Source organism: Bos taurus, chromosome 7 (genome assembly GCF_002263795.3).
Source record: "Bos taurus isolate L1 Dominette 01449 registration number 42190680 breed Hereford chromosome 7, ARS-UCD2.0, whole genome shotgun sequence".
Lineage (NCBI taxonomy): Eukaryota > Metazoa > Chordata > Mammalia > Artiodactyla > Bovidae > Bos > Bos taurus.
The window spans coordinates 80,335,040-80,550,756 of record NC_037334.1 but is presented as its reverse complement, the minus strand read 5'-3'; the positions used below and the strand labels follow the sequence as shown (position 1 = coordinate 80,550,756).

The 215,717-nt window shown below is 46.8% G+C and overlaps 3 protein-coding genes, 1 non-coding gene and 1 pseudogene across 4 annotated transcripts; 1 reads left to right on the top strand and 4 right to left on the bottom strand.

Moving 5' to 3' along the window:
- Positions 1 to 3,369: 3,369 nt before the first annotated feature.
- Positions 3,370 to 5,613, bottom strand: FBLL1 (fibrillarin like 1). Its single transcript, XM_024995301.2, has one exon. It carries the CDS (start codon positions 4,852 to 4,854, stop codon positions 3,862 to 3,864), a length of 993 nt encoding a protein of 330 aa, XP_024851069.1. The 5' UTR covers positions 4,855 to 5,613; the 3' UTR covers positions 3,370 to 3,861.
- A 12,153-nt stretch (positions 5,614 to 17,766) lies between these two features.
- RARS1 (arginyl-tRNA synthetase 1) lies at positions 17,767 to 47,009 on the bottom strand. The gene is made up of 15 exons (NM_001105338.2): positions 46,936 to 47,009; positions 45,445 to 45,579; positions 42,343 to 42,531; positions 41,136 to 41,244; positions 40,488 to 40,588; positions 39,142 to 39,263; positions 36,944 to 37,064; positions 35,074 to 35,203; positions 34,365 to 34,469; positions 29,459 to 29,637; positions 28,970 to 29,079; positions 24,003 to 24,108; positions 19,194 to 19,366; positions 18,809 to 19,056; positions 17,767 to 17,989 (listed from the first exon to the last, which is right to left on the bottom strand). Exons 1-15 carry the CDS (start codon positions 46,978 to 46,980, stop codon positions 17,880 to 17,882), a joined length of 1,983 nt encoding a protein of 660 aa, NP_001098808.1. The 5' UTR covers positions 46,981 to 47,009; the 3' UTR covers positions 17,767 to 17,879.
- LOC101906156 (large ribosomal subunit protein eL20-like) lies at positions 39,284 to 40,396 on the top strand (annotated as a pseudogene).
- Positions 46,935 to 214,579, bottom strand: WWC1 (WW and C2 domain containing 1). The gene is given in 24 exon segments (XM_002689365.7): positions 46,935 to 57,243; positions 58,337 to 58,458; positions 60,754 to 60,987; positions 63,647 to 63,739; positions 70,663 to 70,827; positions 72,034 to 72,154; positions 79,689 to 79,780; positions 80,520 to 80,672; positions 86,628 to 86,820; positions 87,641 to 87,727; positions 88,380 to 88,460; positions 88,809 to 88,917; positions 92,511 to 92,613; positions 92,615 to 93,041; positions 93,752 to 93,841; positions 101,193 to 101,435; positions 106,020 to 106,093; positions 107,254 to 107,400; positions 108,867 to 108,996; positions 115,785 to 115,864; positions 117,463 to 117,539; positions 127,790 to 127,993; positions 136,043 to 136,152; positions 213,942 to 214,579. Coding segments are annotated over 24 exon segments (3,321 nt in total). The 5' UTR covers positions 214,061 to 214,579; the 3' UTR covers positions 46,935 to 57,176.
- On the bottom strand, positions 194,121 to 194,189 carry MIR2462 (microRNA mir-2462). The gene has a single exon (NR_031212.1). It is a non-coding gene; the product is annotated as a microRNA mir-2462 (primary transcript).
- Positions 214,580 to 215,717: the final 1,138 nt, after the last annotated feature.

The window sequence follows — 215,717 nt, the reverse complement described above, 5'->3', positions numbered from 1 at the left end:
CTCATCCCCAGAGGCATCAGGGTGGAGGAAGCTGACGGACATCATAGTGAGGGTATGTGGAAGGCTGAGGTCTGTGGGTTCTTCCCACTGGTTTCTGCTGACACTTTGACTCAGGGTCCATCTCACCTGGTCTTTGAGCATCAGCCTCCAGCCTCACTGCATCTGCTGGGCTGGGCTCAACCATGGCTCTTGTCACTCCTGATTCTCTGAAACTCAGCAGCAGATTCTACCCAGCTTCCAGCTTGAACCAATCCCTCTTGGAAGCTCAACTAATTTCCCTCCCCACCACTCCCACCCACCCCCGCCACCAGCACCGTTCCAGCCCACAGCCTTTATGTTAACTGTTAATTCTCGGTTACCCTACACTCACAACAGGAGGAAAGATGGGAAGAAGGGGTGATGTGCCGTGTTCTGTGCAGGTACTTCAGTTGTACATTGCTTTTCACAGTCATTTCCCAGAAGCCAATAAGACGGGCATTTTAGCAGAAAGTTCCCATCCAGTCCCTAGTGTTTTGGGCCAAATTGTGTTTCTCCAAATTAAAACACTGAAGCCCTAACCCTCAAATGTGACTGTATTTGCAGATGGGGACTTTCTGGAGGTAATTAGCGTTGTAGGAGGTCATAAGGGTGGAGATGTAATTTGACAGGGCTGGAATGCTTCTACGAAGAGGAAGAGCCCAGAGATCCCCCCCTCCTCCCCTATCTCTCTCATCTCTCTTGTGCACACACAGAAAAGACCACGTGAGGACCCAGGGAGAAGGCAGCCCTTGACAAGCCAAGGAGAGATGCTTCACCAGAAACCAACCCTGCTGGCACCTTGACCCTGGACTTCCAGCCTCCAGAACTGGGAGAAGGTACATGTCTATTGAAGCCATGCAGACCGTGGTATTTTGTTATACAGCCTCAACAGTCTAAGACACCTAAGCACCCCAAATTTAATGCCTTCTGGGGACCCAAGCAGGTCAGGTGCTACCTGTGTCCTGGAACCTCGCTGCCCATGGGAGTTACAGTCCCATACTTCCTTCCTGCCATTATCCTCCAAAATCAGGTTTCAGCTTCCCCCCCTACATTCCCTTAGTCCTTATACCCATATTTCTCCTGGGATATACCATCTCATCCCATTGGCGCAAAGACCCATCCAGAGCTCAGAGACATTCTTTATGAGTTTTTTTTTTTTTTTAATGCCATTTCTCCACTGATGGTCCCACGTCAAGCAGCTTCACACATTAACTATAAATTGTCTGTGTATATGTGGGAATCCTCACACCAAGGAAAGAGGCCAAGGTCCCCCTGCCCTTTCCTCAGTCTGGAAGGACAGAAACCCTGTATGGAGGCTCCAAAAGCTCCTTGTTGAGGCTGAGCTTACTCTGAGGAAGGACCGGATCCCTTAAGATTCTGGAAGTAATCATCCTGTTTCCTGGGAGTCCATTATCAGGCTCAGGGTTTTTTCTCCCTTTTTAAAAATTTTTTGGCCACTCTACCCAGCATGTGAGGTTCCCTGACTAAGGATTGAACTTGTGCCCCCTGTAATGGAAGCATAGAGTCTTAACCCACTGGACCAGCAAGGAAGTCCTCTTTTTTTTTTCCCCGCTGTTTTTTTTCAGCCTCCAGGTTTCATCTCAGCCATGAATCCATTAGGTTAGGATTGGAGAAAGGGCTTTTGGAGTTAGACTCCTGTGGGTTTGGTTTCTGGCTGTGAGTCTTACTGGAGGATCTGAAGCGAGTCATGTCATCTCTCCGAACTTCAGTTTCCTCATCTGTTAAATAGAAATGATCCTGGCTTTTCATGGTTTTAATGAAGAGTTCACACTGTTTATGGAAATGCCTGGATTGGGGTCTTGCAGACATTTACTCTATTCCCCCTCTTCTTCCTGAGTCAGTCTGGCCAACAAATCTGAACGGTAGCTCTCCCCCTGCATTGTAGCTCGTGTGTGTGTGTGTGAGTGAGTGAATGATAGGGAAGTGGAGGGGAGGAGCAGAAGGGTGGCCATTTAAAAATCTGATTTATCTTCTTCCTGTGTGAAGGAAGTGTATCCTCAGAAAACGCAGACCACCCATAGTCTCTGTATGAGCACACCTTTAGGAAGGTGGACCCGCTTTCCAAATGATGCGTTAGGGACCAGTCATTCCCGGATGAAATATCCAGGACTTTGGCAATTGGCAGTGGGGAGTTCTTGAATGGATGAGTGAACGAATAAATAAAAGCCCTTTTAAAAGCCTGATTTAGAACATTCACAGCTCTCCTGGGGTTGTTCACTCTCCTGCTCCCTTTGCGCTGGTGTGGAGAGCCAGAGTTGATGTACTGAACTTCAGGATCTGCAGGAACTGCCTCTCAGAGACAGATACTTTCTGAGAGTCATTTTCCTGGTATTTCTCAGGCCCTTGGTGATGCCACTTTGGAAGTGTTATGCCTTGCACTGGGAATACTGTGTTAGGTGAACTCACAGTCTACCTTCATACCCTGTATTACTATTTTGAAATCTAAGAAAAGGGGGAATTCTCTGGTGGTTCAGTGGTTAGGACTCCACACTCTCACTGCTGAGGGCCCAGGTTTAATCCCTAGCCACAGAACTAAGATTCCCACCAGCCATGTGGCATGGCCAAAAAAAGGTAAAGGGTGGCATCAGGAGGGAGAGAAAGAACACAGAGGAGTCAAGAGAGTCCTAATCCATGTCTTTGTGTTAGGACTTGTACGGTCTCTTTAGCATGGGCCCTGTCGGGGAGAGGTAAGATCCTACTGGTGTACAAGAAATAGCAATGGATTATGAGCTCCAAAGACCGGCAATTGAGTTCCATCTGGCTGTGCAAATTTGAGCAACCAGTTTACCTTCAGAAGCTCTGTTGCCTCTTGTGTAAAAGGGTAATGGTAACAAAGCCATCCTGGGCTGGCGTTCTCACTGTACACACTGTGTGCTCAGTCACTCAGTTGTGTCCAACTCCTTGCCACCTCATGGACTGTAGTCTGCTAGGCTCCTCTGTCCATGAAATTTTCCAGGTAAGAATACTCATGTGGGTTGCTGTTCCCTTCTCCAGGGGATGGTCCTGACCCAGGGATTGAACCCAGGTCTCCTACACTGGCAGGCAGATTCTTTACCACTGAGCCACCTAAGAAGCCCCATTACACATACCAGCAAATGCAAAAGATCTTATTTGAAGAGGAAAGTTGTTTAGTTGCTTAGTCATATCCGACTCTTTTGTAACCCCATGGACTGTAGCCTACCAGGCTCCTCTGTTCTTGGGATTTCCCAGGCAAGAATACCAAACTGGACGGCCATTTTCTTCTCCAGGGGATATTCCAGACTGAGGGACTGAACCCACGTCTCCTGCATTGGTAGGCGGATTCTTTAACAGTGAGCCACCAGGGAAGCCTGAAGAGAAAAGTATTGACTATTTATTATGATTAGAACTCTGGCTTGGAGTCAGACAGATGGGCTGTGTTAGTCCCAGTGCCACTCCCTGGAGTCAGGCTTGGTCACCTGATGTGTCAACGTGTAGGAAGTGCTCCAGCTGCCCCCCCACCCCCGCCTTCCAAAGATGATTTTATAAGCCCATTTCCCCAGCCCCTGTGATGAGGAAGTACATGTGAAGAGGGGCCCTGAACAGTCAGGATTTTGAGTGGCTGGAGTAAGCACAGTCCCCAAGTTGTTACTCCTTTATGGACCCCTTTCACCAGGTATCTTAGCTATTTTAGGGTTTGGTGGATTTGGAGATGTGGGGATAACTCAGTGTGGCCTCACTGATACACCTGGGTACTGTTTCTTTATATCATTTAATAGAAAAACAGTGCACGAAGAAAACGAATGGTAACACGGAGCACAGTACAGTCTTGGGCACATCTCAGGGACAGCCCGAGCTGGGTGGCTACTTGCTGCTGCTCTTAGGAAGAGGCCGATAGACCCCGACCACCACAGCGTGGTCCCTTTCGTAGGGCTCCAGAGTCAGCTGCTCTTGAGGCTTTAAATTCTCCTGCTGCAGCTTCCTCACCTCAGAGGCGAACACCGCCTCCGCGGACGCAGTGGAGTCTATGCAGTTGGCCTTGATGGAGATGAGGAAGTGGCCCCCGTTGCGCAGGAAGGTGTGGGCGTTCAGAGCCACTATGCGGGACTGGTCCGGCTGTGCCACGTCGGCGAAGATCACGTCCACCATGCCGATGAGCATGCGGTACTTGAGCGGGTGCCGTGCATCTTCGAGGACCGGGATGATGTTGGTTCGCTTCTTGGCCACGTTGACGAGATCCCGGCCAGCGCGGTGGGAGAACTCAACGGCGTAGACCAGGCCGTCCGGGCCGATGATGTCGGAGACGTGGGACACGGTGGTCCCCGAGGCGGCACCCAGATACAGCACTTTGGACTTGGGCTTGATGTGAATCTGGTCGACCCCGCCCAGGATGGCCGCGGCCAGCTTGGAGCGGAAGGGGTTCCACGTGCGGTATTCCAGCTTCTCGCCGCCCTCGGTCACCGTGACCCGCCGCTCGCCATACACCGACTGGCCCGGCACCATGTTCAGCGTGACCAGCGCGTCCTCCGCCCCGCGGTAGATGAAGACGCCCTCGTGCCGGTGCGGTTCCACTGACACCGTCAAAACGCTCTTCCTGCGGCGGTTCTTGTTCTTGGCCACGCCGCGCAGCTGCCCGCCGCCTCCGCGGTCCCCCCGGCCGTCTCCTCCGGCGCCACCGCGCCCCCGGCCCCGGCCGCCACCGAAGCCGCGCGTCCGCGCCCCGAAGCCGCCCTTGCCTCCCGGGCCGCCGCCGTCGCCTCCTGCTCCCTTGCCCGCTCCGCCTCCGCGCCCTCCGCCCCAGCCGCCACCCCCACGGCCGCCAGACCCGCCACGACGCAAGCCCACCGCAGACTTCATGGTGCGCCCTGGGCGCTCCGGGACCGGGTCGGGGTGGGGGTGGCTGGCGGCGGTTGTCAGGGGTTACCGATGGCTTGCAGCTGTTCTCAGGGACGGCCAGTACCTGGGCGTGGTTGTCAGGGGTCACCTGTGGCAGAGATGTTTTCAGGGGTCACGGGAGGTTCCAGGAGGTGGTCCTGATGCCGGAGGAAGGTTAGCAGCAGCGGTTGCCTGCTGGCTTAGCCGCCGCAGGCTGCAGGGGCGAGGTGGGCGCGGGCGGTGGGGACCAGCTCTGCCGCAGTGCCCGCATCCCTGGAGCCGCCCTTTGACGCAGCGATGGGCGTCATTGCATCACACTCGCTATGGCGACCCGGTAGCCCCGAAAGCCCCTCTTCCCAGCCCTCTCCAGCTGCTTGCTCCCTTGTAGGCGTCCCTTTCTCTCTTCCCTAGCTCTGCTTTCTCAGGGACCCCTGGCAGTTCTCCAGGGGTGTAAGAAAGGGGAAATCTCCTTGGCAGTAGAGAGGGAGACAAACATCGGTTTCTGTCCCTACTCTGCCACTCGCTTCCTGTGTAGTCTCCGAAAGCTTTATCTGACCTTCTCTGAGCGTCTTATCTGAACTTGAGCAAGTGTCTTGACATCCCTGGGTCTCATTATTCCTTCTGTAAAGCAGAACCTACCTCAAAGCTTTGTTTTGAAGCACCGCATACCCTTGCCTCAGCTATGGTATGTGTTAAGTGCTCTATATAAGCACTAGCATTTTCTTAAAATCTTTTAAAAATTTACGATTTATTTTTGGCCGTGCTGGGTCTTCATTGCTTTGCTGCTTTGCGAGGGCTTTCTCTAGTTGCAGTGAGCAGTGGCTTCTCTTGTTGCTGAGCACAGGCTGTAGACACTATGGGGGCATCAGTAGTTACTGCAGACTCAGTGTGCGGCCTCAGTTGTGGCACGTGGGTATAGCTGCTCCCAGGTATGTGGAATCTTCCCCAATCAGGGATTGAACCTGAATCCCCTGCACTAGCAGACGAATTCCCATCCACTGTGTCACCAGGGAAGTCCAGCATTAGCATTTTTTTTTAAATAAAAACTTTTGGCCGCACCACACAGCTTGCAGGATCTCAGTTTCCTGACCGGGGAGGGCATCCAGGCCACTGCAGTGAAAGTGTGGCATCCTAAGCACTAGATCACCAGAGAACTCCCTGTTTAGTTTCTCAGTGTACTGGGTTGGCAAAAAAGTTCATTTGGGTTTTTCAGTAAAGTAGAAAATCTGAATCCATTTTGTGGCCAACTCAATATTTCTTTTGGTCAATTTTTAATTGAACTGTACTGCTGGTAGTGCTTTAGCGACCTAGACATGGCTCTGACCCTCTTTTACGAGGTTGATGGAAATGCTCTTTGGTACAGCTGTCAAATCCTTAAACAACATACCTATACTTCCACTTAGTTATTCCACTTGGAAGTTTTTATCCTAGAGGGATGATTCCAACAAGAAGTGATGGTAAGTAGAAGCAGAGGGGTGAGGCTGGTGATGGTGGTGTGATGATCATCATTGTCATGGAAGTGTTGGTGGAGGTGATGAAGCAGCCTAATCTGAGAGCTGCTTAGAAGATAGAATCCACAGGACTTTCTGCTAGAAAGGACATAGGAAGTCAAAAAGAGGACAATTCCAAGCCAGGGATTGCCAAAGAAATAGTGGCTCCCCTGGTGTGATTAATAGCCTGCAAGCCACAGCCCTGGTTTCTCTCTATTTAGCTCCGCTCTTTTCCATCAGCTGTGCTAAATCCTAAAACCTGTTCTGAGAATATAAGATAACAAGAAAGTATAGACTCTTCAGCATGAATGGGGACACGTAGGCCAGAGTCCTAAATCCTTTAACACATTGTCCGGAATTACTTCAGTTGTGTCCACCTCTTTGCAACCCTATGAACTGTAGCCCTCCAGGCTCCTCTGCCCATGGGATTCCCAAGGCAACAGTACTGGAGTGGGTTGCCATGCCCTCCTCTAGGGATCTTCCCAACCCAGGGATCGAACCTGCGTCTTTAATGTCTCCTTCATTCGACAGCACCACCTGGGAAGCCCCTATAATACATCAACAAAAGCCAAAATCTCATGTTTATAGTTGAATTTTAGTCTGTACTAAAAAATCTGCTCTTTAAATGTGCAGCATCTTCCTGAGCATAAAAAAGAACCATTAGGCAGCACCACAGACAGCAAAACAGGTGTCAATGCAGAGGCCTACTCTTTCTATCAGAACCATGGACAGCAACACCAATGGGACCAGTTAAGCTACTGGAGCTTGCATCAACTAGGAGCCATGGGAGATGGCGTAGGTAGGTGGTGTAAGCAACCAGTGGACCTTTCTATGAGTGAGACTAAATGCTTGGTCCAGCTAGAGACAAATAGTTCCTGAAAATTAAGGCAAATGTCAGGCAGGGTGCATACAGCAAAGCTTTCGTTTCATCCTGGACCAGGAGTCTTCATGACTCAAATTCATGGATAGCAACATCAGGTCTGGTTTTCTCTTCTGGTCAAAATGCCTCCTGAATGTGGGCTAGAAGTCTGTGTGTTGAAACGTGGACAAGGTGTTAGAGAGTGCAATGTATGGTTCCTGAGGTGGATGGTTCACATAAAACACTCTCCTTAGAGGTTCCTACTCTTCTCACAAGGGGTGTTTGTCTGAATTGAATCTTCCTGCATCAGGGATCAAACCTAAGTCCACTGCATGGGTAGCTGAGGTAGAGTCTCAACCACTGGGCCACCATGGGAAGTCCAGAAAGGAGTCATGATTGAGCAGATTAGCACAGTGCATGATCAGAGCTCAACTGTTCTGATTACCCTCTGAAGAACTGTACAGGTCATCCCAGAATTGTTCCAGCACAGGCTGGGAGGCTGGGGCAGTCACCCACCGTTCTTCCTTCCCCCATTGTCAGGAGTTGTTTCTGAGGTATTAACTGTCTTATCCTTTGAGTTGCTCCTGTGCATGGCTCAGCAGATTCCCCTGATGCTTCACACAGCCCTCAGGTGGAGAAGCTGGCATTCAGAGGAGCTGCAACCATACTGGAAGCTGCTTACCACCCACAGCTGCAGGTGAGCTCCAAGGTGAGTCTAGGCAATATTAGGCATCAACAGTACCTGCTTCAGTTGGCCACTGCATCTCAAATACAGCCAGAAGTTTGTTGTGCAAACAGAACTTGGAAGAAACACAGGACTCATAAAGCTTATATCAGGAGATACTATACATGTCATACTATAAGTGTACTATCTGTAAAATAGGCATTCAAGTTAGCAACACGAAGCTCTCATCAATAAGCATTAATATTGTTCCCCTCTGGTGCACAATATGATGAAGGTCTGCAGTTACATCTAAACAGCTTATTCCTACTTGCCTGCATTTCATGTCCATTGAAGATCTATGGAAGGTTTGTTCTATAGTCACTTGCGAGGCTCAGCACCAACATCTTGTGTCTGTAACATGAGAAACAAGAGGGTTCCCATTGTTACCACACTACCATGAGGGAAGAAATGACATGGAGAGCTCACTTCCCTTCTTCTGTGTTGGGTCCCAGGGCTTCACACAGTCATTTCTTCCCACAGCCCATTGGCCAGGACTAATCACATGCCCTGTCTAACTGGTGGGTGGGGTCATTGGTGAATGGGAAACCTTTTGGCCACAGGTGTCTACTGCAGAATGTCAGTCTGGCACACCTGGACCAATGTACCTACGAAACATCACAGACAAAATTTACCGCTCCGTGTGCAAATCTATAAATGTATTCTTCAAGGCAGAATGTAATACCTTTTTACTAACACATGACTAAAACCCAAAGTAGTACTCAATTCCCAATCACATATCTAATATAGCATGTTAAGTGAAAAAGAGAACTGTCTCTTTTTTTAGTATCCGGGCCTTGGAGAATGGTCCAATTCCCTTAGTTGGGATTCCATTGACCTTTGCTCACTACCTCCCTGGGTGAGGTGCTCACCTCTCACTCCGTTCCCCCTACAGAATTAGTGACTGACACTCGAGAAATTCTCAAAAAGCTTATTCAGTCTTATTCTAGAGAAGCACGTTTTCTCACAGTTCTGGAGGCTGGAACTTCAAGATGAGGGTGCCAGTGTGTTCGATGGTCGGTTTCTGGTCAACCACCAGAAAGAGAGCTGTCTCTTTCTGGCTTGTAAATGACCACCTTCTCACCGTGTCCCTAGCTGGTAGGGAGGCAAAATAAGCTCTCTGGCATCTCTTTTTTCTTTCAGTTTATTTTACTGAAGTGTAGTTGGTTTACAATGTTGTGTTGGTTTCTGCTATAACAGCAAAGTGATTCAGTTATACATATATACATTCTTTTTCATAGTCTTTCCTATTATGGTATATCATAGGATATTAAATGTTGTTCCCTGTGCCATACAGTAGGAGCTTGTTGTTTATCCATCCTATATATAATAGTTTGCATCTTCTAATCCCAAACTCCCAATCCTTCCCTACCCCACCCCCACCCACCTTGGCAACCACAAGCCTGTTTGCTATGTCTGTGTGAGTGTTTCTGTTTTGTAGGCTCGTTTGTGTCATACATTAGATTCCACAGATAAGTGATGTCATATGGTGTTTGTCTTTCTCTTTCTGACTTATTTCACTTAGTACGATAACCTCTTAAATCCATCCGTGTTGCTGTAAGTGGCACTATTTCATTCTTTTCCATGGCTGAGTGGTATTCCATCACACATCTTTATCCATTCCTCTGTCAGTGGGCGTTTTGTTGCTTCCATGTCTTGGCTCTTATGAAAGGTGCTGCTGTGAACATAGGGATGCACGTATCTTTTCCAATTATAGTGTTGTCTAGCTATAGGCCCAGGAGTGAGATTGCTGGATTATATGTCAACCAAGGGTTCCTTTGTTCTTTTAAAAACTTAACTTATTTGACTGAATCAGGTTTTAGTTGCAGCACAGGGGGTCGTTGCAGCACATGGACCCTCTATTTGTGGCTTGGAAGCTTAGTTGCTCTGCTGCATGTGGGCTCTTAGTTCCCCGAAACTGAAAAGTGAAAGTCGCTCAGTCGTGTCCAACTCTTTGTGACCCCTTGGACTATACAGTCCATGGAATTCTCTAGGCCAGAATATTGGAGTGGGTAGCCTTTCCCTTCTCCAGGGCATTTTCCCAACCCAGGGATTGAACCCAGGTCTCCCACATTGCAGGCAGATTCTTTACCAGCTGAGCTACTGGGGAAGCCCAGGGATCAAATCCATGTCCCCTGCATTGCAAGGCAGACTCTCAACCACTGGACTACCAGGAAAGTCCCTCCAGAGAGTTCCTTTTTAGTGGCTGAATAATATTCTTCTGTGTAAGAACTTCCTTTTTTAATACATAATTTTATTTATTTATTTTTGGCTGTGCTGGGTCTTTGTTGCTGCATGGACTTTTCTCTAGAGAAAAGTGTCTGACTCTTTGCAACCCCATGGACTGCAGCACTCCAGGCCTCCCTGTCCCCCACCATCTCCCAGAGTTTGCCCAAGTTCATGTCCACTGCATCAGTAATGCCATCCGACCATCTTATCCTCTGTCAGCTTCTTCTCCTTCTGCCTTCAATCTTTCCCAGCATCAGGGTCTTTTTCAATGAAAGTGAAAAGTGAAGTGAAAGCAAAGTCGCTCAGTCGTGTCTGACTCTTTGCGACCCCATGGACTGTAGCCTACCAGGCTCCTCTGTCCATGGGATTTTCCAGGCAAGAGTACTGGAGTGGATTGCCGTTTCCTTCTCCAGAAGATCTTCCCGACCCAGGGATCGAACCCAGGTCTCCCACATTGTAGACAGACTCTTTACCATCTGAACCACCAGCGAAGTCCCTATGAGTCAGCTATTTGCGTCAGGTGACCAAAGCATTGGACCTTCAGCCTCAGCATCAGTCCTTCCAATGAGTATTCAGGACTGATTTCCTTTAAGATTGACTGGTTTGATCTTGCTGTTCAAGCAACTCTAAGGAGTCTTCTCCAGCACCACAGTTTGTAAGCCTCAATTCTTCAGCTCTCTGCCTTCTTTATGATCCGGTTCTCACAACCGTGTGTGACTGCTGGAGAGACCATAGCCTTGACTGTGTGGACCTTTGTCGGCAGAGTGGCTTTTTAACACACTGTCTAGGTTTGTCATAGTTTTTCTGCCAAGAAGTAATCGTCTTTTAATTTCAAGGCTGCAGTCACCATCTGCAGTGATTTTAGAGCCCACGAAGAGGAAATCTGTCACTGCTTCTACCTTTTCCCCTTCTATTTGCCATGAAGTAATGGGGCCGGATGCCATGATCATAGTTTTTTTAATATTTAGCTTTAAGCTGGCTTTTTCATCCTCCTCCTTCACCCTCATCAGGAGGTTCTTTAGTTCCTCTTCACTTTCTGCCATTAGAGTGATATCATCCACATGTCTGAGGTTGTTGATGTTTCTCCCAGCAATCTTGATTGCAGCTTATAACTCATCCAGCCTGGCATTTCGTGTGATGTGCTCTGTGTATAAGTTAAATAAACAGCCTTGTCATACTCCTTTCTCAGTTCTGAACCAGTCAGTTGTTCCATACAGGGTTCTAATTGTTGCTTTTTGACCCACATATAGGAGACAGGTAAGATGGTCTGGTATTCCCGTCTCTTTATGAGTTTTCCACAGTTTGTTATGATCCACACAGTCAAAGGCTTTAGCATAGTTAATGAAACAGAGATAGATGTTTTTCTGGAATTCCCTTGCTTTCTCTGTTATCCAGTGAATGTTGGCAATTTGATCCCTGGTGCCTTTGCTTTTTCTAAACCCAGCTTGGACATCTGGAAGCTCTCAGTTCACGTAATACTGAAGCCCAGCTTGAAGGATTTTGAGCAGAACCTTATTAGCTTGGGAGATGAGTGCAGTTATCTGGTGGTTTGAACATTCTTTAGTACTACCCTTCTTGGGAATTGGGATGAGGACTGACCTTTCCCAGTCCTGTGGCCACTGCTGGGTTTTCCAGATTTGCTGACTTACTGAGTGCAGCACGTTGATAGTCATCTTTTAGGATTTTAAATAGCGCTGCTGGAATCCCATGACTTCCACTAGCTTTATTGACAGCAGTGTTTCCTAAGGCTCACTTGACTTCACACTCCAGAATGTCTGGCTCTGGGTGAGTGGCCACACCATCGTGGTTACCCGGGTCACTGAGATCTTTTTTGTATAGTTCTTCTGTATATTCTTTCCATCTCTTCTTGATCTCTTCTGCTTCTAATAGGTGTTTACTGTTTCTGTCCTTTTTGTGCCCATCTTTGGATGAAATTTTCCTTGGATGTTTCCAATGTTCTTGAAGAGAAAGATACACCCAACTAAATGCAGAGTTCCAGAGAATAGCAAAGAGAGACAAGACGGCCTTCCTCAATGAACAATGCAGTGCAATAGAGGCAAGCTACAGAAAGGCAAAGACTAGAGAGCTCTTAAAGTGACCGTTACCACCACCTAAATTCAATACATTTTCATCACCCTATAAAGAAAGTATATATCCACTAAGCAGCCACTTCCCATTTTCCCTGTTTTTAGACCCTGGCAACCACTAACCTCCTTTCTGTCTCTGAATTTGCCTATTCTGGACATTTAATATAAATGTAGTCATACAATTTGTGTCTAGCTTCTTTCATTTAGATAATGTTTTCAGGGCTTCTCCATCTTGTGGCATGATCAGTATTCCCTTTTATGGCTAAATAATATTTCATTGTATAGATTACCACATTTTATTTATGTATTCATCAGTTGATAGACACTTGGGTGTTTCTACTTTTATCTATTGTGAGTATTAAATAGTGCTGCAGTGCTATGAACATGTATACAAGTTCTTGAGTGAGCATGTTTTCAGGTCTCTTGAATATATACCTAGGAGCATTATTATATGGTATTTCTGCGTTTAATTGTTTGAGTATAAGATGGTTAGGTAGCATCACTGACTCGATGGACATGAATCTGAGCAAACTCTGGGAGACAGTGGAGGACAGAGGAGCCTGGCATGCTACGGTCCATGAGGTCACAAAGAGTTGGACATGACCTAGTGATTGAACAACAAGAACAATCTAGTTATTCCAGCACCATTTATTGAAAAGCTGTCTCTTCTCCATTGTATGGGCTTAGTACGCTTGTTGAAAATCAATTAACCGTAGAATATGGGTTTATTTCTGGACTCAGTTGGGTACCACTGATCTGTGTCTATCCTGAATGCCAGTCCCACGTTGTTTTGTTTACTGTTAATTTGTAGCAAGTTTTGAAATTGAAATTGGGCAGAGAAGGCAACAGCACCCCACTCCAGTACTCTTGCCTGGAAAATCCCATGGACGGAGGAGCCTGGTAGGCTGCAGTCCATAGGGTCGCGAAGAGTCGGACATGACTGAGCGACTTCACTTTCACTTTTCACCTTCATGCATTAGAGAAGGATATGGCACCCCACTCCAGTGTTCTTGCCTGGAGAATCCCAGGAACAGGGAAGCCTGGTGGGCTGCCGTCTATGGGGTCACACAGAGTCAGACACGACTGAAGTGACTTAGCAGCTTGAAATTGGGAATTGTGAGTTCTCCAACTGTTCTTTTTCAAGCTTTTGTCTAATCAGGGTGTCTTTCAATTTCATATGAACTTTAGAATCAGCTTGTCAGATTCTCCAAGGAGTTAGCTAGGATTCTACTGATCATGAATAGGCTGAATCTGTAGATTAATTGGGGAAGTAATGCCATCTTAACAATAAGTCTTCCAAACCATGAATATGAAATATCATTCCATTTTTTAAACGTTTTAAAATTTTCTTTCCATGTTTTGTAGTTTAACAGCGTACAGGTCTTACACTCCCTTGGCTAAATGTATTCCTAATTATTTTTTTTTGATGCTATTGTAAATGGATTTCTTAATTTTTGTATTGTTTGTTGTAAGCAATACAACAAAAAAAATAGGAATACAACTAAGTTTTGTACTTTGACTTTGTGTCCTGCAACCTTGTTGCTTTTACAAGCTCTATTGGTTGTCTTTGTGTATATGTGTGTGTATTCTTCAGGGATTTTTAAAATATATAAAATTGTGTAATCTGTGAAAAGAGAATTTTACCTCTTCCTTTCGAATCTGAATGTCCTTTAGTTCTTTTTCTAGCCTAACTGCCCTGGCTAGAGCTTCAGACCAAAGCTGATTTCCCTGTCTTGTTCCCAATCTATTGATATACTCATGTGGGGTTCCCCCATACCCTCAATTGATTACTATGATGTATACTTTATTTTCAAATGTTGAACCATCCTTACATTCCTGGATAGTCTCATTTGCTCATGATAAATTTTCTAATTTTTCCTAGTTCCTCCTTATAGTTTCTAGTTCCTTTTTACAGTAATCTTCCAGAGAATAGCAAGGAGAGATCAGAAAGCCTTCTTAAGTGATCCATGCAAAGAACTACAGGGAAATAATAGAATGGGAAAGACTAGAGATCTCTTCAAAAAAATTGGAGGTACCAAGGGAACATTTCACGTGAATTTCTTCCAATAGCCTTTCTTAATTCCTTCTGTATTTTCATTATCCTCCTTTTGAACTCAGTGTCTATTAAGCTTAAGAGGTCTGTTTCATTGTTCTTTCAGGGAAGTTCTCCTAATCTTTTATACTTGGGAAAGGTTCCTCTGCGTTTTCATTTTACTTATATTTCTCTTGCACTATGAGTTTAGGAAAAACAGTTATCTACTGTGGTCTTGGAGGTCTGTGTTTATGTGGGGACATCCCTGTGTAGCCTGCGTAGGTTTAATCTTTTGGGTGTGAGGGCTGTTTTGGTATGGATGGCTGCCACCTCTTAGTGTGGGCCAGCTGTTAATCCCCTTGACGGGAGGTGTGACTGTGTTGTGGTGAGCAGACCCTGCCCTGGTTGTGGAGCGGGGCCTTCTCTTTGCCCTGTAGTTGTCACTACCTCGCTAGGGGCAGGGTCTGCTCTTTAGTTGTTGGGGCAGACGTTCCCGATAGGCTTCTGAGCTGTGGTGTGGGGTAGACCGGACATTCCCACTGGGAGGGAGCCGCTGAGTATCCCTCTGCTGGAGCTGTTCCCTGGGGAGTGTGCTCTGTTGTGCCACCTTTCCCCCACAAAGTTCACTGTCGAGGGCACTGACCTCAGCTGTGGGTGTGTCAGCAATCAGCCCTGGTGTCTCTCAGTCTGCCAGGACTGCAGAAGTCCCACACTTGGAGCTGACGTGGGAGCGCACAGCTTAGATCCTGGCCTGGCCCAGCCCCCTCGTGCAGGCACCCGCAAAGCCCACAGCTTTGGGACGCCCACTCTGTTCGGATGTCCCTCAGGCTCTCTGTGTTCAGCTGTGCTTTCCACCCCACCTCTGCATGTGGGCAACCCGCTGGCATCTGCTCCCGAGGTGGGACCTGCAAGCCTGCCAGGGCGGGGCACACGCTCCCGGAGCCCAAGGCGCAGGGGGCCGACGTGTGGATGAAAAGGCTGTAATGGGCCCCTTAACACCGGAGCTTCACTTCTGTGGCAGCCAGGCTTGCACCCCTGGTTGCTTAGCCGTACCATACTCCAGTCCCTTCAGGGTGTCTCCAAGCAGCCAGCACCAGCCCTCTCCGCAGGCCTGTCCTCTCAACCCTGTTTCCCAGCCCGTGCCTTTACCCGCAGATGCACGTCAGGCTGGGCTCACAGGGCGGTGGCACAGACCACCTGTCTGTCCTGCCTGCCTTGAACTACCAGGCCCTCCTCCACTGAAGCTCCTTCTCTGTCCAAGCTCTCTCCCCACACGTGAGCGGTCTTCCTAGGGTGTGGGAACTTTTCCTTTCTTCAGCTCCCTCCCACCCCTTCTTCCTGCCCAGTTATGTGGAGATCTTTCTCATCCTTTCAGGTGTTTGAGGACTTCCATTGGTGTTCAGTAGGTGTTAAGAATCCATTTGTAAATGTATTTTTGATGTATTTGTGGGAGGAGAGTTCCATGTCCTACTACTCTGCCATCTTGATCGGAGCCCCTCATTTGCTCATACCATATACTTCTTTTAAAATTGTTCAATTTGATTTCTAGTACTTTTGAGGTTTTCATTTGTATTCACAAGGGGTATCGATCTGTGCTTCTCTTCTCTTGCCATGTTTCTGGCTTTGGTATCAGGGTGCATGCATGTGTGCTAAGTTGCTTCAGTCAGGTCCGGCTCTGCAACCTTATGGACTGTAGCCCACCAGGCTCCTCTGTCCTTGGGGTCTTCAGTCAAGTATACTGGAGTGGGTTGCTGTGCCCTCCTCCAGGGGATCTTCCTGACCCAGAGATTGAACCCAAGTCTCTGAATCTCCTGCACTGGCAGGCAGGTTCTTTACTAGTGCCACTGGGGAAGCCCTTGATACTGAGTGGTAGAATCTGCCTGCCAATGCAGGAGACCCAGGTTTGAATCCTAGGTCAAGAGGATTCCCTAAAGGAAATGGCAACCCAGTCCAGAATTTTTGCCTGGGAAATCCCATGGGGTCACAATCAGACACAACTGAACAACTAAACATCACAGTAATACTGGGCTTCTGACCTTACAGAACGTGTTAGGTAATGATTCTTCTTTATTTTTTGGAAGAGTTTGAGAGCTGATGTTAATTCTTTTTATCAGAGAAGTCACCCGACCCTGGAAATTTATTGGAATTTTTTTTGGTAATAATTGATTCAATCTCTTCACTTGTTTTAGGTCTATTAAGATTTTCTATTTCTTCTTCAATCAGCTTTGGTATTTTGTGTTTCCAGATTTTTAAAATTTCACCTATGCTGTCTATAATTTTTTTTGGCATGCAGCTGGACTATGTACAGTTATAACACATCTTATAATGTAAGGCTGGTAGTGACAGCCCCACTTTCATTTCTGATTTTAGTGATTTGAGCTTTTTCTTACCAGTCTAGCTATAAACATTTGTCAATTTTGCTGATCTTTAGAACCAGATTTTCTTTCGATTCTCTCATTTTCCTATTCTCTACTTCATTCCTCTCCAGTCTGGTCTTTATTATTTCCTTCCTTCGGTCTTCAAAATGTTAACTAATTAGGAAAATGCAAACCACAACTGTGATACCACCTCACACCTAACAGGATGGCTACTGTCAGAAAGTGTTGACAAAAATAGAAAAACTGGAACCCTCGTGTGCTGTTGGTGGGAATGTAAAAACGGTAGAGCTTCTGTGGGAAATGTGGCAGTTCCCAGAAAAAATAATTACTGTGATTTGTTTCTTGTTGCTTTCAAAGTTTTCAATTTGTCTCTCCAGATCGTGTTTTAAAAAGGCTTTGTTTTTATCCTACTTGGAGTTTACTACGCTTCTTCTATATGTACATTAAAAATTTTCATTAAATTAGAGAAATTTTTAATCATTATTTCTTCAAATATTTTATGCTTCTTTCCCTCCTCTCACCTGGGACTCCTGTTATACATATGTTGGTACTGCTGGTGTCGTCCTAAAGGTCATCTTAGTCTCTTTTCATTCTTTAAAAATTCCATTCTAAGCACTGATGTAATTCTGACTATCATTTAAATTTGGCCTCTCTCCAAGTTCCTTTTTCTATCTGCTCAAATCTGCTGTTGGACCCCTCTAGCAAATCTTTAATTTCAGTTATACTTTTCACCTCTAGAACTTCTACTTGGTTTCTTCGTAATTTGTCTTATTGCTATTTTCTATTTGGTTATATATTTATTCCCAAGGTATCCTTTATGCTGTGGATACGGGCTCTGTACAGACCAGTTTGTAAATGGTAGCTATGGTCATCATTCATTCATATCTAAGGCTCCTCTGACCATGGAGACCCTTGGAAGCAGCACAGTGTAGTAACATTCATGTATATTAAGCATGTGTTTCTCCAGAATAAATGGCAGTGAAGGTTGTGTTCTTGGGGACTACATTAGGGGTCAATAAATGGGATTCCTTATCTAATTAAAGTTAGTGAAAGTACTTTTCAGAAGTTTAGTTGTGAGAGACAAAGAACCACAAGTTCTAGAGAGAGTTGATAAATTCCTTTTACTTGTTTTTGTATCCACATGATTGTAAAAAAGCAAACAATGCTAATGGCCACTTTGGTGAAAACACAGTGTTCAAACCTTAGGAGGATTACATTCTTTGGACAGGTTTTATTCCCAGAATATCAAACCCCTTAGCCATGACAGCAGCAACTGCTTCACACAGCAGCATACGCCACATGTTCACCTTCAGGACTTCTCCTGAGAATACAAAGAGAGTAATTACTTTTTCTACAAATCACTGTTAAAGAATCTATGCTAGTTCTGGACTTTATTGAGAAGTAAATAGCCTAACATATGTTTTGGGGGCTTTAACTAGAATCATCTTTACTTAAACTGTAGAGAGAGAATCTAAGAAAGAAATAAATCTAAGAAATAAATTTCTGTTTAAGAAATCTGTTTTTAACTGATAAAATTACAGTCTAATAGTGCAGGCTTTGTATCTTTTATCTTATTCTTTTTTTAAATTCTGTTCTAGGCTTCATGGTCTGAATTAACTTTAAACACCATAATGATTTTTTTTTCCTAATGAAATTTTAAGTTCTCAACCATGACTCTCAGAAACGTCTACTTGCTGTATTATTATTAATCATTAGTTCAGTCTATTTCATTAACTATATAACACAATAGAGCAAAAAGCCTAAAAGAGGTATTATTTTTTTCGTCCAAGGGTAGTTTTCATTATTAAGAACCCAGAGACCGACTCTGTGACTATCAGTCACACTGCTTTTGTTGGAAATGTCCTATTCCTAGTGACCTTCAATTGCTTCTTTGGAGTTTTATGGCTCTAGCCCATGTGCCTGATGGTGGGGAAACGAGTCTGTTTAAGAATTCCATTTATGCTTGTATTAGAGCCAGTGCAATTCTGTCTGTTGTATATGATACGGGTTACTGTGTAACTAGGGGGAAACTGGGTGTGGGGGGTTTCCATAAATAAATTGAAAATTACCCACATCCAACTCAAATGAATGCCTCTGTTGGTGCCCAATCCCCAATATGACTACTGGATGAGCCACTTACCACTCTGCCGATCTTTCTCCACACAATAGCAGCTGTCATAGAATTCTGTGAAAGTAGTTGCCAGCTCATAGATATAATCACACAGAGTGTGGAGAAGTAAGTCATCTAGAATCTTCTGCAGAACCTCAGGGAACCGCAAAATGCACCTGCCTAGTTTCCATTCCTTCTCATGATCCAAAATGATTTCGGTCTCGTGAGCAGCTTTCCGGAGCATCTCTTCATCAATATTGGCCAGACGTGCAATTGACCTGAAAAATCAGGTAACGGCCATCATTCCCCTTTGTTAAGTATATTCTTCTCCGTTGAAAACAGGTAATAAAGAATGCCTGATCCAAAGTAGAAATCATCATTTGACTCAAAATTAAAAATGCTGCACCCCAATTACCTGATTCTAGTGAAGGCGTACAACAAGTAAGCCGCTGTGTTTCCTCTGTCATCCAGCATTTTGTCGAAGGAGAAGATGTAGTCATTCAGCCGGTTATGGGAAAGATCAGCATATTTGATACAGCCATAAGCAACAGAGGTCTGAGCAGCCTTCAATTCCTCTGTGGTTAAGACCTTTTGGAAAAACAAAAAATACTTCCTAAGTTACCAATCCTTGTTTTGTTGCACCATCTCACAGACAAAAGATGGTGGTAAGGAGCATCTAGGGCTTCCCAGTTGGCACTATTAGTAAAGAACCCGCCTACCAACACAGGAGATCTAAGAGACGCAGGTTCGCCCCCTGGGCCAGGAAGATCCCCTGGAGAAGGGACTGACTACCCACTCCAGTACTCTTGCCTGGAGAATCCCGTGGACAGAGGAGCCTGGCAGGCTACAGTCCATGGGGTCACACAGAGTTGGACATGACTGAAGCGACAGAACAGCACACAAAGCACGAGGAGCATCTGATGGTCTTTAACAGTAAACTGCAATGAATATCAACACTGAGGTAGGAAAACAGACCAATCTACAAGGAGGGAATAAGGAAAATAAAACTCATCAGCTCTGCATAACAAAGAATGCTTCCATGAGAAACCCGAGTTATAAATTATGAAATGTCAGCTTGAATACTCTTTCTCCAGTGTATTCAGTAGATATGAAACGAAAGCACCAATTATTAGTTTTTATCTGCTTCATTCCATAGAATATTCTGATATAGGTTATAGGAAACAAAATTAGGGTCAGGTAATTAACTGGAATAAAAACAGGGTGTCAAGAACTGGAAAAGAAAACACTGTCTTGGTAAATTTGGTCATATTCTGAAACATTATTAGGTCAAGTAAGTATATGAGGATTTCTGGTCTGGACATGATGCAGTAGCTTGAAGCAGACTAACCCCTTCCACCAGAATCAACTACTTAAAAGCTGAATAAATTGTATGAAGCAACTGTTTCAAGTCTCCAGAGAGCATCAACACAAGGACATCATTAAGACAACTAGCTGGTGTGCTGTCGGCCAGAAAACTTAACTAGGAAGATGACATTATCTAGAACTATTACAACTTTTCACCCACCAGTCAGATGAAATGACTAAAAACCAAGGAGGTGAGGTAGGGTGAGGGGGAACAAGACAATACAAACAACCGAAACACAGCAACAGCAACTTTAAAGACTGCAACTGGAGCTTCCCTGGTGGTTCAGCGGTTAAGAATCTGCCTGCTAATGCAGGGGACACGAGTTCGACCCCTGGTCCGGGAAGATCCCACATGCTGCGCAGCAACTACTGAAGCCCATGCTCCCTAGAGCCTATGCTCCATTACAAGAGAAACCACAGCAACGAGAAGCCCACGCACCACAATGAAGACCCAGCACAGCCAAAAATAAAATAAACAGATCAGATCAGTCGCTCAGTCGTGTCCGACTCTTTGCGACCCCATGGATCGCAGCATGCCAGGCCTCCCTGTCCATCACCAACTCCCAGAGTTCACTCAGACTCATGTCCATCGAGTCAGTGATGCCATCCAGCCATCTCATCCTCTGTCATCCCCTTCTCCTCTTGCCCCCAATCCCTCCCAGCATCAGAGTCTTTTCCAATGAGTCAACTCTTCGCATGAGGTGGCCAAAGAATTGGAGTTTCAGCCTCAGCATAAGTCCTTCCAATGAACACCCAGGACTGGTCTCCTTTAGAATGGACTGGCTGGATCTCCTTGCAGTCCAAGGGACTCTCAAGAGTCTTCTCCAATACCACAGTTCAAAAGCATCAATTCTTCAGCGCTCAGCCTTCTTCACAGTCCAACTCTCACATCCATACATGACCACAGGAAAGACCATAGCCTTGACTAGACAAACGTTTGTTGGCAGAGTAATGCCTCTGCTTTTGAATATGCTATCTAGGTTGGTCATAACTTTCCTTCCAAGGAGTAAACGCCTTTTAATTTCATGGCTGCAGTCACAATCTGCAGTGATTTTGGAGCCCAGAAAAATAAAGTCTGACACTGATACACCTTTTAAAAGTCTGGAATCATTTAAAGAATACTTATTAATTACAAAGAGGATAAACAGTAACTTCACAACGGAGAAAACTGATAGTATCACCGTAACAAAAGTGAGCAAAATTAATGTTAACAATCATGAGACACAGCAACATCGTGTGCCTCCTGAAATACTGAAGTGAGAAGGAAACTTATCTTCCTAAGACGGTATAACTTGAATTTAATCATGAAGAAATACCAGATAAACCCAGCTGCAGGACATTCCACAGAAAACCTGACAATAAGTGTCAAGATGATGAAAGAGAAAGAGCAAGGAACTGCCCAGATTAAAAAAGATTAAGACAACATGAAGACTAAATGCAACATGTGATCCTGGACTAGAAAAAGACAAATGGCAAAATCTGACTAAGGTCTGCAGATTAGTGAACTGTACTGTAGCAATGTTAATTTCTTGGTTTTGAAATCATACTACATCTATAGGATGTTAATATTTGGGGAGGCTGATATGGGAATACTTTGTACTATTTTATAATTTTTTTTGTCTGAAATTATTTCAAAATGGAAAACTATGATTAAGGTATTTAGAATATCCAAAATAAAGCATATAGAGGAGAAAAATAGGAAAAAAAAAAAAAAAGTGAAAAAACACTCTGGGACACAGTCAAAAGTTCTAACATAATATATGTACTTAGATTCCACAACAGAATGGGGCAAAGATGCAATGTTTGAAGAGATATGGCTGAGAATTTTCCTAAACTGATGAGGAACCCAACGCTCAGAAAAGTCAGCAACTTCAAGCAAGATAAATACAAAGGAAAGAAGGAAATACTCTACTTCCCTCTCCAAACCACACCTAGGCAATTAGAAACTGCAAGGAGGAATAAAGTTCACAGGAAAGTGTAAATATGTGGATAAATATAAATGGATGGTCTAAAACAAACACTACGCAAAAGACTTGAACATATTATTCACAAAAGATACCCTGATGATCAATAAGCAACAGTTAACGTAGTTACTCATCAGAGAAATGCAAATTTTAACTTGTGAGATGCTAATACATATTCACCAGAAAAGCTATTAAAGTAAGACTCACAAAACCAGTTATGTGGAAAGATACAGGGCAACTGGAACAATCGTACTAGTGATGGGAGTATATAACGCTTGTAACTCTCTCCTTGGCAATTTTTAAAACAGTTAAATGTAAGCCCACCCTACAACCCAGAAATGCCATTCCTAGATATACATCTAAGAGAAAAGTGCATGTACCCAAAAGGTGGCTTGAACAGAAATGCTGAAATTATTAACAGCTTCTTATTCGTTAACAGTCAACAAACAGAAACAACCCTAATGTCCTTCAACAGAAGAAACACATTAATACTATTATCTAGCAGTAAAAAGAACTACTGATATACCTGGAAAACAGCACATACTTTATGCTTTCATTTAAACTCCTCAAATAAACAAAAATGATCTATGGTGATAGGAAACTTTCTGGGGTGAGAGAGATATAACTTGATTGGTTGATGTTAGCATGGTCACAACTGAGCAACTTCACTTTCACGCACTGGAGAAGGAAATGGCAACCCACCCCAGTGTTCTTGTCTGGAGAATCCCAGGGACAGAGGAGCCTGGTGGGCTGCCGTCTATGGGGCTGCACAGAGTCGGACACAACTGACGCGACTTAGCAGCAGCAGCAGTGTGTATATATGTGTGTATAAAAATTCATCAAGCTTTACATTTACTCTATGTAGATTAAAAATAGTAGCTGAAATGGCCAAATAGTTAAAGCAGTTTTTGTTACTATGCAGACTAAACAAACTGATTAGTGACTGAATTTTCCACTTTTCATCTGACTGCCACTTATACCTAGGCCAGGACTAAAAGGCAAAACCATTCTGGAGATACCAACTGGGTACACTTGACAACCACCAACCGGAAACAGTAAAAAACAATTTCATGTTTCACTTTGCAAACAATGGAAATGGAACAGGTGGGGAGAATGTTCCCTTAGAGCCTGCCTTCATGCTCTCTGGATTATTAGTGATCTACCCAAACCAACCAGAGTATGTCCTCGAAGACCCCTTTTTTGTTTGGCTCATTCATGTCTACATTTAATCCTATTCTGTGTCTCTTTCTATAATTTTACTCTTCTGTTTACAGTAGTTATGTTCATTCCATTTGACTGCTGGAATGTAAAAGACCTAAGATCCTTTGACTCAATCTCTGACCTCTATTTTATAGTAAAAAAAAAAAAAAATTTTCCCCTACTTTGATGCAGTTCATCCAAATTTCACACAAATCCAACCACAGTCCTTTCTAAGGGTGCTATGAAAGGCCATCACGTCGCCTACTCTGTGGGCTCAAGGGAAGACTCGTGTGGTCGGTGTTACTGCTAATGACGACTCTTCACACGCTCCCAGGGAAAGGAGCTCAGCAGATGTACACTCTAATGTAGGATATTCACTCAAACCGCCTCAGTCTTCAGTCTTCTCCTGTCATTGCTTCAAAGCAGTGACAGGTGAACTGCCAAGCAGCAGCAGAGAGTCTATGCCACGTTAACAAAGGAAGAAAAGGCCATGGTCTTTTGTAATAGCTACGAACTACATTTTCACAATAAACACTCAGCAATTCATGAAACTAACTGTGCAATAACCTGAGATATAAGCCTGTCAGAAGTTGACTGACTGCTTATAAACCTTCCCAGTTCTCTCAATAAAAACAAAAATGAAAAACCACAACAAAATGCACACTACACAATATACAAGTCAGTCTTTGGATTACCTTGTCTCTTTCTTTTTCCTTCAATTTGTCCATGGAGCGTTTTAGTCCTTCTTCCAGGAGGTCAATGAGGCGCACTGTTTCACCCGATCGTGTTTTAAACTTCTTCCTAATAAAATTTAAATGTCCCGATTAAACACATTTTGAAGCAGACCTTCCAACTTAGAAATCTTTGAAAGTTAAGGTTTGACATCACCTTATTCAGTTGACAACTAGGGTGGTTGACAAAAGAAAAGTAGACACTCCCAAGTGTCTCTCATCTATAACCCTCTACTCCAAGCATTCTATGCTTTAGGCTCCTAGTAGCATTCTCTACATATCCATTTTTAATACAGTCCCTAAAAGGGAAAGAAAGAAGGCATCTGTTCATTTGTTCATTTTCCTGAACATGAGGTTTGGGTTAGTTGTTTTGCCTTCTTAGAGAATTATTTAATACTTTTGCTTCTAGAATTGCTTGGGAGGAAATTCTTAACTGGAATCTCACTTGCATTTTCCTGACTAGTAATTCCACCTTTATAGTGGTAGCCAACCAGAGAAGGCAATGGCACCCCACTCCAGTACTCTTGCCTGGAAAACCCCATGGATGGAGGAACTTGGTAGGCTGCAGTCCATGGGGTTGCTAAGAGTCGGACACGACTGAGCGACTTCCCTTTCATTTTTCACTTTCATGCATTGGAGAAGGAAATGGCAACCCACTCCAGTGTTCTTGCTTGGAGAATCCCAGGGACAGGGGAGCCTGGTGGGCTGCTGTCAATGGGGTCGCACAGAGTCGGACACGACTGAAGTGACTTAGCAGCTTAGCAGCAACCCTAAGAACATATCAAAATCAGCCTGAGAACTTTTAAAACTGGATGTCAGGGCCCCACTCATACCCACTGAAATCAGAATCTTTGTGGATGGGGCAAAAGTACAGATAAGCACTGCCCTGGGCAACTGCACTGTTAAAAAGCATCTCATGAAAATTGAATTTTACCTATTAAATAAGTTTGCAAGATACTGTCTTTTTTTTCCTTTTAAATTAAAAACATTGTTCAATCCCAACAATGATACAAAGGAAGCATGCTTTTCTATTGAACATAAAGTCTGCCAAAGTGCCCGTGATACTTCCTGTTAAAGTTGTATGTTCAAAGTTGCCTTTAAAAGGGATCATCTTGCCCTTTATTACGGAATTAAACTCCTTTATTATTCCAAAACTACATGATTTCCCAGGCTTTCCTTATGTCATCCCCGCCCATCCTTGAGAATCCAACAACTTCCAAACCTTCTGTGTGATGAAATGATACCCATCATAAAGCCTAGGCAAAATGCTAAGAAAGCCTTCCTTAAGGACGTCTCCTCTTGGCAAAATCTGGTCTTTCCTGTTACTCCCTACTGTGCCTGCCTTGAATCTTTATCTTTCGTGTGTGTGGGTCCTCTCTTCTCCTCTCACCAGTGGTTCTAGAGAGGGACGCACAGCTGAATATCAAAAAGAGCTTTCAAAAACAGATGCCTACTACCCACTGCAGACCTAGAAAGTCATTAGCTCTCCTGGGAGGGCCTGGCATGTGTATTTTAACAGGCTCCAAAGGGAACTGCTCTGCTTTAGAGGACAGGCTTCTTCAGGAAAGAGGACGTGTTTTATGTTATCTTCATGTACACACTGTGGAGCACCCAGCCAATGCCATGAACAGTGGGTGCTCAATACACAGGAAGTTGATCAAAAAAATGATAAATTTTTTATTGTAAAAAGCCTTAAAAAAAGAAAAATTCACTAAAAAAAATAGACGGCAGAATCTGAGCATTTTATTTATTTTTTTTGGCCACACTGCACGGCATGCATAACTTCCCTGACCAGAGACTGAACCCCACGCCCGTGTAGTGGAAGCTCAGAGTCTTAACCACTGGACCACCAAGGGAGGTCTGAATTTGAGCATTTTAATATCAATGTTTAAAATATGGTAGGATGCCACTGGCTAGCTATCCCTGATAATTTTTTTTTATGGTGTAGGACACCATAATTACATGAATGCAGATATCTAAAACAATACAACCAGGGTAGGAAGAATCAATACTGTGAAAATGACTATACTACCAAAAGCAATCTACAGATTCAATGCAACCCCTATCAAATTACCAATAACATTTTTCACAGAACTAGAACAAAAAATTTAACAATTCATATGGAAACACAAAAGACCCCGAATAGTCAAAGCAGTCTTGAGAAAGAAGAATGGAGCTGGAGCAATCAACCTTCCTGACTTCAGATTATACTACAAAGCTACAGTCATCAAGACAGTATGGTACTGGCACAAAAACAGAAATAAAGATCAATGGAACAAGACAGAAAGCCCAGAAATAAACCCATGCACCTATGGGTACCTTATTTTTGACAAAGGAGGCAATATACAATAGAACAAAGACAGCCTCTTCAATAAATGGTGCTGGGAAAACTGGACAGCTACATGTAAAAGAATGAAATTAGAACACTTCCTAACACCATACACAAAGATAAACTCAAAACGGATTAAAGACCTAAATATAAGACCAGAAACTATAAAACTCTTAGAGGAAAACATAGGCAGAACACTCGATAACATCAATCAAAGCAAGATCCTCTATGACCTACCTCCTAAAGTAATGGAAACAAAAGTAAATAAGTGGGACCTGATTAAACTTAAAAGCTTTTGCACAGCAAAGGAAACTATAAGCAAGGTGAAAGACAACCCTCAGAATGGAAGAAAACAATAGCAAATGAAACAACTGACACAAGTTTAATTTCCAAAATATACAAGCAGCTCATACAACTCAATACCAGAAAAACAAACAACCCAATCAAAAAGTGGGAAAATGACCTAAACAGACATTTCTCCACAGAAGACATACAGATGGCTAATAAACACATGAAAAGATGCTCAACATCGCTCACCATTAGAGAAATGCAAATCAAAACCACAATGAGATATCACCTCACACCAGTCAGAATGGCCACCATCAAAAAGTCTACAAACAGTAAGTGCTGGAGAGGGTGTGGAGGAAAGGGAACACTCTTGCACTGTTGGTGGAAATGTAAATTGATACAGCCAGTATGGAAGACGGTATGGCGATTCCTTTAAAAACTAGGAATAAAACCATCATCTGACCCAGCAATCCCAGTCCTAGGTATATACCCTGAGGAAACCAAAAGTGAAAAAGACATATGTATCCCATTGTTCACTGCAGCACTATTTACAACAGCTGGAACATGGAAGCAACCTAGATGTCCATCGACAGATGAATAAATGAAGTTGTGGTACATATGCACAATGGAATATTGCTCAGCCATACAAAGGAATGCCTTTGAGTCAGTTCTAATGAGGTGGATAAACCTAGAACCTATACACAGCGTGAAGTAAGTCAGAAAGAGAAAGATAAATATCGTATTCTAACACATATATATGGAAGCTAGGAAAATGGTGCTGAAGAATTTCCTTACAGGGCAGCAATGGAGAAACAGACATAGAGACTAGACTTGTGGACATGGGGAGAGGGTGAGATGTATGGGAAGAGTAACATAGCCAACAGGCATTTGCTGTATGGCTAAGAAAACTCAAACAGGGGCTTTGTATCAACCTAGAGGGGAGGGAGACGGGAGGAAGTTCAAAAGGGAGGGGATATTTGTATACCTATGGCTGGTTCATGTTGAGGTTTGACAGAAAACAACAAAATTCTGTACAGCAATTATCCTTCAATAAAAAAAATAAATTATATAAAAACAAAAAAAACACAAAAAATCCTCTAGCCATTACATGATAAACAAATGCTGACATATAATTATTGGTGATAAATATCAGACATAAAAAGTAAATGTGCTTTTTAGGAAGCACATTTACAGGAAGCTTGGTGCTGGTGCACTGGGATGACCCAGAGGGATGGTACGGGGAGGGAGGTGGGAGGGGGGTTCAGGATTGGGAACACGTGTACACCCGTGGAGGATTCATGCTGATGTATGGCAAAACCAATACAATATTGTAAAGTAATTAGCCTCTAATTAAAATAAATAAATTTAAATTTAAAATGAAAAAAAATAAAAATAAAAAAATAGAGACTTCCAAGGCAAAAAAAAAAAAAGTAAATGTGGTAATTTTCTCCCAATTGTAGGAATAATCATCTAAATGTTAGTCAAAAGAAAACAAAACAGGAAAATAAGATACTCTAAAGCAATACTCACGTGTTTGATTTTTAGCACTTTCTTAGGACCGTGAATACCTTAAGGACCAGGTGTCTTCCAATTACAAAAAAAGTGCAGCTATACAGAATTATATGTTTGATCTAAGGTATTTTGTCTGCATATAACCTTACATCTAAAATAAATACCCTGACATTTATTTGGGTAGGGCTAGGAGTACTCTTGCCTGGAAAATCCCATGGACGGAGAAGCCTGGTAGCTGCAGTCCATGGGGTCACGAAGAGTAGGACACGACCGAGCGACTTCACTTTCACTTTTCACTTTCATGCATTGGAGAATGAAATGGCAACCCACTCCAGTGTTCTTGCCTGGAGAATCCCAGCAGGGACGGGGGAGCCTGGTGGGCTTCTGTCTATGGGGTCACACACAGTCGGACACGACTGAAGCGACTTAGCAGCAGCAGCAGGCTATAAACTTAATTAGGATTTTTGCACATTGGCGTGTTAAGCACCTTGAGCTACTTCATGAAGCTTTTAGAAACATCACCCACTTTTATGTGATGGCAGAATTTAGGCCATGTCTCCAAATCAAAAATGATGTGGTAATTAAATAACTAAGGGATCCTAAGACAATATTAAATGGAAGATGTAAAAATCTCTCAATTCTTCCTAAAAGGCTGCACTCTGGCAGTGATGAGACACAGGTACGGAACAGCTTGGCTGCGTACATACTACAGCTTATACAGACTCTGGTATCAAATGAAATGGTCTCTACTGAAGAATCTGGGGGTCGGGCGCTGTTACCACCTTCACATTTGCAGACTTACTTGTCTTCCCCCAGCACCACACCAAATCCAGCATGAGACACTCGAGTTACGGCAGGGTCATACCAACCAATCATTTGAGCAGCACCAAATACTGTCTGGAAGTGTAAGGACTATAAAGAAATAGAAAGAGAAAGTTACTTGCTAAACTTTCTAATTTAAAAAATGACTTAAAGCTCTTCTACTTAGGAATAAAGATTTGTAAAATTCAAATCACTCACTAACCTTTTAAGGCAAGTAAAGTTATAGAAGCTCTTCTTTATTCCTTATATATGAGAATAAGGGAACATCCTTCCTAGTTTACAGAGACAAGTGGGAAAACTGAGAAGTGAACAAGTTTGGCCAAATTCAAACCCTGCTCTCTCTCTCATATCACTTTTCTGAATTTCCGTCTTTGAGGAAAATTTACAGGGTTTTTGAGTGCCAAATGCTTCACCATACTGCCTTACCTCCAATCAGACAATGCAAGTTGATACAAATGTACAAACTTACTTGTCCATTGTCCACCACATAGATGATCATATCTGCTTTTTCCTCAAACAGTCTTTGTTTAATGGCAGCCAGGTCAGATGTATCATAGGTATAACCTCCATCCGATTTTACTATGGTTAATGGTACAGAACATCCTGGAACAAACACAATCTTTCTGCCATCGTCCACTTGCACAAATCCTAGAAGAAAAGAGAAAAAGAGAAAACTGTGTCTGGGCACCCAGGGAGTGTTTCTGGTAGTTCCCCAAAGTAACACGACACCTGGCTGCCAAACTCTTCGTAGAGCATTTCAGTCTATGAGGAGTCGTCCACCTGCCCAGCAGACACAAAACATGGCAATCTGTGCTTTGCTTTCAAGCAGGAGCCATAGCTTCCTTTGGGAGAAAGATGCAATTTCTATCATTACCTCTTAAAATGTATTCATTTATTTAGTTTTCGAGTTACAACTACAACAGAGTTCAGGGCACAAACATGGCAGGATTCAGCATTGAAATGACTAGTAAAATGGAAAAAATAAAATCATGTTCATACACATGATGAAAAAGGCAAAATTCTTGGATGCAAGAAGGGACAATAAGGAACATGATGGTAAAATCAGCCATATTTCAGAGTATGCTGCTGCTAAGTTGCTTCAGTCATGTCTGACTCTGCGACCCCATAGACGGCAGCCCACCAGGCTCCCCCGTCCCTGGGATTCTCCAGGCAAGAACACTGGAGTGGGTTGCCATTTCCTTCTCCAATGCATGAAAGTGAAAAGTGAAAGTTAAGTTGCTCAGTCATGTCAGACTCTTAGCAACCCCACAGACTGCAGCCCACAAGGCTCCTCATCCATGAGATTTTCCAGGCAAGAACACTGGAGTGGGTTGCCATTTCCTTCTCCTCAGTGTGTTTACTATATGCTAAACACTATATTGAGTCTTAAATTCAACCTTCACAATAACTCTATGCAGTAAATACTATTACTATTGCCTTTTTCCTTTTTTAACATTTTAGAAAACTGATGCTTGGTAGGGTGAAAGCAGTATAAAATCCTGGTTAAAAACAAACTCTGAAGCCACACTGCCCAGGTTTGAATCTTGACTTAGCAGTTATTAGCTATGTGACCTTGGGAAGTTACTAATTTCTTTGTGCTTCTTTTCTTTCTTTAATGGACATTACTTTTCTTGTTATGAGTACAAAATAATGTCACAATTAAAGTGTTTCTCACATTATGACAATCTGGATTCTCATCTTCCCCTTACAGCAAGGAATACAGTTTCCCTCCAATATCCTAAACTATTTCTAAGGACCCCACACTTGCTTTGCCTTGCTTTGGTGAATTCCTCCTTTCTGCTAGCATGACTAACATGGCCAGCTTCTTTTCTCATTATTAAAATCTTTTTACCTACGTCTACAAATAACAAATTCTGGAGAGGGTGTAGAGAAAAGGGAACCTTCTTACATTATTGGCAGGAATATAAACAGGTGCAGCCATTATGGCAAACAGTATGGAGGTTCCCCAATAAACAAAAACTAGAGTTGCTGTATGATCCAGCAATCTCATTCCTGGGCATATATCTGGATACAACTATAATTCAAAAGGATGCATGCGCCCCTGTCTTCACAGCAGCACTATTCATAACAGCCATGGAAACAACCTAAATATCCATTGACAGATGAGTGGATAAAGAAGACATGACGTACACATACAACGGGACACTACTCAGGCATAAAAAAGAATGAGATGTGCCGGGAGCCGGTGAGGCATTCCACTCGTGACAAAGGTCATGAGGAAGGAGGCTCGGCATACGCAAAGGCGGGATCGAGCCTCAGGAGTCCCCCTGGATATTCTCGAGCATCTACCCCCCCCAAAAAAGCCAGAGTCTGCCTACTTTATTGCTTTGTGCTCTCACCTCGGACTTTACTGGGGGCTGTCCCCCACCACCATCTCCCTCTCTCTGTCAAAGAGTTAACTTACAGCTCCAATTAATAAAGTTCCTGGGCAATTAGGAGTGTTTAAATCCAAACCCCTCAGATGGCTCTCTAACTCGCCTGACAAATTTACCCGGGCTCCTACAGCTATGCATACGATTGTTTACAGTCTCCCAGCCTGGAGAGGCATGGGAAGCTTAAGATATTCAAATAGCTTAGAGCTTCTCAGAGAGTTAGAAACTGTCAGAATAAAACTAGTAAAAGATTTCATTGATGAGCCAATGCTTGCTGCCAAGTTTCCACATCCTCTGTACTGTATCCTTGAATGTGTATTAATTAATAGTTGGTATGTAGAAAACATAAGTAGTGGCCTTGGTGTTAGCAACTTTAGACCCTTAAGGTAATAAATTCTTTCCTTTGTTGTAAACCCATTACACATCCGCCCTATAGGAATGCAATTTTATCTAACACCTTTGGAAGATGGCGCCAAACCTTAAAATAATTACTCTTAGAGAAAATCAGTCTTTGTCAAGAGTCATAAAATGTTAATAGGCCTTCTGGCCAGAAGATGATGTAAATCACCTAAACCATTTGTATACGATAAATCTGCAGGAAAGAAACCCTGGTTTTTGATAAGGATCAAAGACTGCTGACTTTGCATCCCCTATTATCCTCTATGTGTAACTTAGGGTATAAAAGCCCCTGTTGAAAATAAAGCTACGGGCCTTGCTCACCAAAGCTTGGTCTCCCCATGTCATTCTTCCCCTCAATTTCCAGCTGAGTCTCCATCTGGAGCGTGGAAATCCTCTGCGACCATTTATTTGCCTGGGCTTCTAAGACCCACTCAAGAAGGTGTCTAAGGTGGGCACCTTCCGCTATTCGAGAGGGCGCCTGCGGCTTCCGTGGTCAGAGCTAACCTGGTGTCACGGGTTATATTGATTTTCCACGTAAACCAAGCTACTCAGCTTCTTTTCTCCACTGAATTTTCCTACTGAGCTATCCTCATTCTATTACTCTTTCTATCTCTAATTAACATTTGAATAGGTCGCTGAAGCCGTCTCTCCTTCGAATACCCTGGATCAGCCGGGGCTGGACCTCGGCAGAGATGCCATTAACAGTAACACAGATAGACCTAAAGACTGTCATACTGAGTGCAGTCAGACAGAGACAAAATCGTGATATAACGTACACGTGGGCTCTAAAACATGACACAAATGAACCTACCTGCGAAAGAGAAACAGACTCACAGAGAACAGACTTGTAGTTAGAGGGAGGGAAGGGGGTCTGGAGTTGGTAGTTCCAAACTGCTATACACAGAACGGGTAAACAGGGTTCTATCATATAGCACAGGTAACTAAGATGAATATTCTGTGATAAATCACAGTGGAAAATATGAAAAAAAATTTATATATATAACTGAGTCACTTTGCTGTAAAGCAGAAATTAATTGTAAATCAACTATATCTCAAGTTAAAACAATTTTTAAAAATTCCTTATCTTAAAAGTATGGTCCTTAAGTTTCCAGAATGTGATTAGTAAGTATCATTTCTCATTCAAGGAACTAAGCTTCCCTGGAGATAACAGAAGAGCTGAATCCACAATTAAGGCAGGAAATGTACAAACTTATCCTGAAATATTGTGTCCAGAAAACAAGTAAACTATCAAAAACTCTAAGGGTCAAGGGGGAAAAAATGGAAAGCCACTTGAGACTACCATTAGCGAAATACAAGACAATTTGAATATTAAAAAAATAAAGGCAAACAGTTGGAAAATATAAAATATATTAAACCTAATTTACAATAATGCTAAAAATAATCCAGTTGTTACATCTGGAAGATATTAAGAAAGTAGTTTACTATTCTGAAAACTGGTAAATAAAAATAAAGAAAGAACCAAGCATTTATACTGTTTGCCTATGAACCGTACCTCTGGTTAACCAAAATGATTATGCGACAAAGTTCTGCACAGGAGAATTCCAGGTAACAAACCAAGAAACGACAGAATGCTGTATTCCCAACCTCCAATAAAACAACAGAACCAAGTCATGACCATCAATAGCGGCTAAAACCACTAGAGGAAAGTCTAATGGGGAAATTAAAGGACAGATCAGGTTGACAATACCTGAACCCACTAATTCATCTTAACATCGTAACAAGAGAGTCAACTAAAAAGTGGCATTCTCACAAATAAACAAGACAAAACAAGAAAAGAAAACACAAATCAGAGTTTAATCTAGCCTCTTTAGAAAATACAGATAGAGGAATTATGCCACACAACACCATACGGAAATCTCTGTAAGACAAATGGCCTAGTTTCTTCAATAATAAATGAGAAAGAAGTGTGGGGCTATGGAGAGAAACCCATGACTTAACAAATTTTATATTAAACAAATGTAATGTGCAGACTCTGAATCAGCTTAGGAAATGTGAACTCATGACTTGCTATTAAGAAATCATTGGGACTTCTCTGTGGTGGTCCAGTGATTAAGAATCTGCCTTGCAATGCAGGGGCATGGGTTCAATCCCTGGTCAGGGAACTAGGATCCAATCCCTGGTCAAAGAACTAAGATCCCACACGTCACAGAGCAACTAAGCCAGTGGACCAGGGCACAGAGCAACTACTGAAGGCCACGTGCCACAAGAGAGTCCGTTCACTGCAATGAAAGATTCCACATGATGTGACTAAGACCTGACGTAGCCAAATAACAAATTAAAAAAAAAAAAGAAAGAAGTATTAATTGTCATGGAGTGATAACGCTATCATGGTTTTGAGGTGGGATGAAGGGTCTGTTGTTTCAGAGACAAACCAAAGCAGTTATAGAAGAAATTATATAAGCAGTGTACAGGAAGGTAACAGACACAATAAGGTCTGCCTGTGTTCATAATTAAGTTGGTGACAAGTGCATGAAGCTGGGATGTCACTATAATATTCTCTCTGCTTTTGCCTATGTTTGAAAATTTGTACAATCAAGTTAAAAATAAAAAAAGAGTGCTTACCTCTATCTTCAAACTCCTTTACAATATCATGCATCCTATCTTGATAGAAGGATTCTCCCCTCTCTATTAAAGAGATGTCCAATGCCTCATAGATTTTATTAAACTCTAGGGAAAAAGTCATAAAATAAAGAGAATGTATAATTTAAAAAGATAACCTACAGTAACACAATACATTTTACTGCCTCGTGTGGCAAAACAGCCACCAGCCTCTTCCAAAGATCTACTGGCTATTCGTGTTCATCTGTTCTTCAAAGTGACCTTTCAGATAACACTGTCAAGTCTGAACACTCAGAACTGTCTTGAAACCATAAATGAATATGGAGAACTAGGGGACGTGGCATGACACTCTACCCAAACATTCTGTTCCACCCTGGTGTGTATTTCCCTTCATTTTAGCCCTACATATTTCTGGATAGATTTATTTGTAAGGATTTTATAGCTTCGGATGCTTAATGTGAATAGCATCTTTTTCCTTTCTACTTTTTTTCTAACTAATTTTTCCTGACTTCTAAAGAAATTAAATTTTGCACCTGCCTGTCTTTATAAATAAACTTTCTTTGTAGTTTCAATTTCAGAAAATATGTAAGAAAAAAAAATCTATTTGTTAGCCCTTGAATATTTAATACGTCATTCAAAGTCAATTCTGAATACTCAAGAAACTACATGCAGTAGTATTCGCTGGAAAAATAAACAAAGCCCAGAAGCTTACCTTGGCGGGAGACATCACAGATGAGTTTCCAAGCTTTTATGATGTCTGGATTTTTACTCTGGAGCAAAACAACACACTGATATGCTCGCTTCTTAAATTCCTCCTCAGTATCAAATCTCTTCTTGGATTCCTATATTAAAAAAGGCAAGGTTTGTAAACAATCAGCCCCATATTTCTAGATAAAACACATTTCTAAAAAAAAAGAAAAAATCCCACAAAAAAACAGAGGAAGTAAAAATTTAGATCTGTTGAACAAGTGTTCTATCTCAACAGTCAAAGAATGTTGTTACAAATGAATGTGCTAATAAAACCCAATTATTACTTCTGAAATAATTTTCCTTAAAAATGTAACATTTGATCACAATGCTACCTCCACCTTTCCAGTTCACACTAGTGCTTGTGTTCCGGGAGAATGACAATGTACAGCTAACACATGAGGCTGAATTTTCCAGGTTCTAATTTCCATTCTAAATAATTTTTTTTTGGGGGGGTGGTAATTAAAAATAAAATCATGGACTTCCCTGGTGACACAGCAGATAAAAATCTGCGTGCCAGTGCAGGGGACACAGGTTTGATCCCTGGTCTGCGAAGACGCCACACGCTGTGGGGCAACTAAGCCTGTGCGCCACAACTACTGACGCCCGAGAGCCTCAAGCGTGGGCTCTGCAACGAGAGAAGCCAGCGTGCAACTAGAGAGGAGACCCCGCGGCTGAAGCCAGAGAAAGCCCGTGTGGAGCAACGAAGACCCTGAGCAACCAAAAATAAAAAAAATTGCTTTCACTGGTTCCTATCTACTTTGAAAGCAAAACGTGCTTATTAAAAAAATATTGTTAACCCTATCCCAAACTAACCAGCAATAACATTCTGATGAAAATTCTAGGTATCTCTTTGCAATCACAGATCTGTATGTTTTAAAAACTATAAACATATGGTTTTTCTTTTATCCTTGGTATTAAAATTCAGCAATGTGTTTTAAATATTATATGGCATTAATAGATTTGCCCATTGTATTCAGTGCACAGAATTCCAGCAGATTATAGCTATCTCACTTAACTGATACCAGTAAACAATTTTCAATCTTTTCATTAGAAAATACATACCAAAAGATTAAAAAAAAAACCTGTAAAAAAGCCAGTTACCAACCAACCAAAAAAAGTTTTAAGTACTATATTACTTCTTAATACAGTAATCCTATTCTTGGGACTCTATCATAAGAAAACAATTTTAAAAATGAGAAAACTTACATGTAGAAACATGTAGGTACAACCTACAAGTAAACCTACAAGTAAAAACATGAAGTTACTTACTGAGCATCCCCAAAATGGGGGGGGAAACCAAATAATAAGGAGCATACACTTTGGTCTACAAATCCAAAATAAGATGTGGTCACAAATTAACATGAAAGAGTATGATAAAACTTTAAATAGGTACAATACAAAAATGTTACTATAACCACAATTGATATAATAAAAGTTTATATACGGATAAGTGAAAGAGTCAAAGACTGTTTACTACAGTGATTTATTTAAAATTATGGTTTATGGTAAATTTGTCTTTAAAAAACTGTTTATACTTAATAATGCTTTCAAAACATACGGAATCAGGAAGATAACAGCAGCATCAAAATTTTGAAATACTAAAATGTACTTTGACTAACAAACTCCTAAATTCACGTAAGAATGGGTAATGCTGTAGATTTAAATTTTTAACATACACCAATAAAAGCAAACATGCTACAATGAGGAACAGAGAATGGAGCAACTTTTATTTAACCCCATAATAGCTTCAAATACCATTTAAAACTCCCTAAGGAAAACAATTATGATAATTGATAGACACACAAATAATACAAAAATAAATGGCACCAAACCTTATAAAAAGCCTGAAGATCCCCAATGGGAGGTGAAACTGTTAGGTAATCTGGAAATTTATCTTGCAGGTGAGCAATGAGCATGCCAAACTGGGTTCCCCAGTCTCCTACATGGTTTAATCTAGTATCAGACACAGAACATAAAACCACTTAAAAATGATAAACATGAACTGGACTATAAAGAAGACTGAGTGCCAAAGAATTGATGCTTTTGAACTGTAGAGTTGGAGAAGACTCCTGAGAGTCCCTTGGACTGAAAGGAGATCAAACCAGCCAATCCTAAAGGAAATCAGTCCTGAATATTCATTGGAAGGACTGATGCTGAAGCTGAAACTCCAATACTTTGGCCACCTGATGTGAAGAGCTGACTCATTTGAAAAGACTTTGGTGCTGGGAAAGGATTGAAGATGGGAGGAGAAGGGGACGACAGAGGATGAGATGGTTGGATGGCATCACCGACTCAATGAACTTGAGTTTGAGCAAGCTCCAGGAGTTGGTCACGGACAGGGAAGCCTGGCATGCTGCAGTCCGTGGGGTTGGTTGCAAAGAGTTGGATACAACTGAGCGACTGAACTGAACTGATATTCCATTAGGAACCACAAACATTAAGTGCCAGTACATCATGTTTAGTAGTGTTCTTTTTATGAAGGTGTTTCCTCATCTGGTCTGAGAGGCAAAGACAAGGTCTGTTATGTTTGTCATTAGATACCCAATAATGAGCCTGCAAACACCTGGCCTACAGGATTTGCTGAATGAAGTTCCTATGAATGGACTGTGATCTGTTTATTGCTTAGTTAACTGGGAGAGTGGCAGTCAGGTCAATGTTGGTCATTACCATAATTTTATGAAAACGTAACTTTTCAACCAATTATTTCAGTATAATTTAGTAGTTCCCAAATATCAGAGAAGGCGATCGCACCCCACTCCAGTACTCTTGCCTGGAAAATCCCATGGATGGAGGAGTCTGGTGGGCTGCAGTCCATGGGGTCGCTAAGAGTCGGACACGACCGAGGGACTTCACTTTCACTTTTCACTTTCATGTATTGGAGAAGGAAATGCCAACCCACTCCAGTGTTCTTGCCTGGAGAATCCCAGGGACGGGGGAGCTTGGTGGGCTGCTGTCTATGGGGTCACACAGAGTCGGACACGACTGAAGTGACTTAGCAAATATCAGTGGACAAAATTCATCAAAATATATCAATCCAATCACTTCTCATTCCTCACTGCTTTCATCTAACCTCAAACCATCAGATCACCTCTTCAGTTCAGTTGCTCAGTCGTGTCCGACTCTTTGTGACCCCATGAATCGCAGCACGCCAGGCCTCCCTGTTCAAACTCAAATCCATTGAGTCGGTGATGCCACCCAGCCATCTCATCCTCTGTCGTCCCCTTTTCCTCCTGCCCCCAATCCCTGCCAACATCAGTCTTTTCCAATGAGTCAACTCTTAGCTGGATTATTAAAACAGACTTCTAATTAATTACTATAGTTCCTTTTCCCTTCTTTGCCTAGTTTATTTGAAGAAACCAGGGCAATCTCTAATCAGATTATATGCCCTACTAAGACTCTCCAAAAGCTTTCCACTGCATTTAATAAAACTGCAATTTCCTACCATGGGCTACAAGGTCCAGTACAATCTGTTTCTTGCTTACGTCTCCCACTAAAATATATACTTCTAGTATACAGGACGGAAAAGGCAATGGCACCCCACTCCAGTACTCTTGCCTGGAAAATCCCATGGACAAAGGAGCCTGGTAGGCTGCAGTCCATGGGGTCGAGAAGAGTCAGACACGACTGAGTGACTTCACTTTCACTTTTCACTTTCCTGCATTGGAGAAGGAAATGGCAACCCACTCCAGTGTTCTTGCCTGGAGAATCCCAGGGACGGGGGAGCCTCGTGGGCTGCAATCTATGGGGTCGCACAGAGTCAGACACAACTGAAGCGACTTAGCAGCAGCAGTATACAGGAGGCACTCAAGGAATATCTGTGCAATAAATGAGGGAGTTTTCCCCTTGGTTCTACATCCACCCCAAGTCTTAATAGCTATTAGTCCAAAGGAGGGGCCAAAGATATAATTTAAAAGCCTAATGGGTGATTATGAAGCAGACACTTAAGAATCACTGATTTAATCAAAGGTTCTTTCTCTAGTGATAACTTTCTTTTCTATAGAAATCTCCAAAGAAAGGCAAGAGTACGTACCTCAGCACGTTATATCCTGCAAACTCAAAGAGGCGGCACATGCTCTCGCCTATGATTGTTGACCGAAGGTGGCCTACATGCATCTCTTTAGCTATGTTGGGAGAGGAAAAGTCAACTATAACCTGGGATAAATAGTAAAGATTTTTTTAGAGAGGGATATAAACATTTTCTTTTGCTAACACATTCATTAATAACATTTAATAATAAACAAGGCTTAAACATTAGCTTGGATTGTAATGCAACTATTAGGATTTCTGATGGAACTTGTCCATCATTAATTGAAAAATAATCAAATCTGTTTAAATAAGTTATCTATTCTTTATTTCAGAGACAACTCATAAATATCAGTTGGCTACCTCAAATGCCTTGGGGAATGAAAACAAAAATCATATAGCAATCAAGACCCAGGGGAGCTTTTTCGAGGGTGGTGGCAATTGTGGGTAGAGCACCATGAAGGCCTCAGGGACACTCTGTGAGTATAAGGTGGTGGGGTGCTGCCTGCCGACCCCCAAATGCTGCATGCTGCCCCTCTATCGTATGAGAATTTTTGCGCCTAATCACGCTGTTGCCAAGTCCCGCTTCTGGTACTTTTGTGTCTCCACTGAAGACGATGAAGAAATCCTCAGGGGAAATGGTCTACTGTGGACAGGTGTTAGAAATCTCCCCTTTGGGTGAAGAACTTCAGCATCTGGCTGCACTGTGACTCCCACAGCATGCACTGGGAGTAGCAGGACCTGACCACAGCTGGTGCCATCACCCAGGGCTACCGAGACATGGGCACTGGCACCAAGCCTGGGCCCACTCAATCCAGATTGTGAAGGTGGAGGAGATCGCAGCCAGCAAGTGCCGCCGACCAGCGGTCAAGCAGTCCCAAGACTCCAAGATCAGGTTCCCACTGCCGCACCAGGCCCTCCGTTGCCAGCACAAGCCACACTTCGCCAACAAGAGGCCCAACACCTTCTCTTAGGTGTAGGCCCTCTCTGTCCCCGGGTCTGCCCAAATAAAACTCAAGTGGGAAAACCGGAAACAAAAAAAAAAAACCCAGGGGAAGGGGGAACTTTCAAGATAGTGGTGGACTAAGATATGGAGATCGTCTTCCTCCCCACAAATACATCAAAAATACATCTGCATGTGGAGCAACTCCTACAGATCACCTACTGAAGGCTGGCAGAAGATCCCAGACTTCAAAAAAACAAAAAGACCCAGTGGATAGGTTACTTCACAGCTATGTTCATAATCTCAAAATATGAATAGTTAAATCTCAATATAAAAAGTGAAAGCCATTTTTAGCTACAGCTAATAGAGTTCTAATGTATTATGCTATCAATCAAAAAATATACATATACCTTTTTGTTCTCTCCAATGGAAGGTATTTTAACACCATTCACCAAGAGATTGGTCAACTGTTGTGATACAAAGCCCTTTCTTAAGTGGATATTAATAAAACCTAAAGAAAAACAGAGAAGAGAAAAAAATTAGATAGCTTCCAACTTTGAAGATTGCTACTCCCAAAGCACTTCTCAATTTCACTTATGCTGGCTCCAGAACCCTAGTGTGGCTCTGGTGAAACTTTTCAGGCTTCCAACAGCACCTGGGGCCTTGGCTTGAGCCCTCTTATGAGCTCCCTGTTTCCACATCTAGTTTCATCACTTTCCTGAAAGCTTCCTACTTAATGCAGGACCCCTTCACTCCCAGCGAATGATTTAACTCTTAACAGAAAATAAACGATCCTTCTGCCACAGAGTATCTGCCATCACTATCTCCTTTTTGCTGATGAGAAACTGAGTGACAAGGCAATAAAGTAACTCATCCACAACCAGGTGAGTAAGTCTCGTTTAAAACCTCAGTTTCCTAACTCCCAATCCAAGGTGTTTTCATCATCTTGTTCAGTACATGAGTTTTAACCTTATGTTTATATTTAAAATGGTTTTCTTTTCTTATTTCAAAAGGACTCAGCAATCAATAGAACTACTTTAGAGTACATTATGACATACCAGGACCAGCAATTTCAACTTTCTCAATATATTCATTGTCTGGGAGGTGTTTGACAATGTTTTCAGCAATTTCTCTTGGATTAACTTTCTGTTCCTTGGTTTTAAGCATCTATAAAACATAAATGATTGATTACACAACAGGTCTCAGCAAATTACTAGAAAACGCACAGCTGACAAAGCATCAGATTCAACTGACACAAGACTCATTAGAAGGCAGCAGCAGAGACCAGTGACCTTGTAAAGAGAGCGAGATTAAAGCATCAGACAGCAACAGTGCCGGGGGAATGGAAAAGTGCCAAAACCACAGGATCTCTTTTCAGAATGAGCTGCCACAGCTGTCTAGAACTTCTTAAGGAAGACTTTTGAAGTCTTTAGTTATGATGCCTGTTCCAGAATATTTACATTTCTAATTTTCAAATCATGAAAGTGTGCAATATTCAGATTTGAGTAGTAAATAGCACCCTTATAAACTTAACTCCAGCACAGACACACAAAAATTATCCAGGAAAAAATCTGATCTCTTTAGATGAAGCCTTTCTATTCAGCAATGAAAAGAAATCAAAAAGTCCCAAACCAAGCGCAATAAACTACTAACACATTAGCTATTAGAAACAGGGAACTCCTCTGACTGAACATGAAATACACAAGCCTATCTCACAGACACATCTCCATCAAATATTTGATGGGAATGCTGGTGCTAATTAGCTAACTTCTAATTCCTCAACAATAAGTCAGTTATCCTGGACACAAAAGGAGGAATGTGCCAAAACAGTATCAGCTATTTCCTTAAATACTGAGTATATATAATTTAAATATTAAAATTTGTGCTTTTTAAACATTAAAAACACACAGTCCCTTTCCTCAAGCTTTTCAGAACTGTGGAAAATGTTTTTACTGAGGATACAATGCTCTATTATTTATGTAAATGATAATTATGGGCTTCCCGGGTGGCTCAGTGGTAAAGCATTTGCCTGCTGATGCAGGAGACGTGGGTTTGATCCCCAAGTCAGGAAGCTCCCTGGAGAAGGAAATGATAATGCACTTCAGTATTCTTGCCTGAGAAATCCCACAGGCAGAGGAGCCTGGCGGGTTACAGTCCATGGGGTTGCAAAAGAGACAGACATGACTGAGCACGCACGCACGCAATGATAACTGTCATGCTTAAGAAAATCAAAGCACAAAGAATGCTTTATAATAATATAATTACCTGACAGATGCCCATAGCACTATTACACTGATAGTCCCCAAACTTGGGCTGCTGACTTGGAGTCACAATCAGTGGAGGATTTTCCAAAACTGGATAGGCAGCCTTAATGGCACAACCAAAGACCTCTTCCAGGCAGCTATTAATGTTAATCATAGTTTTGGTTGGTTTGTTCCTTTCTGCTTGAAGACTCTGTAAGAAAAGAATGTAAATGTTAATAAACTTTATACAAAAATTTCCCAAATATTTTGAGAAGCCTTCAAGTATCTTGAAACTGAAAGGTAACACACACTCCTAGTGTAACACTCTCATATTTAGGATGTGCTGAGAAGCATTAATAGGACAAGTCTATCCCACAGCATCTAAGACATACATGTAAAAATTCCCCATGTACTTTCTTTCTACAGTTATTTAATATAACAGAAGCCAGCAATAGGGAGTAAGGGGCTGATGATTTTCTCAGCTTCCTAAAGCACCGAGAAAATAATATAAAATCAATCCTAAATAACTTCCTATCAAATGCTGGAACTGAAAGCTCTATGGACAAAAACAATAAAAACATTTAATCTCTTCATTAAAACGCTGACCCTTTCAAGCATGAAATGAAACAGGTCAAAAATACTGATGGGTAATATTAATGTATCAGAGTAACAGATTGTTTTGTCTTCCTGCAAAATAACCCCGTGGTACTTCCTATCTCTCACCTTCTCAGAAGTGGAATACACTCATTTAAGATGGTATATAATTAATTAATTACCTCCATTATTGCACTTTTCATACCTTCTCCAAATTATCTGTGTTTGGACAGATCTGAAATTTCTCTAAATATTCTTTTGCAAAGAAAGTGTCTTATTTATGGTTCTATCCCGATAGATGACGGTCCGTGTGGTTGCAGAAGTGTTGGACAAGCAACTAAACAACAAAAGTTCTGGCACCTAGCCCTGTACCCGCCATGTAGCAGGTCAAGATGGCTGGTGACTGAGTAGATATGGCCTAAAGAGACAGACGAACGTGCTGTCTACACACTAATCATGAGTTTACATTAGTCAAAGTGTCGATGTGTAATATGAATGGCAACAATAATGAAAACTATTATTCGAGCAGTACTGAACTGAGCGCTCCTGAGTGATTCAAGTGTCAAGAGCGGAGTCAAGTGCTTTATTTATGTGCATTGCCTTACGTCACCTACATAACAAAAATGGAGTTTGTGACTACTATCACCATTTCCTTGTGGGTTAGAGATTAAGTAACTTGCTAAAAATGATAAAGGGAAGAGGCAAAGCCAGGATTCAAGGTGAACACTCTCTTCTCCTTTAAAATGTTAAGTTCCATGAGGTGAAGAAATACTACATATGGTATAAGCATCTTTGCTACAATTCAATATAAGCATTCTGAAACATCACATTATGCAAAAAAAACCCAAACTAACTAAAACACCCTCCTAAAACAACAGAACTTATAAGAAAATTAGCATCAGGAGATAACTCAAAATCTGTGATTTTGTAATAAGAGCACCATCACATAGCAACCTTAACATTGTCACTGATGAAAAAAGGTACCTGTTTTTCTAATAAATACTAACGTAAGACTTAATCTTGAAAAGAACATGACAGCTCAAGGGGAGATTTGTAGAGATATGGATGGACCTAAGTCTGTCAAACAGAGTGTAGTAAGTCAGAGAAAGAAAAACAAATATTGTATATAACGCATGTATGTGAAATCTAGAAAAATCTAGATTTCAGGGCAGGAATAGATAAGCAAAGGTAGAGAACGGATGTGCAAGCGTGGGAGAGGGAGGGTGGGCTGGGCTGGGCAATTAGGTTCAACATAAATACATGTCCATGGATAAAACAGCTAGTGGGAACAGGGAGTAGCACAGGGAGTTCAAGTTCTCCATTATGTGCACCAACAACTTACTCCTACCTTGTGTAATGCAGGGGGAAAGGATGGGGTTTGAGTCCTTTTATCAAATTTCAGAATCTTCGCTAACAAGGATTTTTTTAAAAGACACCATAATTTAAATTGCAGGATGAAACCAAAGCCCAGAGTACTCACTTTTTGAAGGATATAACACATGTGTTGCGTAGCAGAGGATTGGAGGGTGGGAAGGAGGTCCAAGAGAGAGGGTGTATGTGTACACACACAGCTGATTCATAGTTGTTGTACAGGAGAAACTAATAGAAGGTCGTAAAGCAATTATACTTCAACAACAACAACAAAAGAATACACTTCCTTTTGTACCTTCTCCCTCCCAGCTTCCAGCACATACCAGGTATTTAACAATAATGTTGACGTGAAATAAACAGAGAAATGAATATAAATAAGTGCAGAATGAACGAGGTAATCAGAAAGGTTGAGATATTTGGGGGACAATTCCCTGGAAATGTAATTTTTTTATTTTAGAAGACTCAAAGGAGGTAATAAAAAAAGACTTCATGGCAGTGGGGCAGGCAGAGTCTAAGATGAATAAGTAAGAGGAAGCTTTGGAAAGAAGGTATAATGCCAGTGCAGCCTGCCTGAAAGTAGCAGAGAACACACAGAGCCGAACACTCATGGGAGTGAGGTCACCATCGCCCAGGACGTGTCATCAGTAGACCTGAAGAGCAGGCCAAGAAATTAAAGCCCCAACGGAAGCAAGCTCCATTTTCTGACAAAATCAATAAACACTGTTAAGATTATGAAGTCATGAAATAACCAATACAACACAAGCTTCATGGGAAAAAATGTTCCAAAATACTAACAGGAAAAGAACCTTCCCACAAATATGACTCTGTAAAACACAAAAATAAAACTGTAAAATAACCAACTTAAAGCAGAGAAGGACTGTGGGTGTAGTTAAAAATATTTTGACTTGATATAAGCAATTACTGAAAATTAAGCTGGCTACACACTTAGTATGATGAAACATTTAAAGGGCCCAGAAGGAAAACAGCAATTTCTCCATTATCTGCACCAACAACTTACTCCTAACTTGTCTAATGCAGGGGAAAAGGACAGGGTTTAAGTCCTTTTGCCAAATTCCTTTCAGTATTTTCACTAACAAGGATTTTTAAAAAGACACAATAATTTAAATTGCAGAATGAAACCAAAGCCCAGAGTACTCACTTTTCGAAGGATATTCAGTCGATACTTTAATTTTAAATTTTCTTCCCGCAACTTCTCCAAATCTGCAGAAGCTTCTGAACAGCTGTAGTTTTTCAACCGATCAACTTCAGCAGTCAGAAACTTAATCTCTTTTTCCTAGGAAAGAACAGCCACCTTGGTCCATCATGATTGATAACTCCCAGATGTGATAAACTGAACCATAAACTTACTTCCTTATCTCCCCTCCTCTCCATCTGGGCATGGTAGAGGTGATAGCAATTAAGGACTTTGCCTTTGATAAGTTGTGGTTTTTGATGACATTACCAATGTCATTTTTTGATGACATTACTGATACTATCCTTGCTAAGCAAAAAGTATTTGTCTGTGTTGGAGAGGAGGAACAGGAGTCTTAAGCCTGCAATCGGATCCCCTTCAGATGGCTTGCTTCTGTGGTTCAAGTCCCTCTGCTTTTGCCTTTTCTGAGACAAAAGGACTTTCCCCTTTTATCCTCTGTTTCCAGTGTCCTAAGTCCTAGACTAGATGTTTTACTCTAATACCCCAAACCAAAGACATGTCAATTCAAAAGAAATAAAGCTACCAAACTGTGTTATTCAAGGAGAGATTCCTCACTTTAAATGTGATTGTTTATCTGGGCATAATTACAGCAAAGACAAAAACACAGTGTGCCATAAATGAGCATACTGTGTTCCAGGCACAGAGCTCAACACTTTTCAGAAATCATCTCCATTCTTCTTATCACAACCCACTGAGAGTATACCTATGTCCCCACACCGAAAAAGACCATATGACTCGAAATAATAAAGAACGTGACAATTTACTTGACCAGCTTGTGACGGATTTAGCAATGAAGCGGTCCCCATCCTCCCACCCCTCCCCACCTGCACCTGGAATGTAAGGAAACTGTCACTTCTTGACAAGCTCTTGCAGTTCTTTCTCCACGAACACTTAAGGCAAGAAGCAAACCCCAGCTTGATAATCAGCCCCTACACGGGCTGAGAAAAAAGAATCTCAGGATTCCTCTTGCACAGTATCATGGACAGAACGGAGTGCTGAGCTGCAAACAGGGCCCAGGGCTCCTGCTCTCACCCTACTTTCCTCTTTGTGTGTTCCCGCGCTTCCCCCAACAGAGCGCGCGTGTTCGGGGAAGAACGAGCACTGGTCGAGGCGGGACTCGACACGCCAAGCTCCAGCCCCGCTGTAGATGCTGGCTTGGGGGGTGTCAAAGAGAGGGGGACCCTCCCCCTCGCTGGACGTCATTGTCACCCGGGCCTGGGAACCCAGGGTTCTTCCTCTCCCATCTCTTGGAAAGCGTTCCTGGGAGGGCATTAACCTCCGAGGCAGCACAGGCCCGTGTATGGGGACTCCGCTGCCCCTGTCGGAAGGGAGCAGGTCGGTCCCCGCCTCGCTGCCGTTGTCTTGGTGCTGCCAGGGCGGGAGCCGGGCCCTGGGGCCTCCATTTCAAACCTCCCCACCGGCCCCATGCGGTACTACCTGCTGCAGCAGCCGCGCGGAGCAATGAGCAACTAAGGCGTCCATCCTCGCGTCAGCGCCCTAACCTCCAAGTCGCCGGAAGCGGAAGCAGTAAGCCCCCTCGGAAGCGGAACCCCTCCCCTTCTTCCCCGGCCCTGCCCAGCCACGCTTGGCTGGCTGGGTGTTGTCGTCTCCTCTTCTGCTGCCCCCTGGTGGAATTTGGGAGAAACTGCGAGGAAAATTCGCGGGGAATTTTCTGCCTGGATGAGGGCTGCAGCCTTCAGAGCCTCACGTGGGGAGGACAGCAAAGAATTTGAGGGGAATCCGACCAGAGCTGCTCTGTGCTCAATGGATTTAGACAGAGGGACTTACTAAAGCCTGCGTTTAAGAAGGGCTTCATTTAACCCTCCGTGAAATGGGTACAGAACCAACAAAATTATTTACCCAATAGCATTTATTATGCACATTAATATGCCATCACTATTCCAGGCTCTGAAACACCAGCTGGACAAGTCCGACATGGTTCCTGCTTTCATGGAGGTTACATTTTAGAGTAAATAGATAAACCAGACAAAAAAATAAATAATCTCAGTTTTAATTGCCACGAAGATAATGTGATAGGGTGACTTAGGGAAGGTCTCTCTGAGCGGGTAACATTTGAATTAAAATTTTGAACGGCTAATCTGGGATTAAGTTCTGAGAAGACAGAGGCCTTAACTGTCTTGTTCACTTTTCCCAGGAGCCGCAGAGCTTCAAACAGTGGTCTCCAAACATTTTTGCCTCTGTGGCCCATATAAGAATTTTTAAAATTCATGCTCTAGCCTACAGACTTTTAAAAGTTGACATCTGAAAGCTCTTTCCACAAATTTGAATAGTTGTGATGAACTATTTTCTGGCATGTTGTTTCTTTTATAAGTGCTCTTAATGTATTTTCATCAAAACTGTGGAGCTGTGAATTTAGCTCATGCAATTTATGAAAAATTTCCACTATATTAATTAATTGGCAAAGCTAGTTCTCTTTGTCAAGTCAAATAATTCATATCATTTTTTCTTCATTTTTTTATTTTTAAACTTTGCTTTTATTTTTATTTTTAACCCAAACACAAGTGTTAATATATGTTCCTGTGATACCTTTTTACTTCTCTAAGAGAGAAAAATGGATGGAGGGAAGGATGGATGAGTTGGTGGATGGTCAAATCAATGGACAGATAGATGTCCACCTTCGAAATAAAGCAGGAAAAAGGGCCATCTTCTAAATAAATTTCTTTTGTTTGGTGCTAAAGGGGTTAACCTCAGGGGAAACTCTTGAAGTTGTAGAGAAGCAAAATTTGCCACCTCAAAATGTATCTTTTTGGTGATTATTTAGGCTGATTATTCTTTATGAAACAGAAGACTCAGGAAGTTTTTCTTTTTACCTCCTTATTAGCTGCCTAAGAAACTGAGAACCAAAGAATTGATGCTTTTGAACTGTGGTATAGGAGAAGACTCTGAGAGTCTCTTGGACTGCAAGGAGACCAAACCAGTCTATCCTAAAGGAAATCAGTCCTAAATATTCATTGGAAGGACTGATGCTGAAGCTGAAACTCCAATACTTTGGCCACCTGATATAAAGAACTGACTCTTTGGAAAAGACCCTGATTCTGGGAAAGATTGAAGGCAGGAGGAGAAGGGAACAACAGGAGATGAGATAGTTGGATGGCGTCACCGACTTGATGGAGATGAGTTTGAGCAAGCTCTGGGAGTTGGTGATGGACAGGGAAGCCTGTTGTGCTGCAGTCCATGGAGTTGCAAAGAGTTGGACACGATTGAGTGACTGAACTGAACTGGCTGCCTAAAGAATTCTATTTATTTTTTAAAAAATATTTACTTATTTGGCTGTGCCAGGTCTTGGTTGCAGGATGTGGGATCATTAGATGTGGCCTGTGGGATCTAGTTCTCTGACCAGGGATTGAACCCGGGCCCCCTGCATTGAGAATGTGGAGTCTTGGCCACTAGACCACCAGAGAAGTCCCCAGCTCCCTAAGGAATTTAGATAAAGGGCCTGTTCCTGGCATAGAGCTACCTCCAGCGAACTCTGCAAAGAATATTGGCTAGGTGTGCTGGGGGAAACTTGGCAGGGCCTAGAGATCACGGTCCACACTTATCTCAAATGTTTACTTACCCAACACTTGCTTTTCCATCTCCATGTGAACTGCTTTTCTCTGAACTCCCAAACCATTATTACTCTCAATAGCTTCTTTTGTCTTTAGCTGAAGGTGGTATTTAAGGTAAGGGTTTGAGCCATTTGGGGAGTTCCTCATTTCTCCTGAGTTTTTCCCATGTATACATATTATTAAATGTTTCTGTGATTTCTCCTGCTAAACTGTCTCGTGTCCATTGAATTCTTAGACCAGCCAGCTCAAAGAACCTAGAAGTGAAGTGAAGTGAAAGTCGCTCAGTCGTGTCCAACTCTTTGCGACCCATGACCCGTGGACTTCTCCAGGCCAGAATACTGGAGTAGGGGACCGTTCCCTTCTCCAGAGGATCTTCCCAACCCAGGGATCGAACCCAGGTCTCTGCATTGTAGGCGGATACTTTACCAGCTGAGCCACCAGGGAAGCCCAAAGACCTAGAGGGTAAAGGAAAATCTCTTCCTGACAGAGTATACCTAGTTCAGTTCCTGTTAGTTTACACCCAGGGTAGTGGGAGGAGTGTTACGCCTTTCTCTGTGGAAAGAGAGCTATAGAAAGAGAATCGGATAACTGAATTTGCAAGCAAAAATTTTTTAGGAAAGAGTATACAAAAATTAACAATCTGTAAGTAGATTCTTCTCGTGTGTCCAGGCCGTAACCCCTCTTAGAATGTCTTCCTACACCCTGAATTGCATATGAACCAGTTTGTCACAGGACATAGCTAAAAAACTATTTCTTTATGTAATGAATAGGAGGGTTGTGAGTGAAAAATGTCTCCGGCCATATCCGTAAACAAAGGATGTTGCAGCCGCCAGGCCATCCCAGGACAGCCACCCTGGACAGTGAACCCTGAAGGAACTCAGGATGCAGGCGACACAGGTTCTATTCCTGGTCAGGGAACTAAGGTCTGAGATGCTGTGGGGGCAACTAAGCCCACAGGCCACAGTGAAGATGCAGTGTGACCAAAAAAAAAAAAAAAAAGTTGAAATAAAAACTAAAAACTGGACTTCCCTGATGGTATAATTGGATAAGAATCTGTCTGCCAATTCAGGGGGCATGGGTTCAATCCCTGGTCCAGGAAGATTTCACAGTCCGCAGGGGAACTAAGCCCGAGGACCACGGCTACTGAGCCCTGGTGCGGCAACTACTGGAGCGCATGCGCCGAGAGCCTACGCTCCGCAACAAGAGAAGCCGCCGCAGTGGGAAGCCCGCCCACCACAACCAACATCTGCCCTCGCTCTCTCGGCAACTAGAGAAAGCCCGCAGGCCGGTTGTTTTTTTTCCTTCAGTCAACAGGGTTCTAGACAGGGAATAGCAAATGCAAATGGTCTCGGACAGGAACTAGGTTTACTGGAAAGCAGAAAGAGGGATTGGGTGTGAGCGGTTATGGAAAGACTGGCAAAACCAAAGCATATAGGAATTTTAAGTGAAGGCGATGGGGGTGGGGGCCGGTTTCATTTTGTTCTAAGCAGAGTGTTAACCATTGGATGGCGTAGCAGAAAAATCAGATTTCTGTCTTTCAAAAGGAAGTTGCGCTGTTACAGGGTGAATTGTATTCTCTCCCCAATCCATATGTCAAAGGCCTGACCCCTTAGTATCTCAGAATGTGGTATATCTGGAGGTAAGGCCTTTACTTCCCTTGTAGCTCAATTGGTAAAGAGTCTGCCTGCAATGCAGGAGACCCGGGTTCCATTCCTGGGTCGAGAACATTCCCTGGAGAAGTTAATGACAACCCACTGCTGTATTCTTGCCTGGAGAATCCCAGGGACAGAGGAGCCTGGCAGGCTACAGTCCGTGTAGTCCCAAGAGTCAGATACGACTTAGCGGCTAAACCACCACCAGGGCCTTTACAGAGTGAATTAATTTAAATGAGGTCATGAGCGTGGGGCCTAATCCAATATGTTTGGTGTCCTTATAAGACAGGACACACACACGCGTGCACGTAGACACACACACGTGCACACACAGGCGCGCGCGTGCACACATGCACGCACGCACACACGCACACACACACACACACACACACACACACAGAAGGAAGACTGTGTACAGACACACTGAGAAGGCTGCCATCTGCAAGTCAAGGGGCGTGGCCTCAGAAATACTCACCCTTGCCTGCAGACCCTTTGGTTACAGACTTGTAGCCTTAAGGACGGAGAAGGCAATGGCACCCCACTCCAGTACTCTTGCCTGGGAAAATCCCATGGGCAGAGGAGCCTGGAAGGCTGCAGTCCCTGGGGTCGGGAAGAGTCGGACAGGACCGACCGACTTCACTTTCACTTTCATGCATTGGAGAAGGAAATGGCAACCTACTCCAGTGTTCTTGCCTGGAGAATCCCAGGGACGGGGGAACCTGGTCGGCTGCCGTTTATGGGGTTGCACAGAGTCAGACACAACTGAAGCGACTTAGCAGCAGCAGCCTTCAGGACTGTGAGAAAATAAACCGTTGGTGAAGCTCCCTCACTGCCCGCCTCTCCCCAGTCTTTGACAGACTGTTATGGCATCATTAGCAAACTAATACAGAAGGTTTGCAAGTGATCCAGGTGAGGGATAATGAACCAAAGTGGTAACAGGGAAAAATAAAATGGCCAGATTCACAATAAATTTTGAAGGTAGAACTGATGGAACTTGCTCTTGGACTAGGAATCCAAAAATAAAGCCATGGGGAATGAGAAATAATGAACCAAGTATGAGCAGAAAGAAATGAAGAAGGTTATCTAGGGAAGGAAAAGATGATTGGATCTTTGAATTCTCCTTCCCAGAACAAAAGTCTAATGACCCAACATACTTTGTTTCCATAGTGAATAATATTTACTTCAACCATGGCACTGTAAATGCTGTTAACAGTTCTTAATTTTCAAATCAACTCATAATAGGAAGCTGGATGATCATTGCAGAGGAGCATGTAAATGTGACTGTCTGTTTTAAACGACATAAAAAATAACCATGTAACTAACAAAAATTAGGTGTTGCTAAGGAGAAAGGGAAATATGTGGCAGAATCTCCTCATCTTTATGGCAGGGAGGGGACAGCTCTTGCCTGCAGATGATGAACAGGGAATAAAGGTCAATTATTTAAGTGGAAACCACCTGATTAACAATTATTAATTGTAGATTCCAGAGGGTAGGGTGTCTTATTTTATATCTTTCTGTAGCATTTGAGATTTTTTTTTAATACCTATAATTACATAGTAACTGAAAACAAATTCTAAAGTGAAAAAAATCAGGCACCAAGCATACTGAATCTCTAGGTGGGGCAGGCCCTCTTTCTTAGCCTCCAGCTCCCAGTGAGGACTGCCCCAAGCACAGAGGGAGTGACTTCTGAAAAGGAGAGGAGGGGACCAAGACAAAGTTCTTACCCAACAGGAGGTGAAAGGATCTCCATGTCTTCTCCCTGTTGTCAGAGAGATGGTGGGGAAGTCATCAAGGGTCCCAGGGTCCCCAGCCCTCATCATTCCCACTTGTACAGCACCTGGGCCCAGTGTCACACCAGCCTTAAGCCAATACGAAGGCATTTTACTGTGTGTAAAAGCAAGGGGGTGGCAATAACATAAATATCCATCAATTAATTCAAGTTATTTATTTCATTTAGTGGGATACTTATATGGTTGTTGAAAAGTCACTTACAGATACCTAGCACCATTCTAGATATATTGACTCAATCACTGTCAGATAAATTTCTTTGTAGATTATGTGATTTTTAAATTTTATTTTTTTTGGCAATGCCACAAGGCTTGCAGGAATTTAGCTCCCCGTCCAGGGTTCGACCACTGCCCTTGGCAGTGAAAACGCAGAATCCTAACCACTGGACTGCCAGGGAATTTCCTAAGATAGGAAATTAAGTTAAATCAATCTTTAAATCGAATTCTTTCTGAACTTAAATGCTTGCTTAGCCTCATCCTCAGGAGTAGTAGCTGTGAATTCATGAGTTCAACAGCCAAGTTAAAATAAACGTATGATTATAATTATACAAAATCCACCGAGGTACCCTCTAACAGTGCTTCCTATACTTCTTTAGAAAACTCTGCATGAAATCACTGGTTATCAAGACAGCCTGTCAAAAGGTCAAAAACCCCTGAAAAAACAAAACACAAAAAATCCCCATGAACAAACAAAAAATAAAACTGCTGGAAATTTCCCAGATTCATGTTATTACTTAGCAGAACTGCAATCAGAATTTTGGTCTTAGACTAATTCATTCACAGAACAATTGTTTGAGGCTCTGTCATCTGTCAGGACTGCTCTGGCCCTGGGGCTAAAATGGTGCCCAAGACAGCCCTGATGCCTGCTCCTAGGTGTCCAATACCGTCATGATCACAGATTCAAAACCAAAATATGAACTACGTAAATGCAAGTGGTAAAAACTATTATAATGTTAAGCGGAGGTCATTTTGTTACTTCTGATTAGCTTTGTGTATATTTATGGTTGGGAAGTCTTATAAATATATGACTCACCATGTTCTCCTAGATAAATGTAAAACCAGTCCCCAGTGCCCTGGGAGAAGCCTTACTGGTGGTACAGGACAAACTTCTACCGTTAGTTATTCCCAGGAGCATCTAGAATATAGTTAAGAATATAATTTCTACTAGAATATAACAAGTTCCCTACCATTCATCAATGACCGAATTCTGTTCAGTGCCTATAACGTATTACTTCCTTGATCCTCATGCCACCTAATAAAGCCAGCAAACACTGAGAAGAAATGACTGATAGGCACTTTTACAGTTTTACGTGGAACATTTGAAAAAGGCAGGCAATGAGACATGGAGCCTCAGGGTCCATCAACACAGGAATGGATAAAGAAAATGTGGTACATACTTACAACAAAATACTATTTAGCCATAACAAGAATGAAATAATGCCATTTGTGGCAACATGGATGGATTTGGAGATTATAATACTAAGTCAGACAGAGAAAGACAAATATATTATCACTTATATGTAGAATCTAACAAATGATACAAATAAACTTATTTACAAAACAAAAACAGACTCACAGATGTGGAGAATGAACTTACGGTTTCCAGGTGGGGAAAGATGTGGGGAAGGCATAGTTAGGGAGTTTGGGATCGACATGTACACACTGCTATATTTAAAATGGATAACCAACAAGGACCTACTGTATAGCAAAGGGAACTCTGCTCAATGTTATGTGCTGCCTGGATGGGAGGGGAGTTTAGGGGAGAGTGGGTACATGTATATGTATGGCAGAGCCCCTTTGCTGTCCACCTGGAACTATCAAAACATTGTTAATCAAGTACACTCCAATATAAACTAAAAAGTTAAAAAAATAAAAATATAGGCGGTAATTTATCTACAGATACTCTCATACTCTTGTGAAAGGCTGAATGGAAAAGAGAGTAATTAGATGCTGTAAAAGCAACAACATAAATGTCCCTCAATTCATTTGAACAAGCAGTGGAATACTATGTGGTTGTTAAAAAGAAGGAAATAGCTTACAGATATTGTCCTAAGTGAGAAGAGGCAAGGCTTAAAATAGTCTGGTTAGTATGCCCTTCAGGTGGGAAAAAAAGAATACATGTGTGAGATTGTATATGCATTGCCTATCTCTGGAAAGATAGGAAAAACTGGCAATACAGGATGCCTTCAGGGAGGGAACTAGCTGGTGGGGACAGAAATGTGAAGACTTGTCATTGTAGTGAGGAGTCTTAAGAGTACACTCTAGGTTTAATCCCAGCTATACCACTTACCAGCTGTGTGATGCTGGGCAAGTAACTTAAGCTGGAATTATCTAAAATAGTAATGATCATGATACTATCTACCTGATAGGGCTACTATTAAGATAAATGAGTTACAATTAAGTAAAGCTTCAGGACCATGCTATAGAAGTGGAAGGGTTTGCTACCATAGTACTTGAGTGCCCTTTGGACTTTGCTGGACTCAGTCAGTCCTGACCAACTCTTTGCAACTCCACGGACTGTAGCCTGCCAGGTTCCTCTTTCCATGGGATTCTCGGGGCAAGAATACTGGAGCGGGTTGCCATGCTCTCCTCTGTGGGATCTTCCCAATCCAGGGATTGAACCCGGGTCTCCTGCATTGCAGGCAGATTCTCAACCATCTGAGCCACCAGAAAGGTTCTCCCTACATAATACACCAGGAACAGCCAGGTAAGGAATGTAGTGAGGACGTGGGGGAGAGTCTCTGCAGCCAAGAAGTGGGGTGGTGTCTACTCTATCACCCCTCATGGCCTGGAGAGGGTCATTCCTATTAATGTCCCCTGTGTGACTTCCTGCGAGTGTGGGGCTGTACCACTTTGCCTCTGTCTCATTCACATTAGGCCAGTGGGTCCCTCGAACTGTACTGTGCATAAGACTGACGTGGGAATGTGGATAAAAGTAGGTCTCTGGGCCATCCAGATATGGTGAGAGAGGGGTCCAGGAGTCTGTATTTTAATTTTTATTTGTTATCTTTGGCTGCTCTGGGCCTTTATTGTTGCACAGGTCTTCTCTAATTGCAGTGAGCTAAGGCTACTCTTTCGGAGAAGGCAATGGCAACCCACTCCAGCATTCTTGCCTGGAAAATCCCAGGGACGGAGGAGCCTGGTGGGCTGCCATCTATGGGGTCGCACAGAGTCAGACACAACTGAAGCGACTTAGCAGCAGCAGCAGCAGCAGGGCTACTCTTCACTGTGGTACGCAGGCTTCTCAGTGTGGTGCTTTCTCTTGTGGAGCACAGGCTCTAGGCAAATAGGCTTCAATAGCTGTGGAGCTCAGGCTTAGTTGCCCCAAGGAACGTGGGATCTTCCTGGACCAGGGATTGAACCCGTGGCCCCTGCCTTGGCAGATGGATTCTTAACCGCTGGACCACCAGGGAAGACCCCTGTATTTTTAAAATATATTTATTTACTTATTTGGCTGTGTCAGGTCTTAGTTGCAGCATGAGGGATCTTTTGTTGAGGTGCATGGATTCTCCAGTTGCAGCACGTGGGTTCGGTAGTTACGGCACATGGGTTTAGTTGCTTTGAGGCATGTGGGATCATAGTTCCCCAAACAGGGATGGAACTGGCGTCCCCTGCATTGCAAGGTGGATTCACAAGCACTGGGCCCCCAGGGAAGTCTGCTGGCCCAAGATTCTGGTGTGGCTGGTAGTGAGACCTACTCTGAAGACAGCTGCAGTGCTCACTTCAGAGGAAGGAAGGAGGAAGAGATTCTGTGACTTGGGTGTTGAAGTCACACAAGTTGATGTCTACAGCAGTCCCCGCTCAGCAGACATTCGCTCCTTTAATGAGCACATGAGCGAACAAAAAGAAAAAAAAAAAAAAAAAAACTCTCCTGGCCTAGGGATAGGTTGGGAGGGAATGAGTGGGAAGTGGAGATTCAAAAACCAGGGGAACACTGATGAAGGGAAGGGTAGGGGAGAAAAAGCGAATGAGGACATTTGTTCAGAAAGGCCACTTTATTGATGGAGATAAAACTGAAAGGTGTTCTCCACAGCCCTCCCTCACTCGTGTCAGTGGCTTCACTGGGCATGAGACCAGCGTGGGCAGGCCTGTCACCAGCCAGCCCCACGCTGCCCGCTCCACGTCGGGCGGCCACATAAAAACACATCACAGCTCGTGAAGATTCACGGACGCACCTCAGAATCCCTGCACAGTTCCCGTGCATCTTTTTAAAAACATGGTACAAAATACGTTAAGTAGGAAAGGTCAGCTGTGCTGTGACACCTTCAGGACATCCTTTGAGGATTACTGTCCCTCAAACATTACTTCTTATTGCAGTGAAACCTCTAGTAGGTAGATCTGTACAAAAAAAAAAAAAAAAATCTAAACAACTTTAAGAAGAGCAGCAACTTAATACTGCTTTAGTTCATTTAAATTTTCTTTCTCAAAAATACATTCCTAAATATACAAACTATACAATCTTGTCATTGTAATGCTGGTTTTTTTTGTTTTGTTTTGTTTTTTTTAATAATAATAGAACTCAAACTAAAAAATTCTGTTTATCTTCAAATGGACAAGAGTGCTAGGGGACTCATGACTTGGTACCTTCATATAACACCACATAAATAAGTTTAGCCACAGTCTAGGCTCACAGCGTGATCACTGGGACAAAAGAAATACTTTTCTGGCGATTAGACGTCATCTGCAGAGAGGGTCGGGATATTCATCCGAGGCCGCGTGAAAAATGCCATCTTCTCCCTGTAAAAAAGGCCATTCCTTTATGTATTTCTTTCTTTCTTTTTTCCCATCCACACCATGAGGCATACGGAATCTTAGTTCCCTGACCAGGTATTGAATCCGAGCCCCCTGCAGTGGGAGTGCAGACTCAACCACTGGGCCACCAGGGAAGTCCCAGGCCATCCCTTTAGAGCAGGCTTTTCAACCTCACTTTATAGATATTATGGGCAGGATAATTTCTTCATTGTGGGGCTAATCCTGTGCAGGTAGGGTCTTTAGCAGCATCCCTGGCCTCTACCCACAAAACATCAGAAGCATCTCTGCCAGCCCTCCTCTGGTTCTGACAATCAAAAATGTCCCTAGACATTGCCAAACGCCTTCCCCTGGAGGCTCACGTCACCCCTGGCTGAGAATCTCTGCCTTGGGGGAACATCAGCAGGAACAACCACCCCCAGTTCCGATCAGGGGCCTCTGAAATCTCAAAGGGCCCTTGGCCATTTCCACTGTGGTCTGTTTTAGATTCCCTGCTGGTTAAGAATGAAAAGATGTCCAAGTGTGGTTAGAAAAATGACAGTATATTTTACATCTTTAAATTCCTCCAAGGGATGCATTTTAGCACATACACAAACATGAATACCTTTTCCGAGAGGACAACACAAACCTAAATGCAAAACCCTCTGTGAATGGGGAGGCCCAGGACATGCCTGGGTCCGGGGGTGGCAAGACGGCATCTCCCCGAGATCCTGGCAGGTGGCAGGCAGTACTAGGGAGGCCCAGCAAACATTTTCCACTGCCAGGCTGATTTATCCCTTGGCCAATCCTCCGCAGTTACTGGTGATGGGAGCGCTAAGAGGAAAGGCCGGAGCAGGTGGCTCACCCATTAAACAAAAGGATCTAACAAATTAGGTCGAGTTGTGCGGAGACCGATAAAGACAGCTGGGGGGAAGCACCGCGGGGCTCACAGATCACAGGGGAAGACTCGGCAGAGGACAAACATCTGCTACAGAGAGCTGGGAGCACAGATAGGGAGCATCGAGACGGAGAGGAGGAGACCGAGGCTGGGAGGGCAGGGTGAGAAGGGAAGGGCCGGCTGGCCAGGCACCCACTTGCTGACCTGAAAGACTGCACCTCTGGGGGCTCCTTACAGCTCTGGCCTCGAAGCCTGTGCACGTCCTTGGCGGCTGACCTCATCATCTTGTCTGTCTGAAGCTCTCCCTTGTGCTCTGCTCGGTCCATCTGGAGGGCAGAATGAGGTAGCAGAGAGTACTTAGGGTCTCTAGAAATGGGTCAGCCACGGAGACCCTTCTAGCATAAATGAGGAGTCTACTGTGGTTAAAAGGTTTGAGGGTCACCAGAGAGCACCATGATGTTTCCTGTTCCTCTTTATTCCAAATGATGATGAGGGGAAGTGATCCCAACATGTGTCAGACAGGATAGGTTTTCAGGGCCAGGGAACTGAATACCTATATGCACGTGTCAGAAGTAAGGCGGCAAGAGCTACCTGGTAAAATGCGTGTCACCTCACTGCTCCTCAGGGCCACTTAGGAAGGTAGGCTTTATAATAATCTATATTACAGATGCGGAAACAAAGCCTCAGGCATGTTAAGAAACTGCTTTAACGACATACAATTAAGAAATCGTAGAAACCCAATTTTGAATCATGCAATTATGGTCAAGGGTTTGAGGAACAATACATCCTTCCCTCCTGATACAAACCTAAGGAAACACTTTAGAGAACAAACCAAAGAGCCCTCAAATATCTATGTTCTACACACTTAAAACCGTAGCACGAAGACAGTATTTTGGTTAATGAAGCTATACCATTTAAATGACTCTTTAACAGAATCATCATCAGATAGTCATAGATTTACTATTAAAAAAAAACAAAACTATTTGAAAGGTCAGGTTTTCTTGGTAGGTGCCTTCTTAAGGCAGGAAACATATATACTTGTTTGCTTATCTCTTTTTGCCTTGGCTACTAGGAAGCTCCAAGATAAATGTAATAGACAGCTACCATTAGAGACATATTTAGTTCCTTCTCTTCCTTAAAACTTTCTCTAATTTTCTATTTTCTCTTAATGCTGTTATTATAACTCTGATGTAATAAACAAGAAAGAAATAAATGCTTGGGGAACTTCTGATTTACTAGAGTCAATTTGAGGCTCCCACAAGTCCAGACCTAAGAAGCCCAGCACCACCTTCCTGCTTTATGTTTTCATCACCTTAACTGAGAGCTGGAATTTTAGCTAATGGCCCTCCCAACAATCCAGTGAGGCACCGTCTGGAAGGTGCTGTTGCGTTGCTTGGCTGTGTGCAGAGAAAACTAGCAAAAGCTTGTCATTTCTGCCATGGACAGCCCTCCTGGCAGGTATGAAAGGAATGAGTCAAAGATGGCCTCTGATGATTATTTCTTCACCCTATGATGTTTATTTCTTCACCACAGTCTGGGAGCCCACTGGTGTCAAAGACAATTTTTTACCCATCCAATTGTTTTAAATGAAGTTCAAATAGCAGTTTGGGTTTTTTTTTTTTTTTAGCCTTTTAGAGCCTGCCTGTTACCTATACCCCCTAAAACTGCACCCAACATCTGCTAGTCATAGATGTGTTCAACCCCAGGTCTATAAAAGAGTCCAAACTCCTGCTGCTTTGGAGTTCTCCAACCCAAGACTCCTCATGGTGCTCCAAGTGACATCATCTCCATGTCTAGGTCCCCTCTCCAACCCCCCTTTTCCCTGGGAGTTTGCCTGGACTCTTCCCCTCTATGTCAGTCAGTTCAGTTCAGTCGCTCAGTCGTGTCCGACTCTTTGCGACCCCATGAATCACAGCAGGCCAGGCCTCCCTGTCCATCACCGCCTCCCTGTCCATCACCAACTCCCGGAGTCCCCTCTAGGTAGTGGAGCCCAAACAGCTGCCTTTGGAGGCTGGGGGTAGGGGTGTCTCATGCAATGTGAGACCTTCCCAAATACACACGTGTGAAAGCAGCAGCCACCCAAATTCAACTCATCGTGTGGTCTGGCCCCTTTGTGGTTGTATCTTTTTTCTTGAGCAATGCTGAGATCTCTCCGACTCACTACGCTAGGGATGAGACGCCAGCAGGCTTGTATCCTCAGGAGTCTTCATCAGGATAAAACCCGGCCAGGACCCACTCCTCTCCCCTTTGGAGAAACGTGCTCTGTGGGACTGGGTAGGCAGGCAGGAGGGCAGGTCAGTGTTCTTATTTACTCTGTGCAAGTGTGTGCCCCAGCGTAGATAAAGTGCCCCCCAATATGCCTGATGAAGGACCAGCTGCTGGAATAAACATGTGAGTAATAAGGGCTTGCGCACAAACACGGGAATGCAGCAAAAGGACCTGGCAGCCAGTAAACAGTGAATCAAGTTTCCTGGGGGAGGGATTGCTGGCTTCCTTTGCTGATGAGCTTGAGGGGCTCTGGGAGCACTCTCAGTGAGTCACAGAACTGCAGGACCCATTCAGGGCCCTCACCGCCCTCCCTTGCAGTGGCCTGCCCTGCGTTCCCACGGTTCGCCACCCACCCGCTTCTCCAGCATCCTCAGCAGCAGGCGGAAGCGCTCGTCCTCCCGCACCCACTGTGGCAGCTCCTTCTCCCCGTGGCTCTTGGCTTGTTCCAGCTGCTCCTTGAGCTCCTTCAGCACCGAGATCTCCTGAGTCAGCTGGCTGTGCCAGGTCCTGGTGGCCTGCAGGTCCAACTCGAGGTCCAGCGAGGTGCGCGGCAGGCGTTCAGCGCGCAGGGATTTGACGGATGAAGGCTGCGGGGGTGGGGATGGTTTGGACAGGTTAGTATGGGGCCGGGTCCAGTGACCCTGTGCTCTCCCCTGCTCTGGAGCTCAGCTACCCTCCTTCGTTCATCCGCGGGCTTCCACTCCAAAAGTGAGGCTCGTCCAACCCCTGGGAGCCTGTCTTGATTTTTTCCGTGTCTACCCCTCATATTAGTGAGCAGTTTTATGTCCCAGGCATGGTGCTGGGCGCTTTACTTCCGTTACCTGAGTTCATTTTCACGACCCTATGAGGTCCTGACTGTTATCGTGTGCACAGATGAGGCTCCCAGAGGTTAAATCACACACATTATAAGCAGTGAAGCTGAGATTCCACTGCAGGCAGCTGGCTCCGGATCCCATCCACTCACTCCCTACACGCAGTTGCTTCCCTTACTCCCACTGGCTTCCATCTACTGCCTGAGCTCTGCCTCTCTCTGCATTGACATATCCAGACAAGTTTCTGAGACTGGACATGGGCCAGAGCAAAGGAAATAGCACTCCAGTATTCTTGCCTGGAGAATCCCATGGACAGAGGAGCCTGGAGGGCTACAGTCCACGGGGTCCCGAAGAGTAGGACATGACTAATGATAGTACAGGGGCAGCAGAGCTAAGCAAAAGCAGCTTCATGTGAGACCTGGAGTCACCGAGATCACTCAGCTGGATCTCCCGGCCTTGCTCATGTATAAGCACAGACTAGACAATGGTCACCCTAGAAAAGCACAGAACCACTCCATTGAGTGGTTTCCTGTTCCTAAAAGCATACTGGCCAGCCTGAAGTGAGGACAGGTCTCATAGTTAATGTCTTATGTATTAATATCATTTAAAAAATCACTTTATTGGGCATTGTACTGGTTTTCTGTTACTGCATAACAAATTACACAAACTAGCAGCTGAACGTAATGCAAACTCATTATCCCACATTTTCACTGGGTAGGAGTTTAGACACAGGTTGGCTGAATCCTCTGCTCAGGGTCTCATGAGGCTGAAATCTAGGTTTTGACTGACTGCATCCCCATCCGGGGGTTTGACGAGGGGATGATTTGCAGCCAGGCTCCCTCAAGTCCTGGGTAGGGTTCATTTCCTTGCATTTTCTCACTCAGCTGCTGACCAGGGACTGCTCACAGCTACTAGAGGTCCTCTCAGACCCTTGCCAGGTGGCCCTGCCCACGACACGCATTGCTCAGGCAGCTAGTGGAGGCAGGTCTGCAGTGTGCACGGGTCCTGGCCCAGCCTCTGGACACCCCTGTGCCTCAGGACATAGAAAGGACCTGAAGGGAACATGGGCTCAGACCAGCTATCAAGGGCCCCCTTTGCAAGGCATCCCTTTGGCTGAGGGGAAGAGGAGATGAAGAAGCAGGAACTTCTGTGAGGCCTGCCTTGCGGCAGGGGGTGGGGGGAGTGGGGGCGGGGGTTGTAAGACGTGCAGGGGGTACTGAGTAGGAGCTCCTGGGTGTCATTTCTCCAGGAGTGGATCATGGAACACCTGGTCCAGAATTCTGAGGAGCCTATAAAAATGCTGCTTCCAGGGCCACACCCCAGCTGCCTGGATGAGGCGGTCTGGGAGTGCGGCCTTGGAATCTGCATTATCAGCAGGCTCCCAAGGTGACTCGGTGTTCCAGGGACTGGAGTGCCAGCCAGCCACAGCAGACGGGGTGGGGCAGGGGATGCCCCTGTCACTTGCGGCCATGCCCACATTCTCCTGCAGCCAGTACCCTCTCCTTTCTGGGAGGGAGCCTCTTCTGCACTGCCTTCTTTCTCCTGCTGTCTCTGGTTCTTTCTGGAGACTTGTGCGGGCAGGGTACGGCCAGGCACAGGACCACTCCCGAGGCCGGTGGTCAGCAGCAGGCCTGCCGGAGATGCTACGGGGCTGCCCCTACACGGGGCTGTCAGCATGCTCTCCTTTCTCTGCGTTTTTGCTTTGCTCTCTCCACTCCTCTTTCTGACATTCTGGCTCCTGGGTTTTTTCTAGTTCTGGAAGTTCACCAGAACTGTTGTCAAGTCTGCACTGAAAGCCCACAGTGGGGAGGGCCCCCTGCCCGTCCTGCAACCCTGACTAGTGAAAAGTCCCTAGCAGGAGTAGGGCCTTGGCCTAAGGCCTCTTGCCAACCCCCATGCAGCCACGTTCTCCATAAGGAAAGGCCAGGTTGCTCTGTGGGGACAGCATGGGGCCTCTTCCCTGGGAGTTTCCAGCTGGACTGAGTCCCATTCACACCTCCTTGCTTCCAGGTCAGCTCTTGGTGGGGAGGCGTTGGGGGGCAGGGGCACCTGGCCTCTCTTCCTGCAAGGAGGCTGTTGCAAGGGACCTTCAACTGCTCGGTCAGTTGGACAACACAGGGAGCAGAGACCTGCAGGAGGCAGGCTCCCATTGGTAGCTGTGACATCTTGGGTTGATTGGTTCTTCATGACTCTGATTTCTACACAAGTATGCCCACTCCTGATCTAACGTACTGGTCACAAAAACTATGCTACATTTACCCCTTGGCACTTTCCCCAGTGCCTACCCAGGCCTTACAGTTCACCAACTTCTATTTGCAAATACCACCATGCTTTCAAGTGCTTTCTTCCAACCAGTGGCTGAGGAGAAACGGTCAGGCATCAGGGGATGTGCGTGAGGGACACAGGGCTTGGGGAAACAAAGGGACCGTCTTACCCGCTTCATCCGGACGCTGCGTCGCTCCAAGGAATTTCGAACAAAAGGTGGCTTCTTGGACAGGGTGGAGCTGTCGCTATCACTTCGGTTCAGCTGTAGAGAGAAGAGGCGTGGGACACTCATGAAGGTCCGAGTGCGTGCAGAAGGCACACTGGGGCCAGGAGGGTGGTGGGGTCCCCAGCCCCGTCCTTCCTTTCCGTGTTCCCCATGGGGACTGCATGCAGGAGGCAGGTTTCATTCGACCTTCCTTTTCTCTCTGGGTGAGCATTCACTGAGTGGGTCCTCAACAATGCGTGGCCCTGTGTGCCAACCACAAGACCTCATTCATCCTTCCAACAGCCCCATGGGAGAGGACATCGCCACTTTACTAATGAGAAGACGGTGGGTGAGGGGCTACCCGACTTGCTCAAGGTTGGAGCCGGTGCAGCCTGGCGGGATGGACACCAGCCACAGATGACTCCAGGACACACTGCCCCCTGGCCTCCTATGCTAAGGCCTGTTTGCACCAACTTTTTCCTGTCGCCCACAGAGCCCATCTTCAGGGCTCGAATGGAGCCCATATCGAGACTGATATGGAGATGGGGCAGACAGGTTCTGTGAGGGCTGTGCTGGTCACAGCTCTCTCCTCATCAGAACCCATTCAATCCCGCAGTTATCTGGACTCTCCCTGGAGGGCTAACATTCCTCATCTGTGGCCAGAGATCAGGGCTACGGTCAAACGGATGCTTTTTTACTGACAGTTCGTGTCCCCAGCGGGAGGACGGGAGAGGGAGGGGAGACGGTGGTCTCTCTCTGGAGTCATATTTCCAGGTCAGTGGGACTGTCACAGGCTGATGCTCCAGAGTCTATTTATTCTGGCAGCTGTCAGCTCACTGAGGTGGGTCTCCTCTGAGAAGCTGTCCACACTGTCATGTTTGTGGTTATTAGTAATTATCAGTAATAATGATATTACTGGTCCTGCTACATTGATGAAATAGCTACTGCACTGGGCAGAGTGTCAACCAGAATGAGAAACAGATAACAGTAACAACAAAGCCACACTGGGACTTCCTGGCGGTCCAGTGGCTAAGGCTCTGCGCTACCAACACAGAGGGCCGGGGTTCAATCCTGGGTCAGGGAACTAGATCCCACGTGCTGCAACTGAGAGTTCACTTGCCACAAGTAAAGGTCCCGCATGCCCCAGCCTGGTGCGGCCAAATAAACACAAACAAGACAGCAGCCATACGGACGGAGCCCCTCTTATGTGCCACGGGCTTTACCGACAGTTTCATTTAATCCTCAAACTATCTTAACTGAGGGGACTGAGGTTGGGAGAGATTACCACATTTTTATAAACCATATAGCTGGTAAGCATCAGAACAAGAGTTCAAGGTCCCATCCAAGGCCACGTCCTCTTTCAGTTCAGTTCAGTCACTCAGTCGTGTCTGACTCTTTGCAACCCCATGAATCGCAGCATGCCAGGCCTCCCTGTCCATCACCAACTCCCGGAGTTCACTCAGACTCACATCCATCGAGTCAGTGATGCCATCCAGCCATCTCATCCTCTGTCGTCCCCTTCTCCTGCCCCCAATCCCTCCCAGCATCAGAGTATTTTCCAGTGAGTCAACTCTTCGCATGAGGTGGCCAAAGTCCTGGAGTTTCAGCTTTAGCATCATTCCTTCCAAAGAAATCCCAGGGCTGATCTCCTTCAGAATGGACTGGTTGGATCTCCTTGCAGTCCAAGGGACTCTCAACAGTCTTCTCCAACACCACAGTTCAAAAGCATCAATTCTTCGGCGCTCAGCTTTCTTCACAGTCCAACTCTCACATCCATACATGACCACAGGAAAAACCATAGCCTTGACTAGACGGACCTTTATTGGCAAAGTAATGTCTCTGCTTTTCAATATGCTATCTAGGTTGGTCATAACTTTTCTTCCAAGGAGTAAGCATCTTTTAATTTCATGTCCTCTTTAGGATGCATGTAATGCTCAGAGATGAAACTAATATAAAGACAGAGGGGTGGATTCATACAAATGGACTGGCTGGGTATCATTTCAGAAGGGGGCTTTATTCTGCATTGTTTCAATCCAAAAGTGGCACTCACAGAATATATGTCACACCAACTAGGAATACGTGTCAGGACGATTGGTGCTTAAGTCATAGTTGTTTATGTGTTAAAGACCATGTTATAAAAGAGCGATGAAAGTTACATTAAGTCCTTGAGTTTAACTCTTTCTTAAAGATGTTTTAGTGCATTTGATCTCAGACATGGTAGAGAATATTGTTGCCTTTTTGCTATCTCCATTAGAGGGAGATCGAGGAGCAGAGAGGTGAAATAACGGGAAGTCAGAGGGGTCTACTTGAAAATGAGAATTTTGGAAGAACTGTATCCTTCAGGTCAAAGTGGGCCAACCGACACGTGAGACAGCGCTGCTGATACGGAGGCGTCAGCGCCACAGGGCTTGTGGGGAGCTGTGGGGAGTGTAACACTGTCCCCGCCCCTCATGACTTAAAAGTCCAGTGGAAGCCCAAGCCCAGGAAACTCACCAAGTGACACAGGCCATGCTGAGGACCAAAGAGGGGGACACCCGGCAGAGGGCTCTTGATGTCAGGCCAGGAGAAGGGACTGCCTGTGCTCACAACAAAGTGCCCTGACTTGCAGCATCTATGAAATGGGATTAACGCCACTTGCCTTGCAGGGCTGTTTGTGAGATTAGATGACATAGGAAAAACAGGGAATTTTTTTGGGGGGTGTGTGTGTGTGTGTGTGCTGCTAACCTAATTAGCATATGAAACTCCATCCTCTTATGACTCTCAGTGGGAGACAAAGCCCACCTTCCACTCGAGGCAAAAGTACCAGAGTCTTGCTTTCATGGCCTCCCTTGCAGCTAGAAGCCAGCACAGGACTCAGCTATGACAATTAAATGCAATCGTGCTGGTCTTTCAGTCACAACCTGGTCAGCTGGACCAAATCTCTGTGGCTGTGCCTCTTGGACTCAGCCAGGCCACTCTCTTCTGTTCCGTGTTTGTGGGCTTGTTTGTTGCATCTGTGTTTGTTGGTTTCTCAGGGAGAAGCAGCCATCAGTGGTGAACAGTGGCGGCAGCAGCAGCAGCTAGAGCTCTCCTGGCCTCCTGCAGTGTCAGGAGTCTGCTGGGGGCCTCAGTGCTGAACCCCAAAGGCAGCTGCAGGGCCAGCTGGGGCCATGTTCTGCAGTAGCACTGTGTCCTCACCTGTCTTTAGGGTGTGATTTTGGCTGTGGTCTGGCCCGCCTTGTTCCTGCCCGATTTCTGAGGTTGCTTCTACAGCCTTCTAATGAATCTGTGAACTACTCACTTTCCTGTTCAAACATTTCTTCCCCACATATACTGCTCCCAGTCTGTTTCTGCTGCTTGCTGTGAAAGACCCTGACCAGGTACTAGGTTCTTGGTACTAGGGGAGTGGAGTGCTATAAACCACAGGCTGGAAAACAGGGAGCTGGCTGTGTACTGGAGGTAGGAGGGGGCACAGCACAGACACATATTGCCTGCTGGGAATTTGAGAATGCTCATTTTGTGGGTGAGAAACAGAGGGAAACATTATTGTTACCTCTTGCATCTCAAGAGACAGACTGAACACCCCTATAGAGTTTTAAGGGAAATGACAGGAAAAAAAATTCAGGATGTTGTACCATTGGCTACTTCCTGTAGCCTTAAGTGAGAATCTACCAGAAACAGATAAGCTTGGGCTGAAGTGTAGTCAGAAAGCAAAAGAAGAAAAAATATACATCTTTGCTAATAAAGGCCCTTTTTTTGCCTGTGGCAGGTGATCCATGCAGACTGGGAATTTCTTTACCTTCAGCCCTGAGGTTGGAGACTGGTCCAGGTAATAAAATGTGGAACGGGCTCAGCATAGTGCTAGTTGTGTTAAAAATGCTTGAGACATGGGACTGGACCTCTTTGTTATCAGGAATGCCAATTCTGGAAAAGCCCATTTAAAGTGAATCCATTTACACAGGAGACCAGAATTTTATAGTAAACATTGGGGGGCAAAAGTTTGAGTTTTTAGTTGGAAAAGAGTAACACTTTTCAAAAGTTTTATATTTCATATCTTCCATTTGACAAAATTACAACTGCATTCTAAATCCTGATGACAAAGGATAAATCAAACATTCATTTCTTTTGCTGTGATTTTTCCAACAAGTATCATCCTTCATTTTGTGTTTGATTTCCACTGCATGTTCATAAAGGCGGTAATTTTGCCAAAGACAGATTATCCATTATCCTGAGGGCTTTGCTAAATCCTTCAAGTTATTCACATTTGAAACACGGATTGGGTTTTTCTCTTCTTCAGCTGTGAGCTGGGATTAAGCAGGATTCTTCATTTGTGGTTCAGGAAGTCCCTTGCATTAAAATCACACTCAGTGACTGCAGGAAACCCTGTACCTTTTGCAAGATACACAACTATATTACGTGTACTCACACTTTCTTTTCAGATGTTTACAAGCTCTAACATTAAGTAGAGAGGACACAGAGAGGAGAGGTTTACATTATTTCTGGGAGGTACTGCAGGGAATGTTTTGGGGTGGGCACTAATTTGAAAAGTAGCCAGTGCATTTGTAAAATTGTCACGTTATGAAAAAATTAACTTCACTACTACTGGCTTACCAGTAAAGAATCTGCCTGCAATGCAGGAGATGCAGGTTCAATCCCTGGCTTGGGAAGATCCCCTGGAGAAGGAAATGGCAACCCACTCTAGTATTCTTGCCTGGAGAATCCCATGGATAGCAGAGCACGCAAAGAACTGGACACAACTGGGTAACTGAGCACACACACACACACACTCAAGCTTATAACTGGAGGCCTTGGATACCAGATATTAGATGCTGAATCCCCCATAGCCCTTCCCTCTATAACAATAGACAAATGGATGTCAGGTTGATGAGGTGGGGCGGGTTCCAGGGGCCTCTCCTGCACAACTTACTGGAACACGAGACTGGACGGTTCTGTTTATTATTCTAGTTATTGCTTGCTCATTTTGTATGGTAAGAGATAGGGAAGGATGTCAACATGTCATATGAACCTCAGAAACAAGGTCTTGGTTCTACAGCCCCAGCAACTGGAGTGACCCCTCAGATGGGAGTCATGGATAGAAGGCAAGAGATTCCGGAAGCCAAGACCACTGCACAGCTTCTAAACTTCCATGGCCTGCAAGAGCAGGTCAGCAAGTCAAATAGGTTAAAGAGGGCCGGTGGAGGCCACGATGAACTTGAAAAGGCCTGCCAGTCCCTACTCCGAGGGCAGCGGCCCTCACTGCGGAGCTCCAGCCACTCATCACTGTGACAGAATGTGTAGCCCTAGGGGCCAGACAGTCTCTCTTTTCCCCTCCACAGAAACCGGAGTTTTATGTGAAATGGCTGCATTTTAAATTTTATTTTTAATTGAATTTCTTAAGTTTTCAATGGTAGCCAAAAAGTTCAATGAAAAAAAGCTCCTAAACCCATAGCTAAGTAATCCAGGGCTGTTGCTATTTTGCAACCTCAGGCTGCATGCTGCCATTGCCTTGGAGGGGGAGGAACTGTCCATCAGGGAAGGTGAGGATCAGTCTGATCTCAGCAAGGGGTGTGGAAGGGCAGGGCCGGGCGTAAACAGAGTGGAGAGTTGGTTGGAATTATAAACAGTTCCAAATAGGAAAAGGAGTATGTCAAGGCTGCATATTGTCACCCTGCTTATTTAACTTATATGCAGAGTACATCATGAGAAATGCTGGGCTGGAGGAAGCACAAGCTGGAATCAAGATTGCCGGGAGAAATATCAATAACCTCAGATATGCAGATGACACCACCCTTATGGCAGAAAGTGAAGAAGAACTAAACAGCCTCTTGATGAAAGTGAAAGAGGAGAGTGAAAAAGTTGGCTTAAAGCTCAACATTCAGAAAACAAAGATCATGGCATCTGGTCCCATCACTTCATGGGAAATAGATGGGGAAACAGTGGAAACAGTGGCTGACTTTATTTTTTGGGGCTCCAAAAATCACTGCAGATGGTGACTGCAGCCATGAAATTAAGACCCTTACTCCCTGGGAGAAAAGTTATGACCAACCTAGACAGCACATTAAAAAGCAGAGACATTACTTTGCCAACAAAGGTCCATCTAGTCAAGGCTATGGTTTTTCCAGTAGTCATGTATGGATGTGAGAGTTGGACTATAAAGAAACCTGAGCACTGAAGAATTGATGCTTTTGAACTGTGGTGTTGGAGAAGACTCTTGAGAGTTCCCTGGACTGCAAGGAGATCCAACCAGTCCATCCTAGAGGAAATCAGTCCTGAATATTCATTGGAAGGACTATGTTGAAGCTGAAACTCCAATACTTTGGCTACCTGATGTGAAGAGCTGACTAACTGGAGAAGACCCTGATGCTGGGAAAGACTGAAGGCAGAAGGAGAAGGCGATGACAGAGGATGAGATGTTTGGATGGCATCACCGACTCAATGGACATGAGTTTGAGTGAATTCCAGGAGTTGGTGATGGACAGTGAGGCCTGGCCTGCTGGAGTCCATGGGGTCGCCAAGAGTTGGACATGACTGAGCGACTGAACTGAACTGAACTGATAAACAGCCTTGGCTGTGAATTTCCTGGTGGCCCAGTGGTTAGGACTCTGCACTTTCACAGCAGGGGGCATGGGTTCAGTCCCTGGTTGGGGAACTGAGATCCCACATGCCATGTGGTTGGGTAAGTAAGTAAATAAATATACATATTATATTTATATAATAAGTAAGTAAATAAACATATATAAGTAAACAGACACACACATATATAAAAACGTTGGCCATGTACTGGTTACTGAGCCTCTCCCATGCTTTAGCCAATTCAGTCCTTAGAGCAACCGCATAGACTTGGTCTATTAACTCCATAAGGAAACAGGTGTAACATGCCAAGAATGACTGACAACAGGGGCAGGACCAGGACTTGGACCCAGAGCTGTGCGAGGCCCAGGGCTCTCAGCTGCAGGGGGAGAAGCGGGTGCTCCGGGGAGGACGGCTGTGCGGCTGCTTACCCGGCACACGTACTGGCTCTGGGGGCCTGGGGAGAAGGTCTTGGAACGGATGATGGTGCTCCCTCGAAGAAACGGCCCCGGGGAGGGCGTGCCCACCCGCCGGTCCTTGGGCCGCACCACCGTGGGCGATGGGGCTGGGGTCTCTGTGTTGGTCTCTTTGTCCACCTGAGGAAGAAGTCACAGCTGTGAGGCTGGGAGAACCCAGAGTCTCAGCCACCCACCCTGAGACTCACGGGGTGGACACTGAAGCTGCTCCCCACTCCGATCACCTCACCCCTGGCCCTCAGACACAGCCGGGGGCTTCTGCGGACCCAGCCCGGCCAGCATGGCACCCAAGGCCCCACATGCCAGCCCCCAATCCTCCCTGACACCTGTGCTTGGGGCCACTGGGAGAGACTCAGTCCCCTAACAAGCTCACATAAGCAGTAGAGGTACCTCAGGCATGGATGTCCTGGGCCTCACACCCTCAAGAATAATGTGCCAACCATATTTTGACAAAGCCACACCCAAGGCTTCCATCACCCTAGACAAGAACTGCATATGTTTTCTTGGAGTTAGGGAAGCAACTAGCAAACCTTGTTTTTTAAAAACTAGGTGATCAGCTTTTCTATTGTCCTTTCACAGTAATTACCAGTAGAGATCAACAAATAAAAACACCCAAATGAAAAGCCTTGGTTAGCCTAAACAGTGTCTTTGTGTGCTTTTGAAAAAGGCACCCCCTTTGGCTGGAGAAACTGCAGGATTTCCTCTTGGTGTGGAGTAGTTAGAAGGCAGGCCCAGATTCTTTTCCAACGCCCCTACCTCCCCACTCAACCTGTACCTCCACCCCTAATGGAGCCTCTTACAACATGTCACCTGAGTGCAGCAGGGGAGCAAAAGGTGACAGTCACTCGACTAGACCCCCTTTCCTACTGCCCTTCAGGTAGACCCAAATGGAGAAATCTACTGCTTTGAGATCCACCCATCTGCAAGGTTGGCATTATTGCGCCCATTTTAGAGATGAGAAAGCCAAGGCTGGAGTGGGATGAAGTCATCGGTCTAAGGCGACACAGCTAGGTAGAAGCAGAGCCAGTATTTGAATCCAGGCCAGCTGACTGTACAGCCTGGGGTCTGCCCAGAGAATTGGGAACCACAGAGGGTGGGAGAGATGAGAGGGTCAATCAACTCCTCCTGATTTTCTGTCACTGAAATGACTCCAATTCCAGGCAGGGACACCCCTATACAACCCTCTGCAGGTCACCCCACTCTGAAAGCCTGTCCCCTGATGCTGGGGCATGAGGCTTAGCCCCGAGACTTTTCTGACAGCCTGGGTTCAATAGTTGAGGATTATTTCCCCCAAAACAGCCCTTCCCATGTCCCGGCCCTCCCTACCTTTACCGCTGGGCACCCGTCCATGTCAGGGGAGGCTTCCTCTTCCCCTTCCTGCTCCTCTTCTTCCTCTTCCTCCTCCTCGGCTGCGGCCTCATTCTCGCTGGTCCCCTCTTCATACCTCCTGTGATGACAAGACACTGTGATCACCCACAGTACCCATGCTCACCTGCTCACCTGCCTTTAAGTGCATTCAGGGCAGGGCTTCCAAGCATTTTCTGGATTGAGGACACTTTTAAAAAAAAAATCAATTTTAACGAGGTATATTTACATATAAAAAAACTCATTTCCTGTAATGTTTGATGAGTTGTGTTCCCCTGTGTAACCACTACCACACTCAAGAAAAAGAATGTTCCATTATCTTGAAAGTTTCCCTTATATGCTTTCCCAGATAATCTGCCCCCACCCTCAGCCCATCATTGATCAGCTTTTCATGACTAAAGATTAAATCTGATCTTTCTTGTGTTTCTTAGAAATGGAATCAGATGATATATGCTTTTTTGTCTCTGGCTTCATTCTCTCAGCATCATATTTGGCACACAGTGTCAATAATTTACTCCATCTTATTGTCGAGTCATCTTCCATTGGATGGATGGACCACAGTTTGCTCATCAGGTGATAAACATATGGATTGCTTCCATTTCTTAGAAATTATGAATAAAGCTTCTGTAGACACTCACCTACGACTCTGTGTAGAAATAGGATTTCATTTGTCTTAAGACAGTGGATTAGTTTGCTAGGGCTGCCATAACACAATACCATAGACAGGGTGGTTTTAACAACAGAAATTTATTTCCCACGGTCCTGGAGGCTAGTAAAAGTCAAGATCAAGGTGCGGGCAGGGTGGTGACTTGTATACGGCCACCTTCATGCTGGGTCCCCACGTGGTCTTCCCTCTGCGTCTGCGTCCCCGGTGTTCCTCTGTGTGTCCCAATGTCCTCTTCTTATAAGGACACCAGTCATACTGGATTAAGGCCCACCCTAACTTTAACAGACTCATGTTAACTTAATCAGCTCTGAAGACCCTGTCCTCAAAAACAGTCACATTCTAAAGCATGGTCAGAGCTTCAATATCTGTAATTTGGGGGGAGACAATTCAGACCATAAGATATGTATACATACTCAGGAGTAGAACTGCTGGGTCAGACAATAAGTGTAAGTGGTGAGCTGGTTTACCCACACGGTTATATCATTTTATGTTTCCACAGTAATGTTATGGGAATTCTGGTTCCTCACCTATACTTGGTAATATCCATCTTTAAATTTAGTCATTCAGCTGATGAGTACTCATATCTATTGTGGTTTTCATTGTACTTTCCTGTTGAGAATTTCATTGACCATTCAGATTTTCTTTTGCAAAGTTTCCATTAGAATTTTTAGCCCATTTTAAAAATGGGTTGTCTTTTTATTAGAGTTGCAAGAGTTCATTATATATTCTAGATAGGAATCCTTTGCAAATATTTTCTCCAAGTCTGTGGCTTGCCTTTCCTCTTCTAAATGGTGTCTTTCAAAGGACAGAAGCTTTTGATTGTGACAAAGTCCAATTTATCCCTTTTCCTCTTTAATGCTTTGTGCTTTTTATGTTGTACCTAAGAAGTCTTTGCAAAGAATTTCTCTTGTACTTTCTTTTAAAGGTTTTTTAGTTTCAGCTTTTATGTTTAATACTATGATCCATTTCAGATTAATTTTTGTCCATGGCACCCAACATTTATTTTTTTCTGTATGGATACCCAATGGGGTTGCAGCACCATTTGTTGAAGAGACTTTATTTTTGGTGATACTTTTCATAATTATCCTTTCCCCTCAGACTCTGAGCCTAGAAAGAGTTGGTGTGACAAATGGATGGCATTTGTTAATTAGTAATTTATCTCCATTCCCATCTTTACTTTTCAAAGACATACATAACCGCCAGGCTTCTGATCAGCATGAGGCAGTATTACCATACAGAGCTGAAGGAATTTCAGCCAAAAGCAGAGAGTTTGACATCTCATTAGCTGGCTCAGTGAGACTGTGGATAAACACAAAATCTCCCTTTGGATTTTCCCAACAGGGAAAACAGATCTTGGCTCTCCACCCTCAGCCCTGTGCTGAAAACCTCCCTGGCACTTAGATGGGGACTCTCGCTATGGAAGGGCCTCTTTTTTCTCTCCTCTGCCTCTTGATCCACTCATGAAAGAGGCACTAAACATGGATACCAGAGGCTACCCTGGTGGCTCAGAGGGTAACGCAGGAGACGTGGGTTCCATCCCTGGGTCGGGAAGACTTTCTGGAGAAGGGAATGGTAATGCACTCCAGTATTCTTGCCTGGAGAATCCCATGGACAGAGGAGCCTGGCAGGCTACAGTCCGTAGGGTCTCAGAGAGTCAGACACTGAGCAGCTAACACTTTCACTTTTCAAACATGGCCTCAATGACCTCCGGGTGCCATGCTGAGGCCCTTCAACCACACCGAAAGCCCCTCGTCTCAGAGACTGAGTAGGCCTCGCTCAGTGTCACAGGCCACTTAGCGGTGCAGCCAGGTCTCCGCTCCATGAAGCGCTCAACTGCTAGGGAAGTCTCTTCTTTGTGACTAAGAAGCTGATTGACATATTTTCCGGGAAAGGAAAAAAAAAAAAACAAACCCTCAATTGTAAAGAGAAAAATAATTAGACACATCTTTTCACCCTTTGGAAAAGTGGCCAAAAATCAATAAAAATTTAAAAATATGTATTTGATATTTGTAATATGTATTTGATATCAAGTGAGGGTTTGGGGAAAAGGTGTATCCCTGTGGGGAGTGTTAATTAGAGCAGCCAATGAATACTGTGAAGTCAAATTAGCAGTACCTGCTAGAAAAAAAACATGTACATGTTCTTGATTAAATACTGTTAGATTATATTGTATCAGAGAGGACGTAGCTTTGGGGCACTCTCAGTCAGTGCTTCTGGTAGCATTTACAATCCTGTTTGAGAATGATGCTGTAAGACCCCGTAAAATATAAACCACACATGCCCTGGGACCCAGCAAGGCCACTTCTCAACCTTTGTCCTAGACAAATACATGTAAGCTCCCAAGGAGGTAAATACTAGGGTTTTCACTCTAGCATTGTTTGTGATTATATTCTCCTGCATGCGTGTGTGTACGACTCTCTGCGACATTATGGACTGTAGCCTGCCAGTTCCTCTGTCCATAGGATTTACCAGGCAAGAATATTGGAGTGGGTTGCCATTTCCTCCTCCTCCAGGGGATCTTCCGGACCCAGGCATCGAACCCTCGTCTCCTGCAGCTCCTGCATTGCAGGCGGATTCTTTACCGGTGAGCCACCGGGAAAGCCCCTATATTCTCCTACATTTTCTAATCCTCTGAGAGTTTTGCTTTGTTTCTGAATCTTAAAAAAAGATCAAGTCTTCTGATGATACGCATTAAAGAAACCCGAACCAGTGAAAGGAGGGAACAACAGAGGCATCCTCCACTGGGCCTTGGGTGCGGAGGGAGGAGAGGAGATGAGAACAGAAGACCAGTCTGCGGAGCCCTCCACTCTAGAGCTGAGCGGGCAAAGCAGAGCTAGTTAACATTCCAGGACCAAAAGAAGCCTCCAGTGTGGGGGGAGGCGGCTGCAGATGGAGCCACCCCACTACCGCAGCAGCTCGGGGGGACTCCCAGCCCTCTTTGTAAGTCAGTGTCTGGGGAAGTTTGAATGGCCAAGGGTGGGGAGAGAGGGGGCCACAAAGGGTGAGGGAACAGAAGGTGGTTGCTAGGAGACAGTGTGAAAAGCCTCAACACAAGCTTGGAATCTGGTGGAAAACCACTGATCTTGTGCCAGGGTTTTGGAAGACAGGTCCTGGGCCGATTTCCGGCATTGGGACCTTGCAGAGTGTCAGAGGGAGGGGAAGAGAGGGAGAAAGGAAGGGGGAGAGGGAGAGAGAGAGAAGAGGAAGGGAGAAGAGAAAGGCAGGAGAGGGACGGGGGAAGGAGGAGGGAAGGAGGAAGGGGAGGAAGGAGAGGCAGTGGGGAGACAGGAGGAAGCACGGAGGGAGAGGAGGGAAGGAGAGTGGCGAGTGACAGGGGGTGGGACAGAGAAGAGAAACTGAGACAGTTGAGAGAGAACCCTAAAGCAAACGAACATATAAGAATTCAGGAACCTGGCCCTATTCTTCATCACAGGGAGGAAGAGTCAAGGAGAACAGGAAGAAAGGAGTCAGCCTAGGGGCCAAATCCAGCCCACTGCCTGTTTCTGGACAGTCCAAGGTTCAGGCTGTGAATGGTTTTTATATTTTTAAATGGCTGGGGAAAAAAAATTAAAAAGAGGGTGATATTTCACGACACGTGCAAATGATGTGAAATTTAGATTCCGTGTCCGTACATGAAGGTGCAAGGACAGAGGCGTGGTCGGCTGGTGTGTGTACTGTCTGTGACTGCTGTCACACCACGATGGCAGAGTTGAGTGGAAGCAACAGAACCTGCCTGGCCCACGAAACAGACATTCACTATCTGGCCCTTTCCAGAAAACACCTGCTGACCCCTGGAGTAAAAGGTATTAAGGAGAGACTTCTTGTCAGACCAAACGTAGAATTTAGGGCTGTAACAGAAGAGTCACTGCGTGCTGTCCGTGGGTCAGGGTCTGTTTTAAGGGCTAACCATGCATAATTTTCAGAGTCTACAAAATACACCATGACTCTATGTCACAGATGGAGAAACCGGGTTTGGAGCCTGGTTCTCAGCCCAGGCTTCACCTTAGAATTACCTTGGATGCTTTTTTTCCACACCCCCCCCAGATTAATTTATTTTTGCCTGCCCTGGGTCTTTGTTGCTGTGCACGGGCTTTCTCTAGTTGTGGCAAGCAAGGGCTACTCTTCGTTTTGGTGCATGGGCTTCCCAATGTGGTGGCCTCTCTTGTTGAGGAGCACAGGTTCTGGGTGTGCAAGTTTAAGTAGTTGCAACTCGTGGGCTCAGAGAGCAGGTTTGGTACTTGTGGTGCGCAGGCCCAGTTGCTCTGGGGCATGTGGAATCTTCCCAGACTAGGGATCGAACCCATGTCCCCTGCATTGGCAGGTGGAATCTTAACCACTGGGACCTCCAGAGAAGTCCTCCCAGGATGCTTTAAATGTACTGATGCTTAGGCCTCACCCAGACCTAGGATCCCACAAGGAGCTGGCTGAGTGAGATTTTGTGAATTCACATCTGTCTGGACTCAGAGCACATGTACTTAAGCACAACAACACACACTTCCTCCCAATGGCAAGGTTCCGAGGCTGTGCTCATTTCCGAGATGTCTCCCTTTCCAGCTGGTACTTAAGCCGTGTTCCTCCTCCATTTCCTGATAAGAATCTCTATTGTCTCTTGCGTGTCCACTACAAGCTTTGCACTTTTACTTCATCAGTGGCTGGTCCTTCAGTCTCTTCTGATGATTCTTCACAGTCAGTGTGATGTCCCCACGTTTGAGCCAAGGATCAGACAGGGTCAGAATGACTTTTGGCTCTCTTGAGTAACAGTGGCTGCTCTTGAGGGGGCGGGCAGTGACCGGAGGAAATGTGGTGTGGGCTTCCGGAGAGCTGGTGATGCTCCTCAGTTTGGACGCATGGGTAGTTTGGCTTCTGAAAATTCACTGAGCTGGACACACACATCAGCTTTTCTGAATGTGCATGATGTTGCAATAAACAGTTAAAAAATGCATTGCCTAAGGTTATACCAAAAAAGATAAAGCTAGGGTTTGAACCCTAGTCTACATCACTGTTTCCTAAAGTGTGTGATGAGACCTTTTGTGGGAAGACAAGGGACTAAAGTTTCTGATCACACAGTGGAAAAGCTGTGTCCTGTCCACTTCTTCTTCAGACTTGTTTACATCAAGAAGGAAGTCTCTCTTTGGCAGCAGCATGTCTTTAACACTGCTGACACATGGACTTTTTTTTTTACTGGAGTATAGTTGCTTTACAATATTGCGTTGGTTTCCACTGTACAGCAAAGTGAATCAGCTATTGTTGTTCAGTCACCCTGTCGAGTCTGACTCTTTGCCACCCCGTAGGCTGCAGTGCGCCAGGTCTCCTTCTTACCGAGGTCACCAAAGAGCGCTGAGTAGAGTCCCCTGAGCTATGCAGTAGGCTCCCGTTAGGTATCCACTCTGTACACAGTAGTGTATATACGTCAGTCCCAATCTCCCAGTTCATCCCCCCATCCCTCCCCTCCTTGGTTTCCTTGCATTTGTTCTCTACGCCTGTGTCTATACACATGAACTTATTCGCAAAGCAGAAATAGAGACACAGAAGTAGAGAATATATGACCTTACTTTTAACAGTAGGAGAGACCTTAGTCTTAGAACCTTGGCAAGCAATACATCTAGGTAGATTTTAATATTCTTGTTGTATTTTTATTACATTTAATCTTCCACAATTCTCTTATAAGGCAGGCTTGGCTCATGACCTACTCAATATCCACTCCTGCATTCTTCCTTAGTAACAGAATCCTGAATTTTATATCAACTGAGAGACCTCATTTCCCATCTTCCTTTAGCTACTGGGTAGACCAAGTAGCTAAGCTCAGCCCATGAAAAGCAAGTGGAAATTGCTGGGTGGGACGTTCAGGAATGCTCGTTGGTTAAAAGGCACTCATGGAGACTCTGTTGTCTTTCCTCTTTGCTGATGCCTGCCTGATGGCTGGTGACTGCAGCCATTCTGCGCTTAGCAGCCTTGATGATGGAGGTCACACAGTAAGGACAGCAAAGCAGAATAAGAAAAAGAGCCTGGGTTACCAGTAACATCATGGGGCTGATAGATGAGCCTTGGATTGCCTTTTTCCAAGTCTTCTTTTTTAAGTAACAAAGAAGTAAAATTCTATCTTGTTTAAGCCTGTTATTTCTGCTTCCTATTCCTATCTGCTGCTGCTGCTACTAAATTGCTTCAGTTGTGTCCGACTCTGTGCGACCCCATAGACAGCAGCCCAGGCTCCACCATCCCTGGGATTCTCCAGGCAAGAACACTGGAGTGGGTTGCCATTTTCTTCTCCAATTGCAATTCCTTACTGAGGAATTTTCAATTTATGGCAAATTATACTTATTTCCACTTCCCTTCTGGCTCAGTTGGTAAGGTCTCTGCTTGCAATGCAAGAGACCCCCAGTTCGATTCCTGGGTCAGGAAGATTTGCTGGAGAAGGGATAGGCTACCCACTCCAGTATTCTTGGGCTTCCTTGTGGCTCAGCTTGTAAAGAATCTGCCTGCAATGTGGGAGACCTGGGTTCAATCCCTGGGTTGGGAAGATCCCCTGGAGAAGGGAACGGGCTACCTACTCCAGTATTCTGGCCTGGAGAATTTCATGAACTGTATAGTCCATGGGGTCGCAAAGAGTCGGACACGACTGAGTGACTATCACTTTCATGCTTATTTCCACTTCTAGTAATATAAAGCTTCTTAGGAATGTTTCTGAACCAAAATAAATGTAAGTGCATCACAATAATCACTAACATGTGAACCAGTAGGAATAACTGCTAGAACATAAAGTCACAAACTGGGAAGGGACTTGGGAAACACTCTACCAGACTATATACTGCCTTGTTGCCTATAGAGAACCATTGAGAGAGGATCTCCGTTTTCACAGGGGAACACTTCTCTTGGTTGCTGTGTTGTCTGGGGATCTCATCCCTGGGCTCAGGTCCAAGCCAGGTCAGTTCCCAGGGGCACCCTCACTTACCAGGTGTCTTCCAGGGTCTGTGTGCTGCTTCTTTCCTCCTGCCTCTTCTCCAGCTCCACGGCTGTCTGTTCCAACAGAGCAGACACAGCATCCTGCAGAGACAAAGGCCGATGAGCCCTCTGTGCAAGGCAGGCAGAGCCCCACCTGGCAGGAATCAGACCCTATCACCCTCCCAGTGAACAGAGGGTAAAACTGAAGGCCAGAGTGGGCAAGCATCTCGCCGTAAGGGTACATCAACTGGAAATATGGTCCCTAGTTCTTCTAACTGACGATTCTACTGAAAATAATCTCTGTATACATGGACAAAATTTGGAAGATGAGTTTAGTGTTTGCATGAGACAGAATTACAGGTCTACAGCTGCAAGATCATCAAGTAGTCAGGGAGACTGTCCCACTGAATGGTGTCCACGCTGAGGAAGACTGTGTGACTTGAGGAAATTAATTAACATCTCTGACACTCAGTTTCTTCTTTAATAATTACTCCACCTCTGATGTCCATGCTTCTCTGCTGGCCCAGAGGGTACAAAAATCTGCCTGCAATGCAGGAGACCCTGGTTCAGGCCCTGAGTTGGGAATATTCCCCTGGAGAAGCGAATGGCAACCCACTTCAGTATTCTTCCTGGAGAATCCCATGGACAGAGGAGCCTGGCAGGCTACAGTCCATGGGGTCGCACAGAGTCGGACAGTGAGTGACTGAGTGACACACACACACACACACACCCACCCCCCTCTGATGTCCAGCCATCTCCAACTCTGGGAGAGGCTTTTCCTTCCAGCTGACCAGGTGCTGCCTTTTATAGGAGAAAGGTGCAAAGCTGTGGTCCAGCTCACCGTGCTTTCAGGCCCTGGGATGGGGGCCATGGCTCCCACTGGTTTGGGCTCCCGGCTCTGTTTCTTCAAGTATTTGTAGCTCAGGAGGTTGTACCACCGAGTCGACCTCTCGCCAGACCGGCAGACCTCAGCCAGGCTGATCTGGGCGCCTCCCTGTAGAGGATGGGAAAAAAGCATAAGCAGAGAGTGACAAGGTATTCTGGGGAAAGAGATAAAACACCACTCCAGGTGAGATAGAAGCATCCTGGGAGGAAGAAATGGCTGGGTATTGTTTTCTAATAACTCACTCATTCACTGACTTATTTGTTCACTGAGTTGTATAGGTTAAGATCTATTTAGATATTAATTTTAAGGATGGGTTCTCTGATGGCTCAGATGGTAAAAAATCTGCCTGCAATGGGGGGAGACCCAGGTTCGAACTCTGGGTTGGGAAGATACCCTGGAGAAGGGAATGAGCACCCACTAACAGTATTCTGCCTGGAGAATCCCCATAGACAGAGGAGCCTGGTGGGCTACAGTCCATAGGGTCGCAAAAGAGTCAGACACGACTGAGTGACTAACACTGTACTTTCATGGGCTGTTTAGATATTAACTCTTTATCAGATATACAATTTGAAAATATTTTCTTCCATTCAGTAGGTTGCCTTTTCATTTTATTGATGAAAATGAAAGTTCTGCTGTGCAGAAGCTTTTTAGTTTGAGGTAGTTTCACATGTTGTTTTTTTCTCTTGGTGTTAGAGTTCAGAAAGATAATCGCTAAGACTGATGTTAAGGAAAACAACTCAAAGCTCTAGCAACAGTAGATTGGGGGAATAGACTGTAACCTATATCTACACGGTTATTACATAGCTATGTACAAAAAATAAGGAAGATTTCTAGGTACTGATGTACAGAGTTGTCCAACAAGATACAGTCTACTGCAGCCACAAAACTACAAGACTCTTGCTCCTTGGAATAAAAGCTATAGACAAACCTAGACAGCATATTACAAAACAGAGATATTACTTTGACGACAAAGGTCCGTATGGTCAAAGCTATGGTTTTTCCAGTAGTCATGTATGGATGTGAGAGTTGGACCATAAAGAAGGCTGAGTGCTGAAGAAGTGATGCCTTTGAGCTGTGGTGTTGGAGAAGACTCTTGAGAATCCCTTGGTCTGCAAGGAGATCAAACCAGTCAATTGTAAAGGAAATCAATCCTGAATATTCATTGGAAAGACTGATGCTCAAGCTCCAATACTTTGGTCACATAACGTGATGAGCCGAATCATTACTAAAGACCCTGAAGCTGGGAAAGGTTAAAGGCAAGAGGCGAAGGGGATGGCAGAGGACAGGATGGTTGGATGGCATCACCGACTCAATGGATATGGGTTTGAGCAAGCTCCAGGAGATGGTGAGGGACAGAGAGGCCTGGCGTACTGCAGCCTGTGGGGTCGCACAGAGTCGGATACGACTGAGTGACTGAACAACAACAGCAACAACTATTTGGGGCTGCCTCATGGGTGTGAATGGTCTGCCTCAGTAAACTGGATGCACTTTGACAGCATCTACGCATTCATTCAATCACTTATTTGACACACACACATTTGCCCAGTTGCCTCTATGTGTCAGACACTGTTCTGGGTGTTGGGAACACAGCGGGATTTAAGGCAGAGAAAAATCCCTGCCCTCCTGAGCTTATATTCCAGTCTGGGGGAATCAGATAATCAGTAAGTAACTTCCATATTGTGTCTCATAGAGCCTACTGCTGCTGCTGCTAAGTCGCTTCAGTCGTGTCCGACTCTGTGAGACCCCATAGACGGCAGCTCACCAGGCTCCCCCGTCCCTGGGATTCTCCAGGCAAGACCACTGGAGTGGGTTGCCATTTCCTTCTCCAATGCATGAAAGTGGAAAGTGAAAGTGAAGTCATTCAGTCATGTTCGACTCTTAGCGACCCCATGGACTGCAGCCTACCAGGCTCCTCTGTCCATGGGATTTTCCAGGCAACAGTACTGGAGTGGGGTGCCATAGAGCCTAAGATGCCATCAATTATAGAGTGTACTATTATTTCATGTATCACTAAGAAAGAAAAATAGTTACCAATTAGAATATGACCTGCCAGCTAGTACACACTGCATCTTGATTTCAGAGATGATAAAAATGTGAAAATAACTTGCGCCCTAATACCTATGATATGGAGAAATATTAGGTGATATAAAGTGCTGCAGAGAAGATGATATAGGCAAAGTGCAGAGGTGGGGATAAGAGGGTGGAGGGGGCAATGTGACTTTACGTAGGGTGGAAGGAAGTCCTCATGGAGAAGGTGACATCTGGGTCAAGAACAGAATGAAGTGAGAGAGTGACTTTTGCCCATCAACATCCAGGAGGAAAGAATTACATTTGAAAAGGATGGCAGTGAGAAAGGCCGGAGAAGGGGGTGTGCTGGTGTATTCAAGGGGCACAAGGGGGCTGGAGGAAGAGTCTCAGGGATCAAATCTGAGAGATGGCAAGGAGCAGACCTCAGAGGACCTGGGGAGAGCAGGCAAAGGCCCAGGTGTTGACTCTGGGTGGAGACAGAAGCCTTCCTAAGGATTTAAGAAGAGGACTGGATGGACTCATCTGCGATTTAATAGGATCACCCTGGAGACTGTTGGAAAAAGATGAAGGGCGGCAAGAACAGAAGCAGGGAGGCCTGGTAGGGGATTCTGCAACTATCAGGTGAGAGATGGTGGTGGTCAGGAGCATGGGAGAAGTGGCTGGAATCTGGAGATCTTCTGAAGGCAGGGCTAGGAGTTCCCAAAGGACTGAATGTGGGGTACGAGAGGAAGAAAGGGGTCCAAGACAACCCTGTGGTCTCTGGCTTGGGCAATGGATGAATGAAGGGGTTGCATTCATCTGAGACAGTGAAGACATGGAAGGAAAGCTGAGGGGTGTGCTGTGGACACATGATTGGTGATGCTGACTGGATATGCAAGAAAAGATGGAAGAGACAGTGGACATACAGCACTGAGATGAGTGGGGAGGCCCAGGATGGCGTTATTACATGGAATGGTATTGAAAAGCCAGGGGATAGGACAAGATCAACGAAGCAGTGCATGCAAGTAGAAAAGGGGAGGAGAGCAAGGCCTGAGCCCTGGGGCCCTTGGAAGGGGAGAGGTCAGGGAAATGAGCAAGAATCCACAGAGCAGACAGACAGGGAAGCCAGTGATGGGAGAAGGCGGCCAAGAGAGCGAGCGGTCCAGGAAGCCAAGTCAGGGCAAAGGATGTCGAAGAAGATGGAGTGAGCAACTGAGCCAAACACTGCAGACAGGCCAAGAGACACGAGGATGGAGAGAGCTGGCCATTGGATTCAGCAACAAGGAGGTCCCCAGTGACCTTGATGAACACATTTTTGGTGGAATGATGAAGGCCAGAGCCCACGTAATCTGAGATGCAGAGAAAACACACACCTCGTTCATATGTTGCTACAGAGAAAACAAAAGAAGTAATGTAGTAGCTGGAGGAAGAAATGGGGTAAAAAAAAAAATTTTTTTTTTTTTACAGCATGGGATTAATAACAGCATATATATGGAGAGGTATATCGATCTAGTGGAGGAGGGAAAACTGGAAACAGAGCAGAAGGGTGAAGATGACCTTGAGCGAAGATGGCCGTGGATGGGAGTGCGGAGGGCCCACCCTGAGCTCTAGGTGGAACCACAGAGCCTGCAAGAAGAGCTAACTGTGGCGGGGCAGCTGTGGGGGCTCTCTTCTGGTTCCTTCTACTGTTCCAGGATTGGGTATAAAGCAAGGGCCTCAGCAGAGGGAGAGTAGGGTGAGGAGAAAGGAGAGGATGAGAATTTGGTGCTGTGTGTGTTTTTCTCCAATTGCATGGGCAGACAGGAGGGGAGAGCTCACTTTGACAGGGCTGGGGTTTTGCCAAGTGTGGATGGCAAAGTGAAAAAGGAGCAAGGAAAGGTTATAATGGTTAGCTCTGGGGTATGAGTGGGCCTGGGCAGTGGGCTGCCTTTACAGAAGCTGCACAGTTGAAGGGTGAGCAACCAGCACCTGGCTGGAAAGCCTGTGACCCTGTGATACCACCATAAAGTGACTGTGGAACTGCTGCCCATGATATTGGGGAGGGCAAGACACGTATTCCATCCAAACCCATAATCTAGTAGGGTAGTGTGATGGCTCCCAGGTAGCACAGTGGTAAAGAATCCATCTGCCAATGCAGGAGACACCGGTTCAATACCTGGGTGGAAAGATCCCCTAGAGAAGGAAAGGGCCACCCACTCCAGTATTCTTGCCTGGGAAATTCCACGAACAGAGGAGCCTACAGTCCATGGGGTCGAAGAGTTGGACTTGACTGAACAACTGATCACACACACAGTGTGATGGTGACATAAAGAAGTTGGAATCTGTGTTCAAATCCAGACTTCTCTACCTACTTACTGGATGACCTGAGCTGGTTAACCAGCCTTTCTGGGCCTTGATCCCTTACCTGCCAAATGGACCTAATGCTAATATTGCTTCCCCATTGTAAGGATTAAATGAGATACTGCACTCAAGTTCTTAGCCCAGAACTAGACACACAGACGCTGCTCAGGATGAGTACTACTCTTCTTGCCCGGCTGGTTACGTGGCACCAGGGTGCCACCCTGGTTACAGACCAGGGTGCCATCAACTCAGCAGTGCGGGGAGGCAGCATGTGGGAGCCGACAGCCCTTCCTCCACGCGTCTCCCTTCCATGCCTCCACCAGCCACCAAAACACGACAGCCTGACACTCCACGTCCCCACGGGATATGGGAGATGGAGGCTTCCGGCTGGCCGTGGATGGAGACAAGCCACGGTGGGATGAGCACTTTGGCTGCTGCCATGGCAACCAGCAATGGCCAGATTTCAATTAGGAAGGAGGAATAAAAGGGCTCCAATTAGGAGGATAAAACAGGGTTGAGTCTCTTCTCATTTAGGAATGCTCAGGGCTGAGGAAACGCTTCACTGGAGGGGCCTGGATTTGGTGTTTTTTTTTTTTTTTGTATTTAATTTCTATTCTATCCTTTAGAATAGAAATTAATATTATAGAAATAAAGACGTATATTTTTGGGCATGCCATGCATCTCTGTTCCCCAGTCAGGGATTGAACCTGGGTCATGGCAGTGAAAGCCCAGAATCCTAGCCACCGGGCGACTGGGGGATTTCTTGGAGGCTGGATTTGGAAAAGCTTTCTGCTCCATCCTTCAGCAGCACCCACCCTGCTTGCCAAATTCTTGAGTCACTATCTCATGTATTGGGCTCCTCCAGGGAGCACCGTGCTGACCCAGAGAAAACTCCAGGGTCTGACATGGGTGGATCAGCCTACGTTCTAACTCTACTCTAACCCTGAGAAAGTTCTTTGTGCCTCAGTTTCCCCACTGGTATAATAGTATGGTACCTAGTTTATAAGATTTGTAGGGAAGATCAACAGAAATAATACCAGTACGGAGTTCAGTTCAGAGCCCACAATATAAACTGCATCCAATTAACACAAGCTGTTGCGTTACTGCCAGTAATAATAACAACAATATAAATGGCAATGAAGCTGTTAGGAACCCCAGCTGAGCAGGAAAGTGATGGGAACTGATTTCCAGTGAGAGCCAGTGTGTGCAGACACTTCATTCCTTTACATCCTTGCTACGGGGACCACCAGCAGCGGCACTGCCTGCGAGCCTGAGAGAAATACGGAATCTTGCTGCCCAGACTTGAGGCATCAGAATCTGCATTTAACCCGCATTTTAACCAGGTAACTTGTGTGCACGCAAAAGTTCGGGGGGCACTGGTTTAGCGCTTCATTCAGTCCCCAGAGAACCACCTATGAAGTAGTCAGGGTGAGCTGGTTTTACAGATAAGGAAACTGAGACAATTAAAGCATCTTAGGCCACACGATGCGGAAGGCTGGTGGCTCAGCTTCAGGCACAAGGAAGGGATGAGGCCCTGCAACTCCACAGCAGATAAAGGAGCTCCCTGCTCTCTCTCCCCTGCTCCCAATAAGTCTACCTAGAACCCATGAAGAGCTGGGCTGATACCACAAGCTGTGTTTGCCCCAAGCCTTCTCCCTGAAGTGCAAAGGTGGATCAAGAAGGACAGAAGGCTGGACAGACAGACAGAGCTCTCACCAGGCACTCCTCCAGCTGGCACCTGTCGGTGGTACAGACGTCGACTCTTAAGGTCTTCTGGTGGAGGGCTGGGTAGGACATGGACACCCAGAACACCTCATTGAACACCAGGGTGTCCGCGGCATCCAGGGGCCGGGTCCGGAAGAGGCAGGTGGTGCTCTCGGAGCACGGAAGGAGAGCCGCTCGGATGTTCCTAGAGGGGCAGGCACACATGACAGCCAGGGTCAGGGGGGCCCGGGTCGGGGGGCTCAGGCCTTAGGCTACACAGCTGTTGCACATCCCCCAGGAAGCCACAGAGGACAAGAGTTTGTCATTTCCCCAGTCCCTATGTGTCCCATCTCGTCTGCCTTCTGTTTGGCCTGCTTTCGGGCCTGCCTTCCTCCTTCCCACATGTCACGCCCCAGGCGCTGGCCAGGTGCAGACCACAGAGACAGAAGCTTATACTGATGCCCTCAAGGCCTACAGTCTAGCAAAGGAGGGGCACGGAGGCAGATGAGCTCAACGAAACATAAACCCGTCTGCACCAGGCAGAGCCAAGAGGCAAACGGTGCAGGTCTCTGCTGTATTATTAGCCATAGGGTTAACACCCATCGCAACCTGCCCACTGAATCATGATGGGAACTGGCTCTTGAGAAAGGCAGGCCTGGCTCTTTCTGCACGAAACACTAGCGCTTAGAGCAGACAAAAGGGGCCGTGACTTCCTCCTTCACCAGGCTTCAAGTTCACAAGGACAGGGGTTTGCTCGCCACCCCATTCTTAGTGCTGGCACCTGGTTGGGGCTCAGGACGCATATGGAAAGCTGTCTTGGGCTCTCCTCTTTATACTGAGCGCGTCTGGCGCCCTGCCTGCATCCACGCTCACGGCCCTGACACTGTGCATCATGGTCATGTGCAGTAACCACCCACAGCGGTCTAGCGGGGCCCGTGGTCGGAGCAGGGCAGAAAGGAGAGTGTCCCCTGGGATGGGCATACAGGGCAAGAGGATGATACACGGTCCGTCAGCTACACACTCACACTTTCTGGTCTTGCTGCAGCAACAAAGCAGAAAGGTTGCTCAGCTGGATGATGAATATTGCAAACTGTTTATTCTTCTCATCATACCTGAAATGAAAAGGGGGCATACAGAGCACCTGTTGGTAACACATTTATCTCTCTCTCCTTTAATTATCACGGACGGAGATGCTGACTGCTCTGGGACCATGGTGAGCTGGAGATCACAGACCCAGTGTTTGCAGCCATGCAGGGACACAGGTCCAGAGCTGTCGGTCTGATTTTTTAAAGTGAAGCCAGAGGTTGTGTAAAATTTCCTGAGAGCTAAATGTAGGCAATGAATTCCTATTTAAAAATAATCAAGACCATTCCCCATCAAGAGATGAGCAACAACAGGAAATCTAGGCTGTAGCCCCCCAGGGGCTGACTTCAGTCCAGATGAGATTATAAGACAAAAGCTGTAGTAATGATGATGACCAAACACACCAAGAGGCAGGCGGTCTTGGTCCCTGCCTGGCTTGGCCACTGCCCAGCTCAGTGACACTGAGCAAGGTACAAAGTCTTCAAACCTTGTTTTTTTCTCTTTTGTGAAATGGGGAGCTGGGAGGCATAGAAAGAGACCCCCACCTTTAGTTAGGAGCCCACAGCTGTCAGCGGGGCCTGCTGGTTCTGGAGGAGGGTAAATGCTGGACATGAGGCAGAAGGGGGAGGAGGGGACCCAGTGCAGACCACGCCCCTCTGCCCCGCCCTCCCTGCCACTTACTTCAGGGCGACCTGAACCCGGGTGGCACCCACTGCTTCTGATTCATCACTGTCGAAAGCAGCGGCTTCCGAGACACCCAGCCTGGAAGGCAACACGGGGAAGACAGAGACAGAGGGTCAGGCTGGTCTGCAGTGACCTGGGGCCAAAGTCATTTTCCAGAGACAGGGTTCTCTCTGGGAGGGAGCAGCAGGTTCTTGAGGAGGAAGGTTTGGGTCTGCTGAGCCTCCCTGGGGACCGTGCCTGCCCACACGACTCTAGATCCCTCTCTCAAGGGGGCTGCTCTTTCCCCAATACTTGCTCCCGGGCCACACGCCCCTTGACGGCACTCAGGGAAATCAGCAGTCTCCCAGACGTGAAGTATCTCTAGCCCCCCACCCTCCTGTGGGTTCCTCCCACACACCACAGGGGGCCCGGGACTCAGGGACCCACCTCTGCACGGAAGCCTCATACACACCACTGTCCCCGGCCACGGATTCATCTGACACGGCGGCAGACACACAGGCCACTTTCAGGCCGCACCCCTGAGCCATATTCACAGCTGGAGGAAGAGAGGGGGGGAAAGGCGGGCTTCAGAAATCAGGACACTGTCATCCCAACATGTACTGTGGATCCCCTGTTGTTTTAAGATGGTCCCACCAAAATCCTACTATCTCTGACCTTTACAGCAAGGTCCTGTGTGTTTTGGGGTGAAGGAAAGGGTGGCAGAGGAGTCTGTGTCTAACATCTCAGACTCCACAGGCAAACCACCTGGGTTCAAATCACACACTGCTTTATGACACTGGGATGCTGCTTTATTCCCTCTAGGCCCTGCATTCCCTATCTGTAAAATGGGGATAATAACACCTACTTTGTTGGGAAGACACAAGGAGATGATATAGAGAAATCTTTAGTATAGAGACTGGGGCAGGGGAAGGGCCCTAGAAACCTGTACTGCTATCCTTAGTTACTATGACTACCATTCCCATCACTACAGTGATGCCTTCCAGATCAATTCCTACACACTTGGGACAGTAACACAGACCCTGGGCCCTTGCGGGAGGACAAGAAGGGGAAGAAGGATTTAAGCACTGGCTCTCCTACTTGCCTATCCCACTGCACTCCTAAGTCAGCTCATCTCCCCTGCCCTTGACAGAGGCCCTCTGAAGTCTGTGACCTGGGACTCAGACTCAGCACACGCTGCACATTCCTTCCCTCCCCAAGTAATGGGCGCTGACAGTATGCCAGGGCCGCTGCCAAGTTCAGAGCTGCCAAGATACAGGACAGCGCCTGACCTCCACGCAGCACAAGAAGGACAGCTTCAGGTGTTCCAACCTCAGGGCCAGCACTTCTGAGCACCTGCTGTGTGCCAGGCACATGGGTGGGGGATGGGGGTTGGGGGGTGCACTGGCTGGCCTAGGGGATGGTGACCGTGAGCCTGGCAGAGGCCAAGGGGCCATCTGGGTGTGGCTTTCCCAGCCTGCATCCCACATCTGCAGCCCTGGAGCCCTCCTGCCTTCAGACCCACCCCGCTCCACCCTCCACAAAACCACTTAAGAAGATTAGTTTGTCTGCTGACTGAACAGTGGCACTAATCACATAACCTGCTTAGCGTCTGAGCTCAGCCTGGCAAGGCTTCTGGAGATGGCATGAAGAAATGCCGGCCTGGGACGTGAGCGGTCCCTGGCTCCCAAGCTGCACTGACGCTGTGGGGTGGGGGTGAGGTGGGCTGGGAGGTAGGGGAGGGGTTGCTCCCCACACCCCACTGGAGTCCCAGTATCCCTGATCCAGCTGATCACAGCCCTTAGACAGGGAGCACCGGGAACCCTTCTTGAGCCTCATTAGAGGTTCCGCCTGCAACCCCTCCTCTCCAGGGAACAATTTTCTGAAGCTTTCCACCTGCTGCAGTAGGAAGCCTGTTTTTATTTTTGTTTGAGAGGACTCGGCAAGACTGCCTTCCTGATGAGGGAGCCCCAGGGATCTCCCGGCTCTTCTTCTAAGGAAGTGGCTGGCATGCACCCAGCAGAGCCTTTAATTAACCAGGAAATCGTGTTGCTTCTCCCTTGCTCCCAGTGGCCCTTGTAATCGAAGGAACTGATATTTCTGGGTGTTGCAGCTGCCCCTGCCCCCATTCCTGGAGCTGAGAGTGGTTGAGATTCTAGCTGGCTTCATGGGAGTCAGAAGCAGACCTTTGCCAACTAGGTGGTCCTGAGGCCAGTCCTGACTGTCCTGCCTTACCGCAGTGACGCTGACCTCAGACAAGTCACTTAACCTCACCGAGTCTCACGCCTTTCAGTCTGTAAGATGAGGATAAAATCAACACCCACCTCATAGTGTTGTTTTGAGGTTTACATGAATCAGTATGTGCAACAGTGCCTGTATCTTGTACACCTGAACTTAATAAATTATCCTGTTCAGTCCTGACTTTCATATGTGAGATGGGGTCAGTGAGCATCAGGGGTATCTTAGGAATAAATACACAGAGCTGCCTCATGTCCTAAGGGGACCACGGTGATAAAGAGGTTGGGCACTGGGGTCAGAAAAACCCAGATTCCAGTTCCCGCTTCCCCACCTGTTGGCAAGTGATAGCACCTCTCTGAGCCTCTGTCTTTCCATCTGTGAAATGGGTATAATGCTGCTGCTGCTGCTGCTGCTGCTGCTGCTAAGTCGCTTCAGTCGTGTCCGACTCTGTGCAACCCCATAGACGGCAGCCCACCAGGCTCCCCCGTCCCTGGGATTCTCCAGGCAAGAACGTTGGAGTGGGTTGCCATTTCCTTCCCCAACGCATGACAGTGAAAAGTGAAAGTGAAGTCGCTTAGTCGTGTCTGACTCCTAGCGACCCCATGGACTGCAGCCCACCAGGCCCCTCTGTCCATGGGATTTTCCAGGCAAGAGTACTGGAATGGGTTGCCATTGCCTTCTCTGGAAATGGGTATATTAGAAGTAGCCTATTTCACCATATCAAGCGCATTGCTCACCACATCAATGCACCCCAATAAATATTCACCATTATAATTTATTATGTGGTTGCTGTTACAGATGAAAATTTTTCTAATAAGCCTTGGCTGTCATTATTGGCATCATCTTTTACTTTGAAGCTTCTGACCTGAATCTCAGTCTAGACTACAATGCCCTTTTTGACCTCATAACAGGAGTGATCTTTTGTCATTCCCTGGCTTCAATCACATGGATCCTTGCTGCAACTAGCATAAAATGTAAACTCCTTACCTTACACAATTTGTTCTCTGCCTGATTCTCTGCCTTGTTGGTGACCCCCGACCTTTGGTCTTTCTTGCAGCCCCTGTTTCAGCCTCAGACACTTTGCTCTTGCTTCTCTCAAGGCTGGCTCTTTCTCACTGTTCAAGTCACAGTTGAAATGTTGCCTTCCTTCACCACCCAGCCTGAAATGGCAGCCCCACTCCAACCTGAAAGGCTCCATCACACCCTGTTTTATTCTCCTCCTAAGTGCTTTCCCCTGATCTGCTTTTACAGTTATTATTTGTGCCTTCCTTTGCATGCAGGCTTCATGCAACCAGGATCTTATCTGTCCTCCACACTGTATCCTCTAACTAACCCACATGGCCTATCTGTCCAATGAAAGAATGAATGAATCCATATCCACCCATTAAGACAAAGTTTCCATAGGTACTTAGTATCTGTTGCATGAATGAACCCACCATGGAAAAACCCTTTGCTCAGGGTCTGCTGCTGCTGCTGCTAAATCATGTCCGACTCTGTGCGACCCCATAGACGGCAGCCCACCAGGCTCCCCCGTCCCTGGGATTCTCCAGGCAAGAACACTGGAGTGGGTTGCCATTTCCTTCTCCAATGCATGAAAGTGAAAAGTGAAAGTGCAGTCGCTCAGTCGTGTCTGACTCTTAGCGACCCCATGGACTGCAGCCTAACAGGCTCCTCCGTCCATGGGATTTTCCAAGCAAGAGTACTGGAGTGGGGTGCCATTGCTCAGGGTCTAGATGACAGTAAACACGTAATAAATACCTACTGAATGAATGAATAAATCGATACACCGTGTACAGATCTGGTAGATAGAAAGCAGTAACTGTTGCCCGTAACTGTCACAATTATCACTGAGGTCAGAACTCGGTCCTGACCACAGCCCCACCTCCCTCCCTCCTGGGATGCGGTGCTCTCTACCTTGGCCCAGCGGCTTGCCTTCCGGGCCGGGTTCCTCCAGCCGGTACCTCTCCCGCATGCTGCTACCGAGGCTCAGCTCACACAGAGCGGCACTCAGCTCCGGGGTCTTCAAACTCCAGGTTGCTCAGGAAGGCTTCCCCAGCCAGGTCAGCGATGAGAGGCGAGCAGGGCGGGGACGGGGAGGAGAGCGAGGAGCGGGGGGACAGGGAGGTCATGGACTTGGGGGTGCCCGAGAGGGAGCGCAGGGCTTGCAGGCGGCCGCCCCCCTCCGCCTTCTGGGTCTTGGCCACTTCGTCCTCGTGGATGGTGGTGATGCAGCCAGAGGGCCGGAAGCCTGTGGCCCCCTCCAGGAGCAGGAATTCCACCTTGTTCTGCAGCTCCGAGTCCAGCTGCTCGAACGGGTCATAGTAGAGGTCGGTGAAGCTGGCCGAGGCGGAGGAGTCCAGGCTGGAGGCGGCCAGGGAGCCCCGGCTGGACGTGAGGGACCCCGGACTGCTGCCGGAGGACAGGCTCTGCATGCTGCCGGAGAGGCTGGAGCGGGGGGAGTAGAGGACACTGAGCGGGTGGGCCTCCTGAAAGCTCCCCTGGAAAGCACTCAGGACACACTGTTTCACTGGACCCCCGATGGTGCCCAGGGCAGACCGTGCACCCCTGCTTCACTGAAGGGGATATCCGGAGAAGGCCGGCAGAGTTGGGATTCGAACCCAACCCAGCTGCCTTCTGAGTCCACTTCCTCCTGTTTCTCAAACCTCCACCAGCTGCACTCCATTTTCCTATTTTTCCATATTTGAATCCAATGCCAAGTAATGAGGCTTAATATTTTTCTCCAAATCAACTCACTTTTTAAACATTAACATAGTTATCTTCAAAAGGAGCCTTTATATCCTAAGTGTAACTTGAAAAGCCCTGTCAACTGATAAAAATATCTGATGAAAACAAAATGTGATAAAATTCTGGCCACTCTGCCCAGCGAGGCCCCGGCCTGAAGCCAACCCCCTCTGTGTCGTGCAAGTTGGGTGGTAGGGGTGAGGGATGTGAACGAGACTCACTAGCACCCGACTGGGGCCTTCTGCACGCTGTCAGAAGGACCGAGGAGGCTGTGGTCTGGGGAGGTGAAGGACCCTGCCCTGGGCCACATCTGTCCCAGCACAAACCCCCCTGGACCATCCATAGACCTGCTGTGCACTCAAGCCTATCTGGCCATTCCCCGGGGAACACTTACCCCACTGCCCACCACTCACCTCTTCAGCTGGGAGTGCAGGGCCGCAACCTGCCGGGTGGCTTCCTCCAGCTCTCTCACCAGCTGGTTCCTCTTACTGTTTAACTTCAACCTGAAGGGAGCGAGAGAAGGCATGAGGGGGAAGCCCTGGGGGATCCAGCCTCCATCTCCCTGAGAGAGGAACCACAGGCATATACTCATGAAGATGTCCACAGACATACACACACACACAGGAACATCCTGGGAGCATTATACTATGATGTTTGGAGAGATATGGTCTCTATGTACAATGTTATAGTAACTGCTATATGCATCGCCTGCTATATACCAGGGGCTGACTAGGAAACTTATGTTGTTGTTCATTAGTCACTAAGTTGTGTCCGACTCTGCAACTCCATAGACTGTAGCCTACCAAGTGTCTCTGCCCATGGGATTTCTCAGGCAAGAATACTGGAGTGGGTTGCCGTTTCCTCTTCCAGGGGATCTTCCCGATTTAGGGATTGAACCTGTGTCTCCTGCACTGGCAGAAGGATTCTTCACTGAGGAGCCACTAGGGAAGCCCTGATATTGCCTTAAATCATTTGCACAATAACCCTTCTTGGTAAGAATTTTATTATCTCACTTTATGCATAGGGAAGCTGAGGCTCTTAGAGCTAAATAGTTTACTTAAAGCTAGAGAGTTAGTGGCAGAGTTAAGACTCCACCCAACCATCCCTTCCTGTGCTGCGCACAGGTGCGCAGAGAGAGAAGACCACGTGAAGATGTGTAGATGACCGTGTGCAGACCCAGAATCCAAGGAGAGAGGCCTCAGAAAAAACAACCCTGCCAACACCTTGACTTTGGACTTCTGGCTTCCAGGACTCTGCAGAAATACTTAATACATTTTTGTTGCTGAAGTCACCCCATGTGTAGTATGCTGGTTTGACAGCCCTAACAAACAAATGCACCATCTTAGGGCAAAATATAAAGGGGACAAAAAAAGGTAGGGTCCACGACCAAGCTCTGAGTCTAAACAGCATCTCAAGGCTGAACAGGCAAGAAGCAGTCAGCAAAGGAGCTTGAGAGAATGGTTCCAGAGCGCCTGGGGAAGATCCTGGTGAGTGTGATGGAGCATCACAGAGCCCGGGAACAAAGGCCTGCACCCAGGCCTGCTGACAACGATGCTCAGTTCTGCAACTCCCTTCCTGAGGGCAAAATCCTTGGGTTTTTATTTTTATTTTTTTGGCTGGTACAGTGCAGCTTGTGGGATTTTAGTTCCCCAACTAGGGATCAAATCCAGACCCTTTTAGTAGTGAAAGTGTGGGGACCTAACCACTGAACAGTCAGGGAACTCCTGGGCTCAGGAATATGCATCTCTTCTTTTTCTTTTTTGGCCATGCCACTCAGCATGTGGGATCTTAGTTCCCTGACCAGGGATTGAACCCAGGCCTCAGCAGGGAAAGTGCCAAGTCCTAACCATTGGTCCACCAGGGAATTCCCTGGAATCTGCATCATTATTACCTATCCAGGTGACTTTTTGGCACACTGCGGTTTCCAAGTTGCTTCACTAGCTGGGGATTGTAAGGCAGGAGTTGTGCCTCACTCTCCAGCCCCGAGCACGGTGCCCACAACATGGACGTGTTTGAAAAGGCGTCACTGAAGGGACGACTCCTCCCCAGCTGACACGGGGAAAGCTCCTTTGAGCTCCTGAAAAGACCCAGACGTTCAATCTCCCTTGGGACTCCTCTGGTGGCCCAGAGGTTAAGAAGCCACCCACCAATGTAGGGGACTGCAGAGCAACCGAGTCTATGTGCCACAACTACTGAGCCCAGTCTCTAGATACAGCTCGTGCTCTGCAACGAGAGCAAAGAGAAGCCACCCACATGAGAAGCCAGAATGAAGAGCAGCCCCTGTTCGCTGCAACTAGAGAAAGCCCGGGTGCAGCGGTGAAGACCCAGCACAGCCAAAAAGTAAATAATGAATTAAAAAATTATCTCCCTGGACGGATCTTCATATCCCCTTATGCCATCCTACTGGACGAGGAATGACTGACTCACTGCTCCCAAAGCACAGCCAACCCAGCCTGGGGCCTGAGAGAAAGAGTTCATTCCCATGGAAAAACTAACCATGCCATCCCTCCACCGACACGCCCCAGGACCCCAACACAGGCCCTGCCATGAAGACCAGAGACACAACTGGAGAGTGATGAGAGACGGGCAGGATCTGTCACTGGGGAGCTGGGTTGTGGAAGTACAGAAAAGACCATGGGAACAGCGGGCGTAGTGGCCTCGGCATGGTTCATGGCCGGTTCAACCCCTGGCGCTGTTATTCCAGAGTCCTGCCTAGGGCTGGGGGTGGGGGCAGACAGCAGGCCAGCAGATGGAGCCAGTAATGAACAAAAGCCCAGTTTTCAATGGAATGGACAGGACTGTGGAATGTGGCCCTCTATAAGAGAAAGACCTTGAAAGGGTGTGAGGTCTGGGCTGGGTGGGGGCGGGGGGGGGGGGTCAAGGCACAGCTGGGGGTCACCATTTCTACCTCTGTTTTCCTCTCCTCTGGGAGGAGACCACAGCACATGCACTAGAAGTAAACGCAGGTTCCGGCCCCCCCGGAGGCCCAACTGGAGGCTTAGGGGCCTGGGAGCCAGGTGGCCTTGACTTCTTAAGCACAGGGGTGTCGCCACCAGTAACAGCATGCAGGTGCTGAGGCTGCCTCCCAGAGGCAATGGCTTCAGTAGCCATATGGCGTTTGCGTGTGATGCCCGGCACATGCTGTGAGGCCAAGGACGCATCAAGCGTGGAAGCACGCAGAGGACCCAGAGGGTGGGGCTGGAATCCCCACAAGCTGCAGCTCAGCACCTGGGGCGCTGGTTAAAAATGCAAGAGCCTGGGCTGTGGCTCAGGTCTGGGGAGTTAGGCCCTGGGGTGGGGGCAGAGATCCCACCCCAACAGGCACTGCAGCTCTCTGCAGTGGTGGGGAGGGTCCACAGGAAGGGAGGTGGGAGTAGGGGGTGGGAGTAGGGGGTAGGAGAGGGGGTAGGAGAGGGGGTGTTGGGGGGAGGTCCGTGCTTCTCACCGATTCCTGATTGGGGTTTGGCAGACCCTGTGGTGTGCTGTTCCTGGACGTGTCTCTTTCTGGCCTAATCAAATCCACCTTGAACAGAGAGGCTGTTGTGTGCAGGTGAGGAGTACAATTGTCGTTCAGTCGCCAAGTCGTATATGACTCTTTGAGATCCCATGGACTGCAGCATACCAGGCCTTCCCATCCTTCACTATATCCCAGAGTTCGCTCAAACTCATGTCCATTGAGTCGGGGACACCACCCAACCATTTCATCCTCTGCCCCACTTAAAAAATTTTTTTTTAATTTATTTATTTGACTGTGCCAAGTCTTAGTTGTGGCATGTGGGATCTTCAATCTTTGTTGCGGCATCCAAACTCTTAGTTGTGGCATGTGGGGTCTAGTTCCCTGACCAGGGATCAAACAAGGGTCCCTGCATTGGGAGCCCAGAGTCTCAGCCACTGGGAAGTCCTCTCTGTCCCACTTAACTAGAGAGAGAAGAAACAGTGGAGCGTGGCTTCCCTGGAGGCTCAGTGGTAAAGAATCCAGTGTAGGAAACACAAGAGATATTGGTTCAATCCCCAGGTCGGGAAGATCCCCTGGAGAAGGAAACGGCAACCCACTCTAGTATTCTTGCCTAGAAAATTCTATGGACAGAGGAGCCTGGTGGATTACAGTCCACGGGGTTGCAAAGAGTCGGACACGAATTTAGCAACTGACATGCATGCCTGAGAACAAAAAGAGAAAGAAACCTAGAGAACAAGAGTCAGAAGATGAACGCAGACAGGGGGCTGGAGGCAAAGAACACAGATGAAAACTTATGGCTGGGCTTTCTCCTCTCTCTCCTGCAGGGGCTCAAGCCATCAGTGCTGTCCTTCCCAAGGCTTTCCCCTGGCTTCTCTCTGTGTGACCCAGGGGACCCTGTTCTCTGGGACCTCGAGTCAGCTGCTCAGCAGTTGCCGTGGACTGGAGGTTCTGGCTTCCCTGGATGGACTGTGTGAACTCACTGTTCCAGGAGAGCAGTCAGACCTTTGAAAGATGATGCTGAAGGCAACAATGAAAGGTCTTCTAAGAGGGCAGCAGCCTGGGTAGTAATCCCGGCTCTGTGCCTCCGTGATATCGGGTGAGCCTCAGTTTCCGCATCTATGAAACGAAGATTAATCTCAGGGTTGCTGGGAGGCTTAGCTGAGATGATGTAGGTTACAGAATCTGGTACATAAAGGTAACTTTTACATGTAGTATAGAATTCCCAGGTGGCACTAGTGGTCAAGAACCCACCTGTCAGTGCAGGAGACTCTTAAAAGACTCAGTTCGATCCCTGGGTTGGGAAGATCCCCTGAAGGAGGGCATGGCAACCTACTCCAGTATTCTTGCCTGGAGAATCATGGACAGAGGAGCCTGGCGGGCAACAGGCTATAGGATCACAAAGAGTCAGACATGACTGAGCGACTAACACTTTCACTTTAGGGAGTTCTAAGAGCATATCCAATCCAAGTTTCAAGAAACTGAAATTATTAGAGAAGAGCCTCAGTTCACAATCTGGTCTAACCACCGGCCTTCAGAATATATAAATATTTATATAGAATGTAATTATCTTGTTTTTTTCCCCCTATTAGGCAGTTGAAGTCCATATGGTCAATGACTTGCTCAAGGTCAGTGGTAGGAAGGGTATTTCTACTGACCTACCAAGCAGTAAGGCTGTCATGGATCTGTTCTTTTCAGCTGCTGGCTGTGAGCATGATGAATAGCTGAGGGCTTCCCAGTGATAGCTGGAGGGCCTTGGAGCAAGTCAGGAACCCAGAGGACCGGCAGACACATTAGGAGATACATGCAGAGGCCTGTAAGGGTCTGCTCAGGTTGGCTAACCATTTATTTTTTCAAATGACACTAAAGTCAAAAAGGCATCTTGTCAGAGGCCTCGTCCCCAAGCTGCACAGCCATGGGGAAAGTAGGACAGGGCCTTGGCACTAAAGGAGATTTCTAGGAGGCGCTTCCTAGGGCTATAAACCACCAGCTACTGAAGCCCTTTTCTCCTCCTCCCACCTGCCTGGTGGTGTGTCAGCAATCAGCCGCTCCTCCCAGGAGAAGGAAAAGGTGAGAAAAGTGACACATCCCTGCGAATAGTGCTGACAAGGGGCTTGGTGGGGAAAGCTTTCCCACCTCTGACAGTCAATGGACTCTTTGATGTGCTTATAGGAGGCCAGGCAGAGGCAGGTCAACTTCATCCATCTGGCACCCTGCCATATGCAGATAGCGCTCACTCAGTTACCAGGGTGAGGCTGAAGCAGGGTGCCTTCGCACAGAGGAGGCTCCCTGAAAGCATCCTAGCCCCCATCACAGGGTGATACAGAGAGCTCAGCTGGGCACCGAGGACACCGGGCCTGCTGCCACTGGCCCAGACAGCTTCATCTGCTTTATAAACGGGGCTTCTGCCTCTGAGTACACGGAAAAGAGGAATACCCCTGCTCACCCCTTCCCCTCTTGCCCATGCCCACCCACAACAAGTTTGAAAACCACTGTCTTCAATTCTGGGCTTCCCCCGTGGCTCAGACAGTAAAGAATCTGCCTGCGATGCGGGAGACCTGGGTTCGATCCCTGGGTTGGGAAGATCCCTTGGAGGAGGGCATGACAACCCACTCCAGTATTCTTGCCTGGAGAATCCCACGGATAGAGGAGCCCGGTGGGCTACAGTCCATGGGTCACAAAGAGTCGGACACGACTGAGCGACTAAGCACAGCATGTCTTTAACTGTAGCTCCTTAAGGGCAGGTGGTGGTGGTGGTGGTGGTGGTGGTGGTTTAGTCACTAAGACATGTCCGACTCTTGCGAACTATAGCTTGCCAAGCTCCTCTGAATATTCATTGGAAGGACTGATGCTGCATATTCCTGAATATTCACTGGAAGGACTGATGCTCAAGCTGAACCTCCAATACTTTGGCCACCTGATGCAAAGAGCTGACTCATTAGAAGAGACCCTGATGTTGAGAAAGACTGAAGGCAGGAGGAGAAGGGGACGACAGAGGACGAGACGGTTGGATGACGTCACCAACTCAATGGACATGAGTTTCAGCAAGCTCTGGGAGGTGGTAAAGGACAGGGAAGCCTGGCGTGCTGCAGTGCATTCCATGGGGTGGCAAAACACTGGACACGACTGAGCGACTAAACAACAGGCTCCTCTGTCCACGAGATTAAGGGCAGGGACTTTGTCCAATAAAGTCTGCTGCCAAAAAAAAAAAAGTGAAAATAACTGAATACACTTTAAGAGTATCAGAGCAGAAATCATGACCTATTCACTTCTGAATCCTCCAAATTGCGTTGCATGCAAAATATGTGCCACAAAACATCTCTTGCATGAATGGAGAAGCTGGGGATTGAAGGACCACCTGCAGGACTGTGAACACAGAGATGTGCTCTGTGTAGTATGGGTGTGGAGGCTGGTGAGACACTAAAAGATTAAAGTCTGTTGTGGCTCAGCTGGTAAAGAATCTGCCTGCAATGCAGGAGGCCTGGGTTTGATCCCTGGATTGGGAAGATCTCCTGGAAAAGGGAAAGGCTACCCACTCCAGTATTCTGGCCTGGAGAATTTCATGGACTGTCTATGGGGTTGCAAAGAGTCGGACACGACTGAGCGACTTTCACTATACAGTCTAAACCGGAGAATGTAAACCAGTGGCTTTCATGTTAAATCAAGCCCACAGATGAAGCTAATTTAGCCTCTAGGGTATTAAAAATTGTTTTGGATTAGTTGCCAATATTGAAAAAAAATAAAAAAAACTCTTTTCTTGAAAAATGGGGCCTCTAGCAGCCTGGGGCCTGTACTCACCTCCTGGAGGCTGCAGACAACACCTGGGGTCTGTGCACTGCAGTCTAACATGGCCCATGGCCAAGTAGCCTCTGGCATTTATATCACCTGCTTGACCCCTATAAGCATCTCAGTTTGCAAGCCCCATCTAAACCAGTGTTTTTCAAACTGCAAATTGCAATTCCTTAGCACGGGGCAAAACCAATTTAGTGGGCCACGACCGGTGTGAAGAGAGACGCAATATAAAAGAAAGTATCGGAGGACTCTCGCACAGAAAGACTACGCACTGTTTCATGAAACTTTTGTCTATTCGGTAATAATGCGTGAGTCACTGTCACAAAGCTGGAGAACAACTGCTGTAAATTACATAGAGCTTATCTCAGAAGAGCATTTCTGAAAATCTGCATGTGAGCAGACGTTTTAGTAATGCGATTCCCTCTGGTAAAATTTTGGGATGGTTGGTTGGTGAGTCACTTCCCTACATTTGCTATTCTGGAAAGTGATGAGTTCTCTAAACTGTGCTCTCAGAGTGGAGCCCGGGCGTCCCAGGTTGTCCCTCTCGCTGAGGGGCTGGAGGATGACCAGCAGCAGGCAAGGGCCCCGTGCCCCCAGCCCAGCCCCACCTCTCGGTCAGCGCCTTGCTCTGGGTGTCCCGGGCCGCCTGCAGGTCCTTCTCCAGCCGCTTTCGGGCCATCTCCAGCTGCTCCACCTCCCCTTGGGTCCACTTCCGGGGGCTGATGAAGCGCATCTCCTTCAGTAGCTCCTCCTTCTCGTTGATAAGGATCAGCCGGTCCCTCTCAGAGTCGAGCACTCCAGGCCAGGCCTCGCTGTCCAGCTTGGCGAGCTGGATCTTCAGGTTGGCAATCCTGTGGGCCAAGAGGGTGAGCATTGACCGGTGTGCTCAGCGGCAACCCAGGAGCAGCGGGACAGACTGTGTTGCCAAGGTTACATGGTTCGAGGAGCACTGCCACTCTCAGAGCATCCTCTTTGACCCTGACTGGATTCCTTTTGATCAGCGTGTGGTCTCAAGGAACAGATTTTTATCTAACAAACACACGCGATGCCTACCACATGCCAATCCTGGCTCAGCAGGGAAGGGGGGTAGAGGCAGTGTCCTTGCCCTGAGGGACACGAAGCCTGATAGAACAGAAGTGGATCCGTCACCAGGCAATAGCCTCCTACAGCTAGCTATATGCCCTTGGGCAAGTTGCTTTGTCACTCTGCAGGGAATAATAACACCTCCTTCCTTGTGGGGTAACGGTTGCAGGTTTTAGGACATAATTCATAAAATATCCAAGCGCAATATCTGGCACACACTAAACCAGCACTCAATGAATGCTTCTGCTGCTACTGCGCTCGCTCCCTGGTTTAACCACTTCTCACGTGTGTAATGTGGGGCACACTCCCTGAGCCTTGCATAGAAGGAAACAGTTACTTCTGCATCAGAATTGGTGTGAAAATGAGCAATTATGTGTTCTGTGTGTCTGGCACGTAAGTGCTGAAACAATGGCAGTCACGGGCCCTCTATGATGACAGCAAATACTGCCATTGCCACCCTGGTGTTCTCAGTCCAGAGGGTAGTGGCAGCACCTGTGAACAGCTGCAGACTTGAGGTCAGAGGCTGCCTGTTAGAGTCTTGGCTCCGACTTTCCTAAGAAATCATTCAGGTGACACAAGCTGCTAGCACGGTGGCCGGTACACTGCAGGCCATTAAGAAGTGTTACGGGAAGGAGACTCAGTATCCTCATCTGTGGGCTTCCCAACTGGCACGAGGGTAAAGAACCTGCCTGAATGCAAGAGACCTGAGAGACGCAGGTTCAGTCCCTGGGTGGCGAAGATCCCCTGGAGGAGGGCATGGCAACCACTCCAGTATTCTTGCCTGGAGAATCCCAGGGACAGAGGAGGCTGATGGGCTACAGTCGGTGGGGTCATAAACAGTCGGACACGACCGAAATGACATAGCACACACACACACATCCTCATCTGTAAGGTGGGGATGATACTGGTGCCTGCGAGGTGAGTTGTGAGGACCAAACAAAAACGTATCACTAAGAGCTCTTTACACAGATGTACGTGAACCCTTTTAAAATTAATATATTTTTTAAAAAGTTGGAACAATCCATTCCATTAAAGAGGACTCGAAAAAGAAAAAAAGAGCTCTTTATACAAGGCCATGTGCTACATAGATATTCGGTATGATTATCATTGGATCAAATTAAAATTCACAGTATTGCTAAGAGTATTGCTACAAATACTTAAAAACAATCATGTGATTCTTTAGGATTTAGTCTTTGCAAAGTGTTTTTTTAAAAGCTATCACTACCAGGCTCCTCTGACCATGGGATTCTCCAGGCAAGAATACTAGAGTGGGTAGCCATTCCCTTCTCCAGGGGAATCTCCTCCACCCAGTGATGGAACCCACGTCTTCTGCATTGCAGGTGGATTCTTTACCATCTGAGCCACCAGGGAAGCCCCTTCACCGTCCTACCCTGGGGTGGACAGGACCTGATGGTAATCCTGTGGGGCAGGTAGCCAGAGAGGATGCGGTTCCCCTACGACTGCAGGTCATACACATGACCAGTATTTGTTGGGGTCCCAGGCCTCCAGACCCTCAGTTCAATCTTACCTGCAAACAGTGTGGCCAAATTCTTATTTTACCAAAAACATTGTTGGAGATGAGACCTCCAGGGTGTGTAGTGAGAAGTTCACAGAGAACCACATATACATTTGCTCCTTCCCAGCCAAGTGTCTCAGCAGGGACTCTTAGAGTGAATTAATCTTAATCCCATACTCACATATACAGCAGTCCATCAAAGCCAGCTTTGGGATAACTGTAGCTGTTATCCAGCCAACTGCTTGAGAATAGGGTGCTATGGCTAAGTCAGGGGGTGGGAGTGGGGGCTCTACTACACACAGGAAATTGAAGAGGAGGCTGATGCTTCTTTTTTTGTCCTAAATCCACCAGAGTCAATCTCTGTATTTTTAAAACATATATTAAAAGTCTTTATTGATTTTTTTTAATAATATTACTTCTGTTTTATGTTTTATCTTTTGGCCAAGAGGCATGTGGGGTCTTAGCTCCCTGGCCAGAGATCAAACCTGCACCCAATGCATTGGAAAGACAAAGTCCTAACCACTGGACCACCAGAAAAGTCCTTTAAAAATTTTTTATTTTAGTATAGTTGCTTTACAACATGGCATTAGTTTCTGCTATATAGAAAAATGAATCAACTATACATATACACCAGAGAAGGCAATGGCACCCCACTCCAGTACTCTTGCCTGGAAAATCCCATGGATGGAGGAGCCTGGCAGGCTGCAGTCCATGGGGTCGCTAAGAGTCGGACACGACTGAAGTGACTTAGCAGCAGCAGCATACATATACACATATCCCCTGTTTTTTTTTTTTTTTCTTCCCTTTTAGGTCGCTAATTGAATGTTTTCTTGAAGGTCACACATGACCAAACTTGGCAGCAATCAGACCTTGCGTTACAGCCACCTACCCTCCCTGCCTCAAGTCCCACAGCCTTTGCTTCCCCATTCAGCAGGCTACTTTATTCTTTGTCCTTAAACTACTTTCAGGTGAAAGAGGAGGCACAAAGTTGGATAAAGGTAGATGAGTCAGAAAGCTCTGTAATGAGAAGTTTAGTGGTGCAGCCCTAAAGGAAAGATTCCAGCCCTTTCATTTCTCCATAACTGATCATCTAAGATAGCCACCACTGCAAACTGGAATATATACAGAGTTCAGAGGGGCCAGGAAGTGGTTGTCCAGAGCAGAAGTCGTGCTGTTCTGCGGGCCCTCCAGGGGGAGCTGAAATAGTGCACGGGGTGTGCTTTTCCCCACCTGAACAGTATCCACTTTCTGCTTCTTTTGTTAACAATATTCCAAGTTTTCTTTGGGAAATCGACATGTCCCCCCATACTTTCAGGTCACTTGGTTCCCACAGAGCTGACCTCAGTCCCCTTCCTATAGTCGGGCACATGACTCATGTCTGGACCTTCAGAGAATTCCAGTTCCTCCCACCCTGCGACAATGACTGGCTCTCCCAGAAAAGCCAGTGAGTCTCAATCCCAAAGTTTTGTAAAACTGTATGGGGAAGGTAGGTCCTATTTCTGCTGGGGTTGCTAGCCTGGCAATATGTAAGTCTAGAAGAGCAGGGGTCATTTTTTGCTTTGACAGAAAAACCTGTCAACACAAAGGCAAGCAGGAAGGAGAAAAGGAGACTGAGTCTATGTAACATCATTTGAAACTCTGGATCCAGCTGTGCCTGAAGCTAGATTACCCCTGCACTTTGGCATTCAATAAGCCTATGAATTCCCTTTCTTGCTTCCAGTTTCTACAGGATTCCTGTCATTACCTCCAAGGGTTTCTGCATTGTTGGCAGAGGGGCAGGGCTGGGTACCACCACAGTCTCCCTGGCTGTGACTTAGAATGTCCATGGGGTGGGCCATGTAGCCTAAGGAGGAATGGATGCAATGTGCTTGGTTTCATTTACCATCAGACCTTGTGAGTTCTTTCTTAGAAATATAGGCTCAGTGTATAGAAAGACCATGGACCGTCCAGTTCAGATTCTGAATCTACCTTGAAAAGTCATGAAACATCTTAGATCTTACTTTTCTCTTAACATGGAGAGAATATGAGATAAGCTATGCTATAAGGTTGCTTTTAAAATTGATGAGTATACACTGTCTGGACCGTTACAGATTCTCTAAGAATGTCAGCTTTGATTACTATTTTATTTGCAGTTGCTGCTGCTGCTGCTAAGTCGCTTCAGTCGTGTCCGACTCTGTGCGACCCCATGGACTGTAGCCCACCAGGCTTCTCCGTCCATGGGATTCTCCAGGTAAGAACACTGGAGTGGGTTGCCATTTCCTTCTCCATTATTTGCAGTAGTGGAACCCAATTACCTAGGATTCTGTGAAGTCACAGAATATCTAAAGTCCCTGGTGTCTACACAGTTTAAAAACACAGCTTGTTCCCAGTTGGGCAGGAGACACTGAAACGGGTAGTATCAGTAATCTTTTTAGCCTGTTGCTAAAACCCCAGCTGTGCTCTTTCGCACACAACTATTTACATGATTGTTGGTAAGCCTTGATTTTAGAGGTTGATTTTTAGGCAGACAATTGGGAAGATTACTAGGTTTGAGGTTTAAAGTATGGTTCAAAGCATAGTTGCACTCTTTATCTAAGCGTCCCTGGTTCAGTCATTTCCAGAATTTCAGAGAAGACTAAAGTATGAAGATGATAATACTCACCTTCACAATCTTTGTGAGGATTAAACACCATGAAATGTGTAAAAAGCAGGCACAGAGCAGACAGGCTACAATAGTACTGGGTTGGCCAGAAAGTGTTTGGATTTTAAGTACTTACAGAAAAACCTGAACAAACGTTTTGGCCAACCAGTTATTATTGGGGGACCATCCTGGCCCTAGACCCCAGCCTCTAATTACCTTCTCTTGGCCTCTTCGTATCGAAGGCGCAATCTGACCTTCTCCGCCAACTGATTGTTGCTGCTGGTACCGAACTGGAGGAAAGAACAGGTCAGGAATTACATGGTTATGGTGGCCAGGGCTGAGCTGGGTTTCGGGGGCTCCTGAGAGACTTGACAGCTTGTGTGGGAAGGAGCTAAAAATAGTACCCAATTATTGAGCTGGCTGCGGGAATCGCAGGGAAGCTAGTTAGGAGAAAAACATTTTCTTTCCTTCAGGCCTGGGAAGAGCCCCCAAAGCACACATTTATCACTTTGAGAAGAGAAGCCGAGGGCTCGGAATATCATCTTGCAGCCCCAAAAGGCTTGGAGTTCATTCAGGTGGTAGGAGCGTGGTGGACCGCTGGCCAGGAGGAGACAGGCACGGCCACCACACGAGAAAGCCACGCTGGGCCCGCTGGGGAGGGCTCCACCACACTCAGGGGGCCTGCAGCCCGCAGTGCAACAGCGACTGACAAGAGCGTCCTAGAGCTTGGAAGAAGGCACACGGTTCCTTCACAAATGCTTCACCACAGGTGGCTTGTGGCTGGACAATGGGTGGTGTGAAGATGGAGGGGGCAGCCCCGTTGGCCATGCCAGTCTGTCAAACAACTCCAAGGCTCACCCCATCAGACATGAATGGAGCTTCTCCTCACAAGTGGGAATACGACTGTGGAGACCCCATGGAAGAGCATTTAGGCATGGAGGCTCGTTCATTCAATGTCATCTGCTCCAAGAAAAAAGCTCTTCTAAGTTACGGATTGCCATGGGTCAGTCCTGCTCTGAGGCTTTCAGGAGCCATGTCTGGACAGCACTTGAACTATTCATTACTCTAATCAGGGCTAAGCTTTTGAACTGGGAGGCGAGCAGCTGTCTGAAAGCCACATGCATTGGTCTGGGGTGAACAGGAGGGAACTATCTTCTGCTTCTCAGCTGGTGAGAGGAAAACAGAATGGCGATGCTAATCAGCACAAGGAAAACCTGAGAAAGACCCTTCAAACATGCTTTCTGTGCAGCATCTAGAGATGCGTTCCTGGGACCAGCAGTCAGAGCTGGCTACCCCTCCACGTCGTCATCTCATGTCATCCAGAGGCCAAGAGGTCTGCAAGAGAAGGCTGGGGCAGCACCCAGGCTCAGAGAGTGCCTCGGGCTCTTGGGCAAGTAACAAGAAGGGTACTCCGTTTCTCGGGGCCCGGGGGCATGTGCTGTGTACTCACACTTCCTGAGATGTCCGTCTGGGAGCTCACGTCCAGGTACTGTTTCGGCAGTGGGAAACCTGAACTCTCCAGAGAGCTGCTGCTGGACCACAGGTCGGAGTGGGAGCCTCTGTCGGTGCGGAAGCCGTCCTTCAGCATGGCGAGGCTCTGGAGCAGGGAGGGCAGGCTTAGCAACACCCCCTCCATGGAGGGTGCTCTGGGTCTGTCACTCTCTAGGAATCTACTAGGGGCCCTGACACCCCACTTCTCCTGTAAAGAGCTACCAGTGGGTGGGTATCAACTAGGTGCCGGGCCCTTTGCAGGGGAGAAACCACTGTGGACAATGGCTTTGGAGCTGCACAGCCTGAGTCAGGATCCACTGCTCTGCCACTTCCTAGCTGTGTGCTCTGACCTTGTTGATTAACCTCTCTGTGCCTCAGTTTCTTTTCCTGCAAAATGGGTCCTATCTCACAGGGCTATCATATTGACTATCATATTGTTTAGATAAGATGACCAGTGTAAAGTGCTGGTTTGGTCAATACTTAATAACTGTCTGTTTTACCATGATCTTATTTAATCCTGACTGCAATCTTACAAGGAATAACCTGTGATTATCCCCATTTGGGGCTTCCCCGGTAGTGGCTCAGTGGTAAAGAATCTCCTGCAGTGCAGGAGCCTCAGGGAACCCGGGTTTGATTCCTGGGTTAGGAAGAATCCCTGGAGATGGGCAGGGCAACCCATTCAAGTATTCTTGCTTTACAGAATCCCATGAACATAGGAACCTGATGGGCTACAGTCTGTAGGGTTGCAAAGACTTGGACACGACTGAAGTGACTGAGCAGGCATGTGTGCACCCCCATTTTATCCATGAGGGAGCTGTTATGTGGAGAAGCTGGCAACTGACAGAGCCAGGATTTGGTCCTGGTCTATCTGACTTAAGGCTTGGCACACTTAACTGCTAAGCATGAATGGAACATGCCTCACTGTCCACTCATGCCTGGTTTCAGTGTTTTCGCTGGGCTGCGGTCCTGGTAGGAGCTTTGAAATTATTCTGTTTGTCACAGAGTGTAAAGCTTCCCTCATCAAGTCATGGGCTTCTGAGTTAGGTGTTGATGGGGTTGAATCTTGGCTCTAGTGCCTACTCTCTGATCTGTGCAGTCTTTTGCTGTATGCTGGGGATAACCCAGCACTGATATAAGGGGAAAGTGAGGCATGGTGTGGGCCAAGTGCTTGGCACAACTGCCTGGCAGAGTACATCACAGCCATCACCATTAGTCAGTTCCCAGCACAGAGTCGGAACATGCAATGAAACGCTTACAAGGATGCTACATCTTGATGCCAAGGTTAGTGATGCTGAAGCCAGCTCCCACCATTTGGTTCTGTAAACCAGACAGCTAGAGCTGGTGGCCAGGATGTGACCTTTAATCTTGACCAGAGGGCTTCTGTTCTGGCTCTGCCACTGCCACTGGCTGTGTGACTTTAGCCAAGTCACTTCATGCCTCTGAACCTCCATTCTCTTCTCTGAACTCAGGGATCTGGCAACACATGGAAATAGCCCACCTGAGTCCTGCCTGGCACAGAAAGGTGCTCGGGAGAAACTGGGATGGGGCTCCCGTCACTGGGAGGTCTTGTACCTTAATGAGGTCTTGCTTCTCCTTTTCTCCACAGGTGATGGCCTTTTTGATGGCTTTTGTTTCTCTCAGAACAGCCTGAGCTTCATCCAGTTTGTAGCTGCCCTGAGCATCTGACATCTTCTTATCGATTCTAGGAGACAGTCAAGGGGAAAGGTCAGACAAAAAGAAGGTGATGGATGGGGTTCCACCAGGGAAAAAACACAGACCACAGTGCTTTAGTCCTGAAAGAAGTCTCCTTTCTGTCCCTTCTTCCTCAGGTCCTGCCTATTGGATAAAGCACAGAAGGTCCCTGTCAAATTACAAATGTCAGTGTTAGGCTGCAGAAGCAACACCGTTCTTGAAGTCAACTCTTAGTGGAAGCCTTCCCTGATCATCTCCGGGGTCTCCAGGCTGGGCTAGATGTTCTCATAACATATCTTGTAGAGCTGTGACACTCCACTCGGTACGTTGTGTTATAATTAATAATTTATGCGGTAGTGTCATCTGATAAGCTTGAATATGTTTGAGTAGTTTTATTATATAGCACAGAGCCACACTTTTTTTTTTAATGTGATCTTCTTTTCCAAATATTTATATATTTGGCCGAACTGGGTCTTAGTTGAGGCGTGTGGGATCTAGTTCCCCGACCAGAGATAGAACCCAGGTCCCTGCACTGGGAGTGTGAAGTCTTAGCCATTGGACCACCAGGGAAGTCCCTTTTTTTCCCCTTTTAACATTATTTTATTTTACTGAATGAAAGTCTTTCAATTCTATAGTGCTTTACAATTTTCAAAAGGGTTCACTCACACACATGATTTCCTACAATCCCATAATAATGCCTTTTTGCCCTCTACCCCTATACTGTCCCGTCCCCCTTCCCTCTCTCCACTGGCAACCACAGTTTGTTCACTATACCTGTGAATCTGCTTCTTTCTTGTTACGCTCCAAGTTTGCTGTATGCTTTAGATTTCACATATAAGTGATATCATACAGCATTTGCCTTCCTCCGTTGGACTTATTTCACTAGCATAATGCCAAGTCCATCAGTATCATTGCAAATGGCAAAATCTTATTCTTCTCTATGACTAATATTCCACTGTATAGATGTACCACATCTTCCTTATCATTTATCTGTCGATGGATACTTAGATGGCTTCCATATCTTAGTAATGGTAAACACTGTTGCTATGAACATTGGGGTGTGTGTATCTTTTTCAATTAGTGATTTTCAGATATATATCCAGGAGAGGAACTACTACTAGGTCATGTGGTAGCTCTATTTTTAGTTTTTGGAGAAATCTTCATACTGTTCTGCATCGTGGCTACACCAGTTTACATTCCCACCAACAGTGTACAAGGATTCCCCTTTTTGCACATCCTCACAAACATTTGTGTTCTTTCTGATGATGATCACTCTGACTGGTGTGCGGTGATACTTTTACATTTCCCTGAAGATTAGCGATGTTGAGCATCTTTTCGTGTTCCTTAACTCAGGTCTCTCAACCTCAGGATTCTTGGGGCAGGATCATTCTTCGTTGTCGGGGCTGTCCTGTGCATTATAGGATGCTCAGGAGCACCCCTGGTGCCTGCCCACTAGATGCTAGCAGCATCTGGACCTTGAGTTGTGACAACCAAAAAAATGTCTCCATATTTTACCTAATGTCCCTTGGATGGGAGGAGCAAAATCACCGCTGGTGAGAAGCATAGCCTTTAACAAGCATTTGTTGGGCTTCTCTGGTGGCTCAGTGGTAAAGAATCCATCTGCCAGTGCAGGAGACGTGGGTCCGATCTCTGGTCTGGGAAGATCCCACATGCCATGGAGCCACTAAGCCCATGTGCCACAACTACTGAGCCTGTGTTCTAGAGTCCAGGAGCTGCAATGATTGGAGCCCGTGCACCCCAGAGCCTGTGCTCCGCAACAAGAGAAGCCACTGCAACGAGAAGCCTGTGCCCTGCAACTGGAACGTAGCCCCTGCTTGCCACAAAAAGGGAAAGGTCAGTGAAGCAGCAAAGACCCAACACAGCCAAAAGTAAATAAATAAGTAAACTATTCTTAAAAGTATAATAATAATTAAAAAAAGCATTTGTTGAAGTTAATGGCCACACAAAGGAAAGGTTAGAAGGATGAAGAAACCCCTTGCTAGCACTTAGTAGCATGACCTTGGGCATGGCCCTCATGCACAGGGAGCCTCAGCTTCCTCCTCTGAAAAAAACCTGGATAATGCCATATGCCTCGCCCATGTTCACCAAGCTGTGAGCCATGTTAAGAGGGATAAGGCTGGAACATGAGGTGGGGAGCTAGGAAGTATGAGACAAATGTGAGGGGTTATAATACTTTCAGACTGGGGAGTCTGCCGGCTCATCCAGGCCCTACACACAGGTTCATTTTGATGGAGGAAGATGGAGGTGAAGAGGCACGAGGCCATTTTCTGAAGGTCAAATGAATCCTATTGGTAGGGGGCCCAGCCCTCTTGGAGAAGGAGAGCTGTGCTGTGGACAAGGCTCTGAGCACAGAGAGAAATTTTAACTGCTTCACACTTTCATCAAAAGCCCGGGCGGAGGTTTCAGTGCCCAGTGAAGAAAAGGAAGTTTTGTAGTCTGAGGGAACACCACAAACCCATTATTTCAGGATGAGATACCACTGCGAGGCATGCTTTTCTGGCCTTCTAGAGGCTGAAGTGTCCTGGGCTAAAAATAACCTGAGTGGGGAATCACAGGTTCTCATCCTAGCCTCCTTGTCTGCAATCAGGGAGGGGTAAGGAGACTTGTCTCATGGCCCCATCCCTTCAGCCTCCTCTTCGGAGGAAGACAAAGCCCCAGTTATGTCTCCCCACTAAAAATAGCCTGTCTATGCCTTTCGAGGACTTGGGCCTGGGTGAGCCTGCCAGGTCAGCTCAGATCGAGTTTGAAAACTTCGTCTACAGGGAGCTTTCCCAGCAGAGGCCTGACCAACATGCTTGGTGGAGAGAAGGCTCCCCCTAGAGCTGAATGTCCTGGGGCCAGAGGTGGCCCTGTCCCAAATGGAAAGGGGGTCAGGGGAAATGCTGTATTGTCTGAACCTGGCTGGGGGCTCTGGGCAGGGGGCTGTGCCCAGCTGTCCCCTGCCAACCGGGTGAGGGTGGCTTTGAATCCTCAGCAGGAAGAGACAGAAGTGGTCTGTCTTCAGGGCCTCGGGCGCCTCACATGGCTTCTACCTGACTGCTCTCAGGGGCTTTAGCAACCCAGGCTCTGGAATTTGGCTCCAGAGAGGAACTCGGACTCTCAGGGACTGGGGAGTGGGGGGAGCGGAACAAAGGGTTACCATTATGTACTCAGTGAATGAATCCTTTTTTTTTTAAAGGGAAAGAAAAGTTGCGTGGTTGGTGGGAAGGAGAGGGTGTGTGTGTGCTGGGAGGGGTGGGGAGCGGGAGACGTGTGTTTTAGGATTTCCAAATTACACGGCTGTCCTTCTCTAAGCTCTTGAGACAGTCACACCCGGCAGCCACAGAGAAGCAGGGCAAAGGCTCTGGTGGTAGCCAGCTCCTCTGGGTCTTGTCCAGCCAACTCTCACTGGGCAGGGTGGCTCTGGGGACCAGCAGAGAGATGCTGTCTTGTCCACCACCCCCAGGGTTGGTATGCCTAGTCTTCCTTATTTACAAGGGTTCAAGGCAGTTGACAGGGCCAAACCCCTGGCTTTGGTCCTGATTTTTCTTTTCAGTCTTTTCTGAGAGGTCTGCTTCCATCCTCAGCAACCTTTCTTTCTTTTAAAATTGGGTTTTCTGACCATGTGTGTGTGTGCTAAGTCACTTCAGTCATGTCTGACTCTGTGACACTATGAATTGTAGCCCACCAGGCTCCTCTGGCCATGGGATTCTCCAGGTGAGAATCCTGGAGTGGGTTGCCATGCCCTCCTCCAGGGGATCTTCCTGACCCAGGGACTGAATCCATGTCCCTTGTGTCTCCTGCATTGGCAGGTGGGTTCTTTACCACTAATGCCACCTGGGAAACCCCTTGCTGACCACGAACCAAATGAGTTTTAGCTTCCTCCAGGTTCCACAAAGACAGGATGCTAAGAAGTGACTGGACAGTTCCCCAGTGGACACTGAATGGCAGTCCCTTGGGAGAGGGAAAGGGGCCTGATGTTTTCGGGGTCTGAGGGGTTTATCTGGGATGATGCCAGGAAGGCAGGTATAAGGACATGAGTTTCAAAACCCAAGAGTCCCAGGTCTAGCTCTGACACTCTCGAGGTCGGGGCTATTGGCAGCCCCATCAAGTACCCTGGCCTATAAAGGGAAGCAGAATAAAAGCTGCTCGAGTAGAGACGATGGAAGGAGGTGACTGGTGCCCAAGGCGAAGGCACAGTTCATGTGAGTTCCTTCCCAAGTCCAAACAGCCAACTATCTAGAGGTCACCACCCCCTTCAGCTCACCAGGTTTTCCCTACGTGCCAGGTACGGTCATGCGCTTGACACGGATTTTCCAATTCAATGTTTACAATATCCTATTTTTCAGATAAAGAAACAGAAGCTCAAGGGGATGAAGCAAAACACTTTTTCATGTTCCCTGGGAACTAAGATTTGAACCCAGGCCATCCGGCCCTGGCAGCGACATTCCTAACCCTCTCTGCCAAGGTGCGCATTAGAGCAGAAACCTTCCTCCACAGGGAACACGGGGGCGGCTTCCGGCCCGGGAACCCTGAGAGGCCTTATCTGGGCCTGATATCAAAGGGGTGGGGGTGGGCAGGCTGAGGGAGGGGGAGAAAAGGAGTCTTGTCTTTGGGGTTTCAGCGTCAGCTTACCAAGCAACAAGAATGATCAATGCTGCTACAGGGTGACAGAGTGGTAAAACAGGTTTGTGGTGGCTCAGAGAATAATGGCAAGTGTTTTAACCAGAAGTTCCAGAGCACCTAGGAGTTGGGGGAGGGGAGTGGTGGTGGTGGGGAACGTGGCGGGGCAGACATTGGAGGAAGGGGGGAGGGGAGGAAGGAAGAGGAAGGGGGAGGACCTCTGCTCTGAGAGTGAGTAGCCCTTAAACTATGTGCTCAGAACCTGCGCCACTACCTTGGAAGACTCATGAAGCCATTTGCTTTACAGGAATTTTCTGAACTCACATTCCTGCCCCTGGCTGCCCTTGGCACTGCTGGAGACTACCAAGGAGCATAAAGTGCAGCCCCTTGTCCTGATGAGACTAGAAACTGGCTTGAGAGGCAGGACCGGCATATGTATAGATACACACCTAAACAATATATATCTATATAAACACAAAGCCATAACACATAACACAAAAAGGCACTCTAGGCAATCTACAACATAGAGCCATGTTTCCTTATATCCTGGCGGCCCACCTGGACAATCGGGGTCTGAAGAGTGGGGCGTGTGAACAGGAATCCACCAGCCCCACTGGTCAACTCCCCTCGAGAGTTGGACCATAAAGAAAGCTGAGTGCCGAAGGACAGATGCTTTTGAACTGTGGTGTTGGAGAAGACTCTTGAGAGTCCCTTGGACTGCAAGGAGATCCAACCAGTCCATCCTAAACACTCAGATCCAACCAGTCCTGAGTGTTCATTGGAAGGACTGATGTTGAAGCTGAAACTCCAATACTTTGGCCACCTGATGCAAAGAGCTGACTCATTTGAAAAGGCCTTGATGCTGTGAAAGATGGAGGATAAAAGGAGAAGGGGACGACAGAGGATGAGATGGTTGGAGGGCATCACCGACTCAATGGACATGAGTTTGAGTAAACTCTGGGGGTTTGTGATGGACAGGGAGGCCTGGTGTGCTGTAGTCCATGGGGTCGCAGAGTCAGACACGACTGAGTGACTCAACTGAACTGAACAACTCCCCTCGATTCATAGGACTTGGAGATAAACACCCAAAGGCTTGGGGCTGTGGCCAAGAGTAGTGAGGTGGTTTGAGGTCTGGAGAATGAGGAGAAGGTACAGTCAGGGAGAGTGAGACAGCAGTGTCTAGAGAAGATGCTGTCTGTGTACAGGTGACCTCACTGGGAATCTAAGCAGATAGTCCTTAGAACAGAGACATCTACTGACCGTCCTCTTTGGAGCTTCCAGGAGGGCTATGAGGCACCTCTGTAATGACTGTCCCATGAGCTCATCACACGTACTGAACATGACTCAAGGCACAAGTCTCAGTGATATGAGTGGTTTAATAACAACAATAAGCTGACACTCAGGAACATGGACTAGGTGCTTCAGTTTCTCCATCTATACAAAGGAATCAGCTAAAAGCACATTCCTTACAGAGTTGTCATGAGGGGTCACCCAGACAGAAACACTGGAAGTGCTCCCTGGCATGGACTACCTGCTTAATAAATCTCTGCTAGTATAATCATAAAAGTGACAAGGAGCACGTCTTCTCTGAGGAAACAAGAGAGCTGCATGTCCGTGGCTGCACGTCAGCTTCTAAAAGTGAAAACTACATTTGGTCAAAGTTCTGGAAATCTCTTCAGCCACCTGCAAAGTACAGTGTGCACGGCATGGAGCCCACTCTTCTAGAAATCCGTTTGCTGGGGAAGGGCTCCTTGTTTCTTCTGGCAGCGTACAAGCCAGGGTCATTGTTCACTTTGGGGGACCATGGAAAGAGCTGGTTTTGTCCATGTGCGTATCAGATTCTCCCCCATCTACAGGAGGGGAGGAGTGAGGTGCCCAGATATGCCTAGCGATACTCATTTCTGTGGCTGGCAAAACTCAACTGAATGGAACAGACTTTAATGACTTCTGGAATTCAGAGGACCGTGAGAACCTGAATCGGAAATGAGTTCCCTTTTCTCTTCCTAAACCTCAAGCTTGGAGAATGGGCTTCAGTAGAATAGAACTGGAACTGAACGATTAGAAAGCCTTGTTTCAAGGAGGGTGGAACGAGGATGAAGGAGAGGGGGACAGAGAGGATGGGAGGAGAGCACAGATGAGGGTAACCCCATACCCTGCACCACGACGCGGACTTACTTCTTCAGTGTCTGAAAGCCGCGCTCTTTGAACTGTAGCTCCTGTTGCAGGTGAACCATCTCTCTCTTCAGCTTGTTAACCTGGATGGCAGAAGACCACACGGAGAGTCAGAGGTGGATATTAACCCAGAGCCCCCAGCTGCCCCTGCATAATGACTCAGGTCAACATCCCCTGGGCACCCCTCACTGATGTTGCTGGGGTCGGCCTCCCAGTCCGGTGGTCCTGTAGGTCATTCTTAGCCAGCCCTTGCTCTGCAGAAACAGGAAGTCTACAGGACCCGGCTGACCTGGGCTAGAGTCTGGCCTTCCCCCTGACTAGCTGGCTGGCCTCTCTCATGCCTGGCTGGCTTCTCTCAAGCCATGTCATTGCCTCTGTGAGCCTCCCCTTCCTGTTTCTAACAGATGAAGATAATGGCAATTTCCTGGGCTGGGCATTACTTAAAGCAGGTACTGGATTCGCTAGTGTAGTGCAGGGAGGCGAGAGGCAACGTAGTAACTTAATATGGCCAGGGAGCCAGCTTCAGCCTGCAGAAATGCTTTGGCTTGCAGTCTTACTAAATTTTTAAAAATTAGTTGCTGATGGGCATCCCTGGTGGCTCAGTGGTAAAGTATCCACCTGCCAAAGCCAGGAGACACACGGAACAACGAAGCCCGTATACCACAACTATCGAGCCTGTGCTCTTGAGCCTGGGAAGTACAACTACTGAGCCCTCGTGCCACAGTAACCGAAGCCCATTTGCCCTAGAGCCCATGCCCTGCAACAAGAGCAGCCCCCACAATTGAGAAGCCCGTGCACCATCACTGAAGTGTAGCCCTATTCGCTGTGACTACAGGGAAGCCCACGCAGACCAGCACAGCCAAAAATAAATAAATAAAAAAATTTAAAAATTAGTTGCTAATAATTAAATATTGAGCTGTTTCGTATACTAGGCCTAGATACACAGTTCTTTTATGAAAATACTTGAAGATGTGTCAATGCGGAGCCCATGTTCCAGCATGGGCACAAGAGCACAGAGCTAAAATCCCACTATCCTTTAGACAAGAATACCCTTCTAGGCTACACAGTCCCTGCTGCCTCATCTCCAGCAGCTTCTCCCCTTTCACATTTTCTCACAGGCATCTGAATTTGTAGTAAACCCATGTTCACAGCACTGACTTCACCTTGAGCAGGTCATTTAAGTGCTGGTCTTCAGTCAGTCTCCACATCAGTAAAGGGGGAATAAAACTATCTGTCCCCTAAGGTAATCAGGAAGTAATTAAATACGATAATGCAGAACAAGCAGTGGCTAGGAAGAGAGCACCTTCCATGAAGAAATTTGGGGTAAGCCTGAGTCCACTGTGACCTTGAGCAAGTTACTTAATCCTGCCAAGCCTCTGTCGGCTCATCTTTAAAGTGCAGATGGTGACAGTGGCTACTTCACAGGGCTATCGCGAGGGCATGAGGTATTACTCATGGAGCATTTAGCACTACGCCTGGTTAGAGTGATTGCCTGTGAAAGGGTAGCTGCTATCAGGAAAACGAGGGCTACTACAACTCCTGCTGTTGTTACATAGGGTCTTGTTAGTCAGCACCAGCTGCCACTGCCTGGCTGAAGCATCTACTCTGGTCTTGTGGGTAGGCTAGTAGCCCAGAGCTGCCTCAGGGACCCCCATCAACAGCATAAGCAGAGAGGACCTACCCGGGATTTTGCTGTGGCAATTTCAGCTTTCAGAATCTCAGGGTCATACTTAGAGCTGGATGACGAGCCAGAGACCACTGCAAAAAGAGAAAAAGGAATTCTGTAGATGAAACATATTTTGGTCAAGTTGGCTTATTTGGCCATCTAGATAAACCCAGAAAGGAATGACTATTAGCGAACAACCTAAATGCCCAACAAAGGGGAATTTGTTAAATAAATAGGGTATACGTATAAAATGAGGACTGTACAACGTAAGTGATTTAAAACGATGGTGTGGGGACTTCCTTGGTAGTCCACTTGGTGAAGACTCTGCACTTCCATTGCAGGGGGTGCAGTTTTGAAGAAGATTCTGCATGCTATGCGCATGGCAAAAAACAACCAAATAAACGATGGTGTAGAAGGATACTAAATATTTAGGAGATGCCCAAAACTTACTGTTAAATAAAAAATAGTAATTTACGAAAAACTACAAAGAAAGAATAAGTTTGAAAATATACAGAGGTCACACACACACACACACACACACATATGTGGAAGGAGACAAGAAAGATTATATTTAGAGATTTGGATGCTGAATAAAATTAATTTTCATCTTTGTATTTTTCTATCTTTTCTACAACTTCTAACACAAACATAATTTTCTAATCAGAAGTTGTATACCTCAGAGATATTGTGGGTTTGGTTCCAGACTCCCATAATAAAGGGATTATCAAAACAACAAAAATTTTTTTGTTTCCCAGTGCCTATAAAAGCTTTGTTTACAGTATTGCAATCTATGAAATGTGCAATAGCATTATGCCTTAAAAAATGTACATACTTTAATTAAAAAAAAATACTTTATTGCTACAGAAAGCTAACCATCATCTCACAACGCCAGGTTGCCACAAACCTTCAATTTGTAAAATCCACAATCTCTGTGAAGTGCAATAAAACGAGGTATGCCTGCAGCTGTAATCTTAGTGCATTTTAAAAATAGAATTTCTTTGTGTCTTGATAAAGGATTTTAAGGCTTACAAAAATGGACACAGAGTGATCCATCTAAAAGGAAGGAAAATGAAATAAACGTACAGCGAGAGTGAGGAAGCCAGTGGCGTGAAGCTGGGCTCACTGCATGCCATGAGGTCCCATTTCTGACCCGCCGCTGCCACAGACCTGGCTCTGAGCTTCCTACCTGCTGATCTGAAGAGGAAAATGGGCCCTGTGTACGATTCATGGTGTCTTTAAATACAACCCCACTGTTCAGGAAAAGGCCAGAGAGGCCAGAGAAGCGTTCTCCTGAGTCCTTAATCTTATGGTCTGAGCAATTTTATCACCTCCGCTTTCTGTTTAACATCACTTGCTGGCACCTGGATTTTTCTGAGGCTAAAGAGGCTTATTTGGAGATTGTGGGCAATTTTCCATGTATGGAGGTAGAAGGAACAATCATGAAGGGGCTGCTGCTCTGCTCTGTGGACCTGGTTTAAATACTGGAGTGGACCTTTTGATTTGCTGCCATTGTTTAGTTGCTAAATCATGTCCTACTCTTTTGTGGCCCCATTGACTGTAGCCTGCCAGGCTCCTCTGTCTACAGGATTTCCTAGGCAAGGATATTGGAGTGGGTTGCCATTCCCTTCTCCAGCGGATCTTCCCGGAACCAGGATTGAACCTGTGGAAGATTCTTTACTATCTGAACCACCAGGGGGGACCTTTTGATTATGCTTGTGCAGTGTGTGTGCTCAGTCGCATCCAACTCTTCGTGACCGCATGGACTGAAGCCCACCAGATGTCTCTGTCTGTGGGATTTCCCAGGCAAGAACACTGGAGTGGGTTGCCATTTCATTCTCCAGGGGATCTTCCTGACCCAGGGAACAAAACCACACCTCTTGCATCTCCTGCATTGGCAGGTGGATTCTTTACCACTCTACCACTGGGGAAACCCCCGATTATGCTTTAGGAAAGTTAAAATGGAACACTGGGGAGTCTGGGAAATAAAATTGTTCCGCGTAGAAACTGACAAGATGTCCCGCACCATGGGCAGCATTTCACCTCTGCTGAGTTTGGAATGATGGTGATGGTGACTAAGGCTGGGCTTTCTCAGAAGAGATGAGTAGCAGGAACACCTGGATAGGAAGGACCTTACAGCCCTTGTTTTGAGCATGGAACAGGGATACGTGTTTTGTTTCTAGTTTGAAGCTTTCACTTCCTGTGCTCTAACTCCTTCAACTCTGCTGGAACTGGGAGTTTCAGAGGAGAGACCTGGTTGGATACAAAGTTGGAAGCACTGACTTAGGCAACTGCCCAGATAGGCACTTCCGGACAAAATTTTAAGGTCATTGACTATCTTTGTTACCCACAGATGGTTAGTGAAAACATGGAGAAAAGATGAGAGTCATCAGTGAGGAAATAAGATACACCGAAAAAGAAGTGTGCCTGTTCTGTGAGCACCCGATCCTGCAAGTACCCTGTTCACCCATGCTGCTGGGCTTGGCCTTCACTGGGGGAAGTGTTAAGGGGAGCGTGGTAGCAGCCTGGGAGAGCCCATGAAACATGGCAAGTCCTGACCCTAGCAAGGAGAGGGTGGCTGTGGGGACCATTGCTGTCAGGGCAGATTGTGGAAGGCAGGAGTTCTTCCATGGGAACACTCAGAAACCCTCAAGGGAGAACCCAAGAAGGATGAGACTCTGCCAACGGGGCCACCAGGGGCTGGAATCATCACCCTCTCTGAAGAATCACTGTGACATGTACTGTTTCTGTCCAAAGCTGCAGAAATAGGATGTGGCTTGTTATTTTTTAAGCAATCTTTTTGTTGAAGTAAAAAAGTACATATAGGAATGGAAAAGCACACAAATCGTATGTGTGCAGCTTGGTGGACTTTCACAAAAGAAACACACTCAACTGACCAGCACTCCCAAGAAACAGGTCATGAACTTCCTTTCTGTATCCAGGTCCCCTCAGTGACTCACAACAAAATAATCTCATATTCAAACAGGACCGTATAGATTGCCTTTAAGATGACATCTTTTTCTAGTTTTTAATTTTTTAGTTTTTATTCAAGTTATGTATGAACACTCTAACAGTCTATATAAAATTCCACATATTTTATACACCCCAGATTTGCTATTAAAAAAGAGCATTTCCCAATTCGCTAATCTTACTAGCAAAAAAGGAACCATTTCAATGGGTTCAGCCAGTTTCTTGGGCATCCGACCCTGTGTGTCTGATGATATGCAAGCATCACTGTTTCTTGATTTTTTTTTTTTTTTTTTCTGTTTTAGGCATCATGTATTCATTTCTCTCTGGAGGATGGAGTGTTAGACTCACTCCCTTTCCCAACCGCTACCCCACACAGGGCACCCCCTCTCAGCTCCTCATCTTCCTTACAGATAACTCTGGCCAGAGACACCTTCAATGTTTGTATTACTCTTACTCTGTAAACGCTATTCAGGACCAAGGCATGTAGCCAACTTTGCTTACTTTTTCTTTCCAGCACATTTTTGGGGTTGTTTTTCTTAAAGTTAATAATTATCATTTCTAGGTGTGCTTACTCTCCACACATTTATCACTGAGCAACCTCACACTTGGCCAGTTATCTAAGTCTCCTCTCCCTGAGTTCCCTTCTTGGGCTCTGCCTCGCTGGGTGTGTGTCTGTATTCTCCCTGCATGGCTGGCATCCTGGGACTCCCCCCACCCTCACCCCCACTGCCTCCGTCTCTCCTCCTTCCTAAATTCCATGTCTTCCCCCTGTGACTACCTCCTCATTTTGGTAGAATATCACTTCCAGACACTTCCTGAGAAAGGAAGCATGAAGGAAGTAACACTTTTGGAAAATGTGCGTGTAGAGTCAGACGTGACTTAGCAACTGAACAACAGCAATAACATCCATGATTTAAAGGTAGTTTTGCTGGATATAGAATTCTGGGGTAGAAGTTATTTTCCTTAAATGTTTGAAGGCATTGCTCCATTGTCTTTTAGATTTCCAGTGTTACTACTGAGAAGCCAGGAGCTATTCTGAGTCCTGATCATTTTTGTGTGACCTAGTTTTTCCTCTCTGAAAGCTTTTAGAATCTCGAATCGTTCCCCGTGTTTGAAGTGGCACAATGATATGTCTTTGGTGCGAGTTAACTTTTATCCTCTGTGTTGGGTGCTCACTGAGCGCTTTCAATCTCCTCTATCAGTTCTGGGAAATTTTCTAAATTATGTCACTGATGCTTCTCTGTTTCTTCTGCTCTATCTGGAGCTTTCATTACTCGGATAGAGTTCTTAGCCTGATGCTATTTTTCCATCTCATTGTATTTTTGTTCTGCTTTTTAGAAAACTTCCTCAGTTTTACCTTCCAGGCTTCCTGTGGGTTTTTCATTTCTACTCCCGTAGTTCAATTTCCAAAGGCTCTTTTGTGCTCTCTGAACGCTCCTATTTATAAAATGCAGCATCCTGTTTCACTTTCACAGTTGTGAGCTTTGCTCCATGTTTTCTTCTCCACACACACTCTCCATTTCCTACAAGGCCTCCCCGCGGCCAGGTGTTTGTTTCATCTCTACTGTTCATGTAAGAGGCTTCCCGTAGATGTCCAGAAACTCAGCCGTCTGCTCACACTTAAACCGGGGACCCAAAAAGCTGGCTGGAGCAGAGTTTGTTGGAGATGGGTTACACGATTCACTGTGGGTTGTGTGGTATATGTGATTTATCTGGACTGTTTCATCCAAGAATCCTTGCTGTCGGTGTTTTTACATCTTTTCTATTTTTAATGTTACTGATGTACTTATTTGTGGCTGTGCTGGGTCTTTGCTGCTGTGTGGGCTTTTCTCTGGCTGCGGCAAGCAGGGGCTACTCTCTGGTTGTGGTGCTTGGGCTTTTCATTGCGGTGGTTTCTCTTGCTGCGGAACAGACTCTAGGGCTCGCGGGCTTCTCTAGTGGTGGCACACGGGTTTAGCTGCTCCCCGCCATGTGGGATCTTCCCGGACCAGGAGTTGAACCCATGTCCTCTGCATTGGCAGGTAGATCCTGAGCCACTGGGCCACTAGGGAAATCTCATCTTTTCTGTTTATATCTCTTTTCTCTGAAAAAAAGAGACTCAGATTCCCCAGATTCTTCTACTGTCCAGCCTGGCAGGCAATAGCCTGGTACTCTTCTGGGAGTCAGGTGGTACATGCCGGCTGGGGTCTCAATCCTCAAGTTCATGTTCACTTGAATACCATGTTTTCAGTACGGTGCACCTCAGTTTTGAATTTGCCTGGTATCCTGTGGTCCAGAGACTCTGTTTTATTCTCTCGTAAAAATAAACCTCCTTTTTCATCAGTTTGGAGATAGGCACTGGCCTGGGTCTCACTGATTTGGGGAAGAGATCTGGTGGTCTGTGTCTCAGAAACTACTTTTCTCCGGTCTTCTTTGAGGGCCTCCTAACTTCATTCCCATTCCACAGAGACAGCCACTGCCTCCAATTCCTGACGCTTTTGCACATGCTCCAGGTAGACCAGAGGCCTGTTTTTTCTCACTGTCAGCCCAATTCCTCCTTTCTCTGGTCTGTCAAATAGGCTGCTATCTGTCCTTCCGCCTTTAAGTCTCCACATTTTACTGTTGCCTTTTCCTCCAAGTCTCCCTGTCCTTGTGCATGTATGCCTTAAAAATCTCTTATCTGACATTTTCTTAGTTTCAAGAATGAGTGAAAGCACGTAGGTGGTTCAACTGGCATTTTTAGCAGCAAGGCGCCCAGTAACTGATTTTCCAAATGGGAAACCAAGGTCTGGAGGAGGAAGGAGCATGGTGAGGTCCCAAAGAACCCAGCTCTCCTGAGCTCTCATCTTTCAGAGGATGGAAGAACCCCAGTGTAGCCCTCAAACCTTAGAATTTGACTGGCTGACTTGGGTTAAATCAAGAGAATTGGTTTTGAAGTCAGATGCTTATGGGTATAAAAACTAGTTCTGCCACTTTTTAACAGTGTGACTTTGGGGAAGCTACTTTCCCTCTCCGGGCCTCAGTTTTCTTATCTGTAAAATGGGAACAACAGTATCTTGTAGGATTGTGTGTGTGTAGCAAGGTTATTTGATACAACATATGTACAGTGGCCAGCATATCACCCTGCAGAAATTCGATAGATGCATGTTAAATGAGAGTTCTCTTCTCATTCCCCATGGGGTGAGAGACTGTACCAGTGATGACAACAAAGCCTCCTTCCCCAAGGCAGAGCCCCACCTGTAGCCAAGCGCTACAGCAGCCAAGGCCAGGTGACAAAACTCTCACAAGCCCTGACAGGCCATCTGAGTTAGAGGGAGGCATGTGACCTCACCGGTCTATCAACATGCCAGAGAGTTTGACTTGGAAGGCAAACCTGGTTTGTCAAACCCTAAGAAAGTCATGAGGAGCCTTGGGTCATGCCTGTTTCACTAGGATGCTTGGGCTGAGGGATGCCCCCATCCCTTGCTGATTTATATCTTAGAACTAGTGATCTGAGATGATTCTCTTTTTTTTAAATTTTTAATTGGAGGATAATTGCTTTACAATGTTGTGTTAGTTTCTGCTGTACAACAATGTGAATCAGCTATAAGATACATATATCTCCTCTCTCTTGAGCCTCCCTCCCACCCCCATATCCCACCCCTCTAGGTCATCACAGGTCACAGGGCTGAGCTTCCCATGCTATACAGAAGCTTCCCACTAGCTATCTATTGATTTCTTCTTTAACATTCAAAATGATGGTGTCTTTGAACCTGATGGAGCACTCAGTAGTAGCACTGAAGTCATACGACAGGACTGCCTCAATTACTTTCTATAAGGAATTGTTTATTCTTACTGGTTCCAGGGATTGGTTTAAAATCTTGGTCATTTCAATGCCAATGAATTAATAATATCAAATAAATATTAATATTATCTATCGTGAGCTTAAGAATGTGATAACTAGTATTCCAAGTACAAATCCCGTAACACACCGGTGGAAGGTAACACTATTATTATGTCAGTTTTATACTTATTTTTGGCCACACCACACAGCATGTGGGATCTTAGTTTCCTAACCAGGGATCAAACTCCTGCCCTCTGCATTGGAAGCACAGAGTCTTAACCACAGGGAAGTCCCTGTCAATTTTACAGATGAAAAACTTCATGCAGAGAGAAGCAGCATCACTTGTACAAAGTTGAACAGCTAGGAAGTTGCATATCCTGGACTGGACCCCAGCAGTCCAGCCACAGAGTCCACATTCTCAAAAGATTATGTGATGTATTTCTTATCAGGAGAATATTTATTGAGCTTTTAATACATTCTAAGGGAATTGTGCTAAGTGGTTTACCTAGACCAGTGGTTTCTGGCTGGGGGCAACTTAGCCCACCCTGGGGCAGTGTCTACACTCATTTTTGGTTATCACAACTCGGGGTGGGAGATACTATAGGCAGAGACCAGGAATGCTGTTAAATATCCACAACACACAGGACAGCTCCCACTAAGAATGTGTCACTGCTGCCACTTGGCTCTTTTCCCCACCCTAAATTTTTATTTTGAAACCTTTGTATCTACTGGAAATTTGAAAGCATAATGTGATGAATATTGATAGATCCTTCACCTAGATCTACCAACTTTTAGCATTTCCCCACATCTGTTCTGTCTATCCCACCCACCACTCTTATTCTCTCAGTAGGATGCCTGCCTGGATCATAAAAGCCCTCAATAAATGATTATTGGGAAAAACCCATCCCACATCCAAAACCAGCAATGAGTCATTGATCTCACTTAGACTGACATCATAGTTTTTTCGTTTACCATACCCGCACCACCCCCCACCCCGCCGCCCCGGATTTTTTTGGAATTAAGTTGCAGACATGATGTCACATGAATGTCTTAGGAACAGGACATTCTCCTACACAGTTACAAAGTCATTATTATACTTAAGAAAATCTTCCAATTGCCTGAGAATATCTTTATGGCTGCTTTCCCCTCCATCCATGGTCTAGTCAAGGTGCAAACACTTCACTGGGTTTATGCCTCCTTAGACTTTTTTCATTTTGTAATCTAGAACATTGCCCCTCTTTCTGTTTTTTTTCACAGCACTATTTTTTGTAAGTGTGTTGGGTAATTATCTTGTAGGATACTGTGCAGTATGGATCTGTCTGGTTGTTTCTTCATGATTCGATTGAGAGTAAATCTTTTTTTGTCAAGAATCCTCGGTGATGTTTTTTTTATTGCATCACATCAGAAAGTATATAATGTCAGTTTGTCTCATTATTGGTGATGCTAATTTAACCCCTGTGTAAGGTGGCGGTGGCTGCAGCTCTTCAACATAAAAAATACATTTTACCCCCCAAAGATAGTAAGTTATTCAGGGTGTGATACTTGGGTTCCCTGTATACATCCTGACCTCCAAAATAGGAAGGTTTGTTTTTTTATACACTATGTCACTGTTTCAGACTACAGAAAGAAAAAAAATTATCTCTTTGAATCTGAATTTCACTAGGGATATTAATATCTCCCTCCAGAGCTCTGGTAAGAATAATGCCATGGACTTGGACTGAATTGTGTTCCCCAGAAATTCATATATTGAAGTCCTAACCCCTATTGTAATAGTATTTGGAGAAGGGGGCCTTTGGGAAGTAATTAGGGTTAGATGAGGTTATAGGGATGGGGCCCTTATGATGGGATTAGTGTCCTTATAAGAGACACCACAGAGCTTGTTGTTTTCTCTTCTCTCTCTGCCATGTGAAGACACAGTGAGAAGACAGGGAGAGGGTCCCACCAGAACTCAACTGTACTGACACCCTGATCTCAGGATTCCAGCCTCCACAACTGTGGGAAAATAAGTGTCTGTGGTTAAAGCCACCTGGTCTGTGGTAATTTGTTATGGCAGTCCCAGCTGATTAAGACAGATTAAGTGCTAAAACCCTCATGATGGTCTCTAGGACATTATTTGACCTAGAAACAGCTAATGAGTATAATGCAGTTCTTTTCTGTAATCTGAGATTCTGGGTTTTTCCCTGAGTTGCCAAGGAAAAGGGCAGGGCTGGGACACTGAGTAACCTACTCACTGTCCTCCTTCCAGACCAAATTTCTCAAAGTGGGGGCTTCACACAGGGGGAGTGTTTGATTACCCAGCCAAGGCATGGAAACCCTGACACCATCTTAAAGCTGGCCCCTTGGCCCAAACTGCAGATGTTGGGGGAGAGGATTGTGTTTGTAACTTATCACCTCTTACCAGCTGTAAGACCCTGGGTATGCTATCAGTCTTCTCTAAGCTGCAGATTTTTCATCTGTTACAGGAAGATATTAATTGTGCTTCCCCACAGAACTGTTATGAGAATTAAGTGAAATAACATATTCAGACCGTAGATGAGCATTTAGTAAGCACTCAGTAAACATAGAAAAGGATTAGCTATTAAAAATAGTGGCAGAAGACCAAAAAAAAAAAAACCCCAAAACATCAGAAAAGGTCAATGGGCTCTTTGAGAGCTATGGATCTGGTATTTCCCTACACTGAGAATGAAGGGACTGGGGTGCCTGTTCTCCTCCTGCAGACATGAGGGTGAACAAGGGAAACGGGAAATTTCCTCCACTAGGAAATACCAACAGATGTATAAGCAGATGTACTGTGATAGTGCTATGAACAAAATAAACAGCCATTACAGAGGCTAATGCTGGGGAAGGGCATCTGAGGATGGAGTTGTCAGAAGCAAGCCTCTCAGAGGAGATGACTGGAAGGGTGAGAAGGAGCCAGCTGTGCAAATGGATCAACAGAAAATCCTTCTAGGCAGGGGAGCAGCAACGACAGAAACCCCGAGGTAGAAAGGTGTAGGGCAGGCTAGGGAAGCAGAATGGGTGTGCTTAGTACATCTAGACCCTAGTGACTGGGAGCATCCGTGGAGGTGGGAGTGGCTGGCAGGAGTCTGATCACATGGGGCTGTGTATGGAAAGAGTGATGCAAAAAAATACATATAACATAACATTTACCAGTTTAACCATTTCAAAATATACATTTCAGAGGCCATATATACATTTACACTGTTGTGCAGCCATCAACACCATCCACCTCCAAAACGTCTTCATCTTTCCAAACTGAAACACTGTACATTAACCAAAAACTACCCCTGCTTCTCCCAGCCACTAAAGGGCTTCAAATAAGGAGATAGGTAAGTCAACTGGCATTGTGAGATGAAAAATGAATGAAAGGAAATGGAATGAAAATGGCAGATGAATCATAGCAAAGCACAAGCAGGAGCAGGAAAAGGGTGGTGGTTTGCGCAAGGAGTGGAGAGGAAAGAACACAGGTAGATCTGAGAAGCATCGAGAGGCAATACATGCAGGAGTCAGTGTGGCCATTTCCTCTTCCTTGAGGTCATGTTGGTGGGGGTACTGGTGGTGGGAGGTACTCACAGCTGACCTGGGAGCCAAGCTTGTGCTCCCAGACGGCATGCAGCTGCTGATACTCCTGCTGTGCAAGCTCTAAGCGCTGCTGCTTCACCTGGTAGATTTCCTTTTGTGCACTCAGGGCCTCCTGGGCCACCACCAGGTAATCCTTCAGCATGTGCTCCTGCTCCCGCCGCCACTGTACCCGGGGATCCTCGATCTGAGTGGTTTCTGGAACAGACCCCAGAGATCCTAGATTAGCACCTCAAAAATGTCTGTTGAGTTGGTGGCCTGTAGAATCTACCAGACAACAAAAAGTGTAATAAATATAAAATTACAGTAAATGTAAATGGGTTAAACTTGCCTTTTGAATAGCAGAGACTCTTCATTTGGATTAAGCAAACAAACATACACAAAAAACCAGGATCAATTTCCAAACCTGCAGTTACTCAGAGAATAGCCAGAATGAACAGATGTGAATTCTACTGTAATACAGAGAGGTTCAATGATATTACAGATGCTTAAAGTCATTCATTTCGGTAAATAGTAAAGGAAAATAAAATAACTGATATTTCAAAAGATGTACAGAATACTGTGTCCACACAGTATGTAAATTAGAACAGCCTTCCTAAAGGGCTATCTGACAATGAAAATCAAGAGACTTAAAATGTTAATACCCTTCATCCAATAATTCCTCCCATAGTAATTTATTACAAAAAGTAATAAATTCAGGCAAAGATGCATTTGTATAAAATCATCTTCATCATAAACAAGCACTTATTTAATGTTTACTCTATGCCAAGCACTATTTCATTTACTTTGTATCTATTTACTCCTCTAATCCTCACATTAACTCTATAGAGAAAATTCTTTTATTACTCTGGTTAAACAAAAGAGAAAACTGAGACATAAAGAGGTTAAGTGACTTGCTCAAGGTCACACAAGAAATTACTGCTGAAATATGTATGCTATATTTACACAATACACTAAAACAGCCATTAAAAACCATGTCTTTGAAAAAAAAACCAGAAAGGTGTTTACGATAAAAAAAATGGGTCTAAGTACTGAGGTCTCAACAGAATTGGAGGCAATTTAGCAACTAAACAATAATAACAACTGGGTAGGAACTGCATAAATAATTTTGTATTTATCAAAATATATATGTACATTCTCAAATAGATTAGGAGGAAACAGCAAATTATCGACAGTAGATAATGTCTTGTTGGTAGGATGCTTTTTCTTCATTCTTTTTTATTTTTTAAATTATGTATCCAATAAAAATACACAGTGATAATTTAGAAAAAAGTAATAGGACAAAAAAATGGTTTTAAAAGGGTAGCTGGCAGCTGAGCAGATATGGAAGAGGTCAAAGCAATGTTAATGTCAAAGAATCAATGCCCATCGACTGCCAACTCCTCAGTCATCTCCCAGCTGGAAGGTGGGGTATGGGATGACAGACACACCAGAAATTATATAATCACAGCCATATGGTAAATTCAGCTTGCAGGTAAGTTTTGCTTAGCCCAAAGAACTTTAGTAATTTTGAATTGATTACTGGTATATAAAAATAAGGAGATTTTTTTAAAATTCATTTTTTATTTTTTTAAATTGGAACATTATTGTTTTATAATATTGTGTTAGTTTCTGCTGTACAACGAAGTAAATCAGGTTTTCAGTGTTAGTTGCTCAGTTGTGTCCAGCTCTTTTCAGATCAGGTATATGTATACACATAACCCCTCCCTCTTGAGCCTCCTGTCAGCCCCACCCCCACACCTCCAGGTCATCACAGAGCACGGAGCCGAGCTCCCTGCACTCATCAGCAGCGTCACACTAGCTGTCTGCTCTACACATGGTAGTGTACATATGTCAACGCCACTCTCTCAATTCATCCCGAGCTCTCCTTCCCCTCCTGCGTCCACAAGTCTTTCTCTACACCTTTGCCTCTTTCTGTCCTGCAAATAGGTTCATCATACCATTCTTCTAGATTAGCAAGGAGATTTATACATTAAAATCTTGATCTCTGGCTTTTCTGGATCATTCAGAAGATGTGGCTACCAGGGGTCCACAAGCTACCCTCTGCACTCATTTCTGCCGTGTGTCTGGCTCCTGGGGAACTGAGTTAGAGCCTCCACTCTCAGGCCCTTCACTCTCAGTCCTCCTGAACAGGCCCCAACAGCTTTTCCAGTGAAAGAAAGAAGAGACAGGGAGAATGATCACAGAGGTAGCAGGGCCACGTTCTCATGCCCGCCGGTGATCACTGGGTTACAATGGGCAGGTTGCTTAACCTCTCTGAATCTACTTTTCTGATTATTAAAGAGAATAAGGGGCCCCGCCTCACTGCTTACACCCAGGTAAAGTAAACATACGATGGTGAGAGTAAAGCCAAAGCTATTCACTGAGGCCAGTGTTTGAATTATCTGTGAATAGCTGTTCTTCAAGCTCACCTCCTCCCTTTTTCTGGAAAAGAAAACAAGGTGTGAAGATGGCCTGTCTGTCCTGAACTAATGACACTCAGAGGACATTCTCCCACGCCCAGCCCCTTCTATGCTCACTCTCCTTCCTTAACTTCCATCTCACCAGAGTAGTTAACTTTACACCAGGGCAGGTTCTCAGAGACCCCCTTGGTCGACTACTTATTTCCTTGCTTATGTATCTGGCTGTGTCAGCTCTTGGCTACATCATGTGGGATCTTCCACTGCGGGCACAGACTCTCTAACTCTGGCTTCAAGGCTCAGTGCGGCGCGTGGGCTTAGCTGCTCCATGGCATGTGGGATCCTAGTTCCCCCACCAGAGATCAAACTTGTGCCCCCTGCTTTGCAGGGCAGATTCCCAACCACAGGACCACCAGGGAAGTCCTTGTTCAACTATTTTTCAGTTCTTGTTTTTATTAAAGTTAAACATGGACATAGTTAAATCATTCAGCATGTCACAAAATCAGCTTCACACAAAAATCATCCCTGTATCCCCTTCCCCTTCATTCGCTCTCTCCCTAAAAGGTAGCTACTTCCAATGAATGTTTAATTGATTGAATACAACCATCATTGAGACCCAGTTCTCCTTCCTCCCCCAGGCCCCAAACATCTACCTACAAATATACCGTACCCTCTCCATACAGCTCACAGTTCATGGGCTTCACATACTCTTCACCCCACCACACACCTGCTTTCTACATGCACCACACAAGCACCCATGTGACTCACACTACTGAATTCTGCAAGGGCTTGAATTACAATTATCTTAAAAACAGCTGAACATCTGGAGAAAGTCCAACCTTGTTGCTATGCAAAGGAATGCAAATGAAACACAATGAAGTAACAGTTTAAACCTGTGATGAATGTATCAGAAGTAAAGAAGTGAAATTAGTCATATACTGATCGAGGTATGAGGAAAACAGTACCCTCATTGCTTGTAGTAATGCAGATTGACTCCATCTTTTAGAAATATTATCCAACTAGGAAGAGTTACCAGAAGCCTCACAAGTGTCCACAACCTTTCACTTGGCGATCCTACATTTGGAAATGTGACTCCAGGAAAGTATCACAGGAGAATAGAGCAATATGCTTAAAGACTCTCCCTCAAGTGTTATTTTTTATAACAAACAAATGGAAAGAACCCAAAGGTCAGTTGTTTTATGTGTCATAATGTATTGATGCATCTGTTTGATACATTAAAAATGGCAAATATGAAGACTATGTAGCATCTCTCAAATATTCATGACATAGTGTGAAAAGAAAACAGAAAACACAATTTGATCACTGATTAAAACCATCTAATCCCGGAGAAGGCAATGGCACCCCACTCCAGTACTCTTGCCTGGAAAATCCCATGGATGGAGGAGCCTGGTGGCTGCAGTCCATGGGGTCGTGAAGAGTCGGACACGACTGAGCGACTTCACTTTCACTTTTCACTTTCATGCATTGGAGAAGGAAATGGCAACCCACTCCAGTGTTCTTGCCTGGAGAGTCCCAGGGATGGGGGAGCCTGGTGGGCTGCCATCCCTGGGGTCGCACAGAGTCGGACACGACTGAAGCGACTTAGCAGCAGCAATCATGATAGATAAAATCAATGCAAGAACACGAAGCTACAATCATTGTAAATTTGAGAAATAAATGCCCACAAATTAACAAATAAATATTTAATAAATAAATGAGTACTCTCTTTATGCCAACAGCTCCATTTCAAATGCCTACTTCAGCCCAGTTCTCTTTTCCAAACACCAGATTCCTACATTAAACTGACCAACATCTCCTCTCAGATGGATAACAGGCATGGAAGATGTGACCCATCCCAGTAAACCCTTGTTCTTCCTTCCTAAACACATCACTCCTCTTACAGCTTTCTCCATCCAATGGATGGCAATTCCATCCTGTCACCTGCTCAGAGAGGCTCACTTATTCCTTTTTCTTCCACACCACACATGTAATCTATCAGGAAGCTTTGTTGGCTTTATCTTGAAAACACCTCCAGCCTCAGGCCACTTTTCACCACCTCCGCCACTACAGCCTTGGTCCGGGCCAGTGTCCTTTGTCACCTGGACTACTGCAACATTCTTTCACAGGTTTCCCTATGTCTGTCCTTGTTCCATGGTCTACTCTCAGGAAAGCAGCCAATGACCCTTTTTAAGACATAAAACAGATCACACCACTCATCTGTTTAAAATTCTCCATGCTAAGTTGCTTCAGTCATGAGCGAATCTTGGTGACCCTATGGACTGTAGCCCACTAGGCTCCTCTGTCCATGGGATTCTCCAGGCAAAGATACTGGAGTGGGTTGCCATTTCCTCCTCTGGGGGATCTTCAATGGCTCCCATCACGTGGAATAAAAGCTTGAGCCCTTCAGATGGATCACTGCCCCATCCAGGCCCTGCTACCACCTGGCCTGATGCCCTCCTCCCTACTTCCTTACAAATTCTGCTAAATGCATACCTGCCTCCTTGTCACCCCTTGAGAAGTAAAATGTGATCACATATTGGCATTTTCGCTCGGTCAACCCTCTCTGCTTGAAACACTCTCCCCACCTCCTTCAAGTCTTAGCTCAGAGAGCATTTTCTCAACACTGCCCCTCCCCTGCCACCCACAAATGCACACAGCACACCTCAGCCCCACGCTCTGCTTCCCACTTTTCTCATAACCCTGATAATTTAAAAATACACTACATAATTGGCTTACTTATTCTGTTTATCCTCTGCTGCTTCTGCCAAAATGAAAGCTCTATGAAGGCAAGGGTCATTGCCGTCTTGCACTCTCATGTACCCCATGCTCCCAGTACAGTGCCTAGAACATTGTAGGGGGTCGATAAATATTTGCTGAATGAATGAATGCTTGATGGTGGATTTAATTTGTTGTTCAATTCTATTATCTCTATGACAGTAATTTCAGGGGCTTTCCCTGGTGGTTCAGTGGTAAAGAATCTGCCTGCCAGTGCAGGGGACACAGGCTTGGTTCCTGGTCCAGGAAGATCCCACGTGCCATGGAGCAACTAAGCCCATGTGCCATAACTACTGAGCCTGTGCTCTAGAGCCCAGGAGCTGCAACTACCGAAGCCTGTAAACCTAGAGCCTGTGCTCCGCACAAGAGAAGCCGCCTCAACGAGAAGCCCGTTTACCACAACCAGAGAGTAGCCCCTGCTCACCACAATTAGAGAAAAGCCCCTGCAGCAGTGAAGACCCAGCACAGCCACAAATAAATACATCAAATTCGTAAACAAAACCAAACCATAATTGCAGTCACTCACAGAGGATTGGTCTGAGTCCACAGCTCTGAATGAGTGGGCCTTGTGCATACCACCATTTGTATCACTGGCTCCATCCTCTAGAAGTGGTACCCTCCATCCAATGAGAGCACCTTTCAGCCAAAAGAAACCCTGCAGCCTGACTGCTGGCAGAACTACCAGAGAGAATTCTTCCTTTTGTGGTTTTCATTTACTCACCTTCCTATACACACCCTCGTTTCTGCTACCATCCCCTCAAGAATATACTCTACCATTGCATGACACGCCTTCCATCTCTCCAACGACTCCCAGAAGCACCAGAAAATCCCACTCCTGCCATCAGATTTCAATGAGGGGGATTCACTCAGCAATGAGAGACAGGAAAGGACTAGTGCAGGTTCCTGTACACCAGTGTTTAACCCAATATACTGTGCAGCCCTCCAAGCATTAGCCTCCTTCCCCATACACACTCAATTAGGCACATTTACGTCTCATTATCCAATATGCAATCATGAGTGCTAATAAAAACCGTTGCTACCCTCAACAATGCAATCAGTGCCATTAGCTGTCTCTCAGAAACTCTCCTCTGCTTTGGTGCCAAGTCTGCTCACTCACCCATTTATTTAGCCATGCATTCATGCACGTGTAACCTTTTCTAGGTAGCAAAGGTCAAGTGCACACCTACTATGTGCCTTGCCAGGCAAAAAAATCTGGGGAACCTGCCCTGACAGGTAAATGGTTATACTACAGAATGTGAGGGGCACAGCAGAGATTTGACCAGGTGCTACAGAAACCCAGAAGAGGAAGTGGATGGAGAAGCCCAACTTCACTCCCAGGACGAGTTCAAATCCCAGCCCTGCCATGCTTTGGCTCTGAGAGTTGCACAGTCAATTTCTATCTCTAAGTTCCATTCATAAGACAGAGTTAATCATCCTAGTGCTTCCCAGGTGGCGCCAATGGTCAAGAATCTGCCTGCCAATGGAGGAGACTCAGGTTCGATCCCTGGGTAGGGAAGAGACCCTAGAGTAGGGAATGGCACCCCACTCCAGTACTCTTGCTTGGAAAATCCCATGGACAGAGGAGCCTGGCCGGGTCTCAAAGAGTTGGGTACAACTGAAATGTCTTAGCATGCACACACAGACGCATCCGTGGAAGAACCAGGCTCTTTCCCTTCTGGCAGGCTATAGTCCATGGGGTCACAAAGAGTCGGACATGACTGAGCACACACGCACAATCATCCTAGCATCCCACAGGGGTGTTGGGAGGATTGCATGAGATGATGCCTAATCAAGTGCCTTGTCCAGCACATGGCACAGAGTGCATGCTCAGGAAACAAGGGCTACTAGGAGTCAGCGCCTTAATCTCAACCTTCGGACATGTGCCACTGCAATCTATTCTCCTCTTGCCTGAAAGGACAAGAGGAATCCCACAGTTCAGAAGGCTGAGATCGAGACAGAAAAATCCTCTTTCCTCGATTATACATGGACAAATAGGGCAGCAAATTCCCGAGGACAAGAATAGTCTTGGCCAAGAAGGTGCACAATGGATGAGGCCCAAGCACACATCAACTCTTCCTGCCTGGAAGACCTCAACCTGGGTTCTTCCACCTGTCAGACAATATGCTTCTCCCCTTCTCGACCTATACTTCCATCAAAGTCCCAGAGACGAAGACACTAGGAACCTTCATTCTGGATCAGGATATCTGGACCACAGATATAAAATGAGAGTGGGCTGACTGGTGTGATGGGCTGGAGATACATACATACATCACTCAGACCATCCGTTACAGACACATGCTGTATGCTGCTGGGGACTTGCTGTAGGGGCAGTGGCTGCTAAAAAATAATCTGGGGACGACACGGACACATCTACCTTCTGTGAAAAAAATCTGTATGCATGAGCCTCCCCCCACCATCCCTGTCCTCTAGGTTGTCACAGAGCACCGTTTTGAGCTTCCTGAGTCATATGGCAAATTCCCACTGGCTATCTATTTTACATATGGTGCATGGAAATCAAGGGAAGTGAAAGTGTCAGCTGCTCAGTCATGTTTGATTCTTTGTGACCCCATGGACTGTAGCCTGCCAGGCTCCTCTGTCTATGGAATTCTCCAGGCAAGAACACTAGAGTGGGTAGTCATTCCCTTCTCCAGGGGATCTTCCCAACCCAGAGATCAAACCCAGGTCTCCTACATTATGGGCAGATTATTTACCATCTGAGCCACCAGGGAAGCCCTGTGGAAATCAATATATGTTTAAAAAAAAAAAAAGGAATATATGTATGCACACATTTGACTGGGAAGTTTCTGGAGAGATACACAAGAAATGGCTAGCAGTAGTTACTTCTGTAAAATTGGGGAGATGGGTTGTGAGACACAGAGTTCTAGATTCTATTTAAAACTCTTCTAAACTGTTATTTATATATGAGCATACATTATCTATCTATATCTACACTGACATCTCCATCCAACTCTCTGTGAAACGAAACACAATCTGGCTTCACAAGCCCCTGCTGGTAGCTCTTCCAGACGTGGGGGCTGGCCAGGAGGTGGAGGGATGGGTGGAGGGGACTTACTGGTGTTGTGGTCTATGAAGTAATCTCCGACCTGTGGATCGTACGCCTCTTCCCATCCCAGCGGCAGCTCGTCACTGATGCAGTCAGCAAAGGTGAGCGGTTTGGTGTACCTGGCGAGTGAGAGCAGAAAGAGACTCCGTCAGCCTACGGTCCCCAGAGAGCTGCATTCGTGGCTGCCTATAGCCTCCCTGCCCCTCTGGACTGGCCCACCAGATGCAGAAGCTCTGCGCCCCGGCCCCATCGTCCCCGGGAAGATGAACGCATATCGGAGCAGCAGGATAAGGTCACCTGGGAGGGAGGTGGGGAATCTGCTCTGGTCCCAACTTTGCCACCAACTGGGAAGGGATTCCGAGCGAGTCGCCTGCCTTCTCTGGGCCTCACTGCTACGTCTCTAAGTGAGGGGTCACAGGGAAGGGCTCAAAGGTCGAGCCTGGCTTCTGGACTCAGACTCAAATCTCTCTCTGGCTTCTCCATTCACAGGGCACGTGGCCCACTCCAGCCCCAGCCGTCCTTCAGGCTCTGTCCATGTTTGTCTTACCTATTTCCCCTCTGAAAAGCTAGCTCGCTGCAGCATTGAGAAGAACAGATGTTCCCTCCCTGTGAGTTTGGCCAAACGCAGTATGTTTTTTTTTTTTTTCTTCCTGGGCTGGTTCCCAAATGCCTGTACCCACTGCTGTCCTTCTCTGTACAATCCAGGCCAAACTGATTTTTTAGCCATAACCACCCTCGAAGTCCCCATATTGGGACTTCCCAAATGGGGAGTGAGGTGGTGGTAACCACTTGGTCTCGGCGACTATGTCAGATAGACAAACCACCTAACTAAATGGACGAAGGTTTATCGAGGCTCAAAAACATCATAAGCCCTTGGTCCAGCACTTTAGCCAGCATGCAGGGAGCAGGGAATCTGGATACATTGAAGTCAGCCTGAGTGGCCCCTTTGGATGGCCCGGTTAGTTTCTCCCCATCACTGCATCTGCCTAAAATACACACACATAATATTCTCCCTGGTGTGCTGCAGTCCACGGGGTTGCAAAGAGTCGGACACAACTTAGCAACTGATCAACAATATTCTCCCTCTCCTGCCTGCTCCTGCCCCCTCCCACTTCTGAAAGACTGAAAGGTTGTGCTTCAATACTCTTTCGACAGCCTGGCAAACTGAGGTACAATGCAATAGAAGGAAAGATGAGTGGGATGGGGTCTAGGATTCCTGGTCAAGAACTTCCCTCCAAGCCATAGGAGATGACTCTCCTAGCCCATGCAACCTCCTTCCCTCTTAAACCCACCCCAAATTAAGCTGAAAACAAAATATGTGCTGAGACTTCCCTGGTGGTCCAGTGGCTAAGACTCTGTGCTCCCAATGCCAGGGACCTGGGTCCAATTCCTGGTCAGGGAACTAGATCCTGTCTGCTGCAGCTAAGACCCAGCACAGCCAAACAAATTTTTAAAAAAGAAAGAAAAGCAAAATGTGTGGGAAAAAAAGAAACCATGAAAGAGCCCCTGGTGGACAGACCTAGTGTGTTCACATACCACTATACATCCAGGGTCTGGTAGACTGAGAACATATCTACTGACTGAAGGAGTGGACAGCACCAAAGCGCTGTTAAACATACTGCTGTATTATGGGAGACAAGGATGAGGCAGAGGTCTATATGATATAAAATAGACTAAGCCCTATCCAATACAGATTCAGTAGGCATCACTTATTAGCTGTGTAAGTATGGCAACTTAAGTGTTCCTCTCTGAGCCTCAGTATTTTCATCTAAAATGTGGGGATAATAACTCTCCAAGTTGTCAGGGTAAATAAAGTCATGATTGTAAAAACAATTAGATCCTGGTGCAAATGAATGCTGAAAGAACATTCTTCTCCACTTCCCAGAAGGGGAAACGGAGACTAAGAGAGAGATGAAATAACACTCTCAATGTCTACACCAATGATATTCAAGCAAGGCACTCAGCCTTCAGAGCCCCTGCTGTGAACCAAAAGGTTCTCTTGAAAGTTAACATCTTCAGCTGAGCCCCATGGAAAATTACAAGCCACTGTCTTAAGAGTAAAAAATGAAGCGATGAGGAAGACACAAGTGATTTCTTTAGGCTAGAAGGCTCTTCATTTGGGAGCACTTATGCCAACCTGGATAAAGTTTCTAAAAAGTCGTCTTCAGTGCAATCCGCCGCTACCCCGCAAGCCCTGCCCACCCCAAGACTTCAGAAGCAAGAGACCATGTTCCTCAGTTCCTCCTCCTCCTTAAACTCCTGTAAAAATGGTTTATTCCCACTTCCTTATGGAAAATGAAGACCAGTGACCAACAGTGAAATCTCATCCAACATCATTTCATCTAACACATTACTGAAAGGGTCTCTGAAGGAAAACTCTGCACGCAGGCCTACCCTTCCACAGCAAGTGACTCTGTTACTGAGGACAGATACATCTGGGGAGGGAACAGCAGTGCTTGGGCCAACCACAGTCAGACCCTTCTGGTTCATTCCTTTCCTTGGGTGCAGCCCTGAGAAGCCCCACCTACTGGCCTGGTGATGAAGATAGGAATCTTGTTATTTACACTTTGCAACCCAGAAAACCAAGAAGACAAAGATATATTCCCTCTCCACAGCTCCCTGAATCCATGAGTGGATCAAAATTCTTTCCCCCCTCCCAGGGTTGGGGGGGTGGTGAGGTGGGGAGGAGAGGAAGAAATTTCCTGGTTGTCCAGTGGATAAAAGTCCACCTTCCAATGCAGGGGACATGGGTTTGATCCCTGGTTGGGGAACTCAGATCTCACATGCTATGGGGCAATTAAGCCCATGTGCCAGAGTGAAAACCCAGGGCAGGCAAAAAAGATAAACAAAAATCTTCCATGGGGATGAATTAAATGATTTCATCAATGGTGCATTTAAGCAATAGAATCTTATGTCCCCCATGATTGGTGATCAATAAATATTTGTGGAATGAGTGAATATGACCATAAATATCTAAGAACAAAAAATAATGGTGTATTTTATATTTTGCTAACATGGAAGAATGTTCTTAACATACTATGAGAAAAATGACATTTTTGAACAAGAAACGCTTTAGGATATTGTTTTAATACAGTATTTTTGCCTGAAATGTGTGTACGTTTGTAGAAGAGAAGCTGGAAAGATACACATTAAAATGCTATCTTGGTAGAGGGATTTTAACAATTTAATTTTTTTCTTTTTAATCTTTTTAAAATGTTTCTCTGTAATATTCCTACCTCAACTGTAATCAAAATAGTTAATGATGGGTAAATCAAGGCCTAGAAAACAAGTTTGTTCCTTCTCTAGGCAGCAGGTGCTTTTCCTCTATTTGACCAGTGAGAAAACACACCCAACATCTTGCAGCTGGCAAACACCAGAGGTATAACCTGAAGCCCCACCGCCTCACTCCAGAATCTGAGCTTTGCTAATAAAAACTGACAAGACCAAGGGAGTCTCAGGATAATCTGGAAGCTATGCCTGAGATACAGATGTCAAAGCTGGGCTGGGGGACATTGGAAGCAGGCAGAAGGCACCTGAGCTGCAGCCTACCTGGCACCTTCAGTTTTCTACGTCTCGGTGCAAAGCTACTCAACACATTTGGATAATGCACAGTTGCTTCACGAAAAGACAATTAATTGTTCTAAAGTCATCGTAACAAGGGATTCACTGAGCTCTCTGTGTGAGGCTGGAGATTGGGGGAGGAGAGGCAGGTCTAAAACACCAAAAATGCATCACTTTTCCAGAAAACCATGAACTTTACTGCTCATTCCAGCCTTGGACATCAAGAAGTCAGACCTGAAATAAATGTTAGCTACAAGCATCAGTCATGTACCTGACACTGGATTTCCTACCAAAGCTGAAATGCTGATTCCCGCCTATGGTGAACGCAGACATTGTGCTCAACAGTTATAAAGAAGAGGAATCAAGAGGACCCAAAGTTAGCCAGAGGGGGCAGGGGAGACAGGAAGGCTTTTGGGTTTGATATTCGGGCTTCTCTTAAAAGTGATCATGGAGAAAAAACCAGAGGACTGACATCCTGACTCCTATAGCTCTTCCATGGGAAAGAGAAAAGCTTCTATTGGAAGACTACACAACTTACAAGAAATCTGGACAGCAAGCTTCTCTGGAACAAATGCCAAGAGGGGGATGAATTATTCAGTGTGCAGGGACGTGTCATTCAGAGAATCAGGATGAAGAGAAGCATTTTTAGCTGTACAAGGATTTAAATACATACACACACACACACACACGTATATATACATGTGCACCCACTCCTCATCCCAGACAGAGGAACTGTCCGTTTAAACCAATCCCCTCTGGGAAACTGTGGGTGCTTCTCTGGCCTGCAGTGTTTCCCCTTGGGCAAGTGCCAAGAATGTGAGCTGGGAAGAGATGTCTGCTTTCAGATGCGGCCAGGACTTGGGGGCCTGCCTGCAACTCACAGCCCCCATCCTCTGGTGACGCGATTCACCCCCATTCTGTCCGGTGCAGTCCCTGCCTCCAGGCTCCAAGTCCTGGGCTGCTGAAAACCCAGATCGTGAAATCAAATGACCCAAATGCTGAAGGGGTGAGGGGGAGTGAGGGAGGGCGCCAAGAGAGAACCAGTTCTGCCTCTTCTTAATTACCAATCTCTGGAGGAACACAAACATTCCTGAATGTTTCACAACAGGCTCTCCTGGAAGAAGGGGCCCGGATGTGTTGCCTTGGAGACAGGTAAGGCTGTGTGGGATCACCTGTCCGGGAACGCGGGCCCCTGTCCTCTGTCCAGCTCCATGTCCCCACGACTGACTGGCATTCAGTATTCAGACAGTACATCTTTTCTAAGGAGGCAGCTCAGAGGAGCGGAAAGCCTTCTGCCAAGTCTAACACTGGGTGGTGATTCTCTTGGGCCTGAAGAACGCGTAGCATATCTTTCATGTTCCTAGTGCTTCCCGAGCAATCTGAACGCTTCCCACAGTAACCTCTTTATGGCCCGCCAGCATGAGGCTGGCCCCCGACCGGGCTCTCGCCAGGGCCAGCTGGGCGGGATCGCTTTCTAAAGGGCCCTGAGGACCACATGCCAAGAACTGTCCAAACTTTCAGCTGAACCTCTCCTCTCAACCCTGGGCACAATGGCCAGGCTGGCTCTTCCCGCCCTGGGGTGTTTCACACGCATGGTTCCCATAGCTCAGGACTGCACAACTCCTGAGGAGATGCAGCCATCTCTGGACTCCAGCAGAGCCCCAGGCCACACAGACCCTCGACTTCCACACCTGCAAGGCTGGGGTGGCTGAACAAAAGGGCAATCTTTGAAGCTCTCCTTCCTTCCTTGAATTCCATTTGGTTCAAACACCTTCATTCATTCCTTAAACAAATCTGGGGATGAAAGTAATCACTGTCTCATAGTCGGTTAGGAGGGCTGAGTACACGAACCGCAGCGGAATCTGAACAAACTTCCAGCTACAGAAGCGGACAAAAGGACCCTGCCCTTACACTCCCAGCAGGGAGACATCCCAACCGGAAAGTGAATCCACAAGATCATTTCAGAGATTCATGCTGTTCAGAAAAATACAACAGGGTGGTGGGATTATGTGTAAGGGTGGGGTAGGTTGGGGCAATCAAGGGAGGCTTCTCGGAGGAGGTGATCTTGGAGGGGAGACCAGATGGTGGGAAGCATCAGGAATAGCCAGTATAAAGGCTTTGGGGTGGGATAATGTTGGTGTGAGGAACAGAAAAGAAAGCCACATGTGAGCCACATACGTCATGAGTGATGGAGTAGAGATAGATAGGGGCAGATGCTGGGCTTTTAGGACTTTGGGGTCCCTGTTAAGACTTTGAGAGCCATCCTAGTGTTGAGCCACAGAGGGTGACCCAGAGAGGCTCTCTGAGTCACCCTCTCCTCACCTCCTTTCTCCCTGCTTTCCATCAATCCTCCAAACAACAAGAATTTATTGCATGGACACAAGAGCCTGGTCCCATGCTAGGCACGACCACAGCTCAGACATTTGAATAAGCCTTGTTTCTGCCTTCGAGAGCAGAGGGCCTGGCCAAGCAGTTGAGCTTACCCTTAAAGCAGGGAGTAGCTGATCCCTGTGACAGTATGTACGGTGGTTATGCTACCTTAGGCTTTGAACCGTGGGCAGTGAGAGGATGCAGAGATAGTTAATAAGATGCTAGGTCACAGGCTTCCCTGGTGGCTCAGTGGTAGAGTCCGCTTGCCAAGGCAGGAGACAAGGGTTCAATCTCTGATCCGGGAAGATCCCGCCTGCCACGGAGCTGCTAAGCTCATGGGCCACAACTACCGATCCTGTGCTCTAGAACCAGGGAGCTGCAAGTACTGAACCATGTGCCGCAACTATTGAAGCCTGCGTGCCCTACAGCCCTGGTCCACTACAGAAGAAGCCACTGCAATGAGAAGCAACGGGAGAGTAGCCCTCACTCGCCACAACCAGAGAAAGGCCCTTGCAGTAACCAAGACCCAGCTTAGCCAAAAATAAAAATGAATTAATTTTAAAACAAATAAGATGCCAGGTCTGCTGTACACATGTGAAAGACCAAAAGGGTGGGAGAAGGGAGAGACTGAGAGGACAGGGCATAGTCAGGGGAGGCCGGAAGAAGGAAGCAGTCCACGGAGGACGGTGGTCAGCTCCGGGGCTAATAAGGAGGCAGGGTAGCCGTACCCACATAGGCTGAGGAACTGATGCTGGGGTGAAACCCACACCCTGCCTCTTCCACAGCCACAGGCATGTCACCTAACCTTGTTAGGAGTTTCCTTCTCTGTGAAACTTAGAAGGCCCAATCTCATAAGGGTGTTGTGGGAATTAAATGAGATAACCCATACAAAGTGCTTAGTACAGGGCTTAGCATGTAATAGGCCCTCAGAAAATGTGGGCTGTTAACGTGAACAGCAGAGACTTCCGTCCTCTCCACTGTGAGAATTGTGTTATCTTTCATCTTCAGTTTGTTGGATATGTTCGCTATCATCGTTCTCATCATCGCTGTCCCCATTTTTCATCTCAAGAGATATGAGTGGTGGTTAAAACTCACAAGCTCTAGAGTCAGCCACCTGGGCTGCAAGGCTGGCAGCATCACTTACTCACTCTATCCTGTTGGGCATGAACCCCTAACTTGCCTGAACCATGCTTCTTCATCTGTAGAGTGGGGATACTCAGAGTGACTACCTGGTTAAAATGAGCTATGCTGAGCCCATGGTACACAGGGCTCCACCCACATTCACTTTCTTACCAGTTAGGTTTTACATCCTTTTCTAAAATTAATTTTTTGGGGAGTGCATTTGCTTTATAATGCTGTGTTCATTTCTACTGTGCAGCAAAGTGAATCAGCTACATGTATATATATATCCCCTCATTTTTGGATTTCCTTCTCATTTAGATCACCACAGAGCACTGAGTAGAGTTCCCTGAGAAGTTTTATATTCCTTTCCATGATGAGGCAAAAACCTGTCCGTGCTGCTGCTGCTGCTGCTGCTAAGTCGCTTCATTCGTGTCCAACTCTGTGCGACCCCATAGACGGCAGCCCACCAGGCTCCCCCGTCCCTGGGATTCTCCAGGCAAGAACACTGGAGTGGGTTGCCATTTCCTTCTCCAATGCATGAAAGTGAAAAGTGAAAGGGAAGTCGCTCAGTCATGTCTGACTCTTAGCGACCCCATGGACTGCAGCCCACCAGGCTCCTCTGTCCATGGGATTTTCCAGGCAAGAGTACTGGAGTGGGGTGCCATTGCCTTCTCCACCTGTCCGTGCTAATAGCTGTTAAATCCTGAACTGTATTCCACCGCCTCCCGCCCTAGAGGAGCTGGGGTTGGTTACACTCCCTGGTTTTTTGGAAATTAAACCAGAGAAAGTTAAGAGATGACAGCTGGATTGGCTTTGGCTCTCAAACTGTGTACTCTGAAGAAAGCATTTACACCAGCAATTTCCAAGTTCTCTTTCTCTTAAAACCCTCCCTCCCTCTCCTCCCCAGACACCTGTCTTGACATTCTGGTTGTCCGACCCCCAGACTTCCTTCCTTCCCTCCTTTGGTTGGGCTGGTTTATCTAGCCACTTTCTTGGTCTGGACACTCCCTCCCATTCCTGGAATTCTATGGGGAGCGGAGGTTCCAGACTGTTCCCCCTACCCGCTCTAGTCTTCAACCCAGGCTTCAACAAACCAGTAGCTCACCTCCCCCTGATATATCTAGCTCTCACTCTGCCCTACCCCCACTGAGTTCTTGGGATCACACGCCCCAGCCTTGGGCCTGTTCCCTCCTTCGCCTCCATCCCCATGTCTCTATGCCTACTCATGCCCAGATACCCTCCAGCTCACTGACACGGAGGTGACTGTGCTATTCCTCCACGTCTCACTTGCTGGAATTTAAGATTAAGATTCTGAGAAGCAAATTACGGGTTAGCAGGGCCAAGTTTGGCCTATAGATATGTTTGCTTGTCTACTGTAATGTTGTACTTTAAGAATGGAGTTAGCATGCCTTTTGAAGTCAGCCCCTCACTCGTTGCACACAGTCCCCTCTGCTCTCTAACGTGTTTCTCCTGCATCTTGTCTTATCAAGAGGCAGCCTGTGTGTGTGCTCAGTTGCTAAGTTGTGTCTGACTCTTTGCAACCCCATGGACTAGCCCGGCAGGCTCCCCTGTCCATGGGATTTTCCAGGCAAGAATACTGGAGTGGGTTGCCGTTTCCTTCTCCTGGGGATCTTTCCAACCCAGGAATCAAACTCGAACCTCCTGTGTCTCCTGCATTGCAGGAGGATTTTTTACCACTGTTCTGCCCAGCAAGCCCAACAAGAAACAGCACAGAGAAGTCATTAGGAGCACTCTCGAGCCAGACTCTCTGGGCTTTGACTGCCAGTTTCTAGCTCTGTGACCTTGGGCAAGATACTTAAACTCTCTTGGGCTGTTTTCACACTTGCAGAACAGGAGAAATAATAACATACTGATGGAGCATGCATTCTGTGCCTGGAATTGTTCTAAGCCCTGTACATATATTGGCTCACTTGGACTTCATACCAATGCCATTCAGACCCACCTTACAGTGTTCTCTGAGGATTAGATGAGCTAATGGATGAAACAGCACTTTGGTACACAGTTTGTGCTCAACAAATATCAGTAACACATCATTATTTTCACTGCTGTTCAAACGAGGCGCCTGATGCAGGAGTAGTAAAGAATGCTAAAAGTGAATGTGATATCTGGGATCTGACAAATCAAATCCTTGTTTCATTGGTGAGAAAACTGAAGCACAGAGAGAAAGACTTGGCCAGAGCCACCCAAGAACCCAGAGGCAAGACTGAGACTAAAACCTGGGGACCAACCTCAGGCCTGCATCACTCATGACACCAAGAGATCAAGTCAGCCTGGTGCTGAGTTTAGCTCCATTTGAGATGCAGTGATCACCTGAACAGCCCTCAAGAAACAGCTATTGGTAGTACTGCCCTATTATACTGAAAGGAGAATGATGGCTGGGCCAGAGCCCATATTAAACTATGGAGTTCCCATTCATGGATAGATAAGGTTGGCACATGGGCCCTTCATTTTGCTTGTTTCCTCACTGAAGGGCAATTCTCTTGACAAAGCACTGGGTATATATGCTCCCGCCTCATCCAGCTTCTTCCAACTCCACTCTCATTTCCAAATTGGGAATTAGGCTAAAGAGGTTCTGGCCCCATAGAAAAGGCCAAGAGAACCAAATGGAATTCCCAGTTCCATCTTCCTTAGCCATATAATCTTAGGCATTCCTTCCCCAGCTCTAAGCCTGTTTCCCCATAGGTCAAAAATAAAGCAGTCAAGAGAATCTGCCTCACAGGGCTCTAGTAGTGTTGAATGAATTAGTACCTGGGAACAAGTCAGCAGAGCCCTTGGCATGTGATGCTGGGCAGACATGCAGAGCTCTTCCATTTTGATTTGTTTTTAAATTTTTTGCAAGATCTTATTCCCTGACTAGGGATCAAACCGTATTCACCCTTGCCAGGGAAGCCACAAGAGCTCCTCCTTTATGAATGTAGGCTCCTGAGGGCAGCGACCCCCAGCTTTGCCCCTTTCTAGTCTCAAGAACTGGCTGTCCAAGGGGTCCTCCCTGGTGCTGGTCTATCCAGGAGCTTCCAGCTCGGAAGGACAAAGGCCACCACCACCCTTCCCTGGAATCTGGCCATTCCTGTTCCTTGAGTTCTGACCCTCACCCCAGCCATGCAGCCTGAGGAGCTGGTCCTTCCAGAAATGGAAATGGCCATGAAGGCTTCTCTGGGATCCTGATCTGTGGCTCATTTCGTGACTACACAGTTTAGGCAGAGCATTGGAAGGGGATCTGGGTTTCAATCCTGACGTGGCCACTAGATGAACCAGGCCCTTAGGCAAGGCACCGACCCTCTCTGGGCTTCCCATCTACAAAACAAAGGAGTTGAAATGTCATGTTTCTAAGGCCCCCTTTATCTTGCCAGTCCTCAAAGTCAAGGGCATTGTGAGGTTGCAATGAAACAAAACATCTTACTGGACCATGGGTTCTAAGTGAAAGAAATCAAGCCCTTTATCTTCACAACATTTCTGTGAGGCAGATAGAGCCACCCTTACTTGACCACCAGGAAACTGATGTTTCAGTGTCATGTAATAACGATAATATAAGCTAAATCTCCCCGAGTGTTTACAAAGTACAGGCACAGTTCTGGATCCCACACACAGACTCTGTCTCAATGATTCTAAGCTGCACATTTTAAAATACCTTGTAGCATCTCTGAGACTGGGATGTGTGTGAGCACTGCTGACATCTTTCAACAGTATCAACCAGGCTGTGGTCCTGATGGAGCTGTCACTGCCCACGTGTGCACAGACATCAAAGGTGTCACGGGCTTGGGATGAAATCCCAGAGACAATAGTGGAGCACTTTTAACCCCTAGGAACCACATGGTTGTGGGGAAGGGTGGAGGAGGCAGTGAACAGACATGTTTAGCAACATTCCCAAAGCAGGCGTGCAAGGGAGGCTCCCTCTGCATAATTGCCATGCTAGCCACAGAGCCCAGCACCAGAGCCTTTGAGCTGCTCTGTGGGTCCTATAACAAGGCTGTATCACCAATGCTCAAGGGCATCAAGGACGAGGATATTAGAAGGACAGACATCAATGATTCTGAGTTAAAAAATGACTCCAAAGAATTTGATTCAAAGTGAGAAGATGTATTAGGAACACTCGAGTTTTACCTTTTTTTAGGTATTCCTTTTTATTTTTGTATGAAAAAAGCAGTATGTGAGTTTTAAAAAAATCTGAAAGATTTGAGAAGTATGAAATAAACATTCTAGTTAATTTTAAAACATTGGGTCATAATTTAAATGGCAGCATTTTTCCTTTCTTCACTAAGATAAAATAATGGTACATCTTAAAATCAGTGCTAAGTTGATTAGTGTTAATAACCCCAAGCTGGAAACAGTCCAAATGTCCATCAAGAGGGGAATAGATACATAGATCAGTACATGTGTACACTGGAATATTACTCAGTAATAAAAAGGAACAAACTATTAGCACAAACAATAACACAGATGAATCTCAGAAACATATTGGGCAAAAGAAACCAGCAGGGGAAAGAGACTATTCTGTACAATTCCATGTATGTAAAATTCTGGAAAATACAAACCAACCTATAAGGACAGAAAGCAGATCAGTAGTTGCCTGGGGATGGATAGAGGGAGAGAGGGGTTAAAGGCACAAAGAAAGTTTTGGGCGTGATGGGAATAGTTGTTATACTGATTGTGAAAACAGGCTCACGGATGTATGTGTGCCTGTCAAAAGTCATCAAATTGCACTCTTTAAATACATACAAGTTAGTGTGCTTTAATAATTCCTCAAAACTGTTGTAAGAAAAAAAAAATACAAGAAAATCCCATATTTGATGTTTTGATGCTACATATTATCGTGTTTAAAATAATCTAAGTACCATTATCAGCTCCATTTTACAGATGTGGAAACTGAGGCATAGCGGGGCAAGCTGGTACATCCTGGGACACTCAGTTTGTCAAGGGGCAAATCTAACTGGCTTCAAGTCTCAGCTCTGCCACCGAGTGACTGTGGCCAAGTCCCTTCCTCACTCCATTCCCATCATGAGGTGATGACACAGTGACTGATCACTAAGGGACCTTTCAGTACTGGGTTTCTAACACTGTGACCTGAGGACTGGTCCAAGGTCACACAGCCACAGAGGAATGGTTTCTCCTGGCACCCAGGTTTTCTGACTCTCCTTGATCCCCTGGTTCATATGCACTTGTTCTCTGAACACTCCTTCTGACACCCCCTTGTGTATACAGCAGTGATCCTCAGCCTTGAGCTGCAACACAATCCCCTGGAGAGTGAGCGCTTGTTAACTCACACAGAGCTTCATAAAGAGCTGTGACCCAGAGTTTCTGAATCTGGGATGCACTGAGAATCTGCATTTCCAACTAGCTCCCAGGGGATAATGATGCTTCTGGTCCCAGCACCCTACTCAGGACCCACTAGTGTACAACATCCCCTATCTTATAGTTTCAGAAACTTTACTCGTCACTTTTTTTAGTGAAATTTTTTTTGGTGTATAATGGCTCAGTGGTAATGAATCTGCCTGCCAATTCAGGAGCCACATGAGATATGGGTTTGATCCCTGGGTTGGGAAGATCTCCTAGAGGAGGAAATGGCAACCTACTCCAGTATTCTTGCCTGGAGAATCCCATGGACAGAGGAGCCTGGTGGGCTACAGTCCATGGGTCACAAAGTCAGACACGACTGACTGAGCAAAAGACACAGCACATAGTCGCTTTACAATGTTGTGTTAGTTAGACAGCAAAGTGAATCAGTCACGCGTACACATATCAGTCAGTTCAGTTCAGTCGCTCAGTCGTGTCCGACTCTTTGTGACCCCATGAATTGCAGCACGCCAGGCCTCCCTGTCCATCACCAACTCCCGGAGTTCACTCAAACTCACATCCATTGAGTTGGTGATGCCATCCAGCCATCTCATCCTCTGTCGTCCCCTTCTCCTCCTGCCCCCAATCCCTCCCAGCATCAGAGTCTTTTCCAATGAGTCAACTCTTCGCATGAGGTGGCCAGAGTACTGGAGTTTTAGCTTTAGCATCATTCCTTCCAAAGAACACCCAGGACTGATCTCCTTTAGAATGGACTGGTTGGATCTCCTTGCAGTCCAAGGGACTCTCAAGAGTCTTCTCCAACACCACAGTTCAAAAGCATCAATTCTTGGGCGCTCAGCTTTCTTCACAGGCCAACTCTCACATCCATACATGACCACTGGAAAAACCATAGCCTTGACTAGATGGACCTTTGTTGGCAAAGTAATGTCTCTGCTTTTTAATATGCTGTCTAGGTTAACCCCTCTTTTTTTTTTTTAACTTCCTTCCCACTGAGGTCACCAGAACACTAGCTAGAGTTCTCTGTGCTGTACAGTAGGTTCTCACTAGGTATCTATTTTATACATAGCAGTGTACACACACCAATTGCAATCTCCCAATTCCCCTTCTCATTCCCTTAGGACCACCAGCAGAAGCTCTTTCAAAGCTGAGCCATGCATTTCACACTGAAGGAATCGTGCCAGAGCCCCGCAGAAGACACGGCATTGGACTCCCTACTGTTCTATGGGCTGTAGAAGCAGGGCAGGCCCCAGGTTATTCATGCAAGTAGGTAGGGCCTTCCTAATGCCTTCCCTAGATGCTGCGGCTGGGGAAGCACACGGCGGCATAGCCTGGCCACGTCTAAGGATCTCAGAACCTGCAGATGCCCGAGTGTTTGCTGACGGCATCACAGTGGCCGGCGGACCCAGCCCAGAAGCTCGCCTCGCCCGTCCACCTGACTGCTATTTCTTTATTCTCCAAGACGGCAGAGGCCTACGGTGACTGATTACAAAGGAGCTCTGCACGGGAGTTGAAAAGAAAATGGTTTTCACCTCTGAAAAGTACAACTGGAAGGGTTTATGTTTTCCTCCCATCGTTTCTTTCTAAAGAAGAATATAAACCCTTGTTCCCTGAAGGGAAGCCCTACCTGCAAGTCAGCGTTAAACACCAGAGGAGGAAGGTGCCTTCAGAGCTGAAGGCGGCTGAATTAAAGTCAGCAGTGAAACAAATAAGCAATTAAAATAGCTATTTTGGGAAGCCTTGGAAAGCAGCAGATACAATATGAATTATTCATTCATGCTGCCAGGATGACTTCGGGGCACCGTCCTCTGTGCTACTGTTCTCTTGCTCTTGTTCATTCAGCCGTTCAAGCACAGAGAGGGGACACAATACCCTGGCCCTGGGACACGGGCGCTGAGTGAGTGTGTGCGCGTGTGCACGCACGCGCGCGTACACACACACACACACACACACACACACGCGTGTCCTCCACAAGGAAGCCAGGTGGCTACTCCAGATGGTGAACCACATGGAAAAGAAACCCACAGGTTGGCAGACACCTTCAGCTCCCATGCCAGGGGAGAATATATGAATTTCCAATTGGCCCAAGAGGGGTGTGTGTGTGTGTGGGCGGGGGGGTCACATAAGCACATAGGCATGGGGAGTGAGTCATAGGCGATCACCTGTGCAGAGCAAGAGAGAATGCATACAGTGTTTCTAATACTTCACAAGCTTCCCAGCTGCTCTGGGGTTGATTCGGGGACTCAGGAGGCAACGGGTGGGATCTGGACAATTAGTTGCGCATCACACTGAGCCCACCCAAGGTCTGGACATAAAGGAGGAGTCCCCCAGGCTTGGTGGAAGGGCTCTATCTGGGCTCTGAAGCCATCAGCCCCCTCCTGCTGCCTGACCATAGAAGTAGTACTGTGTTCTCATACCTTATACCCATGCAGGAGACCTTGAACAAGTCCCTTCCGCTCTGTGGGCTTCAGCTTCCCCATCAATGAAACCAGGGATATGAGCTCCATTTCAACTGATCCTTCCAGGTTTGACATTTCATGGTACCATTTTGTCACAAAAATCTAGCATCTCAGAGATGATTTACATGCTCCTGTTTTGACCTTGTAGCAAGTCAAAGCTTTTAAAGAATACTAACACACAGTACTTTACATGTGCTGCTGCTGCTGCTAAGTCACTTCAGTCGTGTCCGACTCTGTGTGACCCCATAGATGGCAGCCACCAGGCTCCCCTGTCCCTGGGATTCTCCAGGCAAGAACACTGGAGTGGGTTGCCATTTACATGTGCTACTTGTCATTCAATTCTGATAGCAATCCAGTTAAGTGGTTCCCATGATGATCTCCCATGGTACAGATGAGTACATGGAGCCTTAGAGAGAGATGTTAAGAGAATGACTGAGAATTTGGATTCAGGACTTAACTATGACTCAGAAGGTGAGTGGAGATAGTGACTCTACATAATTGGGAGGACAGAAGGGGAGTTTTTTAAATACCATGGAATTGAAAACTACCCTCTATAGCTTTAAACTATAAAGTCTGGTAAGAAGGGAAAATTAGGGGGCTATTTTTGCCCTGGCTACAAATATTAGGAATGGATATTAGGAATGCTGTGGGTGAGGCTATGAGAGAAGGGGTGGTTGTCTGGGGAAGATAAAGAGAACAACTTTTCGGTCAAAGTTTTTAGACAAACTTCTAAAAGTTTAGACAACCCAGGAGCAGAAGTCACGGGTGACAAAGGACAGGAGCAGTCAGAAGCACCCAGTTCCTAAAAGACAAGGGGCCTCTTAAAAACTTACAAACTTAACCCACTGTCTTAAAGACAACTGCACAAACGCTCCAGTGACCAGCTGCTGTTCTGACCTGACCCAGGTGGGAAGATTTACACTCAAAGATGTTTAAGACAACATTAGTTATCATACGAGGGAAAAAATGTGCACAGCCTCAATATCTGTAGGGAATGAACAGGTAGAAAATTTTGGTTATAATCATTCAAGTAACTGTTTGAAATATATGCTCAGGAAGCATTTTGAATGATAAAAGGGAGAAGGCTTATAGTACAGAATTGAAAAGAAAGTTAAAAAGCAGGATACAAAACTGTGCCTGCAGCATAACCTTACCTGCCTGCAACTAAAGAGGAAAATGACCATAAGGAAAAATGCCAAAATGTTGAGTGTTTGCCTTTCACTGGTGGGGATGGGGTTTGGGTTGGGGGGTTTGTTGATTTGTTTTGGCTGCTTTCATAGCCAGGAATAAGGCAAAAACCCCTAAACCACCAAGTATATTTTTCAGCCCTGCTATCCAGAACCTCTTATTCCCTCTTCATAAAAAAAAAGTCATTTGAAAATGAATCCTAATTTTCCTCTTATAGACAAGTTCAGAGTATAGGAAAGCACTAAAATAGTGAACAAAGAAGACAAGCATAAACAGTAGTTTTGTGATTCCTGCGTGAAGCAGGGTCACTTTTCTGCACTCCCAATGCAGGGGCCCCGGTTCGACCCCTGGTCAGGGAACTAGATCCCATATGCCATAACTAAGACCTGGCACAGCCAAATAAATGTTTTTAAAAAAGAAGTGGGGCCATGAAGCAGCATGGAAGCCAGTGAGACACCCCAGCACAGCCCTGGTCCATCTGCCAGGACAGAAACAGAGGCTGCCTCCTGGGTCTCCTCTCTAAAGCCGGAGGGACCAGAAGGGACCAGCCTGGGAGCTTGTCTAGAGACTGATGTGAAAGGGCCCTGAGGATATGGGAAAATCATTACTAGATACTCTCCCTGCCAACACCTGGGTATGAAGAACTTTGGAAAAAAACCGAACCATTACCAATCACCCCAAATGAAGTGTTGTTGGAGGAGGGCTGCTGCTGCTAAGTCGCTTCAGTCGTGTCCGACTCTGTGCGACCCCACAGACGGCAGCCCACCAGGCTCCCCCGTCCCTGGGATTCTCCAGGCAAGAACACTGGAGTGGGTTGCCATTTCCTAGTAGAGGATAATAAACAGGGGGCGGCTTGGAATATTTTGTGTGTCGAATAGAAAGTTGATAGAGATCAGACCACAGCCTGTGATAAGACCATGGTTAGAATACCCAGCAGCAGGGGCTGTTAAAACAACCCTCACCCCAGTCTCTCTGCCCCCAGAATGTTCTGGCCTAGGGAAAAATGGTAGCAGCTTCCTGCTGCTGCTGGTAAGGACACAACTCCCAGATCACTCAGTGCAAACTGCACGCTATTTCATGTGATCCGTGCCTTTGTCATCGCTGTTCCTTCTGCCCAGAACACTCCTTCCTTCCTTCCACCCTCTTTCCCTCCCTTCCCCACTCCCCACTCCTTTTTAAACAATATATGTACTTCTATTATCTGTTTATATATCCACCACTTCCAGAAGTTTCATGAGGATCTGAGCGGTGACTTACTCATCGCCGTAACCTCAGCATCTTACATGAGTAGACAGTGAGTGAATGTTCACTGAATGAATAAATGTACTTACAAAAGAGCAAACGAAGAGAGAAATGGTTCCTGGGAATTCCCCGCAGGGTTCAGAGCGAGGTTCACCAGGTTCCAAGTCAGGCTTGACTCAACAAAGGAATTTGTGAGCAGGTCCTCAGAGTGCCTTTGCATTCTTGACCCTAGATGATTCTCAAATAACCATCACAAAAGCAGCATCGTTACTATCTTGACTATTCCCCCACTTTACGAAGGAGCAAACCAATACTCAGAGACGCTCCTCAATCGACAGGGCTCCCAAGACCCTGGTTTGTGCCAGGACTGGACCTAGCCCACCGCTCAGTCCCATCCACCCTGAACTGTCGCGACGGCTCCCTCCGCTCGTTCCCAGCTGGTAACTGGAGATGTGTGGCAACGGCCAATTCTCCTGCTTCCGGGTAGTGGATTACCCACTGGGTAGCTGAGGGGGCTCGTCTCCTACTCCTGTGTCACTTTCATTAGCGTAATCATCACCATGCAGAAGCGGAATTGCCCCCGAACACATGCAGGCCTTGGAGGGCTCTGCTCAGAAGTCCTGGGAGAAGGAGGTGACCCTCGAGGGTGGAAACAACCCTTGTGGATTGTCTCTGAGGGTTGGTTATTCAGGAGCCTCTGCTGACTCCATCACTACACACACTCCCCAGGTCAGAGGTGGGGGGTGGCCTGGGATTGTTCCCATCAGCTGACTTAGAAGACCCTTGCCTGATACTTAAGCACTTCAGCTACTTTCCCACAGACAGCAACACAGAGTGGCCCAGAGCCTTAATTAGGTCAGGGGAGCGGGCAGGGGTTTGGGGACCACAGAGGCTTGGGTCCCCAGTTGTGAGATCTGGTGCCAGACTCTTCACCTCTGTGGGCTGCACACAGCTGGCTCCCCACCATTCTGCACAGAACAGGGCTCATGAAGTACGCACTCCATCGCTTCTCTCTACTTTTTCTCCTGAGTGAAGCCTTCCAAGAAATATGCTTTTTTAGCTATTTAACAAGTCTGATCAGTAGAAATCATGTGGCAAGATTTCATGGTGGAAAAAGAACATATTTGGGTCTAGTATCGGTGGAAGAGGGCTTCCCTGCTGGCTCAGATGAGAAATAATCCGCCTGCAATGTGGGAGGCCTGGGTTCAATCCCTGGGTCGGGAAGATCCCCTGGAGGAGGGTGTGGCAACCCACTCTCGTATTCTTGCCTGGAGAATCCCATGGACAGAGGAGCCTGGCAGGGTCTCAAAGAGTTGGGTACAACTGAAGTGTCTTAACACACATGCACACACGCACCAGTGGAAGAACCAGGCTCCTTCCCTTCTTACACTGATGGGGACACTCATCCTTGAGTTTTGAGCTTTCACAGTCCATGAGCTAGACCTTCAGCAGCTGCATTTCCGAAAGCCCCCAGATCACGCCCGTTTGTTCTCTTTGGGGTCTCCAAGGAAACCATCACCTTCTTGCTGTCCCTCTTTCCTCTGGCCCTTAGCTCCCCACCCACCCCCTGCTGCTGCCCTTCCTACACTGCAGTCCCCATTCCTCACTCCAGCTGTCGGCTTCCTCAGTTCTTCTACTGCCCCTTCCTGCTCACCCCTCACTCCATAGAAAACTCCAAGTAAGTCCAACCTTGTCCATCTACTGCTTCAATCCCTTCAAAGTCTGGCCACCCAAACTAGAAAGAAACCCTAACTTTGGCTGTGGCCCAGCCCCCTGCCTATCTCTCCAGTCTCATTCAGTTCCCAGAACTCAACAGCCTAATTCCCGCCTCTCAGCCTCGGCTCACGCAGCGCCCTCTGCCCAGGATGCCACCACCTGTCCCTGTCCACAGTCTGCCCACCGTTTGCACGGCTGTTGCCTTCTGTCCATCAGCTCTCAGCCACAACACCATCTCTAAGACGCCTCTCCAGGCAGCCTTGTTGACTGTCTGTCTGTCTGTCCCTTTCCATGGAGCCAGTCTGTGCTCACCATTGGCTCTCTAAGGTGGAGCAGAGAGTTAGCTGACGGCCCTATTGTCTGCTGAATGAATGAGACAGAGGACTTGTGAGTATTCCTTTCTCCCCAAGGGGAAAGGTTTCGAGTTTATTTTTTTGTCTTTGTTTTCCTTTACCCCTCCAGAGGCACAGTCCCTGAGCCCAACACCTACCAAGCCAGCACCGGGACTCCTGCAGAGTCCATGGCCCCACTCCAGGGTGTTATAGGTTTACCCATGAACCTCAGTGTCCTTGCACAGCCCATAGCAAACTGGAAATTCCCAAGAACAGGCCCTGAGAACCCTCCTGAGAAGGCTTTGAACTGACAGGGCCAGAACAGTCCATGAGGGTGAAACTCACTGATGGAGGGGATGACATGGGCCTCTGAAAACCTCTCTCTGTGGACTGGCAGAAGTCAGATCCTTGAACTGGGTCCATGATGAATACCTGAGGGTCCTATAAACTTCAGGAATTGTGATTTATTTTGTACCTACTGTTCATGTTGGGCACACCCTGGGCTCTCATAGGATGGAGGAAAGGTTTTTTTTTTTTTTTTTAAGTAGGGCTTCCCAGGTGGTACAGTGGTAAAGAATTCGCCTGTCAATGCAAGAGAGGCGGGTTTGATCCCTGAGTTGGGAAGATAACCTGGGGTAGGAAGTGGCAACGAACTCTAGCCTTCTTGCCTAGAAAATTCCATGGACAGAGGAGCCCGGTGGGCTATAGTCTGTGTGCATGTGTGCATGCTAATTCGCTTCAGTCCTGCCCAACTCTTTGCAACCCCATGGACGGTAGCTCACCAGGCTCTTCTGTCCATGGGATTCTCCAGTCAAGAATACTGGAGCAGGTTGCCATTTCCTTCTCCAAAGGATCTTTCTGACCCAAGGATCGAACCCATGTCTCTTATGCCTCCTGCACTGGCACGCAGGTTCTTTACCTCTATTGCCACCTGGGGCTATAGTCAATGGGGTCGCAAGGAGCCTGACACGACTGAGTAACTGAGTACACAAGCTAAAATATATTTCAGAAATTTATCGAAATAGTTGAAATGTTACTTTTCCCTAGAGAACAAGCAAACCAATGTAAAAGGATTCAACAATGAACCCTGACTTATGTCTCCTCGATGGTATTGATATTGAGAAACAGAAGAAAACACATTAGCTTTTGGAGGAGCCTAAACTAATGAACAAATTTCTTTTACACAGTTATTATGTGCCCAGCACTGAATACTGTATATGACCTTACGGGTGTGTTGTGCTAAGCCGCTTTAGTCATGTCTGACTCTTTGTGACCCCATGGGCTGTAGCCCCTTGGGCTCCTCTGTCCATGGGATTCTCCAGACAATAATACTACATCGGGTTGCCATGCCCTCCTCCAGGGATATGAACTTAGAACTAGCTGGAAATAAACACAAATGTTCATTCACGCACAATAATATATACGAAGGCATGAAAACAATGAAGACATTGTTTAAAATAAAACTTTCATGAAAGGGGCCACAGGATTCAAAGAAAGAAGAGCCCCGAGGGCTGGCAGCTCCAAGGAGGTTCCCAAAAGGAAGCAGGAAGTAGCCTGGGTCCTGAAGGGCAGCACTTGGAGTAGGCACAAGTAAATAACAAAGTAGATCTTCAGCCTCCACAATGAGACAGGCAAGCGCAGCAGAGGAAACAAAGGTCTCGAGAGGGGCTGAGGTTGGCCCGAGGGCATACCGCTAAGGAGGAACAGCCCCCTGGCCAGGAGGCTTCCACAGGGAGGTGCAGCAGCCCTAATTCTTCGGGGTGGAAAGATGGAGCAAGGTCAGAGCAGAGTGATGCCAAGAACAAGGCTGTCGTGTGTTTGCACATCAATAGCATCTTGTCTCTTTACCTAAGAAGTTCACCTGCAAAGTGCAAGACCTACCTTAGGGTCTGGAAGAAAATTCTAGAAGGAAGAGCCAGGCTGGTCACGGGGCTGCTCTAGGGAAGCCCAGGGAGGAGGAGGAAAGGCAGGAAAGGCAGGAGAGGGAGGTGAGCATTCCCACAGAGGTGAATGCTTTGGATGCCCCAGGGGTGAGAGGCTGCTCAGAGGGGGCTGCCCTGAGCCCTCTATAAGCGCCCAAAACACTCAGAAGGGTTTCCACATGGGAGCGAGGCTGCTGACGGAATGGATGGGGCGTGGCTGTCAGAGCCCACAGGCCTGGATTCAAGTGTAAGTTCACTCACTGATTCGCTGGTAAGTAAGGTCACCTCTATAATAACAACAGTTCTCACTTATACAGCATATCTGTCTGGCAGGTGTTGACCTATGAGCTCCAAGTGCGAGCTCAGTTTAATTCTCCCAGCAATCCAGTGAGAAGATACTATTTGGTGTCATTAAGGATTATTGTCTGTATTTTAGATGGAAGTTGAGGTATGAAGACCTAGAGCCAGTTACTTGAGGTTCTACAGCTGGAAAGCAGCAGAGCTGAATCCAGGCCAGCAGGTTCTATGCTCATAATACCAATGAGTAAATCAGGGAGTAAAATTATGAATACCTTGCAAAGTTATTTTGACAATGAGAAAAAAAAAAGTCTGGAAGACTCAGGAATCAAGCTGGAGCTCAATGAGCGATACTTAAGCAATCACCAGATAAACCCAAAACCCAGGTAAGGCCTGGTCAAAGAAAATATCTGCCAAGAGATACTGTGTGGTTCTCTGAAATAAATGTTATTTCAGTGGCTGGGCGAATATCCCATTTTTCAGATGATGAAGCTGAGACTCAAGGAGGTTATCTTGCTTAGGGTCCCAGAGTCAGGAAGCAATGGGAATGGGAGGCCAACTGTCTCCACTGTAAGTGCATCTGGAATGTTATTTTTCAAACCACGTTGGTTAGTGTTTATTGAGTGCTTGCCTGTGCCAGACCGTGTGCTCAGCGCTTTGTGTGCATTGTCTCATTTTACACTGCCAGCTAGCCTCCGAGGTAGGTACTCGGATGACCGCCAATGCACGGGACAGAGGGGCCCTGGGAAGGCACAGCTGAGGGTTCCGAATCCACAGGGGCTCCTTTAGCTGTACCAGCGGCCCCTCCAGAACGCCTGGGCAGAGACCGTGGAGCAAGCCCGGGTGTCCTGGGGGAGAGCGTGCAGGGAAAGAGCAAGTCACTGGGCAGACAGCCTGGTCTCAGCTGTGAGGGGAGAGCTGATAAACACCACCGTTAGGATCGGGACAAACGTAAACAGGACACACAGCCGGGCAGGTGGCACTGGGCATGGGCATAGCACCCCTGTGGGTGAGCCCCGTGCTGCTCTCCAGCCCCTGCCCCCCCTCTGCCTTCGATGTCCTGCCCACTTCTCTGGGGGTCAGAATCCTCCCCAGACTCCTAGGGGCACACCCTCTTCTCAGCTCCCACAGCACTTCATCTGAACCCCTCCTTCTGTCACGTCCTGCCTTGGAGCACTTTGATTTGTGCCTGCCCTCTCTCCCACTAGACTGGAATTTGCTTCAAGGCAAAGTTTGCATTGGATTCCTTTCTGAATTCCACCAGTATTGCACTTTTCCCACGTGTACACGAGGCTTTTCGGTGGCACACAGGACAGTGTTATATGCACACATAAAAGGCAGGACTAGGCAACGGCTCTTTCAGTGAGAAGGTGAACTCCTTCTCAATCCCCTTTCAGTTTTCCAGAACTGATCTAGAATAGAGCCTCAAAGAGCTACCATATGATTCAGCAATCTCCTTCCAGGGCATATACTCTGAGAAAAAAACAATTTAAAAAGATACATGCATTCCAGTGTTCACTGCAGCACTATTGACAATAACCAGGACATGGAAGTGACCTAAATGTCCATCGACAGAGGAATGGATACAGAAGACAATGGAATATTACTCAGCCATAAAAAAGAAAAAAAAAAAAAAACAGTGTCATTTGCAGAGACATGGATGGACCTAGAGACTGTCATACAGAGTGAAGTAAGTCAGGAAGAGAAAAACAAGAATCATATAGTGTCACTTACGCGTGCAATCTAGAAAAATGGTACAGGTGAGCTAATTTACAGAGAACAAATTTACAGATACCAAGGTGGGGAAGGGGGTGGGTGGGATGAACTGGGAGATTGGGATCGACATATATATACTACTACGTATAAAGTAGATAACTAATGGGAACCTACTGTATAGCTCAGGAAACTCTATTCAATGCTTGGTGGTAACCTAAATGGGAAGTAAATCTAAAAAAGAGGAGATATTCGTATATGTATAGTTGATTCATTTTGCTGTACAGTAGAAGCTAACACAATATTGTAAAGCAACTATCAGATCAGATCAGTCACTCAGTCGTGTCCGACTCTTTGCGACCCCATGAATCGCAGCACACCAGGCCTCCCTGTCCATCACCAACTCCCGGAGTTCACCCAGACTCACGTCCATCGAGTCAGTGATGCCATCCAGCCATCTCATCCTCTGTCGTCCCCTTCTCCTCCTGCCCCCAATCCCTCCCAGCATCAGAGTCTTTTCCAATGAGTCAACTCTTTGCATGAGGTGGCCAAAGTAAAAATTTTTAAAAGATAGAGTCTCAGTCTGGTGATACAGTGTCTTCAACAACTCCAATACCTGGCAAGCTTCCCTTTTAAGAAAGAGATCAAATACAGGTTCAAACCTATCAGCTAGGGACTGATAACATAACTTTGCTTCTATTGGCTTTTGCCAACAACTGAGAAGTGGGAAACTGTGAAGAGAGCACACCTATGTCTGAACGACAAACTAGAAAGACAGCAGGCTAATGACTGTAGTTTGAGAAACCCCGATTTAACTTGGTGCCTGAGACGTCTTAGATGTTAACAAACATGTGTTGAGCAAATAGTTGAGAAATCCAATGGGCAGAAGAATGAGTGAATGGATGAATGAATGATCATAATTACAGGCTCTCCTCTACTCCCCTACCTCCTGTCCTGTCCTTGGCCAGAGATGATTCATCTTTGAGTGGATGAGAGGAGAGCATTTGCTGGAAAGGAGGGATCAGGGGACGTGGGAAAGTCAGTCCAGAAGAGAACTCTCAACTTCTGTCCAGGTGCCCATCTGGCCCATGTAGGCAGCCTCCTTATGGACCAGGCCCTGGGGACCCCCAGGGGAAGGCATGGAAGACAGTTGGAGCTTTACCACCAGGCACCCATTTCTGCCTTTTTAGTGGGTGTATTGCAAATTTCCTGAGGAAATCACCTCTCTAGGATTCTTAGTCCGTGTACTTTGTTGGGGAGTTGATTTCAGCCGAGCTCTAGAGATAGACATTTGATGTGGGCCTGACCAAACTCCATTCTATGCCCCTGAATGTTGACTCCTGGTTCAGAGGCAAGTGACCCTCCTGTATGAGCCAGTATGATTAGATCCCAGGACTTCTGTCTGAGCCATGAAGGAAAAAGATTCTTTTTGTACTTGTCTTGAATCCTAGAAGCCCGTCATGTGGAAACTGATAAGGAAGTCAAGAGGGTAGCAAGTGCAGTCAGGAGACAGAGAGAACCCAAGTCTTGACGGCAGTACCGGAGCCTCGGAGCTGACAGCCTCTTCTCCTGAATCTTCCCAGTACATCCCCAATCTACCCCTAGAGTATTTAATGTCCAACATGGCTGAGGGCCACCACCTCCTGGAAGATCGACCTGGAAAAGCAGGTATTAAGCAGCACAGGTGGAGAGCTGACATTTGGAGGGCCTTGCAAGATGGGGCCCGTGTCCTTTCTGCAGGTGAAATGTTGAGCACTGCTTTGAGGAAGCAAAGGCACTAGGGAGGATGCTTCTGGTCACTGAGTTAGGGCTGGTGGAGCTCCTGGTCTAGACCAACTCTTCCAAAAGCAGGAGGGTTTGGGAGAGCCTGGCCCAGTGGGTCAGAGGTTGTCAACCCCACTCCCTGCTCTGCCTTCTGTCTGCAAACAGAAGCAAAGGAAAGAATAGCCAGTTACATGCAGTGGGGGTGGGTGGGGGGTGGGGAGGAGAAAGTCGCATTCCTTGAGCACCTGTCATATTTGTAACAGCAGACCAGGAGGTAAATCCCAGCTTGGAGCCACCATCCACAGACTGTGTGACTTTAGGCACGTCCTATGCCAGGCACTCAGTAACTCTTAGAGGGCTGGTAATGCCTGCCTATAGGCCTGTGCTGGAGGCAAGGCTGCTTGGCAGAGTGGGATGGGAGGCAGCAAGCTTTTATGGAAAAGAGGAAAAGGGGGTTTTGAGCTTCATGTTGGAAAACATTTAAAACCAAAGCAAACAAAACAAAAAGTATATCCTCCCTAGGGACTTCCCTGGTGGTCCAGTGGCTAAGACTCTGTTCTCCCAGTGCAGGAGGCCCAGCTTAGACCCCTGGTCAGGGAACTGGATCCCACATGCCACAGCTAACTAAGACCTGGTGCAGCCAAATACATATTTAAAAAAAAAAAAGCAAAACACCTCCCTAGGTTTGTAAGGTAGGAGATGCTGTACACAGAAGGGGCATTCAGGAGGCTGGCTCAGAAACAGGTGTGCATGGGAAGACCTGGGCAGGGGTGCCAGAAACCTAGGCGCCTAAGAGCACCTGCCTGTGAATGAATGACTCTGCAGATCCCTGTGACAGCCATGGGGCCTCAGGAGCAAAAGGCCTTTTAGAAAGCATCATGTCTGGGCCTCTCACTGTGGAGAAGGGGAAAACAACGCAGAGGGAGTGAAAGTGACTTGGCTATGGTCACTTGATGGTAGAACTGAGAGGAGGAGCCAGCTCATTGCTCCAGTCACCAGTCCTAGAACTCAGGGCATGTCTGTTAGCCTCTCCATGCCTCAGTTTTCTCTGTAAAATGGGGATAAGAGTAGTCCCCCCTCATGGGGGGACTGGGAGGCTCACAGGACACAGAGTATATAATACTGGGCAGTCGCTCAGTCGTGTCCGACTCTTTGCAATCCCATAGACTGCAGCATGCCAGGCTTCCCTGTCCTTCACCATTTCTTGGAGTTTGCTCAAACTCATGTCCACTGAATCGATAATGCCATCCAACCATCTCATCCTCTGTCATCCCCTTCTCCTCCTGCCTTCAATCTTTCCCAGCATCAGGGTTTTTTCCAATGAGTCAGCTGTTTGCATCAGGTGGCCAAAGTATTGAAGACTTAGCTTCAGCATCAGTCCTTCCAATAAATATTCGGGGTTGATTTCCTTTAGGATTGACTGGTTTGATCTCTTTGCTATCCAAGGGACTCTCAAGAGTCTTCTCCAGCACCACAGTTTGAAAACATCAATTCTTCAGTGCTCAGCCTTCTTTATAGTCCAACTCTCACATTTGTACATGACTACTGGAAAAACCATAGCTTTGACTATACAGACCTTTGTTGGCAAAGTGATGTTTCTGCTTTTCAATTTGTCATACTGGTCATTAGGTCTGACATATAGAAAGCAGTTAGAATTTTCAGACTACTCAGAATTTTCAGACTACCTTCCACCAGGAAAGAAATTCCTTCCCACATCCCCAAGCAAAGAATCCAAACTGAAGTCTGGGGACTAGTCACCCCCAGCCCCTCTCCCAACCAGATTCCTTCCAGGCCACCTTCAGGAAGGGCCCTTTCCTGAGTGGGTCATTTCTTTCTTTGTGTTTTCCAAGTGGACCCTTACCAGACAACTCCTCCTCCATCCTCCTGGTGCCCAGCTCTCCGGGGGGAGCCTCTGCTGTTTCCTCCTTGGAGAAGTCCCTGTTTGTGATGGCTGTCACCCCCGGCTGGCAAGTCGGCGATGCTCTCCTTTGGCCATCTGACGTCGAGGTGGGATAAAGGCTGGCCTGTGCTCCCAGCCAAGCTCCCACCCCACCCCGGAACTTGCTGAGAGGTGTGCTCCACGAGAGGGACAAAGCTGCTAGGCTCTTCCCTCTGCCAGCAGTGCCAGCAGCTCTTCCCATCCGGCCGTGGATTAAAGGAGCCTGGGTAAGTGCCCAGGCGGAATAAAGCCTGCAAACATCCTGGGGACGTGCCCCTCCTTGGCAGGAAGACAGAAGAGGGGGTGACTGTGATGGCTTGGGTCTCCCTGAGCAGCACCCTTCCCCCCACCCCATCCCAACAGCTCAGTCACATCCCTTCTGCTCAGGACCAGCCCTGCAGTCCTGAGTGTGCCTGGCACCCATCCCTTCATCACAGCACTGCCTGCCTGTCCCATGTGGCAACAGGTGAACCTCGCTCATGAGCATAAAGGAGCTCAGGCTTGCCATGTGTCTGCACCATGCCTGGATACAGCAGGCACTCAAGACTCTCTGGTGAGAGGTGTGTTGAATGCTTAAGTCACCACTGCCTTAACATCACTCCTCTGACCCTCCAGACCAGGTTAGATCCCAGCCTGACTTCCAGTGACTCAGAGTGTTCCCCTGGAGATGGTGACCTCTCCAAGGGCAGGCACCAGGACAGTTCAGACCGCTGCAATATCCCCAGCAGACAGCACACAGAGTGAGGCTGGAGTGTATGATGACTATGCATATATAGGGATTTGATCTGGGGACTGATTTTGCTTGGCAATGACTTTACTGAAAAATCACCATCAGATTTCACCCAGACTAATAAATGAAATGAGTCCCATGAGGATTCCTCTGTCCTGCCTTGATGCTTAAGTGGAGGGTGTACTTGGGAAAATGAAGCCTATGTTCAAATTAGGCCACAAAATGACAGAATGGCAAAAAGGGGGTTTTTAGGTCCACTTTAGCAGGGGATCCACAAACAGGTCCCAACAGAGTGAGCAAGGACTTCACAGGACCTTTATCTCAGCAGCAGCATCTCAACAAAAGGTATATGGAGACCCTGGAATCCAGGGCACTCAAGTCCAGGCTCCCTCTCCAGGCAAGACAAGGGTGGGCACTGGGGGAGGCAAATGGGAAGTTGGGAAGGGACCCCAACATGGTGGGCTGAATAAGCAGTCCCTGTGGAACTGCTTCTCCCCTGGGGTCTGCCCCAGAGGGAGTGTGGCTCAAACCTGCTACATCAAGAACTCTCTGCAACCCAGGTCCCAGGAAACAGCGCTCAGCCCAGGGCTCCAAAGCTGCCATCTGACCTGGGGAGGACTTGGCCTTGGGCCTTGGGGAGGACCCTTGTCACTCAGGGGCTGGTCCAGGGGGTTGGGGGTAATGACCAGTGCCTGGGGGTGATTTCAGAGGACCCCATCAGGAAAGGAAGGAGCACTCTGAACATAAGACCAGTGTCACAGATCCAACCACTCTGCACAGTACCTCTTACCCTACATCTCCACTCCCTATCACCACTGCCCTGGGACTCCCATGAACATTTAGAATGTGTGGCCAGTGCCCCCGAGTCAAAGGAAAAGCACCTGGGGCCAGGAGAGACATAGTGCCTGACTTAACTACACGGCACCTCTAAAATCCTTTTACAGGGACTCACCATCCATTGTCACATTAAAAAAATTAGGCGCGTTTGGCAATCACTTCTAAACCACCACCAATTTATGGAACAGTCACTGGAAAAGCATAGCAAACTTAGGCCTTGGGAGGTCCCCAGCTTTTTAACCAATTCTAACTTGCCACACAGGTTTCTCAACAATGGGAAAATGAAGCCCTTTGAAGCCAGCTGAATTCCTTTGCTCAGAGCAAAACAGGAGGAATTTCAGTGCATTCTGGGTATGTTGATTCTCACGACAAGGATTCCGGGCATGCCCATGGCATGCAAGGTGTGTGCTGCCTCTTTGCAGTGTTTCTGCGCCTCCAAAACACAGATGCCTAGCCTAACTGGAGCCCTGCTGGTATCAGTCTACTAGAAGTTGTCCTTCCCATGCCCTTTTCCTTTCTGCTTCTTACATCAGACATAAGGCACCTGATTAATTTCAGGAAGGGAACTGGAGAGTCAGGGTGGTGGCATCCAAGCCTTCAGGTCCAAGGCTCCCGAAGGTGTGTGCCTCCCTTGGCCATGGGATTCTATTAAGAGATGGGTCAGTCATTTCTCCCTGCCAAGGTGCTGTTGGGGTAGTCTCTCATGCCAGAGTCCTGAATGCTGGCAATACTCTTGTTCCCAACCTTGAGGTGGTTCTCCTTCCTGCTGTAACCTTGTTTACGTTAGACCCTGGACTTGGATGTGGAGTGTCACTAACATTGTGAACTGCATGCAGCTCCATGGGAAAACTCAGCCACAGGTGAGTAAAAAAATTCTGCTGAAAATCATGAACATCAGTACTCGGTAATAATAGCAACACCTACAGTAAACTCCAGGCACTAAACCAAGCTCCTTACCTTAACTGTCTTGTTTCATCTTCATTAAAAACCCTATGAGTTAGGGGTTATAACATTGTCCTTTTTACATAGGTGGGAAAAACTGAGACTCTGATGATGATCTTGTCAAGGGTCACACAAATTGTACCAATAAATACTGAGATTTTAACCCAAATGCTGGGCATGTCCCTGGCAATCCAGTGGTTAAGCCTCTGTGCTCCACTGCAGAGAGCACACGTTCAATTCCTTGTTGGAGAACTAAGATCCTACATGTCACGTGGCACAGCACGCCCCCTCAAAAAAAAAAAAAAAAAGAAGTGCTCTGACTCCACAGCCCACACTCTTAATCGTGAGAAACTGGGTATTATCTCAATATCTGTACACAGAGGGGCTCCTCAGGTGGCTCAGTAATAAAGAATCAGCCTGCCAATACAAGAGACACAAGAGATGTGCGTTTGATTCCTGGGTCGGGAAGATCCCCTGGAGGAGGAAATGGCAACCCACTCCTGTATTCTCACCTGGGAAATTTCATGGGCAGAAGAGCCTGGGAGGCTACAGTCCACGGGGTTGCAAAGAGTCGGACGTGATGGAGCACAGCACAGGGCAGGTTATGCAGAAGACCAATTTGGGAAGCAAGAGTCATCATGATCTGAACATTTAACCCATGAACTGAGCACTTATAAAATCAGTGCCTACTCCAATATCACTCCCCATTTAACATCCGTGTCCAGCACAGACCTTAACATTTCAAGTCAGCAACCTACTGGGTTAGTTGGATGTTGACAAAGCGATGCAAGTACAGTGTGCGGCATCTGAAGGGGAAATAACTAATATTCTAAACGATGCAGGATTTCATGAAGTCAGTGAAAGTGATTTGGAAGAACTAGCAGAATTATACCCAAGGAGTGGCAAAGTCCCTGGGTTAACAAGTAAGGGGAATATCCAGCAGGATGAAGAAGGGGAATATCCAACAGGTTCTTTAAACAGGAGAACTTTGATGACAATAGGGATCCGATGAGACTCTTGGAAAATTGATGGAGCTCTTGCCAATATTTTGCAAAAATGACCTTCCTTATGCATCTGCTGGGAAAGTTAAATGGGAGGAGAAAGCTGTGCCTTATAGCTATTGTTAACCATGTTGAAACAATTACATAAAAAATAAATCAACACTTTATTTGTACTAAGAACTGGGGGCATGGTTGCAGCCACAACTGAAATTTTGTTAACCACAACATAAAATCCACTTATGGTCCAAACTGTCTGTTTTTTTGTCAAAATAAAGACCTAATAAAATCTTTTCCCCTCAATATCCACTATAGATTTGATCTCTGTTTTAAGTAGTTTGTCTTCTAAGTGAAATCTCTCCTTGAACTAGGAATCCCTGTGCTCCTATGTCAAGCCCTGCTGACCTCCTGCCATGGGAGACCCATCGCCAAGAGCTGGGCGATAATCTCATAGCCTCAGAGATGCAGAGAGCTTCTCACTCTTCAGAGAACTTCCCCATCAACTGTTTCATCGAATGCCTTCCAGAACCCCAGAGACAAAGTAAACCGCGCACTGGTACTCCACACGCATATATCCACTTCATGGTTTACAAAACGGATCACTTCCCAGGATCCCACATTGACCAAGAGGAACACTGAGCCAGGCAAAAATAACACTCACACATTACTCATGAGAAATGGAGGTTTAGATCAAAAGAACATGCTTGAGGTCCCCTAACTCATTTGTGGCAGCTTCAGGACTAAAATCCAGCTTTAAACCTCTTATTCTTTCCCACATGACACCTGGTTCTCGCAAACTTAGAAGGACAAGTGAAAATTCTGCTGGCTAATGAACAGTGTTTCAGGCCAGAGAAGTCTTTTGAGAAACTATCAACTTTAAAACACCCAGACATATCTCCTTTCCTTTCACAGAAACAGCCCAACGTCTTAAAGCAGAACAGTGACAATGAACACATTGCCACTGCTTTATGGGGACTGTTCCAGGTGGCAAAAAAAAAAGAACCAGAGGAGCTCTAATTCAAATGCTTATCAGAATTACCTTGGAATTTTTTGAAAAATACAAATGCCCAGGTATTGCTTTTTTTTTTTTCCCCTCCAAAGCTCCAGCTGTGTTTCTAATGAGCAGCCATGTTTAAAAACAACTAGACTCTGTGATGACCTTTTACTTTTCTCTAGTTTGTTTCGCTTTTTCTATTTCATAGTCAGTGCTCCCATTTCATTTAGTTCCTGTTCTCCCATTTCTCCATCTCTCTCTCTTTTTATGTTCTTTCTCAAGCCTTTAACAAGCACAGTAGAAAAACTTTTGTATACATATATAAAAACAGTATGTATAATGTATATGTTTTAGAAAACTTATGAAGTTTTGCCTAAGAAATTTATGACACTTTGATTCCACTTGTTTGACTTGGTGTGAATACAATGCCAGATTTCTAATTTAAAAAAATAGATATGTTACAAGCAACAAAGGTTTACTGTATAGTACAGGGACCTATAGTCAATATCTTGTAATAACCTAGAATGGAAAATAATCTGAAAAATAATATATGTGTATATGTATAACTGAATCACCTTGCTGTACACCTGAAACATTGTAAGTCAACTATACTTCAATAAAATATATATGTTAAGGAAGGAAATGCTTAGGATGCAGGGGCCTTGCAAGCCACCTACAGGCAAAGGGAGCAGTGTTCTCAGATTCCTAGCTGTGCCAAAGGAGAAGCATATGAATTATTAAGAAATGCCCACCAGTGGAAGACTGAGTCTTCTATTTGGGTGTTGGCAAAACCTCTGAGGTCTGAAGCTCTGAGGACGAGGAAGAAACACACCTGGTCACCAATATCTTTGCAACCAGTTGTGTGCTGCTGCTAACAAGCACCTTGGCTCCGTGACCTTGGGTAAGTTACTTCCCCCTGTGAGGCTCAGTTTTTCTCATCTATAAAATGGGGATCAACACTCACACCTGTTTGAAAAGCATATGAGATAACGTGAGACATACAGTGAGCCCAGTGCTAGCTTTGTAGTAAACGCTCAAAGCACAGAGGCTGTCATGACCATAGCCAAGTGCCAGGCAGATGATAGCACTCGATAAATGTTAGGCCTCTCCATCAAGAAGGTATTTCTGTGTCCCCTATCAAGGGGGCTCCATGACCTTCAAAACCATGACTACTGGTTTGTGCAAACAGAAGAGGGGATTAAGATTGGGTAAGTCGGGGACAGGAGTCTCATCCCTTCAGTGGGAGATACACGCAGGGTCCCTTGTTCACAGGACAAGAGAACCAGTCATTCCTTGGAGGGTATAACAGGGAGTAACTACTCAGCATTGGAACTGAAACGCCCTTTGCTTTTTGCCTGGGCCTGGGCACGGGTCCTTGGCAGTGGGCACCTGAATAAGCCTGACTGCCGAGGGCGGCAGTGCTCAGGGGCTCCACACAGCGCCCTTGATCCATGCACATCATGGTCAGCTCTTGGCCACGCCTGCACTTGTTCTCGGCTTCCCATCCCTCACTGGTTTCCTTAGCTGAGTTTCCTGGGCTTTTCCTCATCTACCCTTTTGAGTTCTTCCAGAAGCCCCTCCTCCATACAGCAGAATCTGGTCCCTGTGTCCCTTTCCTGCCTCAGTATCTTGACCTCTGAAAGCCTTCCCCAAAACCTTGGCCTGCCAATGACCACATCAGGGTTAGCCTTTTTAGAAGCTGTGCAACTTTCAGTGCCTCCACTAAGTCTCCGGGAATCTCCTTCTGCCTGAACCTGTCAGCACAAATTGAAGCCCATACCTAATTTTACTCTGTGCATCACTGGCTGAACTGCGAGAACCTCTGAGGCAGGGCCTGTGGCATCTGCCTCTGGGATTCACCCTCAGTCCCTAACACTGTGACTCAGACCCCACCGAGTGCCTGCCACGTGCCTGCTCAGCTGTTGATGCCCTGAGTCTGGCTCTGTGATTCTCCCCTCCAAGATCTGTGCCCTGGTTGAGCTTCATCAGCCCTAGAAACTATTACCATGATCTGTTTCCCCTCTCCCTTCCTCGGCTCCATACAATTCAGAGGAAAAGCAGGCCAGCTGGACTGGAGCTGTGTCTGATCTTCCCCATGTCTGAAAGTCGCTCACAGCAGACCACCACGGTTCCCCACACGCCTCCACTGACACGCCCTCATGCAGAGGGGGCCATTCCACCGTCTGATGAAGCACTTGGATCCAGTGCCCTGGGGACAGGGAGCTGTTTCCTCCCATCAGTTAGTCTTAGTGGCTCAGCTGTGTCTGACTCTTTGTGACCCCATGGACTGAGCCCACCAGTCTCCTCTGTCTGGATTCTCCAGGCAAGAACACTGGAGTGGGTTGCCATGGCCTCCTCCAGGACTTCCTCCCATTACACAGGTTGGAGTCCGACCCTCGCAGGGAGCAGCAGGGCTGTGAATGAGTCTGGTGGTCATAGTTAACTAACCCCACCTAATCCCCACCCACCTGGACAAAAGGAGTGGGCTCAAACGCTGCCAGTAAGAGACCACAAGGGCTTTCTTCTGCCGCCTGTGGGTGAGTCACCCGGTCTCCTTCTTGGCTCACTTAAGAAGGGGTCAGGGAGGGACCTGGCTGGCCAAACCCTCAGCAGGCGTATATATCTGGTGACTGACAACTTCTTTTTTCCCAACCCAGTTCTCATCAGCACACAAGCCCTGGACCCCTTTGAAGAGTAATGGCTCTTCTCCCCCATGTGAAAGGATAGTTATTGGGAGGGGAGGAGATGAAAACCACCACCCCAGGTTTAGATGTGAAGCATCTCAGCCTTTTGATGTTTCAGATGAGAGGTGGGGACTGAAATCTGGGTCTCCCCAACTGAGTGAGACATCAGTAATATCTGACAGTGGGACGTGTTCATGCCTGGTGCTTGAGCTGGAGGGAGTTTTCTCAGTCAGCACTGTCCCTGGGACTCGGTGTCCATGGAGGCCTGAGCCGACTAAGAGGGCTAAATAAAAGCTAAGTAAATGCCTGACCTCTGAAGGATATATGCTCTACGGGCCCTACCCTGGAGGGCTCGCACCCATTCAAGGCTGCTAACCATCTCTGCCTGGTTAGCACCTCTGCCTCCTGCAGCTCTTAGCCTATGAGGTCACGCAGGCTTGGCCCCCAGCGACGACCTGCCAGCCCACCCACCAGAACCTGGAACTCCACTGTTACAGCTGTCACATTGGTTGTTCTGTGCATCTCTGGTTATTACCCTGTGGTCTCCCAGTCAGCTTCATAAGGGCAGAGATGTGTCTGTCCGCTTTGTTCTCCTGGTCTCTCTCTCCCCTAGCTCCTTTCATAGTAGTTGATACATAGGAAGCTCTCCATGGAGCTTCCTCTGGGGCTAGGCTGCCTGAATTCTGTTTGCAGCTCTGTTATACCCTAGCTGTGGGGCCTAGGCAAATAACTTAACCTTTCCAGGCCTCAGTATCCTTACTTGTAAAATGAGGTAAGAGTAGTACCTACCAGGGACTTCCTGGTAGGTGGTCCAGTGGTTAACAATCCACTTTCCAATGCAGGGAACACAGCTTCTACTCCTGGTCTGGGAACTAAGATCCCACATACTGCAGAGCAACTAAGCCCACGTGCAACAACCAGAGAGCCCACACCCTGCAACTAGAGAGAAAGCCTGCGTGCTGTAACAGAGACCTAGGAGAGCCAAAGAAAAGGGATAGTACCTACCGCATATCCAGAAGAAATTCAAACTTATATACACCCCAAAGCTTGTAAATGAATATTCATAGCAGCATTATTCATAATAGACAAAATGTTGAAATAAGCAACTACCTATCAACTGATGAATGGATAAATGTAAATCCATACAGAGGAATATCATTTGGCAATAAAAAGAAGCACTGACACAGGATTTAACAATTTGAATGAACCTTGAAAGCTTTAAGTGAAAGAAGACACAAGAATCCACATATGGTTCTATTTATATGGAATGTCCAAAATATATATATCTATAGAGACAGAAAGTAAATTAGTGGCTGCCCAGGCTGGGAGAAAGGGTGGGAAGAAATTGATGGGGTGATCGATAAGGGAAGCTGGGTTTCTTTTTGGGGTGATAAAAAATGTTTTAAAGCGACTGGGTGATGGTTGCAGAACTCTATGAACACTTTAAAAGTCATTTAATTGCACACTTTAAATGGCTGAACTGTATGGCATTTGAATTATATCTTGGTAAAGCTGTTTAAAAAAAATCATAGATACTATCTCATAGTATTGTTTAGGCCATTAAATGTATTACTTGTGAAAGTGTTACCTAAACTAACTGCCTAGTAACTAATACTCATTAAACCTTGATTATATGCTAAGCACTTTACAAAGAGTACATTGTTTCAACCTCACAGCTCCTTCAGGAAAATGTTCACACACTTTACAGATGAGGAAACTGAGACTCGCAGAGATTAAGTAATTCACCTTACATGGCTGGTAAGCACCAGAAGCAGGCGAAACCCATGTGCTAAAACCATCACATACAGACAGAGCGATGTTCCCCAAACCCTGGGGTTCCCTGAACTTGAAGTGGGAAACCTCTTGGCAAAAACTAACAGCACTGACATCAGATGAGAGCCCCACAGGCCCTCAGAGCTAACCGCTTGCGTATTCTCCCCTGCAGGCAGCTAGCTGCGGGGCAGGGCCCTCCACCCCGGCCCTGGCCCTCTGTTCTGGGGAGTCCGGTCTCTGTCAGGGGCCCGGCGGACATGCTCTGCTTCCCCTGCTCTCACAGCATCTCTGTTTGTGTATCTCCAGCTTTCCTCACACCTGCGCAGCCTCTCTGGTCAAGGCTTCCCTGGAGCCCTTGGACCTTCCGATGCCCAGGATTGGTTTCTTAGCCCCTCTCAACATTTTTTTTAAAGTCTTTATTGAATTTTTCTACAATATTGTTTCTGTTTTATGTTTCGGTTTTTTGGCCACAGAGCAGGTGGGATTTCAGCTCCCCAACTAGGGATTGAACTCTTGCCCCCTGCATTGAAAGGCAAAGTCTTAACCACTGGATCAGGGGAGTCCCTCAACATTTTTAAAAGTGGAAAAATCCCTTTCAATTCACACTTTATAAATCTTAAGAAAAATAAACAAGAGCATGCCATGTCCCTGTTACAGGCTTTCCATAGCTTCTCACTGTGTTTAGAACGAAATCTACCACCCTCTTGCCCAGGTGTGAAGACCCCTCCTGGCTGGCTCCCCAGCTTCCTCCAGCTCCTACCACATTGTCCAAGGCTCCCTCTACTCTGCCACCCTGCACATTTCAGATCACTTCAGGAATCACTCCTCCTCTCTCTGCTTGGCTAGCTCCTGGGTCTCCAGACCCCAGTTACCTGTCACCTTCCCAGAGAGGGCTTATCTGACCAGAGCCATCTTAATTAGGTCCCCCTATTTATTCTCCACCAGGGCACCATTTTATTTTCTTCCCAGAACTTACAACAATAGGTAGTTATATGCCTGTTTCTTTGTTTGGTCATTTAATCCCTGTTCCCCACCCCCAAATTCCCCATGACGCACACTAGACTACATGATCCATGTGGGCAGGGACCAGGCCTGCATCATGGGTGCTTAACACAGACTTCAGGGTTTCTTTAATTTTTTTTAAGTTAATTTATTTTAATTGGAGGCTAATTACTTTACGATATTATAGTGGTTTTTGCCATACATTGACATGAATCAGCCATGGGTGTATATGTGTCCCCTATCTTGAATCCCCCTCCCACCTCTCTCCCCAGCCCATCCCTCAGGGTTGTCCCAGTGCACTGGCTTTGAGTGCCCTGTTTCATGCATTGAACTTGGCCTGGTGACCTATTTCACATATGGTAATATACACGTTTCAATGTTATTCTCTCAAATCATCCCACCCTCGCCTTCTCCCACAGAGTCCAAAAGTCCATTCTTTATATCTGCGTCTCTTTTGCCATATTGCATATAGGGTCATCATTAACCACCTTTCTTAACAGGGTTTCTTGACTTTGGCCTTCACCAGGAGCCTCTGCTGACATCTGGGCCCAGATAACTCTTCATGGTATGGGAAGAATTGCTTTGTGCATTACAGGATGTTTGGAAGCATCCCTGGTTTCTACCCATTAGATGCACCCTCCCAACTGTGACAACCAAAAATGTCCCTGGACATTCCCAAACGTTCCCCAGGACAGGTAGGAAAAGCTGTCAAAATCTTTTTTAGTTAAGAATCACTGATGTAGCTGTTGAAAGACGAAAGTCAAAAGTAAAGATAAAAACCATTCATCTCAAGTGCCATATGGTTTGACAGCAGGGTGTTCGGATACTCAGCAGGGCTGTTTACCACCACACATAAGAATATACAGGGTAGGACTTCCTGGGTGGTCCAGTGGCTAAGACTCCATGTTCCCAATGCAAGGGGCCCTGGTTCGATCCCTGGTTAGGGAAGTAGATCCCCCATGCCACAACTAAGAATTCACACACCAGGATTCAATGCAAGATTCCATCTGAAGATAGGGCTCCATGACTAAAACGTGTTTGAAAACCCCTGACGAGAGTCCAATGTCCTTGTTTATAGATGATGAAACTGAGGAGCAGACAGAGGCAAAGTGATCCTAGGTCCCCTAGGGGCAGGAAATCAAGGACTTTGCAGGTGGATGGAACTGGGTTCAAATCCTGGTTCTGTTGCCTGATGAAGTTCTCTAAGCCTCAGTTAAGTAATTGGAGAAGTGTGAGTGATCATACCTTCCTCGTCAAGTTTTGTGAACAGTTAGGTGAATGGATGTGAAGTACTAGGAAGACTATACCTGTCAGGTGCTAGCTGCAACTCGGAGACAGCACAGGCATTAGAACAGAAGCGTGGAAGCTTCTAGACAAAGCTATGTTCACATACGGGCACTTCCACACCCAGCTATGTGGACAAAGGCAGGTCTTTCCATTCTCTGAGACCTAATTCCTCATCTGTTTAACTGGCATAATAATCTCTCACTTACAGGTGTGCTGGGAGGACCAGATGAAATGAAGCAGGCGAAGTGTTTAGCACATTTCCTGGGGGCATAATAGATGCTCAGTAAACACCTGCCATTGTTATCAGCCCACTTTTTTTTTTTTAAACGTCTGTGATATCTCGTTTGGGAAACTGCAGGTGAGATGTTCTGCCAAGTGCCCATGGAGTATGCGTCTGCAACCTTACCTCCTCCAGGCTGTGTGAGGCCAATAAGTCTTGGAAGGCACACCTGCGCCAGAAAGAAGTAGTTCTGGGTGATGAATGGAGCGTGACTTAGAAGCTCCCACCTCGCAGCTCCCTTAGAAAGAATGTGTTGCATGATTGCCTCTTTTAAGAGAGCAGGGGGCAAAAAAAAAAAAAAATACAAGCTAGAACTTCAAGGTCAGGTTCACTTCCCTGCAGGCTCCTCCTGGGCTGAAGTGAAATTTCAAGAATGCAGCCTCTGGGCCCAGTTTACATTCCCACCCTCTCGAGTATCCAGGATACCAGAGGGACCTGTCGCATTCCATCCCACCAATCAGCCTCCTCCTGCTGGGGGCGGGGCCAGCCACTGGCTCTTGGGAGAAGCGTCACTGCTTAGCAGGAGGGTCAACCATTCATTTGTTCAACACATGTGTTCAGAGCTTATCAGGGCCAGGCACTGAGGATGGAGTTCTATGAAAAAACAGCCTGACCCCTTGCTCTCTGGGAGCTTGCAAGCACCTCAGAGAAGACAGTCAGTCACAAAAATACTGTGAACAGGCCTACAAAGCTGAAGCACACAGGGGCATGAGTCGGTGACTGTCTATGGGGGTCTGAACTACTCAGCAATGTTAGAGGAGGCTCCTTTGAGTAAGTGATGATTAAGTATAGAGCCGAAGGGTAAGTAGGCACTAAAAGGTGAAGTGAGGAGGGAAGAAGAGTCCGAGTAGAGGGACTAGTACTTGCAAGTAATGCAGTTACCAGGCCTTGGCATATCTGTGGTCAGAGTACAAGGCAGGGTGGAGGTGGGCAGGAGAGGGCAGGAGAGGCAAAATCGGGTCAGACTTTTGTTCCATGTGCCATGCATGGTAGAGCATCAGCATGTCTTGTTTCTTTCCATTTGTTTTTTTTTTGGCTGTATCATGCAGCATGCTAGATATTCCCTGACCAGGGATCCTCTGCATTTGGAGCTCAGAGCCCTAATCACTGGACCACCAGGGAAGTCCACACCAAATGCTTTTAATGCAGGGGGGCATGATCAGACTGAACTTCTATAAAAAATTACAGATTACATTATATATATATATTATTATATATTAAGATCATCTTGGACAGTGGAGTAAGGAAGAGAGAGAAGCAGATTTATCAGTTAGGGAACTTTAGTAGCAGTGTCCAAGTCTGCAAAATGATGGACCTGGGCTAACGGCGGGGGGGAGGGGGAGCCGGGGGCTGTGCAGGTTGGGGAGGGGCTGTCCTCTTCCTCCATGTCCCTCTGCTTCTGGAAAGCCCTGGCAGCCACACCAGCACTGATCTCCTTCTAGTCCTTCTAGACTGACATCACGTCAGAGCAGCCTCTCTGGGTTGCAAAGATCACAGAGGCACTGCCAGGCAGTTGGAATCTGATAACTGATAAACCTGCGCTGGCCATCTATGCATCAGGATCACTCCAGGGAGGGGAAGCCTCCACACTGGGGCAGGGGCTGGGGGGTGATGGTCCCAGCATGGAGGCACGTCCTCAGATGTAAAGGCTCTAGAGAGATGGCAAGGACCGTAACGACAAACATGTTTTGCAGGCACCTCTAGTGCCAAATGAACATCCCTCTCCAGCTCTACAAGGAAGTCTGGAAGGAGAGAGTCTATAGAAGCCTGTTTGAAGCTATACACAAGAGAGGCGCTCAAAACACATCTGAGGAAGCAAGGGGGAGAGAGAGGGGAAAGCCAACAAGTTAGTTAATTAGTGATTTCTCTGAAACCCTGATGAGCCTCAGGGGATGCTTGATCTCCTGACTTGGGGGTGGGGGGAAATACTGGCTTTCAGCCTGGTTTGATGGATAACTGAACCTGGCTGTCTCCCCCGCCCCTGCGGTCCCATCCCCAGAGATCAGGAGGTCAGGAGGTCTGAGATGGGGCTTGAGACTTCAAAGGTACTGTTAGTAAAAAAAAAAAAAAAATTAACAAAACTAAAAAAGCCAGAGAAAATATAGTGAAAGTATTAAAACAAAACAACAAAACAACCTGCGAACATAGGCAACAAAAACCTCTCCCCTTCTCACCCATGAATGCAAGCCCCCCAAATAACAGGAAAGTTAAGATTTCCTTCCCAGTTATACACGTGTAGACAACAGATCGGTAGCTGCCTGAGGCGGGGGCAGGGGGATCAATTGCATAAAGGGAGTCAAAAGGTACAAGCTTCCAGTTATAAAATGAAACAGTCATAGGGAATAATGCACAGCATGGCGACTATTGGTAACAATACCATATTGTATATTTGAAAGTTGCTAAGAATAGATCTTCATTTTTTTATTGACATAGTTGATTTACAATGTGTTAGCTTTTGGTGTACAGCAGTCATTCAGCTACACATATAGAAATACATATTCTTCTCCACTATAGGTTATTACAAGACATTAAATATAGCTCCCTGTGCTCTACAGTAAGTACTTATTATCTGCTTTATATACAGTAGTGGTGATAGGAGAACTTAAAAGGCCTCATCAGAAGTAAAAAAAATAAAAGTATGCAAGGAGATAGATGCTAACTAGATTTACTGTGGTGATCATTTTGCAATACATACAAACACTGAATCACTATGTTGCACACCTAAAACATATGTTATATGTCAATTACCCTCAATTCAAAGAAAGATTTCCTGTATGTCCTTCCAGAAATATTTTCATGGACATACCAGCATGTGTATGTACCCAGCATACACACAACACATGTCCACGTGACTGCATTATACCTAAGAGAACAACCCTATAAACAAAAGTTTTATTATGTAAACAACAAAGAAAGAACGGCACTGCCAATCAACTATGGTCCCAACGCTTTCTTTATCTCAGAATACTTACTTTATATGTATTAAAAACGCTCATTTAGGCTTCTTCAGATGTGGACTTAATTATACGGCTCTCTTTTCCATACACGAAAAGAAAAACGCAAGCGAATGACGTTGGCTCAGGGATTGATAAGACTGAACCCTCCCGAGCTCCGAGTCATCTGCGCCTGTGGCTTCCTCACAGCGCCCTTCTTTGTGCTGGGCACTGTCTGCTGATGCCTCTGCTTTTCTTCCAAGCTACTGAAAATTACTTTGAGTTTGGGTTCTGATGCTTTCGTGATTTTACCAGACGATGTCAAAGACAGATTTTTTGATAAGAACAAAGGTCCATCCACAAGAGGTCTTAAATGGTTTGGGGCTGAAACAGAGGAGTCATGGTACCAGCTACATTTGTAGAATAAGTAGAGTTTGTGCATGTGTCGGCAATGACTGCGCCAACATTTCTAAGATTCATCCACAATTTGAAGGTGGCAACATGTTAACATTTGAAGATGTTAACATTTCGTTTTTGTAAAACAAACAAAAATAAGCCATTCTTGGAACTGACGGACCACACTGTGGTGCAGGTGCTTCAAGCTCCCTCCACTCTTTCTCCGTCGACTGGGAGCTGCAAACTCAGATTACAACACAAGTCAGGCAGGGAACCGAGTGAAGTGGGAAAGGTGAGGCTGCAGGAATAGAAGGTAGTTCCAAGGCAGTGACGCTCGAAGGGTAGTGCTGGCCCAGCAGCTATTTTGGGGGGCAGGGCCGGGGATTCTCAATAATTTGATTTTTAAAATTTGCATTGGAGTGTAATTGATTTACAATATTGTGTTAAGTTTCAGGCATATGGCAAAGTGAATCAGTTATCTGTATACATATACCCACTCTTTTTTACATTCTTTTCCCATAGAGACCATTATAGAGTATTGAGTAGAGTTCCCTGTGCTCTACAATAGGTCCTTATCAGTCACCTATTTCACATGAAGTGGTGTGTTTTTACACATGATGCTTTGGAGCCCCTCTGTAAGACTAACTACACATGGATGTGTATTTTTAACCCCATCTTTAAACACAAAACATACTTTTCTGAGTCTTGCAATCTGCTGAACCATACATTCTGGAACTCTTTCCGTAACAGCACACACAGCTCCGTCTCACTGTTAACTGCATGGTCCCCACTGTGTGGACGCTCCCCAGCTTACTAGGCAGCTCCCAGCGCGAGGTGTTTAGTCTACTTCCTGGTTGCTCTCAGGCTCAAGGCTAAACGAGGAAGGGGCAAAGCTGTGGTTTGAAGCATGACTCCCCCAGTGTGGGAGAGGGGGTTCTGATGGCCCCAAACTAGGGAAGGCAGTGAGTCACCCAGCTCACTTCCTGGCAGCTCTGCCTTGAGGTCAACTGCAGGCTCTGGGGGAAGCGGGGAGGGATTGGAGGTACAGGACTCTGGAGGCACCAGCTGCTTCCTAGAGTCAGTGAGGACTCAGCAGCTTTAGGGGAGAAGACTGGGATGGGACCCCATTCTTTCCCCATCTTCCTCTTACGGAACTGCAGAGCCCTGTAGTCCCCAGAACCAGCTGCTGCCTGCCAACAACCTCACGGCATCCTTCTCCCTGAGCTCTGTCCCTCTCCTTCCCTACCAGCCCCAACTCCTTCTAGAGGAACAGAGGAAAGAGAAAGGCAAAAGGGGTCTCAGGGAGTGTGCGTGCAGGGAGGTGGAGGGAGGTCCCCAGAAGCCCCTCCTGCTAAGCCACCCCCTCCAGCACATCCCACACCCGCAGGATGGGCTCTGCAGTGGTGAGGGTAGCAATCATGATTACTGAATGCCAGAGCCAACACCCACAATCATCATGAATCCTCATGGCTCTGCACATATCAGCAGCTCTCTGTTTCACTGACAGGAAGACTGAGTCCAGGAGAAGGTGAATGCCTTTGCCCAAGTTGTACAAGGTACACATGGCCTCCCTCCACACAATGGCCCAGGTTTTCAAGGGCTTCTTCCAAGAGGGTATATCTTAGGCAGCAAATTGGCCTTTGTTTTTTAACTTTTTATTTTGTATTGGAGTATAACCGATTAACAGTGTTGTGACAGTTTCAGATGGACAGCAAAGGGACTCAGTCATAAAGATACATGTATCCATTCTCCCCCAAACTCCCTCCCACCCCAGATTTAAAGCAGCAAATTGAAGTCTTTTTCCTGGAGAATGTGGAAATAAAGTGCAAGTCACTCGGTCATGTCCGACTCTCTGTGACCCCATGGACTATACAGTCCATGGAATTCTCCAGGCCAGAATACTGGAGTGGGTAGCCTTTCCCTTCTCCAGGGGATCTTCCCAACCCAGAGATCAAACCCAGGTCTCCCGCATTGCAGGCAGATTCTTTACCAGCTGAGCTACAAGTGAAGCCCTTGTGTGGGTCCCAGGCCAATTCCCCAGACCCTCCTGTTCAATGTATTATGTTCCTGTGTGTGGTGAGGGGGACTCGGCAGGGGTGGCAGGAAAGTGGATACTTCTTTTAATAACTGAAGAATTGACATTTCAACCAAAGAAGAAAGAAAGTTAGCTGCACAGTTGTGTCCAACTCTTTGCGACCCCATGGACTGACCCCATGGACAGAGTAGCCGGCCAGGCTTCTCTGTCCATGGAATTCTCCAGGCAAGAGTACTGGCCTGGGCTGCCATTTCCTTCTCCAGCATACTTCCCGACCCAGGGATCAAACCCGGGTCTCCTGAATTGCAGGCAGATTCTTTACCAACTGAGCTACTCTGCTAGTTATTAACGATTACGGCTCTATATCATTTCACCTTCCCTTTATCTTTCTACCCTTTTAACTGCTGTTTTGCCTCATTCCTCACATATTCATTCACTGACCTCCCCAGCAGATGTTTCCACCTGTGAGTCCTGCTTTCCTAAACTCTCTCCCCTTCCAGGGGACCACAGGCACAAAGTCCAGGAATTTGCACAACTTGGCAAAAAGGTTCTGCCTCCAAATCCCTGTTCATTAGCATGGCTCGTTAATTATAAACGCTCTGCTCTGCAGCCACCCGTCTCCCCAAACACCCTAAAGAGCAGATTAAGTTTTAACTTTGGCTGGCAGGACACCTGCTTCTGAAATTCCTCCCCACCTCCACCTCACCTCCTAGGATTTACAACACAAAGCAAACATTTACACTGGTTAAGATTTACCAAAAGGAAGTGTGGCCTGGAATGTTTCCTTTGAAGTTGTGTCTTAAAAGAAGAAGGAGCCCTTTTAAAAATATATATAAAATAAGAGACCTCAAAGCTTTCTCCAGGGTGTCTGACAGGCACTCCGCATAACCAGACCCTCTCAATTTTTCACTTGGGCCTTGACATCAGCACATGGTAAATTCTGAGCATAACTCAGAACTATGGGTCCCTCTGCTCCAGGGTAAATGGAGTTATCAATCAAATGGCTTCCTGGAAACTCTAGGGTAGGACTTTCTTCCAAAGATACCACCAAGGAGGGAAGAAGAAAAGGGTACCCTATGAAGTGAAGGAAAGTGTCCGACTCTTTGTGACCCCATGGACTGTAGCCTACCAGGCTCCTCAGTCCATGGAATTTTCCAGGCAAGACCACTGGAGTGGGTTGCCATTTCCTTCTCCAGGGGATCTTCCCAACCCAGGGATCGAACCCAGGTTTCCTGCACTGCAGGCAGACGCTTTACAGTCTGAGCCACCAGGGAAGCCCACCAAGATACTACCAAGGAGGAAAGAAGAAAAGGGTACCCTATGAAGGGGGAGCCAAAGGCGAGGCAATTTTCTAGGCAGGAAGGGGCCTGAGGTACACCTGCTCGCTCCAGACAAGCCTGATGCTCTCAATGAGGCATGTCTGGTTTACTGGAGGTGGGCGAGGGGTTGGGGCACAGCCAGCCCAGGGTGGATGCTGGCTGAGCTGACAGAGTAAGTGCGAAATGCCATGGCAAACATGAGTTCATGCAGATACTTTGGGGGGAAAGGAAGTGAGAAAATTCCCCATACCTACCCCACCCCACGATTGCCTGGTGTGACCAGTGGAAAAGCGCTAACAAGAAAAGCAAGGAGGTTGCACTTGTTTGGCCTTTGTATCAAATCAGAACCTTCTATTCCTTTAGCGAGCACACATCGAAGGTGTAATCAACCAAGAATCTTGATCACGTGAGGCAGACCCAGGTGATGGTCGTAAACATGAAGCAAAGGAAGGGCAGATGAAGCATGAGCTCACCAGGAAACAGCAGCATTAACAACTGACTCTGTCCTAGGCACCTGCCGGCTACTTAACCTGACTGCTGTCTAGTCCTCAACACTACTCAGGGTATAAGTGTTCTTATACACGCCCTGCAGGTGACGGCATTGAAGCTGGCTCACCTGGCCAAGACTGCAAGTGATGTTTAAAAGCCCGTGTTCTTTGCACTGTACTGCTAAGTCGCTTCAGTCGTGTCCGACTCTGTGTGACCCCTGAGACGGCAGCCCACCAGGCTCCCCTGTCCCTGGGATTCTCCAGGCAAGAATACTGGAGTGTGTTGCCATTTCCTTCTCCAATGCATGAAAGTGAACAGTGAAAGTGAAGTCGCTCAGTCGTGTCCGACTCTGAGCGACCCCATAGACTGCAGCCTATCAGGCTCTTCCGTCCATGGGGTTTTCCAGGCAAGAGTACTGGAGTGGGGTGCCATTGCCTTCTACTACAGGCCTCTAACTGGAAGACGTGGATTAAAAGCAGCCTGCATGAAACATCAGAACCACTGGACCTACATTCCTAAATTGTGGATGGCCCAGTTCAGCATTTTTTTAGCTGAGTGACCTTGAGCAAGTCCCTCAACTGCCCCCCGCCCCCACCGCCCCGTGGGTGTTTCTGATTTCTCTTCTGTCCTCAGCTGCAGCATGTCCGCGGGCAGCCCCATTGGAGGAAGGCGTTAGCATCCACCCACTTGCTCCAACTTCCTCACCCATCCAGCTGAGCGTTCAGAATTTTACCAGCATGAATGCAAAATATTTTGGTAAGACTTTTCCTTACTCCCGGGTTCCCTATAAAGGGAGAAGCATATTCCTTCCAACATGAGCTTATATTCTCTCTATATATCCTTCCAAAGTTGGAAAAGCAGCCAACTTAATGCTCCACTAGGCGATTTTACACTCAGGCTTTCACTAAGCGGACATCGACAAGCACTGACCTCGCATGGTTCTTCAGGTAAACTCAACCCCAGCAAAAATTCATCTTTACTTGGCGAAAGAATGCACCCAGAGCCCCTGAGCACCCTTATTCTTGCTGCCTTGGGCTTTCCAGGATCTCATAAAGCCACAGTCTTGCTCAGAGGAACGGCATGTTTCTGATTCTGAATTCAATTCAAGGACCAACATTACAATTCATTTCTCAACAGTTCTGAAGCTCAATTTCCTGGTTAGTCGATTGGGGAATGAGACAATTTACCGCACAAGGTTATCCCTGAAGAGCTAATAAGACGCGAGGTAAAACTCATTCATCAGAAACAATCCAGCACTTCCTGTGTCCTGGGCCCTTTAACACACCACTTCAATGCGTCAGTATAAGACATGCACATTGGAAACATTCTAAAACACAGGTCACAGGATGAACAAATAGACCAATCAATAAATGAGGGAAACGGAAGGAGGGAGGGGGAGGGGCCTCGGAAGGGCAGTGGGGCCCTGAGTCATGCTAAGAAGTTTTGGGGTTTTCTATGGGCACTGGAGAACCACAAGAAGTTTCTGAGAAGGGTAGCAATTTGCTCTGGAAAACCCTGCGGAAGAAAATTCCAGAAGTAGTTGCAACATGAGTTGCGGGAAAATGATCTTGGAACCTGGCCATCCTGTTACAATAGCCAAAGCAAGACATGACACCTTAACTGCGACCACAGAGACCACAAGGCGCAAAGGACTGCTGGGAGAGTGGGGATGGGCTTTAAAGCCCTCAACTAGCAAAAGTGTCAGCAGCTCTCTACCACGGGGCCAGACTCTCCCGGGTGCTCATTTTTGTTCTAAGTCCCCCGTGTGAAATAAGGCTGTCAAGTGTTCTGAACCACTAATTTCTTGTTTTTCTTTTTAAAGAAGGTGGGGCAAGGAGGGGGAAACGGTGTTGAATTTTATTTATTTTTTTTCTATTTTTTGGTCACGCCACACTGCACTTGGGGTCTTAGTTCCCTAACCAGGGATCGAACCTGCACCCTCTCCAGTGGAACCATCCCAGCCACTGGACTGCCAGGGAAGTTCCTGAACCACTAACCTCTATCCCTGCCTTCACCTCATTACCTTAACACAAAGCAAAATTACACAAAAAGGAATCATTGCTGTCTACTCATGTTCAGAGCAGCAATATTCACGAGAGCCCAAAGGCGGAAGCAAGTCCAGTGTCCACTGACAGATAAATGAATAAGAAACGTGTGGTATGCGCGTACAATGGAATATTACTCAGCCTTCAAAAAGGTAATTCTGATGCAGTTACAGCACGGATGGCCCTGGAGGGCATTATGTTGGGTGAAATAGCCAGTCGTCAAAACACAAATACGGCATGATTCCACTTGTAAGAATACCTAGTAGAGTCAGATTCATACAGACAGAAAGTCGAATGGTGGAAGCCAGGGGCTAGAATGAGGAGCTAATGTTTCCATGGGTACAGAGAGTCGTCTTTGCAAGATGGAGAGAATTCTGGAGATGGACGGTGGTGATGGTTGCATAACGATATGAATGTATAATACTTAATGCCGCTGAACTGTACCCTGAAAATGTTTAAGATGGTAAATTTTATATTTTGTGTACTTTGCCACAATTGTTTTTTTTAAAGTTTGAAAGGAAGGAAGAAAGGGCAGGAGAGGGAAGGGAAAGAGAGAAAAGGAGAAAAATTATCGCTGGACTGTCAGCAAATGGGACTGAAAATGATGCAATTTCTTTGCCAGCCAGGCACACCCTATCTGGAAACCTCCTCCTCCTCCCCTTCCAGGCAACATTTCGTTATTGCTGAAAAATTCCCCTAATCCTGTCCCCTGCCCCACCTGGTGCTGACTCAGCCCTTTTTCATTCCCCGTGACCAACCCTGACCCCATCCATCACTCCAGGACCCCAGTCCTCTCCAACCTCAGGTGCACGGCCTCTAGCCTGGCTGGCATCCCATGTGAGGTCAGAAGGTTCCAGAAAACTCTTTATGGCAAGAAGAGGTGAAGGAGCCTGTGGGAATTCTCTGCAGGGGCTCCCAGGGGAGAGCCCCAGGCCTGCCTTCTCAGAGGCCCTCGAGAGACACACACGTGCACCAGGCTGAGCGCAGAACCGGCTGCGGAGTCAGCCTGCTCCTGCCCACTTCTCTCCTGTCACTGACTCGGAGGAGACAGGCCGGGAATGAGGGAGTGTCTCCATCAGCCCTTCCCCTTGCGAAGAGCCAGCAAACTTGCTCTGCTGGATCCAGTCACTTACTTACGCATGTATTTCGAACTCAACTATTACGTGTGTACACATCTAGGATTATTATGTCTTTCTGATGAATGGGCTTGTTATTATAAAAGCTCTCTCTTTCTGCTAATTCTCCTGTTTTGGCTATACTCTGTGTGCCAACATTATAGTCATTCCAGCTTTCTTCTGATTAGTATCTGTATATTATACCTTTTCCATCTTTTTACCTTTTTTATAAACATTGTTAAGAAAATATTTATTTTAGTACAGTCTATCGGCTCAGATGGTAAAGAATCTGCCTGCAACACAGACCTGGGTTCGCTCCCTGGGTCGGAAAGACCCTCTTGAGAAAGGAACGGCTACCCACGCCAGTAGTCTTGCCTGGAGAATTCCACGGACAGAGGAGCCTGCTGCTGTTGCTGCTGCTAAGTCGCTTCAGTCGTGTCCAACTCTGTGCGACCCCATAGATGGCAGCCCACCAGGCTCCCCCGTCCCTGGGATTCTCTAGGCAAGAACACTGGAGTGGGTTGCCATTTTCTTCTCCAATGCATGAAAGTCAAAAGTGAAGTTGCTCAGTCGTGTCCGACTCTTATCGACCCCATGGACTGCAGCCTACCAGGCTCCTCCATCCATGGGATTTTCCAGGGAAGAGTACTGGAGTGGGGTGCTACTGCCTTCTCCACAGAGGAGCCTGGTGGGGTACAAAACAGTTGGACATGACTCAGCAACTAAACAACAACAAAAGCTCAAAACAGTTGGTTCAGGCCTTCTAGGATCTGCACACCTCTTAAATACCAGGGAAATCACAAGAGGAATAAAGCCCCAGTGGTTGGCAAACTGGCTTCCCTTGAAAAGTTTTTTTCCTTTTTTAAAAAAGATATTTATTTATTTGGCTGCGTAGGGTCTTAGTTGAGGCATGAAGGATCTTTCGTTGAGGCACACAGACTTTCTAGGTGCAGTGCACAGGCTTAGTGGCCCCATGGTGTGCGGGAGCTTAGTTCCCCAACCAGGGATTGAACCTGCGTCTCCTGCATTGCAGGTGGATTCTTAACCCCTGGAGCACCAGGGAAGTCCCCATCCTTTTACTTTTAACCTACCTGTGTATTAATATCAAAGTGCATCTATTGTAGGCAGTCTGTAAACTGCAGTCTTGTTTTTTTCCCACCACCTGACAATATCTTTTAACTGGCATGTTTAGTCTGTTTATTTTTAATGAATAATTAATATAGCTAAACTGAAGTCTACTAGCTAACCAGTTGTTTTCTGTTTGTTGTATCTGTTTCTTGATTCTCTTTTCCTGCTTCAATAAAAATAACACCATCATGTTTGCTTTAAATAGACAATTATCTTTTAAAGAAATTAAGGGAAAAAATTTAAGTCTTTTATATTTCTGGTGCTCTTAATTTCTCATGTAGATCCAAGTTTCCATCTGATAGCATTTTCTTTCAGCCTGAAGAATTTCTTTTGACATTTTTTATTGTGTAAGTCTGCTGGTGAGAAATTCTCTCAGCCTTTATCTGAAAACAAAGGTTTTGACTTTACCCTCATTTTTAAAGGATACTTTTGTTGACATAGAATTGCAGACCAGCTGTTTTTCCGTATCTCAGCACCTTAGAGATATTATTCAATTAATTTTTGGCATGCATTGTTTCTGATAAGACAACAATAGTTCTTATTGTTCTCCTACATCCAGTATCTTTTTATCCTCTGGGAGATTTTAAGATTTTCCTCTTCCTCTTGAGTTTTCAGCAAGGTGACTACAACGTATCTACATTTAATCTTCCACATGATTATTGTGCTTTAGGGTTCACTGAGCTTCTTGGATCCATGGGTCAATATTATTCACCAGATTTGGAACTTTTCAGCCATTATGTCTTCAAGCATATTTTCTTTTTCATTCTCTCTCTCTCCTTTCCTTTTGGGAATCTAAATATACATTTGTTAGACTGATGAATAACATCTCACAGATCACTGAGGTTCTGACCACTTTTTTTTCAACATTTATTTTTTTTCCTTTCTGTGATTCAGTTTGGATAGCTTCTATGGCCCTGAGTTCACATTCAATGATCTTTCTTCCTGTAGTATCTGATCAACTGTTAAATCCATCTAGTGAAGTTTTCATTTCAGATATTGTCATTTTCATCTAGAATCGTTATTTGGTTCCATTTCCCTACTGACTTATTTTCCTTAAACATCCTTAAACATATCTGTAATAAGTATTTTAAATTCATTTTCCACTAATGTTAACAGCTCTGCCATTCCTGGGTCTGTCTCCATCATGTTTCTTCCGAAATCTAGTACCTTTTCTAAGATGTTAGAGCCTCTGAACACTAAGTTGACAAATATCTGGATTTTATGTTCCTTTTTTAAAGAATGTTAAGTTTTGTTCTGACGGGCAGTCCATTTATTGGCAGATCAGCTTAATCTCTTGAGGGTCTTTAAATCTGGTTGGGCCAGGAGGTGAGTTTAATGAAGGAAGCCACATGCTAAGAAATGGGGTACCAGAAAGGTACAAGGAACCTGGGTCCCTGAAGCCAGCACCCTGGCCCTAACTGGCCTGCCTCGATTTTTTTTTTTAATAATGTGCTAAAGAAGCCAAGATCTACCTACCTTGGCATTATTAAATTCAATCAGTCACTGTTATTTTTCACTTGGATGACCAGCCACTAAATATTATTTCTGTTACAATCCCTAAGCATCTACTAAGCAGCAGGCCCTGTACTAGGTGTTGTGGATCAAGCAATTCACTGGTTAGATGTGGTTCCTGGCGTTTTGGAGCTTATGGTCTCAAGCAGAAGAGGGCAAAGCATGGCCCATGGGCCAGACTCACTCATGCTTATTTCTGTGAAGAGAGTTTTCATTGGGGCACAGCCATGCCTATTTGTATACACATTATCTATGGCCACTTCCATGCTATAGAATCGAACAGTTAAGACAGAGAGGGTATGCATGGTCTTCTGGTCCTTTACGGAAGAAAGTTCCTGATCCCTGTTTAGGGCAGCGATTCTCACTCAAACCTTTTGGTCTCAGGATCCCTTCACACTCTTAAAACTTGAGGACCCCAAAGAGTTGTTGTTTATGTGGGTTTTTAAAAAATATTTATTTATTTATGCATTTATTGATTTGGCTGTGCTGGATTTTAGCTGCAGGAGGCAGGATCTTTGATCTTCATTGCAGCGTGTGGGATCTTTAGTTGCATATTGCAAACTCTTAGTTGTGGCATTGGGATCTAGTCCCCTGACCAGAGATTGAACCCAGGCCCCTGGCTTAAGAGCACAGAGTCTTTGCCACTGAGACCACCAGGGAAGTCCCTATATGGGTTTTATTGATCAGTATGTATTATACTAAAATTGAAAACAGAGAAAACTTGAAAATATTTATTAATTCCTTTGAAAATAAAAATAATAAACCTATTGCATGTTAACACAAATCAGATTCTTATATTCTCCAAGCTCCCCTCTGCCACATTATGAGAAGAGTGTCATTATTTCACATTTTTGCAAATCTTTTTAATATATGATTTAACAGAAGACAAGGGCTTCCCTGATGGCTCAGATGGTAAAGAATTGGCCTGCAATGAGGAAGACCTGACTTTGATCCCTAGGTTGGGAAGATCCCCTGGAGAATAAAATGGCAACCCACTTCAGTATTCTTGCCTGGAGAATCCCATGGACAGAGGAGCCTGGCGGGCTTCAGTCCATGGGGTACCAAAGAGTTGGACACAATTGAGCAACTAAACAAATAATGACAGAAGACAGTTGGGCCCTAAGAGCTGCTTTTGCATCAGTCTGTTGCAAAACTGCACGTCATGTAGCCTCCAGGAAACATCACAGTCAACTCGTGACAGGTGGAAAGTTAAAAAGGCAGATGACTTCTTTGGATTATTATGAAGTTTTGACTTTGCAGACCTTCTGAGAGAATCTTGGGGACCTTCAGGGAACAGACTTTGAGAATGGCTGGTCTAGAAAAGTCCGAGGCCAACATTAAATCGGAAAAAAAAAAAAAAAGGTGAGATCTTAACTAATAATAATTGAACCTTTGATTTCAAGGGAAAGAATACTGCTCTGTGAGGCAATGTGAACACTGGCCCCATTTGGGGAATAAGAGGACGATCCCTTAAGGAACTCATGTTAGAAGCTGGGCCCTGAGAAGGAGTTAACCAGGTAAACTAGCAGGGGAGGCGGAAGCCCCCCATCCTTCTGTGTGTTTCCTAAGGAAGCTGGGTTAGGCTTCAGAGAAGGCTCAGAGATGAGGACTATTTTCCTATGACTCCTTCCCTTGGGCTGAGTGACCAAGTCAGAGATCTGTCCTGGGAAACAGAACCCAGGGGCTTCTGACACTCCTGGAATTTACCCCAGGGACAGGCGAAGCCCTAATCTCTCTGGGAGGAGGCTGATGTCCTGTGGGTGGGACACCGCAGGGAGGCCCAAAACCCAGGAAGGACTAAGTATGTGTACCTGCAGACAGATCTCCAGGTGGTCTGGGCGCAGCGTCCCACGAAGACACATGCAGCAACACAAACCCTTAGCCAGCCGCCTTACTTCAAGGCAGCGAGGAGCCATTCCTCGTCCACGTGGTTATCAACTCTAATAGCTCTTGGCCGAAGGAACCAGAGCAGCTACCTTTGCACTGGATTCCCAGGAACAGTCCCATTTCCTGGCCTCCAGATCTGCACACACTCACTTTTAAGAAACCAGATGCTGCCGAGTTCCAGGATGGATTTCCCCCTGACATGCCCAACCTCAAATTCCAGCTGCCATCTCGCCTCAGACTCCCAAGGCTCCCAAACTTGGAAAAGACTAGGCAGAGAAGAAAACCTGCCCTGGAGGAGGGACGAGCGACAAATGCTGCTCTTCACTCGGAGCAACAAAGCCCAGCACTCAGCAGACACCTTCAGCCAGTCTCACGCTTCCCATGAGACTGATCTGTATTAGATCACAGAATCCTCCCATCACCCCTGTGAGACAGCTTGCTGATTACCCCATTTTACAGATGAGAAACTGAAGCAGAGAGACATCCTGCAAGCGACCTGCAGTTACGATCAGAAAGAAGCGGAGCCAGCATTAAAGCAGGCAGCATGGCTTCTCAGATTTAGCACTTGAACTGTACCTTTTACTGCTTTTAGCCTTGAAATACTGGGCTCTCCTGGTGGTTCAGACAGTAAAGAATCTGCCTGCCATGTGGGAGACCCCAGCTCAATTCCTAGGTTGGGAAGATCCCCTGGAGAGGGGAATGGCAACCCACTCCAGTGTTCTTGCCTGGAGAATCCCATAGACAGAGGAGCCAGGTGGGCTACAGGTAAAGAATCTGCCTGAGTGACTAAGCAGGCACAGCCTTGAAATGACAGGAGAAGTTAGCTTTTTTAAAGAAATATCTGTGTAGATGGTCAGCATCACTAATCATCAGGGAAATGTAGATCACAACCACAAGATTCCATGTCACACCCATTAGGATGGCTACTATCAAAAACAAAACAAAAACGGACACTAACAATTGTGTTGGTGAGGGTGTGGAGACACTGGAACCCTGTACACTGCTGGCGGGAATGGAAAACGGTGCAGCCGCTGTGGAAACCAGTGTGGCAGTCCCTCAAAAAATGAACACTAGAACTATTATATGATCCGACAATTCCACTTCTGGGTGTGCACACACAGGATGTGAAGGCAAGCATGTAAAGCAGGTATTTGTCCACCCATATTTATAGCAGCACTTTTCATGCTAATCAAAAGGTGTAAGTGTGTCCATGAATAAATGAACGGATAAACAAAACATGGTGTAAACATACAACAGAATAGCATTCAGCCTTCAAAAGGAAGGACATTCTGACACATGCTGCAGCATGCAGTGGGAAAGAATCTGCCTGCCAAGGCAGGAAAGGCAAGAGACTCAGGTTCGATCCCTGGGACGGGAAGATCCCCTGGAGAAGGAAATGGCAACCCACTCCAGTATTCTTGCTTGGAAAATTCCATGGACAGAGGAGCCTGGCGGGCTACAGTCCATGGGATCGCAAAGAGTTGGACACAACTGAGCACAATGCTCGCGCGTGCGCGCGCGCACACACACACACACACACACACACACAGGAAAGGAGGACCCAGAGGACATTATGCTAAGTGAAATAAGCTGGTCACAAAAGGACAAACCCTGTATGAGTTCACTCATATGAGGTACCTAGAGCAGTGAAGGCAGGAAGCAGAATGGTGGTTGCCAGGGACTGGGGAAGAGAAGAGAAGGGGGGAGTTAGTGTTTAATGGGGATAGAGTTTCAGTTTTACAAGAAGGAAAAGAGTTCTGGAGACCGATGGTAGTGATGGCTACACAGCGATGAAATGTACGTATGGCCCCTGAACTCGTACACTTAAAAATGGTTAAAATGAGACATTTTGTCATGTATGCTTTGCTGCTGCTAAGTCACGTCAGTCGTGTCTGACTCTGTGCGACCCCATAGACGAAAGCCCACCAGGCTCCTCTGTCCACGGGATGTTCCAGGCAAGAACACTGGAGTGGGTTGCCATTTCCTTCTCCAATGGATGAAAGTGAAAAGTGAAAGTGAAGTCGCTCAGTCGTGTCCGACTCTTCGAGACCCCATGGACTGCAGCCCACCAGGCTCCCCCGTCCACGGGATTTTCCAGGCAAGAGTATTGGAGTGGGGTGCCGTTGCCTTCTCCGTATGTATGCTTTACTCAGATGAAAAAGAAAACTTTTGGAAAAAAGGAATAAGAAAAAAAATTTTTAAGTGAACTAAAACACATCTCTACATAACAAACCTCAGAATGTTTATTATAATTATGATAAGAATTATCCTGAATAATAGTCTAGTTTTTGAAAAAAAAATTGGGGCTGACGACACTTTGAATTTCTGGACCTGAGAGAACAGATTACAAGCCATGGCCCTTCCTTGGTTCACATGCCAAGCTAAAGAGATGATTAGCAGGCTTAAACTACTGATTGTTAATCAGAAAGTCTAAAAAAAAAAAAAAATCATTCTTTGTCAAAGAGAACAGGAGCAAGGGGCCAATAAACTCAGGGGTTATACAATAAAAGCTGTATTATACCAGGTAACCAGGCCCTTCCATCTCCTCAGCGCTGTATTCTTGCCTGTGAACATGTTCTCTCCCAAAGCCTGGATTTTCATGATGTCATCAGGCTATTGCATTGCACTGATAACACATCACTCAGCATGGCGTGGCCCCTCACAAAGGCGGGCGGCACCCCTGATTGCAAATGGGGACGCTTGGGAGACAGACCTTCTTCTTGGATGATGAACAGTCGGGTCTAAGTTGTTTCCATACACTTCGCTCTCATGCCCACACAATCCTGCTTTTCTTTCTCTTTCTCTCGAGTGAGAGAGGCTACCAGGACGCTAGGAGAACTGGATTCTTTCTGAAAAGTTCTCTGTGCCCACCTTTCCAAACAGCTGTAGAACCCAGGAGGGCAGGGAGCAAAGAGGGAGATAGGAGAGGAGGTGCTGGGAGGCGGAGGTTACCTGGGAAGTGACAGGGAGCACGTGGCCTGTGGGTCATCATGACCTGGCTGCTGGCTCCTCCAGCCACAGATGCAGGTCTCTCATCCTCACTGCCCTGGGACCAGTTAGGGTCTATGGGATCTGACTGCCTGTGGACTCTAGGAAGGAGGCAAGGAGTCTAGCCACTGCTCCCTGGAGAGTGTGAGAGCTTAACTAATCCTCTAACCAGGACGTGTACACAAGATGCTCTGAGAAATGGTGGAGAAATGGTCAGTGATGTTACATCCCCAAGCACCAGGGACCTCTATGCGACAACCACGCAGCAAGACAAGCACCTGGGGCTGCGCAGTCACAACGCCTGCATTAAAATCCAACTCTCTCGCCAACTTGCTGTGTGACCTTGATAAATTTCCTAGCCTCTCTGGGCCTTAGCTGCCTCCTCTGGACAGGAGACACAAGTCAATCAGTAAAATTCCTTAGTAAATGGCAGCTGTCACAACCTCCAGCTGGGGTGGCAGGTGGAGCAATTGCTGTAGCATCAAACAAGATTTTTGAACTTGTATCATTTTTTGAATGTGAACAAACAGTAACATCATCCTGTCTTCTTCCTGGAAGCTATCCAAGTGTAATCTGAGGAGATGAGAAGAGATAGAGAGGGGATTCAGAAATAAATCCTTCTGGACTTCCTTGGTGTTCCAGTGGCTAAGACTCTGTGCTCCCAATGCAGGGGGGCTGGGTTCAATCCATGCTCAGGGAACTAGATCCCACATACTGCAACTGAGTCCGCATACCTTGACAAAAGATTCCTCATGCCACAAGGGAGACAGAAGATCCTGCATGCCGCAATTAAGACCCAGTGCAGCCAAATACATAAATAACATTTTTTTTAAAGTATGAAAGAAATTCAGTAACGACCTAAAAATCCTATCATACAGATGCCCTCATGGAATTTCAGTGTCGACTTAAAAAAATATTTACCACCTAAAACTTGAGAGTTATGTTTTAGTCAGTGGGAATTTTTAGGACTTCAAGCCCGGAGGACAACATCTCAAGTAACCCTGAGAGAACTCTGCATGAGATGAGGAGAGAAGCCAGGTTATAGAGAAGCTCTATGAACAGGCAGTCTGAACGTTTTAAGATTACTGTTAACTAAAGAAAACCAGATAACCCAGATTAAGGAATTTAGTGCTTTTCTACACAAGGGAAGATGCAAGAATCTGGGCTGAGGGGCACATGAAACCATTCCTTTGATGTGCATCTCAGCTATCTGGGGCCAGTATCTTGTATTTTTCACATCCTGAGCTTCCTTGGGGCTCACCAAAGGGAATGGCTATAGTCTGATAGCTGCCAGATGGCAGATATTCTTTTCCTTTCTGTGTCCCCTTAGGGCTCAACTGGAGAAGGCGATGGCACCCCACTCCAGTACTCTTGCCTGGCAAATCCCATGGATGCAGGAGCCTGGTGGGCTGCAGTCCAATGGGTCGCGAAGAGTCGGACACGACTGAGCGACTTCCCTTTCACTTTTCACGTTCATGCGTTGGAGAAGGAAATGGCAACCCACTCCAGTGTTCTTGCCTGGAGAAGCCCAGGGACGGGGGAGCCTGGTGGGCTGCCATCTATGGGGTCGCACAGAGTCAGACACGACTGAAGTGACTTAGCAGCAGCGGTAGCAGGGCTCAATGGCTCACACTGGAGGGAGGCAATCGCTGACGACTGGACATCCTTATTGACTGATACGGCAGAAAATAAATACTCCATGTCTCATTGGCAACTGTCTGAAGGATTCCGAGAGCCCACACTTAACACTGGGTGCTCCCCCTCAGCTGCTCTGCCCAGTCACCTACAATTCAGCCAATCCTTTCTCTTCAAAGAAACAAAGAAAGTTCTGACTGGACCGAGGTGACATGTTAACCAGTCAGTCTGCCTCCAGGGCTGAGGTCCTCTGTGGTCACAGCCGTCTGGGCTGACCCTAGAGTCTCACCAGGCCAGGTCTTTTTCCAAAGCCACCCTGTTCCCTCCCTACCCCACATATACACAGAAAGGCAGAGATCAGAGGAGGTGCCCTGGACTGGTAAAGCAGGTTTTCGTGGTGCTCAAGTTGTTAAGAATAAGGAAATGCATTTTGTTTTTCAGAGCGAGGAGATGGGCCACATTCTTCAGCTCACAGGCGCCCGGCTCTCCCTTCACTGACTCCATGAAGGCAGCCGGCCACGGGCTTCTCCTATCTTTGTGTGATTTCTGCTGGGTCGACATTTCCCAGTTTGGCAAATGGCAATTTGGAGCCTCACACTGAAAATGGTGGTAGTGATCTCTGAGAAAGGCTGGGGGAAACTGACTCTTGGGCGTTTCATGGTCTGATAGCTCTATTCTTTGACCCGCCCTGCCTGACGAGGCGAGGGGGTGTTGAACATTCTAGAGGCCTGGGCTTTGGGGTCAGGCTTAGGGCTGGCAAACCATCCTTGAGTCGTTTTTCTTCTGCATCATGCCCCTCCCTTTTTTTATCTGCTGGAGTTTTTCTAAAATGTAGCTAGGCTTCCACGGGGGACACCTCAGGCCCACACGGGTGGGCTGTGCCCCAGGCCAGCCAGAACCCTGGACTCTCCTTGGGTCCAATACTTGTTCTCCGGCTTCAAAACTTAACCGAGGACTTCAGATCGACTGAGAGGAGAATCGGAATATGGGAGCTTACTATTGGGAAGCGTTGACTTCACCCTCTGCTCTGTGGCTTCATCAGTCCCTCTCAGCTGCCTTCACGTATATTCAGGCATTTATTAGTCCTAATTATGTACACAGCTTTGTGCTGAGCCTGGGGAGATTTGACGGGATGCTTTAAGATTCAGTGGAGAACACAGATATGAAAAAAACGACACCGATGTGGCAAGAGCCGTGTTAGAAGCGGGGCACAATGGCCCCCCTACATGATCTGGGACAAAGATAGCAAGGCGGGCTCCCAGGAAGAGGTGACCTTGCATCTGGGTGTAGCAGAACAGGAAGGGAGCACCACCAGCAGGCAGAGACAGGACCTGGTTTATGCAAAGGAAAGAAAGTGCCTCACGGGCGGTGGGAGGAGAGGTTTTCAAGTTTTCAAGATTAAGGTGGATTAGAATTGGCTGGGGATCCTAGTAAGAATGCAAATTTTGGGAAACCTCACTGAGATTCGAATTCAGTTGTTTTCAGGTGGGGGCCCAGGAATCTGGGTTTTATAAGCTTCACAGGGGAGTAAGGCAGGGAGATCTGTGGACCACACTCTGAGAAACTCTGCTTTGAAGGAATGCCGCATCCATGGCTTTGATGGGATATTGGTTCATTTTTCTGGAATGTCCCCAAAGGGACTTTGGACAGCTCACTAATGACTTGTTCTTTAGTCATCTTACACAGACACACAGACAACATCCAACAAACTGGAAACGAATGCAGGGAGGGCGTCAGGGGCCTCGCTCCCCCGGAGGCACTGGCACTGTGCTCCCAGGATGCTGGTGGGTGGTTCTCTCAGGAATGCGTCGGGGCAAGGTCCACGCTTAGGCAGGAACACTGTTCACAGGTGAAGCTGGGTCAGGGAGCAGCGATGGGAAAGCCCTCTGGGATCCTGCCACACCTCCCCGCCACTCTCCTGCCAGGAAGGTGAGGCCTTGTACAGACTTCTCTGCAGCCTTAGGCTGGCTCCCTGCCCCTCCCACCCCCGGGGGCCCCTCAAGGAGACTGCCTTCTCCAGCCCCAGCGCCACCCTGCTCAGGCTGCCCCTGGCTGGGACCAGGGCTGCACCAGGCGGGTCAAGGGGTGGAGGGAATGTGTGTGGAGCGACTGATGGACCCTGGCTCAGTTGGCCCCCAGTTTTGGCCATCGGCACTGTTTCTGCTAGTCCCCACGTGGCAGTATCTTGCCCTGTTCAAAGACAGTTCCAGGGACAGAGTTGCACGGAACCTGCTGTTTATTTTGCTGGCTCATGCCCCTGCCTGGGAAGCTTCTCTGGGACCCAGACCTCCTTGCCTTGCTCTTGCCACTGTTGTCTAAGGACTGGAATCCTGCCTCTGGTTTCTGCCAGGTGCCTGCCAGGCCACCTCCTCATTCCTTGTTACAGCCAAGGGACACTGCCCCTGCCACCAAAGTTCCCATCTTCTGACTGTCTCTTGCCCCCTGGGGGCCACAGTGGTGGACTGCCCTGTAGCCTGCATCGGATCTGACCTCTGACCCTGCTGGTGGGCATGCTGCAGGCTCAAGACCTTTTCTCAAGGCCTTTTCTCAGCAGGTGTGATCCTCTTTCCACTGAGACCTCCCCCACCCCCATTTCCGGATCCAGCTTCAATCCCTTATCCCAAGTGGAATTCCAGGAACAGGTTGAGAAGCTCCCGGTCCTTGGTAGTGTTTATACCTAGATGTGAGAACCCACTGCTTACTGATACTACCTGCTATCTGTGTCTGGAGGCAGAGTCAGCTACAGAACAAAAGAATAAAACAGGGCTATGCAAACATCAGTCGTGTTGACTGGCCAGTGCTACTCAAACATTAACCTGCGAAAGGACCACTGGGGATCTTGTCAAAATGCAGTCTCAGGGTTCTGAGGTGGAGCCTGAGAGTCTGTGTTTCTAACCAGCTCCCAGGAGATGCTGGTGTGCTGGTCCACAGTCCCCACTTCCAGGAGCACAAGTCAGGGTCACGCTAATGAATGGGAACTTGTCATAAGGGAGATGAGGCCAAAAGTGGGGCTCAGAATCGAGCATGTGCTCAGAGAGTAACCACTGGGTCCCCAAACTGCCACAGCATTCCAAAACATGGACTCTGGGGGTTCTGAGAAAGCACAGCCTCCGGGTGCCAGCTACCCACAGCCTCACCTGAGTGGCCAGCTCCCGTGGGGGTACATGACCCCTGAGCCCTGATGCAGTTCCCTGTAACCAGATGAGTCCAGTTCAAGGCCGGCTCTGTCATCTTTCCAAATGAGTGTCTCGCAAGAATCTCAACTGGGGACACAGAGTTAGCTGCGGTTGCTGAGGTGGAGAATTACGAGACTGGCTGGCGCTGCGAAGGTCAGATGGGTCACCTGCAAGCAAATGCTGTGATGATGTCATGACTGTTAGCATTCTTAAGTAATTATTCCGGGCCTTGCCCTGGGCTGTGTGTCCTAAATAAGAGAATCTGTCCTGTAATTCTCACAATAACCCTCACAATGAATGGCAATCTAGTAGCGTGAGCTCTGGGGCCAGAGAGCCTGAGTTTGAATCTTAGCTTCTCGACTTTCTAGCTGTGTGACCTCGGGCAAATTACTTATCCTCTCTGTGCCAGTAATAGTACCTCCCTCAGAAAGTTAGTGTGATAGTTAATTGAGCTAATAAATGTAAAGCACTTGGAGCGGGGCTTGGCACTCAATAAAATCTGGGCTATTATTTTACTCCTCTTAGCCTTATTTGTATAGAGGAAACTGAGGCTCACAGAGATTAAGTAGCTTGCCTGGGGGTCACACAGCAAGTTCGAAGCAGAACTAATTCATAACATGGTTTATGAATGTATGAACAAACTTTAGATTTGTATAGTCTGTATAAAGGTTTCAGGAGGTAGCAGAAACCATAACTCTGGGGGTGGGTAGGGGGTTGGGGTTGCGACAGGAGGGAATAGAGGGGCATGTATGGAGACACTGTTTTTCACGGACTCCAGCTATAGCTCCCGCCAGTCCGGTGGTGGGGGTTGCTATGACCTTCCTTAAATTCCAGCAAAACCTCTAATCTCACAGTAGCCTCTTTCTTGGAGCCATGTCATGTGGGCCTCTACTGCTTTGGACCAGAACAGGCCTGACTTAAAGTAGATTCCTTTCAGCAGAGCAGCGGGGGGAGATGGCACATGATGAAGGCTTCATGAAGCAAGTGGTGTCCCAAGTGGCCAGTGAGGGAGGTGGCCCTTCAAAGGACAAGGTGGGCATGGTTTCAATGGCCACCAGTGGGTGTGGCCTATGAGGAGATGGGGTTTCAATAGACACAGGTGGGGGTGGCTTTGATGGACCCCAGTGGGCAAAGCCATTGGTTGAGTCGGAGACTGAATTCAACTTTAGATCCGTGGTAGTTTGAAGTGCTTGTCTGGGCAGAGAAGTGATATCCAGCAGGAAACTGAGCACCTGAGGTTTCACTGCACAGGAGGTGGTTGAAGGCTTGGGGGACACAGGCCACCACTAGGGAGAAGCTAAGGGATGGGAAAGACCACCAATAAAGGCAGAAGTTGGCGACACTGCTAGATGCTACAGGGAGGTCAAGGAAGATGCCATGCGTGTCACCTGGTGACACTTCTGGAACTTTGGTCAGACCGAAGACTTACTCTTGGAAAGAGAACACCTGAGCACTAGAAACATCCATAGATGCCTGAAGAAAGGAGGAGATGTTTTGGATGTGAGGTCCCAGAAGTAGGCCAGGTTATGGGGAGAGGCTGAAGGGATCTAGTCCTGGTTGAGTCTCTGGAATGACTTGGGACAAGTCTATTGATCATCGCTTCTTAAACTTAGAATGGTATCAAAGGTCCATCAACAGAGGAATAAAGAAAATGTGATATACATGTCCAATGGATTACCACTCAGCCATAAAAAAGAATGAAATCTTGCTATATGCAGCAACGTGGATAGACTGTGAGGGCCTTATGCGAAGTGAAATAAGTCAGACAGAGAAAGAATGATGATGTCACTCACATGTGAAATCCAAAAAAATACAACAAACTAGTGAATAAAACCAAAAGAAGCAGACTCGCAGATATTGAGAATAAACTAGTAGTTACCAGTGGGGGAGAGGGAAGAGGAGAGGGACAATGTAGGAGGCGAGGGTTATTAGGGGACCATATGAAATCACATGTGTGAAACTTCTGAAAACTGTAAAGTGCTATAGAATTGAAAGAATCTTTCATTCAAAAAAAAAAAAAGAAAGAAAAACACCTCTTGTTGCCACTACAGTGAGTGCCATGCTCTTTGGACTAGAATTAAGAAAACTCAGTTGAAGAGGTTGCGTGGTTATCATAGACGAATAGTGATCCATCTTTCTTTCTTTCTTTCTTTTTTTTTTTTTTACTTAAAGCTAAAAGCAAACAGTTTTTCTGACTACACAACTTTTAAATTCTATAACTTGACGTGTGGTGTCATTTACAAGGGCTATTATTTTTGAACACAGCGTCCTCTTTATTTTCCCGATCTGTAAGGATTTGGTTCATGTTCTCATTATGTGTCTATAAGCTTCATGAGGAATGACGTCTGTCTTTGGTCACTGCTGTACCTACTTCTTAGCACCATTCTCACCAGGAATGAAACACACCAAGGTAATACATTCTTTGCTCTCAATTCTAGCCAACATGCAAGAGAAGTGGAAGGTAATTGAAGCATGGCTGGAGCCACTTCAGACCTGAGATGACCCAACTGACTTCTAGGGAACCCCAAACATCCTGATGGATGTGCCACTGGGCAAGCGAGAATGCTGCAGTCCAAGCCCATGGGCCCTTCAGGCACCAAAGTGTCCGACGGGAATTTGATTCCTGATAAGTCTTTCACGCTGAAGTAACAAGAGATGGGGCTCCCTTGGGCACAACGGTCTGTGAGGAAGGTGAAGCAAAGATGCTGATCACCACCAGGGACAGGGGAATGTGAGCTGAATCTTGATGCAAACATGTCAAGTGATGGTAACACCTGGTGCAAGAACTGCAGAGGTCCCACTTGGACAATAAGCATTTGGGGGGACTTCTCTGATGGTCCAGTGGCTAAGACTCCATGCTCCCAATTCAGAGGGCCCAAGTTTGATCCCTAGTCAGGGAACTAGATCCCACATGCCACAACTAAGACGTGGCATAGCCAAATATATAAATAAATATTTTTAAAAAGAAATGAGAGTTTAGGGGTTGATATAAAAATGTTCTCAGGCTGATGACCATTTCAATGGGCTGCATCTACCCATACTCAGAAGGCTCTTCAAACCTGGACAGATTTTGCCAGCAACCACCCACAAAATACCTTACGGCATTCTGGCTACAAATGTTCGGCCAGTAGTTTCCAGACTTCAAGGGGCAGCAGAGTCCCCTGGGATGCTCCTTGAAAGACAGCTCGCAGGGCTCCCAACCACCCTCCCCCCAACCAGAGTGTCTGATCAGTAAGTCCAAGATGGGACAAGAGAGTCTGCAGGTCTAACAAGTTCCCAGGTGAAGCTGATGTCCTGCTTGGGGACCACATTTTGAGAACCACTCAGGCCTGGGCAGAGTACATCATGAGAAACGCTGGGCTGGAGGAAGCACAAGCTGGAATCAAGGTTGCCGAGAGAAATATCAATAACCTCAGATATGCAGATGACACCACCCTTATGGCAGAAAGTGAAGAAGAACTAAAGAGTCTCTTGATGAAAGTGAAAGAGTAGAGTGAAAAAGTTGGCTTAAAGCTCAACATTCAGAAAACTAAGATCATGGCATCCGGTCCCATCACTTCATGGGAAATAGATGGGGAAACAGTGGCTGACTTTATTTTTCTGGGCTCCAAAATCACTGCAGATGGTGATTGCAGCCATGGAATTAAAAGATGCTTACTCCTTAGAAGGAAAGTTATGACCAACCTAGACAGCATATTAAAAAGCAGAGACATTACTTTGTCAACAAAGGTCCATCTAGTCAAGGCTATGGTTTTTCAGTGGTCATGTATGGATGGATGTGAGAGCTGGACTATAAAGAAAGCTGAGTGCCAAAGAATTGATGCTATTGAACTGTGGTGTTGGAGAAGACTCTTGAGAGTCCCTTGGACTGCAAGGAGATCCAACCAGTCCATCCTAAAGGAGATCAGTCCTGGGTGTTCATTGAAAGGACTTATGTTGAAGCTGAAACCCAATACTTTGGCCACCTGATGCAAAGAGCTGACTCATCTGAAAAGACATTGATGCTGGGAAAGATTGAAGGCAGGAGGAGAAGGGGACAACAGAGGATGAGATGGTTGGATGGCATCACCGACTTGATGGACATGGGTTTGGGTGGACTCTGGGAGTTGGTGATGGACAGGGAGGCCTAGTGTGCTGCGGTTCATGGGGTCGCAAAGAGTTGGACACAACTGAGTGACTGATCTGAACTGACTGACAGGCCTGGTGACCAATAAGAAAGCTGAAGAAACACCCAGGGTCCTCCACTAGCAGCTGGCAAATATTTGTTTCATATCAGTAGTAGGAATAAACCATTCAGGCTGGTTTGAAATGTTTTGAGCTATTAAGATACCCCTCCCAGTCTTTGTTGACCAGGAAGATGTGTATATGCTTAAGTATGATCCGTTTTTTTCCAGAGAAATGAGAAATGGCTTATGTCCAAAAAAATTATGGTGCTCAAAATACATGAACTGAGCAGAAACTACCAAAGTATAGATAAAGCTAGCAAGGAGACCTTAATCACTGCACTTAGAACTATACGGACAGTGACCTTAAATTTGATTCTGACCAAGCCTACGAGGTAGGCTCTAATGTATTCCCATCTTGTCAATGAAGAAACTGAGCCTCAGGAGGCTTTAAGGGGCTTAACCAAGATTGGCCAACTAGCCAGTGAGAAGGGGGACATGCACAGTCCAAGTCATGGTCAAGGGGAAGAGCCATGGACAAGGCCTCCCTCGAGGATTCTGTTGGGGGGTGGACTTTGCCTCTTCCCCGCCCCTGGACTTCCTAGACTTGGGATAGGAGAGCTGCTTGGCACAGGTACCCTGGCTCAGCAGGGAGGAACAGGGAAGACTGTTCCCTCTGCTCCTCTCTGTGACCATGGATACGTGACTCCACACATTCTCGGATAAAGAAAATGTCCTCCCTGGATCTGCTCAGCCCTCTTGCTTCCCTGTACTGTATTTCACAATGCAGGAGAAAACCCTACTGGACTGTGCCACCACTGAGGTTTCGGGTCAGCAAAAGAACCAGAACAAAACTGCTCGTAGCATCATAGGGATGCAGGTAAACAGGGCTTGCTCCTGAAGTCACTTCCTTTAGCCCACTTAGCATAAAAAGGAGGGCCAAGCTACCTCATCTGCCTTCTTCGGTTCCCTGTTTGTGAAACACGGATTGAGATGGTGCTCCCCTACTCTCCCCACTTCCAGGTTACTGTTGAGGAGTCAATAAATCAACTGTTTGTGGTATGCAAAGCACAGACACAAACCAGCAGTATCGCCTATTGGAAACTCAAATTTCCGGGCCCCTCAGCAGCAGTAAAGAATCCGCCTGCAATGCAGAAGACGCAGGTTCGATCCCTGGGTCAGGAAGACTCTCAGAGAAGGAAATGGCAACCCACTCCAGTATTCTTGTCTGAGAAGTCCCATGGACAGAGGAGCCTGGCGGGATATAGTCCATGGGGTCGCAAAAGAGTCAAACACGACCTAGTGACTAAACAACTGACTCAAACTAGGGGCAGCGGTGGGAGCGTACAGGTGGGACTGGGGTTCACAGGTCCTCGAGGTGATTCTGATGCTTCCCCAAGTATGACGATCACTGCTGTAGAATGTAAACTCCATGAGGACAGGATTTTTGTGGCTTGCTGCTGCTGCCGCTAAGTCTCTTCCGTCATATTCGACTCTGTGCGACCCCATAGATGGCAGCCCACCAGGCTCCCCCGTGCCTGGGATTCTCAAGGCAAGAACACTGGAGCGGGTTGCCATTTCCTTCTCCAAGGCATGAAAGTGAAAAGTGAAAGGGAAGTCGCTCAGTCGTATCCGACTCTTAGCGACCCCATGGACTGCAGCCTACCAGGCTCCTCCATCCATGGGATTTTCCAGGCAAGAGTACTCACTGCTAAATCCCCAGTGCTGGAACAATGTCCAGCATATTTCAGATACTCTATCCATTTACAGGCGCTCCATAAATATTTTTAAACTGAGTCCAGATGACACAGGAGAGAAAAAAAAAAAAAAAGGTTCAGAGAGCCTGGGATTTCTATTTGCACAGATTGATGACAGTTTCTCACTAATGTGTAGTAAATGTTATGAGCTGGACACGGTCTTGTGTTACCCTTGCATTCCTAGCACTTAGCCAGGTGACCAGCTCATCCTCACTGGCTCTGGGTAACACCCTATCTACGGAAGGTACAAAGGTGTCTCAGATCCAAATCTAAGCTCACACCACAACTACCAACTGGTGTCTAAGACACGGTCATCCCTCCATCTTCCTGAGATGGGTCAAACTGTAGCAAATACCAAGCCCCTGGTCATAATGTAATTTGCCTGTTTAACTGTTTGCCCATCTCCCTCACCCGAGGGTACACCCCCTTGTAGCAGGGACTTTGCTCTGATCCTCGGCTAGGGCAACGGAGCCAGAAGCCCAGCAGGCACACAATAAATACCTGCTGAATGAATGGCCAACCCCAGGCTGGGTGGGACGAGATAAATACCAATGCCCTTCTGTGCTACCTCCACGCTAAAATCAGCAGGTTCTCAAACGGCTCGTCAGCAGGGCACGGGGAAGCCCCAGTGAAGGACCAGGATATCAAAGCAGTTATCAACGAATTCCAGAGACGTGCCCCCACGTCCCAGTCCAGTTCCCACAGCAGCCATTTTCACTCAGCCATGACCACTGCGATTCATTACCCTTGCCTCACACACCACCCTGGTGCCAGCTCCCTGGCAAGAGTCACTTCACTCCAGAAATTCCAAAGAAGGGCTTGCCTCTGATAAGACCAGGGGGAAAAGAATTTATTGGTTTATTTATACAGTGAGTGCCCCAAGGTGGTTTGCAAACTCTGATGTCAACGTGGCTCAAGTGAACCCTGGTTCAGCAGGAAGAAACTTGACTTGGAAAGGAGGCGACAATGGTTCTTGTTCCTCTACCAAGGCAAAGAAGGGTAAACTCGCCTAACTAGTCCCAGCTCCCATGTGAAAATCGTGTGTAGCAGGCACTGGGTAAGATCCGCCTTTCCTCTCCCCACAACCCTCAGGGGGTTGGTAAGCCCTCCTTATGAACGTGAAGTTACTCAGTCGTGTCCGACTCTTTTCGACCCCATGGACTGTAGCCTACCAGGCTCCTCTGTCCATGGGATTTGCCAGGCAATAGTACTGGAGTGGATTGCCATTTCCTTCTCCAAGGGATCTTCCCAACCCAGAGATCAAACCCGGGTCTCCTGCATCGTAGACAGATGTGGGAGACCCGGATCTGTCTGAGCCACAGGGAAGTCGTGCCCTCCTTACCTGTGCTTTAAACAATTGAGAAGGGCTTTGTTCAAGGTGACCTACTACCTGGAAATGACAAAGGCAGGACTTGACTTGATAGCCTCTGGAGATCCTTATGGAGACCTTTTCCACTGCAGGGAACTGTGTGATATATCAAACCAGCATTGGGCTGGAGCCACACAAACATTTTCCTCCATAGTGAACAAGGTATATATGCTAACAGGTGTGTTATCTCTGTAGTTAAAAAGCTCCCTTTCCTTTGCTCTCCTCCCCTCTTCCCCTCCTCTCTCCAAATGCACTGAGAAGGTTGCAGTGGTGCAAAGATTAAGGCTCTGTAATCAGACAGACCTAGATTCAGATTCCAACTCTCCCCCTTTCTACCCATGCAACCTTGAATTTGTCCCTTGGCCATTCTTAACCCCAGTTTCCCCATTAAGTCAGAAAAATACTATGCGCAAAAGACTGTGCTTGGCACATGCCAGGTACTAGATAAAGATGACTAAATATAACCATTATCATTGCGATCACCAGGGGCCGGTTATGATACAAATGCACGTGGAAGAAATTCCTGGACTACACAGTGCCACGCTCACAGAGCCCTAACTATCCAAGAAAAGCCACGACAGATGCAGGATCAGAAGGCTGTCCCAGGGTCATCTCATCCTAACAGCCACCTGATGCCTGGATCTTGACATTTTATCCTCCCTAGTCAGGCACCAGTCAGTGGATCCTAAGGGCAGCCCAGAGACAAACCGAAAAAGTAACTGCCACTGGGTGAGGAGGAAGCCAGCTTGGGGACAGCCGGGCTGCCATCAAACCGGGCCCGGCAACAGCAGGCAGCCGGCTGGGGAAAGTCAGCAGCTGCCGCTGGCCTGGTGTCTTGGCTGCCAGAGAGTGATGAATGGAGCAGGGGAAGAAAAAAAGCCAACAAAGGTGTCCCTAATCTTGATGCAGCTTCATTTTTTTTTTTCCTGGCCGACCATTGAAGGAGAATTTAAGCCTTAGTCCTTTTTCTTTGGCAGACATTTGAAACTGAAAGATCCCGTTTCTTTGCAATGGTGAGATGTCATGGGTAGAAGCACGGAAGAAGCAATGGGGGCGGGGGTGGTGGTGCAGGGACGTAACCCACTGCACTGGTCCTTTTTTCCGCCCCGTCTCTGCTCTCTTCTCCACCCCCTCTCCTTGGTCCAGCATCTTTGTAGAATTTTCTATGTTCTTCCCACACAACAGTGAATGCCCCCCCACCCCCTCACCCGGCCCCGTTATTTTGGCAGGAGCTTTGCTGCTCAGGAGCCAGAGGCTTAATGGCCCGCTGGTGAAGGTTAAATAACAAAACGCCACTGTATCCAGTTTCTGAGTTTTCTCTTCTTTTATCTCAGTCTGAAACAGGGATCCAGAACAGCTGAGAAGCTTGTCAGCAGCAGCAACCAGAGCCTCTAGCTGTTCCACCTAAGGGTGTGCGGCTGGCTGGCTGGACCCTCTGTGCTGGGAGAGGCAGGGCATGTATTTTTTACCCGGACTCAGCCCCTATCCAGCCCTCTGCCCTGTCCAAGCGGAAGCACAAGGAGATGCTACCCAGGCCATTTCTCCAAGGGAAGGGGGCTTCTATTATCCTGGGCCCCTCACTGAGCTGGGGGCAGATCGTCATCACCTGAAGGCAGACGTGGCCGGAGAGAGAGCTCCAGGTGCGCTCAGCATGGACAGGCGAATGCTGTAAAGTTGGCACCCCTGCAGATGCTGCCAAAACTTGACCGAGGGTTCTGCAGCAGCAGGCCGGCCACCTTCCAGCTCCCACTGATTCTAGCCTCGTCTCTCCTCCTGTGCACCTGAGCTTGGCGTTCCAACCTTCCCAGTAACTAAGGCAACCCGACTCTCTTCTCTTCAAAAAGGCTGTGTTGCAAGGCTCCCCGGGCTCCCAGGGGAGTGGGGAATCAGGTCAGTTTGTTGAGGCCAAAAGCAGGAGGGGCAATAACAGGAAGGAGCTGCCTTAGTGGTTACTAAGTCCCTGGCTGTTGGGAGCATTTACCCAAGCAATTTGGGAATGGCTTTGAACTCTCCACACACTGCATCCTTCAGAGTTTCCCTGCCTCTGTCTGTTCTCTCCCTCCCTCCCAGAGCTCTGGTTGGCTGGCGGCTCCCAGAGGATAGCCTTTGTGCCCTCTGGTCTCCCAAGCCACCATGTGGATTTCACTGGCTTTTCTGATCAAGCCTCCTTGCCAGCATCTTTCCCTGAGATCCACAGCAGGCTGGCCTCATTTTAAGAGTGAATGGTAACTTTCCAGCCCAGTTTGTAGACAGGGCATCTGGAGTCCTAAAATGGCTACAATGAGGAGGGCATGGCAACCCCTCCAGCATTCCTGCCTGGAAAAATCCCCATGGACAGAGGAGCCTGGTGGGCTACAGCCCATGGGGTGTCAAAGAGTCGGACATGACTGAGCGACTAAGCACAGCACAATCCGGGTTTGGATTCAGTTGAACCACCTGGGCTCCAGTCCTGGGCGCATCACCTCGTGGTGGTGACCTTGAGCAAATATAAATTCATGACCTTTCTAAGTCTCTGTTTCCTCATCTGAGGATGGAGTAACACTATTTACCTTATATGGCTGGCAAAAGGATTAAGTGAGATCATAATATAAAACACTTTATGTGCAGCCCAGAGTACATATTAACATTTATTACTATTCATTTGTGGGTTCCAAAGCCTCTTACTTCTTCCTGTTAGCTAGATTAGTGCCTTTTAACCTTATTTCTTTCTTAATGAATGATATAAGATACTCCCGTGCACTGCAGATGCCCACGAGACGTGTAGATCATAAATTCAGGCCTTGGAAGGAGAAGAAAAGCCCTCTCATAATTGTAAAGGCCCAAACTAAAGGTATTAGTGGATCATTAAGAGCAGAAGCATGGAGAATAGAGGCTTTGGGTAAATTCCCTGGCAGGCTGGTTATAATTCCCGTTAAGAAAGCATGTCAGAATGTAAATTGGTGGAAAGTGACATTAGTCTGACAATAACCTTAAATCGATTGAAACTGATTATAAAAATAGTAGTGCACTTGCAATTGCTGTACTTTGCTCGACACATAACACATTCCTATGACGCGACTCACACATGGTTGTGACGCTATGAAAGAAACTTGCTGGCCATCAGCACAGCCAAAAAGGATTACAGAGGATAAACCACAAGCATAAAATACTCTCAAATTATTACAGTGGATGAGAAGAAACTGGGTCTGATTTTCAAGGAAAAGTTTACATATGAGAAAGAAGAAAGGAGACCTTTCCCTGGTAGCTCAGCTGGTAAAGAATCTGCCTGCAACGCAGGAGACCTTGGTTCAATTCCTGGGTCAGGAAGATCCCCTGGAAAAGGGGTACGCTACCTACTCCAGTCTTCTTGGGCTTCCCTTGTGGCTCAGCTGGTAAAGAATCCTCCTGCAATGCGGGAGACCTGGGTTCGATCCCTGGGTTGGAAAGATCCCCTGGAGAAGGGAAAGGCTACCCACTCCAGTATTCTGGCCTGGAGAATTCCATGGACTGTATAGTCCATGGGGTCACAAAGAGTCGGATACGACTTAGCGACTTTCACTTTTCACCAGAGACTCAGGTTGACATTTGCTGTGTGACCTGGGGCAAGACATAGGTTTCCGTTTCATCAAGTGAAATGAGAGGGCTAGACATGACCAGAAAGGTCCAAAGCAGTTGCAAACTGCTACAGAGCTGGAGGCTATTGATATTTCTCCCGGCAATCTTGATTCCAGGTTGTGCTTCATCCAGCCCAGCGTTTTGCATGATGTATTCTGCCTATAAGTTAAATAAGCAAGATAACAATATACAGCCTTGATGTACTCCTTTCCCGATTTGGAACCTCAGATATACAGATGACACCATCCTTAAGGCAGAAAACAAAGAGGAACTAAAGAGTCTCTGGATGAAAGTAAAAGAGGAGAGTGAAAAAGTTGGCTTAAAACTCAACATTCAGAAAACTAAGATCATGGCACCTAGTCCCATCACTTCATATCAAATAGATGGGGAAACAATGGAAACAGTGAGAGACTTTATTTTGGGGGGCTTCAAAACCACTGCAGATGGTGACTGCAGCCATAAAATTAAATGACGCTTACTCCTTGGAAGAAAAGCTATGACCAACCTAGACAGCATTTTAAAAAGTAGAGACATTACTTTACCAACAAAGGTCCATCTAGTCAAAGCTATGGTTTTTCCAGTGGTCATGTATGGATGTGAGAGTTGGACAATAAAGAAAGCTGAGCACCGAAGAATTGATGCTTTTGAACTGTTGGTGTTGGAGAAGACTCTTGAGAGTCCCTTGGACTGCAAGGAGATCAAACCAGTCCATCTTAAAGGAGATCAGTCCTGGGTGTTCATTGGAAGGACTGGTGTTGAAGCTGAAACTCCAATACTTTGGCCACCTGATGCGACAAGCTGACTCATTTGAAAAGACCCTGATGCTGGGAAAGATTGAAGGTAGGAGGAGGGGACAACAGAGGATGAGATAATTGGATGGCATCACCAAATCGATGGACATGGGTTTGGGTGGACTCCAGGAGTTGGTAATGGACAGGGAAGCCTGGCGTGCTGCGGTTCACGGAGTCGCAAAGAGTCAGACACAACTGAGTGACTGAACTGAACTGAACAGAACTGGATGGAGACTTGGTCTCCATTTGACTTAAGTATTTTCTAGGTCAAAGTGTAGTCGCTTAGTCGGTCCGATCTTTGTGAACTCATTGACTGGGCTCCTCTGTCCATGGGGTTTCCCAGGCAAGAATACTGGAGTGGGTTGCCTTTCCCTTCTTCAAGGGATCTTCTCTACCCTGGAAGATCCTGCACTGCAGGCAGATTCTTTACTGACCTCCTTGTAAAAGCTACAAGATTTGACATTCCCAAGTGTCTACTGTTATATGAGGCTCTATGATAGTTTCCCTGCCCAATTTAACTTATTTCATGCTCAAAATGCCTCTTGACAGCTGATATATATCATCCCATCCTAAAGAAGACAAAACTGAGGCTCAGAGAGAATACATAACTTGCCAAGGTCACTCAGGTAATAAGCAGCAGATCAAAGATGTCAGGATTCAAAGACTCTTTTCATTTTCTTTTGTTTTTTATCTATTTGTTTATTTTTGTCCTGCCATGTGGCTTATGGGACCTTAGTTTCCCAACCAGGGATTGAACCCACAACCCCTGCAGTGGATGTGCAGAATCTTAACCACTGGACCACCAGGGAAGTCCCCTCTTCCCATTTTCTACACTGCTCTCTGAATAACTGTGGCCTGGCCACACCAGAATGGCAGCAGGTAAGTGAAATCATGCCTGTCCGGGCTCCATTCCCCAAGGCTGAATTCCTTAGGCAGTAGAGCAGAGGTTTTTGATTCTGCAAGGGATTCCAGGCAGCTGAGTGGTCAGGAATGTGGGTTCTGAGTCGACACGCCTGGCAATCACATCTCAGCTCCTCAGAAGCTGAGTGGTTTTCTCCGAACTTAGGCCCCCTAAGCCTCGAGGTTTCTCAGGTAGATAATCTACTCCCAGGGTTGTTAGGGGGATTAAAAGAAATCCTCCATGTGAAGTGCTCAGCAGACTGCCTGAATACAGTCAGTTCTCAATCATTATGTCTCAGCTAAACAGGAGGGCATACAGGTAGTCATGAGCAGTTTCTAAGCTAATCCATGGTAGGGGTTATGAATCTGGGGTCGGTGAACCCCCTGAGAAATGATGTGCCAAAAGCCCTGTTCATGCTTTTCTTCGAGAAACGTCCTTAACCTCTGTTGGAAGCTTCTGACCAGAAGGAGATTAAGATCTTTTGCCTGCTGTAAAGCCCAACATCTTACACTATGGATTGTTCCTGTAATAACAGGGTTGGCAAAAATTCCTCTTCATATCATGAGAGAAGTTGCTGGGTTCTCTCAACAAGGCCTGCTAGCCACGTGGGCCTCCAGCACTGATCACACAGACACAGAAACTGTTCCCACAGAGCTCCCAGGTGAAGAAAGTCTGAACACAGTCCCCCTCCCTTCCCCCCACACACCAAGGAGCAGGAATTAGGCTTCAGGAACCTTCTCTGGCAGGGCCAGTTCCAACAATCCATTCTTCCTCAGAGAACAATCAGTGCGTTTGTTGTTGCATACCACTAAGTTAAATACACCCAGAGTGCTGGCCCTTGGCTAGAAGCTTCCAGAAGAATTCGGGGTTATTCTGCTGAAGGGGTACTGCTCCATGGCCAGATGGACAGCACCTGATTCCCCACAGACCTGGCACCTTCTAAGACCAGCCCTACCTCAGGAGGAGCCCGAGGAGCTTGGCGGAGCCTTTGGCCCAGTCGGCAGGGCCCCGAGCTGCCCACTGGCCCTTCTCTGGTTGTTGGGACAACCGTCCTCAGGAATTTCGGCCTCCCAGTCTTCCCCTGGGTGAGAAGGGGAGAGAGTTGGCAAGGCTGGCTGCCTGGCTGCTCTTCCAACCCCCTGGTGAAAGGGGAAGCTGAAAACTGGATTCCCTACCCCCAGCAGCCTCCATGGCGGACACACACAAAACAGCTCAGGCCCGGAGGGAAGAATGTGCCAAGACATTCTGCAGGGTTGGTAACCCGAGATGCTATTTTGTTCTCGGTGGCTAAGAAATCACTTTTCTAACTGAAGGACCATTTGACTTACTTCTTTTAAATTCAGGGGAATGGGCAGTCATATCTCCTTGATTCAGATAAGAAAAAAAAAAAGACAAATGCGTGCACACACAGACATACAAACACACACACCCAGCAGAATCTTTTTTCTTTTATGTGATATTTTGTTTCATAGCATTAACCAGCTGCAGAGATGTAACCACCCTGGCAGAATTCCCCCCCACCACCACCAACAAACCCCACCACCCCAAAGAAGTCTGGCTCTTTTTTAGCTTTGCTCAATTTTTTCCTCCTCCTTACAGCTCCCTCACCTTCCTGCCTACCGCCCTCCTCCCAATTCTGCCATGGAATCACGGGGGATAAGGTGAGGCCAAAGCCGAGTCCATGAGATCATATTTGAGAACTGGCAGGGGGCCTCAGAGACCATCTCATCAACTTTCATCTCTCACCAAAGGAGCACTTGCACCTCAGAGAGGTAAGGAGATTTGCCTGGGGCCACACAGATAGAGTGAGAAGGTTGAACTCTCTTCTGGGGTGTGCGGGAGGGAATTCCAGGGAGGCAGAGGTGGACGCCCTCTGTTCAGCTGTTTCCCCAAAGTTGGCTCACTGCAAGAGTGAGCTCAGAAACCCTCAGCATCCTAAGATCAGGGGCCCCACCCCAAGCTGGTGCAGGTGGGCTGACCGGAGATACAAAGGCACAGAGTAAAACCAGTGAACAGCAAGGCGGAGAAAGTGAGCAGTTCCTTAAGCGCCAGTTGTGTTTTTAATTCCTCTCCATTGCTTGCCAATCTGCCTAAAAACACAGGCTGCAGAGGCCTGTTGCTGGGGCCGTGGACTTCAAATAGAAAGGCACTTTTTTTCCCCCTTCCACTGTACTTTTTAAAGGTTCCTTTCTCTTTGGAGCCATAGATATTGCTAGTTTCCCATTTGCAAAAGTGGCTAAAAAGAATTCAGATTGGGTTGATTCAATGTCAAGTATTAAGTCAGCAATAACACAGGTGATATAGCAAAAAAGGTGGTCTACATAATACTGAAATTTGGGAAATCATGCCATAGCCAAGTCAGTTTTCCATGGAAGCTATACTGCATGCCCTCTTCCAAGGGTAAAGAATGACCTGTGCTTAAGCAGCTTTCTGCAGCTGTGTTAGCCTCTCGGTGCCCCAGAGAAGTTCCCAGATTCAGGACCTGGGGTGAGTTAGCAATGCCCTCGACATTCAACTGCTGACAGCATACTGGACTCTGTAGCTGCTGGGATCTAAAATGCAGGAGGGCACACAAACTTGAACTTGTGTCTGTCTTAGGTGAGGACAAGGGACTGTGGAGGCTAGAACTTCAGAGCTGGCAGAGAATTTGGCAAAAGGCAGAGTGGTGAGACGATCAAAACCCCCAAGCACATCCCACCTCCGGATCTCAAAGTTTGTCTCATGTTTGAAAATGGGAGCTGGGCCCTGATCTTCTATATCCCTTCCACTTTCAAGAGTTCCACTATTACCCTTTCCCTTCCAAGCAAATCATTTGTCTGACAAACAGGCAAACTGAGGCTCAGAGGTTAAAGCAGCTTGCCCGTGGGACACTGAGCTCTTCAGCATTAAAAATGTCTTTCAGATTAAATTGATGAGATATTCAGCATAGTACTGAACTCAGAGACGACACCCAGTCCATGTGGAATGAATGAACCAAAGTGCTCACAGAAACTATGAGCAATCTCAGCTCACATTTTCTTTCTTGCTTTTTCTTTTTCTCAACTCTCATCTTGATTACACACCCCATCCTAGACTTCTGGAACCTCCATTCCCACCCCACAAGATGAAGCAGCCAAACAATTCAGCTTCATTGTTTTACAAGCACCTAACACCCAAGGTCACAATTACCAGGTGAAAACTCCGCATTCCTGGGACACTGACCACAGAGATGACAGCAAAGGACAACCAGCAGTCCCAGAGGGTGGTCCTTCCCCCTCCCCCACCCCCAGGATATTCATGGAGAGAGGGTGCTGTGTGCAAAAAAAATGCCAAGCAGCCAAAACCAGGAGAAAGTCTGGATGCTTAAGAGCCACACCAGCCATCTCACACTCCACCTGCCTCAGCAAAAAAAAAAAATCCGGTGCTCCAACCGGCGTGGTGCCCACCAAGGTCAGGACGCGCTGGTGCAGGATTGAGGAACCCCCATCCCCAGAGGAGAGGAAGGCAGGGAGGAGAATAGGCGATGGGCAGGGCTTTGCGGCGGCCTCTCACCTCTATCTACATCCTAACAGCTTCCAAGTTGCCGTGAGATTCCTGGAGAACCAGTCTCCCCGATCAGCCCTCCCCCGCTCCTTCCTCTCCTTCCCACTGTCGGCCTCCCGGCCCCCAGAATGCCGCTGCGCCCGTCTCTCCGAGCCTGGGAGGCACCTGTCAAAATTCACACTCTGGTCTGCCTTTCCCGGGACGCAGTGTCCTTCCTCCAGCAGCCTCCCGCTGAGTCCTGGGTGCCTACCACCCCCTCCAAACCAGATGCTTTCCTATCCCCCCTTCCCCGCCCCCCCACCCCGTGCTGGGGAAAGCCTCCCCGGGAAGCCCCAGCATCACTCGGCTAGATCGCTCCCCCAGCCCCCGCCCGACCTAACTAAAGGGGAGGTGGGGGGGCGGGAGGCGGGGCTAGAGCTTAAGGTCAAAACTCCCGGCAGGTGCCGGCGGGGGGCTGAGTCCCCCTCAGAGGATGACGCGGGGTTAGGAGGTAGCCTGGGACAACTCACCGGCCGACCCCTCCTCCCAGCTGCCCACCCGGCAGGAGCCGGCGGTCCGGAAGGGCACGGGGGGTGGGGGGCACACTGAAGACAGCGCAAGAGGCCCGCAGAGCTCCCCGGGGTCCCCGCCCCGTCCCGGCTGGTGGCCCCTGGGGCAGGAGCGGGATGCGGGGGGGCACACGGAATCCTACCTGTCCCGCGGGTCGATCCAGCTGGTGGTGCGGCTCGTGTGGTCTATGTAGTAGACCTTGCCGTCGAAGTCGCGCGCCTCCTCCCAGCCCTCCGGCAGGGGCAGCTCCGGCCGGGGCATCTTCTCGAGCGCGGCCCGCGCTCCCCCATGCAGCTCCCGGCCGCCACGGGGGCCCCCCGGCTCAGCGGCTCCGGCCGGTTCCTCTCGGCTCGGGCGGCCGCCGAGGCACCATGGTCGGGGTGGTGGGGAGGGAAGGTGGCGCCCGCGGACTGGGGGCCCCTAGTGAGGGCCGGCCGGGGTGGCGGCGCTGTCCATGCGGCCCTGCGGCCCCGGCCCGGCGCCTCCCGCTTCTCCCGCCGCCGGCCTCTCACGCTGCCATGTGCGCCCGCAGCGGCGCGGTGCGGGCCTGGGTGCGCGCCCGGCCGGCGGGGCAGAGCGAGCCGAGCGCAGCTGCCGCCTGTCCTCCTCCGCGGCGCGAGGCGCCCTGCAGCCTCCACGCCGCCGCCGCCGCCTCTCGCTCCCCCAAGCCGAGTGCTGTCCCCGCTCTCCCTCCGCCGTTCAGCGCTCGCTTGGTTTGCGACTCCTGCCTGCGCCAGGTGCGGCTCGGGCCGTGCAGGTAACCGCGCTGCCCCGGAAACTGGAGGCGGAGCGCCGGGCGCCAGGGTTCCCGCGTCCCCTCCCCGCGCCCAGCGCCGCGAGGGCGGGTCCTAGGGCCCGAGACGCGCCCCCTCGTGGGACAGTCCCAACGGCCGGCCGCCCCTTCGCGGCTCCTGCCGGGAGGAATGGGAGCCCGCCCTTCACCTGGGTCCCGGACCCAGGCTGGAGCTCCGGGAGGCGCTAGCAAGCCCCGCTCTGCCTCGGCTTCCCGGCGCTCCGGGCTGTCTCCACCCCGAGTGGCCGGGCTCTTGGCACAGGTGTCCCCAATCTTATAACTCCCGGCTTCTCTCCTGTAGAATCAGGAGTCAGGCAAGAAGTGGTTAAATGGAAACATTCTTGCAAATCGGGGAACATAAGTTTTCCAGGATCTCTGATCCCTTCCCCCAACACACACACCATCTGTCTCCCTCTTATTCTATTCTTTCCGCGCGTTGTTTCACCCATCCCCCCACCCCTCGTACTTGCAAGTGTAGCTGGCTCTTCCCCGGGTCCCTAAAATGAAGAGTGCTAGGCATCTCCTCCCCCCAATCCCCAAGGACCTCCAGTGGGTGTCGGGGAGGCCCTTTGTAATAGTAATGGTGGTGTTGTTCATTAAACTGAATACGTAACCTGTTCCAAGCAACTTCACCTGCCCTCTTCGAGATATTAACTGATCTGTCATGGCTTTGGGGGGATAAGGGTTATGGAAAAGAAGGAAGCAAACAAAGCAAAATTCCATGTTGGAAAAAATGAGAACTTTTAAAAATCAATATTTCTTGAGAAATGAAAAATTTGTGATTATTTAATTACAGTTAAGAATCAGCTGTCTGTGTCTCCTGAATGTCTCTAAATTTTTTTTTTTTTTTTTGCCCTGGATGTATAGCAGGGAGCTGGACTGGAGGGATGAAGCCCAGCCTGCTGTATCCTTTGGGTCCCGCAGCCTCCCAGAGGAGCCAGTGTCCTGGGCCAGGGTGTGCTGAGCATAGGGGAGAATCCCATGTTTCTGGTCTCCTCTGCTCTTGGTACAGAAGACCTGTGGTGGCAGCTCCTCACCTCCACATGCCTTCTGCTAAGCCAGTTACTTCCCTAAGGCCAGGCCCATGGGCTCAGTATTTGACCTTTCCCTCCCTCCCTCATTCCA

Coding starts and splice junctions, on each gene's coding strand:
- FBLL1 (XM_024995301.2), bottom strand. CDS start 4,854: ATGAAGTCTGCGGTGGGCTTGCGTCGTGGCGGGTCTGGCGGCCGTGGG.
- RARS1 (NM_001105338.2), bottom strand. CDS start 46,980: ATGGACGCCTTAGTTGCTCATTGCTCCGCGCGGCTGCTGCAGCAG. Junction 45,580..46,935: donor CCGCGCGGCTGCTGCAGCAG/GTAGTACCGCAT, acceptor GTTCTTTCCTAG/GAAAAAGAGATTAAGTTTCT. Junction 29,638..34,364: donor AAAGGAGTTTGAAGATAGAG/GTAAGCACTCTT, acceptor CTTTTCTTCTAG/GATTTGTGCAAGTGGACGAT.